The 288,358-nt window shown below is 40.4% G+C and overlaps 5 protein-coding genes and 1 long non-coding RNA gene across 28 annotated transcripts in view; 3 read left to right on the forward strand and 3 right to left on the reverse strand.

Moving 5' to 3' along the window:
- The first annotated feature begins 14,812 nt into the window (after positions 1–14,812).
- On the forward strand, positions 14,813–132,609 carry SSBP2 (single stranded DNA binding protein 2). Of its 10 annotated transcripts, none has more exons than XM_083465466.1 (18): positions 14,813–14,996; positions 50,530–50,602; positions 52,584–52,645; positions 54,001–54,085; positions 86,823–86,912; positions 95,962–96,045; positions 98,574–98,633; positions 100,097–100,163; positions 101,152–101,222; positions 103,662–103,753; positions 105,961–106,009; positions 106,879–106,914; positions 109,285–109,339; positions 110,207–110,277; positions 110,717–110,795; positions 112,662–112,690; positions 113,421–113,519; positions 118,880–132,609. In XM_083465466.1, the coding sequence occupies exons 1-18, from the start codon at positions 14,938–14,940 to the stop codon at positions 118,907–118,909; spliced, it is 1,191 nt and encodes a 396-aa protein (XP_083321592.1). In that variant the 5' UTR covers positions 14,813–14,937; the 3' UTR covers positions 118,910–132,609. The 10 variants fall into 10 exon arrangements, with proteins under 10 accessions (XP_083321592.1, XP_083321597.1, XP_083321594.1 ...); XM_083465468.1 differs by having other exon boundaries at positions 14,826–14,996; positions 103,686–103,753; XM_083465475.1 differs by lacking the exon at positions 14,813–14,996 and adding an exon at positions 15,461–15,546.
- A 6,731-nt stretch (positions 132,610–139,340) lies between these two features.
- Positions 139,341–167,990, forward strand: ACOT12 (acyl-CoA thioesterase 12). 4 transcript variants are annotated; one of them, XM_083465337.1, is made up of 16 exons: positions 139,341–140,089; positions 143,760–143,829; positions 148,874–148,934; positions 150,389–150,490; positions 151,400–151,535; positions 152,752–152,908; positions 155,191–155,310; positions 156,060–156,210; positions 156,706–156,761; positions 159,400–159,463; positions 160,159–160,245; positions 162,087–162,218; positions 163,248–163,381; positions 164,982–165,110; positions 165,737–165,860; positions 166,984–167,990. In XM_083465337.1, the coding sequence occupies exons 1-16, from the start codon at positions 139,972–139,974 to the stop codon at positions 167,125–167,127; spliced, it is 1,785 nt and encodes a 594-aa protein (XP_083321463.1). In that variant the 5' UTR covers positions 139,341–139,971; the 3' UTR covers positions 167,128–167,990. The 4 variants fall into 4 exon arrangements, with proteins under 4 accessions (XP_083321463.1, XP_083321464.1, XP_083321466.1 ...); XM_083465340.1 differs by having other exon boundaries at positions 139,342–139,687; XM_083465339.1 differs by lacking the exon at positions 139,341–140,089 and adding an exon at positions 140,159–140,419.
- Positions 167,991–168,564: 574 nt separating this feature from the next.
- On the reverse strand, positions 168,565–175,152 carry ZCCHC9 (zinc finger CCHC-type containing 9). Of its 6 annotated transcripts, none has more exons than XM_083465518.1 (6): positions 175,036–175,152; positions 173,395–173,760; positions 171,313–171,463; positions 171,027–171,119; positions 169,822–169,890; positions 168,565–169,316 (listed from the first exon to the last, which is right to left on the reverse strand). In XM_083465518.1, the coding sequence occupies exons 2-6, from the start codon at positions 173,752–173,754 to the stop codon at positions 169,198–169,200; spliced, it is 792 nt and encodes a 263-aa protein (XP_083321644.1). In that variant the 5' UTR covers positions 173,755–173,760; positions 175,036–175,152; the 3' UTR covers positions 168,565–169,197. The 6 variants fall into 6 exon arrangements, with proteins under 6 accessions (XP_083321644.1, XP_083321645.1, XP_083321647.1 ...); XM_083465519.1 differs by having other exon boundaries at positions 174,897–175,142; XM_083465521.1 differs by having other exon boundaries at positions 173,395–173,756; positions 175,036–175,129.
- A 7-nt stretch (positions 175,153–175,159) lies between these two features.
- On the forward strand, positions 175,160–241,700 carry LOC310688743. Its single transcript, XR_014517126.1, has 6 exons — positions 175,160–175,415; positions 176,988–177,014; positions 180,941–181,908; positions 221,804–221,904; positions 235,282–235,402; positions 241,201–241,700. It is a non-coding gene; the product is annotated as an uncharacterized lncRNA (long non-coding RNA).
- On the reverse strand, positions 186,520–211,733 carry CKMT2 (creatine kinase, mitochondrial 2). 2 transcript variants are annotated; one of them, XM_083465433.1, is made up of 10 exons: positions 211,596–211,733; positions 200,354–200,515; positions 198,722–198,920; positions 196,009–196,104; positions 195,363–195,584; positions 192,659–192,744; positions 190,202–190,325; positions 188,464–188,598; positions 188,145–188,270; positions 186,520–186,769 (listed from the first exon to the last, which is right to left on the reverse strand). In XM_083465433.1, the coding sequence occupies exons 2-10, from the start codon at positions 200,503–200,505 to the stop codon at positions 186,650–186,652; spliced, it is 1,260 nt and encodes a 419-aa protein (XP_083321559.1). In that variant the 5' UTR covers positions 200,506–200,515; positions 211,596–211,733; the 3' UTR covers positions 186,520–186,649. The 2 variants fall into 2 exon arrangements, with proteins under 2 accessions (XP_083321559.1, XP_083321558.1); XM_083465432.1 differs by having other exon boundaries at positions 200,354–200,555; positions 211,596–211,727.
- The window catches only part of RASGRF2 (Ras protein specific guanine nucleotide releasing factor 2), a 93,950-nt gene continuing 18,623 nt past the window's right edge, over positions 213,032–288,358 (reverse strand). For 3 of the 5 annotated variants that reach the window (XM_083465185.1, XM_083465182.1, XM_083465184.1), the window contains exons 2-27: positions 278,102–278,208; positions 274,799–274,946; positions 274,040–274,129; positions 272,762–273,015; positions 272,045–272,124; positions 271,482–271,675; positions 268,352–268,461; positions 267,136–267,254; positions 256,630–256,790; positions 255,683–255,749; positions 253,166–253,302; positions 251,508–251,590; positions 249,566–249,814; positions 248,369–248,757; positions 244,240–244,368; positions 242,711–242,800; positions 236,190–236,296; positions 226,325–226,437; positions 225,767–225,827; positions 224,191–224,294; positions 221,747–221,831; positions 221,087–221,284; positions 220,468–220,547; positions 218,349–218,466; positions 217,176–217,244; positions 213,032–216,014 (exon numbers count right to left, since the gene is read on the reverse strand). In XM_083465185.1, coding sequence (XP_083321311.1) covers positions 215,922–216,014; positions 217,176–217,244; positions 218,349–218,466; positions 220,468–220,547; positions 221,087–221,284; positions 221,747–221,831; positions 224,191–224,294; positions 225,767–225,827; positions 226,325–226,437; positions 236,190–236,296; positions 242,711–242,800; positions 244,240–244,368; positions 248,369–248,757; positions 249,566–249,814; positions 251,508–251,590; positions 253,166–253,302; positions 255,683–255,749; positions 256,630–256,790; positions 267,136–267,254; positions 268,352–268,461; positions 271,482–271,675; positions 272,045–272,124; positions 272,762–273,015; positions 274,040–274,129; positions 274,799–274,912 — 3,294 coding nt within the window. In that variant the 5' untranslated portion in view covers positions 274,913–274,946; positions 278,102–278,208 and the 3' untranslated portion in view covers positions 213,032–215,921. Of the gene's footprint in view, positions 216,138–216,791; positions 217,245–218,348; positions 218,467–220,467; positions 220,548–221,086; positions 221,285–221,746; positions 221,832–224,190; positions 224,295–225,766; positions 225,828–226,324; positions 226,438–236,189; positions 236,297–242,710; positions 242,801–244,239; positions 244,369–248,368; positions 248,758–249,565; positions 249,815–251,507; positions 251,591–253,165; positions 253,303–255,682; positions 255,750–256,629; positions 256,791–267,135; positions 267,255–268,351; positions 268,462–271,481; positions 271,676–272,044; positions 272,125–272,761; positions 273,016–274,039; positions 274,130–274,798; positions 274,947–278,101; positions 278,209–288,358 lie in introns of all 5 variants that reach the window. The other 2 variants (XR_014517056.1, XM_083465183.1) reach the window with 2 other exon arrangements.

Below are 288,358 nucleotides of genomic sequence, written 5' to 3' on the forward strand. Positions count from 1 at the left end.
AGAAAAATATACATTAATGTATCATTTGCTTATTAAAAGGTCCTTAGAAACATGTGTCAAGCAGTACAGACTTTCTGCAACATTTTGTTCAAATATTCTCACAGCAGGCAGCTTACTCAGTCTGAAAATTAATTTGAAGAAACATGACTGACCACTGAGTAATTTTAGCAATAGTTTTTGCTGAACCTTTTGTGGTAAACAATGTTGTTAGCTGAGCAGAAGAGTGACTAGACTTCAAAATGAATAGGCCTACAGGCAAGTACTGAAATACTTCATAGCCCAATAGTATGCTAGAGATTCTTTTATTATGAGTAAAGCACATTAAATTCCTAGGCAGTCACCACACTAAAACACACACACAAGCAGAGAATGAATCCACATTTAATTCTTTACTTCAGATCCTGGAAACTAGGAACATGCTTCTGAAATCTGCCCTACAAAATATTTTACAAATCAAAATGTGTTTTAATACAGTGAAAACCAAAGTATATTGTTATGGGTGGCATGTAACAATATTTCTAAATAAGAGAGTCTATGTTTGAAATGTGCACAGGGCTGTCTTTAGCAACAGTCACCCCCACCCCAAATACATGCACCCCACAACACTTTGCATAGTGTTTTTGCTGCAGCACCAAATTGAAAAGACTTCCCCTTTCCTAAAACCTTATTGGAGCACAGATGTTTCTACTATTCAGGAACTCTGGAATCCAGCAGATTACAAGGTTTCAGCCCTCTCCTCACAGTTTTCAGGGTCAGTTCCAGAGGGTGGCAGGACTGGACACTTCCCAGGGTCCCAAAACAAACAGAGAGAGGGCCCAGCAACCTAAATGTGATATCACTTCCACTTTTCACAAATAATCCAATGAGATCAGCTAAGGAAATTCTCAGCTTGCATGGCCCTCCTCTTCTAGGTTAGAGAGACTCACTAGAGGTTCCTCCTAAATCCTGAAACCAGAGTTGTCTGTATTCCTACAAGTTTGCCTGCTGGTCATCCCAGCTACAAATGGGTATATAGAAAACCAATCCAGCCCCACCCATTGTTCCACCCTTCTCAGTGTTCAGCTCTTCCTTTCTGTTTTACCCGCTATCAGCTTTTCTGGGAAAATACCAAGCTTCTACTCCCCCTCCTTTTCCTCTCCTACTTTGGGAAGACAGCCTGTCACACAAACTCCTGCCTTCCCCTCTCTTGTCTCTCCAACTGCTAGTGTGCAGCACAGTTTCCCCTTCCACCTCCTTATTGCACTTCCACTCCCAAGTTAGTTTAAACATTCTTTGTCCCTGAGTATTTAAGTTTTTGCTGTCCTAAAACCTCCCTGGCATGTCATGGCTAACAATTATTATCATGAGGGAGATATTTATCTAATGATTTTATTTTCTGGCTTTGGAATAATGGTCAAGTGTCGCTGTTAACACAACCTGTCCTGTTAAAATACAGTTGCTTGGGAACCTGCTCTGCACCCACATATTTGCTTCAGAGTCACCTCCCTGCTTTGAGATATTGTTAAAATGCTCCATTCTTGGAATATTGTGTACAGTTCTGGTCACCCCTGTCTCAGAAAGGATATTAAAGAGCTGGAAAAGGTAAAGAACGATTATTGAAGGACTGGAACAACATTATTGTGAGGACAACAACTTAACTTGGCTTTTTAGTTTAGGAAAAAAGGTAAAAGGTAAAAAGAAGAAGAAAAAAAGGTAACTAAGGGAGGAACATTCATAAAATTATGAATGACCTGGACAAAATGGATAGAGATCTTTTTAGAATTCGGGGTTTCAGGGACACCAAATGTAATAAATTGACAGTAGACTCAAGTCAGACAAAAGTACTTTCTCCACTGCTACATGACGTGGTAATAACCACTAGCTTAGAGGAGTTTTTAAAAAAGAAATGTAGAGAAAATTTAATGGCATGTAAGTCTGTTAAAGGTTCTTAGGCCTCTCTCACAATGAGTATTCACTGTGTATTCACTGCTTTCCCCATAGCCACAGCCTTGGATTCCAGGAGAAATCAAGCATGGCTCTTTCTCTCAGCTGCCTAGCCTGTAGCATGCTTCTAGCTTCTAGCTCAAACACACCACTCTGGCCTTGAGGGAGGGGCCCCACCCATTTGCTTTCTGGTACAGAGCCCATACATAACAAACCATACTTAGGGGGCCATTATGGCCTTTGCCTGGTTAATTCAGCAGTTGAATCCAGGAATTGGAAAAGACCCAGATATACAGCCTAACCTCCCCCACAATCTCACAATAATATTGTTTTCATGCCCTGTCCATGAACCTTTCATTTGCCCCAGTGGGAAGCAGGATGCTAGACTAGATGGACTTTTGGTCTGATCTTGCAGGCTCATAAGAAGCTCTGAAAAGAGTCTGTTGCCCTGGCACTGCAGATCTGAAAGGAAGAACCTACTCGCATCTGCCAGGACAGCTGGGGGTCTGCACAACCTGCTTTCCGAAAAGAACAGCCCTGTGCATCAGCCAGGGAATGTGCAGTTGTTCCAGCACTTGCTTTCCTCTTCCCTCATCATATCTTCTTCCTTTTGAATCTGTTTGATTGTGAACCTGCAGGCAGGGTTATTGTTTAGTATCTCTACAGTACTTAGAAAAATGACAGCTGCTAAGTGATGATAATGAAGGTACTGACTTGTCACAGAGCTGGAAAAAGTTCAGTAGCGCCAGGCTCTGACCAGATCATTTGGATTTTTAGGAAATCCAAATTCTCTGCATGGAGACTGCCCTTATGGCAACAGACTCCAGTATTACTTTGACAGTCTAAGGAAAGTGGTCAGAGGGTCAGACATTCCGTTAGGTTTGCTTCATGATACCCTCTCCTCTCTTCTGGCAAACAGCCTCTCTAACCTTCAGAAGGGCATATGTGCACAGAAGCATGCAACGCTATAATCCAGCACACGTTATATCTGCTTTCAAAAATCCAGAATTTCCCCTTGAGAGAGAAAAGTACAGGGAATGGGAAAATACATATGGTAGAAAATGTATCATCAAAATATGCCTGAAAGGGAGAAATGAGATAAACAGCTCTTTAAATCAATCAATTAAACAGTGAACATTTTTTCTTTGTTCATAACAGAGCTAACAGTGCCTTTCGTATTATTGTAATCTTTAATACGGACAATTTAAAAGGCCGTATTTGCATTGGAAGTGGTTAACCACAGTCATGCTGAATCAAACCGAGAGCTGTTTTAAAGGACATGCAGCTATCATGGGAAAAACTGTATGTGGATAACCACATTGAGCAGTTGGCATTGTTTCCAGTAACAACACCACAAAAACTCCTATGATGAATTTCTCCTTTTAAGCAGAGTTGGGGGAAATTCTGCATGGTGCAAATGCAGCAAACTTGCTAAAGGTAAGCTTGTCTAGGTCTGATCAGTGCTTGGACGAGAGACTGCCTGGTACCCCTCTCTCTACTGCTGCCAGGAGTATCATGAAACGAAATTGGAATATAGGGTGTAATATAGTAAGTTAATAAATATGCCATGCTCAGTGGAGATCCAGAAAGTTACAGCTTAGCTTCTTGACTGCATAATGTGTCATTTTTTCACCAAATGGGGAACATTCACAGTTAATAGTTCATCACAATTTATCTCAGCTCTAATTATTCCTCTCCACACACTTCCTTGCAAGTCAACAGCCATCATCTAGCACTTCACACACAAGAGGATAGACTGGTGGAGTGACTCAGCAAGGAAGACAAAAGCCACATTGGTGGTATTCCCTCCCAGCACTACAGCAAAGTGTCTTGATGACGTATTGCTGCTCCAAGGCAGTGGGCAGCTGCAACCGCAGAAGCACTGGTAGCCACAGCAGAGGTGTTATGGGTTAGATTTTAGCAGTGGCACAACACAGTTATATTGGCAGCGGGCCCCTGGTGCCTGGCCTTATGCTGTGCTGGCATCTGTGATCCTCGTGGGATGTCAGTATTACCTTCTGATCATGCCAGATGGCTGAATTGTACATGAAGGGCAGTTCAGTGATTCATCTCCTTAAAAAATAATAATGAAAAGATGCCATGAAGGGCTGAAATTTGGGGCAGTGGAGGAAATGGACTAGTAAATATCTTCCTGTTATTTGACTGCTCAAACTTGACCCCATTAGATGCTTCTGTCTTGCATGGCGGACAAGGCTATCAGTGGCTACAAGCCACGATGACGGTGTTGGAGGCAATATGCTTCTGAATGCTAGCTGCAAGGAATCAAAAGTGTGGAGAGTGCTGTTGAGAGTGCTACTCATGTCCTGCTTGTGGTCTTCCCATAGGCATCTGGTTTTCCACGGAGAGAAAAGGATACTGGAATAGATAGGCCCAGTCTGATCAACCAGGGCATTTCTTATAATGGAGAAGATATGAGTTCACATCTTTTTCTCCACAGATGGAAAAACCGTTGGGGCATGGAAGAGGCCAACTTTCAGAAGACAAACAGCCAGGAAACAGTTAAACAGCCTCATTCCCTATCAATCATCTCTGCTGTGTTTTCATTTAAAAAAAATTGGACGAAGAATTGCAGAACTTTCCTGCATGTGCAGATTGGCCCAAAGAATAGACACAAATATTAGCAGAAGTTGGGATCCAAAGGCAATGTGATATCTTCACCTACAAAACAAAGCTATGGTGTGAGAATTTGATTGCAGATTAATTTTTTGCTTGACTTGTTTGAAAGTGGAACCTGTTAGTATGAAAGGTGAATAGTAAATAGAAAGTATATTTTGGTACAATGTTTTCCTCATTTTCAATTGTATATATTAATTAAAATACTTTCTATACATCATGTAAAGGTACTATTTCAAGGTAACAGAGAAGATTGAACTGACTTGATTTTCTTTCCCAGCACCACATACTGTGATGAAGATGTAAAGGTAGTTTAAAGGCTAAATATAAAATTTAATATAAATAATTAAATGTAAGTGTTGCAAAATAGGTGAGGTTAAGTAACATAGTTTTATGCTAAAATAGATTGTCCATGAAAATTATTGGGTAAATACATTAGGTGTAGACGGGAAGTCATGTATAAAGATATGAAATGCAGAATAATAGAATGGAAGATGATTGATATTGTAGTTAACTGGAAAATTATTAGTGTTTTTTCCTTTGGTGGTCTTTATTGTTTCTATCAACTTGTAATGCAAATTCTACGTTATATTTCTTTTTGAATTTATCAAATAAAAGGGGGGGGGAGAAAGAAAAAGAAAATTATTTAAAAGTGTGTTTTGGGATCTCTAAATCCAGAAGATGCTAACGTTTTGAAGTCTGAAAAACTCTGTTCCTTGGAGAATTAACAATGCACTCCCACCCTGGAATCATGTTTGCTGGGCAGGAGATAAAATCACTGTTGAATTCCGTTACACTGGTGGAATGTCCAACAACACTGATACTGTCAAATTATGCATTGTGATTCTGTTATGTCAGTCATACATATCACTGGTTTAAGCCCCATGGTTGGTGATGGGTGGAGGAAGAGATGCTAGGAACGGGCAGAAGTGCCTGTTAGTATTGCTATGTTATCTCTTGTTTTTACTTGTATTGTTTTGCTTTCTGCTTTGCTGCTGGGAGTGCACGCGATTACAATTAAATTAGGCTGGCGTGTGACCCTGGCATAGCCCTGCGTAGCAACCACTGGCATAACAGAATCAGTCTGTGAATCTAAAACACAAGACTGAGATGATTTCAAATTTATTCTCACCACTTCTCACAGCTTCTTAAAAATTTTGTCACATCAAGCGGGACAAAAACGTCACATGAAGCTGCTGTATGTTTAAACGTGCTGGTTCAGCATGACTGAAATGGCATACCATTGGCATGGTATTTAATTCACAAATGTGAGCTAAATAAATAAGAGAATAACTAGAACCATTTTGCTCATCTCTAATATTTAGTATGGACATTTAATGGTAAAAGGCTCCCTGGGGAACAGAAAACTCACCCAACGTTTGTTTTAGAAAACTGAATAAAGGTTTTTCAAAGCTCTCACCGTATGGTTGCTTTGGCCATTTACTTTTTCCGCTTCAAATCCTACTGCTTGTTTCAGAATCTTTTATGCAAACACAGATTAATAGATTTTAAAAACTGCAGGCTCAGTGAAGAGATTAGTTATCCTAGTAATGATATATTACTGGGTACAGTCCAAATTCTACATTCTGATACACCTGGGCAACCCCAGTCTTGCATCCAATCATAAGCAGCTTCATTTGGAAATCCAGCCACGTTTGGAACTATCCCAAGCACAAAACTAACACAATACCTCACCTATTATATGAGTCAACTGAGGTTATCAGAGGTCATCCTGTATCGTACATCCATATTTGTTTCTGTAAGAGAGAAGGTCTCCCTCCCCCAATAATGCAGTAGAGCCTAGTACAGTGGTACCTCGGGTTACATACGCTTCAGGTTGCAGACTCCGCTAACCCAGAAATAGTGCTTCAGGTTAAGAACTTTGCTTCAGGATGAGAACAGAAATTGTGCTCCGGCGGCGCAGCAGCAGCAGGAGGCCCCATTAGCTAAAGTGGTGCTTCAGGTTAAGAACAGTTTCAGGTTAAGTACGGACCTCCAGAACGAATTAAGTACTTAACCCGAGGTACCACTGTATTCTATTGTGAACAGAAGATGATCAGCTAACTGTTATACTCTAATTAAAATAACTGTGTTGCTAAATGCTCCTGATCAATTGCCATAATTTCTTGGGTAAATCATAGAATTTTAGTGCTGGAAGGGACCCCAATCGTCATCTAGTCCAACCCCCTGCAAAACTGGAAAATTTAACCTTTATGTGAAATAGGCACATTTCTGCATCCACAGCCAAGGCCTATGTATGAAGAAAATTCATCCTGTTCCTCATTGCAGCATTGCAGGCTGAGAGAAGCACATTAGGTGTTCTCAAGGGCTTGTGGGTATTTGTTGTATTCTTATTATTTGAAGTGCTGGCCATCCTACAGCATCTCAGAAACAGCTTTTGATTTCCTCACCCTGATTTTAAAAAAATAAAAATGTTTTCACTGTGATAGGTGGGGCTATTATTGAAATGTAAATCCACAAGCTCTCCCAAGGGTGCTGAACTAGTCATACAATTCTTTTACTATTGGCCTATAAGTCTATACCAATATGATACAAATCCAAGGAATATAGATTCCTCTATGACTACCAGGCAGAAGTGATCAGGGAATGCCCTGTCGTGATTAGGGCATTCTTTGCTTTGTAGTGCCACAAGTTCAGAATGACATGCAACAGATCTGTTTGTTGCACATTCTTTTTGATGCAACCAGTAGATACAGAGTTATGTGGATTATTGGCCAAATCCAATGTAACATTACTTATTTCCTTGAGTAAGGTAAAAGGTAAAGAGACCCCTGACCATTAGGTCCAGTTGTGACCGACTCGGGGGTTGCAGCGCTCATCTCACTTTACTGGCCGAGGGAGCTGGCGTGCAGCTTCCGGGTTGTGTGGCCAGCATGTCTAAGCCTCTTCTGGCGAACAGATGAACGGAAACGCCGTTTACCTTCCCGCCTATTTATCTACTTGCACAGGCGTGCTTTCGAACTGCTAGGTTGGCAGGAGCAGGGACCAATGTAACATTACTTATTTCCTTGAGTAATTAGATGCTAATGTTCAGTGTCTTCTCATGAGAATAAAATGGTGGTTTTCCGCCCCCATTTTTATGCAGTCTAATCATAGTTAACCAAACCATTTCTTTGCCTATTTATCGGAATGGATTTTTGTCTTCCCAAACTTAAGTTTTAGATTTATGGTAATATGATGATTAATATGAATTTAGAATAATAGAATCATAGAACTGTAGAGTTGAAAGGGACTCCTAGGGTTATCTAGTACAAACCTCTGCAATGCAGGAATCTCAGCTAAAGCATCCATGACAGATGACCATCCAGCCTCTGTTAAAAAACCTCTAATGAAGGAAAGTCCACCATCTCCTGAGGGTGTCTGTTCCATTGTTAAACAGCTCTTACCTTGTGTGTATTTTCCCTTCAGGTTGGACCTGTCCCTTTCTATTCAGAATAAAATCCTCTGATCCATTCAGTTTAGCAGCTAACAAGAGGTAGCCATGTATAAGAAATTCTGCGGTTAGAAATATTCAGTGCATTACTATTACAGCATGTTTCTTCCTAACCCCCAGTAGGCAGTGGCTGTCTTAAGTCTTTACTAATAAATGTAAATCTGTTTCAAATGCTTGCTTTGTTTATTTATGTTTCTGAAGACTAAAAAATATCATACTTTCCATAAATGTGTCTAACATTCTAACCAGAAGTAAATCCCTCTATATTCAGCTGGGCTTACTTCCAAGTAAGTGTGCAAGGGATCGCAAAGCAGTTTACACACTTGCCTTAAAATTGTCCTGAATTCAGAATGACTTCCTTCCCAGATAAAATGCATTGATTGGGCTCAGTTACAAGCAAGGTAAGATCCATTGGATACAGCCGAGCTTATTTATTGTTAAACATGCTGCACACCTTCTGGGATCTTGCAATGTATTTTGTTTCAGATGTTACAAAACAATTTGCAAAGGAATTATACATTGTGGGGAAATGTTTTTCATGTTTTCAATGGTTTGTGTTTTGTATGCATTCTTCTTTAGCAAATAATGACAACCAGAATAAAAGATTATAATATCTTCCCAAAGCTTGTAGTAGTCTAAATTTGTTCATTCTTTATTTGATACATCACATACTGGTCTGGCTGATATTTCAAATTGAAGCAGGTTGAAACCCAGAAAGTTTAATTGCAGTTGTAGAACCATAAACTAGTTCAGGCTCACTGAAGTGGAATGGTATGTGAACCTTAGCAAGCCTTTTCTGAGTTTTCTTCTGAATCTTTTGTTCGTTTATCGCTTTGGTGGGAAAAATCACTGCTGGGGCCTCAGAATAGTTGAGGGAATAGCATCAGTAAGGGGCGTAATATTGAGATAGCAAATTGGAACGTGATAACTTGCAGAATTGCATCCATTTGGTAACAGTGATTTGCCTTTATTATAAAAAAGGACAACTGAGTTGTCACACAACTTGAAACTGAAGGGGAAAAGTTCACCTCCAGAGATACTGTTGAACAAAGAGCAGCAGCAGCTCTGTGGGTCAGCATGATATGTTTTATAATCATCCATATGGAGGTGTTACAAATGAAAAAAACCTCACAGACACAGATCCCATGTTGCTGAGCCTGCACCAGATCCATTCACCACTCTTTTCCACTCAATGTACCATTCATGCACCACACGCCACTTCAAAGAGGCACAGTGAAATCTGAGTAGCCACCCCTAAAACTAGCAGAATTCTTTTCGAACAAAGACTTGCCATAGAAGAAACCTGAGTACACTGCAGGAAATTGGTTTGGGGGCTGGTGTTAATGTCCTGGTTTAGATAGAAACAGGTTAGACCTAAGAAGAGCCCAGCTGGGTCAGCTAAAGGCCCAACTAGTCTAGTATTTTGTTCTCATGGTGGCCAACCATATACCTCTGGGAAGCCTGGAAGGAGGACCTGAATGCAGTGTCCTGTCTTGTGAATCCCCAGAACTGGTATTCCAGACATACTTGAGATAGTACATAGCCATCAGAGCCAGTAGGCACTGATAGACTTATCCTTCATAAAGCTAATTTTACTCATTGTTTATATCAGAGGTTTTCAACCTTTTTGAGTCCACAGCTCCCTTGGCCAGCTACATTCTTTCTGTGTGAGCTCAGGAGCCCAGTTATGTAATCCCTTGCTTGCAGAGCTGGGAGTCTCTCACCCCTTTTCAAACACCCTCTACTGTGGAGTGTTCTCTCAGCCGCCTCTCCTCTCTCTTCTCCTTCAGAGTCCTCTGAGCAGTTGCAGCTGCCCCCCCCCCCGGTCTCTGAGCTGCCCCCCTCTGCCCCAAAGAAAGGTGCCTCCTCACATTGCCCCACAGGGGCCTGGGAAGCACCCCTTGGCTAGTCCCAGAGGCAGCATTCACCTGGGGAGCTTGTAGCCAGGGTTGCTGCAACAGACAGCTGTGCAAGCCTTGGGGAGGCAGAGACACATGAGGGCATCAGAGGAGGGAGGGAGGAAAGAGGGACTGAGGCCAGTGTTGCCCATGGCACCCCTGACCAGCATTCAAGGCACTCCAGGGTGCCATGGCACACTGGTTGAAAACCATGGGTCTATATAATTTTAATAGGATATTTCTGTTTGATTGTGCTGCTTAACAACAACAACAACAACAACAAATAATTGCCTACCCCAAAGCACAGGGGTAGGTTGGGGGGGGGGAATTAGATAGATTCCAGTTCCATAAATTCCCTACTCCCCTCTTGGCTGCCATTAAGTGTCAATGATGGCTTCCATAAACCAGTCTTTGTAACCCTTGGCAAACTGGCAATCAAATAAATCTAGTACCATTGTTTCCCACTCTTTCCTATATCTTTCACTTAATGGGTGGTCACTGGTGGAGGAAGAGGAGTGCGGGGGGAGCGCACCGCCCCCAGCAGCGCAATCCCAGTGAGGTGCCATTGTGGCTGCTCCCCTCACCCGCGCTGGGCACCACGCCCCCACTGGCAGCGTGTCACACCCCCAGGACATGCACCATGCCCCCAGGAGGTGCATCACACCCCTTCGGGCGACACGCCATGCCCCCAGGAGGCACGCCAGCCCCGTCCCTGCCTGCTCTCTGCCCCCCAGTGCCGGAGCATGAAGCTCTGCCACTGTGGGTGGTATAGGTATTAAGTAATCCATTTGGCTTTATGATATGTTAGAAGCCCTATTTTCCCTTGCACCCCTTCCAAATCTAAAATGGATTTATTGATACATCATACTCTGTAGAATATAGGGGCAGTATGAGCCTCTTAGCTAAATTCAGTTAGGTATAACGTCCCATGGGGGACGCAGGTGGCTCTGTGATCTAGCGGCTTAGTCATCCTGGCCACATGACCCGGAAAAATTGTCTGCGCACAAATGCTGGCTCCCTCAGCCTGTAAAGCGAGATGAGCGCCACAACCCCAGAGTCATATGCGACTGGACTTAACTGTCAGGGGTCCTTTACATTTTTATAACGTCCCATGTAGTCATGGGTTAACTAGACAATCGTACACAAAAAGGGGACACTCATCATTCTGTTACAATATGAAACAAAATCATCTTATTGTGTTACTATGAGCCTGACAGGCATATACCTTTGACTGGCTTTGAAGGCCTCTCTCTTTTCATTGGCCTTTAGAGGACAATTTATATTGAGCTAATGTATACTTGCGTGTCATGACCCATGACCTGCAGACCTTGCAATGTGTGATGGAGGAACTGGATGAGGATCAGGCTACTTCCCTGGATAAGAACTACAAGTTCCTTCTTTGGGGCCCTTCCAGTTGGACGGTACCACGCTGCCACCATGGTGGAGCAGAACCATTGTGTCCCAGCCACACAACAGCCAAAGATGGCAAGATAAGGTGAGGGTAGCCAGAGCCTCCAGGTCTGATCAACATCTTTTGCCACTTCCTTAAGAGAATATTTAACCAGTTGCCACCCCCATTGCCCTGCCACCAGCAGTTTCAGGTCCTGTTCTTATCTGTTCTACCTGTTTGCCATCCACTTCCAAATTTCAGGAATCCAAACTACAGGCAGCTGGCTAGCTGGGGTAAATTATGATAGTGTAATTTACCTGTATTCCAAACTTAGTTCAGGTGCAGGTAAGGACTAACTCTGTGCAGCCCTAGCTGAGCCCTGGCTCAGTTTGGAGAGGCCAAGCTCTACCAAATCCAAACTCTGAGGTCCTGCTGGATCTTAGGTTTAGATTGTGCTGCATGCCAACTTTCCCCCCTCCCCAAATAAACAAAAGAAAATATTAACATCCCCAACCTCTATAATTCCATTGTAGGAAAAATACTGTAACCCACAGATCATTTCAGTTGCTCTCCTCTGTACCTTTCTGCAGCTCTGTGATATCCTTTCAGAGATTGGGTGACCTGAATTGTACACAGTTTTCTAATTGTGGCAGTACCAAACAGTTATCTAATGACACCCACATCTGCTATTCTGTTGCCTGTAAAACCCAAATTGAACAGATCCTTTGGAGCTCTTCATAGTCTGTTCAGGATTTAATCATCCTGAATAATTTGGTCTTGTCTGCAAACATATCTACTTCACTGTTCTACATCTACACCCCTGCCTTAAAATCATTTAGGAATGCAAAACAGCACCAGTCTCAACACATGACTTGAGGGATCCCACTGCTTACTTCCTTCCATTGTAAAAACTTCCCATTTGTTCCTTCCTCACATTACCTTGTTTTTAAAACCTGTTACATATCCGGCCATAAGAGGAACATTCTCTTACTTCATCACTGCTAAGTTTTCATAGAAGCCTTTTGTGAAGTACTTTGTCAAAACCTTTTGAAAATCCAAATATATTACAGTATGTCTGTCAGTTCATTTCTATCTAGTTGTCTATTGACACTCTCAAATAATTCTAAACGATTCAAAATTCAAAAGCCCCAGACCCCTTTGAAGGCATTCTATGGGTTCTAACTCAGAAAGGCAGCATCATGGTTGCTTGTTTGCTTTTAACAGTTCTAGCCTTTTCTCCTGTTTTATCTGAGGCAGAACTTAGGCTGACAGGACTACAATTTCCTGTCCTCTATTCTTCTTTATGTATAGACTCCTAATCCTAATTCCTTCTTTGTAATTTGTGAAAATTATGGTTCTGCTGACACACACACACACACACACACACACACCCTGCTAGTGAATTTTAATAACTTTTATATTTTTTTGACATTGTATCATCATCATTGACATCACTATATCCCCATATCACACATCCATACTGGCTATGTTGTAAAATATATCACAGTGATGAATAAACTCAGAAACATAGCACAGACTTCCCTATCCTTTTCCTAACTTGATTTCCTAACCCCACATAGGAGTGAGCTGATTTTAGTCTTGTGTGGCCTACTCTTTTTGATGGAATCCCTATAGCCCACTGCTGCATTTTAAATTTACAAAGCAAGAGTGCAAAGTCAGAATCTCTTAACAGTTAAAGCATAACTAATCTGTGGTATGCAATCCTTTTGTATGAACTCTTACCTAAGAACACAGGAGCCACCTTGTAGAATACGACCCAGATTCCTCTGTTCCAGCATACTTTGCCAGAATCTCAGCTACCAGGAATTTTTAGGAAGTCCATTAGAGAAACTGACCTGAAACTGGTTAGAGTGGTCTAACCTTCTTCCCACCATTGCTTAAAACACACATGAACCACTTTCTTTACATTGTAAAAGTTGTGATATGGATCCAGAAAATGCTGTGCCTTGAATGTTGGTTCTGTGATGACTTGGAAACACCCTTGATTTTTGCTGTTGGCAGCAGGGACAGTTATGAGGTGTGTTTGTATAATGAACTTCAAAAGTCTGCATGCAATTACTATTAGAATCTGTGTACTGGATTTGGGATTTTACAGCAACATGTCCCTAGGGAATGTTGTGGATCCTGGAGATGCACCCAGAAGTGACTATGGAATGCATGGAGGTCTCCTATTAACACAACATGGGTTTAGGAGGATCTGTAGCCCCATGCCAGAGCTCCCTTGGATCCATAATTTTTAGGATGCAATACTCCTCCTGAATGTATTAGATGAAGACTGGCTTTGTGTCATTTGATTATTATTATTTGTCAGTTCCAGGGGGGATGTAACACTTGGAATTATTGTGGTGGTAGTAGTCAAGGTCAGGGCATTTTCCTGCCTGAGGTGAGGTACAAGTAGTATGGGGAATTGCAGGCGGGTGGGTGCAAAAGCCAACTAGACCGCCAGTTGATTTTTCAACACTGGTGAATGCTTAGCACCTTCCAACACACCTGAGGCCAGCAGGCCAGCTAAGGGGGGTGACTTTGTGATACACGCATCTCTGACCTTCAATATTTCACTTCTGCTCCCCTCCCGATATATCTGCTGCCTGAGGTAGTCACCTCACTTTGCTTAAGCGCAGGGCCAACCCTGGATATTTGTGTTTGTTTGTGTGAGAGACAGACAGACACAGAGAAAGAAGCAGAGCACTCCAACCAACCATAAGAGTTTCTTTATTAACCGAAGGCCGTAACAATGAGAGACCATTCACCTATTGACTTGACTATTGTGGCAACATGATGATGTTTGCAAGCTGCTGGTTGTGTGTAAGTTGGTTTTGCAGGGACTCTCGTGACTGACTGGGGTGGGGGAAGCGGGCAACCTGAGGCAACCTCTGCTGCAAACAAGGGCTGGGTGTTTGTACTGCTGGGTTTGGCGGGCGGGGACCCGAGGGGCCCTGCGTGCCTCTGGCTGTGGGTGAGGAAGTGGTGGTGGCGGCGGCGGGTCCTCTTCTTTGCCACACGTGGGCTGTTGACATGAGGAGGTTGAGACTAGTGGAGCAGCTGCGAGAGGCGGGTAACGTTTCTGCTCTGAGCAAAACGGCGAGGGGGTGCAAGGGGGAAGGGGGTGCGATGCCGTCGAAGCGAATATCCCGCCAGTTCAGCGGGTTTCAGGACGGACGGCGAAGGGGGCAAAGCCGCCCGCGCGGCATGGGCTGAAGAAAGCCTGAGCCTCCCTCCTCTGCATTGTTGCCGGCTGCCGAATCCAGTCCGCAGTTTCCGTCTCTCCTCAGCAGTCTCCGTCTCTGGCAGCGGCGGAGGGCGGCTAGTCAAGCGCACGGAACAGCCAGTTGTTTAAAATCCTTCTAGAACCGTTTCTAATTCCCCCTTGCGCCGGGGAAGGGAGAGCGGGAGGGGGAGGAGGAGCCGGAGGCTGGTGGGGGGAGGGAGCCAGCGGAGAGGGAGGAGAGAGCAGCCTGTCCTGGTCTCCGCCTGTCAATCACGGCGCGGGAGGTGTGTCCGAGCTCGCGGCGGGCCAATGGCGTGTGTGTGTGGCGGCGTCTCCATGGTGACTGGGCTGTTCCTGGGGAGGCTGTGATGGGTTGACAGGTGCGTGACAGTCGGAGCTCTCTGCAGGCATGTACGGCAAAGGCAAGAGCAACAGCAGCGTCCCGTCCGACAGCCAGGCCAGGGAGAAGTGAGTACAGCCCGCCGGACCGCACAGCCCGACGGGGCGGGGGAGGTGGGCGCGCGGACGCCCCGCGCAAAGTAACTTTCCCGCTTGTGGCAGAGGGGGGCCCTCGCAGGAGCTCGCGGGGGAGCACAACCCCGGCGCGGGGAAAAAAAAACAGGAGGGCGGGGGGGGGGTGTGATGCCACAAGTAGGGGTGTAGGCAGGAGGGTGAGTGTGCGTTTGTGTGTGTGTGTGCGCGGCGGCTGCGCGCGCGCGCGGCCGCGTGTGTGGTAAAAAAGTGAAGTGCGCGAGACCCTCCCGGTTCAGGCAGCGGCAGGGGGTAGCGGAGCCTCTTGCGAGGGGGGTGGGGCCGGGGCGCGGGGCGCTTCCCCTCAGCTCGGGCCGCCGGGGAGCGGGCAGGACGAGGCGAGGCGGGACGTGCCCGAGCCCCTCGCCCGCCCCGGACGCGGGAGGACTGGCGGGCGGGCGGCGGAAGGTTGTAGTTCTCGGGCTGTGCGAGGGGAGAAAGTGGTTGAAGTCGGCGGTGTAGTGCCTCAAGCCTCGGGAGGCTTAGGGTAGGGATTAGTATTTGGGCTGGGGAGCGTTTCCCCGTGTTTGTGTTTTCCTTTCCCCTCGCTCTGCCCGGGTCGGGCTGTTGGGGGGGGGGGAGGATGGGGACGAAGATGGTGTTGGAGTAACTTTGGTAACAAAAGAGTCTGGGGTTGTGTGCTGGTGTAAAGCTTCCGCTGGGGAGGCAGAAACAGAAGCCTCGTTGCGTTGCCTGCTAACTCCACAACACTCAACGCTCTCCCCTCTCTTTATTATTATTATTATTATTTAAATCGAGACCTAGTATCTTTCTTCCCCCCCTCATTATTTCATACAGCCAGGAACTGTTTCAGCTGGTGCATTCTGGCCTAGGTTTGGCGGTAAAAGGGTACTATATGCTTTTAAATGAGAAAACGACTGCAATAGTTTGCAGGGTTTTTGTTTTCTAAAAAAGAAAAATGTGTGTATAAAGGGCTGGGGTAGGAAGTGTTCTGAGGCTGAAAGGTGAATTCGGGTTGTTTGTCAGTAAAACTGAACATTCTGTAATGAGGAGAGGAAAAACTTGGACCTGGGTTTCCAGAAGAATTGGGACGTAGTCCTTTTTGGGGAGTTGCTGAGGGCAAAAGTAAATGGGTGTTGCTGTGTTTTAAGTCTGTTACAGTGTTAATGAAGGGAAGACACCCCCCCACCCCACCCCACCCCCTTACAGGAGAGTTATTACTTCCATTGCAGTACCTTGAGTCACCTGCTATGAAGACACCAAAACTTAAAAAAGTACACAAAGTCTTGTTGTAAACAGTGTTCACCTGATCTGCAAAATTGTAAACAATGCTACACACATTTTTGTGTTCTCTTGTAGTAAGACATTTCATTCTCTTCATCTTGTTGTGTGATTATTTTTACCAAAGAATTGGTCAAAGAGAGTACATTGAAAAGTAGTCTTAACAAATTCAAAGTAAACCATAATTTATAGGGGTTTTTATGTGAGTTTCCTTGTGATTTAAAGTTTTCATTTTGCTCATTGGAAGTTAGTTATAATTACAGTTTTCATTTTCCTCATTGGAAGTAGTAGAACACAGAGGGGAGCTGGTCATGAAGCTCGGTCCTGTTGCAGATAGCAAAATATAGTACCTAATACGGCAAATAGTATCATTCTCAGGAGTACTCCTCCTGTACAGAGGCTTGGTCATTGCACTCGTCACCTTCACAGGCTTAGGGTGAGGTTTCTGAGATCAGGGACCCCCAGCCAGAAAAGGTTTTGGTATACATTGTCTTTAAAAAATGTTGACGTACATAACTTTGAAGCTTCACTCAGAATGAGAATGTGCTAAACATGACTGGGAAGTTTCCCTCAAGGCAGTTTGTGCTGAACCTTCACCTAGGTTTTCCTTGCTGCAACCTTTTGAAGAAGAGAGTTACTTCCTGATTCCAGAGACAAAGAAGCAGGCCACAGAGACTTAAATCATTTGTCAGATATTTGATTTTGGCATGTCTAAGTCTGTGTGGAGAAAGGGACACAAAAACTAATAGTGTGACTAAAATGTTAAACAAATGGATGAGTTACATAAACTTAAACCAGAGAACCAGTTAAAACAAAGCATTTAGAAACTCTCTCACCCGTTTATGTACATAATACAACAATACATTTCTTGGCCAAAGTTATGTACAGTAGCTGGATTTTTTAGTTGTGATTATTGTATTTCTTCAAGTTTGTAAACTATATTGCCGAGTAGGTTGTGTGGGAACAAATGTAAAAAAGGGCCCTGGTGTAGACCTCAGCTGTGTTGATGGTTCTTGGAAAGTTTGTATGCATCTGAGATGCTGTAATGTTTGATATTTTTTCTACTCTTAACAAAGGCATGCTCTAAGATAGGACACTACGTGAATAACTGTTTAGTTATAGAAGACAAACTAGCTACACTCAACTGTCACCAAGTAATAAGTACCCTTTGAAGTGAAGTTTAGGGAACTGCTAGATGGTGCTATTTGATCTAAATACATTTGTCGCTCCATTCATTACAGCTTGCAGCAAAGGATCTGTATTCCTCTTGTACAGTTTGCCTGGTCCTATGCAATATTTTAAACTAATAAATCTGAAAATACTTGAGTGTTATGTCCTCTTTGTTGGGTAAGGATCGTAGTCTAGAATTTGGCAGGGGGGATCGTTAGATGCTTGATTCTTTTGGATATTGCTGTATATGCAATTATATGTACTGTTTTTTTCTTTGATAAATCTATAAAGCAATGTTGCTTTTTATTATAGTATTTTTCCACCACTGTACAATTTTAACCCCAGTGATATGGTTCTATTGAGAGCAGTGATATCAAAATAGAGGTGGGAGGGAAGAGAGAAACATCTTTCTGAGCTTTTTATACACTAATGATGTTCTGAACCACAAGCATGATTGGAGGTTAAAAAATTGACCTGAAACATTTAGTTTAGAAACAATTTCTTTTAAATAGTTACTGTATATGTTTTGCTGGAAGAGTATGATGTGGCTATATACTTTGAATGCATTTATCTTTCTGTATGAGTATTTGTAGGCTGTATGTAAACATTACACATGGCTTCAATCCAGGTTCCAATTTTGCATTCTTAATGTCAGTTGACCTAAATGGAATATATATGCTTAAATGGATCCAGGATTACAGAAGGTGAAAGTCAAATTCTATTCATGTTGACTCTGAAATTTTGTTTAATGGGGCTTACACCCAAGAAGCTGTGTTTAGGTTTGTATGAAGATTTGGGTGCTGGGAATCATGTTTCAAGATACTTGTAAACTGCAATTTATTTGCTTCATCAGTTCAGGAAGAAAATTGATCAAAAACCTCTCTTAAATAGTATTCAGAGCATTTATATTACAGTGCTGTTAATATACAATGTAAATACACAAGCGAAGTTCTACAGCAGGAGAGGGCAGTCTGTGATCTTTCAGATGTTGCTGGACTACAGTTGCTGTCATCCCTCAGTTTCTGGGAGTTGGAGAGGGCCACACACAGGTTTCCCATGCCTGTTGTACAGTGTGAGCCTGTGGCACTATAAACCTGATGAAAGTGAAGGTTTATATGTCAGTCAACAAGACTGCGTATGTTTTGGTAGTCTTTAGATTGGAAACAATGGATTTGGCTTTCTGTCCAGTAATTCATTTTGGGAAATATTTGTTTTTCCTATGCTGACTTTGTTTTAGGAAGTAAGTGTATTGAAGACATCAGATGGTGAATTTCTATGTTGGAAAATACTATTTTTCAGCTTTTACAAGTTTTTTTCGTGGTAGATAACTTTTTATTCTTTCTGGCTCTAGATTGCAAGGGTGCCATATGAATGTTTTGATTTGTTTTAAAGAGTCACTTATGCATATAATTTCATATCCTGTATGTAGTTCTACTATGACTATATAAGGAACATTCATTTTGTGAAAAAGAAAATATATAGCTATGCTGAAGGAGAAAAGGTTCACTTTGATGACTAAAGCTACTATAGTAATAATGGCTGTGGACATTTTTCTAAATTCAGTATTTCTCTTTCAACTGCTTTGATAGTAATTTTTAACGGGTGTGTCCCAAAAGATGGGTTAATTTTAATGAGGTGGTAGAATCGACAAGACATTGCTGAAATAAAATAAAATAAAATAAAATCTTCCATTTCTTCTAAAGTAATTTCAGAGGAGTGTGTCAGCAATTGCAAGCTGCCAAATTTGGTCCAATGTAAGAGGCCTTTGGAATAGGTTATATGACTGCTAGTCAAATGAATACTAGTCTTGTCAAGAAGAACACAAAGGCCAGCTTTGTATGTATATATCTCGTCTTAATAATCTAAGATATGGGCAAGCCTTGTGCCTGCTGTCCCTTTTCTCCTTCCTTCTTGGTGTGCTGTGATTAGCCCAGGAAGTCTTAGTTAGCTATCATTTCCCATATGGATTCAATTGGGAATTATGGTTGCCAGGATTTGAATAAACCAGGATCATAAACTGTGGTTTGAATTTGATTTAAGATCTTGTCTTGTTTTGATCCTGGTAAATATAGTTTACATAGATGCTGTAGGAAACTATAGTTAATCATAGATACTTGAGTCAATGGCAGCATGCTCAAGAAGAGAAGGGGTCTTGTGAGGATGGGATGGTCAGACAGAAGGCTCATGCATATCAAGACTTAATTAGCTGAAATATGTGTGTTTGAACCAGGTTTAATCCTCTGAAAACTGAATTATCTAAAACTGTGATGTCCTGGCTTTGTTGTAATTTTGGTTTTAATGACATTTTTATTAATGTTTTTATGTAAACCATATTGAGCTTTGACAATGGCACTATAAAGCTGAAATAAAGAATAAATGGAGAGTCCGGCAACCTCTTCCCCCTGAACATCTATGTGACTTTGTCTTGTTTTGTGACAAAATGAAGTTGGATCATATAATGAGAGACCCAGTACTTGTTTTGATAAGAGGCCATCCTGGCATGCAAGTATGATGTCTGGAATTTGACCTGTTTTGGAGATGCCTGTTCTTCTGCTGTCTTGAAAGAAAATGCTTTTCTACTTCTTAAAATACAGCTTCTAGAAAAGGGTTGTCAGGAAAATGGGGGGGAGGGGGAATGACTTGAATATATTTCCTGCTTCTGTTGCTAAACAGTTAGAGGTATTTAGCTAGGGCACAGTACAGAACACATGATGTGGTCCCTGCCCAGAGAACTTAGAATTTGCACTGTTGCTGTGAGTTAGGGCTTATTATTTGCACGTAGTTTTGAGTTCCTGCTTCTTCTTTTAGAATGATTGTGGATTTAAAAAGATTGTGTGTAGTTTGGCTCTGAATGTTTTCCTCGGAGAATACAGTGAAGCTTAAAGTTTATGTGTGAGAGAATACCAGCAGCTAGTGGTTTCAGAACTCGTGTCATACAGTCTGTTTCTAGTTAGCAGCCTAAGAGGCTCTCTTCTGAATTGACTTAAGTTTTGGGAACTCATATATGTGTATAACATGGGTTGACTTCTATACCATCCATATGTGCTAGGTTCTAGTATATAGGTGTACTAGCTCTGACTATATTGTAGCAGACAGTTTCTCTTAGCCTTCTTATAGGTAAAGGTAAAGGGACCCCTGACCGTTAGGTCCAATCGTGGACGACTCTGGGGTTGCGGTCCTCATCTCACTCTATAGGTCGAGGGAGCCGGCGTTTGTCCGCAGACAGCTTCTGGGTCATGTGGCCAGCATGACTAAGCCGCTTCTGGCGAACCAGAGCAGTGCATGGAAACACTGTTCACCTTCCCGCCAGAGCGGTACCTATTTATCTACTTGCACTTTGACATGCTTTCGAACTGCTAGGTGGGCAGGAGCTGGGAGCGAGCAACAGGAGCTCACCCCATTGCAGGGATTCGAACCGCTGAGCTTCCGATCGGCAAGCCCTAGGCTCTGTAGTTTAGACCACAGCGCCACCCACGTCTTATAGCCTTCTTGTAGCCACTTGTAAATAGTGTTCAAAGTATGAAACATGCCTCTGAGCAGCCTTACAACATAGCTAGCAGAATGTGGAGTGTATTGCATTGGTTAGTTCATAGAGCACAACCCAAAGATGGAGGGCTTTTCTTGATTTCAGAAGCCAGACTACGGAGGTGTTTATATCTATGACCAGCACAACAGATGCCTTTTCAGTGTAGTTCAATTGCTGCTGTTTAATCATAAATAGTTACTACTCTTGTTATAACAATAGTACTGGCTACTTGAGGGTTTACATGACCAAACACTGGGGACAATCTGCTTCACTGTTGTTGATTTTTTTAATGACTGCAAGCCCTTTAACTTGTTATTAGCCTTCTTTGTAATCAAACCTATATTTTAGTGTATGGAGTCCCAAAGTGTCTTACAAAGCCAAAATTAAATAAATTTAAAATATGCAATATGCTATAACACTTTTGCCTATCTTCGCTTGATACTAGCCATGTAAGATAATAAAACAGTAGGTTAGAGCATTATTTATGAACATGAATAAGTTGCCAAATTACCTACACAGCCCTCTGTGTGCAGGCTCTTTTGAGTTGGTAAATGTTCTGATACAGAATCAATGACTCGTTAACAAGGCAACTTCATAAGCAGGGCTCTGTATATGGGGGACTCAATGGTGTGCACCAGGACTGCTGGCTTATAACTTTTAAACTATTTCTTGCCACTATACCTGAAGCTGGAAACTAAAAGCATGGTTTTGAATTGGAATATACTCAGTCAAGGTAGCCAAGATGAGGGATACCTTTCTTTGGAAATGACTGTGATGCTAATAATGAAACCGTTTGCTTAAATTTGATAATCTGTGCACAAGTTCCTGGAAATAATACGGCTGAAATCCTAAGTATGCATACTTCAAGGTAAGCCTTGTTGCAATACAAGTAAACAAGATTAGATTTTTGTTGTAAAAGTGCAGATAGAATGTATCGTATCCATGGTCATGTACCTCCATTGGGTCAGTGCATCTTTCTGTTTACTAGAAAGTGGTGGTTCAAGCCCACCCAGGGACCGTTGAGAGCAGGATTCCTGCATTGCTGGGGATTGGACTAGATGACCCTCGGAGTCCCCTCCAACTCTACAATTCTATGATTCTATGATTAAATAATAGAGATCAGTGAATGAAGAATGGAAGCAGCAAAGTACAGTGGTACTTCGGGTTACAGACGCTTCAGGTTACAGACGCTTCAGGTTACAGACTCCGCTAACCCAGAAATATTACCTTAGGTTAAGAACTTTGCTTCAGGATGAGAACAGAAATTGCGCAGCGGTGGTGCGACAGCTGCAGGAGGCCCCATTACCTAAAGTGGTGCTTCAGGTTAAGAGCAGTTTCAGGTTAAGAATGGACCTCCAGAACGAATTAAGTTCTTAACCCGAGATACCACTGTACTGGAAAAGTAAGCTTATGTAAAATTTAAAAGTACTTCAAAACAAGTAACGACATTAAAGTAACTTATACGACACGTTGTGAGTCTGTTTACAGTACTAAGGTTAATATGTCAAGCTTACCATTTTCCTATCTGCTAAAGTTCTGGGGAACATTTTAAGTGTATCTGCAACTCATGTCTAAATATGTGTTTCCATTTCCTATGTTGGTATTTCACCTGTAAAGCTGTGTTAGAAATTAGCCAGGCACCAGGCGCGACCACGTGGAGAGCTCTGGATGCCAGGTTGGCAACTGGGGAAAGCAAAATGTCACATAGAGAAAGATCTGAAATACTTTCACTGAAGCCTGGATTTGTTTTATTCTGACTGTTTTATTTGATGTTTTAATGTGTTGTATACTGCTTTGAGATTAGTTGTTTGCAATATAAAGCGGTATTGAAATAAATAAGAGCAGCAGCAGCGACACCATTGCAAAAAAAGTGGCACCTAGACATTCCATTGTGGTATCTGTAACCTAGGTTTAAGGTGCTATTTGGTGATTAAATTATATATCTGAGTTTCTAATACTGTTGTAAAGTCTACACTGGCTGGAATGTACATTCAATTTAAATTTTGCTGTACCTAAAGGCCCACATTTACAATGTGGGCATGAGCAGCTCGATGCTACTCTTCAGTATTGTGTGCAAATATTGTCTTGCTGACTGCACAAAGAAGCAGTTCTCCTATACTGTGATAACAGAATGAAAAGTTGAAATTTAAAATTACTTGTCTAAATTCCTCTGCTGCAAAAGATTCTGGTAACACACAGGAATTCCCGATTCTACTCTGTAAAAAAGCTAGAAATTCTACTAGCTGTTCCTGGGGTGGTTGATGGGGAAAATTTGGAAGTATTTTTGTTCTAAAATATCTCTTACTAGTCATGTCTTAATGCAAGCAGGTTTATTTGGCAACAATACCTCTCTTCTATGTAACTGTGAAAGAAAAACATTCTCCCCTATTTTGCAACGGCCCTTAGAAGCACCCCTCCCCATTTTCACAGCTGCTTTACCCATAAAACCAACTCTGCATAAAAAAACCCTTAAACGGTGAATTGGCTCACTATAATAAAATGAGCGTGTCTTGCAGCATGAACCACAGGTTGTAGATTTGTTCCTGCTAGCATGCTTGTTCCTCAGTTTTGAGCTGTGATCCATGAGTCAAAACAGTTTATGTGCAAACGCCTTAAGTTGTTTGCTTTTTTGTCTCCATTCTTCCCTTCATAACGTTTCTATTTTCCATGCTAGTGGGAAAGAGCATCCTTATGCTATTCAAACCTCACTACTTCAACATTGTTTTTTTCTGTATGTGCATATTTTATTATGACAACAGGGAGCAAACTGTTGGTGTTTTTGATTCTTTTCCAGTTTAGTTCTAACTGAAGTTGTTCCAGTTTTGGTTCAGGCCAATACAGTTTAGTTACAAGTTTGCTATATTTCAACCAGTTCAGTTTTTAGTTTCCATTGGGAAATGTGGACATTATTGACACTACACTGATTAAGGTCAGTTGATGTCATCATGCATAATGTTATTTAGTCTTGATACTCAGGGTTAAACATACTATACAGAGAAGCCTCAGTCAAGACAGAAAAAAATCCATTCTTACAGGATTTTGGAACTGGGGAAATGGAAATAGGAAAGGAACAATTTGAGATGATGGGAGAGTTGTTCCCCAGTTAAACTTCCATTATCATGCACCTACCCATCCACATGTTGTTACCCCTCCCCCCTCTTTTTCTATTCCTTATAGCTACCTGTCTCAGAGCATGAACAGAGCGATGCTGTCTGGGTTGTGTGAGACCCTCCAGGCTTAAAGAAGCAGCTTCTAAGGGATTTTGCTTCTTAATAAGCTTCTGTGTATAGTGATCCTTGGTTCAAAGGTTAGAAAGGAAGGCTTTAAGCAACCATCTGCAGAGACTGACCAAGTAGTGCCCCATGGGGAAGAAGCTCAGCGTTGTGACAAATGCGGAACACGTTCTCTTCTAGCCTGTTGAATTGACCTTCAATTTATTACAGTGGATTCATACTTAAAGCAGCATGCTGCTGTCCTGCATGCTGTTTCCCGAACATAAAGATCATCCTGTTGTATCAGTCTAAAGCTCTGCCTAGTCTACCCCCTTTCTTCACTCACTTGCCAACCAGAAGCTCAGGTGTGGAACATGAAAGCAGTAATCATCTGCTCTTCCCCCCAATGACTGGTATTCAGTGGCAAACTCCCTCTGAACCTGCAGAGTCCATATAGTCATAATTATTAACTCTTGATAGACCTATACTCCCTGAATTTAGCCATCTTTTTAAAGCCATCTAAGCCAGTGTCAATCCACACAATATGTGGCACTGGTTTCTTTAAATCACATGCTGTGTGAGGAAGTACTTCTGAATCTGCTGTCCATCTATCATTGGGCAGCCCTGAGTTCCAGTAGAATTACACCACACAACATTTTATAAATCTCTATCATTTTATAAACCTCCATCATATTCCATCCCTTATTTTTTTATATTATTTATACAACATATGATTTTGGCATCAGAGTGCTAGATAGGGGACGAAGGTGTGAGACTGTAAGACCAAAGAGGAGAAGATTGTAGTAGTATAGCTGAGTGGCAGCCAAGACACAAACCAGATATTTTGCTGAAGGGAGAGAGCAAGGGCTGTATTTTTGCAGTGCTGCAAATTCCAGACTGAATTTGGTGTACAGAAGAGATGGGGAACCTGTGGCCCTCCAGATGTTATTCAACTCCAGCTGCCATAAATGATTGATCATTGACCATGCTGTCTTGGCCTTGTGGGATTCAAATGACTAGAGGGCCACAGGTTCCCCTGCCCTGATGTTCAGTAAATGGAGAGTGTTTCTCCTTAATAAAAAGCCTTTGTTTAATAGCTTTGCTTCACAGGTAAGGTGCTCCATTCCCCTTTATACATCCTTTTTTGTTGAGCTCTGCAATATGTGTCTTGAAAGTAATTGACAAGAACTGTACGCAGGGTCCCAAACATGCCCAAAGCATCGGTTAATTCTTGAAAATAACAGCATGGAATTCTGGACAAGCTTAACTGTATAAAAATCTTCCCATAGATTTGTCATCTTTTTATAGTTATGTGTGCCAGTGAGAGTGCCTCTATACCATTTTTAAAGGCAAAAACTTAATTGTAAATAAGTTTACTTGAATGTTTGTTTGTTGTTGTTTTTTTGGTAAGCTCAGGTTTAGGACAACTGGATAGATTTGTAATTGTATGTGTTGGCTCTGTCCATGTTCCTCTTTGTGATTTTTTTATATGGAGAATTTATGTAATTTGATTTAGGAAACAGTGCATGCATCATTTGCTGTTGCTGCAGCATTCTTTTAGTTCACCATGAATTGTTTTTCCATTTAGATTGGACATGCTCATGAATGGTTCTGCGTGTTAACGCAGTGGGAAATTTGTACACACCACTTCATTCTGGGAAAAGTAATGCTAGTGTCCCTATTATTAAATGGGAATGTTATTGCTTGTTGTTGTGCATGCTGTGTAGATCCTAATGGTCATTGTAAGGATGGAGACCCTCACATTAGGAATGAGGCATGCTGGGAGGAGAGACTTATTCTTTCTCTCGCCAGCCAAGTTCCTGAAGAAAATTTCCCCCTGAGCTCCACAATTTGGAATAGGAAAAAGCTCCCTTTGGTGCCAATGGGAGCTTTGTTCCTATCCTTAATTCCAGTGTATGAGAGTTGCAAGGGTATTTATTGGGATCATGGGTGGGGAGAAAAAGGTTATACCTGTCCTCCCTATATGCCTCCTCAGAGCATCTCACTCTTGCTCTTAAAACAAAGCTGATGTGATTGCCAATGATGCATTTAGCATCATGTGTAGTTGGCCCTCATTTCCACATTGAAACAACAATGACAAAAAGAATTTGGGAAACATTTGTAATAAATTGGATATCCATTTTATAATTGTGTTAGCTTTTCCCCTCTTCTATCATTTCCTATATTTGTCTAATGCAAATATAGTAGTAATTCCTATGGTTAGTTTGTAGTAATTCCTATGGTTAGTTTCCCAAAAACTGCTTCAGAATTTTTAAAAAGAAACAGAATAATGGGATTATATTGCAATCATCTTGGAAGCAGTTCCCTTGGATTTCATATAATGGTCAGTGTGTAGGGAATCCCAAATTCACTCTTGAGGTTTATTGGCAGAATTAAAAAGGGATGGATGTTTGTAGCACCTCTTTGTTGGTTAGTCCCTGTTTGAATCTGCTATCTCACACAGTTAACTCTTGCCAAAGACTTGCTTTGGGAATTAGGAATGTATTCACTTCGCCACAGGCAACAGTAGAGTGCTGTCCAGTCTAATGGATTGAAGCAAGTGTGATCAGAATTGGGTTTTTTGGAGAACAGACAGTTTGAATTGTAATGTTAAGTGCACATCAAAGGAAAAACATGACTTTAGAGCACCTGTGGTGTGTTTTAATGGCAGGTGGAAGGGACAGGAGGACAATAAGAAATTCTTGTGGGAAACAGCATTGTATTGGTTTGCATGTAGATTGTGGGGAGCACATAGTCCTCTTGTATTACTCTAATTGGAGGAGCTACAATGGTATTTTGACCCAGTTAAGATGCAAGGAGGTAAGGGTCAAGAATGAACTTGTCTCCCCTTGCTAATTGTGTCTCAGTAGGGGATTTTGTCTCATGGTTGAGAACCATTGCTCTTGATATATCTAGTTTAAAGTATATTATACTAACTAGGTTTTCAGTGGCTTCAGAGTATTAAATATAAATGCACCTAATATGGAAGATTCAGAAGTCATGTCTTCAGTCACTTATCCAGGCAGAATGTGTTCAGAAACATTAGTTTAGGCCTTCTGATGGGATGTGCACTCTGTTAGGCACCCCCAGAGGATTGTGTGTTGAAGCTTGAGCTTCCAGTAAATGCTCCCCCTTGCCACTCTGACCCTGGCTCTTCCACAAAGCTTTTCCCCCATTTCCCAACCCTGAAGAACTGATTTAAATGAGGAATTAATTTCAGTGAAGTAGAATATATTAATTGGAATAGGAAAAGAGTTCTGACTATATAATACTCTAGGGTTTATATTCACTTTTAATGTGTTCACTATCCCTGTCCCTTTGGGGGAGAATCGCTGCCGCTTACTAAAGTCCCCATTAATTTTCTAGCAAGGAGTCAATGTTTTAAACCACAGTGTCTACCATATTACCAGGAACTTATATATAAATCCTGTGTTTGACCTTCTGAATTCCCATTTTTCATGTTGATAGCCGCAAGTACTTAAAAGTGGATGAAGAAGTTAAAAAGTGTAACATAGTTTTGGTAGAATAATGACTGGATAACAATTTGCACATACAGTTAACATGGCATCCTTTCCACCAAAAGCTCGTATCCTATTTCCATGAGTACCCAACCATTCTAATACAAAGAGAGCCATTACTGTGCATGGCATCTCTCAGAGCACAAGAGGACAGGTCCCTGCTCAGAGAGGTTAGAATCAGTGGGGAGACAGTCGAGGCTGGGAAGTAGAAGCAGGGTCAAGAGGGAAAGAATGGGTTTATTCAGCTGTACTTAGTCTTAGTTACAGTAGATAATAGACTCTTCTGTAATTTTAAATTCTGGTATATATGGAGTGATAAGAATACCATAACCCTGCTGGATCAGTTCAAAAAAAGGCCTATATGGTCCAGCATCCTGTTCTCAGGGTGGCCAACCAGATGCCTTTGGGAAGCCCAGAAGCAGGACATGGGCAGAATTGCACTATTCCCACATGTGGCTCTGGTATTCAGAGGAATATTGCCTCCAACATTGAGGTAGCATTTGGCTAAGATGACTTGTGACTGCTAGGTTTGCTGTATTTAAAAAAGTAAAAACCAGGACACTTTTTTAAGACACCAAAAAATTTTGATTTTTGGATTGACTTGCCTAAGATCCAGGACAAAGCACTGCCTTTCAGAAATTTCCCATGGAGGTCAATTCCACCTTTGAAACCTCGTTAATGTCTGGAAAAATCCAGACATATGACATCCCTACTGTTGATAGCGTAATCATCCAGGATAGTATTTGCATAATATTTCCATTTGATGCTTTTTTAATTTAAAGTTTGTGTCTGATGTTATTTCTCTGTATCAGAAACAAACAAGATCCTAACCCAACCATTTACGGTGCTTTAAAATTACCCATCCCACACCCTCAAAAACTAATCCTACCTGTTTATCGTTAATGGTGTCTGCAACATATCATTCAGTCACATATTACAGGCTCCCCACCCCCCACCCCAAAAGGTGAACAAATACAGGAGAGACAAAATACACGGAAAAAATCTGCATAGGCCCAATGAAAACATTTCATTGAGATTACCCAGGATTAATTTTATGTAGCCATGCAAGTCTTTGCAATATTGAAGTTCAGTTCTGTATAATATAGGTAGAAGAAATAAAAGCTTTGTATTACGTGATACTACAAGCGCAGTCTAAAGAATACGTAGGTAAGCCCTCCATTTTTCTGTTACTAGTTCTGTTTCCTCTGGAATTTCCTCATGCATTTAAAAGGCCATAGATTGTTGAACGGCTGAAGGCCCTGTGTTTTTGTGCTCAGGCTGACGGGGGGGGGGGAATGGTGGTGTTCCATAGATAACCACAATTAGTGTGGAAGGATAAGGGAATCTGCCTTTCAGAAGTGCACACTACTTAAGTATTTGGACAAAATTAACAATGCACTAATCTCAAACAAACTGCTCATCATGGACAGGATACAAAGAACTGTGACAATAAACCCAACGAACCAAAAGATGATATCTGAGTGGGGTCTCCCTAAATAACCCCCTCACATGTCACATGTTAAACTGCTTTTGGAACTGAGGGAAGAGTCCAAAGTAATGTGTAATATAATAGTGGGGAAAGGCCTATGAGCTTCGGGGGCACTTTGGATGCTGGTGAGACTAAACAGCTCCTTGGATCCTGGCCACTCTTTCCTTTCCAAGTCTACAAGGGGGAATAACAGTGAGCTAAGGGGTAACTACTTCTGCTCAAGTGTGAAGTGTACAGCTGGAAGAATGCATTCGGCAGTGAACCAGGGGTAAATTGCCTGTGCAAATTCGCCTTACCTAGGTATGAGAGACTCTGAATTTAATTATAGATATCCAGAAGAACCTAGTTTCAATTGTCTGCTTCTGTCATTGCTTATTTAAACAAACTGACATCTTGCATATTGTATATGCTTTGAAACAAAAAAAGTGTGAAATAAGGATTTTTTGAGTGTCTTAACTTTCCTGTATCTTCTATGAGTGCTCCAGATTTGCTGAATTGCTGCTCAGTGACATGTATTGATTTGATTCTCCAGTGACTTCCACCAGAAATAGCAGTGGCATGTTAGAAGAATTCTCATGCCTAAATATTGCTTCTCTTAATAATGATATTAATAAAACTATTAAGCAATATAAATGTGGCAGTTTGTAAACTGAATCTTAGATATTCTGTCTGGATTTTTAAAATAATCCAGTGGGATATGAAAAGAAACAAAGAATGGGACTTTCTGCACAATTGATCTGTCATCTCAAATCACATTTCAGAGTTTCAATGATAATCCTGCAAGTTACTGGTCAGTGTATTCCAGTTTGGGGCAGGTCTCCAAACAATAAAAAGAAACAGAGGAAAAAGCTACTACGAGATATAAAATTGCTGCTGGGGGTTAGTCCTACTGCTGGTTGATGTTAAATTTATGCAAACAGTCCTTAACCTAATTTACAGTTCTGCGGACAAACTGAAAGATAAACTCAACAAAATACAGAGATTTGGCAGTCACAACTAGGAAAAGTATTGCCTTTTTTATTCAGCATGAGATACAAAGGGGCCCTCATGTATACATGAGGTGGCTTCCACTCATTTGTTTGACCTTGTGCTATAGTTTTGTAGAAAACAATGAAACTAATCAAAAGATGTTTTCCTACCTGTGTGGAAACAGGGATAGAATCTGTATATTAAAAGGTGAAAGATCTATATAATCTGAAGGGAAACCATAGTATCTATATTTTGTGGCAATGAAGAAGCTCATCTGCTAGCACTCACATAAGCATTTGCGGAACAATGCTAGTGGCTATAATTCTCTGGCTCCAACCCATTGTGCTTTCTTATGCTGTCCCTGCAACAGAAATGCAAGCTTGAGGGGAAGATACATGCACACTGCACAAATGAAAAACAAATGCATTATACAGACATGCCATAGAAGTAACTTTAAAGAGCTAGAGTGCAATATCTGGAAGAGATGAAGTAACAGTAACAGCATAACGGAGATTAGAGAAGTAGGACAGCAGAAGCAGAATTGTGCTAGGAATGCAAAAGTGTTCCCAAAGTAATGTTACTTTTAAATTTGAAATAAAGTATGAAATACTTTCAGCATCACTCATAACCTTAAATGCATTTGTTAAGATTGTGTTTTTTAAAGGATGTTTTGATTTCAGTTTGATTTCAGTTTTAATTTTATACAGTTTTTGAAAGAAAGTGACAACACAGTAAAAATTGTAAGAGGCATGCAATTTTAGTAAGTTGGAAAATAATTGGGATGTGACATCTTAAAATGTGTTACTAAATTGATTAAAAGACAGAATAAAAGTCAGTGTGTATCTCCAGTCAGTTGTATTGGTTGTAATAATATATCCTATTTTTCAAGCCTTGCAAAATATCCCCCCTAAGAGGCTCATAATCTGCAACTGCTTGATTTAGTTGCAGAGATGTAAAGGTTCAGGGGAGGGAGTTTTTAAAAATTTGCTAAACTAGTTTTCTTTCCTGTTGATATCCCCCTTATTTTTTTCAGTGGATAGATTGGAAAGCTTCAAGGAAATCTCAATGTCCCAATTTTTTAGAGAGACTCTGGGAATTATGAAAGCCATTCTGGCTTCTGGTTTGATCCTGAAATGTCCCTATCCTCCCCCCCCCCCGCTGCCAGCACTGCCACCAAGCTTGGGGAGGAGAATGAGCTGGCGCTTGTCCCAAGCAATGACTATGGCAGCAGCTGTGGCTGCAAAGGAGCATCCCTGTTGCCTCTGCTGCCTCCTCCCTTGGGTAGCTTGTAGCAGCTTCCAAAGAGCGGAAGAGGAGAGGCTGTCGCTGCGAAGGCCCAGCCTCACGTGATGCGCTGGCTCCAAGGGGCAGGAAGAAAGCGGGAGCAGAGTGCGAGTCTTATTTTTTTATATTTTTAATGCTTTGTGTATCTGCTTCTAATTTTGCCCCTTTTAAAAATTTGTGTGTGTTTTTCTTTTTGTAAATCTACCAAAGAATAAAATAAAATAAAATTGGGATTAAGGGGTTTTCTCAGGATGGCGGAGGGTGTGTGTGCCCCATTGGTGTAGTGGTGGCGGCACTCGCCCTTCTGATAGGAAATGACCTGGGGGAGGCGCCAAAAATGGGAGGTCGAGGAGGGTTAGTTGGAGAGTGAGACATCATCTGAGGAATGTTGGAGAGTATGCAGATGTGTTTTCTCAGTTAACTTGTTTCTGATGCAACATGGTCAAATAATATTATTGCACAGCTAATTTGTGCTGCTGCAAATAACTTGTATCCAAGATATTAAATATTAAATCCATTGTTAGCCATACTCAAAGTATACTCATTGAAATCAGTAATACGCACAGGTCTGTTGCCTGCGCACTCCGCATGACTGCCATGAACTATGATTAAACCTAGAAGTCTCTAATTAACCATAGGTTGCTATTTCATCCAAATTGGTTAACTATGGTTACTAATTTTAGAACAAAACAAGATATTAAATTATAATTTGAAGTTGGTGTAACTTCCTTGTTTGCTCCAAAGCTGGTAAGCATGGTTTCCTAGTTCAGATGGAATGGGAAACTTGTTAGTGACATATTGCTCTAAATCACAGCTTGTTTGAATGGGCTTAGTAAGCAGAGATGATGGTCTTTACTGGTCCATGGATGGAAACTATGTTCAAATGTTACAGAAGATATTCAGGCATTTGGTGCAGGAGTTGAATCATGGAAAATAATCTGATGAATGGTTGGAAGTGCATATACAAAATCTTAAATTTTGTACATGTTGGTAGTAAGCAACTGAACAGAATATTCCACTGTATGGAAACCTTCAATTTAATGAAGTCCACAAAGCTCAAATGAATGAGCATCAGGCATTATGAATCTTTCAGACACTGATAAAGAGAAATCTGAGTTATGCTAGTATTTTTGAAAAAGTGTATACGGAGAAGGAGTATGATATAAATACAGTAAATATGGTTTTAGGATAACCAATTTTCACTACAGTTACTATGGATACTGGTTACTAAAAAGGTGCATAGGGCAGGCTTCAACTCCCGTGGAGTTCTTATGAAGCTTCCTTCCAAGTATACGTGCACAAAATTGTGCTGGTGGTATGTTGTTAAGAAGTTCAATGCTATGTTCATAAAGTGTAGCTTAATAAGCAAATAGATTCCAAATTGCTTGCAGCACCAGGTAAAAACTTACTTGTTCACCTGGTATTTGGAAGTATCTGTTTGTTCATGGTCTTTAGTGTAATTACTGACCGCTGCAAACTTGTATTATTATTTTTTATAAAAGCTTGACTTCTCTGGTAGTGGTCTTTATTTTTTAATTGTGTTTCTGTTCATTGGGGGCATCCATTGTTTTGTTTTTTAAATATCATTTGCATACCATCCTGGGATCTGAAATGCGTGAAGGATAGTCTAAAAGTTCAATAAATGAAAAACAAACTTATTTTTCTTTTATATTGTACTGATAACTGGCCTTTGCCATGCTTTGCATTCATTAAAGATCATTATTTTTCTCAAGTTCACAAGTCACATTTATGTCCGTTCATGACTTTAGTGGTTTTAAATCTCTTAAATGATCTTTTGAGATATTTGCAACATATGTACATTTTAGGTAAGAGTCTTAACATTTCGTTGGTTATGACAAAATGTGAGCATTAAGTAATTACAGTGGTACCTCAGGTTACATACGTTTCAGGTTACACACTCCGCTAACCCCAAAATAGTGCTTCAGGTTAAGAACTTTGCTTCAGGATAAGAACAGAAATCGGGCTCCGGCGGCGTGGCGGCAGCAGGAGGCCCCATTAGCTAAAGTGGTGCTTTAGGTTAAGAACAGTTTCAGGTTAAGTACGGTGCTCCGGAACGAATTAAGTACTTAACCCGAGGTACCACTGTACAGGCTTTCTAACCTGATTTGCTAAAACCTCAACTTTCCCAACTCTACTGATGAAATCTATTTGCAAGTGGCTGAAATGAATAGCAACTGCTTAAAATATCTCATTTAAGAGAGAGGTCATTTAGCATCACTATAAGCCTTGCATTGAGAGAGGTGCAAAGAGACTTCGATTGGTGTAATTCCCAAGTCTATGGGAACAAGATGAGCTTATGTTCTTGAACTTTCTAAGCAGCAGTAGATTTCTATCATATATGTATCCTGCCCTTCCTCTAATGAACTTAGAGCAGGGCTTTGGACACTCTCAGCAACCCTCTATGCCAGTTAGTCTGAGAGAAGCTGATATGTCCAAGGCCAACTTGCGAGCAGTGTAACTTGGAATAAATGTAAGTCTAGATTTGCTGCATCCAAATCTAATGTACCTCAACTGCACTACATACTCCCAGTGCTGCTAGTGAAAGAGAGCTAATAAACTGCCCACTGTTACTTCTGTTCTAGCATGTGAGCAAGAGCCAGTGAAGAAAATGTGTTCATATAGTTCACTTGTGTGCATTTTCTTACCATCTTAGATAGACCCATTGAAATTAATCTGGGAGTATGGCATCCAGTCTAATATACCATTTAATAGGATAGAAAGGGGAATACTTCCATGTACTGGTTTCTGGATTGTCTCATACTCTTTTCTGCTACCAGAAAGGGTAGTGTTAAGGAGAAATTATTGAATTACTGCAGTTCTTAACCTTTTATAAGGATATAAGGTTTTTGCTCAGATCTCTTGCATTATATTATGTACAGAAAATGGCTTGAGTGTCTGATGTGGTGCCAGTTCCAATTTTCCATTTCTGCTCCTTATCCTAGCTCCCAGAGCCAGCCTGTAGATCTGTGTTGATGCAGTGAATGAGAACTTTGTACGGTGGCAAATCCAAATTCATCTATTTGTATACATGATGGCTGACTATTGGGGGAGTATTGATTATGAGTAAGGGCCTTTCTGCACAATTATTTTTACACAATAAAAGTAATGTTGCCACTTTCTCCAAGAAAATGAAGCATCTTGCCCAGGAGGTCTGCCTTTTAGCAGGATATGTCATTTTTTCATTACTGAATGCCAATGTTTTCTTGTTGCTGTGGAAAATGATTGCTGAACCAATTGCTTTGAGGGATGTGGTAGAGCAAATGTCACCAAAGCCTATGGTTATATTGTAGTAAGTGAAAGATGTATGACCCCTTTCAGCCTCTAGGAAACATACTGTCCTGTTCACAACAGTTGTTGCAAACCATGTCCATGATATTCCATTATGCAAGTTGTCTTTGTTCATATGAGTGCATTCCTGAAAGAGGTAGGAACTGATGTGGTAGTATGGTGCAAATTCAGCTTGAGGTTTTGTCAGTTTCTGAGTTTCATGTAGACCCAAAGTAGAATAGATAATAATTATCTAGACTTCAATGACAGGCTTTATATATACTAGGGATGGGGAACTTACGGCTCTTCAGACAATGTTGGAATCTAGCTCCCATCTTGTTCTGCAAGCATTGGTCAGGAAAGATGGGAGTTCAGTTCAAAAAGGTATAGAGAACTGCACCAAGTAATTATCTTATAAGCTCATGAGAAATTGATTTTGAAAGGTATGTAACCAGGAAAAGCAGTTCAGTTTGGGGTGAATTATTTATTCATTATATATGTAGAGTGCCCACCCCAACAACTAAATCCAAAAGTTAGGTGGAAGGGAAGCCATTCTGCTGGATGTGAAATAATCCGGTCTGTGGACACTGAATAACCTCCATTGTTCTAAATAAAATTCAGAAGACTTCTACCCAGGTACTGACCAGTCCAACCTTTTTTTCGTTTTGCTTATGAGATCTGACAAGATCAGCCCTTGTGGTTTTATTTGTATTCTTGGAAGCCTTAGGGAGAGAAATAACTGGAGCAGCAATGAAATCTAACCTTGCTATATAACATAACCAAAGGCATATCAGTAGGCCACTGGAAAAACAGCCATGTATGACAGTGAATATCTAAAGGGTAAAGGGACCGCTGACCATTAGGACCAGTCGCGGACGACTCTGGGGTTGCGGCACTCATCTCGCTTTACTGGCCGAGGGAGCTGTCGTAAAGCTTCCAAGTCATGTGGCCAGCATGACTAAGCCGCTTCTGGCGAACCAGAGCAGCACACGGAAACGCTATTTACCTTCCCACCTATTTATCTACTTGCACTTTGATGTGCTTTTGAATTTCTAGTGAATATCTAGCTCAATGTAAATAAATTCTGGAAAATGTATTGTATCAAGAGGTAAAATTGTTATTAGCAAGTAGTTTTAAGTGTCTAGAAGTGTCTGTAATTGTTTGTTTTCAATAGTAATTTGGGAAACTTATGTACAGTGGTACCTCAGGTTAAGTACTTAATTTGTTCTGGAGGTCCGTACTTAACCTGAAACTGCTCTTAACCTGAAGCACCACTTTAGCTAATGGGGCCTCCTGCTGCTGCCGTGCTGCTGGAGCACAATTTCTGTTCTCATCCTGAAGCAAAGTTCTTAACCTGAAGCACTATTTCTGGGTTAGCGGAGTCTGTAACCTGAAGCGTATGTAACCTGAAGCGTATGTAACCCAAGGTACTACTGTGTATAACTCAGCCTTGTAAATGAGCCCACGAAAGTTACTGAAGATTTGTTTAGTAGCTTGTTGGCAAGCTAGTAAGAAAAACTTCCTTCTTTCAACACACTAGCCGGAAAAGAGGGATTCCTACATCACTATTTTACCAGCTCACCCACTCATATTCCTGGTTTCCTTTCCCCTCTCCAGAAGCTGCTATTTGCCTTGTGGTAGGACACATGGTGGTACTGCATGATCATTTAAATTAGGTTAATGGGCAGGACAATGAGTTGAAACTCCCATCTTCCCCGACTGCCATAGCCACCATCCATTCTAGGAGGTCCTCAGCTGCTTTATTATGTGTGCTTTTTTGCTGAGAGGGTTTCCCACCACACCATATATTTAAAGCAGCATCATACAGCATCACAAGAACTACAGTTCACAGAGTTCCTTGTGAAAAGGGATTGACTATTAAACCACTCTGGAAATTGTAGGTCTTTGTGGGGGAATGGGGGTCTCCCAATAACTTGCAATACTGTTGTTAGCAAGTTACAGTTCCCTGTATTCTTTGAGGGAAAACATGACTGTTTAAAGTAATATGATGGCTCAGATATATGAATGTGATCCTTGGTGTTCTACTTTAAAATTGCCTATATTTGAATTGCTACAAGCTTCTTTAAGCACATACAACTTTTGTTGTTAACCTTTCAGTTGGAGACTACACCAGACAGTTGTGGTGACTGATGGAATTGTTAGAAATATGTGTGTGTTTTTAATACCTGTTTTGGTTCTGGTGGCTTACTGTTACAGAACAAACAAACATTAAAATGCTATTTGTCTAATAGTTTTCTTTCTAATCGTAAGGAAACTGGAAACGAGAGAGATGCCCCAGGGCCATTGCAGTTTCCAAAATAATACCATAAAAACTAACCTAGTAGCAATTTTCTTTTTAATTGATTTACTTATCAATTATCTCCTTGATTTTCATTTTGAAAATACACATACTGTTACAAGCCAAAGGTTGCAGAACTCGTGACTATTTAATTGGGATATATGACATATATATCAGAAATATATAGAAGCATCTGTTGGAGTTAACTGCAAAAATGTGACAAAGATTTATGAACTGGAAAATAAACTTTGGACAAGCATAGAAGATGAAATATGGGCAAGTATACGGATTGTGTGGATTTAAAATAAATTAATATACTGATGGTATTTAATCCCATCAAAGATTGCTAAATAAGATCACAAACGTAAATTCATTACATTGTTGCCTAGGTTATTATCTTGTCTATTGATGAAGGGCTACCCATAGGACATAGTCATACAGGCTGTAATCCATGCAGATTTCAGACCCATGGTTTGAAGTTGAATTGTTTTGAACAAGCCATAGTTAAGATTAGCCACAGTTTGTAGGACTTGAATAACATGACAAGCTGTGGTTAATTTTAAAAAAAATATGGAAGTGAAAGCTTCACAACTCCTTATGATTGCATAAGAAAAAGGAACAAGGCGAGGGAGGGGGCATGCAAGCCCAGAGTTAGTTGCAAAGTCTGATTTCTGTGACCATAATATATTTTTCAATTTGACACCCAGACACAGCCATAATGGGGCATATTATTTTAAGTGCTTGAGCACATGACGACTGTGATGGTCATAGGGTATATACCCTGAATACAGAGAAGTAAGGGAAATAGTTGTTTACTATGTAAAGTCAAAAGACAAGAGGTAGATTTATGCCAAAATATATTGGACAGTCTTTCAGGTGCCACAAGACTTAATTGTTGGTGTTGCTTTGAAAAAACGAATGTATCTCGTTACCTTCTGGAATGTAACAACTAAATATTACATGCAGTGGAGTTTAAAGACATGGTCTGGTGATAAAGCAGCTGGCAAACTGAACATAAGAGCGGGTGGTTTGCATGCATTTTGAAGCATGCTTTCATAGGTTAAGATTTCATAGGTTAAGCATGCAATTTAAAAATTGAGAAGATTAATTTGTGAACCCGGTCACAGTGAGTCTGAGGTTGCTGGGGTGGGGGCACAGGAAGCAATAAGCGACGTGGCATTTTTGAGATTGGAGTGGCCACTGTTTTATTGAGTACAGATGTCAGTAGGCCTAGGGATTGGGTATGTATCCCAACCATCCCGATTGCTGGCTGATGACTTCATCAGGGTGAAACCTGGGTTAAGGATCAACATATGATGCACATCATATATGGGTGATTCCTCCAGGATGCCATTGGGGAGTTCTATGGCTCATTGTCTGCCCCCCATCTGGACATACAGACAGAATCCTTCCCCTTGGAGATGGGATTTAAATATGGGTTTCTGTGGTTCTGTTATAGCAACATTTAATTTCTAGAGTGCTGTGGCTTTCCTATTTTTGCTTCTAGAAGTCAAGTAATAGAAATTGAAGTGTTTTGAGCAGAAAACTTTTCAAAAGCTTTTTTAAAAAACAGTCTAGACTTGCATGGCCAGAGGTATTTGATATTGCCCGTATAAAATCATAGTAATACTCAGAGTGGACCCATTGAAAATCAGTCGCCTTAAGTAACTTAAATTCCTCCAATTTCTGACTTCAGAATCTCATAACTAAAACGTTCATGCTTTGGATTCTTACCACATTTATATGCACTTTGGTGCAGCATTTCCTTCTGCCAAAGAAACAAACAGGTATTGTTTTAGTTGCAGATAAACAACCGCAAAGTAGGTGTAATGGCATTCACTCATCCTTTCTCCCCCCCAACCCCCCCTCGCCTCAACTGTTGAAAGTGATTATAATCTCCTTGAGGGAGGGGACCTTTTTTCTATGTTATTGTGTGCCACTACCAATCAGTTTATATAATATAAAGTGTACAGTACCTTACTAATGTTATATAGGTGAGGAATAATAATACTAATCAGCTTGTCTGCTTGGCCAGCAAAGCTCTCTTGGGTATTTGTACTTCTACTGCATGTACATTAATAGATCTTTGTGTCCCCAGTATTGTAGAAAACAGGCTTCCTCAACCTCGGCCCTCCAGATGTTTTTGGCCTACAACTCCCATGATCCCTAGCTAGCAGGACCAGTGGTCAGGGATGCTGGGAATTGTAGTCTCAAAAACATCTGGAGGGCCGAGGTTGAGGAAGCCTGGTATAGAATGATACAGGCCTTGATGCAGTGGCTAATATTCAGTTATTCAGTTATTTGTTGCTGTTGAGTTCATTTTTCTGCTTAAAGTCCTTTACCTCATGCTCAATTATCAAATGATCGCTTAAAAAATAGCTTAAAGTGTTTGGTGCATATGGCATCATAATAAAAGGATATGGTTTTTAGAGAGCTAATCTTTAGCCAAGTAGGTGGTATGGTTAGAGCTGGGAGCATACCATCAGAACTTGTAAGGAGTGGTTGTATAGCTTCTTAGGCATGCTGACAGATAGTTGAAAAGTACCAAAACTGAAATTTCTCATTAAAAACTTCTGTTGAAATTTGAAGCCCAAATATTTTCTTGATACTGTATTCTCAAAATATATTTCTGTACGCATTAAATTGCCCAATTATTTTTGGTTTCTGAGAGCAGCAATATCTGATTGCCATGTCATAGTGCTTTGTAGCGTTTGTCAGTACAGTATTGGTAGCAGATACACAGTGGCAGTGTGTAATCATTGTGCTTGTCATTGCAAGAAAGGAGTCATACTCTGGCAGGCTGTGTGTGTGTGTGTGTGTGTGTGTGTGAGAGAGAGAGAGAGAGAGAGAGAGAGAGAGAGAGAGAGAAATGAATCCAGACCTGGAACTACAGGCAGAATCCAGACCTGGAACTACAGGCAGAGACAGGCTAATGCTCCTCCTTCAGAGGCATGTGGGCTTCACTCTGCAACCAGAAAGTGCACTGAGCTTCTGCGCCCTCCAGCTCTGAGTAAGGGCTTGTTTTCTGAACCTCCTCCCCAGCTCTAGGCTGGGAGCTGGAAATTAGAAAAGATTCCGTCTGACCCTCTGCATTTAAGTTTTAAGACAAAGTTAGGGACAACACCCTGGTCCCTTGGAAAAGGGATTTCACAACCAATTTCTAATTGAATTCTCATTCAAACTTTGGCAGATTTCTGAATATTAATAGAAGATACAAAATCAATTCCTTTAAACCTTTCCTTTTGATATATTGTGATTTCTAAGGTCGTTGTGTTAAGATTTCTCATCATGGAATGACTTTCATATCTGATAATGCTTATGGATCATGTCTAACTACCGTTGGACATTTACCAAATTAATGGGCTTTGTTTTATTTTGCTATTTTTATAATATCAGAACTAATAGATCATATCCTTGTTTTGCTTGTGTGGTTTTTTGTTTTGTTACCTGGACTTGTTTTCAGCTGTTTATCTGCATGCAAAGAACTTCCCCTGTATCCTTGATTCTTGGTTTGCTTTTATTTGGTTAATTCACTAGAACATCATGCTGTTCTGGTCACTAAAATACAGCAGTATTTTAGCCATCTTGTACTCCATGTTTCTAAATTTGTTTTTACTTTTCAAGCAAGCTTATTGGTGTGTGAAGTAGTTGCTGACTTTGGTGCATGCATTGTAAGTGTATTTTCTCCCTACTCCCCTACCCCAGCTATATGAGCTCTTACCTGGTATTGGAAGTAGATACAAATAGTTGAAATCACATCCAGATAAGACTGAGGCAATCATACCTGGCAAGCGTTGTGAATTAGAGGCTGATATCTACTGAACATTTCATCTAGCTTCCCAGATCTTACATTATTTGAGTGCTCCTGTATCTGTTACTACCATTGTACCTCTAAATCTAGGGCCAGGAATACTCCCATTCATTTTCAGCATGTGAGAAGGTTGCATTTTTTCTGACAGATGCATATCTAGTAGTGGTTTGCTTTTTGGCTTGAATCTAGACTACTGCATTTATGTAGTGTTCTTTACTTCTTTTCAAAAACTTTACTTAATGCAGAATGTGATGGAAGCACCTTCTGATAGCAGAGGGTTGTAGAGAACAAACCATGCTATTGCACAAAAGCCTTTTTCCAGGATCAATAGACTAGGAGTTGCTGCCTTCTTTCAATTTGATGTTCTCAGAACTGCACAAACCATTATTTGGACCCAAGTCCTAATCATAAGAACCCATATTGGTGGCTGTCCCACAACTGTGGAACTATTTTGCACCAAGACTCCTCAAGGTCAGACCCAGATCATTTCACTGAAAGTGCTGTGATCTGTTTTGTTTAGGCTATCCTAAATAGGCTTACCTAATATGTGGTGGTCACATAGTATTAGCATGAGTATGTTAGAAATAATAAATCAGTTTTGTATGAGTGTATTGTCTGCTTCATACTCTGTGCAGTGCATGATTTCTCCTACACAGGGATTAATCCCAGTGTAAAAAATTGTGCTGTCTTAAAATAGAAAGAGGAAGCTAAAACATTCCTCAAGCCTCTACCATCTCATAATGTGAATAGCTGTGGCTTTAGAGATCTGCCTTCAGAGGAGAAAATGTTTTGTGTTCCCTAATAATCAGTTTAGACAGTACAAGGACCAGACATCCATGTGAAGCTTACGACAATTCTCAGAACAATGGGTGACTTTCCTGATGACAACCCGGAGAGTTTTCTAGGAGTGGCCCCGGCACTCCTATTTTGTCCCCCATCCCACCTTAGTCTGCCATTTTTTTAGAGTACTGCAAAAAAGGTGGAATAAAAATTATAAGAAATTAAAAGTTATCATGTTTTTCCTGTATTCGGTTTGAATTTGAAACATCTTCAAGAAAAGAACTGACATTGTACTGACATCATAACGTATTTGTTCAGTTGGTTTCTGAGCCACTCAGCAATATCAACTTTGGCTCAAGTCAGTGTATGCATGACTACAGCATGACCACAAAGTGGGTTGAGCTGCTGGCAATGTCAGAGGCCAACAAGGAGGGGGAGAGAGGCTGGTGCGTGAGAGGGATGTGCAGGCAGGCAGCCCAGGCTTACTGTAGAGGCTTGATAAGGCCTCAGGGGAGAAGGAAGGAGTGGCTTTGGCGAGGAGGGGGTGGCCATGGGGAGTAAGGGGAGGGGTGGCTTAGGTGAACGGGGTTGTTGCCTAGGTGCACTTGGCAAGCGAAGCAAGCAGAGGCTCAGGCCCTAGTACAGTGTTTCTCAAACTTGGGTCTTCAGCTGTTTGTTGGACTACAACTCCCATCATCCCTGACCACTGGTTCCATTTCTCACTTGCACACCTGCAAAGCATGGAGGAGGGAATAGGCAACTAACATGCCTGATTTATCAGCCTGTTAATTGAGCAAGTTAAGAGTTGTAGTCCAACAACAGCTGGAGACCCAAGTTTGAGAAACACCACCCTAGTACAATAATAAAAACATAGTAAAATCTGGATAGGAAGCCTTTTTCTGTACAAGGAAGCCATCAATTCTTCCTTTCTTTACCATTCTTTACTAGAATGGAAATGTTCAAATAAGAGAACAAAGTCTCTGCTTTTCTCTAAACTATTCAGCTTTCTCCTCTTTCTGTTATGTGGGAACCTAAGGATTAGTTTGCTAAGCCAAAATTTCTCACCAGAAATTATGGAACTCCTCAAACCTGATTATGTCAACATTGCCACCTATGGCAAAGCGTGTGGCTAATTCTTTACTTTTATGTTTTCTTCCCTCCCCCATTGTTAGCGCATATTCTCTTGAGTCCTTGGATTTTATTTTTATTTCTAGGTGCTGGCATATCTCTAGCTGCCTAATTTATTGGTTTTTCCTGTGCCACTGTTTGTACATCAGTGCTTTCTCATGCGTTTCTGTAACTGAGCTCAGGTGTGAATTCAGTCAGCTATGTTCATGGTTGTGTAATGTTGATGTCTGTTTATGGAACAGGGAACGTAATGCTAGGTTCTAGAAGCTCAAACTGTGATGTTGCCAGAGACCAATTGCAGTTTAGTTTTTTCTCTTGACGATGCCTTCCTCTAAAGCCCAATGGACTTCTGAAGTGTCAAGGGCTACTTGCTATCATACTGGATAGGCCCTTCAATTTCTGACTGTTTTTGACTTCAGTGTCTCATAACTAAACGTTCACTCTTTGGATTCTTCCCACATTTATATGCACAGATCAAGGTTCAAATGGGACCCTGTTTTTGTTATTATGTGTGTTGATATGGTTGTTTGGTGCCAAATGACATTAGTTGTCCTTCCACGTTTTTCACTAGACATAGTTTGGAGAAGGCAGACTTCAGCCATATATGATAGTTCATATATCTGCCAGAATCGGTCATAAAACGGCAGGATGAGGTCAGGGGACGGAGCTTCACAGAATAGGGCATAATCTCTAGAAAACGCTTTTGAACTAGTGTACAGCTATTGCTTAAATGTGCCTTGCCATAGTCAACACATAATATATGACCAGTAGAGATCAATCTAACACAATCCCTCTACAACTGTGACACTAGAGTTAAGTAAAAATTAAAAGTGCATGCAGAGCAGATAAGAGGATAGCAATCTTTGGGTCATCGGGAGTGTTGGGGGGGCGTAGTTTAATCTTTCCCACCAATGCTTCCATTCCTGTAGACAGCAATCTTGGCTGCATGTGGGAGGAAATGTTAAAATGTGTAGTGAGATGGTGCAGAGATCATGTGTGCCTGACTGTAGCTATTGACCCACTGTCCACCACTGCCTGTGTCCCTCGGGGCCAAAAGGGTTCCCCATTCCTGCTTTAAACCATGATGGGATTGAGGAAGTTCAGGTTGGGGTTAGTAGAATATGTAAAGGAGATTGTGGATATTACTATCATTCCTTATTTCATTTTCTCTATTTTCAGGGGAGTAGTTGGGAGTTGGAAGACTGCCAGTTCCTGAACCCCTAGTGAACATATGTCACAGTTATTGAGACAGAAGTTTATTCCTTAATGAGAAAGACATGTTCGTTAAAAAGCAAAACGTGCCCCAAAGTGGGAAGCCGCTTTGTAGCAGTTGCCCAGAAAAGACTGTATACTCTGATGTTTTTAAGTAAATAGATATGCTGGGTGGTTTCAACTAACTTTCACTCAGAGTAAACCCACTGAAATTCATGGATCAAACCCATTTAGGAACTCCATTCACACCACCTTGGATATAAATGTACTAAACAAATGCCGTATTTAAAAACTTGATGGTGAAGGGTGTATGTTTGCAGGGAAGATAGTAAGAAAGGTCAAAATGATTGGTACAGCAAAAGAAATTAATCCAAGATGTAGCTGGTTTCACCCTGAAAATAATTCCTTCCTTCATAGTCAGTTTTAGACACATCCCACTTTAATAAAAACATAAATAAATATTAGAAAAATATTGTTTCCTCACTATTTCAGATGAGCAGCAAAACCAGGGCTCCCACAATAAGAATTTCAGCATGATTGATTATGCTCATTAATTTCAATGGGTCTACTCTGAGTGAAATTAGCTATATTCCACCCAATCTGCAGTCCCACTGACGTTGTTTGATCAAGCTGCACATTGTGTTTGCTTGATAACTCAGAAAAGGGGGGGAGCCTTTTGTGTTGTAGCCAGTGGTGATTGTTGGCTCTGGATAAATGTAGGTCATTCTCCTGCTCGCCTCTAGAGACCTGCCCAAGGAAGTAGTAGGCTCTTTATTCTTTTATGTTGTGTCTATTCTTGCTCACATGTAAGCATGCCAGACTATTATTTATTCTGTTCCCCCCCCCCCAATACAATTTATATACTGCTTGATTGTAAAGGGGGGGAAGCTCCAATACTACATTCCCCCAGTCTCAAATCCCCTGGCAGGGTGAGGGGAACGATAGAAGAAGGAGGAAGATGAAGTATATGAGCCAAAGGGGAATGGGTTACTCAGTTCTCACTTGCACACCTGCAAAGCATGGAGGAGGGAATAGGCAACTGACATGCCTGATTTATCAGCCTGTTAATTGGGCAAGTTAATAGTTAATAGTTGTGAAAGTGACTTTCTCTAAAGCACATACCAATATAGTTCAGTGGAATTGGTACTGAACCAAGAGATGTGGTATATCTATGTGTGTTATAAGCTCGGTGGTGATATCTAGTCAGAGGGGAAGGAGAAATAGGACAAGGGAGGAGAATTGGATCCTGGGGAGGAGCCCAGCAGTCTTGAAGCTGCTGATCTAGATGTGTCCTAATGCATTGTCCTGCCTTGGATGCCCCAACCACCATACAATATTAGAGCCCCCTGACTTGACAGTGGCACCAAATCCTGTCATTGAAGTGCTCCCTGCTCCTGGGAAGGCACCTAAGGCTAGATTGGAAAGTGAGCTGGCCAGGTCAACTCTGCCTCCATCATAAACAGTTTTCAGATCCTCTTGGATTCTTTTTTAGAAATACAGAGCATCCTCAGTATTTCTTATCCCCTTATTTGATGATGCGGTATCCTATTTAATTTTAATTTATGACACTATTAATTAAAGTGGTTTATTCTTTGTTAGTGTTTGAAGCTCTTTGGTGTCCTTCCCAGTGTTGGCTTGAGTGCACTAGCAATATCCTTTATCAGAGTCAGTTTTCAGGCTGGATTCATCAGCATCCCATGTCCTTATTTGTATTCACAGCCTTAGGTATGTATGTTGCTCTTCCTGGCTTTCAGTTAATGGCTCTTACTTAATGTTGCTGATGAGCATCTCTTATTCAGTAAATCAGTCCTTGAAAATATATTTGTATTGTAGTATTTTTAGGTATTGAATAATAGATAGACCTGAATCACCAAAGTTTTATCCCTCTTTAAAAACTGCATGAAACTGTGTCTTTGTTTTGTGGGAACAAAATTTAAAGCTGAAGGAGGCAAGAATAAATGCACAAACTTAGCAAGATTCTAGTAGCTGTATAGCTGGAAAAACTACTTTTTTTTGTTTGAATAATTGCATCAACCATCTGCTCTCATACTGCTAGGTAGTCTGTAGTTTCATAAATTGATTGGAAAGCAGGGGGCTCTTGCCCATTGGGATTGGTAAGCCACTATGGGCCACTGTTGTGATGAAATAAAGTATTAAATAATAGTATAGGTAGAGCCAGAGTCAATAACAGGTGAGGTCAGAGTCAGCTAATTTTAGTTTTGTCGGATCTACGCCTTGAATTAAGACAGGTTGTTGTTGTTGGTGGTGGGACAATTTGAGATCAGACTGAGGTTGAAGGGGCAGTGCCCCTTTTACCCAAATACACCCCCCACCCTCCACTACTGGAAATAATAAAAAGTAGATAGCTGAAAGACCATGTTTTTCACACTTGACTTAAGAAAATGAACTCCTGCAGCAAATGCTTAAAATGGAAATGCCTTGATAGCTGCCTTGAAATGCTTTGCTATCAGTTGGTGAACTTGTTAAAACATTTGCTAGCATAAGCGGATGTAATTAATTCATATTTGTTGGTCTGCAAGTCTATGTGTAGATCTGCATTTAAAAACAAACAAGAACCTATTTGTGGACACAGAGTTACTTTTGTATATATTCAATAACTTCATATACCAGTATTCAGCATTGTGCTATTACAAATTTTCTATCTGCGCAAGCCATCAGCTTGACAGGTGGACTGATCTCCCTCCTCTTTTGTGCTGTTCTGTGGGTTCTCCTGATACCCCCCCCCAGAACCAATTTTGGGGGCTTAGGAGGAGAAAAGGCCATTTTGCTCCTTGCAGAGGGCTTCCACTGATGGGGTTCATTAGGTTGAGCCTGCCCTTTAAAAATGGATAAAAGCAGAAGTTTAAAACATTTTGTAGCTTAACATTTTGGAACTTTTTGCCAGGGAAGGAGGCACCTTTTAACCTTTCCTTGCCCAGAAATCTCTCCCCTGTCCTGCAACACCTTTTTACCCTGGTTCTTCTGATTGCTGTAAAAATCAGCAGAAATACTTTTTACTTCTTTTTTTAATACTTTTTACTTTTAGTCTTTTTCCTCCCAGATCATTCTTAATAGGGTAACGATTGTGTGTGGTCTTTTAAATTCCATTTTAGCCCTATAATGTATGTTACCTGTCTGCAGTTTACCTTCTGACTACAATTCAGTTACTTCATTCTATGACAAGTTAAGACGTGCACCGCCATGTTAAAGGAAAAACAGATTCCTTGATATCTGCCAAGAAGTTGTGAATAGGGATAAATGACATTCTGCCAAGGAAAGATGTCAACTTTTTCATCAGACCTAATTTCCTTTTGTAGATTGTTCCTTACTCATTCAAAGTGGCTATGTAGAATGAAGTAAGCTAAGGTACATTAGGATCAGAAATCTTGTTTCATAGCAATTCCTCCCCCCCCCTCCCGCCGCCCCGATGGAAAAGAGTATGCAGCTTGTAATAATCTGGTCAACATACAGTTGACCCCCAACTTATGCACATTTAACTTGCACGATCTCAGCTTTACGTGCTTGGTGGCTAAAATTGCACAAATTAAGCGCTCACAAAGCGGAGAGCTTTAAAGCTCTTTCCATGTCAAGTTCTCCCAGTGCAGAAAGAGCTTTTAAGCTCTCCGCCTTGCTTTCTAGGCTCTGGTACACTCTCATGAGATCTTGAATGGCCCCGTGAGAACTTGCCTCCCAGAGCCCAGGAAGCAAGGCAGAAAGCTCGAAAACTATCTGATTTGCATGGGGGGCAAGGCTTGCTCAGTGAGCTTACTTAAGAACAGTAGGGATGCTCATGGGGTGGGGATGGTTCTGGGGTTGTTTTGACTATATGTGATTTAGGTTTTACGCGCAATCCCTGGAACACAGCCCACACACAAGTTGCAGGTTGACTGTATTATAACTTAAACTAGAAAACTGCATACTTAGTGCAAATACTTGGACATGCATTCTTCTGAAATCTCTACCAGATGATGTAGAGATGGTAAGTAACCCATATAGTTGTTAATTACAGATGGAAAAAGATTAATCCACCCTCTTATCAGTGAGTGGTGTATAAGAATATGGCTAATATGGGCAAACTCACAATTGTGATAAAAGCTAGAGAGGGAAAACAATAAAGTGATCAATTTATACAGAAATGGAGCATGTTCATTTCTTAATGGAATGCTAGGATACAGGATCAACAATATTCTTTATTGATTAGCCACTTTTTTATTTTTTTCTATTTTACATAACTCGGCTTACTGATACGAATGGCTATGGTTATGATTATTTATTCTGCTATCACATTATATACCTTACTTCATGCTATTTATTTTTCCTGTTTGTTGACTGCAAAATTGTAAAAATTATTATAGTGCACTGTGGGGTTGTAAGCTTTTATCACTTTTGGGAAAAACAAAAAACAAAATCAGTGGAGCCTACTTCAGAATGAACACGCTTAGGATTAATGAACAGCATACTAAATTGCCTTTATACCTGACAACCTGGTTCATATGTAATGATAGACCATGGTTTCTTATAACAAATAGGAGACTTGGACTCATGCATGAGGAAAGATTTAATTCTTGTTGGTTCTCAACTGCAGTTTTCTGTTTTGTCTGATTTTGGGAAACTGTGGCTTGAACATAGGGGCCGCTTATTTTTGGATCTAGATTCAGTTAGGTAGCCATATTTCTGACACAGTCGAAATATACCATATTTTTTGCTCTATAAGACTCACTTTTTCCCTCCTAAAAAATAAGGGGGAATGTGTGTGCGTCTTATGGAGCGAATGCAGGCTGTGCAGGTATTCCAGAAGCCAGAACAGCAAGAGGGATTGCTGCTTTCACTGCACAGCGATCCCTCTTGCTGTTCTGGCTTCTGAGATTCGGAATTTTTTTCCCTTGTTTTCCTCCTCCAAAAACTAGGTGCGTCTTGTGGTCTGGTGCATCTTATAGAGCGAAAAATACGGTATATATACATACATATACACACACACACACACACATATATATATATATATATATATATATTTGCTTTCGTAGATTTTCACGGGTACAGGAATGCAGGTTTTGGTGTCTTCGGGTGTCTTCCCGTGTAAGAGTTGGGGTGTCTAGGCTAGACACCCCAACTCTTACACGGGAAGACACCCGAAGACACCAAAACCTGCATATATATATATATATGCAGGTTTTGGTGTCTTCGGGTGTCTTCCCGTGTAAGAGTTGGGGTGTCTAGGCGACGTTTCGACGAGGTCTCACTCGTCATCTTCAGGCTGGTGCTTTCGGCTTCTTGTTACTGGAACAGAGCTGTCTCTGTTCCAGTAACAAGAAGCCGAAAGCACCAGCCTGAAGATGACGAGTGAGACCTCGTCGAAACGTCGCCTAGACACCCCAACTCTTACACGGGAAGACACCCGAAGACACCAAAACCTGCATTCCTGTACCCGTGAAAATCTACGAAAGCAAATATATATATATATATATATAATGTCCAGTAGCACCTTAGAGACCAACTAAGTTTCTTATTGGTATAAGCTTTCGTGTGCATGCACACTTCTTCAGGATGTATCTGAAGAAGTGTTATTGCACATGAAAGCTTATACCAAGAACAAACTTAGTTGGTCTTTAAGGAGCTACTGGACAATTTTTTAATTTCTGGATGATAGTGAGTGCCGATTGTCACCTGGCATGATTGCAGTCCGAGCCCAGGGCAAACTTCTGGTCCTGCACAATAGGTTGGGAGATGACATTCCATCCTCCTTTGGCCACGGCAGGTTGCTGGGAGGCTTGTAATCAAATGGACCTATCAGCTTAGAGCAAAAACCAGGAGTGAAACCTATTATTCTCGTGTTGCAAGTGAGTCTGAGGCTCATACCAGCTTGTATTTCTAACACTTTGTTTTATATGAACTCAGCCACTGAGCCAAATCAGCTGACCCACTACTGTGTACTTTGGTAAAGCATTTAAGTAGGAAACAAACCAAGGAGGTGCAAAATAGAGAGTTTTCTTTTTGAGGCTGATTATACTATGTGAGAGAACTCTGCTCACACTATATTTTGCCCCCCACCCCCATTTTTTCTGGTGCTTCATTGCTGAACAAGAGTGCAGGTTGGTTAGTTCTGAATAACTCTGGGTTGTTCATGTTGCAAGCTGAAACACGGAGTGAAAAGTGTTAAAAATTCAGAAGATTTAATGTTTAGGCATTTTGTTTAGCAATGTTCAGTACTGGTATAATTATAGATGCATTGTATTGTTTACTGTAAGCATAGCGTGTGTGGATAAATATAGATTAATAGTAGCTGAACTGTTATGAGCTGACTGGGCATATGTCCAAGATAATAAAATATTGACAGACTCAGTTTTTTGTATAGTAACATTTTTAACTTTGCTGTGATGGTGCTCACATATATAGTTGGGAAAAGTTGGAAATGTAGATTAAGCAAACTACTTTTTAGTTCATTTCTTTTTCTGATTTAATGCATCATTCAGTCTAGAAAGTTGTGCATGATCTTGCAGTTTAGAGTTTTGTTTCTATAGTGAATGTTGTTTTTTCCCTTTCAGGTTAGCACTGTATGTATATGAATATCTGCTCCATGTAGGAGCACAAAAATCAGCGCAGACGTTTTTATCAGAGGTATGTTTCCTATCATTTTTATGTCTTCCAGAATTCTAGATAGCCAGTTTCACTTGATGGATAGGATTTAGGCTAGTCTTGTGAATTCAGTGTACAATGAGCTGTTGTTTTGTCCACTTATATGAGTTCACTCCACTCTAACTGATGTCTGGTGTGTACTCCGTCACTCTTTAAGGACAACTACCATGAAGGTGAGGGTGAAAGAGTACATACATGCAGCAGCCACAGTCATTTTTCTTCACCTGGAAAAAAGCAGCTGTATGTGGTTGTTGCTTGCTTCTGTTCCCTCTTACTTGATACTAGGACCATTTCCTGGAGGCAAGCTTTACTTGCCACAGGTCATCGCTTATTTAAATGAGTTGGTTTGAAGCAAAAAAAATTTTTTTTTAAAGGATTCAAGTATTGTATAGCCACATTAACAACTAGATAAGATTTTCCTGTGCTTTTCTTGCTATGCCCTCAGTAGCATAAACTTCACAGTATTGTAAATTGCTTCAAGACTTTTTGAAGAGAGAAGCAATGTATACATTTATTAAAAATTCAGCCTTTGAAGGAAATGGCTATCTGCTTCTGTTCATAAAATTCATGAATAACACAAGTAACACAACAGAATAGCACAGGTTTTCAACATGAATATATGTGCATATCATTTAACTAATTATGCAGTTCTATATTGGAGTGGTCCATTTATTTCTATGAATATTTTCTGTTTCCTCTGGAGTCCCCTCTGGGGGTAAACAAATGTGTCTGTTTCAGTTTCTCACTTTTTCAGTTCAGTTTGTTCCATTTCAGTATCAGTTGGCAATTTTAAAAAAAATCCACATGAAAATGTTAAAACATTTTGTGTATGCTTCTCTTAATATACACATTTATGAATTTTCTCTAATATAGTGCATTTCCTTAGGTATATTATTGAAAATAATGTACAAGTCTTGGATTGGAAAGCTGCACCACAAAATTAAGAGAAGTGTAAATTTTGAAGGATAGCAGCACATTGGCTCATGTATTGGAGTGCAATTTTCCTTTACTTGATACTTGATATCATTGGCCATTGGGAACAATAGATCTTTTGCAGGTGTCTGTTTTGGCACCTTTCAGTAAACTTTTTGAAGAATCATCCATAGTACCTACGGCTGTCAGCTGATTCATTTTTATATCGATTAACTAAACTTGAATTTTATTAAAACACTGAATATAGATGTTCTTTTAAGGATAATGGAGAATGATTTTTTTTTGTAAGGTGCATATTTAGGCCACATTTCAATATTTTCTTTTCAATAATGTGGCTATCCAGCATAGCAGACAAAAAAATATATTACAGAGCGGCAATGGTTTCAATAAATTATCCCAAAACACCAGTACCATGAAAGGGACAAACTGGCATTGAGTTTATGCTAGGGACCGTGAACTTCAGCGGTCTTTTTGCTAGAAGAAAAATGTATCTGCTTCTAGTCAGAAGGGAAAGAGGCCTTTTTAACTAATATGTAAGAAGAAAGGTGGCTAATCTGTGTGATCAGCAGGATGTTGTTATTTCCAGCTTTGGCTTTCCTCATTCATTTCGTGGTTCGGGTGAGATTTGGTCTTTAATTCAAGCTTCAGGTGACTGATAATGACTAGCATGGAAAAGGTGGGTAGATAGGTTATTGAGAATCTCTTGTTCTTGTAATGTCATTGATTACTAGTAGGTACAAAACAAACAAAAGGAAACCATATTTTGTACAATGCATAATAGTGCCCTGTTCCAAAGAGCCTCTTTAGTAGAGGTGCAGTGGGCTTTCACAAAGAAGTGGTCCTTTTCTGCAGTGATGCCCTCCCAAAGGAGGCACAACTGGTGCCAACATTATAAGCTTTTTGGCACCGGGTGAAGACCAGCATATTAGTCTCGGAATTTTTGATTAATTGGGGGAATTTTGCTGTATTCTGTTGTTTATATTTTGTCTAGGTGAAAAAAAATTCTAATCACTATTTATGCTGGTTTTAGATAAGATGGGAAAAAAATATCACATTGGGCGAGCCCCCAGGATTCTTACACTCTTGGTGGTGGTAAGTATTTCAAGCTTTTAAAAAGACTACTTTGTTTGTTTTGTGTTTATTAAAGTGTTACTGTACAAAATCTTATTTTTATTAAAAAATAACTGGAATCTACTGTTAATTTCTTTTTCGGAAAGAGTAATGTTTTCCAATATGGTGTCTCTTTCTCTGGGTTTCCCCACCCGCACCCCCAAGATAGAAAAAAAACACACCTTTACTTGGTTGCTAGTTGTTTGTACACTTCTGAAGTCCAAGGGTAACTTGCAGAGAGTCTTTTTCTGACTGGGAGGTTGAGGAAGGCCCCTGCAGCTGCTAGTTCTCTGTCTGCTGGCTGGTCTCGGGTAGGTCTCTCCCTTGCCATGATGTTCTCCCTGGAAGGCAGGGGGAGCAACTTCCAAGACAGGTCCATGCAGAGGCCTAGGGTGGGGGGACAGGCAGCCGAATACACTTGCCCCAAGCTTTGGAGGGCTAGGCTGGCTCCGGGCCCCACCTGGGACCGGCTGCTTTTCTCTTTTAGTTTATAACTTTATTTTAGCAAGACTCCCGGCACAGGCCTGATGAGCCCTGCATGGACCTGCTCCCAGAGGCCCTGGTCCCGTTTCTGATGAAAGCGATCAGACTGCGTTTCCTTTAACTCTGCAGAATTTAAAATAATTGCATGCATTTGTATACTGTATGTTAGCTTGGTTTACGTAGTCCTCCTTTTGTTTTATTTTTTTAAATAAAAACATAATTTTAAATGTTTACAATCTGTAATATTTGCAATGTAAATAAACACTGGAGTAAAGTAATAGATTTTTATCTGTCCTGCTCTGCCAGCTCCCTTTCTGTCCCTTATATGAAAGTTTTGCAGGAGAATACATGCTGCACCCTGGAGGCTCAGGCTGGAAAATTGTTCATGAGCTTTTAAATGTATTTAAAGCTTTTTCTGATGTTGTTTTAAGCTCTGGATTGATTGTTTGCTTTTAGAATAGGTGCTCCTAAAAAAAGCAGCAAAAACAACTTCACTTGTTGTTAGATTTTCTTGTTATCCATGAGAGTTTTGAAATCTTTTCTTCATGCTTAAATCACAAAATATATAATTTGGATATTCTTCATACAGCACACCAAAATAATAAGTAAAATGTATAGATGTTGTTTAGTCTGTGTAATAGTCAGTTTAGTCTTTAGTGCTCTTAAGTTTGCAGAACTTCAGCAGTTTGTAATGCCAAAATGCTGATGCTGCACAAAACATAGTCGGAAAGCATGAAGAGAGATGGTAATCAGTACTGTTATTACCTTAATAATTTGTGCATATGTTTGGGATCATACACCTGAAATACATGTAAAGTGTTACAATGCTTTTTTGTCCCCCCTCCCATTTTTAGTGTGTTTTGGGATCTCTATTGCGCAGCTCCAGAAAGACGTGAAACATGTGAACACTCAAGTGAAGCTAAAGCCTTTCATGACTATGTAAGTTTTATGCTTATTGACTCTGTTTTGCCTGTTGGTTTGTTCACAGGTAGAATCTGCAATGTATGTGGCACTTTCCCAGCATTTAGGAGAGGTTTCTTTTGCCAAGTTCTTCAGTTCCTGTGATACACAGAGGAAGGGAAACTTACTGTTGCTGTGAAAGACTTTATTTTATGTAGGTTAGCAAGGGTTCATCCTTACAAAAACCTTCCAGATATCAGCCCTATGGTTAAAGTCAAAGTGGTCATACCTTCCTAAATTGAATATGTTTGGCATCGGTAGAGAAGAGTGGGAAGCATAAGCAAGAGCAGATCTAGAGGCAAGAGCGAAATTATCTAAGGCTATAATTATTAACCAACATCACTATTGTCTGAAGGTAACTAACGAGGAAAAAATAGTTCATGGGGAAAAGCCAAAATCAATAGATAGAAGCATATGCAAATCTGTTAGTGGTCTACTTATGCAAGCTTTAAGAAATGGTTTGGGTGCTACTAGCTAGCAACTTGAGCATAGTTTTTAAATGGATGTTTTTAAATGGATGGAAGCTAGGAACCAGGACTTCAGCACAAGACTTCCGCAAGATATTGCCCCCTAGCTTTAAGATGAGGCTGTTGGGTGATTGCTTTATCTTAGACTTGGTGGTAGTCTAGAATACATTATTAAAGAAAAATATCCTCATTTTGATAGGTGTGGTCATAAGCAAGTATGCTTAGGCTTTTATTTATCTCTGAAAATGTCACTATCATGTAAATTGGTTTCAGCTGTAATAATGCGTAGAAAATATAAATACTGATTTGATATAGTTTATATGTTCAAAGTTGGAGGATTTGCTCAGTAAAAGGATTAGTTAATTGTATAAACTAAATACTAATTCACAAAATGCCTTGTACTTTCTCTTCTCTTCTCTTCTCTTCTCTTCTCTTCTCTTCTCTTCTCTTCTCTTCTTCCTGTACTAGCCATGGTAATAGCCACTTTCAGATCTATAGTGCAGTGGCAGACTTTGGGCTTTCAAATTCAGCGGTGCCCCATATGACTCCAAAATTTGGTGCCCCCCCGCACTCCGTTCTAAGTCACTGTTGCGGTGCTGAACCATTCTTGGTTCGGCTCCCCGTGCAGATAAACGGCTCGCACTCCCCTAAATCCACCCCTGCCATAGCAACATGTCAGCCAGGCCATGAGTGGGTGAAGTCCAGCACATTCACTGCCACACCTGCAGAAGCAAGGGAGAAGTGGAGCTGTGTGTCATCCGCAGATTGCTGACAATATACTGTGAAACTCTGGATAACTGCTCTCAGCATATTCTTGCACTTAGTTCTCATCATGCTAAAATATAGTTTAGCAAAATGTCCAAGCTGGGCCATTATCTTCTGAAAGAGTCTACTGTGCTGTTGACTCAATGAAAAAAAAAGAGCTGTATCAATATGTGTTTACTGAAGAATATCTGCTTTATAGGACCAGGCTTTACCCACGAATGGCCTGGGTCACATGTCACATTAAACATATTTGAAAACAAACTATGGTTTCATGTGAATAAGCAGCATGATGGCACACACTTCTCAGCAGTTCCCACAGTGCATCTTCCCTGTTCCTGCTTCAATGGCACAGATGAAACAATCCAGAATCTTTCTTATCATTCTACTTGAGTTAGGGTTCATGGTTTACATCCCTCCAAACACACAACGAACAGTAACCAATATTTGTTCTTGGTTTGCTGCTTGTGGGCTGTTTTGGAGTGAAACAAGCCATGAGCCTGGGTTTGGCTGACACAAGCCACACTCTGACTTCACCTGTTCACTTTTTCATTTGTCAGCATTTTCCTAATTCTTGTAGGTTAGCAATAAATCAGAAATATAAAGGACGTGATCTAGCCGTGATCTAAGTCCTTTTGGATTTTTTTGTAAGCGAGCATATGCTCAGACATGAGATAATTTTACAGCGCTTAACTTTGGTTAGGTTGCTCTCCACATTTGCATACTCCTGGGTGGCTGCAAAGGAGTATCTCTGCTTTATTAACAGGTTGCATGTTTGGGTAAGTGGATGCTGACTTCAATACAAATTTTAAAAATGTGCTGGAAGTGGGTTATGTCTGAAAAGAAAATTGCCAAAGGGTAGTCTTGACAGCAGCATGAAATCACAGAGTCCCCTCCCCACAAATCTAAATATGCTGCCTATTTGTTTCTTAGATAATCAAGTGCCCTAATGTGTATTTAACCTGAACTGGTATGGGACAGATAATCTGTGGGGAAAGGTTTAAATTAATACTATAAAAATGTATGAGAAAAGCTTAGTGGTGTAGAACATCTGCTTTGCATACAGAATGTCCCTGCTTCAATTCCTGATATCTCCAGGTTGAGCTGGGACAGAACCCTACCTGAGACCCCAAATGTAGACAGTACTGAGCTAGATGAAGCAATGGCCTTGTTCACTATAAGACAGCTGCCTATGTTCCTAATTCACATATAAGATTCCTTATTCTAGTTACCTTATGTGTATTAATGAGAAATCTCCAACTTGTGTTCTGTGTTTTCCAGGCAGTGTAAAGCCACTGTAAAGAAAGCCTTTACAGAGAGAGTTTTGTTAGAAGACAGGATTGGAGACTTAGTGTTATAGTTTACAACTCTGGTTACAAAGACGAGACCTCCGGGTATAGGGTTGTATACAAATTCAATAAATAATAATAATAAGTACAAATAGTTTGGTGGCAGGTCGAAGCAAGCATACAGGCATTGTTAGCTCCACAGCAATATCAAATCAGTCTTATAAAATCCATCCAGCTAACCCCCACCCCAGCAAAATCTAGCATGTTTCGCTTAAAGCACTCAGCCCCCCCCCCCCAATTTCCAGACCAGGCCACCCATTTTTAATAAGAAATAGAGGGGCATGACTCCCTGGTATGTTCTGCAGTTTCTTAAAGCTCTCAATTACCTAGTACCCTACTCTCCATTGTCCTGGCTAACTGATTGTTTATACATCAGAAGCGGGGTCCATATATCCATCTTGTAATTCATTGGGTACATATTACTTTATACCTTGCATGTATTTGTCTGTGCACCTGGTGCTTCCTTGCATTTTTCCAGTTCATTTCCTTACATGATGTCAATGTCAATATCCCAATAATAGTGTTAATCATGAGAAATTAAAAATCTGCATCTACTCAAAAATTAACATAAATATATTATAGCAAATATAAGCATGTTAAGTAAAATTAAGCCAGTACTTTCTTGAAAATAAGATGCATGCTTCTGCAAGTTGTCAGATTTTTATAGTTTGAAATAAATCTGAAGCAATTCTGTGTGGTATACAATTTCTGTAGGGGGGCAGGTGTTCCATATAATCATTATTCACATACAGTGGTACCTTGGGTTAAGAACTTAATTTGTTCCGGAGGTCCATTCTTAACCTGAAACCGTTCGTAACCTGAGGCGTGCTTTTGCTAATGGGCCTCCTGCTGCCGCCATGCCGCTGGTGCATGATTTCCGTTCTTATCCTGGGTAAGGTAACCCGAAGCATCAGTAACCCATGGTACCACTGTACTTTAAAGTGTTAATATTAATGTGTTAAAATATTTTAAGGGGTGTAAACTCCATGAACTGATGTGCTGCAAAATGTGGTTTCTGCTGTTTGGAAGCAAAACATTTTCTGGCGGTGCGGCATGAAACCAATAGGAATTGCGTATTCATAGCTGTCTGACCCCGTAGGACAATCTTGTAATTTAATGTGAATTTAGATCCCACCCCCAGCCGCCGACCTCTGTTGGAGCAGAAATGTGCTTTTCACATTAGTATAAAATAAGACGTTTGCAGTTTATCAGTCAGACACCCATGTGGTATTTTGCCTTGATTTACTTGGATATTGAGCATGTAAACAAAACTGGATACTTTTTTTCTTTTTAAATGCCTAGTGTTTTGTTTTTAAATCCTTGTACACTACAGTGGGTGCTTCTTTGTCTTATAGTTTGTTTCCTTTGTGTGGTTTAGAATTGAGAGAAATGGCTACTTATTCCTTATATTTTATCTACCTGGGAAATTCTTTTGCTCCTAACCCTGTAACTTAAGGTGGCTGTTAGTCTTTGCTTGATAACTGCTGTCACTTGACAATGCTCTTGTGTTTCTCAACTAAATCCAGTGGTGTTGCTGGAGCAGTACGTCTCTGGCTTTTTGGATCAAATAACAGAAGCAAGTGAAAATTGCTTAGTTGTTCCCTGCAATCTCTCCTCCTTTGCTTTTCCTGGTGGGGGTGTTATCATGTTCTTCCCCATATTTAGTAGTCTTGAAGCATCTGGAAGAGACTAAAAGAGATCCCTAACATTCCTGCAGTAAGGCTGCAAACTGACATCCCCATCTGGGCTGGGACGGTGGTTGGGAGGGCTTGGATTGCACTGGAGGTAAAAGGGAGAGCCTGAGCTCATAGACAATCTGGACTCAAGCTCACACTGTGATGAGGGGCAGCCTAAGTTGGTGGAAGCATGCTGTAGTAGATTTAATCCTGTGCAGGGGCTTGTAGAAACAACAGCAACTTTTATTATATGGCCATAGGCCCATTAAATGCAGTAGCTAGTACATCCTCCTTTCTTTGACAAATGGGCACACAACTGGCAGTTGCACATATGCCACAAAAACAATTTCCTTACAATTTCAGAACTGTGAACAATTACAGAATGTGATTCATAAAATAATGGCTGTTGCAAATGGGCATATGCATTGCATCTTATTGGCTTTAAAACTCAATATCCATTGTCTGTTTTGAGTATTTTAAAATATTAAGGCCTCTTCTTAAAAAAGCACTTTCAAATAATGACTGTGTGTTGTGGTCTGTTCGTATCAGATCCTCAGATCTGTCTAGCATTAAGTAGAACAGAGAGGTAAAAAAATTAACAATTTGGATTCAAGTCTCAGAGACACCAGAACCTATATGATTGGGGGTGGAGGAAGAGGCAGAGATATGCAGCTCAATAGCTGATTGTTTGTGACTCTGAGCTACTGCAGAGTATTGGATATTGGTAACTAATTTTCAGTTGTCCAGAATGATCCTTTAAAAATCTAGATAGAAATATGAATAGATAAAAAATATTTCTTTCTAGTTGTCTCTGGATTTGGTAGCCATGAGGGAATTGTCTAAAATAATTAAATATGTAATGCATTCAAGTCACCTTAAGGAAAAATAGCCTTTAATTTTTGTTACTTGTAATTAAGCTATGGTACCATACGTAGGAGGGACATTGATGGCTGTTCCTGCTTCAGAGAACAGCTTCCATTTCTGACTCTGCAAGACCTCTGCTTTAATTTTTAATCCTGACTTGCCGGGCATTCAGATGCACTGCCTGTAACTATACTAGAATCAACATATTACTGCAAATGTTTGATGAACCATGGAATTAGTTCAGCATTCATTTCCAGTTACTTGGTTTCTAAATGTACTCTTTTGGGACCTAAACAGTGTTGTCAATATTATTTGTTGTAGTTGCTCAGCAGTTTTCTGTTTAATATTGTTCAGAGGTTTTTTGTTTGTTTTTAATTGCACCAACTGCCTTCCTGAAGGAACAGAATGAGTCCCATATTAGCACAAATGAAGAAATACATTTTCCCTTCATGTAGCCATTCATCAATATGATATTTGAGCTCAATAATTTAAAATGGTTATGGTTTTCCTACAAGTTTTGGCTCAGTACAATAACAGTAGTCAAAATAAGCCTACCTTCTGTGTCAGGGTGCCAACTTGCCCCCTGCAATGAGGGGGCCTGGCATCACGTGACCCGACCTGCCCTCATCCAGTGGGCCAGTGGTACCTGCAAAGCTCAGATTCCAGAAGCAATGGGAAAGCCAGCTGTGTCCTCTCATCTTCCTCTTCCTGGCCTAGGGAAAATGGAAGAGAGGGCGAGGATCCAGGAATTACCGTATTTTTTGCTCTATAAGACTCGCTTTTTCCCTCCTAAAAAGTAAGGGGAAATGTGTGTGCGTCTTATGGAGCGAATGCAGGCTGCACAGCTATCCCAGAAGCCAGAACAGGAAGAGGGATCGCTGCTTTCACTGCACAGCAATCCCTCTTGCTGTTCTGGCTTCTGAGATTCAGAATTTTTTTTTTCTTGTTTTCCTCCACCAAAAACTAGGTGCATCTTATGGTCTGGTGCGTCTTATGGAGCAAAAAATACGGTAGCCAACCTCCTGGTGAAGAGCCATGATACAGCAGCACTTGGGCAGTGACAGCTTCTTCACCCTTCTTCCCACCTGATGCAAAGCCCCAGAGCTCAGGACCAGCTCCCCACCAGATTTCTCCCTCCTCACACCGCCCCCAGCCTAGGCAAGAGCAGAGCAGCCCAAGCAAGGGCGATCACCTCCAGAAAGGTGATGAAGAAAGGCAGCTCTGCTGGGAGAACGAGGGATGGGGAATCTGCGCTGGACCCACATTGCCAAAAATAGGAGTCAACTCTTCAACCCCCACAATAAAATATTTTAGGAGGCCGCCCCCAAAGTTAATGGGCATTGGTATTCAAATGGTGTGTGTGCACTGTGTCATGTGATCGATTATGTGAGGTGGGGCTTACCTAGCCCCCCTCCCAATATTTTATTCTGGTGCCAAATGAGGACAAGTGGAAGAGCCCAACTTCAAGCTCCGAGCCACAAGTTGAGGCATCACTCCGCTTGGGGCAGCTCAGCCTAGCCCACCCTTCCCTGTCGCTCTCTGCAGCAAAAGCTGCCTGCTCCCTCTCAGCGGAACAGGTGCCATTTTCCAATTAGAAATTACAATGTGGTGTGAGGGCAGACGGTGGAGAGCTGCTCTGCTCAGAGTCCCAGAGAGTTCTTTTCCTTCCCTCCATATAACACACAAGTGCTTCTGAAGCCCTATTTGGAGTTTAAATTTGCAGATCAACCATTGCAAACACACACACACACACACACACACACACAACCAACATTCCAATGTAGAAGCGTCCCCGTCTGAATTGCAAAAATGCCTGTGCTTTCAGTTAATAAACACTCTCTCTCTCTCTCTCTCTCTCTCTCTCTCTCTCTCTCTCTCTCTCTCTCCATTGACTACTAGAGTTAGGATTGTGCCATGTTCCCTGCCTTTCCCAGGGAGACTGTAGGCAGCTTGGAAACAGGAAGTGGTTGGGGTGTTGTTGTTGTTTATAGTGGGATTGGTTTTAACTCAGAAGCACAACTTGGGCTGGAAAAGGCCGCATGTGCTGTAGGGAATGCGTCTGCACAATTGCTGGACATGGAACAGTCGAAACCGTGGTTGGCTATCCAAAGGAGAGCTTCAGTTTGGAGAAACGAGCCAAGAGAAATGCACGAAAAATAAAACCATCGCACATAGGGGCAACACAAAGTGTAGTAGTGATACATACCAAATTTATTGCAGTGCATTGCAACATGCATTTTTTTCTCAGTTGTAGCTACACTTTGGCTCTTTTAGGTCCTGTCCTAAATTTGTTCATTATGACTCATTATTTGAAACTGGGTAGACTGCCTTCTTTTTTATACTTAGGTTATGCATCTGTAGGTGCAATGCAGTTTCTGTTTGTCCAGTAACTTGAAAATAATTGTAATAAAAGTCTGGACTAAATGTTAATTACTTAAATATCTTACTATTAATGTGCTACAAACAGATTAATTAATTTTTGTATTTTAAAGTAACTTGGACTTCATCAAGTTCTGTTAGCCAGCAAACAAAGGAATGATTGAAAGATCCTAAGGATGGGAATTCTACATGCCTCTGGTCAATTGAGTTACACTTCCCACTCCCACCCTGTTGCCTCCTACTTTAATTATACCTAGTGATCTGTAGCACAATGTGTAAAGTATTTATGCCTACAGTTCTGAAACCTTCTTATGACAGAGCAAGAGCCTCCTCCAGACACGAAGTAGTAAATAATTTGAGCCCTCATAAGTATAATTAAAAACGAAGCAAACGTGTCTCTCATTCTAGGCACAGAGCCAGGTAGACAATGGAAAATAGGATGAGCATGTTGTAAGCACATTCTCTTATGAGAAGGATCCCAGGACAGCTAAAGTGTTCCTAAAAGAAAAATAGAACTGCTCCTAATAACTAATGAGGGCTCATGGATCCACTTGACAAGTGGATCGTGGGATCCACTTGGCAAGACCTAAGACCATTCTCTGCGAATTCTGTCCTCTTGCGATTTGACTTTGACATTTGTTTGATATTTTTCCAAGTTGAAGTGCTTCGAATTACACAGCTTGCTTCATCCAAATTCTTGATGATGTGGCACTTTTTTATTCTTTCTCATGAGTTCTTGCTATTAGCGCCACTGTTCTCTTCATTTGAAAAAGTAGCTACTTGCTCTGATCTCTAGTAGAGGCTTTATGTATGTTATCATAGGAAATATGGTAAAAAAATAATAGATTGAACATATAACACATAGCTTGAAGATAAACTTGTTTCCATGACGACGTTCTCTAAAATAGTTAAGTCTGGCAATAAGTAGAAATGGTGTTATGCAGTGATCATTAGGTCAGTCATCTGTTTATTGAATTAAAGATTATGGATTTACAAGATCTTCCTCCTTTTCTCTACATTGCTACGATCTAGCCATGTGATTACATGTTAAATTTGCATGTTACTGGATTGCGTTTGTAGACACAAGTGTGTAAAATGTAGCTAAGCATTTGTACAATCTAAAAGGATATTATGCTAATTTTATTTGGCAAAATGTATTTAAGCCTTTGAAATACTTGAATCTGTGCAATTCCAAACAGTACTTTTTAGAACGTAATACAGTGGTGATTAGATTCACCATAAATCACGTTTGAATGTCTTAAAATTTTATACTCAAAACCTGGTTTCAGTTACTTTGAATCCATTCAGAACCAATATCTAAGGACAATATTCTAGGTACCTACAGTGGGCCACTCTCATTTCTGTGAACTTAAGCTAATCTACTAAAGTTGGTATCGTTGGTAAAGAAAAGGATGGTAACTTCTTGGAAATACGGAAATAATCAAAACTTCCAAAGTTAGACCTGATTAGTATCCATGGCAGTGAGTTGAGTTACACCAGTCATTAAGCTGACAGCTATGATAGCATTTCCATCTGATTTTTTTTTTAATGAAAGCTTTGGACTTTGATGAGGTAGTATATCTTATATTTAGATTTTTATAATTTGTATATGTAAGTTTTGCTATATATGGTTGAAGGAAGCTCCCAACACTCTGTATTCGGTAGAAGGGAGAAGTTCTAAAGCTCAGCCACCAAGACTGGATTTAGGGAGCTCCCTGCCTCCATATTTAACAAAACGTACGTACCCAAAGTATTGAAGAGTAATCACTTTGCCAAGATTGCATAGCTTCTGCTCTCTAGGTGTTGGAAGGTTGGTTTACAGGGTTTCTTTTGGAGAACCACAGGCATCAGTGTGGTCAGCCAGTGGAACATTATAGAGTTGCAATGCAATCTATGTGGTTGCCCTAGACCAACGGTTCTTTGCCTTTTTTGGGTCACAGGCTCCAGAGAATCTGATGAAAGCTATTGACCTGCTCCCCAGAAAAATACATATAAACACAAGCACACAATTTATTGCATTGGAGAAGTCATTTTGTTTGTGTCCAGTTCATGGATCCCCCTGAAGCCAATCCATGAATCCCCTAGGGGTCCATAGGTTGCAGGTCAACAAACCTTGCACTAGACAGGAATGTATAGCAAAATGGTTATGGGGGGGGGGGATAAAGGGATTGGAGAGGAGAGGATGTGTTGGTCTTACTTCCCTGACAAAGACCCATAGGATCATATTTGATCTAGGTAGCTTTCTGCTTGTAGTTTTCTTTATTAAAAAGGAATGGACTGGATCCCATATGATTGACTGCCAGCACAATTTAGAACAATGAAGGTAGATGAAGAAGGTCAGATAGCAGGGGACTGTCAACTTTGAAACGTGTTGAGTTAAATTATAAATGAGTAGGATCTTGCATTTTTATTTTTGTAATGAACATTGCAGTTGGTTGTTGTTACAAAAGATATCGGAAGTTGCAGTGATGATGCTATTAATAATTTTAATCATTTTTAGTGGTGTGGCACTGTTGTTTGACTGGTGGTGGACTACAGTGGTACCTCGGGTTACATACGCTTCAGGTTACAGACGCTTCAGGTTACTGACGCTTCAGGTTACTGACGCTTCAGGTTACAGACTCTGCTAACCCAGAAATAGTACTTCGGGTTAAGAACTTTGCTTCAGGATGAGAACAGAAATCACGTAGCAGCGGGAGGCCCCATTAGCTAAAGTGGTGCTTCAGGATAAGAACAGTTTCAGGTTAAGAACGGACCTCCAGAACGAATTAAGTACGTAACCAGAGGTACCACTGTATAGCAAAGTAATAATGATTTGTCATTTGTATTCACATGGGCAAAGCCATGTTTTGTTAGAATTATAATTAGGGGAAAATGCACAACTTGAATTAGTAGTTGCATTTATAGTGTAATTGATAGCTGATGACTACTATTTTATGCCTTCATAAGCTGAATCAATAGAACAGTGTAATGCTCTCAGTCCTACAGTGCTGATGATAACTGTTAAGTGTTTTAAGACATAACACTTAATGATGCTGGCAGCACACCATCCTACAGTCTTCTGACCTTTTTAGAGCCAGTGTGGTGTAGTAGAATAGGGTATTGGTAGCCCAATTACAGTGAAGTTGCTGCTCAACCATACCTATCACTAGGTGGTTGGCTCAGGGATGTACTCTCTGTCTAATCTACCACTTTACAGGGTTTTATGAATATAATATATTGGGGGTCATGAATGTCGTTCTGACTGTCTTGGAGGAAACAATATTGCCAGTTTTTTGTGCATTTGTATAATCAGACGTTTTGTTCATTGTCCAAATAAATTAATACAGATTAAGCAGCACTTATTCATGGTACTGTTAATCCTTTTCATACTTTGCTAGCTGATGTTTGAGACAAGGCACTTGACTAGATAGACTAGGTCAGTTGCAGTCCTGGATATATAAATAATAATCCAACAAGGCAGTTCTTAGGTTCTTAAGTGTTTCTGAAATCGCTCTTCAATTATTGCCCCAATTTGGCCAGTGCATGCTCTCTAGCACTTGTGAAATAAATGCATTCTGAAATAACTTTTGAATTCAATTTTCAGTAAAGTTTATCTTAGGCCATGTCAGGCACAGACTAATATGCTTGAGACACATCACTGTAATTCATGATCAGGTGGCTCTTGATTCAGAGTAATAGAAAAATGAAAAGATCAATAATGTTAATAAGAAATTTTTGAACAAACTTATGGGAAAGAAAGATTTCCTGAGATCATGTGTAGAAATTACTTTGTTGCTCTTGTTTATTTGTTGTAGACACAGACTGTAGTTCATCGGAAAATTCCAGTGATTTACAATTAAAACAATGCAAAGAACTTCAAAATAATAAAATGGTAAAGTCAATATAGAAAATTGAAAAACCAGTAAAACAGGAGTCATATTATAAATAAGTATAATAGTGGGGGGGGGGGAGCAGTATGGTAAAGGATAGTAGTAAGCAAGTCAACAGAGCTTGTAAAAAAGAACAAAAGTTTTTTAAAAGCCCTTTTTTTTGCAGAAAGATAGAGAAGCGGTTGAATAACTGGAGAGTTTCAAATTGTTGGGGTGGCTATTGAAACCGAAACGTCAGTGCTCATAGTAGAAGCCAATTTCCCTACACCTAAGAGAGAACTCTGAGCAGGACCTTATCAGAAGATTCTAAGTGTCAGAGGAGATCATACAGGAGGAGATGTTCTCCAAGATACTCATAGGTAGTCTAAACCACTGAGCCTCTTGGGCTTGCCGATCGTAAGGTTGGCAGTTCAAAACCACATGATAGGGTGAGCTCCTGTTGCTTTGTCCCAACTCCTGCCAACCTAGCAGTTTGGAAGCATACCAGTGTGAGTAGATAAATAGGTACCGCTGCAGTGGGAAGATAAGTGGCATTTCCGTGTGCTCTGGTTTCCATCATGGTATTCCATGCACCAGAAACGGTTTAGTCATGCTGGCCATGTGACCCGGAAAAGTTGTCTGCAGAGAAACGCTGGCTCCCTTGGCCTGAAAGCGGAGATGAGTGCTGCCCTCCATAGTTGAATTCAACTGGACTTTATCATCCAGGGGTCCTTTACTTTTTACCTTTACTGCTAGTAAGCTGTTGTACTCACCACCCTTTATTTACTTTTTTCTGATGCTTCTTTTGTCCAAATGTTTAAAATTGGAATTGGAAGAAATCCATTGACCAATTAAAAATACATTGTTCTTTAAAGTATTTATTCCCTGGACAATTTCCTCATAATTATTTTTTGGTTTTCTAATTTTTGTGCCCTGGTTTACATGACATACAGTGGAACCTCTACTTAACGGACATAATCTGTTCTGAAGGTCCGTCCGCTGGTTGAAATGGGACATTAGAAGAGGTGTCTTGTGCGTATGCGCATTTGGCAGTAGCGCGCTTCTGCACATGTGCAGACAGCGGCAGCTGCTTCTGCACACGCGAAAATCGCAGCAAACCCGGTGTTTACTTCTGGGTTTGCCGCAGATGCAACTTGGAACATCTGTGAAACGAGGCGTATGTAAGTTGAGGTTCCACTGTACTAAGTTAAACTTTACTTGTTATTTGATAAAGCTTGAGGTTAGCAAGGAGAGAACTTAATCATGAGTCTTAATTTGGACAACATTCTAAGCCAAACCTTAACCTAGTGCATTGTAGCAGCAAAAACTACCAGAAAGGAGCAAAATAGCTATGAGCTATGTTCATGTGGTTTATCTAAGTGTGTTATGTGAACCAGTCCTTTGAGACCCTTCTGAATAATTTGGCCTGCCCCTCCTCTTCTTCTTCATCCATCTTCTTCTTCCTCTTCCTCTTCCTCTTCTTGCTATATATTTTTCACTTTGGAAGGAACTAGTATACCATTCCAGAAGTTTTAATATAATGTAGTAGGTGAATTGAGCTCTCATTATAAAAACTTACACTTCTGTAAAAAATGATGTTTCACAGTTGCAGCAATACTTGTGTGTGTCTAATAGGTTAGCAAGGCCACATATAGAGGGAATTTTATTAATTCTGGGCAGTTCCTATAACAGAAAAATCTAATCCTGATAGAAAATGCATTATGTAAAATTAATTTCTACATGGAACAAAATTCTGGAAATCATTACTCATACAGGTGTATATTCCTTTTTCCCAAATAAAAGTATGTTGTATCTGGAAATACATTATACCTCCTCAGCATTTATTTCTTTGCAGCAATAGCTTTTCATTCCATGCCGACAAAGTAACGTGCCACTGCTTGTTAAAGTTGAATATGAGCTCATCTTCACCGACTCTCCCTTTTGAAATTCTGCTCTTTTTTGTTTGACTAATATACGTGGCTCTTAAAATCATCATTTTATCTCCTAATTAGTATCAAGCTTCAGAGATGGAAGTAATTATGTCAATTTCTTGCCTGACATGAACATAAATATGCTGAGGCTGTATTTTTACCTCAGGTCAATTTACAACGCCATACAAAAGTCAGCTGCTTATTATTCTCTCTCTCTCTCTCTCTCTCTCTCTCTCTCTCTTTGCATCCCCAAAGCAACCAACAATTTTTAGGGATAGAAGAGTCCATAAGCATCAGACGTCTTGCCTTTTAATCCCTAAAAGCCCTTCTAACTATTTAAGATTTTAACACTTAAAAATATTTTCTGCCTGATCCTTTAGAGGTGCTGGCAGCTGAACCTCGAACCTTTTTACTTGCAAAGCATGAGCCCTGCCACAGAACAATGATGTGGTGTGTGTGTGTGTGTTTGTTTGTTTGTTTGTGCGTGCGTGTGTGTGTGTGTAACAAGATATACCAACAGATATAAAGCTACAGTGTAAAGCAAGATTTGTGTAGGCATAAATCCAACATTTTTGTTCATATATTTATAGAGGTGTTGAGTTTCTTAGCTACATGATAGTTTGCTGGTGTCTGTGGAATATGGTTACCAGTAGTTAGCTCCTGCACTGATAGGGTGCTGCCAATTGCCAAAGGGATATGTACTGTACACATTGCAGAGTGACTATATGTGTGATACAATTATCTCCCCCACCCTGTTTGCAAGCTATGATGAAATGGGCAACCTTTGAGTCCCTAGATATCTCTCATGTCTTGCAAGATCCTGAGGATATACAGTATGTTATTTGAGAATCAAAATAATACAGTGGAAAAATACTTCAAGAATCTTAAAGGAAACAAATAGGTTAGAACAGGGATCCACTAACTATTGGTTTTGAAGGAAACTATTGCTTTGTAATTGGAAAAGCTTTTCTGTGCACTTAATAGCAAGATTTGTTCTGTAAGATATTGTTGCACAAAACCTCTTAGCTGAAATGCTATAATGAATATACTATGTTTTAAAAAGCTTCTCACATGTTGTTTTTTATTAAGCTGGATTTTTTAGTTGATGTCATCAGTTTTATTTTTATTTATAAAATCTGTGGCTTTAACAATAAAGGAATCGCTTTAACCTTGCTTATATACATTCAGCTTTGAAATTTTGCAGAAATCCTTAGTGTCTTAGATGGGAAAGTACGGAATTGTAGGACTTTTTGTTGGTTGGTTGGTTTTTTGCTGATTCATTAGAACATGGAGCTGTGATTTAGTGCTGCATAAATATCCTGTTTATGCTTTATGAAGCAGTTGATACGCAGTAAAGGAAATGCCCTTCAAAAATGATAATCCTTCTCTTCTAAACCTGCACTGACTCTGAAAATCCGGTTTAAATTGTTGGGGTTTTTTATGTATTTGGAGCAAAGGAAATTAACCAAGTTACATTGAGGTGGCTTGAATCAGAGCAAAGGTAGATATGTTCATGGTTCAATCTATTTGTCTTCCTTGGATAGAAAGATTCCTTCTGGATGAAAAAGGCTTTTGATTCATTGGAGGGATCCTGCTGGCAAAGAGTGAATTTTGCCAATTCTTTCCCTTGCCATTTGGGGAACCCATTGAAATAATAAGTGAGGGGGCACTAGGGGGTGCAGGAGGGAGAAAATATTTAGCATTGGTGCCCCAGCCCACTGAAAGCAAAGTTTGGATCCAGCTCTATTTGAAGAAGTAACAGTTTTATGGAAGTTGAGTATGTGTCATGTTTTTCACTTGAAATGTTTACTTAATGTTAGCAATAATTAAGCTAATGAGTAAAATATTTCTAGTATTACATTTTAGACATTTCTATGACTTGTGCAAACAATTTCCCTATATCAGGAGTAAATTGTTAAATTATGTTTTCTGTTAATAAATGTTCTTGTGATCTTAATAAAAGTTATGACAAATTGCTATAAATATTTATAGGCTATGTGTCATTCATTACTACAACAATAGAAAGACAATGTATATGTTCTACATTGGGATCCACATAAATTTTACTGTGCTGATTTTAGTGTCATTTAAAGACTCCACTGTAGGAATAAGTAACTCTTCTGAAATGCCTGCCAGAAGCAGCAGACACACATTGCACTAAACCACATTTTAATATAGGGGTAACTAACCCTTCTTAGCCTGATGGCCACACTGACCCTTGGACACCCCTACAGGAGCCACATGCCAGTGGTGGGTTTGGTGATCTCCTCCCTGTCCCCCATCCATGAACACATGCACACTACAGCATCTCTTCCCAGCTAAACTTCTCTGTTCACATTAGCACTGTGTCTACATTTTATTTTCCTTCTGTTGTTGCCACAAAAGTTAGTGGGCTCACAGGGCATGGCATTTTGCTTGGAGGACTGGATGAGGTCTCTGGGCAGGGTGGTTGGCCACCCCTAGCTTAATGTGGTGTATACAAGTCACCCTTATTCTCAAGTTTGTACTGTCCTTCTTTTCCTGGCTGGCTTGAAGGAGGAGTTCAGAAGCAAGTGATTTCCTTTACTGTGGTTTCTGCAATTGAGTCTCTTTAGCATTAACTTAATTTCAAACAAACGAAGTTCAAACTATAGTTTCTGAAACTGTATTTTTTTAAAAAAATGAACTGTAGCTATTGTTAATCACAGTCTCAGGATGTTAGTGAAACCATGGTTAACTAAAATGGCAATTGTGAACAGAAGAGATTGGGCAGAAGGGAAATGTACATCCATTTGTAACATCTTTTTCAGCTATCTGCTTAAATAGGGTTGCTATATTTCAAAGAGTGAAAATCCAGACAGAAAATATTTATTTTAAATGCATCTCTTGCATAAATAATACCTATTTTTGTGTGCACTTTCTGCACACAAACTGCAACACAAAAAAGAGAGAAAAGTGTAATCTAACTGGGAGTTGCATTCCAATCTGCAAAGTTCAGGAGTGCCTGATGGTTCATTGAAAAAAGCAAACCAGATTAATTCTACCCCCATCTCTGCCTGGAATTGACAAGCTGAGGTCAGTCCCAAAGTGTTTTATATGAGCTTCCTTCTTTTAAGAGATCTCTGATGTAAAAACCTACTCAACTTTGATCATAGTATGATTCCAGCGTAGAAGCAATTAGATCTGAAAATCGTATGTGGTAAACAGATTGGGGCTAGGAGCAGAGATGCTGTGGGTACGTACAATGACAGGAAATAACTTGCTATATAGATTATGCAATTAGCTAATCAAGTTTTTATGTTTACAGTAGAAACTGTTAATGGCAATGCAAGGAAATGTTTCACTTCTACAATCTTTTAAAACCCAGATTCAATTAAGAAAATTGTGGTTCTTATAAATACTTTTAGTTTAAACTATATCACTATATACTTTTAGTTTAAACGATAGTAGTATAAAAATGCAGAAAATTAACAAGATACTGAGTTTTGCAATGCTGCCCCATAGGATATGTTACTTGAAACATAAAGCCTTAATAGCTGAAACGTCTGAGAGCGGTGTAACAAATCATTATATTATGGGTTAGCTGCCATTACTAACACTATTTTTCATAATTTTAATCTAACGGCAGCATCTTCTTCTGATTCTTATGTCCCACAGTCGTTACACTAATGTGCTTCCCCTTTATTTAGGAAGTGTCTAATGGTATTTGAGGGAGGGAAAACTCATTAGCTTCCTTCCTGGCTAATGTAATTTTTATTTCCTGTTGTAACTGTGGCCTCAGCCAAAATCAACAATGAGAACAGAAAGCACCAACGTGTACAAAACATTTGCTCATTTGATCAGAAATACATTATATAAAAACATTGTGGATAGTCATCTATTTTTTTAACCACATCTTTTAGTGGGGTTTTCTTTTCTTTTTTTGCTCATTTTTCTTGGGTATTTTTTTGTTTCAGCTTTGTCATGATATTAGATAATTCAATATTATGTGTTATTTTTATCACTCATTTCCATCAATAAGGAAGATACAAATTCAAGACGGGCATCTTACTCTTTCCTTGGCTGACCTCAGAACCTTTCTTGCTATGTTAGGCTGTCAGCCAAGATTAAAATAAAGGGTGGGGGAGGGAATTTTCCAGTGATCAGGCTTTAGGTTCCATGGCAGACAAAATAATGGTTTCACTCAATATCTCTGTGCTGTCAAAGATAACTGTGACAGGTAAGCAAAAACTAGAGCAAACTGGAAAAAAGAAAACAAAAAACAGCTACAGGCTTAGAGAATTGGTCCTCTATTTAGAATTTTTCGCAGATTGAATTCAGCGGTAACTTGACAGTATACTTTGCTAAAGTTGAGTTAATATCACAGAACAGAAAAAAAACATGAATTAAACCAATTACAGTGGTACCTCGGGTTAAGAACTTAATTCGGTCTGGAAGTCTGTTCTTAACCTGAAACTGTTCTTAACCTGAAGCACCACTTTAGCTAATGGGGCCTCCTGCTGCCGCTGTGCCGCCGCTGCACGATTTCTGTTCTCATCCTGAAGCAAAGTTCTTAACCTGAGGTAATATTTCTGGGTTAGCGGAGTCTGTAACCTGAAGCGTATGTAACCCGAGGTACCACTGTAAACGAGACCTGAATCTCATATCTTCTGTGCATATCATATGCAGAACAAGTCAAGAAAAGATAAAATATTTGGTATCCTTTTTTGTTGTGTGCTAACAATATTGCTTTAAAACTGACTGAAAATTCATGTCATTTGCTTAATTTTTAGTTTGGTCATGAAGTAAAGTATTAGATACAAATACTATGATTAGGCAAATCGTAAGCTCAAAGAGAAACTTCTGTTCTTAGCCTTCTCTTTTCAGACAATAATACCATTTGTTAAGTGCCTTCAATTCAAAATGCTGTATGGTAACATAAAACAGTAGTACTCATCTGAAATTGTGGGGTATATGTTTTTTATTTGATAGTGTTCAATGCAGAGAAAACAATGATTTGCACATACCTTGCAAAATCCCTTTATTATAACCTAAGGTAAGAATGGAGAACCTGTAGCTTTACCAGTGTGGTTGGACTTCAGCTCTCGTCAGCCCCAGACAACATGGGCAGTAGTCATGGATGGTGGGAGCGGAGCCCAGCAACAACTGGAGGGTCACTTGTTTCCTATCCCTGATCTGCCGTCTTGATTTAGGGATACATCAGTAGCCATCATATGGGTGGGGAAGGGTGGGGAGAAGGGGAGACCTAACTTAGTCATGCTTATTAATTTCAGTGCATCTACTCTGAGTAAAATGTAGCTAAATACCACCCAAAAAATCTAAAAATTGAAAATGCATCCACTACTCCAGTAGAATACATACATGGATCTTGATGGCCTGCTTACATGGATTGTATTCATGCTTCTTTAAAATCAGGTCCGTTGCTTCTTTTTAAAGGTCCTTTAATGGTGAACCATATAGGTCAGGAGCGTAAATAAATCCTTGCTGCTGCTAAGGTTCAGGGAGGTTACAAAAGTAAAGTAATTGGGTCATTTGTGCATCTTTAATTTGAATGCTGCATATCCAAAAAGTAACACTTAGAATTGTTCAAGCTTCCAGTTAATCCAAAAGTTATTGACGTCAAGTGTAACATTTCTTTCTTACATAACTTGTAATCAACAAATGTTACCTGATGCTCACTATGTTGCCATCTCCTTTCTGCTTCAAAACAGAATATTCCTCATCTGGGAATGTAGTGTTATCCCTTTGGTACCTTCTGAATTTTTTCAGAGAAAACAACTTGACTCCCTAATGACTAGAGATTCTAGACATTAGGTTGTATATTTAATAGCATGGAAACAAAAGGAAAGTAGTTGACTGACACGAAGCGTAATAGAATCATATCACTGTAAAGTTGGAAGGGACCGTGGGGGTCATTTAGTCCAACCCTCTGCAATGTAGGACTCTTCTGCCCAACGTAGGGCTCAAATCTGTGGCCCTGAGATTAAGAGTCTCATGTTGAATGCTGTCTGATAAAGTTGCTTCTGTCAATGGAGACTTAATTTATACTAGATATCCTGTATAGAAATATGTGGTGCAAATTAATGAAGAGCACAGTCCTAAACTTTTGTGCAGTGATAACTTTCTGGCAATGCCCATCACATGGGATGCAAGGCCTGCAGCAGCAGAACTGAGGCTTTATGTATGCGCCGTACTAGATCCTGGTTTCTGGGGAACTTGCATCTCTCCCATGGTTTTCTATTGCCACGTCACTTTCAATGTAATAGGAATTGTTTCTTCTGTAAGGACTCCATTCAGCACTTTGCATTTACAGTCTAACACACACAAACACAGAGACATGGGTGGCACTGTGGTCTAAACCACTGAGCATAGGGCTTGCTGATCAGAAGGTCGGCAGTTTGAATCCCCATGACGCAGTGAGCTCCCGTTGCTCAGTCCCAGCTCCTGCCAACCTAGCAGTTCGAAAGCACATCAAAGTGCAAGTTGATAAATACTTTACCTTCCTCTGGCGGGAAGGTAAATGGTGTTTCCATGCGCTGCTCTGGTTTCACCAGAAGCGGCTTAGTCATGACCTGGAAAAACTGTCTGTGGACAAACGTCGGCTCCCTCGGCCACTAAAGGGAGATGAGCACCACAGCCCCAGGGTCCTTTACCTTTACCTTTTTACACACACACACAAACACACACACAATTTCTACAATCATGTTTGGTTGGAGAGGCAGTGTAGGAAAGTCTCAGTATGTGGCAAAGCATTGTCATATGTATATTCATCACTGACTGCTCTTTGGGTTAGCAGCAGTCACATTATTGTAAAGGAATATCACTGGCCTTTAATATAGATGAAATAATGCTGTTTAGAGTTACCTCCTGTTTAGTTTGTTCCCACACTATTTAATTAATTAACAAGTTTTATATACTGCTTCATTTTAATAAAACCTCAAAGCAGTTTGCAAACAAACCTCACAGTATTATCAACAAAATAGATACTTAACAAAACATTCAGAATTCATTAAAATGAACAATAAGTTAAAAACAGATTAAAATACACGTCTTGATAAGGCTTGCCAAAACAAAAATCTTTTAGGCAGGTGCCAGACAGAGTACAGTGAAGGTGTCTGTCTGATGTGAAAAGGCAGGAAGTTCTAGTGTATAGGTGCTGCCACACTAAAAGATTGACTTCTTACAGCTGTGGAATGAGCATTATGTGGCACCTGTAGCAGCACCACTTCTGCAGTTTGAAGTGGTCAAGTGTGCATATATGGATTAAAGTGATCCCACAAGTAATCTCTCTGCCCATGTCTAACTTAAACAAAGCCTTGCATGGTTCAGCTATAGCAGCACAATTCTTGCATTAGTGTACTCATGCAGTCTTGATTCAGCACATTATGTTATTGCAACAGACCACTGTTAGATCCACTTTCAGCCTTGCAGAGTCGACCATATATGTTTGGCTAGCTGAGACAAGGCAGTTGTGGTAACTACAAACTATTTCTGTAGTATATAGCGTCAATCTGCCTCGTCTAATATGAGCATAATTCTTGGTGCTGACATCTGTCAGAGTTAACAAAGTAGAATGGTGACCTATATTTTGTGCTCACTTGTAGATGAACCAGCTCCCTTGTACTTGAATCCTACAGTTAAAATCATATATAAGAATATCTTATCCCTTATAAACCTAATTGATCACTGCTCTCTGTAGGTGAGGGCCTCCTGTAGACACCTTATCTGCAGGAGTTCCATTTTGCTCAATATACCTGTAGGACTAAGATCTTTAATGTTGTGGCAGCTCCCATTTGGAATTTCCTCCCCTTGAATATTAGGTAGGCACTGTTTCTGTTGTCTTTTCAGCCCTACTAAAGACTTCCTTCGTTCAGCAAGCCTTTTAAGACGAGAGCTTTCCCAATCTGCATCTATATTGGAATTGTTTTTAGGACAGGTATGTTTGTTTGTCACCTGTCTGCTGCCCTGGGCTACTTTGAGAAGAAGGGAGAGATATAAATTTAATTAATTAATTAATTAATTAATTAGAAATCCTATTGGTAGTTCACTTAATCTTCTTTTTGTCTTAATGGTGCATGCATATCAAGTATGCCATTGGCTTTAAAGCAAATGGAGCAATGATTTTTATCTGTAATTATTATTTTATGTTGATTCTGCCCTTATTCTAAGGAGTTCAGGATGACATAGAACCTGGTCTCCCCACATCCAAGTCATTTTTATTGTTGCAATAGCCTTGTGTGATAGATTAAACTGAGAGATAGTGACTGGCCCTAGATTACCCAGTGAGTTTCATGGCTATTAACTTCAGCCCAGGTCTCAACACACTGCAACACTCTGCCACATTGGGTCTTACTCTTTCTTTTCCCATATAAGATCTTAGTTATGCTGCTGTGCTTTTGGTCCTTAATATATGGTGATAAAAGTGTTTTTTTCATCTAATGAAACCTGGGAATCAATTAAACTTTAAATGACACAATACAATTCCAAAGCTAAATAGGTTCTTGAGCTCTTCATCTTCTCTTAAGAAATTGTTGCTTGAAATAAATAATGAAACTACCTCATAAGATGTAAGCAGTGAATATTCAAGTCTTCAGTGGCAGTTAAAAATGTAAAAATGTTGATGCATAAAATTTGGAAGTTCTAATTATAGCTGGAATGTGCTTAGTGTTACAAAACCTGTGATAATAATTAATTCTCTAAGGAAAATGAACCCCTACAGATAACCACTCTTGGGATATAGTATTAAGCGAATGACATGATTGTTTGGAAGTTAAATTGGTAAACTTCTCTAACAAACGTATATGAGTATGGAATTTTGAGTAATCTTTTTGGGCTACCAAGTTCCTTTCTCCTGGTCATCCTGAGTCTGACATGATGGGCAGTGAATTCCTAAACTATTGTTTTAAGTAAGAGTAATTAGTTATTCTCTTTCCGTAGAACAGCCTATTAGTATATTTCATAACTTGGAGAAGACTTCCTGGTGGCCCTCAATTTCCAGGGACTTAATATTCTATATTTGTTTTTAAAGATTTTTGAAAGTATCCCATTACAAGTGAACATGGGGAAAGTCTGTTTCTTCATCACCCACAGAATTATGACAAATGTCTATGAAGGGGTCAAATATGGGCATTTTGTTATATTGCTCTGTGGTATTTATTGGTGCACCCTGTTTTTATCATATACATGCCGCTACTGAATCAAGTTTTATGCTGTTAAATGTAGCTCTAGTAGTTGATGGGCAAAACCTATGTAGACATCCTCAGGTGATTAGAGTATAAGTAAAGAAAACCATTAGAGCATATTACTAAGAAATGTGTCGGTTAGGCTTGCCTTTCATAATGACAGCTTGGCTTGCTGCCCATGATGATGATGATGATGATGATAAACAATAACAACAACAATTTATTATTATACCCCACCCATCTGGCTGGGTTTCCTCAGCCACTCTGGATGACTCCCAACCGAATGTTAAAAACACAATATAGCATTAAACATTAAAAACTTCCCTAAATAGGGCTGCCTTCAGATGTCTTTTAAAAGTAAGATAGTTGCTTACAGTGGTACCTCGGGTTACAGACGCTTCAGGTTACAGACTCCGCTAACCAAGAAATAGTACCTTGGGTTAAGAACTTTGCTTCAGGATGACAACAGAAATCGCATGGCGGGGGCGCGGTGGCAGCGGGAGGCCCCATTAGCTAAAGTGGTGCTTCAGGTTAAGAACAGTTTCAGGTTAAGAAAGGACCTCCAGAATGAATTAAGTTCTTAACCTAAGGTACCACTGTATTTCCTTGACATCTGATGGGAGGGCGTTTCACAGGGCAGGCACCACTACCGAGAAGGCCCTCTGCCTGGTTCCCTGTAACTTCACAGACAAGCAGCTTTTCTGAAAACTAAAATGCAACTTTGGTGCTTAAATCTGGTATGTTCCTTGATGTTCATGGATATTGCTAAAGTTCCTGAATTTTATTTCATTAGGATTGTGAGTCTTTTTGTTTAACTTTCAGATGTAAAACTAGCCTATTATTTCTGATCATCTTACCTTTTGATCTTAAGAGCAAGGTGAATATAACATGGAGAAGCTTTTCCTTGATCTCATAATTTTATAATTTTAGAAGTTAGTATGATAGCTTCTATAACATAAAGATGAAATGCCACTAGAACATAAAAAGTCAAACATTTACATTTAACTCTGATAATTTAAAGAGATTTCATTGTAATCAGCATTTTATATCAATGCAGCTTAATAAAATAGGGCATGATCCAGTATCTTGCAGTCTGTCACTGCTCCATGTGGGTGACATTACATTTTGTGACCCCATATATTATTGCTGCTGGTTCCTGGTGCCTTGTGTGGTGGGGGTGTTCTTCTCTAAATCCCCATTATGTAAGGTAGCAGTGAAAGCCTTCCATGCCTTCTGAACCAGACAGTGCAATTCTGAGATCTAGGTTACTAGTATGTATGAACTCCCAATATGTCCTCTTACTTTCCCCCAAGTGTTTATTTCAAAATGTAACTGTAATAGGTATGAGTTACTCGTGCATAAGCTGGTGCCTTTCTCGGTTAATTTGCCTTGTTAAACCTTTCTGACTGCACAGCCCCTTCTCATCGTGGCTGCCTCAGTCACTGGCAGAATCCGTCAGTGGGCGTTTCTTGAACCTCTTTCAACATAAAAGTTGTTTGACACCCAGTCTCCTCCTTCTCTCACTGCGTGGGAGTCTTCTGCGCAGGGAAGGCGTGGGTAGCAGAGGACCTGGGCTCTCCTCACTGATGTCCAGTGAAGAGTCCTGGAGCCCTCTCTCCAATTCCCCCGTCTGCCCCCCTTTATCCCTGGTGTTGCGCTGATTGGCTTCCCCCTCTGCTGAGCTGTTTCTCCCCCTGCTGCTGGGTCCTTCGCCAGCATCATCTGGGAGCCTCCCCTTCGCCTCTCCCTCCAATGTCAGTTCCCTGACAGTAACCATAAATTCAATCTAATTTATGGACCCTAGCTTGCTGGGCTTAGCCTGGGAAGTAGGGTAGCCTCTTTTCAGAGCCTAGAAATCTGACTCTGTAGGTAGGAGCAGATACTACTCTGACATGATGACCGCCTCATCAGAAAATAGGAAATTACAGGTAAGCAAAAAATAACTAATTTTTTTACATGCAATTTATTCTCCCACCCCCATGTACATCAGTGTGCTCGTAATGATGACTTTAAAATAAATAAATGAAACTTCCACAAGCAAGAATGAGTTACTCCAACAAGCTTGGCTCCCTCTCCCTGCCAGAGGCTTCTATAACTCGTGTAAGCCTGATTACCCTCTCTTGCAGCAAAAGGAACTTAATTCTGTTTCCCCACCTGCTTTTTTTCTAGAATGTTACTAAATGTTAAATTCTTCCCACGAACAGTGCAAGGCTATGTATCTGAATGCATTTTTGTTTCTTAACAGGTAAGGTGTTTATGTTTAGCCACAAATATATATATATATTTAGCATTTTTCATAAAATATATCAAAAATAATATTATAATGTTCGAAATGAAAGCCATTCATTGCAATAAAACTCCATTAAAATATTGAGGGGAGTCCTTCCAGTGACTTCAATAGAAGGTCATTGTAAGTTAAATGGAAGCTATTCAGTAGTTATGTTGTAGAGGTTCAGCATGGAGGAAAATATTGCCGTGAGTATTGTAGTTTCCAGCAGATAGAAGCAATTTTGATCTCAAAAGAACTAGAGGGCAGGAAGTTAAGTGTTAATTCTGGGAAGGATGTATTTATTTGTAGTGTAACTGTACCTCATTTTTAAACTGTAGCACTAAAGGTCTTTAAATACTTTAACATATCAGTGCCATAAACTTGACAAGTGTAATACTCCCAGGCTGCAATCCTATGCTCACTTACTCCTGTTATACACAGTTTATAATAGCATGGTGAATTTAGCTGTGTGAATTGGACCTATGTGATATTTCAATGCAAATGAAATACTTTACCTCTGCTCACTACATTGCTCTAAGTAATGGCATCTTAATATTAAAGAGTATCACACTGATTCTGTAAATCTGCTGTAGCTGCCACAACAGAAACTGTAGCAGCACTGAAAAAGCTGAAGCCACATCTCGTACTGAGAAATGCAGGAAAGATGCTCTGGCCTGTTCCTAATTTTTTACATAAGAAATCCATTGCTAAGAGGGAGAGAAGGAGAGAGAGCGACCGGGGGGGGGGGGGACCACACAAATGCTGAGGAACCTCTACTCTCTTACAGTATTTGTTGGGGATATCCCTGATGGCCACTGATTTAAGTTCTTATGCCAATGTCTGAAGATAGGATGCATTAGCATAATATTCCAAGTTGTGCCAAAACATTTTATGCTACTTTAGACACTGCAGTCAATGGTTTGGATCCAGAGTTTACCACATCTAGTGAAGTTTGTGGAAGCCGAGCTACCTGCTCCCTCCTCGCTATGGCAGCCCCTCCCAACCCCCACAAGATACTATAGTAAACATTGGTATACCCTGCAGAATCTGGAGGAGTGTGGGAGAATGGAATATCTTAAAATTGGGTTGAGACAACGTCAGCAAACAGATCCAGATATATATGTGAACTTACTTTACTATGGTGAGATCTTCATTGTGAGGAGTACTCCATTCCTGTTGGACAATATAGTTGCCATATATATTAGTTACTGCTGATTGTTTCCACAGGGTTTTTTCTCTTCCCCAGTGATGCTTCATGTGTCGAGGTTAAGAAAAGGTATCTACATATATAATAGGGGAGTATTTTCCATAAGTCATTTCCAAATAAAATAATGACTATTCTACAATCTTCAATGCCAGTTCTTTTTATACTGCACTCCTGGAACTTGAGGAATGAATTATATTTCAGTCAGCTTACTATTTTGTATGGAATGGCAAGGTACACTACATTTAAATCCTGCAGTTTCTCATATTTACGATATTTTGTATTATGATGTTGTTAAGGCCATATATCAGGGTTTTTTCTACACAGTCTTGCATCTTTCACATTTGTCTACAAGTTCTAAAAGAACAAGTAACTGTCAGTTTAGGCATCATTAGTTATCTGTTGTTAACAGCTATTAGCAATTAAATGGGATCCTGTGGGGTACACAGGGTTCTGTCTTGTCCCCAGTGCTATTTAATATCTCTGTGAAGTAATTGGAAGCAATCATTAGGAGATAAGGGGTGAGGTATCCCTAGTACAGTGGTGCCCCGCAAGACGAAAAACTTGCTAGACGAAAGGGTTTTTCGGTTTTTGCGTTGCTTCGCTAGACGAATTTCCCTATGGGCTTGCTTCGCAAGACGAAAACGTCTTGCGAGTTTGTTCGCTTTTTTCTTAAAGCCGCTTGAAGAGGCGCAGTTGCGACGGACCGTGCTTCGCAAGACGAAAAACATCGCAAGACGAAAAGACTCGCGGAACGAATTAATTTCGTCTTGCGAGGCACCACTGTATGTTGATGGCACTTGGTTCTATTCCTCTGTAATATCTGAGTTAGGAGAGTCTACGCAGGTCCTAGAATAGTGCCAGGATGCTATGCTAGGCTGGATGAGGGTCAGTAAACCGAAATTGCAACCTGACAGGACAAAGCCACTATGGTTGGGCAGTTCCATTGTCTGGGAACTAGACAAGTTGCCTGTTTGTGGTATGGTTTCCCTCTTGATAAAGGGACAGGTAGTTTGGGAAGCTCTTAGATCCAGCATTGTTGAGGGAGGCAAAAGTGTCCTTCCTATCGAGCAGCACCTTTTACCAATTCTGGCAGGTATTCAACAGCCGTTCCTGGACAGGCATAGTCTGCCCACAATGATCCACACAATGGTAACCTCAGGGTTGGATTACTGCAATGCACCGTGTGGGCTAAAATTGGTATGGGAGCTGCAGCAGGTACAGAATGCTGTGGCTAAGATGTGATGTGGAACAGCCTGCTCAGAACACATTACACCAATATTGAAAGAACTGCACTGACTGCATGCATGTTACCAAGCCAGTTCAAGGAACTAGTAGTGTGGCTATTTTGTCCTCCCCCTTCTAGCCTCCAGCATCACCCACACGCTGATCTGCAGGGGCCTCCAGCTGATAAGAACAGTTTGTCAAAAGGCTGCAGGGGGAAGGAGATTTTTTATTTTTTTTTAGGGGGAAGGGTCCTCCCTCTAACTCCAGCACAGCTGAAACTCCCCTGAGTGTAAGTGTGGTTTCAACTATATATATTTGCGTATTTCACACTAATGTTGACTGGCTTAAAATATATAATATCTAAAGTCTATAAAAACTAACAATCAAGTTTCTTCACTTCTGCCACCACCTGTCTAGAGTTGTCTGGTCCAAAAATGCCAGAAACTTTCTCAGAAATGCAAAGAAACACTTAGGCGGACCTTAGCTATTCAAGCTCTTTCATCAACTGAATAATACATTGGCAAATGTCTCCCCAACTTAAACTGATGTGGTCACTGTGGCAGAAAACGGAATCCCTTTAAGATGCAAGGTTCCAAAGCTTTGTAGGGCTTCTAGATTAAAATCAACACTCTTCTTGGTCCATAATCAAATCATGGATTATAGCAACTTTAATACATTAATTAACTTAATTACATTTGTTAATTAAAGTAATTAAGCTTGCATTAAACAGCACAAAGCAAATAATTGATTCTCAGCTAGCCGATAGGCCGAGTTCCTAAAGCCACTAGATCTGATTCTGTATATGATAGGGCTCATTTTTGTTCCATGTTTCTGCATAGGTTTATACTTACTTAGTTATTTTCTTCATCTCTTATTTGGCTTTCTTTCCTGTTATAACGTACTGTATAAAGAAGGTGGTAGCTTATGACTTAGGAACGGAAAGCTATTTCACTCTGCTCTGTTGATAGCCTACTGTGGTGCTGCTGTTCTGTTTTGCTCACCTTAAGGAAGTAGCCAGGATAAAAGAAATGTGCTCCTCCCGTACAGGAACACATTCCAAAGGATTATACTTTTTCTACTTGTTTTTCATTGGCATGGATACCTGGGCCATACCTAGAATCTATTGCATACAAACAGCACAGCCATGCTTCCTCTCATGTAGGGTGACTTTGAGACTCTGTCCTGACATAGCGCATATGGAAGGCATTGAGGCATTGCTCCTGACAGCTGTGAGTTACCCATGACTCACTTCCATAAAGTCTGGAAGAACTTCACCTTGGTATTGGACATTGGATCATATTCTCCCATACTCTCTTGGAGAGGCGAGCCATTGCCATAGCTGCCTTGCCAATATGCTTGTCTAGCTCAGTGTCAATGGAGAGGTTGCTGGTTGTGGTGGAACCCAAGGAGACAAAATTGACTACCATCTCAAGCATGTGACTACCAACGCTGATGCATGGAGTGCTAGTGATGTACAGTGGTACCTCGGGTTAAGAACTTAATTTGTTCCAGAGGTCTGTTCTTAACCTGAAACTGTTCTTAACCTGAAGCACCACTTTAGCTAATGGGGCCTCCCGCTACCGCTGCGCCGCTGGAGCACAATTTCTATTCTCATCCTGAAGCAAAGTTCTTAACCCGAGGTACTATTTTTGGGTTAGCGGAGTCTGTAACCTGAAGCGTCTGTAACCTGAAGCTTATGTAACTCGAGGTACCACTGTACTGACCCAGGATGTTGGTCTTCGCCAGAGCTGCAGACACTGAGGAAGCTCTGCAGAAGCTCATGAACTGCTTTGCCCAAGCCTGCATGGAGTTTCGGCCTTAACACCAGCCTGACAAAGAAGGTAAAAAGGTAAAGGACTCCTGGATGGTTAAGTCCAGTCGAATTTGACTATGGGGTGCGGCACTCATCTCCGCTTTCAGGCCGAGGGAGCCGGCGTTTGTCCACAGACAGCTTTTCCGGGTCAGTTGGCCAGCGTGACTAAACTGCTTCTGGTGCAATGGAACACCGTGTCGGAAGCCAGAGCGCACAAAAATGCTGCTTACCTTTCCGTCGCAGCAGCATCAATTTATCTCCTCTCGCTGCTATGCTTTTGAACTGCTAGGTTGGCAGGAACTGGGACAAATCAACCGGAGCTCACCCCATTGTGCGGATTTGAGCAAAGAGTTAACATCCTGGGTCAGGACATCGCCAGCACTCCACTCATCAGTTTTCATATTCAATCAGCAATTTCACTTTAGGTTTCTTCATGTAGGCTAAGATACATTTACTATTCCTTCTCCTTGACTAGGACAAGCTTTAAACTCTCACCTGTGTAAGATACCTGCACCACTCCCAGTTTTTCTCTAACTAGAAATAATACCCACTTGTGAGGGTAGGTAAACACAGTTTTGCGGAGAAAGCAGGCACTGGAGTGCAGTGGCTGACTTTGGGCTCTCAAATTTCAGTGGCGCCCTGTGTAACACTAAAATTCAGTTCTTCCTTGCATCTTGCACTCCATTCTCCAGCACTTCTGTGGCACCCCCTGCAATGTGGTGCCCAGTGCGGCCATATGGGTCACACTACCCTAAAACCACCTCTGTAGAGTGGGAAGGGTTCAAGCTCCCGATATCCATTTTTCCTAAGCCCTAAATTATTATTTCCTCCTAAATTTTCTTGGATCTCAGCATTATCTGCTACTGAGAGCCATGTGATGGTACCTGTGTCAGGTTTATGTTGCCACTAAGAGTGTGGTAAGATTAAAGCAAAGCATGGTATTTATTGGTGTGAAAGGAGATATTAATCCCACCCCTCCAGCTGGGTCTGTTCTCTCTGAAAATGGGAATAAGGCAATCTTGCAATGCAGTCACAGCCAAGACCTCAGACGCAGACCTTTAAATATTTCTAGAACCAACAAGACCTAGCCCTCTCTTCCATAGTAAACCATTTGCTAATTGCCCCCTTAGTCATTTAAGTTTATTTTCATCCTGCAACCTATGGATTGCATTTGCTTTAATTCATGTTACCTTCTTCCATAATGCAGTTCAGGAAGCTTGTTCTCTAAGGACCTTTGTATTACAGCTGTGGCTTTCTTGGGAATCGTGATGAGCTCAGCAACGTCTGCCTTTAATGTTCAAAACAATCATTGAGCAATAAAAATTAGGGCTCTTTTTGCAATTATTGATTTTGTACTAAGATGACTATCTCCCCTTCCCCTGGAAACTCATAAAATTTCAAATAGAAGCTTAAGTTGTTTCGTACTGCTACTCGTGGTAGAAGGCTTTGAGGCGTATGATGTTTGTTTTGTATGTGTTTAGCACAAGAAGAACAGCATTGACCCGACAATCTTTCAATCTAAGATTATGATAGATTAAGAAATGTTGACACTTCCATTCAGATTTTCCTGTGTGAAATTTAAGAGCGTTTTAATGGCTTACTGATTACAAATTGGTGCTGCTGTATTAAGATTGATATGGAATGTTTCATTAACCATATATCAGAAGAGTCTCTTACTTTCAGTTTCTTGTAGGCTGGTTTAACTTCTTAAATTAGTCATGTAAACTGTCTGCCCATGGAAATCAGTATCACACAGATTTTCCAAAGCTGTAACCATAAACCGGACCTAACATATCTAAGCTCCGGGTTACAGAAAGAGTTGTACTTGCCACATAATGCATCTGCGTGGAGCTTCACCTCTGATCTTTCCATGAGCTCTGAACATGATACTTGAAATGGCCTAAAGAGGACCACTTTGGGGAGGTATTGTTGAGGCACGTTCAAAACAGTTTTTAGTTCATATTTCTTGATCTGGGTATGTATGATTGCATTGCAGCCTATTTTGCAAGCTTTGGTATCGAAATTTCTTTAAGGAACCCACTATAATACATTCAATGAGTATTTAAAATACGTTGTACACCAAAAGATAGCATTCAGTTTTGCCTGTGCTTTTTCTTGTCATACCACTTTAGTTGGCAAGAGTTGCAGAATTTAATGATTGAATTGCTAATTGGTAGACAAATTTTCAACTTGAAAAATAAACAAGCATTGTACAACCTGAGTTTATTGTCCTGCCCCGCCCCATTTTTGTTTAATCTGGGGGGGGGGGTGCTTTATGCCAGCCTAATCACATTTAGTTCCTTGTGTTCTTGGAATTTCACTGCACACTTTCTTAAGCTGGACATTATGTCAAAAACTTGGAAATGTAATTCGCAATGTTCTTCTATATACAGGGTGCAAAAGTGACATCCAGTGGCCAATTACATTAATTAGAATAAGTTGTATTCCATAGGGCAGATTTCAGCAATTCATTAATAAAATGAAAGTAAATCTCCTTAAGTTTTATGCTCATAGGATTGTGCTGTCAGATGTCTTTGCATTGCTTCAGTCTCACACAATTACAAAATGTTCTGTTCAGATGAAGACTTTAGAAATTAAATCTAACGGGAGGCATAATAATTTTTGTAGTGGATCCCTGCTTGTTCTTCATCAGGAGCTTTATTTCCTATTTGCTCAGTTTGAAGGATGTCTAAAGGTAGCTAATTTCACCCTCTGTTTCACTTAGGAAACCTAATTTCTTTTGTTTGTTTCAAAAATTAACATCTTTTTTCGCCAAGAAGCATGGGAAAAATATTGATCTGTTTGTAAGTTAATCTTATTTTAAAGCTTTTGGTAAACTTTCAACATCATAAGGTTATATTTACAACATTATTACCAATAGAACAGAATACCCCACAAATACAGCACTGAAGTGTAGAAATGTTCATTCTGACAGAATTTCAATTTTTACACATAGTGAAACTGCTTTCCAATGGCTGTGGAAGACAGTGGAGACAAAGGGAGGGTTCATTTTCTCCCTTCCACCTGCCTATCCATGCAGCGTGTTAATTTTCCCCATCCTAGTTCTTGCTTTACCAAAATTCAGCATGATCCAAGTTCAGTTGGGTCACTGGCTCTTTTAAATTAGCCTAAAAGTAGCCACAATAGCTTGTGAGGTAGACCAGGGCCATAATGCTTGGGGGACACAAAAGGCTACACCCCCCCAAAGCTATTTTATGCCACAGAAGGGAGCAGGGAAAAGACTGGTACCACATGGGTACCAAGCTCATATTGCAGCTGCTTTTAAGCAAAGAGCAGGATGTAAAGAGATTGTGTATGGTTCAGTCTGCAATGTTCTTAACTGTGTTTGGGTCTTGCCCATAATGCCATGCCCTGCTTTGAATATTGACTGCTTCGGCTGACCCATGCTTATTCCTTGTTTTGTACAGAAGCTTAATTTTGGACAGAGCTGTAGTAAAAGCATATACAAAGAGATGGTTGAACTGGGCTTCGGTTAAGCTAAATTAGTATTAAGATTTAAAAATCTGAAGCTTGTTCCATGTGCAAGTGTAAGGCAGCCATTTAGTCAAGGAATTTAAGTTTGAGCTTAACAGTTTCACTTGTGTATTTTGAAAATGAGGGCTAATGATTAAAAATGGAGGAAACTATGAAAATGTCATGCAGAGAATTCCTTTCTGCCTTGCCACACTGTGGTCAAAGTAGTATTTTGGTTTTATGCCTATTGTGCAATGACAAAGGTTTATTTTCCCTTTGTTCTTTTCAGAGCGCTGCAGCAGCTCCCAGTCCAGTGCTAGGAAACATTCCCCCAGGAGATGGCATGCCAGTAGGTCCTGTACCACCCGGTTTTTTTCAGGTATTCAGACAAATTATGAATTTTAGGACTTAGAAATGGGTTGGTAGCATTATTTGGCACTGCCAGAAAAGAGTATCACTTCAAATTCTGTATAAAATGCATAGTATTTAAGAACAATAGCGGGTGGGATGGGGAATTAGGACAGGTTCAGTGATGAATAAAAGGCAAGCTTTAAGCTGTTTTATGTCAGGAGTTGGAAATTGTGAAACAGTGCAGTAATATTCACTGTTATAGAATATTAGATGTGCAATAGTTCCTTAGTCTAATTATGTAATAGGGGAGGTATTTTCTACACTAACATAAGGAACTGGTTACTTAATATTGTCTTCTAATTAGAATCCATCTAACTGAAATAGCATTATTCTTATACATTGCAGGTTAGCAGTGTTTTGGAAGAACAGTAGAATAATGCAAATTCAAACTAGCAGTTTGAAGTTCAGAAACTCTAGGAAGCTGTTTTTACTCTTTAACAGGTAGCTATGTAAATCTGTGATAGGTGTGTTTTTGGTCTGCTCTCATATCAGCAGTCCTGCTACTAATTAGTTACATTAAGATAAGTGAGAAAAACATTAGGTTAGGAAGCAAGTTACAGAAAGCTTCTTCTCTGAAAGAGAGACTAGAAAACCAAGTTAATGGGAGTGTACTGCCTTCACTGACTATTTCTGACTTCAGGCATAGAGCACAATAATAATTCAGGGTACACCAAAATATATTGTATAAGTCGGAGAGAGGTGTTGGTTTACTTATTGTAACAGTCTGATGAGCACAGAGAGAAATTTTTAAAAAATTAAAAGTAGTATTTTCTATTAAAACATCAATTCTGGTAAATGCCATCTCTTTTCTAAAAGTGAAAACAACGCAAATGACACCACCGGAGTGGGCTGAATCTGTGTGCTTTATTAGATGTTTCAAGTGGACAGATTATAGGGGAACTATAAAAACTAGATCTTATATATCCATTTGAAAACCTTCAGTGAGAGACCATTTTTTAAATATCAAAAAATAATATAAATACAAGTTTGGACGACTATGCAGGTTTTCTAAAAATTGTCTAATTATCATAAGTAAAACTGCAGTACTCTGGAAAGAACTTGTGTTATTTGGACCCATGTCTTTTAAAGGTTTGTCCTCTGTTCTTTTTCCACCTGTGTCTACCCCTTGGGATTTCCTTTCTGTGTGATGCTTCAGATCCTTGATAATACCATCCAGTTCATTTAACCACAACCTATGACCCTTGAGGTTTTTTACTGAAGCAAAAGGATTAATTCCATCCTTGTATAAAAACTGTAGTGATTTGAGGATTATATTGTCCATTTGAGAGCAATTCTTTTGTCTCTCCACTTTTCCGCATTTGGTAACACAGCCCAGTGAAATTGTTGGTCACTTACCCAGGAGTAAAGAGACCTACTCTGGGCTTATTCTTGGGAATTACATTGCAACAAAGAACAAAACTAACATAGAAGGGAGCTTTTCTCTATTAGATACAGATTGTTGAAATTTAACACCAGGAGGTTATGTTTCTACCAGTGCAATTTATATGAGATAGATGGCAGGATTATAGTTTTGAGGTTTCAGCTGCCTTTTTGGTGACTTTTTCAGTGTCTCAGTGGTGTTGTTTGAAGTATGTTTATAAAATTGTGTTGTTGATTGTGGCTGGTGGCCTTTTTGGATAATAATCTTTATATAGGTTATGCTATTTTTACTTAATGTTGCACTGTTGGGTGGATTTTAGCATTGTTTAATTATATTTATATATTTTGATGATTTCAATTCTTTAAAAAGTGTTTTATGGGAGTTATTCAACTAGATATATAGCATTTTATTTTTTTAGTAATGCCCTTGCCACTCAAAATGCACGAGGCCTAATAAAACCACTTTTTTCAGTGCACCTTGTAGTCTTTGTTGCTTTGGTGTTAATACCTCCCTCCTCCTTTCCTTATTATTTTTAAATGATCTGATTTTAAAAGTGAATTGGAATTTAATTCAAACATATTGAAGACTACACTTAAATGCTTTTGAAATTCAATCATCACTACTTTTTTCCACTGAAAAAAGTATCTTACCTTAGGTAAAGCGTCATAACTAAATGCAATGCAGAACATGGGTCTGGTTCACACATCACACTCAACCATGATTTGGCATAATGTACAAGAGCAGGAATGACTGGTGGTGAGCCTTGGGTTCACCAGACCTCTCGTCTTCTCTTTCTCGTTTGTTTTAAACTTAACATAGTTAATAATAACCATAATTTATTGGTCCAGATGATATGACAAGCCACAGATGAGCAAAAACAGAGATTCCGAAATTCTTCTGACCATGTGGGTAGACAATGGGATGGAGACCATACAAACTGGATATTTGCTATTGCTTGTTCCTGCTTGTGTTGTGTCACATTAAAACATTCCGTGTGGTGTGAGTACATGAATGCAGCCATGGTAGTAGTACTAGACATGGCACAAGGGTTTCAGACAGGAGTCTTTCCTGGAAGATGCTGGGGACTGAAGCAATGACCTTCTGCATGCAAACCATTTGCTCTACCTCAGGCTGTGATATTTTGCTAGAACATTGTCACTCCCTAATGTAGTTTAACCCCTTTTCACTGAACACAGAATTGTTCTAGCGCTGCTCAGTCCTTAGCTGCAGTTAATGAGCTAGCATGACAGACACAACACTCTCTCTTTCCCACACATATAAAATAATGAGTGGCATAGGTCCTCTATGCAGACAATATACACAACAACAATAATAAAGCTGTAGTCACACTTAAAGGACTTAATGGAACTGTTCCAAATCGTCTTAGGGAAATCTTCTCTCCTGCCACCCAGAACAAAATTGGGACTATTTTCACATTAGGTTTGACTCACTGTCTAAACACAGTTCTACAAAGTTCTATCACTGCTAGTGGTGCAACAATAAAACGGCTAGCACACAAATCCAAATTGGGATTCCTGCATTTCAGGGGGTTGATGATCCTTGGGTTCCCTTCCAACTTTACGATTCTGTGATTTGATCTGCATATTTCAAGGCTTCCGGTTCCACTCTGCCTTAATGGCGGCAGACCCCACGACAGCGGGAGATCATTGGCGAAGAAAAAACAAGGATGATTGAGGGTAATTATCCTTGAAAATTTCCCCCAGGGACAGAGGAGAATGGGGTTCACTCGCAGTTCATCTCAGTACCTGGCTCTCAGTCTGTCATGAAATGCAGGGGGCAGAGAGTCGCTGTGTGCAGAAGTACTTTGCCTGCTGAAAACCCTCCAACACTGCCATTAAGAAGCAGAGGTTCTTCTGTCAATTAGAGCTTAATTGGACTAAAGTACATGTGTGTGCTAGAAGAGATGAGATCACAAACTACAGGACAAAACCAACTGCGAGGACTTTAAGTTCTGAACTTGATAAGACTTCATTCGTTGCAAAAGACATGGAGGGGGGAGCCTACAGTTTCTTTATTCAAAGTTTTTTTCTCTACATTTATGATTTGGCAACCCTTCTCTGAGTGTTAGTTCAAATTATATTTGTACACACGAGGATGGAAGAAATTGGATTATAGATATGGAATATAACATTAAACAGAACTGTGTGTGTAGGAAAAAGGGAGGGAAACACTATTTTGCAAAAGGTTTACAATGGAAACTTAGAGCTGACTCTTCCCCATCCTTTATTATTTATGGAGTGAACTGAATAACACTAAGAGGACTTGGAATTTAATTTAATTGGTAGTATAATTGCTTATATATCTTCAGTTGGAAGGAAAGATGAAAGGAGTCTGTGAACTTGTCAAGGAACTGATAAGGTTCATTACTGAGTGATCTGCAGTTTGACAGACCGCTCTTCTTCCCAGGCTGAGAGGGAAAATGGTAAAAACAGGTTATTTATTGGGACAGAGTGATTTTTGCAACTGTTGTTAAAGTTGCAAAACAACGAAGCATAGGATAGAGCAATGGATAAATTTCTGGAACAACAATGGGATATCAGCTCCGCCCAAGGCATGATGGATAACAGCAACAATTGGGGGAAAGAAAGACATAACATCTTACAAGGACTGGAAGAAACACCACGGGCAGAATAATTGCCACACACAGGAAGAACAAGGATTGAGTTTGAGTTCCTCACTTGTAGTTTTGTAAATCATTTAATATGTCAACATGAGTAGAAGTTATTAATATTGCAATTGTTGTATAAGGGATTATTATTCTGACTGGAATGTAATGGAAATTATTAAGATTTTGGAATGCAGAAATCAAGCAAATAATTAAGCCATCAGTTCTAGTATGAGGGGAGCCACTTTATCTAAATTATATAATTTGATATTTGAACGATTGGTATTAATAATTGTATTATAAATTGGTATTGTTATATTGAGACTATTATTGGATTGTAATTGAAAACTAATAAAAATTATTATTAAAAAATAATCTGCATGTTTCAGGACACTGATAATTTCTGAAAACAAATTAATCTAAAGGGGCATTGCCATATTACAGGGATCTATTGTCTAAATAAGTTTACCTTTTCTTTCCTTAATATATTGATCAATATAACAGTTAAGACCATAAAATTATGCACTCATTCTGCTTGGGGAAACTGTAATAGACAACAAAAGAAAAAAACGTTTTCACCAGAAAATACCAACTTTGAAGAAACTGGTAGATGCCAATGGCACTGAAAGGTACATAAAAGAACAGATGGGCTATATAAAGCTGAGTAAAGTATCGGTCATCAGGAAGGCACAATGGGTCTCTTATGATAGTCAATTTTAATAATAGGCTAGTTCAAAAACAATGTTTCCAGCATAGTTAAAGGGGAGATGTCACCATGTTTTTTATTTTAATGTATTTTTAATCTCCTGTTGGAAGCCTCCCAGAGTGGCCAGGGAAACCCAGCCAGATGGGCAGGGTATAAATAAATAATAATAATAATATTAAATGGAAATTATTGTGAGCTCCCTGACTGACAAAATAATAATAATTTATAATAATAATAATTTATTATTTATACCCCGCCCATCTGGCTGGGCCTCCCCAGCCACTCTGGGCGGCTTCCATAAAAACCAAAAATACAGTAAAATATCACACGTTAAAAACTTCCCTGAACAGGGCTGCCTTAAGATGTCTTCTGAATGTCAGGTAGTTGTTTATCGCTTTGACATCTGCTGGAAGGGCGTTCCACAGGGCGGGCGCCACTACCGAGAAGGCCCTCTGCCTGGTTCCCTGTAGCTTTGCTTCTCGCAATGAGGGAACCGCCAGAAGGCCCTCGGCGCTGGACCTCAGCGTCCGGGCAGAATGATGGGGGTGGAGACGCTCCTTCAGGTATACTGGACCGAGGCCATTTAGGGCTTCAAAGGTCAGCACCAACATTTTAAATTGTGCTCGGAAACGTACTGGGAGCCAATGTAGGTCTTTCAAGACTGGTGTTATATGGTCTCGGCGGCCGCCCCCAGTCACCAGTCTAGCTGCTGCATTCTGGATTAGTTGTAGTTTCCAAGTCACCTTCAAAGGTAGCCCCACGTAGAGTGCATTGCAGTTGTCCAAGCAGGAGATAACCAGAGCAGTCCGCAGGCAGATAGGGTCTCAGCCTACGTCCGCAGGCAGATAGGGTCTCAGCCTACGTACCAGATGGAGCTGGTAAACAGCTGCCCTGGACACAGATTTGACCTGTGCCTCCATGGACAGCTGTGAGTCCAAAATGACTCCCAGGCTGTGCTCCTGGTCCTTCAGGGGCACAGTTACCCCATTCAGTACCAGGGAATCCTCCACACCTGCCCGCCTCCTGTCCCCCAAAAACAGTACTTCTGTCTTGTCAGGATTCAACCTCAATCTGTTAGCCGCCATCCATCCTCCAACCGCCTCCAGACACTCACGCAGGACCTTCACCGCCTTCACTGGTTCTGATTTAAAAGAGAGGTAGGCAATACCTCATGATTTTTTTTGGAATAGAAAGTAGTTTTCAGAAATGTATTCCAGGGAACCCTAGGATTCCTTAGAAGTTCGATAAGAAGGTGGACAAACTTTTTGCAGTGGCAGCTAGCTCACAGTTATCAACCTTCCCTGGTGATGTGCTGCTGCAGAAGTATTGGATGTTCTTTAAACTTCCCTCTCAGTTTGCACAGGTCTCACCAGTGCTGTCTGTACTGTGCCCTAAATTGTAGGTGTGTAGCAGAAATCTTGGCAGCATCTTAGGTTTCTGTAGCACACATTCTCATCAGGTTTCTGCATACAGAGCTAATTTTGAGTGCAGTTTGAAATTTCCACAAAGATATGCAAAGAAAATAGCTATTCCGCATGTGGATTCCTATTTCACATAACTAGCTGTGCTCATTGCTTTGTGTATTGCTTGCATATTTGCATACAGAGCTGTACAAGTGACCTTTGAAACATGACACCCAACTGTTGGACAGAATTTTCCAAATACTTTTAGATTGCATATCCTTAATTGCTACTATTTTTTATTACTAACTTGAAGTATTAGGCACTTAACAGACTCTCCTAACCACTTACCGCAACTTCCATGTTCTTTACTTTCTTGAATAGTAAGACATACTAGGATTCTTTCTGAAGGAAGTTATTAAAGACTCACTGTGTGACTATAATGACAAATGTATAGGTAGCAAATAACAAGCAGCCACACACATAGTGCTGGCTTTAAAGTAGTGATAGCATTCATCTACCTTTTCCCTCCCACATAAAGATCACATAACCAAGAAGGTTGCTTCTTACCAACCAGTAGCAGAAGATTTTTTCCTGTCTGCAGGATCCCTGCCACCTTAATACACAAGAGCATAAACTCATGGAAAAAGGGAGTGAGACTGTTCCATTGAGATCCTTTGTGTTGAACTGCATTTATAAGAGAGGGGAAAGTAGAGGAAGAAATGAGCTGGAATGAGCCACAGGAGAAGCGAGACATCTGGGGCCATCATTTTTAGAGATGCTGAGCTTGCACAAGTAGTTCATAGTTCTGATGCTCAACACATGAGGGAAAAAGAATCATTGAAGGAAACATTTTCAGGCATTAGGGATTGCAGTCTCCTGCTATATGTGCTATTGGCTTTGAGTCTAGGACGTTGTGAACTAGTATGTGTGGGGAATTCATGCTGGGATGAAAATATTGAAACCGAGTTTCCATGTTTGTTTTCTGTGGCTGCTACAAAAAAGCCATTTCCTGTTCCTGTTTTTGCCATAAGGGTCAACCTGTGCCAATATGTGAATGCTACACTTTGGACCATAGGATGCAGTACAGAATCTAAATATCATTCTTCATCCTGTTCAATATTATTTTTGGAATCACGTTTTCACAATTTCTTGAACCATCATCAGTCAAAAAATTGAGAAGAGCATATTTTCCAAAAATCCACACCAAAGAAGACATTCTCCTCCCCTGTAGTAGTGTTCACAGAATTGTTAAAGCAAATTTGCATCCTATAATAAAATCTTGGAATTAATTTTTCGTGGCACCCTGCTGCAGCCATGTGTTTTGAAGAAGAGTGTCATAAGTAAAACTAATTTCTTATTGTTAATGAGTGCGCTAAAAGCCCATATATGTTATACTAGAAAACTTTCAATCCCTGCTGTAGAGTTAGTACTATCAGAGTAGTACAAGCCTTACAGATTGAGTTCTCACCCTGCTTTTTCTCACATCTGGCCAGCACTGATGAGATGTAGTCCTTATCCTTCTACTTCCTTTCCTTTACGCTATTCTATCATGGAAAATGCACAAGTATTCCCCCCACACAAATAGCTCAGTCAGTAGAGCATGAGACTGTTAATCCTAGGAGCATGGTTTGAGCCCCACATTAGGTTAAAGATTCCTGCATTGGAGGGGGTTGGACTAGATGACCCTGGTGGTCCCTTCCAACTCTACAATCCTAGGATTCATTTGTGTGGAGCTGTGTGTCTTGACTTCTGTCCTCCTCCTTTGCTCACAGTTTTCAGAGTCCTGTTGCAGGCAGCTTGATTGCTCTTGTGGCATTTGTAACTTCCTGCTGCCTGTTGTTTTATTAATCTTGGGTTTGTATGTCAGCCTCCCAAAGCTCTGTTGCTTCTGCCAAAACACTACCTGAAAGTCAGTTTTTAAATATAGGAAACTGTTTTCTGTTTTCTATAAGTTCTGGTCCTAAATGTTTTGTGGTGGTGGTGGTGGTGGTGGTGGTGGTGGTGTGTGTGTGTGTGTGCATGTGATAGAATACCATTGTGTTTTGCAACTAGACTTCATATAGATATTAGTTCATCCCATGGGATATTTGAGTAAAAAAATGAGGTTGGTACAGTTGCAGTTCTGTTTGTATTGCTTTTTTTGCAGGGGTAACAATTGAACTTCTAAATGAAGCTAATAGTTTTTATAAAACTTTTTTATTTATTATGCACAGTATGGCAAATTGGTTTAAATTCTTCGCTGTATTAATTTGGTTAAGGATAATTTACAGGTACCTAAATTAACAAAACAAGTGTTCAGATTAGAATAATAATAATCTTCCTCCCCATCCCACAGCTTAATAACATTTCACATGCTTGGATTAAACTTTTTTCTCTGTTATGAAGCACATACAGTAGATTTGATAAGTAAACAAAAGTTTTTGCCTTCAGCCAGCGAAATTCTATATTTTTGCATCTAGCATCACTGTTCAATTTCTACAGTGGAAGTATTCCAAATTGTTTTGCCTCTTGTAGTTTGTTCTAGCCCAAACACTGGTACAAGTCTTTCCTGGTGCAAGACTGCATGTGCAATTACACTATTAATGGGCGTCTGATATGCGTGGTCCTGCTAAATGGTTTTTAGTGGTCCTGCTAAATGGTTTTTAGTTTTAATATTTTTCATGACCATTTATAAAGTACTCAAAATGGTGCTTGTATGCTGCACTGGAGCAAGTAGCGTGTTGAGACCCTGGATGGAACTGCCACCCAGATTCAGGTCATGTTCCATCCTGGAAAGTGTTGGAAGTCTGGAATGAAATTGGGGGAAAATAAATAAAAAAATTTAAATAAGGAACAAAATGGGATAAATAGCCTAGGAAAATAATGTTTCTAATCTTTCCCCCCAATTTTATTAATCCATAGGGACCTGCAGGTTCACAGCCTTCACCCCATGCACAGCCCCCCACTCACAACCCCAGCAATCCCACGATGGGACCTCATGGTCAGGTAGGAGGGTATACAAAAGCACCCATATGAAACACTTTACTTGCAACTGCCATTACAACGATAGTTTGCTCATTTCAAATTTATCATTTAGCTTTTCTCTTGTCCACCTAAAGTGGTTCGTATTTTGAACCACACTTTTCCTACCCGCTGTCCCCTTTCCCCATAAATCTCACCATCTACTTAATAAATTGTGTGGTATTGTTCGTCTGTCTGTCTGCTTATTTTCCCAATACCCATGTACTTCGTAACAGCAGTTTTGGCATACAATGTGGGCCAGCAAATTTTCCGCAATAATATTCACACATGTGAATTCTTACTACTTATCTGGTTTTGTGCAATTCCTGAATGTAGCATTTTTCATATGTTTTGGACCAACAATTGACTATTGAAAACCATTATTTGATTGACACAAATGTAATAATAGTTTGGAAATTGATGGTTTCAACTATTGTTCGTTAAACTTGCCAAACCCTTTGATGCCAAAATGTTGGAAAATCATTTGGAATGTTTTCATATAGTAATTTATTCTTATGGCACCGTTTACTTTCTTTCAAATAGGCCTAGAACCTGGCTTTGTTTTTTCAGTTCTTGAGCACATACCAGTGATCTTTAGTTGTGGTTTCTTATTCTGAGGGGAAAGTGTAGGCTTCTTATGTGGGGCCATTGGGAACTGAGCAAATGAGTATTTCAAAATAGTGCCTACTTTGCGGTGTAGACATTTCCAAAATTTGGGGAGGGGGGATTTGGGAGCTATGAGATCTGTATCTATCATTTAATAGATCATGGCGTTTCACAAGCTACACAATTCAGAGTTCTGTGTTGTCTAACTACAACTTGACTTACAGGCATTGTGGTACACCAGTAATAATTTAAATCAAGTACAAATTAAGTTCAGCAATAAGGCTATTTTCCTTTTTCATTGGTATCTCTTAGTATTTTGATATCAGGTAGTATTTCTGCGTGTTGTGTGTAACGTTACATAATTTTGACCTATGTAATGTTCAGAAAACATTTTAGATTATATATCTTACTGTTTAATGTTCTTGCTTAGAGGTTGGCAGCTGTTTAGGATAACATCAGTCAACCAAGGGCATTCCATATAAATAGCATCTGTTCAAATGATATATGGGTTATTCTTGATCATTCCTTCAACTAAACACCTCTTCTTTATAATTATTTGGATCCAAAAGGCAGTATACTGGCCTAAAACTTCTATATCTAGCTCCCTACAAAATGAGATTCCATTGCAAGTTAGCAGAGAGGCTGTTTGGGTTTAGCATGCTGTTAATGAGCAGTTTAAATAATTGAATTTAGCACCGTAGTAACCTAGCAGCAAACATCTGCTGTATTAATGTAAGAGTTTGGAAATGAAGATCTATCTTGGTCTTGCATGCAGGTTGTATCAGTGACTCAGTTACAGAGCTCAATTTTTTATATTATATATATATTTACAGGTTTTTATTTGCATTGTCAATATATAGGGTTTGTAAACTTTGTCTAGTTGATAATCTTTATTTTAATTCTCTTCTCTATGTGTCATGTAATCAAAGTTCCAGAGAATAATGTTCTATGTCTAGTTACTATTATAATGTGAATCCCTGAAACTGGAACATTATCAAAGATGCAGATATAGGTACTAGACTCACAGTTTTTATAGACAAGACAAAAGTCAATAAATTGTTGTTTGCATTGCAAGTAGAGCTAAACCAAAATATTTTAAGTTTTTATGACAAAATATGGGTATTTGATAAGGGAGAACCTTTTGTTTAACAGTAAAGCAAGCTGCATGAAAATTCAAAGTCTTTTCCTGATTCTCATCCAAGTTCTTGACATTAATCATAACTCAAGTAGAACTGTACAGAATCACCCCAAGTTTGGTTTTTAAGGCCATGAGGAACAGTCTAAGCCTCTGAACAAGCTCAGGAAAGCTCCTGGCCTGACTTTGCTAAAGCTTAGACACAGTCCTTTTATATACAGATAGGTAGCCGTGTTGGTCTGCCATAGTCAAAATAAAAAAATTCCTTCCTGTAGCACCTTAAAGACCAACTAAGTTAGTTCTTGGTATAAGCTTTCGTGTGCATGCACACTTCTTCAGATACACTTCTTCAGATACACTTCTTCCTTTTATATGCTCTTGGTAAGCTCTGTCTTAACCTTATCCCCAGCCCTGCTTACAGTCATGTGGCCCAGAAAAGTGCTAACACAGTATATATAAAGGGACTGTTCCTACATTACTAACTTGTATTACAAGATTCCTATGAGTGTAGGCACTGTTTTCTTTCAGCTCTACAAGAACTGGGTTGTAGGTCTTGCTTTTCTGAGAACAGAAGTGGTGATGCTTAGTGGCCCCAGAATGTTGATAGTCACAGATTACAGGAATCAATAAATGTCAGTTAAGAAGTACAGTAACATCTGACACTGCTCAAATAATGTTCTTGTTAGTTGTGAGAATTAGTATCAAAGTTTTTCTGGGATTTAATTTAAAATGGCTGTATCTGTGTTCTTAATGTAGTTATTTTCTTTTGCAGCCTTTCATGTCCCCCCGATACCCAGGAGGCCCAAGGCCACCTTTAAGGATACCCAACCAGGTAACAGTCCTTTTATTAATGAAATGCAAGTGGCAAGAGAAAACTGAACCAGAAAAGTCAAAACTCTGCATACTTTCTTTATGAGAACAATAATTTCAACAAACGCCAAACATTATACAGCCATTTGACAATGCAAACCAAATTTTATTGGAAATGCACCATATCAGCCTCTTGATTCCCAGAAGTCTAGGTCAAGAGTCTGAGGGGTTTTGTCTCTTGTACTTTTATCAGTCTGTAGCAGCAAAACAAAACAAGAAAAGAAAGAATAACTGCAGAAGTGAAGAAACAGTGTTGTTTAATGTGGCACTAACTTTCTTCGGACACGGGTGGCGCTGTGGGTTAAACCACAGAGCCTAGGACTTGCCGATCAGAAGGTCGGCGGTTCAAATCCCCGCGACGGGTTGAGCTCCTGTTGTTCAGTCCCAGCTCCTGCCAACCTAGCAGTTCAAAAGCACGTCAAAGTGCAAGTAGATAAATAGGGAAGGTAAACGGCATTTCTGTGTGCTGCTCTTGTTGAGAAGCGGCTTAGTCATGCTGGCCACATGACCCGGAAGCTGTCTGCAGACAAATGCCGGCTCCCTCAGCCAATAAAGCGAGATGAGCGCCACAACCCCAGAGTCGGTCACGACTGGACCAAATAGTCAGGGGTCCCTTTACCCTTTACCTAACTTTCTTCATAGCCTTTGGCCATGGTGGGCAAATGAAGGCATCGCACTGTGCTTCACCGCTCCTCTTCCTGCCAATTTTTTTTTTGGGGGTTGCATTTTTTATTTGAGGCAAGACAAAGACAGCCTCCATTTAAAGAATGACAGCAGTTTACGAATTGGACCCTCTGCAAAATTCAGTTTATAGAGCGAGTGCACAGCAAAAAGCCTCATCTGGAAGAGTACTCAGAAGTCTGCTCAATCAAGACTTGCCCTGTCTGTGGGTGGATTTTCTCATTTTATATCAGGATTCTAAAAAGCACTGCTTAATATAAAGTTATAGCACTGATTGTGTTATTTCATGTTATAAAACTTGACCAAAATTAGCATGGTTAAATACATGCTTAATTTTCATGTAGTCGTTCAACAATATTCCATTGAAATCAATGGAATTGATGCAGTGTTCCTATTGAGGTTTCCAGCAATTTTTGGTTAACAAAAGGCATCTAATAACTGGGTGAACAAAGTAAATTACAATCAAAATGATAGACTTGTTTGGAACTGGAAATCATTGTAGTTTGTGAAAATGTAAGGAAAGTCAGGGGTAGCTTATCTTAAAAACCTAACTCAATAAAGTACTGTTTTAATATTTTAATAATAATAATATTAAATTAATAATATTAAATAATAATATTAAATATAACAATATATTTAATATTGCTTGGCATTGGAAACACATTGCATTTTATTTTTTAAAAAATAAGCCTCTCTCTGTTCATATATAATTGAACTTTTAAATTCAAATGTTTTTATTTATAGGCACTTGGAGGTGTCCCAGGAAGTCAGCCATTATTGCCTAGTGGAATGGATCCAACACGGCAACAAGGTAATCTGTATCATCAATAGATAACAGCATGTTGGTTCAGAAATCTTACTCTCACTTCTTAGAATGTTAAGCGATCGGAGTGACAGGCAAAAATGAACACAGTTGTGGCACTGCAGGTGGGATGGTTCTGTTGTTCTTCTCATGGATGTCCTGTGGCATAGGATACAAGGGAAAAACCTTTGTAGTTAATCATCTCTTCATGCAAAGGGAACAGCTTCTATGCCTAAATCTGGAGTTTAAATCATTTTACTTTTGCAGTATAAATTGAATAATGACATTCTTCATATTGAGGTCAGAATTGATGGGGATAAATAAGTATTTTTTACCTAAAGGTCTCTGATGATTCAAATATCTTACCCATCATAGCATTTCCTTTTCCTAAGTCACTGTTGCCTAGGGATTGCCCAAGAAGCTATTGCATTCTGCCCAGAATCTTGCGCTATATTCAGCAGCTACCCCGAGTTCCTAGCTGTTTTCCTTTTGAATAATTGAAATATGTAATGTAGTTATATATTATTTAGCACTGTCAGTTAAAGAATGCTTAGTAAATTGTATTAGTTGTTTTAAAATTATATAGTTCCATTATTACTTCCAGCCTCCTTTTTTGTCTAAACATAAAAGTGGAGGTTCATTCCATGACTTGTCTACAGTGAACTGGTTGTTGGGGCTGAATGCTTTATTAAGTCCGCATATGAGTTTAGCTAAAGTTCTGAAGAAAATGCTTTTTTATTTTTCGTTAATGCAACCACTGTTGTGGCAAGCACCATCTTAGAAGAGACTCTGCCTCTGTGTTAAAGAAAAAACAATAATCTATGATGGTGCCTGCCATATGAGTGTGTGTATGATAAATATTTGCATTAACCATGATTAACAATTTGTTGGTGGGGGGAAATCTGATTTAAGAATGTGCCTCTGAATATAAAGATATTTTAATCAGCTAGCCTGATTATTGAACTAAAGGTTGTACCCTAATACATGTCTTTTCCAGGACATCCAAATATGGGTGGGCCAATGCAGAGAATGACTCCTCCTAGAGGAATGGTTCCCTTAGGACCTCAGGTATATTGCTTGTGTTGCAGTTCACATGGCCATGTATATCAAAATGCCCCCTTTTCATGTGGAATTTATAATGCAACTATTTGTAGTTGCTATGTGTAAAGGCATGACTTCCCACAGAACGCCTATGCTACATCCCTGAAACCATTCCTTGCTTGGTTAGACCAAAATCCACCTAGCTCAGCTTTCTGCTTCCAACAGTGGCGTCTGGAAGCTTAAAAATAGATCATGAAGACGATCACATTTTCTGCTTGTTTGTTTGTTTGTTCTCACCATCCTGTACTTAGAAATTACTCTACACATGGATGATTCATTTACCTATTAATTCCATGAATCATCAGGTATAGAAGCAGCATATTTCTGAGTATTAAATGCCCGGGGGAAATAGTGGTGTAACCATAGTTTGTTTTGCCTATCTGTGTTCACTGACTGTAGTTTTAAAAATGTGCAATTTGTTGCAACATTCATTTTTCTTCCACTTAACTGAAATTGCATTCAGAATAAAACCTTTGGTATTTCTCATTTGTTTAATAGCTACATTAGCTATTTCTTGGAGAAATGCAAAATATCGTTTTTAAAAGACAGAAAACATGAAAGAAAGAAAAATTAATTAAACTTTCTAATTGATGGCCATTCACCGTCTTTTTGAACCTATCCATATACAGTGGTACCTTGGTTTTCGGACATCTCCATTGCCGAAAGCTTTGGCTTTTGAATGCCGAAATCTGGAAGTAAATGCTTCCGTTATCAAACATGCCTCAGAAGTCGAACAGTTTCTGCTGCATGTATCTGTTGTTTTTTACAATTTTCTCTATTGAATTGGTAGGCCACCTTTGCGCCTCAGTTTTCTAACGTTTCGGAAGTTGAACTGTCTTCCGGAGCAGATTACGTTCGAAAACCGAGGTTCCACTGTAAATCTCTTCATATGTCCCTAATAATACCAAATCATTCAAGCAAGACTTACTCAGATTTGCCTTTTAAAATATTTTCAAACCATTTGGCAAAATTGTATACTTTCACAGAAATTGTATACTTTCACAGAAACAATAATATCCAAATCCTTTCCTACAACAGTTTTAGCATAGAAACTGATTTAGTTATTTTAGCTTCAATATTCAATAAACATCTTAGTTTCACAAGGTGGAAACTAGTGTGAATCCTCAGATTCTTAATCAGAGAAAATTGAACTGAATAGCATGAAAATCAGTCAAGCTTTTGCTGAAAGTTTTAAAAAGAGACAGCTTTTATATGTCAGTATGTGTGCATTTATTTTGATGACCTTTATATCTGGAATACTTCAATAAAATATGACATAGCTCCAGAAGCATGTTGTTATACACCGGCATGTCTGGAGCACATGTCCTACAACATGGGTTTGTTGACTAGACTCATCTAGGGCTCTTTGTTTTAATTTTTGTTATAATTAGAAAGCGTTATATGAGTACACTTACAAAGTAAATAGCATTGGCCACTTTTAAGAACTCAAGCCTGACTTCCCTTCTCACAACAGATTGACATGCTTTCTCTTTGAATAGTACAATTCTTATAGCTGAGAATGCACACAGTCTAAGATGGTCATGTTACAGCTACGTACATTGGGTGATACCCAGTTATTCCTGTCCGCTAGTGACTTTTGCTTGTGCAACAGGACTTTCCTCTCCTTCTCCTCAGCCCACACACATCCCGGCACATCAGCTTCAAAGGGTTGAAGGATCTTACGAAACAAGCTTGGGGGAAGGTGCCCTGGGGTGAGGGAGACAAAGAGGAAATATTGGATATCACCCATGTGCTGTTTCATTCCCCACCCCCCAGGTAAATAGCGCAGTTTCCAGAATCGATTGCTATAAGTGACAGCCTAAGAGCTAGGTGGAGAGCACGTTTTCGTTTTGTCCTGAACACAGCAATGGGCTGTTCATAGGCATTTCAGTACATTTTTCGTGCCTTCTGAATAATTCCCCTGCTCTTTGCTGTAGATTGCTTATTAAGTAAACTTAGCAGTCATCTTATTCAGTATAAGTATATACTTCTAATGTTAAATACTAACACTAAATAGGCAGTTTACTTAAAAAAATAATCCATTTGAATCCCTCAAAATGTCTGTGGAATACAAAGTCAACTTTTGTGAAATGGATATTAAATCTGTCCCTCACAGACAATTGTGTTATCTACCATAAATGTTACAATCTCCATGAATCAATTAACATTTGTAAATGTGCCCCATATCCTCCCATTGTTAAGATAATAAGACTCTTAGGAAATGCTAAATAGTTTTATTAAAATTAGGGAGAGTGTAGAAACAATAATTGTTTTTAGTCAAGCAACTCAAATTCTGAAAATGAATGGCACTGGCCTATCCAATAATCAGATGTGTAGGGAAGTCATTAACCTGCTGTCCTTTCTTTCCCCCCTCCTCTTTGGTTTTGTTTTTTTGTTTTGTGGTAGTCTGACCCTTGGTTATCATTGCAGAACTATGGAGGTGCAATGAGACCCCCACTGAATGCTTTAGGTGGCCCCGGAATGCCTGGAATGAATATGTAAGTAAAAAGAAAAATGCCGCTAAAACATTTACAAAAAGAGACAATCTTGTTTTACATTAAACCTTATAACATGTAATTAAAAGATCAACCTTTAAAAAATAAACCAGAGTCAAATTGACATCCATCACAAGGCTTATCATGAATGTGTGCTGAACTTCTGGTGGCCCCTCTCACAGCAGATATGTCATCTACTCTACTATGGATAAAACATAGCAGGAGATCGTGACTATATTGAAAGTCAATTGCAGTTCTGCTTGTAGATTACAACAGAAGAACAATAACTGGGTTGCTCTGAAAGCAACCTGTATCTTCATTATGTTTGTGCCAATTGTACTACACCTTAGTATGGATAAAGAAAGGAAGGCATTGGATATGCAGAATGTTAGCAGTGTGGTAAAGATGGGGCAATTGGTGTCTGTCAGTATTACATGTTTCTGGAAGTAAGTGGAATTAAAGATGTAAATAGTTATGCATTTACTTTAGAAGTGTTTGTTATGTTAGTAAGTTAAATATGTCAAATAAAGGAAGCAAGACATTTAAGTAACATTGTAATAATATGCTACCTGTCAGACATATAGTTACTTGCTCTTTAGTTACCAGAAACAGCTTATTCTTCTTTGGTGTTTGCTTGTAGCTAAGTAAGATTGTTTTCCATGAATATGGTCTTAACAGCGTGTCTGTAGGTGACTGTGGAGGCCAATTCTGGATCCGCACATCCTCCGCACAGCGGAGACATAGGTTTCCAGGTGGGAGTTGATCACAGTGAGGATTTGCCAAAGGTGCCTTCCTCTTAGCTCGTTTCTCCCTTTTGTCCTGAGTTCGTGCTTCTTCAAAGTCCATTACACCTTGGGTAGAGGCTATTCTCCAATTGGAGCACTCGCAGGCCAGTGTTTCCCTGTTGTCAGTGTTTTTACTACATTTTTTTAAAGATTTGTCTTGAGAGTGTCTTTAACCTGTTTTGTTGTCCACTTTTGTTGTACGCTTTCCATTAAGTTGGCAATAGAGTAGTTGCTTTGGACGATAATCAGGCATCCAAACAACATGACCAGTCCAGTAAGTTGATGCTGAAGAATCGTTGCTTCGACACTGGTGATCTTTGCTTCTTCCAGTACACTGACATTAGTTTGCCTGTCTTCCCAAGTGATATATAATTTTTTTTGGAGACACCGTTGTTGGAATCTTTTGAGGAGTTGGAGATGGCATTTATGAGTGGTCCATGTTTCACAAACATAAAGTTAGTGTGTAGTACAATAGCTTTGTAAACAAGCATTTTGGTTTCCCTGTGAATGTCTCATTCCTCAAACACGCTACACTTCCATTGGGAGAAAGCTGAAGGACTTCCAACAACACAGGAGTGGCAAAGGATGCAAAAGCAAGTGGTGGATGGTATTAGATTAGGTGGTTTAAGAATCCTCTGTCCGGAAACCGTAGCTTTAAATTTCCCCCCACCCCCTTTCCCCCCTAAAATATTCTTTGTCTATCTTTCAATTAGATGGTGTAAGGTTGTGTCTATATTATATTTCTGGGGAAGTCTTTATTAGACTAGAGCAGTGTTTCCCAAACGTTTTTGGGCAACGGCACACCTGTTTACCAGGAAAAAATCTCGCGGCACACCACCATTAAAGCCCCGCCCCGTGACGTCAGCGCGCAGCGTCACGCCGGGAGGGACGCACAAAAGTGAAAGTTTTTTCCCTTCCCCTTGCCGGGGTGGGAGGAGGCAGCAGAGCGAGGGATTGAGGGACGACGGCAGCTGAGGCGGCGGCGGCTGTTGTGGTGGCGGCGATAGCGGGCGGAGGAGGAGCCGTCGCCGGGAGTTGCTGCTGCTGCTGTTGCTGCTGCTGCCCGGACATGCCGGCCTCCTCCTCCTCCGCTGTCTCGCGCTCCTCCCTTTTGCGCGCGCTGCCCCGCCGCTCGGCACCAGCACCGCGGAGCCGCCCCCGGCTCGACGCGGATCCTCGCCGCCGCCGCCTCTCGCCGCCCGACTCGCCCGCCTCCCTCCCACGGCACACCAGCCGGTGTCTCACGGCACACTAGTGTGCCGGGGAACACCGGTTGGGAAACACTGGACTAGAGGATGCTACTGGCCTCTATATTAAGAGCAGGATCCAACACTCCACAAAAAGACTTCCACTCTCAGAATTGTATTTTACCTTCCACTTACCTCTCCTGCAGCTCAAATTATATTGTGAACTTTTATATTTTAGGGGTCCGGGAGGTGGTAGACCTTGGCCAAACCCTACAAATGCCAATTCTGTAAGTATATATCAAGATGTACTGGAATTTGTAATCCTGTTTTATGCCTTTTGAAAAAAGCAAAAAGCAAAACTTACTGTTAAGTTGCTCATAACTTTATCAACATACCTTCTGACTCAGGAATACTATCTGTATCATTCTGCTCCCTGAAGATACACATCCGAGGGCCTTTTCATAAGCTGAATTCAGTACCTGTTGTAGGTCTATTTTCATCTTCCTTGCATTTAGCTTTTCTATTTCTGTTTCAGGTGGCTTTTGGTGACAAGGCAGTTGGGTTACCTGTTTACCCATTCCTTATAATCTTATAATTATCACTACTTTAAAAATAGCCTCTTATGCTGCTGTTCTAAGTTTATTATGTTTTGATACCTTAATTGTTTGGTGGTGTTTTTTTATTTTGTTAGCTTCCTTTGTTTTGTTTTTTTTATAGAAAGGTGATATAAAATAAGTTGCTACTCCTCATAGTATGAACTCAGCTGTTTTGTTTAACAAAGATTCTTCCATTCTTGATTCTGCTGATTTATACAGAACATTTAAAACCACAAAATGCTTTCTGACAACAATTGCTGCATGGAAAAACCATAATAAAATGTTCATATTCAGCTTTACTTAATACGATTTAAATAGTGGAAATGGCAGTAGTAAGATGGCATTTATTTATTTATTTATTTATTTATTTATTTATTTATTTATTTTTAGGGCACTTATATATAACTTGATCACTGGTATTTTTTAGCAGTGATTTGCTGACTTGTTCTTCTTTCTAGAAACTATTTTTTAATTTCAAAATGAAGCATTTTTAAAAATAAAAGAATTATATCTCAAAGGGAATAAAGCTCAGTTTTCTTTTCTTTTCTTTTCTTTTTCAGATACCATACTCTTCTGCGTCACCTGGGAATTATGTAGTGAGTATGCTTGTGTGTGTCCGCTTATATATGTGCAGTCATTAGCATAAATGCTACGTTTCATTTGGGTTAAGAAATGGTTGTCCAGATGTTGAGGAAAACCCATGTGTATTGGTTGAGAAGTGAACAGCTGATCTGTTTTGTATCATTGCGTCTGCTATATATTTGTAGTACATATGTTGATGTTCATTAGTAAAACAGTTAACAGTCTTGCCAAAATTGCCCTGAATGCTGGGTTTTACTTCAGCATATGTTCTCTAACTGGTACAATGCATAGTCTTCAATAATGAAAAAGTAAAAGCAGCTGTTTTGAGGAACACAATTATGAGCTTGAATTTAAGAAATTTCATTTGTATTGAAGGGTCTAAAATGTATCTAACAATATAGTCACAAATAAAATTTTGTGCAGTATGAGAACATGTTTCACACTTTTTCTGTTCTGACTTATTTTATTTTCTTCACTTAAACTGAGTGGGACTTGAAAACCTGATCTTAAGTGGCAGAATCACCATTGTAATCATCAGAATAATTGGTTTAGGGAATGTAGCTAGTTTTTTTATCTAAAACTTTTGTTATTAAATATTTACATCCAGTGATTTTAGAGGATTATTAGAACTATGTCATAACGATACACATAGCAGATAGCCATACTGGCACAGATTGAATAGCATGACTTGGTTATACATCTGACATCCACAATTGCCACCAGCCTCATCCTGCAAAGTAGAATCCAGTAGGGCAGAAAAGGGAGAGGCCTGGCGTGGCCAGAGAGTTAAAGCTCTGTACCCAGCCCAGTACCCTGCATATTTCCCCTTGCGTGGTCATCAAGTCAATCATTTGACCAGGAAGGGGGCCAGAGGAAGGTGTGTGGGTGTGTGAAAGAGAGGTGTGACCATGCCCACCACTGGGATCACCCTCCTCCCCCAGGATGAGGTATTTGCATTAAAAGAGGTTAGCCACCCCTGGTCTAGATAACTGGAGGTAGCAAAAGTGTCAAGATCACCACCTGCTGTGAAACCTTAATATGCTTGTGTGTAAAAAACATGGTTATCAAGCTTGCCAAATTTACTAGAATATTTAGGTGTGCTCTTTATAGAGGGATGCGGGTGGCACTGTGGGTTATACCACAGAGCCTAGGACTTGCCGATCAGAAGGTCGGTGGTTTGAATCCCTGCGACGAGGTGAGCTCCCGTTGCTCGGTCCCTGCTTCTGCCAACCTAGCAGTTCGAAAGCACGTCAAAGTGCAAGTAGATAAATAGGTACCACTCCAGCGGGAAGGTAAACAGCATTTCCGTGCGCTGCTCTGGTTTGCCAGAAGCGGCTTAGTCATGCTGGCCACATGACCCGGAAGCTGTACGCCAGCTCCCTTGGCTAATAAAGCGAGATGAGCGCCGCAACCCCAGAGTCGGCCACAACTGGACCTAATGGTCAGGGGTCCCTTTACCTTTACCTATATAGAGTGTACAAAGTTGAACCTGAATTCACAGTTAAAAGTGGTGGCAAATTTGACATGTGAGAGAAATTAGCAATTAAGATGTAAGTACAGTCATACCTCGGGTTACGGACACTTCAGCTTGCGCGTTTTCGGGTTGCACACCGCGCCGAACCCGGAAGTACTGGAACAGGTTACTTCCGGGTTTCAGCGCATGTGCAGAAACACTAAATTACGCTTTGTGCAGAAGCGCCGAATCGTGACACGCGCGTGCGCAGACGCAGCACTGCGAAGGCTGCGGGTTGCGACTGTACCTCTTGCACGGCTCACGTTCGCAACCCGAGCATCCACTGTAAGTCTGTCTTACTGTTTCCCTCCCCCCCCAGTTGTCAGTAGTGTAATTTGATCCCCAGATGGAATCTGATAAGGAAGGATACAAATTTCTTGGCTGACCTTGCTATCTAAGCCAAAACCAAATTTTATGTTTGTCTTCTTATCCCCTTTGCTTGCTATTTTAGCTGCCATGTGGCTAATGCACTTGGGATCCTTAACTGACTGGCGTAAGGAAGGCACAGAACTTACATGCCTGACACACACACCCTCCCCTCCCAACTTGGTTAAAGTGCCCTTGGTGCTTCTACCAGTCATGGTTCAAGTAAGCTCAGCTGCTACTTTAAAAACAATATAGACATATATTTGCACATAACTGGGGAGTTCCATGTGTATGTAGAAATTGCTCTCATATTTTTGGATAGCCTTGTTTCACTTCCAAATTGATAAGCACTCAACTATCTGAGTGAATGAATGATGAAATAAAATATGTTAATTCTGTCACGTGGGGAAACCCTTCAAAAGCATATTGTTTACTTCAGTCTCTTCACTGATCCTGACTGCTCTTTTGTGTGTTTATTAATTAAATGGTTTGGTTTGGTTTTTAGGGTCCACCAGGAGGCGGGGGGCCACCGGGAACACCCATCATGCCTAGTCCAGCAGGTATCCCAATTTTGACCAGAAAATGTCAAAGCAATGCAAAATATTTTTTTTTAAATGTACGTCATTTTTTTAAATTCTGGAAATGCATGATTTAGGCAACCAATAATTAAAATGCATACACAGGTAAGAGAAATTTATGTAATTTTGCTTAACATTTTAGCAATCACTTTAGGATTCTGAACCACTTCCATCTTCCTATACATGGATGCAGCTTATAATTTTATTAATTATGGAAGACTAACTCAGCTTTATGAATCATTCTTTCAAACCTGAATATGTTTGAAAGTAGAGCATCCACAACAGGCAGAAATTACCAAGAAGGCAGGAACTGTTTGACTTTGGCCCAGTGCCAAATTGTGTCTTGTTAAATCATAGCTGGTTCTCCTCTGTACCTCTTCAGTTCTTCCATTTTGAAAGGCCAGACTTCTCATTGTCATTGCTTCTTGCACAAACATTGGGAAAGTGCCTTCTCACAAACCATTAATGGAGCAAGTAAAGCAGATTGGATATTGGTGCCCTTCAGTTTGAATACTAATGGATTCTCATCTGGGTTCAGTTATTTTCCATGTTAAAGAAGGAAACTGCTGCTGGTCCATGCCTATGCAATATTTGCTCCTGTTTTCCTTTTAACATCTGCAACAAATCCCTTATCAAGCATTTGCTAACAGTCTAGCCAAATGCTGCTTATAAGCAAAATACATTACAGTTGGTGTTAACAATAATGTGTACTGTACGTCCAATTTGAGAGCAGTTCTGAAATGTGTTCTTCCGTGGCACTGTAAGCATGCCTTGAATTAATAGCTCATTGTGTTCATTGGCTGTTTTCCATTGAAGATGTGTGACCTCCTACGTATATTTTTGTTTCAGATTCAACCAACTCCGGAGACAATATGTACACTTTAATGAATGCAGTTCCTCCTGGACCCAACAGACCTAATGTAAATATCAGAAATGAAAACACATATTTAAATTGTGCAGCTTAAACACTAGTGTATGAAACATTATTCTTTTATGTCTTATCTCCCTTTATGTGAAAGAACATGACTTATATACATGCCAACATTGCTCCACTAAATTTTCATTAATATAGAAATGTTTGCAGTGGCTGCTCCAAGGCCATACTCTGATGTAATGATGTTAACATAAATATTGCTTATGTGAGTATCTCTCGTGGTTTAGGTAATTTCCTAGCTCTTTTTCTAGCTATTTCTGGAGATAATTATTTTTACTGTTTAAATACAGTATTGACAGAAATAGAAACAAGATTGTTATTCATATTCCAGTTTTTTACCATGCAGTTTATTCTTTACCATAGATTTATTAAGTGGTGAAAGTTACTTAATAGCATGTAGTATGATGTATTTTAACTTTCTGCAGTTTCCAATGGGACCAGGGTCTGACGGCCCTATGGGTGGATTGGGTGGCATGGATTCACATCATATGAATGGATCATTAGGTAAGAGTACTACACCTTGACTTCTTAACTCTGTGCTGCGTTCATTTCAGAATGTCTTGTTTTGAATTACTTCCATTGCGTTTTCAAAATTTCCTTTGCAGCCAGGGAAGTTGATTTCTAAATGGCAATTCTCAGGTTTCTAGCAAAAAAAACCCTGACATACAAAATATATACTTGGGATTCCTATCGTGCTTTATAAATTAAGTTGCATGTGTTTTAGAAGTTAAAATAAAACTGCACAGGTGGAAAGCCCCAACATGCTATGATTCTGGAGTAAGGTTTCATGATAACATGCCAGGAAATTTAAAAGTCCTGGAAGTTCTCTCCTTAAAGTTAAGGTGAAAATAAAATAAAATAAACAACTGAGGGTTGAGTTACAAAATCAAAATACTGAAAGCCAGGGCAGAGTGGGAAAGTCTGTTTATGCGGAGGGGGAGAGCTTTTGCTCATTTGGCAACTGGTGGGGTGTTTGACAGTACTGTTTTACTTGGGTTGACCACTTCTTTCTCATCCATGATAATGCAACCAGTTTCATACAGAGATGTTGCCACAATACAGCAGACAGACGGTAAACAACTGTGACTTTTGTTCATTTCCCATGAGCAAGGATGTCAAAACAACAACTCCTCTGCTGGTGGTGGCATGCTCTGGGTGTGAATTTACCAAAAAAAAAAAAAAGTCAAGCAGAATGCAGAAAAATGGCATACATCTTGTTTCAATTTACTCATCTTGGCTGTCCCAACTTGAGCTGTAGCAATAGGTTAAAAAAAGAAAAAGCATATATTCTTTTGCAGTATATCATAACCTAAAGGAAAAAAGTTAAATATTCAGTAGAAAAAAATGATTTTTAAAATGTAAAAACATTGGATGATATATTCAGCTAAGCTCTGAGTAGGCTGTATGATTTAGATGTTTGTGGAATTATTAACTGGGTACTGGGACTTGACCTGGAGGTATCCTACAACCTCCTTCCTGCCTTACCTTTCTCTGGTCCCTGGGAATCCACCCACCGAGCTCAAGTTGGTACAGCTCAAGCAGGTATGTTTAAAGTTCAACGGACTCTTTATTGAGAGCATGTACACTGTCTCACACAGACTTCACACAACTATATAAAGAAAAAACCAACAAAAGGTTTCTTATATATGCTTCTAATTACATAGTCTACTACTAGAAGTACAACTCAAGCAGGTATGTTTAAAGTTCAATGGACTCTTTATTGAGAGCACGTACACTGTCTCACACAGACTTCACACAACTATATAAAGAAAAAACCAACAAAAGGTTTCTTATATATGCTTCTAATTACATAGTCTACTACTAGAAGTGGTCTCCCAGGGGATAATCCAACACAGAAATAATCCAAAAAAGCAAAGCACCAAAATAATTCCAAAAAGTAGTCTACTGGTCAAGGTCAAAAGATTCACCTGCCCTTTATATGCAGTTGTTTGTACTCTAACACTGGACCTCTTGATAGAATGGTATCTGTAGGATTCCTTGATAGGCTCCCTAAGCTTCCCCTTTTGCTTTAACGATGACCTTAGCTGAAACTCCTGGTGTCTGGGTCTTGTACCACTTTTCCAATTCACGCTCTAGCCAACCTGAAATCTTCCCATATTTCCTGATATGATACATCTAGCTACTTACTATGAAATAGCAAATACCTACACCTCCCATTTCAACCTTTATGTGCCCAAGCCATCGCTGATAACTGATTTTATGCCTAAACTTGCAGCGTCATGCTATTGATAGTGATTTATTGGACCCATTGAAATTGAAAGGCTCATAATTGTGGCAATATTTAAGGTATTCACGTTTGGAAAAGACTCAGTGATGAAGTCCACAACTAAATCTTCATTTTAATTTTAGGCTCAGGAGACATGGACAGTATCTCCAAAGTAAGTATATATTTGATGTTTGGCACTGATTTTCTCTAAGCAGATTTATTACGGTGGTTAAACACTTAAAAACAAACGAACACCTTGTTTAAAATGAAGTAGTTGTTATTGGATTATCAACACTTTGAGGGCATTATGCAAACGAGATTATCATTTTATAGAAGGTTGAAACTAAATCTTGATACGTGTTCCATTAAATGGATTTAGCTTATTGATTTTCCTGAATATAAGGGATTATTTTCCTGATGATCTCTAATCACTTACCCTATTTGTGATCAATGTATTAAACTGCATGTATTCAGTATTGATGATGCAAATGCCATAATCCAGACAGCTGCATTAAGTATGTTCAACGCTTTTCGCCTTGCCATCCTGAAACTACCAAGTATAACCCCCATCAATATGCCACCTCACAAACCAGAAGTTAACACCTTTTGGAGGCACATTCTGATTTTTGGTTTGTAGCCAGAGGTGTCTTTAATAGGGGTTCTAAGAGAAACTAGCCATCTATTGGTGGTGCACTATGTGAGAGATCATAGAGGAAGAGGTCTGCTTTGGACCTCATATGGCAAATATAAAATATATGTCAATCACTCGTGAGAATGGAGGCAAGAATAGAATGTGGCAGTGCTATGGGTTTTATATTTTCGCCCTTGAATTCTTTCATCTACATAAAACAAGAATGAATTCACACATACAGCATTGCTCTCCTGTTGTGTTCTTCAAATAGAACTCTCCCAGTAATATGAGCATGAGCAATCAGCCCGGGACCCCTCGAGATGATGGTGAAATGGGTGGAAACTTTCTAAACCCTTTTCAGAGTGAGAGTGTAAGTATTATATTTTATTTTTTGGTTGCTACTGAATAACTTGCACATGTTTATATTACTTTCAGTCCTTTAGAAAGCTTACAATCATGGCAATCAAACAAATTTGAACATAGCACACATCAGATGTTTTTCAGAAGAGAATCCAGAGATTGGCTGTTAGGACCTTTTTCTTTTAAAAGCTTGCTATTTCCTGGAGACGTTTTAGGCCATTGTTGTTCCACCACCTACTTGAGCTAAATGTTGTTGTTTTTTGCAAATTTTCCTGCAGTTTATTTGATGCGTTTAAAGAAAAGGTTGAAAATGGATTTTTGCAACCCATCCATTTAGATGTTTGAGACGATAACTTTCACACAGTTGGCCTAGTTTATTTGGGATATGAAGGCCAAAGATGACTAGAAAAGATCCATAAAATACTGAAATAGTGAAAGCATCATGCAAATGGCATACACAGTAACATGAAAAATGTGTATAATGTGTGAAGATTGTAGTATAGATTCTGCTTATGGATAAAATGGTTTTATGAAGCTTAAAATATAGACCTATTTATTGTATATTATACACCCACACACCAATTATTAGCCTGTTATCAGTTATTGTGCTAGGATCACCGTGCTTTGTCAATTCTGACAAATTAGCTGTTTTTTTACTTCCTTCTTTCCACAAGTAAAGATTGTCTTGTTGATGATTTTGCAGAAAATAGTATAATGGTGGCATGGCTGTTCTCAGAAAGTTCCAATCTGTTTCTTCAACATTTTTCTGAACTTGTATACAGAATTTATTGAAGAGGGCTGAATTCGTAGTGAAGTATATATGGACCTGTCTGATACCCTGTTATCAGCAAAGGAATACAGACCAGTGTCACAAAGCAACAGATAATTTTCAAGCTCTTAAGTATTAATTTGAAAGGGAGAAAAAAAAAACACCAAAGTTTTGGTGCAAACAGATTCATTGTGATGGTGGTGACAAACAATTTTGAAAACTGCTTTACACTGCATTTGGAAGTATGAAGATTGGCTATATGAAGATTTGCAACCTATATAGGCAAGGATACCATTAAGTGAAAGTGTCCCTACCATACTGTGCCTTTGGGGTCAGTAACAGAATGAAGATGTGACCATGGTGAATGTGATATACATTTCCTCACATACAGTGTGTTGCCAAAGACTACCAGATATCTATATTGATAAACTGATGTCAGTTTTTCTGAGCAGACGATGCCAACCCATAATGCTCTATAGTCAGCATGGTGTCCCTTCTAGATGCCTGGCCACACTCCCATCAGTCCCAGCCATCATGGCCTCTGATCACAGATAATGGAAGTTGTAGCTCACCATGGATGTGGTCCTTGCTCTTCTACCCCACAAATTATTAGGCTGCTATGATGAAGCACACTTTGATGGGCAGGATTAGTGTTCTTTCCCATAGTGGGCATGCTGGATATGAAGAAAATAGACTGGCTACTGCTTGGATTAGTAGACTTTAGTACATGATAGGAACATGAAGGCAGTGCACTATAGCAGCGAGCAGATGAACTCTTAAACAGTGAGTTGTTCTTCCACTGTCATTCAGCTGTTTCCGCAGAGTCATGAAAATGTCGTTGACAGAGGTAGATAATCCTATAATTCAGAATGAAATATATTTGAAAGTTGGGTTAGGATGGTTTGAGTTTTAAATAGGTACACAGGTAAATGTGTTCCTGGGCATATTGTATTCCTGGGAGCACTTCATTCATGCTGGAAAATTGCTGCAGCTGATCAGCCCTTTGGATTGGAGAGCAGTGGAAGACACACTATGCAGCAAAGAAACAGGCACGGCCTTGGATAGGATACTGCCTGGCTGTTTTGAGTTGCAAGGGGAAAAGGTGGGATATAAATATATAACTATAATGTAAGAATGGAATTAACTGTAATAAACACTTTGTTCCATTTTTATCCCACTTTTCAGCAAACCTTTATCCCAAAGCAGTTTACAATAATAAAAAAATCTAATTAAAAACACAATAGGGTGTGGGGGAGTATGTCTTTTCCTTTAGACCTAATTATTAAACAGTTGTACACTGATAGGATGCCATAGTGATATCCTTGGATAATTAGCTGTTCATGTTTCTTCCTGTTCCTATTTTGTTGCAAATTAAAATAAACTTCCCTTGAGACACTAAAACATGAACTATAACCTTGTTGTGTGTGCTATTTTTGTACATGCTCTGAGTGTGCTGTTCCATTTTTTCTCTCTTAACATTACTGCATTGCCAAGTAATGCTCTTTTCCCATGAGAACATAGGCAGTTGTCACTTATTATAAACTATATTTTCAAATGTGCATTTGTTTACGTTCTACTATTAGTGGAGAAAAAAGTGGACTACATGTCTGCAAAGAACCACAAATACTTCTACATTATTACTGCTGGTTGCTGAATTGTTTTTAATTTTTTTGAATTTAATATTTGCTTATGTGATTTTATTGTTTAGATAAAATTATTTTTGAGTTAACATTATACAAATTAACCTAAATAAAGAATTAGATGCTACTACTGATAGGCAACAGTGATGCATAATGCTTTGCCAAATAAACATTAACTCCATGCAGATATGACTGATTAGCTAAATGGTGTATAATAAGGAGAATTGTAGATAAAATTCATAAATTATTTTATCCATAGGCTACACCTTTTTCACATGGCTATAAGTGGTTTTTCCTTTGGTTTTATTTTGTTTCTTGCATGATGCTTCCACTAGCTTTTCTATTTCATTGTGGATCTCTTCCAGTCATTTAAAACCTTCTTGGCCCCTAAATATGGCAAAAGTTATGAGTTATATTCCAAACTCTTCAAACGACATGATATAATTTTTTTGTTTAGGTCTGTTCTTTGAAATGCATCCCAACACTAGACTCTGACTTTTAGCCAATGGACATCAAGGCTATTGGCTACCTAAATCAACTGAAAAAAGTCATTCTGAAATGGCTGAATTAAAATACGTTCCTGAGCACATTTGTGTTAGTCTTTTTAAGATAATGATAAACAATAATGCCCTCTAGTGTTCATTCACAAATAATTTTACCTATTGCACTGAAGGTAGATATTTTCATGAGTCTTCAAAATATGCTCATACTCCATTCTTTAAGGTTAGATTTTGAACTCTTAATGAATCCTATATTTTTAAAAATCAGTTATGCTGATTTTCAAGCAAAGTTTCATATTTCCAGAACTATTGTATGCTTTTTCATTGAGTGTCTGTCACAAGTACGCCGTTGTATGAATTAGCAGTGAGAAAAAGATCACTACAATTATTATTTTTTACAAGGTGTAATTATTAAAAAATGAATTAAACCGGCTTAATGTAAAATCTGAGTTGTATCCAGCAGTGCCACTCAAGCTTATGGTAAAATTTCCATCAGCTGATGGGAAGGGGAACAGTTATTATTGTTATTGTTATTGATATTGATATCCCCAACTCTGCTCTAGAGGATTGCAAGTCCCTCAAGAGCAAGTTGGGTAGAGGGGGGGAGGGGTATAAGGGGGATTGCCAAAAGAGGCTTCCTTCTCCATTCCACGTACAGAAGACTTACTGTAAGCAGAGCAACACTAAGGGTGTTGCTAAAAGATATAGCTCTCTTAGATTTAATCCCATAATACTAAAATAAATGTAGTTGTCCTTACCTCACAATTCAGCATAATTCACTTAGAAATTGGATGGAACAAATCAGTTTTGGAAAATGGGGAAGGGAGCTAAATGAATTGGCATGTGAAGTCATTTTATTGAATATATTATTTTGCCCACTATTATAAGTTGCCCTAATACTGCTACCCACTGACTTTCTGCTTGGCTGATTTTAAGGATCTTAGTCCTGCTATACAGTAAATGAAGCTGAGGAAAACTTGGGAGCTTTTTTATGTGGATATTTAAAATCATTCTACAGTTTGACCTTACGTCTCACTGCAAATTTTACCAAGTCTTTGAGATGCAGCTGAATAGAAATCCAATTAAAAGGTTGTTTAAAAGACTTTCCCTGAATAGCTACCATATATTTGCTAACCTACTGATATCCCAGCACACTGATTTCTCTGTTGCTTTCAGTGTAGCCATTAAGTATCAAAATCAGCTTTGTTGAGTTGCAACATCTACAGGAGTTCTGCCTAAAACTAAATACTGTACTTGATGTGGCATTTCAATTCACTTGGCACTTAAAACATTTAACTCTTTAGCAGTGTGATTATGGGTGTCAGATTCAAGTGCTATGAATAAATACTGTGTTGCAAAGTGCGCTAGTCCAGGTTCTGTGATGAAGTATGTTCGTATTAAACAAAAGCCAAAGTATGTATCTGAAATAATGCCAAATGAATATGGTTAATTATCATCAACTGGTGCCCTATTGCTGTTAGGAGTATCCTACTCTCATGTAGGACCTTGGCAGAGACACATGCCCAACTGGCATGTTCTCTCCCTCCTGGTCAATCGTTCAGGAGCTTCAAAAGCTTTCTTCTGCCCAAACATCACAGTGACTAATGCCAAAAGGCATTAGTACACTCAGGGAACCGCAGAGTATTCACAGTTTGCATAACAGAACCAATAGCACAGCATATAATACACTCGGAGTATTCTGATTTAGCTTCTGCCTCTATCTCATCAGACAGCAAAGAGAGAAAACAAAGGGCAATAGTCCCACTTCACATAACACAGTAACATAAACATCCTGTCTCCGTCACTTCCCACACTGTGGAATGAAAACATACACCATCATGTGATAGACAACAATCTCATGACTGCAAACATGGGGAATGAATCTCCAACAAATACTTGGACAGCTGGTGTCCTCTCTATATGTTGTGGACTACAACTCTGATCAGCCCCAGCCAGCTTGGCTAATGGTCAGGGATTATGGAAGTTACAGTCCAAAACATCGGGGGGGGGCAGGTACCACATCAGCTCTTCTTGTCACAAAGAAAGAAAATAACGCTATGTGCCCAAAAGTGTTTTATGAAGTGCTGAACACAATTTTCCATAAAGTTTATAGAGATCAAAACTCTGATTCTTATCATCAGCCCTCATTCACGCAAATGCTATCTTGCTAGTCTGCAAGTTATTGTGGTTTTTTTTAAGGAATTCACCCAATTACAGATTTGTAACCTTGATAGTTGCTCTTATGGTAGCAGAGTGTTTTGTCTTACCAGAGACTACTTATATGGCTTCTGATACTATGGTAGGTAAGATATCTATATCTCTGTTAATTAGGAAGCTAGAAGTATGCACATGAGCACCGCGTGAAATCATGACTAAGGTCGTGAGAAACTTGCATTCAAGTCTCACTATTAGTGGATTGGTGAACTGAGTTGCTGCTAAAATGTGAATTCCTATTTTTCAGTATTCCCCCAGCATGACAATGAGTGTGTGATCCATTACCAAGTCTCTTCATGAAGGCTGCACTGAGTTGGCCCTCTCCAGAGAGCTACTAAAGAAGAAAAATTACTCATCCCTGTGTACAGTTTAACAGAAACAATCTCAGCCACAATTGGACCCACCATTCCCCCCACCCCAACCATCTTTCCAGTTTTGTGAAGAAAGTGGGTCCTGATCTGGTTTCAGCAACTGTGTGGCACATCAGAGCTGCCCAAGACTGAACTGAACTGCAAACAGTTATCTGTGTATGTATATGTAGGGATAGGTGTATTATGTATGTGTGTGTTGCAGAAACATAGATATGCGCACATACATATATAGACCTGCAGGACGTTGTAAAATATTATCACATGACATCTTAAGTAGAAATAAGAAATAGGGACTTTTATTCCATCTTTTTTCATGTTTACATTTTAACTATTAAAAGAACTGCTTCCCTCTCCCCATCTGAACTGTTCCGTGCTGTTTATATCACTGCTTTGTAAGTTATTTTTTAAAGAAGATCTCGGATAAGTTCTGTTTTTTGTCAATGTCTGCCATCATGGATAGGAATAAAACTGCTTTTAAGAGGGCTCTCTCTCATAAGGTTGTGTTTGATACCAATAACATGTGAATTGAAAACTACACTATCTCAAGAAACTGAAGAAACACATTAATCTTGCTTAACAAGTAAAACTTGTCCTTTGCCTAAAAAGTGAGAGAAAAGAAAATAGAAGGGGTTCTTTTCTTGTTTCTTCGTAGAAGCCTAATACTGCGATCCTAATCATATTTGCATGGTAATAAGCTCCACTGAGATAAGTCAGATTTACTTCTGGTAATGTTGAAGATCAGGGTGCAAATCATTCAATATTTGTTTTCAAGGGAAGTCTGAGTATATCTCAACTTCTTTATCTATGCAGAGAAATACAACATTACTGTGTTGGGCTCTGGTTTGATTGCTGTAGCATCCAGCAATAAAAGTGGCAGGTTTTGACTTTCTGCCTTTCGAAAAAATAAAATCTATTTAGTATGATCTTCCATAGATGTAGTAATAATTTTTTTTTTCAGTTATAGATTCTATTCTAAGGCATGCTTTTTCTAACAGTCCACAATTGTCTGCTGGGATGACTGACACCCTAACTCCCAATTACCTGTTAAAAGCTAAAGGCCTATTAACCTTGTGTTGGGAGGGGTGGAACGTTTCTTGCCCTTCTTCAATAGCCCTTCACTCTCTCTTCTTCCTTACCCACTATCTGCAATTTCCCGTTATCTATAATCTCATCAGACTTCTTCCAATGTTTCTGAGACCATACAAATATCCAGATTACTTCATTTAAATGTAGCATCTTAAAGAGTAGCATCCTAAATGTAGCATCCTAAATACTTATAAATTTATTATTAAATAAGCTTTTGTGGACTAGAAAAAGTTTATGCCATAATAAATTTGTTAAGTCTCTAGTGTTTTTCAGGACAAAAACAAACAACAAACTTGGTTACCCCTTTGGAATGCAAGTCAGATTCCTTCGACTATCATTAAGGCCCAAATGACAGAGGAATTGCAACATGCAACATATAGGAAGAGAGAGCAAAAGTAAAGGGAGGTTGTGAGAATTGTCTCCATCCACTTCTATCCTCTGGAAGCCTCCTTTGGATCAAATAACCTTCCATGAATGGAAGGATAACATAGATCCCAAGTACGTCATGTTTTCATCTACTCTGTGCCTAATTTTTCCACTTCTGTTTGCACACTTCCCCAGCAAACCACATAAATTAAGAGCTAATAATGTTGTATACAACATCTAAAGACACTGCTATCTATAAATTTGTGTTTTTGTCTGAATTGTTTTCTGCTCCCTATTAAGTCTTTATAGAGGCTGTTAATATAGAAAACAAAATTGAAATAGGAAATTGTTTTCCAAATATTGGTTTCTTTCTAACATGCTAAGCATCCAGTTATACTGTGTCTTATAGTCATATGCAAGCCTTAAAGCCAAGCCCCCACCCTGCCTTTGCCCCAGAGAAAGAAATGTAGGTTTAGGCTAATTAAGACACGAATACTTTCTTCTGTGGGAATGCCGATAGAATTGTTTTAGCACAGGTCTGCATATGGAAATTTTTCACACAGTAACTGATCAATCATATGGATTTTTTTTTAAAGAGGAAGGTGGGTAGTTAAAAGAGCACCTTCCTTTTTTTCATCCTGCTTATACTTGTAAATCGTTCCTGAATAAACTCATATGAATTCATGTCTGTGCCTCTCTAGGAATCCTTCAAAAAAAGCTGTAGAGTTCTAGCTACACTTGTAATCGAATATAGTCTACCTTTTGAAAATAGCGATAAATGTTTAAAACAGAGCTTTTTCTAATACAGATCTTAATTATTTGCAGGCTTTTAAAATGCCAGATGCAGACAGAGTTATCAGGTAATGGAGACAGAATAACAGAAGTAGACAAGTGAATCATTTTGGGTGGGCTCTGTGTATAAACTGTTGAAAATGAGTTTAAAATATTTTGTTTGTAATTGGCATGGGGATGGTCTGAAGGTGAACATTCTCTCTCCCCTTCCCCCCATCTCCCGCTGAACTATCTTTAATGTTCATAAAATGAGTTGTTTCTAATTTACAATGCTTCTTCTGCCAGCACTTGCCAAGTAATATGTCTCAGCCAAATCTGGATAAACAGTTGCATAAGAGTAAACCCCTAGCACAGTTCCTTCAAGCTTTTGTTTCTGTGTCACATTTGCCAAACTTATATCAGGAAGCCTATTCATTTTCATCTGTTTTTTGTTTTTGTTTTTTTCCCTTTTCATGGTTGTCAGCTGAACATTTTCTTGCTGCTTTCCTGGCTGATTTGATACATACCCCAAATTCCTTCTCATCTATACATTGGGTCCTAGTTGAAAGTATTGTTGCCAGCATAACTGGCATCTATAGGCACCTTATTTAGATGTCTTTTAACATCCCTAATGGACACAGCATTTGCCAATTGAATTTTTTTAAAAAAAGGAAAATAATTTAACACTAATTCAAACATATGGATCAAAATCCTCCTACAGTTGGTCATTAAGGACACCAAACATCAAATAATGGTTTGACACTTTGGGAATGAGCCTTATGCTCAGCACCCCCTTCAACCCTTCATGTACAATCCTGGTTGGCAAACCATAGTCTGCCAGTTTGAATGTAATGGCCAGCTATGGTTTCCTGCAAACCAGGAAATAACTCATCAAGCAGAACATGCAGAAGAAGGCAGAGATGGAGAAGTAAGCACAGAATGATCAAACCATGTTTGGTGTTGCGTGTGAAATGACCCCATTGAAAGCAACGGGGATTAAATTAGTTATTGACTATAGCAAGATTGAGGCTATTTGTAAGATCAAATTGGGTGTTTTGTATCCTTATGAATAACAACCTAGAATCTTTGCGTCAAAAAGAGAAGTTGGTTAAAAGTCTATCATCACTGTGATTATCTGCCAACACATTGGATGTAAGTGAGGCTATGGAGTTAGATGGATTTGATGAGCGAGTAGTTACTGTTAAGTTGTACCTTTCATTTGTGTCCTCACTTCGCCTTGGTATCACAAGTTTTAGCCAGTAACTATTGCACTGACTCTTCCTGAGTCCTTCAAATAATTCAAGTATTGTAAATTTATACCCTGACTGCTATTTTCAAGAAATACACAAATGTTTATGAGGGGATTTGGCATGCAATACCACCAAGCTCTTGCTTAATGCTTCAGAAAGCTATCTTGATTTAATTCATTGAAAGTCACAATACAATTTCAGCAGCAGCTTAAATATAGTCTGAATTGTTAAGGGTGACTTTGATAAATACTGGGTAAAAGGTAAAGGTCCAGTCAAAAGTGACTATGGGGTGTGGTGCTCATCTCGCTTTTCAGGCCGAGGGAGCCGGCGTTTGTCCACAGACAGCTTTCTGAATCATGTGGCCAGCATGACTAAACCGCTTCTGGCACAACAGAACACTGTGACAGAACCCAGAGTGCACGGAAACACTGTTTACCTTCCCGCCATAGCAGTATCTATTTATCTACTTGCACTGGTTTGCGTTCGAACTGCTATGTTCGCAGAAGCTGGAACAGAGCAACAGGAGCACACCCTGTCATGTGGATTTTTTGCCGACCTTCTGATTGGCAAGCCCAAGAGGATCAGTGGTTTAGACCACAGCGCCACCCACTCCCCTCAAATGCTAAGTATTATGCAGAGTCTTGTGGTATAATATATCACTTTCCTTTAAATAAGCTGAAATTCGGGCAAATATACACAGATCAAATTTTATAAAGTGTCTCAATTTGATTTCAAAGAGCTAGAGTTCTGAGCATAAATAAACTTGTTCAGTTCAGATGAACAACTTGAGTCAGTTGTTGAGGCACACAAATACTCTCAACATTGGTATTTTGAGCCTTTGCACAACAGTGACCCATGCTTTTTTAAAATAATAATAATACAGAAACCTATGTCTGTATAAACCTATGCCTATATATAAATAGTTTCTTGGAAAGAATTTGGTTCCCTCCCACCCCACTTTGAGTAGTCCTATCTGAAACATTTTTCTCTTACTTAGTGCTTAAGGTATGTATTCATATGAATACATAGTCATATTTTATCACCAAAATAATAACTTTTATCCAGATTTATTTTGTTATTTAAATGTAAGATATGCAAGGAAGCTTCTCATGCAATGAGACAATTTGCCATTGATGTTGTCAGATGTGTGTCCTCTTTTGTTATACTACTTTTGACCAACATGGAAGCTTTATTTATAACTTGATACCATCCATTTTCTAGACATATTTGTGGGGGTTTTTTGGTTTTTTTAAAAAAACCTTTTGAAATTCACAACAGTCAGATACTTTACAATGATTTGATGGTAGGAAGACATCCTCAGCCTGTTTGCTTTGCATTATTAAATTGGACTTTGCTATCTTACTTTCAAAAATTATTATGCCTAAAATCAAACATGTAAGCTGGTAGTCAGAAACAATGGAATTCATTGTCACATTTTTTTCTACTTTAGCATCATTATGTTTGGTCCTTAATCTAAAGGGTGGTCCTTAATCATCCAGGGTTGTGTGCCTGCACTAGGGCATTTCCAGTCTTCTCAGCTGCTGCTGCTGAGGTTCTGAAGACTCTTCAGAACGGTGTATTATATGGTGTGGGAATTGTAGTTATGGAGAAGAGTGCTTTCCTTATGCAACTGGGACTTCTGAAGTCCTTGCTTCGGCTTAGTATATTGAATTTTCAGTGAATAATCCTGTTCGTTCTAGATTATACCACAGACAATAATTAGAATGAGCATGATTCGGCCCACATTGCACACTTTTAAATACCGCAGCTTCCATGAGTTAATTGATCACATGTTTGAATTTCTCTCATTAAAATGAATGGGACATAGAAGTGCTTAACTTTGGACCTGAACCAGCGAATATGGACATGATATGCATGTAGTATTCTCCAAGTTGTAGATGTATATATCTAATGAATTATGAGATAGATGCTGCCTGCTGATCAGTTCCTCTACACATTTATATATATATATATAAAACACAAATTCCTTCTTGTTGTTTATAGATCAAAAAGTTAATAGAATTTCACTTTCCCCCTGGGGGGAGATTCTAACACCTATTCTATAGTCCAGCAGTTCCTCACATGAAATGCAGAAACTTTTATTAAAGGTTCTGTATTTTCACAGTCGTCGTATCATTTTGGCTTTTTTATTATTACTGAATAAGCAGTATCGAGACAACTGCAATAAAAATTATTTTTATAAGTAGTTTACACAAAAATCATTGGCAAAATCTTGCATGAAAGCCAATGCCTGCCCTGTTTACATGAGTAGTGTAACGGTTCTAATTACTTTTTATGGAGCAAACTACTATCAACAGAAATAATCCAGTTCATACAGTCGTCCACAAAAATGGCTTATTTTGAATTCTTGGGCTTGGCTTTCCTGTCCAAACAACACAAGAGTTATGCCAGTCACAGAAAGTGAAGAATTTCAAATTATGTTGGAAACCGCCACTCTCTTCATTTCTGCACTCATACTGCCCAGATAATATATGAGGGCTGTTCTTAGCAGTCTCCAAAGTTAAGAGCATCAGGACCCTTTTGGATAAGATCAAGATTCCACCCAGCCCATCATTCTTTTTCCAGTAGTGGCTGTCATGTGCTTCCGAAAAGTGCACAAGCATGAAGGCAACCTCTTTCCCCATGATGTTTTCCCAACATCTGGCATTCAGAGGTATGCTGCTTCAGTTAATGTCAATGTTCCATTAATTAATAATGGCTAATAAAAGTAAATGGATACCTTTTATGATGTCATATTTTCAACCATTTACACTAGGGGTTATTATAATCTTTTAAATGCATCCAGGTTAGTGGCCATCACCATTTCTTATGGCAGAAATTGCATACATAGAGTGAAAAAGTTATTTATAGCAAAAGCCTTTGCCTGTGATTGGAGTATCTCACAATAAAGCAGTTGTCCAACCATTTCCCCTCTCTTTACTTCTTCAGCTTCCTTTGCCCACCCCAAGTTCCAGTTGCCCTGAGCGCGAGTCATCTCAACTCCTCATTTTGTCACCCGCACCCAGCGTAATTCATCCATTTCATCCTAGGCAACTTTCCTCTCTTTTTCTGTTACTTCTTGCACCGTTCTCAAGCACTTCTATGCACTTATATAACCTTCACTCCTAGTTCCTTTCAACCCTTCCTTGCCAGATCCATCATCCTGCTCTGCAAATCCTTCTCCATTCCCTTTTGTTGTAATACTTACCAATGGCTTACCAAGGCTCAGAGATGGGCATAACAGCTACCTTGTCTTTCCACCCGTTTTTCCTTTAGCTAATCCTCCATCCTTCACAGAAAATCAAACTCCTAAACATTTTTCAGCAAATCTGAACTTCTTATATTTTGGTATCTTGTTAATGAGCTTAGTTTATTGTGCAGTTTATTTCTCGTTTGCAAGACATGCTCTATTCTACACGTCTTACCTCAGGATTGCAATTCCTAGCATTCAAAGCACAATATTTTGTCCTCAGAATATGCACTTCTTACCCTAGGTGGCGCATTCATTATTGTTGTGGAGGAATGTGGTGGTGTGAGTGCCAGATGGCTACTGAACAGCTTTGTGAGATAATTTAGTAATAAGCAACACAGTTCTGTTCTCACTCCCTAATGCAGGAATGGAGAACCTGTTTTTCTCCAGATGTTGTTGGACTGCAACAACTCTGATCTTCCCTGACTGTTGACCATGCTGGAGCTAATGAAAGGTAGAGTCCATCAACACCTGAAGGACAGAGGTTCCCCATCCCTGCCCAGCACAAGTTTGTGAGCTGCTGGTTTAGGGTTTTTGTGATGGTGGCTTTTTAAATTCTGTCCGTTTCCTTTTCTTCTCCACTGGAATGCACATCTAGCCAGACTTTTTTTTTTTTAATGGAGGTGGAATTGGTAAAATAGGTATCTCCACATCAAGCCTTTTTTCAGTCCATCACTCCTTAATGCATGGCAAATAGCACCATACATTACTGATGATACATACATACATGTGTGTGTATGTGCATCAAACAAAGGATAAAGTGCAGTGGGGTACGATACATTTGTGCGTTAAGCCCCATATTTCTTAGGCCGTAGTAAGCAAGACAAACGTGTTTGCTTTATGTACCTCAGTGTTTTGTGCAGCAAGCTTGTGAAGTGTGGACTTAAAGATACACTTTCAAATAGATCTTGTCATCCCACACTTCGTTTCATGCAAGAAACACAGGCGTGGAGCTTACCAAGGGTCTGTAATACAGAAATGCTAACTCATGTTGTAAATTATGCATATTAGTGCATAAACATATGATTTAGTAAGTAATGACCCCCTTTTCTGTTGCTGTATATGTTTTCCTAGTATCATAATTTACAAGAGAAGTTTGCCTCATGCTGTAGGCAGTTAAAATGTATTTTCAGCTGTAGCCATGAATTCATCATCCTATTGGGGTTTCATCTTGTACAGGGTGAAGTTTACAAGAGAGTTAGAGCATTTAACGATGTGCAAAACAGCATCCATTCAAGCAGGCAGCAGTCTGAATATTGCTGTTTGGCATAAAGAAAATTGCACATGTCCAAAAATTAAACTGTCCCTTGAATATACACAGAAAGTCAACATTGTCAATAGGAAAGCTGGTTCACACTGAAACAGACACCAACAAGCTAATAATCCAAGATGATGCCATTGATTTAGAAGTGCAGTTGTTGAGCTGATATGTGCTAGTAGAAGGATCTTTCTGTGGAAAATCCCTGCATTATAAGATTTGTAACCAATAAAGCTTCTGACTGCTCTTGACTTTAGACAGAACTCTGAATCTACAGGGGTGATCCACATACAGAAATGCAATTCCATGTATAAATAGTCCCTGTCATGGGTTCAATAGAGTGCTGCAAGAATACAAAATCCTTCCATCCAGAAGCTATTCAGAGGAACTGTAACCCAGAGATCTGCTTAATACTTGTGCATGCTAGTTTAAGAGGGGGGAAGTGGATCTACATATCTATGGATGGGATGGAAAGATTTAAAAATGCAATGCAGAAACCCATACATTACCATTGCTATCATTGTATTTTAAAATATTCAAAACAGATAATGGTCGCTCCCTCCTAACAAAAGATGTTCGTAAAAATATAATGACCCATTTTAAATTGTGTTTTAATTTATTTAGTAAAAGATTAGGAATCAAAACCAGAGAATTGGCTTTAAATAATGGTAAAACCCACAAGGAATAAAGTCTTCTCTGCAGACTATGATTCAGTAATATCTTTTATTTCAGAAAAGATGAGATCTTTACCAAAACAGATTTCTTAAAAGGGATAATTAGGTACATTTTAGTTAACTAACTTTTATTTCTTGTGATTATTCCCTTGAAAATAATTTATTGTGGCATCTGTTTTTTATAGTGCCTACTGTTAAAAGACAAAATCTTTGTTACACAGATTGTTGTTTTCTGCCTTGAAAGTGTTTCTTTTAAAGGAAAAGGGACATCTGGGGTTAGGTCTGTTTCAGTTGTCTAATGCATCAGTAAACTATTGTCAATTTGCTAACATTTGCACAAGTTATTCTATGTAGACAATTTACTTTTTGTTTAAGACTGGCATTATAAACATCCATAACTATGGATATGCTGTAAATTATTGTAGGTTTTGTGTAAGAAAACCTTTCACCACATTACTACTGTCGATTCTTGGTTTTTGATTGTATAGCCATATGTCTTATATACCTGTTCTGTCATCAAAACCTCCTTTTCCTATATTGTTAAACACTTATTAAGCATGCTTAGTAGTTTCTCATTTTATTTCATATAGCCCATGCAGCAATCACTGACAACATAAAATTATAATGTAATAGTCCAACCAGTCTACTTCATGTAAGTTATAGGAGTAGCTTGCAGACTCTAGTGCAATTCAACTGCATTGTAGCTTATTTCAGTGCAATCTCCTGCCTGATTACTCAGAAGTAAGTTTCACAGAGTTCAGTGAGACATACTGTACTCCCAAGTAAATGTGTACAGAATTGCAGCCTACAATATGTTTGTTTGGGGCATGTATGAATCTAGTGGAAAACTAGCTATTGAAATTAAGGTATAGAGACTGGTAGACCTAGACTTTAACAGTCAGGTGAAAAAATCCACACAAAAAGCTTTCAGGGAGACAATCCATTTAGAATTTTAATAGCAGTATCAAAAAAAGAAGTCCCATATTTTTCAAAGCCCCTTCCAGACCATCTAGAAAACCTAGCAAGTTTATTCTTGCGGCTTCTATGTAGCCCTGTATACAGGATCTAAATGTGCTTAAATAAAACATCAAAAAGCAATACTGAAATAGAATGCAATATAGCAAACCTTGTCAAAATGCTATAAAATGACAATTAAATTAAATTCAGGTAGGTAGCCGTGTTGGTCTGACGCAGTCGAAATATATAAAAAAATTGTCCAGTAGCACTTTAGAGACCAAGTTTGTTCTTGGCACATGAAAGCTTATACCGAGAACAAACTTAGTTGGTCTCTAAGGTGCTACTGGACAATTTTTATTATTTTTAAAATTAAATTAAAATGTAACATGCTTCAGGCATAATTGACCTAATCCAACAGTATTTAATCCTAAATACTGACACATAGTAAATTTGAGCGCTCTCTTCCACCTTAGTGTCTCTCATAATACAAAACCTCCCAAAATTAGTCTCCTGGATATCTGTGTTTGGAAGGCCGTTCTAAAATACAGGTTCAGCATCAACATCATACTTTCTCCCCAACCCAGCTTCTTAATGAGAGTATCTAAGAGTAACCTCTTAAGTAATTAAAGAAGCAGGGCAATCTGTTGTGATCAGAAATTCTGCAGCTATGTGTATGCCTACCAAGTTGCTGTTCTTTACTTGCTGTGCAAATCAGTTTTTAATTATCAAGTAATATTTCAAGGACTTAAAATAGTAGATACATTAGAAAGCACACACACTCAGCAGCAGCAGCATCCTTTGGTTTAAAACTGGATCACTGTTTGATAGACCTCTAGAATCAATGAGGGTCTAATTTTGTGCACCAGATAGCTAAGCACAAATGGATTCCACTGACTTGATAAATAATCAAAGTCAGCCAGAGTCCCTTTGTAGTAAGCTATCATGTATGTTGGTTGAGTGTTGTGTTTATACAGATACCAAAAAATAATTTTATCCAGATTATTTGACGATACACTCCTAAACCCATTTGTATACCAATGGGGTTTCATTAAATTGAGACTATCTTGGGTTGAAATTCTACTGTACTGTACATTTGAATAATTTATATAGTAAACATTCACTGCATTAACATAGCAAATATTATACTATTTACTAATCTTTGTGAATCTTAACTGCGTAAAAACATTTTAACAAAAAAGCTTAGACAATGCATTGCTTACAATACGTAGAATTTATATCCTGATTCTAAAGAACCTTTATTTAACCGTCTTACGACTTAAGTAGAATGTGCTTCCAAATACAGATGTTTTTGACAATGCTGACTCTTATATTAGTGCTTACTATGGTTTAGTAAATTGAAAATATTCTGTTTACATATTCATCTCCATTAAGCAATTTATGTCTGTCTGAGATTATTTCCCCCCTAGATATTTATGAGGCACAAATTTGAACACCCTAAAGCCGCTAAAGTGAGTTTGATGGATAGCCGTTCTAAAATACCATTGATACCCTCACTTCAGTTTAACCTCATGTTTCACATATAAAGTAGCTATAGGAAGATGATAGATGTGCACTGATCTTGCCACTTTCATTCTACCATTAGAACTGCACCACTGTTGACTATAATTCTTACTGTTAACCTACCTAGCGACTTACTTAGACACGGGGGCCTGATACTTAGGGATCACTGCTACTGCTTCACATATTCACATGTTAAAGTGAAAAACTTTGAACCATGGAGGAGGAGTTTCACTTACTCCAGGCCATCTGTTTCTCCACAGCATGGAAATCACCATGCCCGCTGCAAATGCTAGGCTGATAATGTCAGTTGGGTCCAAGGAGTAGCAAAGGTTGTAAACTTGCCCTATGTTTCTGATATATGCCTTGTACTTCGGCACCAGCTATTTCAAATCTTGAATTTCTTTTACTCATAGATAGTTCCTTTTTGGGAGAGTAGCAAGTTGCAATTTGGAGAATTTACCGTAATAATACCGGAATACATTTTAGCCACACCAAAGCCCTATAATGACCCTTTAACTCAAGAATAACAACTCTTTCAGAAAACACACACGAGATTTCATTAAGTGCTTTACTATCAAACGAGAGAGAGTAGTAATAGTTTGCTCAGCGGTGCAAATGTTGTGAATAAGTTATCTAGCATCTATTTGTTTTTATGATACTTCTCAGTGCACCTATACATTTTTTATAATTGGTTTAGGGGAGTTTGGGACAGCTAATGTAACTGTACCCAACATTATTTACAATTTACACTGTTTACCTTTCATTGTCTTCCCTTCTTGTGTCTCATAGTGTATGTTGATAACCAAAACAATGGATTTTTAGTAGTAGTTTCCTGCTTTCTTTTCTTCAAAATACTTTATTGACTATGGGTACAGCTGACATCTCATTCTATATCCCATCATGGGTAGCCGATTCCCTTTTTAAAGTGCCATAAGATTATAAAGTACACACACACACACACACACACACACACACACAAAACACAGTCCTAATTTTCCTAGTAATCTTTGTCCAAGTGACCTCATGTACAGAATAGGAAACATTATTCAGAATGCAATGTATTCATATACACATTCTGGTTCATGCATTAGTGTCAACTGTTAGAAAGCTTCCTTCCTTATCACGCTTTATCAGCACATTGTATGTATTTTCCACTATGAAAGACAGGTAGTGTTTCACTGACTCTAATTGAAAGCACTGCGTATGCTTGGCACTTCGACAGAATTCCAAGATGGAAATATCATACTGTGTAGATGCATCTTATCAAAGTTTCATCTGATATTTTATGAAACCGGAATCCCAGTGGAATCTACACACTTGGATTTTGGTAAACCAAACAGCAGCTAGCCTGAAAAGTAACAGGTGGAGAAAACTATAACAAATACTTTTTAAAATGAGATTGGTTGGGGTATTTCGGCCGTTTAACAATTTTAGCATATTCAATATTTTACTGCAGTTCCTTGAACGTGAACTTTCTACAAAGTGACCTGCACTTTGTGCAAAGCAACCAAACGAGTGAATAGCCTACTTTGCACCTGCCCACCTAATTGTCTGAAATGTCATTCAAGCCATAAATTCCTTTGAGATATTTTGTGTTTGTGCAATCAAGGCAGTTGGGTTTGACGCCTTAGGTGTAAAGATGGCTCTCCATATACAGTTTGTGTGTATGGGTGCTTGGGTGCACATATACACAGATAACAGTAAGTCTGGTGTCTTTTTTGAAGCGAGGTATCTCTTTGAATTCCACCTACTGTGCTCTAGAAACTAGACACTTTTTAAATAAAAAAAATACAAACATTTTCTTTGAAAATAAGTGATACAAATACCTTGCTTAGTAGATTTGATATCAAAACTGAAGACCAAGAACTGAACAGGCAGGAGTGTTTTGGCATCAAATCTTTTTAAACTGTTCAAAAATTTTATTTAGTGGAAGTATAATTTAGAATTAAGTGGAATGTCAGAACAAACTGGGGAGTTTTAGAAATAAATCACTCAGCAATCATTTTATAAAGTTTAACTTCTAAATGCACTATGATTTATTACAAAAATATATTTTCTTCTGCTTGCAGATATGGTTGTTCCATTTTGTGATAGTTTTAAACTAAAGCAGTTAATTTTGTTGCACTGTGTAACTGCATGAATTCATCAAGTGTACATATGTACCTGTGCAACATTTTTTGGGGTTTTGTATTTGAATTTCAGTATTGGTTATTTTTGTATTTTACTTTACCTGTATTGGAGTTGTAGTAGACATAATTTATACATATGATTTAAAAACTGTTTTGCAACTGAAAAGTCTTCTTTAAATTGTAAAATTTTGTTGATGGAAACTCATTAAAATGGTATAAAATTATATTAACAATTGTTTTGTGTTTTGATGCTCTCTGTACATAAATATGTATTTATCTGTTTTAATGGTGTTGTGTCTTGCAATTTTGGATACATTTTAGAATAAAGTTTCATTTTACAAAAATAAGTTGTACTTTAAAAGCTATGTCGTTATCATGATCCAGGAATTGTCCTTGATAACTCCACTTGTTATTCCTAGAACTATTCCAAGATGGATGAGTAATTTAAACATTCTGGCTGGAATCCATAGAAGTACTCTAGGTGCATCTAAGGCTTCTGACATGTTTAGTGAGTTATGTCTTTCTTTCCTTTCTTCTGAACCATTCCATACTGTATCCAACTGTTTTGGAATGTCCTCTCTGTTTTTAAATGAGTTTTGCCATGTGGCACAAGTACCTGTCTGAAAAACACAAGAAAGACTTTGTGTCATGCTGACCTCTGATTTCTGAAATGAGATCAGGAAGGGCCCCTATGGAGCTGCAAAAAGTCAGACGTTCAGCTGACCAGGATTTTGTTCATCCTTTTTAGTTAGCTGCCTGATATACCATGTGCTAGGTGTATGTGTACACCCAGAGAGAAGACAGTGTAGAATTAACTCCTTGTCAAGATTCGCTGTCTAGAGTTATTAACAACACGGAGCAAAACGACCTTCAGGAAAAGCCAATTCAGGTACAGTATGTGTGTGAATGCGCACATATATTATTACTTAAAACGACGACAGAGGATGCTTGTTATTAAACAAAACTATTCTAGAATGGATTTATATTGTGTGTGTGAACATCAAATTACTTGAAGATTTTGCTATCTGCTTTGCCTTTTGAGATTTTCTTAAGTTGCAACTGCATGTTATAAGACTTTATTTGCATTTATTTCAAACATCCTACATATTGTTAATTAGAAAAGCCCCAGAGTTCACCAGCTGAAGACTTGCCATGCATTAATCTTAGTCAAAGAATTTAACTAGCTACTGCCTGTTTATCATGGTTTCTCTTCCCTCCTTTCCATGGTCAAGCTGCTGCTGCTTTACAGAATATTCAAGAACTATGGGGAAAGGCTTAATACAAATGTTTGAAATTGGGGGATCTGCTACCTAGAAAGAGAGGGTGAGTGTAGTTCTCATGCAAGGCCTAGAAGCAAAAGAAAATGTGCTGCAGGAGGCCAGAGAAGTGGGCAGTGGAGTCACTGCCAGAGGCGTACCTAGGTTTCCACCCAAGGAGCTGTATTGGCATCCTCCCCATCCCTTGCACCTTTGGAGAGGCACACTTTTTCACCCCCTGGGCCTGTGTCCTTGGCGGGGGCCAACCTGACCAACTCCTAGGTACGCCCTTGGTCACTGCCCCACCAATAACAGTCTGCCTTCACCCAGCCACCACCTACCTGAGAGCCAGTGTGGTGTAGTGGTTAAGAGCGGTTAAGTGGTTAAGTCTCAATCTGGTGAACCAGGTTTGCGTCTCTGCTCCTCCACATGCAGCTGCAGGGTGACCTTGGGCTAGTCACACTTCTCTGAAGTCTCTCAGCCTCACTCACCCCACAGAGTGTTTGTTGTGGGGGAGGAAGGGAAAGGAGAATGTTAGCTGCTTTGAGACTCTTTCAGGTAGTGATAAAGCGGGATATCAATTCCAAACTCTTCTACCTGCTTCCATACATCCAGCCAGGGGGTGGCACTGTCTTGTCAGCCTCCTCCTCCTTAGTCTCAGTATTGTCCTTGAAGAACTCAGTGGTGGGGGTGGGAGAGGACAAAGCTAGAATGGTTTTCTTCGGTTGTGTATTCTGTAATTGTACAGAATGCTAGAATGCACAGTTTGCAAAGAAGAAACTTGCGCCTATAGTACATATTCACACATTACAGTGGTACCTCAGGTTACATATGCTTCAGGTTACATACGCTTCAGGTTACAGACTCCACTAACCCAGAAATAGTACCTCAGGTTAAGAACTTTGCTTCAGGATGAGAACAGAAATCGTGCTCCGGCGGCAGCAGGAGGCCCCATTAGCTAAAGTGGTGCTTCAAGTTAAGAACAGTTTCAGGTTAAGTACGGACCTCCGGAACGAATTAAGTACTTAACCTGAGGTACCACTGTAATGTATTCATTGGTATCCATGTTCAGAATGGCTCTTTATTGGTGAAAAAACTCATCCTTAGATGCTTTAACACATTAGCTTGGATTCTAGCAGTTCTTCCTTTCTGTCATCGTCTCCTTACATATCCCTTCAGATTATATATTTTTCCTTTGTATAAATATACGAAATATTTAGCAGCTAAGCATACATGCAGTACAGATCTTGAAGTTGGTCTGTATAACCTTGAAATGGACTCTTGATTTCCCCCCTCGCAATTTAACTGCACAATCTCCTCCTTAGAAACTAGTTATTGCAGAGAAGTTTAAAATAGCAGCCTTCCCTCTCTGCAGTAACTAGAAGGGCTGCTCCCCCTTCACCCGCTTTCTTTTTAATTCCAGAAGCCCTCTATGCTGCCTAAAAGAGATCTCATTATCCAGGCTGAGCACAGACAGCTCCAGGGAATTCAAGAAGGCTTATACGTGAGCAGATTTAGACTTTGCATTGCTCTGGGATGCCAACAGCTTTGCAGTTCCTAATCTTATAGCAAACAACAGATACACTATGGGCAGAAACTCTGGTCAGCTGGGTCAAACTCAGCTTAGATGAGTCTTGAACATAAGAGTTTATTTAAAAGAGCATTTTTTGTGAAAACCTAAGCAATTCAAATATGACACTGTACATTTGGACCCAAATTTAGTGACTGAAGCCAAATTTGAACATGTTTAGCTTTGAAAATATACCAGTGTTTTGTTGAGGTTAGAGCTGCTTTTTTGAGTGATGAACATTCATAGAGAAGAGAGTCTATAGACTATGGAAAAGGCAAGGAGGAGAAAATAATGGTCACTACGCTTAGTTTATACACACATTATTATACAGCAATTTCTAAAGCTGCTGGAGCCAGTTTTCCTGAGCAGAGATTTCAAGATTCCTCACTGATGAACACCTGCCAATGATAATTGAGTGTAAACTTCACTCTTAAAAACAACAGGCAATGGAAATAAACTCAGTGTTGGGTTCTGCCTAATGATATGTAAACACACCTATGCATCTGCAATGCTGGATTATATGAGAAATGATATTTTGTATCAGGTGTTCCAAAGGGGAAATTGATTGGCATTGTTACTTCACACTTTGCTTTCAAAACAATAGTTTTAAGTCCTGCCAAAATATAAATATCCTAATTTGGGGGAAAATTAAGCTGGAGATAATTAGGTCAGAAATGTATAGACCATAGTCCAACTACAAAACCACTCAAAACAGCTTTTAAATACGACTAAGACCAAATTTTGCATAGAAGACATACATTGTAACCCAAAAAACATTGATATTTTAAAATACCAAATCTTCTGGCAAGGCTTAGCAGAAGCTCCAATATAACAGTGTGCAAACATTCTTCTTGCTGTGGAGCTCAAACTGAACAACAGAATGTTTCATTACTGTCCAGCTTCTCTCCTGGAAGTAGAAGTAGAAGGTCAGGTTGACCAGAATTCAAAGCTCACAGGTGAGTAGAAAGACTGAGGACTAAAAATCCTTACTATAACTAGTCAGAAGTAAATCCTATTGACTTAAATAGGGCTTGCTCCCAGGTAAATGGGGTTAGGATTGCAACTGGGGTGTTGTTGGGAGGTTTGTTGCTGTTGGAATATTTTTTTTGCACATTTATATATTTTGTGATTGGTGTAGAAACTGTTCAGGTGGGTTGTGTATTTTTAAATGTTTTATTTATTGTTTATAACTACTTTTGTTATGTAGTTGCTTAGCTTTTCATGTTGTAAGCTACTTTGAGCGTGGTTTGAACTTTGGAAAAGCGGCATACAAATGAAATTATGTATGTAGGTACGTATTTATGTATGTATGTATGTATGTATGTATGTATGTGTGACATCTTAGTGTATTTTTGGTCTTTGTGGAAGCCACCCAGAGTGGCTGGGGAAACCCAGCCAGATGGGCGGGATACAAATAAATAATAAGAAGAAGAAGAAGAAGAAGAAGAAGAAGAAGAAGAAGAAGAAGAAGAAGAAGTAGAAGTAGTAGTAGTAGTAGTAGTAGTATGTATGTATGTATGTATGTATGTATACATGCCTCAAGAGGAAACAAGATGGCTGGGCAGAAGGCAAAGAAGTTGAAATCTCAGGGAAGAGAAGGTGGAGATAAGCCCCTTGAGAAAAAGGAGGCTGTGTAAGAAGCTTGCAGGAAGTGTGTTATGTGATCAGTTTTTGTGGGATGGAGTTGGCTGAATGTCTTACTTCTAATTCCTGGATCCAGCGTGGATTCAAGTGCTGGAATAGCCAGGCCAATGTGAGTAATGGGCCATTAAGGAAAACAAAGCAGTGGCTCTGTGCCAGAGGTTAAACAGGTGGGCCTCTGTTCCCCAACTCTGTTAAACCGAAAGACAAAAGGTCAGAGTTGAGAGTTATGTTGTGTGAGCTAGAAGCTGGATGCAAAAAGCAGAAAGGATGGAAAGGCAGAGAGAGAGCAAGCCAAGGCTGATTTCTGCTGGAATAACAAGGTTGTGTCTATGGGATGAACAATACCCTTTTGGGGTGTTAATTCTGAAAAACCCTCCACCGCAGGCTTGGGTTGTATATGTGTGTAAATAAACCATGTAACGTGTGGGACACCATTCTGCCTCACTCCCTGGAATCTTGCACCACTCTGAGATTGGGGTGGCGTGCAACAGTATGTTTCTGGCATGAAGGGAGTGAATGGAAAGGCAAAGATGATGGACAGTCAAGAAGGATGGCTGGGAACCAGAAAGGAGCAAGACAGGCAGCTAAGAAGCAGCTCCCTTGAGAAAATTATACGGGTGACTGAGTAACAGAGTAGAAAAAAGAAGTGAGTCTGAGAAAAATCCTAGGGACAATAAGGTGTTTATTCTGTTGAACAGGACACCGAGGGGGAGGGGAATTAGAATTTGTATGGCTGTAAACTATGGGGGGAAAGGGTTGTTAGGCCCCCCCAATAAATCCTACTTATTTTTATTTAACAAATAATTTGCCCTTCACCCAAAGGCCCCAGGACAAGAGAATACATACATATTAAAATATAGGAACACTCAAAAAAGAATGTTATGCTGACAGTATAAATAATTTATAATACCACAAAACATTAAAAGCATCAAGTAGTAACAGCAACAGACATGTGGTTAGCTTGGTCTTTGGAGAATGAGGTTTACCTTCCTTTTCCTGCTACTCTGGCTGGGATTATTTTTTTATCCCACCTACTCATATAATTTTAAAAGATACACCACCATATTCTTTTATAAGATGCAACCCTGTTGCCATGGCACCGCTTATTTCTCAGCCCCTACCTCACATTCTTCCTGTGCAGATGTTTACACCCTGCTTGTAAGACTGGTTCACACTGGATCGTAATGCAAGAATCACTTAGGCTCTGCAATTCCACTGTAAGCTTACATGCCATGATTTCCACTTGTAAGGTCAGCATAGCCATGTCATCCAGATTCAAACACTCTAGCTTCTTTCCCTATATCTTTTTGAGTCTGAATCCACTCCCTTCAGAAAAGTCTCCAATCTGACCAAGCCATAGCTAGGTGACCTTGCACCCCTGGCAGAACCATCCAGATTGCGCCCCCTAGCCACAGACAAATTAGCTCTTCTTTCTGTCTCTCCTCTGACTCCCCCCCCCCTTCAATTCAACCTCTATTTAAAACCATTTCTTCAGAGGCAATAATCAATATTTATATTTATGGACATATTTTTAGCCGATTTTGCACACACACCCCTCGCCTGCGCCCCTGATGGGGGCCCACCTCACCACGCCCTAGCTATGGCCCTGAATCTGACACCTCCTTTTTCCACCAGGTATAAAGCACAACTACTGAGCAATTCAATTTATTTACTTTCCTCATAGCTTTGACATTGCAGGTTCTTCCTATTAAATCCTCTACATGCTGTTGGAAGACCCAAGGACAAATGAGGCAGTAAATGCTATATAATACACAGCTACCTGTGGGAAAAATCCCAGAGAGGCTGAAATGTGAATTTGCTAGATCTCCATGAGAATTTTGTAACCCCTCACCCACCTGCCCCATCATCTTATTGCCTCCTCACAGTTGAGAAAGTTGTACTTCCCAGATACTACCACAAGATGTCATATGGGGAACCTCTAGGCAAGACACCTGTCAGCTTAACCGTCTTAACTTTTCCCAACTCTGCAGACCAGTGTTCCCTTAGTATAATCCTGTTCTTTTAATTTACTTTGCACAGAGATTTGGCAAATAAAACTTTTTTAAAAAAAATGATGCCAGTAAGCATCTTCAGTAAGCATGGATGCAGAGGCAATCCGTTTTACATCAGGAACAAGTGGGGTGGGGGTGGGGAGATCTACATTGTGATTTGCTGCCCCTGTAGATCCTGCCACCTGAAGCAGTTTCCTCACCTGGCCTCATGGGTGGGCTGGCCCTGCATGGATCCCCAGCAGGTATAGCATTAAATTTACAATTAGAAAAAATGGGAAGGCAACCAATTGCAGAAAAAAAGGGGGGTTGACTGGACAGAACGTGATTTCAGCAGAATTCTTATTTGAGGGTGGTGTTGGTGGGGTCAAGCCTGGGCTCCAATAAAAATGTGATGGGCTCAAATAATAATTTTAAAATTATTGTGCAATTGGAGGTTCACTTCCTTCATTCCTTTTGATACGTAGTTTTTGCAAAGGTAACAGATAAAAACAAAAAACGAAACCCCAGCACCTCAACTGTTGAGAACTTGTGAAATATGCAACCCCCTAATCAAAGCGTCATTTCGATTTCCCAGAGGCCTCCACTGCTGCCATTCTCCCTGACAGAGAAGTTTCAGCGTGAAACTGCTTAGCAAGACGACTGATTATATCCGTTTAAGTCTGAGGAAAGATAATGGTCGCTTGTGACAAAGGGCGACCCCTTAACCCTTTTATGGAGGTCAGCTCTCGCGCTGCGCAACGCCTGCTCAACATGCCCACTTTCTGGTCCGGCCCACTGCCTTAATCGGTGCCTCCCGCGAGCTGAGTTTTAATAATGCATGATATCTCAAACTGTGGCGCCTTTTGTTATTATCGCACGCGTTTTAAGTTTTATTTCCCGTAGCAGCTAGAAGAAGACAGAAAGGACGGGAAGCACGCAGCAACCCGGCGAGGGCGAGAAGGTGAGGTCCGCTCGTTCCTTATCTACTAAGCAACTTCGAGGAAGCTGCCCCGCGTGGGCCGAGGACGCGGCCGCCGAAGGAGGGAGCTGGTTCGCCGCCAAAATAAGGGCACCGCCAGTTTCCCTTCGACGCCCAGGAAAGCGAGCCTTGCGCCTAATTACACATTAGCCCGGCAGCGGGAAGCAGGGCGCGCGGGCGGGCATGCGAAAGTCCCAGCTGAATCTGCAGGCGCCGCCACAGACGCGAGCGAGCGAGGCGCAGGAGGCGGCAGCACCGCGGGCTTCATGGCGGCCGCGCAAGTGCACATGTGCCAGACCATCTTTCCCGCGCACACGAACTACCGCGGGGAGTTGGGCGCGGGGCAGCTGCTCAAATGGATCGACACCACGGCCTGCCTGGCGGGTAAGCGCGAGCGCCCCCTTCTCCCACCCACCAGGACGCGCACAGCGGGTACTTCTGGCCCCCTCGTCTCTGGCGAGATCCAAGATAGCGACGGTGCCTAGCTGTTCACCACCTCTTCTAGGCCTTCTAAGAGTTGCATGGCACAGGCAGAAAGTCTACTGGTGCAGCTCTTATCCACTTAACAGGTGAAGATAGGGCGCAAACGATGGATTTTTTTACTTGTCTCGCAAGTAATAAGAGACAGCAAGCCCAATCCTCATCTTCATGATGCTGTAACTACCTCCTTTGCACAGTATCCTCAGTTTGGGAAGAGAGGATTTGCCGTGTCAGGTAAGGCCAGGGAGGAAACCCTGTTGAACTCAATGGGACTTATTTCTGAGGAGACATGGGTAGAATGGTGCTAACAGCTCCTTACACTGCAATCCCAAGAATATCTACTCAGAGGTAAGTCCTGTTGAATTCAGGGAGGCTTACTTCCAGGTGGGTGGGTTTAGGATTGCATAGTGCCAGCATAAATCCTGTTGTGCTCATTAGCAGATACTAAGAAGCACAAAAATATTAGTAAAGTTTTATTTCTCTCTCAGTATGGTATCATTCTAGAATTATATGATTATTATGCTGGCACTAGCAACTTCCAGAGGTTTTTTCTTCCTTCAATAAGGCTGTGAGGTATACTGGAGCATTTGTAATACAAACTAGCTTAATTACAATACTCATTTTGTCGGTAAAGAATTTAGGGATTTCACAGCTTTAAAAATTAAAACAGGTCCATTAGTCTCTTTTATATAACCCCAGTTACTGAATGATTTTATCTTTTTTGTCACAACTCTCCTATGAGGTAGGAAAGAGTTATTAAGCTAGGAGGTCACCATGGACAAATTTGGAATTTTGTGAGAGTGCTACGTGCACCACCCTTCAAGTAGGTTTTCTGCCCTGGGCCATTCCCCACAAAAGACAAAAAAGAGAATCTGTGTGCGTGCGTGTGTGCGCACACCTTTATGGCCTCTGGCCAAAAGTTGGAAGCAGTAGAATTAAAATCCATTCTCTAGAACTTGTATGATTTTACAAAGACGCCCCCCCCCCCAACCTTACAGTGGTATATTTCACATCCAATAGCACAGATCCAGTGCTTGCCAACACACACACACACATACACGGCAGAGATCCTAAAGGATCTTCATAATTTTTATTAAAGATGGCAACAACCCACAGAACAAATCACAGAACACCCTCTATAGATAGAGAGGTGACTTTTGAATTGTTGGTTGTTTTGAGGGTATCTCTTGTAAAAATTATGAGGATCCAGAAAGAATACTCGGGGCTTCTTGGGCACCAGTAAAAGTCCTCAAGACTGCTATTGTGGCTATGGGCACCACAGTGAGCAGGCCATATTTTTCACACATTTGTATACAACGCCAGCAGTAGAATTAAACAGCATTTAACAGAAACCCATGTTCTGCATCCTGCATTTGCCTGTACTCTTTTCTCTGAACTTGCACAAGACAGCTACTGAACACATGCACTCAATCCACCAGGTCAGTTTCTCTCTCCATGAAGATTGGTATATGGTTACAGTTGTTGGATGACATTCCTTAGTTAAGCCAATTGCTTGCTAATAGTCAGGAATGATTGGTTGGTGTTCTCTCGGTGTAACATAGGACTGGAAATGTTTTCCTGAATGACCAGTTTGCCAGTGAGGTTTGATCTGATACCACTGTTGTGCCAGAGAGTGTGTGTAACAGAAAAGGCTATTTGAATCTGAGACACCCATGGGAGAAAGTGGGGAGTATTGAAAGTGAGCTGGCTAAAAACGAGAGATGGTGCAGGTGCTGTATATTGGGTAACCCAATGCAGGATTAGCATCTGTGCTGCCTGTTCCCCACAGAGAGTGCCACAGTTCGAATTAGCAAACTACAACTTCCAGAATTCTTGGGGGAAGAAGCCATGTGCTTAAAATGTATGGTGTGGATGTGACCTGAGTTCAGTTCCGATACTGAAAACAAATCCCTAGGCTCAGAGGCATCCTGCATGTCTTTTGCACCTGACTCTACCTGGTAGATCTTAGGGTTCAAATAATTAAAAAATGAACTTCTGAGAAATCTGAAGCCTGGCTACCCTGATGAACCTCACAGGGTTATTATGAGGATGAAATGGAGAAAATTCTATAAATATCCTAAACTCCTTGGAGGAGCAAATGTTAAAAGATAAATAGGGGGGGGGGGAGTTTGCCATCTTTTCCTTCGGAAGTTAAGCATTACTCAGGAGGCTGTAAATTATTTCAAGCACTATCTCACCAGTACCCTTATATCTAGTTCACAGATGGCCCAGTTTCGTGTTCTTATTGGCTTTAAAAGATGATTAGACAAATTCTGGCTCTCTGGCTATTAAAGATCATGATAGTGTTCTACTTCAGTTGTCGGAGGCATATGCTGCCTCTGAATATCATTTGCAAGGAATCACAAGTGGGGAGGGTGCTGTTGCATTCAGGAGCTGCTTGTGGGCTTCCCACAGGCCTCCAGTTGACTACAGTAATTGGGCTGCTGGACTAATATCCTTACGTATAATTTTTAAGAAAACAGTTTTGTGGATTTCAGTTGTGTTTTATTGATAATCTTGCTATGTAAGCCACTTAGAGAGTGTTGTCATGAAGCAATCTATAAATCTTAACAAATGAATAGAATTTATAGATTTGGGGGGGGGGGGAGAGAGAACATGTATGCTTGTTGGGAAGCTGCAGTTGTAACTGGTAAATGCGATAAAATAGATGCAGGATAACAAAACCGGATGGGGTAGCCAGTGCCACAGAAGACAAAATTGGAATTCAATATGACCTTAACTGGGCCCAACTAAGAAGATGAATTTCAATAGGGACAAATGTAAGGTTCTGCACTTAGGCAGGAAGAACCAGAAGCACAAATGTAAGATGGAGGACACTTGGATTGCCAGTAGTACATGTGAGAAGGATCTAGCGGACTTAATGGACCACAAGCATAATGTGAGTCACCAGTGTGATGCAGCAACAAAACAAAAAAAGCAAATGCTATTCTAGGCTGCATCAATAGAAGTATAGTGTCCCGATGAAGGGAAGTAATAGTACCGCTCTATTCTGTTTTGGTCAGACCACACCTGGAGCACTGTGTCCAGTTCTGGACACTACAATTTAAGAAGGATGTTGACAAGCTGGAATGTGTGCAGAGGAGGGCAACCAAGATGATCAAGGGTTCTGGAAACCAAGCCTTATAAGGAATGCTTGAGGGATATGGGTACATTTAGCCTGGTAAAGAGGAAGCTGAGAGGAGAAAGGATAGCCATCTTCAAATAGTTAAAGGACTGTGACATGGAGGATGGAACAAGCTTGGTTTCTCCTGCTCCGAAGGGTAGGAACTGAACCAATGGATTCAAGCTACAAGAAAGGAGATTGGAACAGACTCCTTAGGGAGGTGGTGGACTCTCGTTCCTTGGATGTTTTTAAGCAGAGGTTGAATGATCATCCGGGAGTCCCTTCCAGCTCTACAATTCTATGATTAACATTGTGCATCTTTGGAAGGAAAGTATCATATGTGTAAAGTGGCCCTTAGAAGACAACCAAATTAACCATGCTTAAGGGCAAAGGCATGTTGAGAGAAAACTTATAATTGCTTACATGTTTATATTTGCCTTTTCTTCCAAGCTGAGAAACACGCCGGCATGCCCTGTGTGACAGCATCGGTGGATGACATTCAGTTTGAAGAGACTGCCAGGTATACCTTCAAATAGTTATTATCAGCACTTTTCACAGCCTTCCTTTATTTTCTGTGTAACAGAGATTAACCAGAACATTAAAAATTGGTCCAGTGAACATAGGAGTTGATTCTCTTAAGGGTGAGCAGCATCTCTCAGCATGAGGACCATGTTCTGTCATGGGGCCTCATGACAATAGTGGACAAGGGCCAGATGCAGAAGCAAGTGGAGGAACGTATGAGGCTCTTACTTTTGTACAGTAGGTTACATTCCAGGCATGTTGAAATCCAGCACACACACACCCCCTCAGTTCTGCATTCAGCTAAGCAAGTATTATGATCATAGTTCAAATAAACATGGAGACAAAAACACTCAAGGAGGGCATGGGGGAGGGGCATAGCCCAAGAATAGGGGTTTGTGACTTGGGGGAGCGGGGAGTTCAGATAGGAGTGCCTGCTAGGGATACAAGTTTGTCTACAAATACAACCATTCACTGAGAAAGGAAACCACTTTAAAAAAAATCTTACAATGTTTTTCTTGATATGACAATGAGTGGCATTCATGCGTAAGAAGTAATAATTTGGCATACCCCCCATTTTCAAAGATTATGCATTTAATGGATTCATAAAAGTGCATGCAACTCAATAAATATATTTTGCTTTTAACTTCCAGAAATAAGGGGGAGGGTTTCCCCTCTGAAGCTAGTAGCGAGCAATTTTTGCCAGTCAACTGTTTGTCTCGATTGTTAATGTAGGAGAAGTCTGGCAGTTTTATGAAGTTAACCTTCCACCTGAGTGTTAATTAACTTTAAAAGCATTTATAATTAATGATAATGTTCATTAATTTTGAAAACTAAGATAACATTTCTTTCTGCTGTGTTGTAAAAGTACGGAATGATGGCAAATGCAATTATTAACTTCTGTGGGATTTTAGACTACAAGTCTGTGTTTTCCAGAGGAGCAAGGCCTGATGGGTTCATGCAGTATTTACTAAATGGCACAACTTTGTGAGCACAAATACATATGTAGGTGCCATATCCATGCACAGCAAGGTCATACTGCAGCAGTTACCTCTGGTATGAAGAAACAATAATATATCTACAGTGATGCTCCAGTTATAGTGTTGCGTGAATCACTTTTCACACGGATATTTAATATTATCCTGCCCCCCTATTGAGATTCGTGTGTATTCATTAGTGGCTTAAGATGCAGCTAGGTCATTCTTTTTCTCAATTCAAGCTGGTATTGGAAGCCTCAAAACACAGTATTTCAGAAGAAATGACAAGATAGAGGAGTGCACTGGATGCTGAATAAACAAGCATGCATGCAGCCCAAGTCCTGTGGAATGCAGTGGAGCTTATTTCTGGCATATGCTTGAACTGTATGTTGTTCCTAAGCTGAAAACAAGATGTCCCTAAGTCTTCTACATTCCCATTTCCCAAGAAATTAGCTGTGTTTCTTTAATCCACAAGGAATATAGAAGTGGTAGCCAACATGGTGTCTCTACGTGTTGTTGGATTCCAACTCCCATAATTCCTGATTAATTTCTGCTGGCTTTGAGTTGGACCCCAACAATATCCGGAGTGTGCCATGTTGGCTACTCCTGAAGTATAGGAGAAACTTACTTGTAACAATGTGTTTTTTGCACAACGAATTAAGAGCAATGCATCTTATTCCTTCAGCTCTTGCACTCCAAATCAGAATAGTAGTAGTAGTTGTTGTTGTTATAATAATTATTATTCCTACAACTATGTTTTGGCCTGTCAACTCCTAAAGCACCAAAAGACTAGAAATCCAAAGAGAAATAGGAGGTGCCCAACCCCATGTTTCTGTTGTAAGATGAATGTGATGGCAGAAAGGCAATCACTGGGGAGAATTTGGAAGCAAGGGAAACCTTAACTCTTCCCTCCCCGCCAATTCTCCCTGCAAATGCCCCCCAAGCTGGTTTAGGTATCTCTCCTCCCTGCATAGACAAACTGTAACTGTTCCAGGTTTTTATGCTCCTTGCTTTGTCTTTGAGATGGTTAGAATTTCTGAATATCCATCCTGTATGAGTAAAATCTGCTACTTATATATGGTCCCCCTCACCTAACCTGCCTACAGGGAAAACAGCTCCCTCCCATTAAAGAACAAACATTGTTGTTTGTGTTTGTATACCGTGTGAATTCATCAGCAGTGTCTATTTTACATAAGTTTGTAGTTTAGATTTCCTTCTCTTTTTGCATTTTCTTTGTGTACCCTTACTGAGAGCATTCAGCCTGCTACACTTCAAAAGGTCCCAATCAGTTACAAATGAGAATGCAATGGTCTGTGACACTGCAATGTTCCCTGAATTCCAATTCCCAGAGCCTCTGTTCAGAGCAAGTGGCTTTCGGGGTACTTTTCAACAGTGACAACAGAACTTTCTATATATATAAACAGAATTATTAACCATAGATGGGATGCCCCTGGCCTTACAATGACTTTTTAAAGAATGTTTAGATAGTGTTCACACGCCAGCCTTCAGGAGCTCTGGGTTCTGGAGAACGAGATTAGATTCTAAGCATTTCAGGGAGATACTCTGAAAATAAAGGGTTTCCCTGACATAAATATAATAGTAAGCCAGAACCACATAGTTGTACGAAAATCAAGGTGAGGTGATAGCATGTTTGGCCCCTGGCAAATTAAAAGAAATGGGTAGCAAGTGATATGAAAGACCTCTACCTGAAGCCCTATAGAACCACTGCTAGGTAAATTACCGTATTTTTCGTCCTATAAGGCGCACCGGCCCATAGGACGCACCTCATTTTTGGGGGGGGGAAATGAATTAAAAAAAATTATTTTTCCCCTCCAGCCCTGGCTGCCGCCCCAAGCCTTGCGCTCACCTGCCCGAAGCAGGGGGAGCCCTCCGGAGGGCTCCCCGTGCTTCGGGCGACAGGCTGCCGCCCCAAGCCTCGCGCACCTGGCGGGACCTCCTGCCGGGCGTGCGAGGCTTGCAGACACTCGCCCGAAGCAGGGGGAGCCCTCCGAAGGGCTCCCCGTGCTTCGGGCGACAGGCTGCCGCCCCAAGCCTCGCGCGCCCGGCGGGACCTCCTGCCGGGCGCGCGAGGCTTGCAGACACTCGCGGGGGCTGCAGGCTGCTGCCCGCAAGCCTTGTGAGCCCGCGGGTACTCCCACCGGGCTTGCAAGGCTTGCGGATAGCTTCCTGAAGCCTGGAGAGCGAGAGGGGTCAGTGCGCACCGACCCCTCTCGCTCTCCAGGCTTCAGCGAAAGCCTGCATTCGCCCCATAGGATGCACACACATTTCCACTTCATTTTTGGAGGGGAAAAAGTGCGTCCTATGGGGCGAAAAATACGGTAGACAATACTGGACAAAATAAATACTTTTACCTGGTCTAAGATAGCTTCTTATGCTCCTAAGGTACTAACAAAAAGAAAATCAACCGTGTGGTTTTGGCTCCAAGTAGCACCAGCAACATAATGTGTGGAAGTGGCCCCAGCCTTGCAAAATAAGATAAATGAAAGCACCTCTTTAGGCAGTGCATAGTTAAAACTGGCCACGGTGATGGCCGGCAACAGATAGCTTTAAAAGCGGATTAGGTAAACTAATGGAAGAGGAGGCTACTAACCATGACGGTTCTGCTCTCCCTGCAGAGTTGGAGGCAGTGATGCTTCTGAATGCTCTTTGTGGGAAACTGCAAGAGGGGAGGGCTCTCTTGTGTTTGTGTCCTGCTTGCTGGTTCCCCATATGCATCTTGTTGGCCACTGTCAGAATAGGATACTGGACTAGATGGGCCATGGACCTGACCCGGCAGGCTCTTCTTATGTTTTTATGTCCACAAAAGTTTCTAAGCTGCAAAAAAATTCTGCTAGCATGATGAAGTGCTGCTAGAGGAGGAACAGAGAGTCCTGCCCCTCCTACAGCAAACCAGAGCAGGACAGCTCACTTGGTTTCCATGCTAGGTGCAGAGGAAGGACAGAATGTTCAACCTCTCATTGGCCAGACCTCCCACATACCTAATGGAATTTCCTGTTACCATTTGCAGTCAGCGAGAGTGCCTGATCCAAGACTGAGATAGCCTTTCTTTGTCGGTACTTCACATGTGTGGATCCTGGCAATGAAAACCATATTCCAGGTCCAGGGTTATATACCATGCTGAAACTAGGCTCTAATTAAGACCTGCTACTCTTTCTGTCCTCGCTCCTTGGAAATAGCCGAACAGCCTCAGCCTGCATTGCAATCGCTTCTAGAGGAAGAACCCCTTCACAATTTGTAGCTCCGCTTTCACTTTAAAGTCCAAACCAGGTTATGCTCTCTCCTTCCTTGGGGGTTTTCTAAGCAGAGGCTAGGTGGCCATCTGTCATGGATGCTTTAGCTGAGATTCCCGCATTACAGGGGGGAGTTGGACTAGATGATTCTTGGGGACCCTTCCAATTCTACAATTCTATGGTTCTATGAAGGGGCACAGGTGGCGCTGTGGGTTAAACCACAGAGCCTAGGGCTTGCCGATCAGAAGGTCGGCAGTTCGAATCCCCACGACAGGGTGAGCTCCCGTTGCTCGGTCTCTGCTCCTGCCAACCTAGCAGTTCGAAAGCACCTCCAAGTGCAAGTAGATAAATAGGTACCGCTCCGGCGGGAAGGTAAACGGCGTTTCCGTGCGCTGCTCTGGTTCGCCAGAAGCGGCTTAGTCATGCTGGCCACATGACCCGGAATCTGTACGCCGGCTCCCTCGGCCAATAAAGCGAGATGAGCGCCGCAACCCCAGAGTCGGCCACGACTGGACCTAATGGTCAGGGGTCCCTTTACCTTTACCTTATGGTTCTATGATAAGTGTTCAGCAGCTTGCCTGTGGGCAGTGGGCAGAGGCTGATCAAGCAGCAAGTCACCTTCCTTGCCATTGCCCTGCAGAGCCAAAATGCTTTATTTCTGCCAATACCCCTCTCTCCCTCTGGTATTGATGGCTGGCCATGCAGTAGCCAGCAGTGTCGTGCTGCCATTGCTAGATCAGGGCCAGTAAAGGCCTGGAACAGCTTATAATATTCTGTTTTTATATAATGAGATTATGGTGCTTTTTTCTGTTAATAGAGTCGGACAGATTATCAGCATTAATGCTAAGGTGAACCGGGCATTCACTACGAGTATGGAGGTAAGAGACTGCATTTGTTTGTCTTGGTGTGTTTTTAAGATGAGATTATATATGGTGTTATATAGGCAGAATGAAACAAATGGAAGAATGAATTCATGTTAAGTAAATGGCTCAAATCTCTCTCACTAGTTTTTATCCCCTTCTCTACATTTCATAATCATTTATTGCCACAACATGGCTCTTGTCTTCTACCCCCGGGTTACAGGTCCAAAACATACCCCAGTGCCCCTTAGCTGCCCAGAGCTATTGACATTCTCAGAGGCTATGTCCAATGTGCTTCGATTTACCATGGTACTGTTTCAGTAGATCCACTCCCACAAAATAGGCTCTCTGACAACTTTTGTGGTCACCAAACACATGTACTCTTTATGCAGAACTACCTCTAGCTTCTCTTTCAAGTGAACAGGTATCTGCCACAGTACACCGCAAATTTTTAAATGTTTACATTCTTCTCACTCAAAACATTTTGTTCCAACGGTTTGTTAAAGAGTTGAGCACTGAAACTGAATGAAAAAGTTCATAAATACAGAACATCTGCAGGCTTATCAGTTCAAAATGTGCCCTCAAGTCTATATTAGTCTTTATGGGGTTTAGTCATGCACGGCAAAGACTATAAAAGCTATAAAGAGCGCCAGTGTGATGTAATGTTTAGAGGGTCGGACCAGGACTGAAGAGACCTTGATTCAAATTCTCAGTCAATTCAAAGCTTGCTGAAAGACCTTGCACCAGTCTCAGTCTAACCAACCTCACAGGATGCTGTGAGAACCTGGAGAAACATGTATTCTTCTTGAGCTCCTTGGAGGAAAGGCAGGACATACATTTAATAAATCAATAAATATTGGCTGAAAATGGCCCAATTGTTTCCTCCCTCCTTTCAGCACCCCCTCTCCTTTTTAAAATTAGCCACTGACCCCCATCATTCAGTCTGGACACTGAGGTCCAGCTCTGAGGGCCTTCTGGTTGTTCCCTCACCGCGAGAAGTGAGGTTATAGGGAACCAGGGAGAGGGCCTTCTCAGTAGTGGCACCTGCCCTGTGGAATGCCCTCCTGTCAGATGTCAAGGACGTAAACAACTATCTGACTTTTAGAAGACCTCTGAAGGCAGCCCTGTTTAGGGAAGTTTTTAATGTTTGATGTTTTATTGCGTTTTGAATATTCTGTTGGGAGCCAAGCCATCCAGAGTGGCTAGGGAAACCTAGCCAGATGGGTGGGGTATAAATAATAAATTTAGTAGTAGTAGTAGTAGTAGTAGTAGTAGTAGTAGTAGTAGATGTAACATAGGATTGTACTGTTAAGACACTTGGGAAGCAATGGAGATAACAACATAATTATGAAACCAGTTGGTGAGCTCAGCTCTTTTATTAAGATGAAGGGAGTGCTAGTATTATTACATAAACCAGTTCTAAATTATATAACTCCTAGTAATCTGGTGTCATTGTTTCCATTTGCATGTAGGTTGGTGTCAAAGTTACATTGCAAGATCCTCTTACCACCTTCCAAAAACTGATTTGTGTGGCTTTCTCTACATACGTGGCAAAACCAGTACATAATGGCAAGGTGATATATTCCGTTCAAAAAGGGTCCTTTGTTTACGTGGATTCCAGAATGGTCTGTAAAGCAAACTGTGGTGTTCATGGCAGCTTACCCTTACATAATTTGTACTAATATTGTTTGTCTGACAGCAGAGTAGTAGCGCTGCGGAAGAATTGTAGTGGGCAAACATGCATCAGAAACTTTTACTGCGGTAATTTGACAGTGGGCTAGCTAAGGGGAAGTGCCACAATTTCATTGTGTTCAGTGCCTGCTACGCATTGCATTTCTAGTTCTGTTTTCTGAGACAAATTTTAGCTTAGGTTGATTTTAAGATGTGTGTATCTGTGTGTGTAAATACTCCGGCACCGGGGGGGTGGAGAGCAGGTGGGGGCGGGGGTGGTGCACATCCTGGGGGCGTGGCACGCCACCTGCAGGGGCATGGTGCCCAGCACAGGCGGGGGACAGCCACGATGGCACCCCACTAGGATCGTGCTGCCGGGGCAGTGCACTCCCCACGCACTCCTCTTCCTCTGCCAGTGTGTAAATAAATAAGCAACATTTGGTAAATCCGGAATGTGAGCAAATGCATGTCAAGATACTGTTGGTATGTTATCTCTTCTTACCAATTATTAATGCAGCTTAATACAAAAGTGGCAGAATGAGGTGGAGACTTTGCTGTTGTTCAGATAATGAAGACGCACCTTTTTACCCAGGGCTTTGACACCTGAAATGTATACTGTATTTTCAGGACCCACACTGTTGTTTGTGGCTGCATTTTTATTGTAAGCTTAAAACTGCTTTTAATGCTGTATTTTCACTTGTAAATAACTCACCCTGAGAACTTAGGGTAAAGGGTAGGTAACAAAATAAAAAAATAAAATAAAAGTAGAATTTACTTTTACAATCCTTTTAAAAAAATCTTAATTTGTTCAGGTTGATTTAAAACCAGTGGAGTTCGTCACTGAACAGGATTTTCTTGAGCACACCCTGGCTGCTGAGAGAAGAAAAATCCGACTGGATCATGAACGCGTCTGTAAGAACCTGGTGGAAGAATGTGGCATGAATAGTGGTCAGTCATTATAACTTATTATTCTTGTATCCTACCCTTCCTCCCATAGGTATCCAGGGGGCCTTGCAATACCCATTAAAATAAGGTCAGCATAAAATATAATTGAAACCATATAATTCAAACCAATATCAGCAATGAAACACAGTGCAGCAGACTGCAACACTTGGACTATTGAACACCAGTCCAGCTATGTGCCAATGGAACAAACAAGTATGTCTTAAATTTGATCCTAGAAGATAATGACATGGGGGACAGCTAAAACAGACACATTGCTGTGTGCTTCCTATTTCCAAGTGGTGAGGAGTTTCATGGAAGCATTATGCAAATTGGGTTCCTATGGAGTTTCCTATCTTTGGAAACTTAAGGTATTTTATATTTGGTTTATTGACAAATAGAGCACAAAGTAGAGGCATACAGATCTCCTGTTCCACATTAGATCCCAATAAAAGTTAGCTACGCATACAAAGTGCCTTGAGCTCATCACTCATACGCACATTTTTGTTTGTGTGTATTCTCAGTCTGCTTCCGTTGTTCACACCCCTCCCCTACCATCTGCCCCCTTTACAAAAAGTAAAGTCTTAAATTATCTTGTGCTAAGATTGCTTTCCATGAAACATCTACAAAGTGCACGAAGCAAGGTGGAATTTGTCTTCTAAATACAAATTGTACAACTTGATAAGTAGGTCCAAAGTGCAAAGCGCTCAGATGAATCCAAGCTACAACACAAGGGTTATAAAACAGATGTAAGTGGGGCAGAAGGTCAAGTGGGATCATGTGACAGATTAGCATGATTGGCATTTTTTGAAATATAAAGATCCTGCTTTGCTAGAGATCTCTTCACCCTGGAAAACAGATCCTTCCTTCCCCTGTTGAATTATGGGTATTAAATAGATCTGTAGTCCAATTTCTGTCTTTAAAACATACATTTATATGACCCAAATTCTAATAAACTGACATAGTATGAATTTTAGTCTGACAGTATTAGAGAACAGGGTCAGCCAACTAGCCCTACATTACCTGTATTCTATGCTCTCATAACAGCCATAAACTCTTTTGGAATTGTCTCATGGGATACATACCTTACAAAGTGTAGTCACCCTGCTGATTTCAGTGAAGCTGCTTTATTTCTAAGACACAGGGCAGTGGCAGCCACAGTATAATTGGACTGGTCTGTAATTTCACTAACATCCTTGGCTATTCACTTCATACATTTCAGAACAAGTTTGTAATCAAGAAGAAGGTGCAATTTCCACAGATCTCACCCATGTGCAGAGCACTGAACTTGTCTTGCCTCCCCATGCCAATCATCAAGGAAATACATTTGGTGGCCAAATTATGGCTTGGATGGAGACAGTGGCCGTTATTTCAGCAAGGTACCATTTTTTTTATTCAGCATCCTTCCGTGTTACACGTTACTGGGCAGGCCTAGTGAGGAATGCAAGGTTTCTTTCTGCCTGTCTTTCTCTCTCTTTGTCTACTAGTTTAATGTTCATCTAATCACGCAGAGAATTCCATCATCCCCCTGTTGCTTGGTACATGTAGCTCTCTCTCTCTTTGTGTGTGTGAGACAAGAATTTCTATTAGAATTCCCTTCACACACCAGTGGGCCTGATTCATTGCCAGGGTGCTGGATGTGTCATTCCCATTCATTATTCATGTAGCTCTGATTTGTAACCTGAAGTTATACCAATAATAACTGGCTTTCCTTTGTTACTGGATAAACAGCTCATTTTATTAAAATTGCAAATCTGTCACAGGTTTTACACGGTCATAACACCAGTGGCCCAAGTGAGCGGCATTTATATGTAAGCACACAGCCTCATTTATATTTCTGTATCTATAAATGGTTCCCAAATAACTCTGCAATAAATCTGGTCCAGAAGAATGGAGATGGGGCTTAGCTGCAGCAAAATAACACATCAGATGCTGAAAATATTTCTTTTTTGTGCTTAAAAGTGATGAGCCAAAATGTAGGAGAAACAGTGCTAAACAGTGACAGAGAGCTGTCTATTTTGCTTGACAAATAGCTGACCTTGCTGCAAAGCTTTTGTAAAACAACTTACAATTAGATTTGACCTTTGAAGGTGCCAGTTAGAGTTGCTATGACCACAGGCTTACAAGGAATGAGAATGAGGTTTATAAAAGAAAGCAGTACTCAAAGAACAAACTGAATATATGCTCAGACAGGGTTTTTTTAAAAATATATATCCTCTTTTAAATACTGTGATACTAACCAAGCAGTGTCAATGCTGAACGCAACAGAAATCTGCTAGAATGAGATTTGGTCTTTCAGGTACACCATGTCTGTAAAAATATGGGTTTACCTTTCTAGCAAAATAATATCAGGATTTTAGACCTAACAGTGAAAAAAGATTGCAAACTTCATCTACACATTTACACCTCCATTCTTGACATTAATCTGCTTCTATCTTTATTGTTGTATTGCAAATGAGATATTTAGCAATTTAAATAGGAGGAGCAAATTATTCCTAATGAAAACCAAAGTAATTTGAATGCATTATAAAGATGCACAATTCAATTAATTAGAAACAGATAATTGTGCACGCTTAACAATTCTGGTACATCATAAAGGGTAATTGAGTTAAGGCTAAAGATAAATAATGGTGCAAAACAGTATTATCTCTAAGCTAAGCAAAGGTTAGGAAGAAATTTCAGCCCTACAACACCACCACAACAAAACAATACCTAATTCTCAGCAAATTCTTTTTAAAAGATTTATGCTGTTAAAATAAACTCACACAAGGACTTAATTTCCCCCCCTTTCATATATAGGGACTAGTGGGCCTAGCACTCCCTGGGATTGTTTTAGAAACTAAAAAAACCCTGTTTTTTGGGAGGAAAATGGAGTGTTTTTTGTGAGTTTGGACCCGTCACATCAAAAATCAAGTGAAGTCACTACAAAGTCATGTTTCATTTCACCATTTCGATTCAAAATTGCACTTAGTGTCCAAACTTCAATGAAGATACCAACCTCAAGAACCTTTGCGCAGAGTTCAGCAACAATACCTTGAGAGGTGGCCAGACCTATGCCCCCAAATGGGTGCAGTCACACCAAAGTCACATTTGGGTCTGCCTCCTTGATTCAAAATGGCACCTGGTACCCAAACATTGGCACAGACCCTCATCCCCCACCTGTGATGTGTTTGGCAGCGATATATTGAGAGGCTGCCAAAACAGGCAAAGAAATACCAGTGTTTATAATTTTTTTAAGAAATTGTTTCTGTACTCAATCGTTTTTAACTGTTTTTATATATGTAACTGTCTTATATACCTCATTATTCTGTAAATCGATTTGAGATGTTTCATGGGAAATGATTCATCAAATAAATGAACGAACAAATGAAGAAAAATAGCACTTAATGTATGGAAGAGCTAAGCCAAACAGTCCCCCCTCCCCCCTTTAAATAATAGATATAGATACCGGAAATCACAATTCTCAAATGCCTCAAGTTCCAACTGAAGAGAATGTTTCTACTCCCAAACCTTTATTAAAACCAGTATAAGCTGTAAACTTGGAATTCCCATTTTATAGACTTCGTTTGCTGCATAGAAATACTGAAATGTTGCATTGATATGAAAAGAAATAGCATGATAATATATGTATTTTAATTTGCTTTCCATTTTCCTCCTTCAGTCGCCTGTGTAGGCTGCATCCGACTTTGAAATCTGTAGATATGTTTAAATTCCGGGGACCTTCAACTGTTGGTGACCGCCTGGTTTTCAATGCTATAGTTAACAATACTTTTCAGAAAAGGTAATAAGCTTGTCTCTATCTTAATGCTATTGTGTGGTCTAAAATGCTTCAGTTTCAATTTGCATAAAGAATATAAAAATTAAAATGTAGTTTACAGTGCTATTTTTCTAGAAAAAATGGGTGCCAGAAGTCACCAGAAACTCCTCACTTGTTCTATTATAATGGCAATGGTACCCACCTGAGAGGTGCCAAGACTGAGTTCCAGCGAGTTCCAAGTGGGGGGGAAAAAGCCCTGGTAGTTTGAAATTATACCATTCTGTGTTATACTAGCATGAACATAAATATTAAAAATTCATATTCAGATATTTCCCCTCTGTTTATTGTACAACAACTGGAGATTGTAGTTTCTTGTATGTATGCTCCATTATTCATACACATTCCCCTTGACCAGTTATTATGTGTTATCCTAGCCCACTAGTAACAGACCCTAGCAAATCAGTAAATCTCATCACAGAATAGGAAGTTGTATGTCATGTCATAACATTTGGTGTGAGAGCCTAACTAACACCTGATGTGCTTTAGAGATCAAGAAATATAAAAGTATACATAGGGTTGGATCCAGTCCCATGCATGTCTGCACAGAAATGCCCTATTTAGATCAATAGAGCCTAGGCTCACCTGTATAAGATGGCAGGTATAATAATTTATTTCTTCCTTTTAAAAAAATAGCTTGTAGCTTCTCTGTATAATTTGGTGCGGCATCTGTCACACCCCAGCTGCTAAATTAACTGAAAGCTCTTCTTTTTCAGCATTGAAGTTGGAGTTCGTGTTGAGGCCTTCAATTGTGAGGAATGGGCCAAAGGCCAAGCTCGGCATATCAACAGTGCCTTTTTAATTTTTAATGCTGTAAATGAAGATGGAGAACTTATTACCTTCCCCAGAGTCAAATCTATTACAAAGGTGAACCTTTAAAAAAATAGGGAGAGAACAACTGTGTACATAAATAAGATAATCAGATTATTAATTTAGAAATTATGAAATGGATAGTATACCAGTAGGAGAAGTGAATATTTATTTGAATTTTGTAAGATGAAAAATATATAAATCATTTTTGTCCCATAAGGGGCACTAATTCTAAAGTGCTTTGGATTAATATTTCATCTAGAAGAGGATTATTGAACTCATAGCCAAGGACTGAAATACTCTGCCAGTCTCAGGTAAAAGGACTCGTGGTAGTTTTGTGAACCTAAGACAAACCAGAATTATACTTTTCAGACAGTATTGTAGTTACCTTACACATTTTATTTAGATGGTTGGCTTCACAGTAAAGTCTGTGTTATGCTCTTTAAAAAAAGCTTATTATATTCAATCTGTCCACTATTCTGAAAATTAGCAAAACTACAATGTAGAATTTATAACTAATTATTATTTTTTCTTGCTTTGTTCATTGCAAAGGATGGTTTAAGGCGATATCATGGAGCTATTGCACGGAAGAAAATTAGATTAGCCAGGTACAGTAAGTAAGCCCTAAAGACAGCATAAATGTTTAAAATGCCATTAACAGTACAGCTGATGTTATTTCTCAGCTGCTGTTGTAGAGCTGATCATGTTTGGTTTGTGAAACGTCAACAGAAAACATCAGTGCATGAGACGTTCCTCACAGATTGTACACAAAATCATTTTGGTGTACAGTAATGTGATATAAATCCAGCTTTGAAAACAACAGATTCTGGAATCTCTTCCTCCATATGGGATTGTTATGGGAATGAGGGTATAGTTAGGATTTTTCCTAACTTTTTCCAGACATGCATGTCCATAACATGTTGCTTTTAATAAGCTCTGGTAAAGAAGTCTGTTTTAATGAACAATTTGATGTTTGAGCAGGAGTGTTGCACCTTGTCTGGAGATGACAGCTTTAATGTTCCAAGGCAATAGAACAGAAAGTAGCAGGTGGACCTCTTGCCTCCTACCTTAAGTGTTATCCTGGATAATCTTTTTCCATGCTGGTGAAAGAAAAATTGGGAAGGAAAGTGCCTGTGTCCTATCTCAGTGCCTTAGAGCATTTAAGAATCTCTTGTAGATAACTAGGGTTGTAACCAGCATCAACCATACTCATGACCAATATAAGTCCATTAATTCCAGTGGGACTATTTGTTGATCACTTCCCCTACCTAGGCAGTTATCTTTCCACAAGAGACGACACTGATGCCAAAATCCAGCATTGCCTGAGCTCTGTAAGTGCAGCTTTCTCCTGACTGAAGTGCAGAGTGTTTGAGGGTCGGGACATTCGCAAGGAAACCAAAATGCATGTTTACAAAGCTATTGCGCTACCAACCTTACTGTATGCTTGTGAAACACGGACCACTTAAAATGCCTACTCCATCTCCTCAAAAGATTTCATCAATGGCATCTCTGAAAAAAAATTACCGTATTTTTTGCTCTATAAGGCTCTCTTTTTCCCTCCTAAAAAGTAAGGGGAAATGTGTATGCGTCTTATGGAGCGAATGCGGGCTGCGCAGCTATTCTAGAAGCCAGAACAGCAAGAGGGATCGCTATTTTCACTGTGCAGCGATCTCTCTTGCTGTTCTGGCTTCTGAGATTCAGAATATTTTTTTCTTGTTTTCCTCCTCCAAAAACTAGGTGCGTCTTGTGGTCTGGTGCGTCTTATAGAGCGAAAAATACGGTATATATCACTTGGGAAGACAGGTGAACTAATGTCAGTGTACTGGATGAAGCAAAGATCACCAGTGTCGAAGCAATGATTCTTCAACATCAACTTTGTTGGTCATGTTCAGATGCCTGATTATAGTCTTCCAAAGCAACTACTCTATTCTGAACTTAAAAATGGAAAGCGTAATGCTGGTGGTCAACAAAGCGGTTTAAAGACTCTCTCAAGGCAAATCTAAAAAAATGTAGTATAAACACCGACAATTGGGAAACATTGGTCTGCAGGCGTTCTAATTGGAGAACAGCCTTTACCAAAGGTGTCATGGTCTGGTGACTTCTGTTTCAGTGTATCTGAAGATGTGTGCATGCACACAAATGCACATACCAATAACAAACTTAGTTGGTCTCTAAGGTGCTACTGGAAGGAATTTTTTTATTTTGTTTCGACTACAGCAGACCAACACGGCTACCTACCTGTTACATGGACTTTGAAGATGCTTGAACTCAGGATGAAAGCGAAAAACGTGCTATGAGGATGGCACAGTTAGCAAATCCTCACCTTGATCAACTCTCACCTGGAAACCTATGCCCCCACTGTGGAAGGACATATGGATCCAGAATTGGACTCACAGTTAAGACCGTGTTCATGGAAGACAATCTTACTCAGCTACGAGTGATCGCCAAACAAGAAGAGTCCGAGTATAATTAAATTTGATACAACCCTAGTTTTCCAGGACGCAGATCGCATATGTGGAGTCTATGCATTTATAGCTTATATGTACAAAAGAGCCAACCATCACAAGGTCAAGGGGGGGCTAGTTTATGTGAACCTGTTCCCATCCCCTTTGTCATCCGCACAATGGTTATCCTTGAATTTTATTTAACTGCATCTGGCAAATCTCCAGACAAGGACCTGGCAACCCTAGTTCTGATTGTTGCAGATTATAAGAATTAAGCATTTGCTAGCTGCAGCATATTTGGAAGAGTGAATAATAATAATAATAATAATAATAATAATAATAATAATAATAATAATTTATTTATACCCCGCCCATCTGGCTGTTTCCCCAGCCACTCTGGGCAGCTCCCAATCAAGTGTTAAAAACAGTACAGTGTTACATATTAAAAACAGATTTCTTCTGAATGTCAGGTAATTGTTTATCTCTTTGAAATCTGATGTCAAATGTTATATTGATATGTCATTTTTATATAACTTGAGGAATTTTAAGAAGTTTTAAACAATTGCACTAGTAGGAGCCAGTGCAACGAATCCTGTTAGTGCAATGGGGTTTTCCTAATTGACTTGGGGTGCGGGTGTTTGGTTCGGGACAAACCCCAGAACAGCACATGGAGGAGGTGGTTCCATGTGGTAAGCAGAAATGCTTGCACTGACAGCAAAATCAAATCGCTCAGCAATGAATTCCCTCCTGAGGATTTCCTAAGCTTACTTTTGGCCTTCTTTCCGCATTGTATCAACTACAGGAAATACATTCTTTCGAAGCAGGAAAACAATTGCACACTTGATTTCTGGGACAGAGGCAATCAGGTAACATCAGTAACATTTGCATATATAATATACATTAAGAAATTAAGTGTATGGCCCTAAATGTCAAAAATTGGGTGTAAGATGATTGTATTTTTCTTTGTTTACTGTCGCCTGATATTTAATTATAATCAGAATTATAGGAGAATATCTGGGATATTTCCTATAACAAGTCACAGAAATTTGGCCATATATTGGCATTAAGTGGGACCGGACCACTCCTTTCCCCTCTTTTTTCCTGCCCCCACAACCCTTCCTCCTCATCTTTCCTTTCCTTGCCACACATGGGAATTAGGCCAAGGACCATAGGCTGTCTACTCCTGGTTTAATTGATCTGTGAAACATAGCTGTATACACACAATACATTTAAAGCACACACATACAATTCTGGGAACTGTAGTTTAGATCTCACAGAATTAACCAACTACAGTTCCCAGAATTCTTTGAGAAAAGGCATATGCTTTTTACATATGCCATGTGTGCACAGCCGCAAATTAGTCTCCTTTTAAACAGAATGACCTTGATCATCATGAGAGTTAGACTCCTGCTGTTGAAAAGGTTCAGTTCAGACACTGTCTTTTTCAAGAGGAGAGAGAGAGAACAAAATATTTGTTTTGCAACCAAATTCCAGAAATTATAGGAATTTCTGTGCCTTGTACATTTCCCCTCATTGGTTACTACTTTGCTTTGTGTTTTAGGCAGACAAAATCAAAAGCAATGTTACAGCATTGACTGTTCTGGCAGCAAAGCCTGGATGGGAAATGATTAGCACTAGCCTGGACTATGTAAGTACTCAATTGTGCAGGAGACACACACATTTCCCTACCAATTCAAAGAATTAATATGAATGGAAAGTCCCAATACAATGAGACCTTTTAGACTACAAAGTAATTATGTGTCATTAATTTTATCTCATACACTGTCCTCTACGCTTCTGCAATTTAAAAGCTGCAGCTGTTAAGGTATTTTCTAAAACTGTTAAAATTATTTGTCTGCTTCCTCTTTGAAATCAAAATGTACATTTTTAACTAACACCCTTCTCCCCCTTTCTATGACTGCTAATTAGTATGCTGCTAGAAGACATGCTTTGAATGTCAAATTGTTCACATGGATCATGTGAGTATTCATGTGACGCTGCTTTTTTTTCTGCTGAAGATTTTGAGTTCTATGTCTGGTCAGTTAAGAAAGAAACACATATTCTCAGTTGTGACAGTTTCCCAGTAAAACTAACCTGATATGATTTGTGCTTTTGGATAACTGATGTCTGACCTCTGCGTGGAGTAGATAAACATTATACAGTGGTGCCTCGCAAGACGAAATTAATTCGTTCCGCGAGTTTTTTCGTCTAGCGAATTTTTCGTCTCACGAAGCACGAAATCCCATAGGAATGCATTGAAATTCAATTAATGCGTTCCTATGGTCAAAAAAAGTCCAAACAAAGCCAAATTTGGTACAACAAGAGTTTATTAAGTGCTCTTTAAAGTCACACATACTGTAAAGAGCATTTCAAAAATTGAAGGAACAATAAATTAAGTTTCTAAACATGACAGAAAAACATTTAAAAATCAACATAGTGTACAGTACATTTTCTAAGATTCTGGGGGACAACTCGAAGAAGGTTCCTCTTCCACTCTTTTCTTCTTGCTGAAGAACCCCCTCCTCAACTGTTCCCCCTGCCACCCACCACACAGAAATTCAAATCCAGAATTTTTTTTAAAAAAACAGCAGAGTGGCCCAATGGTCACAGAAAATCATAAAAATGCAGAAAAAAACACACAAGCTTCCAGATTCTTGCAAACCCCTTCCCAACACCAAGTCCTTGAATTCCAAACACCCCAATCCAAAAACCCCCAAAAAAGTTTTAAAAGTTTAACTTACCAAATGGCTGCAAAAGAAGTTTCGGAAAACCTTCAAAAATCACCAAAGTCTTCCAAAACCCCGAAAAAGGCTACCACACCGCGTTCTATGAGTTGCTCCTCGAAGTCAAGTCGGAACTGTATTAACGGTGTTAAGAAAAAGGAAACAAACTTGCAAGACGTTTTCGTTTTTCGTCTTGCGAAGCAAGCCCATAGGGAAATTCGTCTTGCGAAGCAGCTCAAAAAACGCAAAACCCTTTCGTCTAGTGAGTTTTTTGTCTTGCGAGGCATTCGTCTTGCGGGGCACCACTGTATAGTATTTTTATGAATCAATTGGAAGTAACAGTATGCAGTATTGATATAAAACATGAGTCCCATTTTTTTCTTCTTCAAGTAGATGAATAATAACAATACTTTCAATATTTTCTTGCAACTACACAAAGAAAGCAAGGCAGCAAAAAAGCGATTAAAAAATATTTTTTTGAAAGGTCCTGTCTGTCATGCCCAATCTATATACTTCAGATGTCTGGGCAACACAGAACAGGCTTCTCAAGGATCAGACAGATTAATATGGGTCAAAGTATTTTTGAGATATTCCTTCAGATGATCATATCTAGAGCCACTTATATTAATAGCCCGGCCACTATTATGCTCCTTCTGCCTACGGCAAAACTGATGGATCAAATCTACTGTCACAGCTCCTAAGTCCAGTTTGTCTCTTTTCCTTGCATAATTTAGCTCCTATTTGCCTTTATTCTTTATATCTCTAGCTATATCCACTCTGTTCATCGCTGAAACTTAATGGGCATAGCAATCCTAACCCCAGCCCGCGAAAAGCAAAATGGATCGGAGTGGATCACCACATCCCAAACCCCGCCAGCTCACACTGGCCAGCGAAGAAGGTGGGGGGCCGTTTTTCCTTAAAAAATTGCTGCACCATCTCCAGCTGGGCCTCTTATGTGATCCAAGAGGATTTGGAGTTAACATATCTGATCAAAAATTGCTGACAACATGTGCTAAAACAGTCCATTTTGGGACGCGGGTGGCACTGTGGGTTAAACCACAGAGCCTGGGACTTGCCAATCGGAAGGTTGACGGTTCGAATCCCCGCGACGGGGTGAGCTCCCGTTGCTCGGTCCCTGCTCCTGCCAATCTAGCAGTTCCAAAGCACGTCAAAGGGCAAGTAGATAAATAGGTACCGCTCCGGCAGGAAGGTAAACGGCATTTCCGCGCGCTGCTCTGGTTCGTCAGATGCGGCTTAGTCATGCTGGCCACATGACCCGGAAGCTGTACGCCGGCTTCCTCAGCCAATAAAGCGAGATGAGCGCCGCAACCCCAGAGTCGGCCACGACTAGACCTAATGGTCAGGGGTCCCTTTACCTTTTTACTGGCAGCAGCTGGTTTCCTACCCTACAGGGTGCACTGGGGCTTCCATTATGAAGGAGCCCTTCCACCACCAGCAACATGCTTCTCCACCTATGGAGTATCCTGCTCCCATCCCCTCCAGCCATCAACATTGAGGGAGTAGGATTGCACTGTAAAATTATAGCAATATTCTCTTATAGTGTTCTCTTCCAGTGGTTCCCAATTGGTGGTCCGCATAACCCACCCAGGGGGTCTGTGGCACCATTCACATAACAAAAACTACCATAGAGATACCAATATTTTCTAAAGTAAGGGGTCCATGACAGGGATTTTGAAAAACGGGGGGTCTGCAGCACATAGCTAATTGGGAACCGCTGTTCTATTCCATTAAAGTAAGCAGGATTCTCCTAGAAACTTTTATAATGTTGTATGGCTGATACTGTTTAAAGTTATGACCCATACTTTCCTGCGTATTTTATTTTAAAAGCTAAAGGACCTACCAACGTTGTTAATCTTTATCCATAATTTTCTCTCTCTCCCCATGTAATAAAAAATATTTTTTTTAGATAAAAATGTTTACTCTTGAAGAGACAGATGCTTTGTCAGTCAAGGTTGAAATGCAAGTGCGGATATCTTCAGAACTAGCATTCTCCCTCTTATCTGACTTCAGACATCATGTGCACTGGGTTAAACACTATTCGTAAGCATATATGTATTTTCCTTTTAAAGTCCATATCTACTCACATGATCTGGTTGAAGTAGATTTTGCCTTCATAGACCAAAGCGATCTGTCAAAATGATTTCCGTAATATTCAGTAGGACAATGAAGAAGTTTCAAGTAAAATACACAAAGGCTTTTATAAGCTTTTGTAGCCAAGGTTTGTTACAACTCATAGATAGTCTGGAGAGAGCTAAAGCATGAGCCTGGATTCAGATGACATGCTAAGCCAGTGGTCCCCAACCTTTTTTTGGCCATGCCCCACCTGGGTATCTTTAAAATCCTGATCCCCCCCCATGACATATAATTCTTCTTATTCAAAAAGCAAACTCCTATTCACTTAGAGGAAGCCTAAAAGGCCATTAACTTTAATACAGTGGTACCTCGGGTTACATACCCTTCAGGTTACATACGCTTCAGGTTACAGACTTCGCTAACCCAGAAATAGTGCTTCAGGTTAAGAATCTTGCTTCAGGATAAGAACAGAAATCGTGCTCCGGCGGCGCGGTGGCAGCAGGAGGCCCCATTAGCTAATGTGGTGCTTCAGGTTAAGAACAGTTTCAGGTTAAGTACGGACCTCCGGAACGAATTAAGTACTTAACCCGAGGTACCAATGTAACGCATTCTCGAATTGCCCCCCCCCCAAAAAAATCAAATTGCCCCCCTGTGGGGTATGTGTCCTGCGTTGGAAACCATGGTGCTAAGCCAAGGCACGGTTTAGCTCAGCATGGCCAGTAGCAAAACAACTAGGGAGGAGTATGGCTTGACATTCTCAGAGTGGTTTAACACTCAGTCCCTCTTCCCAGAGAACTCTGGGTATTGTTGCTCTGTGATGGGAATAGGCATCTCCTAACAACTCTTTTGGAGAAGACATGACTATTAAACTGGTATCATAGATCTAAATGTATAGTATAGATGTGGCCATTGTCTTTAGAAAAAGGTACTTTAACCATGTTAGTTGGACAAGGAAATAGTTCTGTAAAGATATGCTTTTTAATAAAGATATGCCTTGTCAGCAGTGAAAGTGTTGAACTGGCCCAAATATATCCTACCTCTTAGATTTCAAAATGATTAAATGTGCTCCTATTTTGCATAGTGTTGTATGTTGAAAAGTAACAGGCTGCAGCCCTAAACAAGCTGCATTGGGAAACAGGTGAAGAATTATGTAATTAGTAAGGCAGAAATGGTAAACATTGACTTTTTCATTTTACTGCATTAATAAAGCATGTTATTTTTATCTTCGAAAGTTTTGTCAGCACGGCACTTGAAAGTGGAGCAAGGGAGGAAGAAGAGGCAGAGCTGGTTAGATATAGTTTAATAGATGCAGGTTTAAGCTGAACTTGAAGTGAGCAATAACTTTTCCCATGTTGCTTCTTTTTGCCATTCTGTTTGGTTTAAATTTTTACTGAAAAAAATGAAGTCATGTGTTATTTAATTATTTTTTAGTTAGTTATTTAATCTGAAACGAAAGCTGTACATTCCTAGTCACAATTTAGATTATAAAGAACATATCCTTTAATTCATGTTTTACATGATACCTCGGCTACTAAACTTCACTAATGTATGGATCATGTTCTTACAGAACGTGTAAGGTTATCCAGAATGTGACCGAAGAGGACAAAATATATCACATTACATCCATATCAATTAATGGAAATAAGCCAGATGATTTTTTAATTCTCGTGTCTCAAAGAAAGCCTTGCAAGACTGGGTAAGTAGTTGAAAGCATGCCCATTTAATGGCAGGTAAATTTCAAGCTTTCTACAATAAAGTAACAGGACCCACACACCCAAAAATAATTATATGCTGTGAGTTTGGCTGAAATAATTATTTCTTGCAAAATGTGGGGTGTCTTGATTACACAGAAACTTTGGAAATAGCAAAAACTGCTTTGTAAAGACTGAAGGCAAAGGTGCATGTGTGAAAGGCCATTTGTGCAACACCCCCTACACCGGGGGTGAAGAACTGGCCTCTCCATCTCTGGGTTAAGTGTTACAAGCTTGTCAGGTAGCCCACTTTTGCCTGCGTGGAGAATCAGCTGATCAGTGGGACTTGCTCCCCACTGGTTCTTGCTCCCCAGCCCCTCCCACTCACCATAAATTATTACATATCACTACTTCGTTACTATATTGTGCGTTACATAAACAAAGAAATGTAATAACCTCCCGTGCAGTGCAGGGTTAAGGCACGAGGTTTTAACAACCCTCCCCCTGCACATAAAAATACAAAACTGAGCAACTACTATCTTGTGACCAATACAGTAGCTGTACAAGGGCATTATAGACAGCTTAGATTTTTGTTGTGGCTTGTTGATAACACTACTCTTATTAAATTTAGAGACCCTTACATAATAGCTGTGAGGTCAGTTGCCTTGGCATCTGTTCCATCTTCTGAGAATTACTGCAGGCGTGAAATCCAGTGTGCGGGATTCCTGATCTACCCTGATGGAAACTCCTCTTTTGTAAGCAGCATTGTAATTAAATACAGTTATTTTATGTGCTTTACTCCCTTTACTCTGCCTTTCTCTGTGATATGTAGGGCTGCATGATAACTGGTTTTCAATATTGTGATATATCGCCACCTAAACATCGCAGTATGTTGATATACCATGGTATCTGAAAAAAGGAAGGAACGATGCAGAGGCGAACAGGACAATGTTCTGGCAACTGCTACTACTTAAGGGTTGGGCTTGGCTACCAAATGGTGGTACTCAGGACAATCCAAAGTATGGTGGTGAGTCATAGTGAATACAAATAATCTGGGACTGCCAGACTGCCAGCAGGCCCGCTAGGCGGCACTAGCAGGGTTCAGCAGGCTGCCACAGCTTCTACCACTGCCAGGACTTGCAGGCTGCGGCCACTTCTTCCCACCACAGCGAGGTCTCGCAAGCCCCACTGCTAGTGCCACCACAAGGCCTTGCAGGCTGCCACTACTATTGCTGCCACTTTCCGTTGCCGCCACAAGACCTTGCAGGATGCCACTACTGCCGTCACTTCCTGTCACTGCTGCGAGTCCCCACAGGCCTCTGCCAGGAGGACTCACAGGCCACCACTGCTTCTGCTGCCAAATCTTGTTACAGTAACACTGTTACTGCTGCCACCACTCCCTGTCACGGCCTTGCAGGCCGCTGCTGCTGTTGCTGCCACCAACTCCCATCACTGCTGTGAGTCCTTGCAAGCCGCTACTGCCACTGTCTCCCACCGCTGCCGTGCGTCACCCATCCAGGCACCGATGAGACCCAGACCTACTTAGCTTCCACAGGACTTCAGGGCTTACTTTTGGGTGCAAGGTCACTTCAATAATCTTTCCCTGTTAATCCAGATGACAAAGAGTCATGCCTGCCAGTGCTATCTGCACTTGTGTGGTGGCTTGAAGCACCAACATAGGTTTTTCCTATGCTATCTGGGAGGCCGACACAGAAAGCAATTGAAACGTTCTTGCATATTCATACTGCTCTTACCAGCAAGAAGTGATACACTGAAATAGTGTTAAGAATGAAGCCCAAGTTGTTGAGTATGAAGTAGAACAAGATGTTTTTCGTGCTTATTTCACATAACTCATGTTAACCTTCTATATGTTTAAAGGTTTCCTACTGCATCCAAGGAACACCTGGTGTTATGCCTTATGTTGCTGCAACTCTTGATGGCTCATCAAAATCAATTGAGGATACAGCTTCTGGGTGCATTCATTTCTTGGAGTTACAGAGCAGCACAATGGACTGCATTTAATTAAGCAATACTGTGTCAAGTACTTTACCATTCTTTATATCTTGTACACAAGCTGTCATTAACACCAATATTTATCAAGCTGGCAAGTCAGTTCCTACCTACTTTTATGTTCAGGACCTGTATACCTAAATCATCACAATGTTCTACATCATCATACGATGGAGCTATTTAATGATAAATTCAGTAACTAAGTTAAGTCATCTTTCACCAACATTTCATTGTTCTTTTGGAGTCCTCAGAAAACTTGTCAAAGCAATACGTATTACTGCACACAATTTAAAATACTGATTTTTTATTTAAAAAATCTCATTGTAAGTAAATTTAAATTTCTATTGTAAATAATTTTCCTAGGCTATTGCTAATCTCAACTAACAGCTGTATTTGTTATTCATGATTTTGCAGTTACATAATGCACATATGACACTCGGTAATAAGCACTGATTTCAGAATCCCGAGAATGTCAGGTTGTGTTTCCCGTTTCTTGTAGTTGCAAACACAGATACTGTGTGTAGGCCAAGGCTGTATTTGAGCTATTAAGTCCTGGCTTAGTAAGGGTATGCATGAGCTCCATGTGCATTCATGCATCTCCTTTGCTCTTCCCTCTGCACAAGAGTAGAATGCCATAGTTAAACTTGGCTTATTGATCCGGACTTGTTTGGAAGCCATTAACCATAATGATTTACTGCTGCTGCCTAGGTTGTTTTCCTGCTTGCACAATGGGGCAGCATGTGAATATATAGGTGTCCTATGCTATTTTAAACTACTTGATGCTGCTTTCAGAATGAGCCACTGTATACATTTTAGTCGTATCAACACACACCCTTGAATTAAATAATTAAAACTATGAGTGTTATGCTAATTTAGATTTATGGCTGTATAAGCATCTCGTTATTTATTATAACTAAAATCAACCCCTTTGGGGTTTTAAATAGTATTTTTGTTATTGAACTTCCCAGAAAAGCAATGAATAACTAAAACTGACAGGATTCCAGTAGATTTTAGCAGGAACTGAATTGGGGGCTCCGAAGACAACAACATATCAAGAAGTGCAGTCTTCCTTTGGTGCTGTTCTATCACTGAATCTTGCACGCAAATATGTGCTCTAACCTGAGCTACAGCTGTTTCTCAAAATGTGATGTACATCTTGCAAATGGCCACTCTCCACTCGCTAACCATTCCTGCTCCTCCAAAGTAAAAGAAAACTGATATTGCTGAGAAAAGTTCTTCCAGGAGCCACATGGGCAGTGCCATTAACAGATCATCCGGGAAATACACTTTGGAACTGTTGAAGTGTAAGTAATTTGTAAGGAGAGAATGGTAGTTAAAGACTAAATCTGTGATTATCCAGATGTCACAGCAGACAGCAAGTAGTCGACATAAATGAAATTGCAAACTATAACACTGCAAAGAATACAATTATTCAGAAAACACAAGAACTTGATACATGTGGTTTTATTACACTGGTTTATTTGTGGGGGAGGGAAATGGCTTCATCAAGTATTTAATTCAACTAAAAAAACACACAATCATTTCATTGTTGTTCATGCTGCAAAATCAACCCTGCTACCACCAATGTTTTAACTTTGCTTTTGGCTATTCATCTGTGGTCTCATTCTTGTGTTCATGGTGAGGTCAAGAACTTGAACACTAAGATAGGACTCAGTTTCATTTTGAGATACCTTCTGTCGTAGCACAAGTTTCATTTACGAAAAGCAGATTGACCTATTAGCTCTCCTTCCCATTTGTTTATTGGTATCACTACTCTCCACTGAGTAACATGTTATATTACCCAGTGACACGCTGATTGGAAAACCAGCAATTGCATAGATTAACTTTCTGTTCAGAGATATACTGTTATGCAGTCGCTTGCTGCAATTTATCTTCTGGCAAGGCATTCCCTCTCCTCTCTAGGAAGCTTCCATTTAAGTTAGGGTTTTATTAAGTGATCATCACTTAGGATAGTGCAGTTATGGCTTATTCTGGAACTACAGTTCACAGTCCATTTTTAGTACTATAACTTTAAGCCAAACACTGACAATTGTTGTAAAGAATGATGCCAGACAGCAGTTGTCAGAAGTTAACAACTTTAGCTATTTTTGGTTTTGGTTTTTGTGGTTTAGGGCTGTCTAAAACTTCTTGGTAATCTGCACTCATTCCTTTGAGCCATCGACCAACAGTTGCCACTCGATCTAGGAAAGGAAAAATAAATGAATACGTAAGAAATCAGCTTTCTGATCCAAATGCTGAGGAAGACTTATATGTAATTCAGCATTGCAGTTTTACATCCCAATTTATGCTCTTTACTCCAAAATAAGTCTCAGTGAAACCAATGGAGGTTACTCCAAAGTCTTGTACATTTTTGTACAAGACTTTCTGACAGCAACAAGTGGCAAATTCCAGTGCAGTATAACACTGAAACTGATTATTCAATTCTGTATGTCACTTGCTTCGTATCAGCCACACAGAAATTAAGCGTATCAAAATGAATGCAATCTCTACCTGCAACAGTCGATGCACTATGTAGAGTTGGCATCACACCCCCAGTTAATGGCCTGTTTAAAGATGTGGTCAATAAGGTGAAATTGAGGGTTGTACCACTCGTTTTATAACTCAGTAGTCAGAGTTCACTATTTATATAGAATGGTTCACAGGTATATACGCTTTAGGATAAACAGAAATTATTTGATCCCTCACCTGCATTTTGATTCTCTGGACAATCTTTTTTAAAGTGCTCAACAGATCCACAGATCCTGCAAGCACCTCCTGCAGAAGATAAAACACAGCCACAAAAAAAGATTTAACCGCAATATATGGATTATATTAACAAATGCCAGATGTCAAGGGTACAGAGCAAGTTTACAATTCATAAACACAAGGAAGCAAAACTCACTGTTCGTATTTTTGAGGTCCATCACATCAGAACTACAAGGCTGATTCAGATGGGCAGCTGTGTTAGTTTTAAGGGACCACAAGGTTCTTCACTGTTTTTGCTACAACAGGCTAACAAGATTTGTTGTAGTATACACTTTTATGCACAAATGTTATTTCAGTTGGCAGTTATATATACAATATACATAGAGAGTCCAAATGGCAAGCCAACAGAAAAAGTACAGTCTGTGGCAGGAGTCCATTGTTTCAATTTAAGCTAAAACAAACGAAATCAAATTTCTTGATTAGCAATGAAATGAGATCCTATCAAGAAGTTTGATTCTATTGAGACAATGAGTTCCTATTGTTCTACAAATCACGACCCAATGATTCCTTATTTTGATATTTCCGGTTACTGCTCTTGCAAATGGTAACTTTGGTTATCTTAAGCTTTCCAGATATATTGATATTTTATACTTTGTTGATTGATCAACTATCATAAACACTTGAACCGACATTCAAGAACTTAGGAAGTTATTTTTTAATGCATTTCATGATGTAGCGTGTGATACTGCAGTTGCTATGATTTGTGTGCATGTGGTGGGGAATTGATAACAATCTATGCTATATGAACATGCACAGATAGGTGTGTTACGGGTTTTCTGATCAGGATCAATATGGCCGACATTTAAAGAGAATAATGGAATACTACTCTGCTGTATCTCTAAAATTAAGTGGGGTTTCCCCCCCCCCTATCAAATGTAAATACTTTGAAAAACCTATATGGGAATCCATTTAGAATTTTAGAACTGCTTCTCAAGTAACCAGTCAAAAATACTCGTGATAAGGGGCAAACAATGTCTTTGACAATGAGCCAAAATTCCCCAACAGTGGTGAGAAGCATACAAGGTCACCAGTGACAAAGCTCTCTCTGTTAACTTCTAGAACTAAGAAAGGGGGAGTACTCTCATGTCCATCAACTTAGTTACCTTTTTGGTAGGGGAGGGGGGGTTTGCAACAGTTGCACTCACCTTCAGCATAGAGGCCTTTAGGATTATCGGGACATGACCTTGAGAGATGTCCCATCTCACCACAAATGAAGCATTTTGCATATGGAAATTCCCCTGTAAGAATTCAATGATGTTACAATCGAAATATCCACACTAAGATTATATAAGACACTGCGGTGAGCCAGCATTACTGTAATCTAGAATGGTTAAAATCACTAATACTATGTGAATTGTTGAAAAATATTAAGACAGGCATGTAACTTTTACCATGCCCAACATTCAATCGGGTTGTAGATACTACACATACCAAGAGCGGGATCTATTTTTGCTCTGCATTTGTTGATTTCATGCTCTGTAGATCCACAGCGGTAACAAATTCCAGTTCCCATATCTTGGCTTTCGAGTACAGCTGGGCAATCTGCCACACCGTGTCCTGGCTTTCTGCAGTGGAAGCACACCTTTGGCGATACAAGGTGAATTACTAAGTGAGCAGAAAGAGATATGAACTGAAAGCAATATCTTTTTCTGCTAGCCACATTTCAAATGACTCTTACCCCCCCCAACCAATGAGACCTGATGAAGTAGCAGCCAGTGATGCATAGTTTAGAGTAACACAGCCCCAGTGTTTTAGGGTTAATCTTTGCATTTAACATGCAGGTTAATGGCACCACCCAAACTGATGGAATTTGGATTTTTAAAGAACTGCACTATATCTTTAACACCATGTCTAATTTGGCCATTAATCTCAAGTTAAGATTCCTGAAGAGCAAAACCATTCTTCTCACCAAGCCTCTCATTAACAATGGTATTTGAGTAACCTATCCAGAAAAAAGCCAAAGGCACACACCTTCTTGCTGAGGATCCTAAACATTCAATGACATCACCCTTTTTTTGGCACTAAGTATAACCTGAGACACCCATGGAACCCCATTGAAAGCAGTTCCACAAACCATACTTAAGCACAACAAATTACACACATTTATCTATTTCACCTTGAGTAGGAGATAGCTTATGGATGCATCGCTCCAGAAAATTGCACTGAAATGGGTAGCCAGAGTATACGTGCCCATTAAATGACTCTATAAACTGATGCCAAGAGTACCAAATTCTACATCATAATCATCCCCTAAATGCTTTGTGAATTCTGGAAAGGTGATATTGCTCCAGAATATAACCATGCCCAGTGAAGTAACAACTAAACTATTGGATTATGAGTGCCATCACTCTTTGTAAACCTAACCTAACATACAGGGGCTGTAAAGAGACATAAAATAAAGATTTTATTTCCCCCTGCTGTGCATGACTTCTGAAAGTCTTCATGAGTGATTTTCTCTATAGACAGCTGCTTTTACAGCTCTCTTACTGTGATCTGAACTGCATAAATTGATTCTGCATTTGTATCAGTTGTCATGCAATCTGCAAATGAAAACTGCCATAGAAAACATTACTATTGTGCATAAAACTCATAACTTTCATTTATCAGTATTTTATTTCCCATCCCTACAATCTGTAGGATGACTTAATTATCACCCTGCTATAAAAGAGAGAATAAAGACACAACAAAAATTGAGAGTGCTGGCTACAGTAATAGAAATACAAACTTCCTCAGCTCATGAACATTTAAGTATAACAAAACATTTAATTATAGCAGAACAAACATAAATTTCTAGTTCAGCTTTAATAACTTTGAATATTCAAAGCAAAACAAAGTCTGCTAAAACATTAAAGAATATCTGAGCACTAAACATACATGCAGATCCAGAAACTGTCAATCTAATTCAGAAACAAGCTTTTTACAAGTAGATAAAGTTGTGCTGTGTACACAAAAGACTGCAACATGAGGAGAAAACCTATTTTCACGCTAAAGTGGGGAACCTGTGGCCCTTCAGATGATGGGCTGAGGCTGATGGGAGTTTGAGTCCAACTACCGTATTTTTCGCTCCATAAGACGCACCAGACCATAAGACGCACCTAGTTTTTGGAGGAGGAAAACAAGGAAAAAAATATTCTGAATCCCAGAAGCCAGAACAGCAAGAGGGATAGCTGCACAGCAATCTGTCTCGCTATTCTGGCTTCTGGGATAGCTGCACAGCCTGCATTCGCTCCATAAGACGTACACACATTTCCCCTTACTTTTTAGGAGGGAAAAAGTGTGTCTTATAGAGCAAAAAATACGGTATATCTGTAGGGCCATAAGTTCCCCATCCCTGTGCTAAAGCATGCTCAATAATAGACGGAAGCCAAGAAACATACGTGTTCACTAATGGTTATCTGGACAGAGACAAATTATTGTGATCTCACTTATGTGACTGAGTAGTGTCATTTGCACTATGAAAAGAAAAAGTAACGGGCACCAAAAGAAAGAAATAACAATGGAACATCACCTTACCATTGTGTTCTTTTTCATTTCCTGCCTTTTCACTCTTCTCCCTTCTCGCCTCCGGTCCTTTTTCAAAGCTGTTGCTATTTCATCCTTTGCTTCACGGCTGTTGATCACCTCTCCTTTATGCAATGTCTGAGAGTTCTGTTTTAAATATTCCATAAAACCGTTGACATCTTCATTCGTATAGTCTTTTTTCTTCTTATTTTTCTTCTTCCCTTGAGTACTTCTCAAGGAAAAGTTGTTTGAAGAGCTTTGCTTTCTATCTGCTGTTGTGCTTCCGGCGGCATCATTTTTCATATGTTCCCATGGCGTTGCATCCAGAGCCTTCTTGTTGTGGGTGACATTTGCTCGTGCCCACCTGGTCATGACTTCCTATGAGATTTAAAAGATGTTAGGTTCACATGACTGGATTACTGCTATTTATAGGTTCAGCCTTGATTAATGAGGTGGAACCAGAACTGAATAAGCATTTCTATTTGTTTAGACCAGCACAACTGTGCTAGCTGGGCTGATAGGAGTTGTAGTCCACAACATTGGGGGGGGGGGATAAGCAGAGAACAGAATCAGGCCTCCTTTTATTCCCCTCTGGGCAGTGCCTCAGATCCAATCTTTACACTTTCAGTTCCCAGTCTGAGGGGAACTGGAGACCAACTGGAGACAAAGTGATAGGCAGAAATGAAGAGTGGGATCTACTGGCAAGTAGATCTGGATGACTTGAAACAGACGGTCAAGGGTTGCTGGTGCCCACCCATAAGCTAGAAAATCCTAACCCACAGATCCCTAAATTGTTGCCATCCGTCTGTCCAGAGACAGTGGAGTGGACTTCCAAGGCTTAAGTTAAACAGCTGGAGAATCACAGTGCCTACTGTGGCTGTGGAGACAGTTAACTTGTTATGGCTGCCTCCCACATTGTTTTTGCTGCATTAGCGGCACCGAACTGACCTCTCCGAACTGGGCGCAAGCTTGGGCAATGTGTATGGAGGTCCTTGGCTGCATAGACAACAAATCCCCCTCTTGGCCTCACTGATGTGGTCCAAAGGGAGCAATACATTTGGCACCAGCTTGGCTGCAGGAGTTGCCGTAAGGAGGCGTACAAAGCGCCATCCAACTGTTTTAGGGACACCATTTGGGTATTTGTGTAGCCTTAGCCTTCTCTTCTCCCAAAGATGTCCTGCAAGACAGCGGGTACAGATTTATCCTCGGGGTTTTCTCGAGGAACGAATTATAGCTGCAAGGCAGCAGAGGCTTAGCATCCTTCTCCCTACCCTAAATAACTGCTTTAAAGCGACAGGGTGGGAAACGACCATCATGATTTATGACTTGCGAACCTGGTTCTGGCATTGACCAAAAATTCCGGGGACTCAGCAAAGGCTCGGAAACACCCCAGGGTAATAATAATAATAAACCCGAAATAGATCCGACAACAAGCCTGAAGTCTGCAGGGTCTCCGCCCGGGATCTCACCCAACCCCCGATGTTCACTTCCGCGGACACGTGCGGAGCAGCTACCGAGGGAACGGAGGAGCCCCCGGCACTCAGGCCTTCCGGGACAGCAGCCGAGCTCCGGGTGTCTCCTGAAGCAAGTGTCCAGCGGCTCCAGGCGCCGCTTCGCCTTCCCCGCCTCCCGAGCAAGAGGTCCCTCACTCACCGGGGTCAGGAGGCGAGAAGCGCCACGGAAAGCCTCCGGCGCAGACGAAACGCACAGCCTGGGAGGGAGAGAGCGGCACCGGAAACGTCCGGAGCCCGAACTGCTGCACTTCCTGTAGGTAGGTAGGTGGGTGGGTGGAGGCGGAGCGGTTGCCATGGGACCAGGCGCGGGCGGAAGCTGAAGCAACAGGCGGGAAGCGCGAGGTTATGTGCTGGCTCAGCCTGGCGCTGTGCAGGGTTAGGCGCGCGTAACACACTGAGCCTCAGTGGGCTGAAAAGAGCCGGGCTCTGTATAGGATTGCAGGTTTAGGCGTAGTGGGCGGCGGCAAAAGAAAGCCACTATGCGTTTCCCTCATTTCTTGGTTTCCTATTAATGTAGCTGTAAGTAAGCGCATACAGTCATGGGAAAAAGAATTTGAATTCTGTGGTGTTGCATGTGAAGTCATAATAACGAACTCATCTGTTTCTTGGCAGGTCTTAGAGTTAGCTAAATACAACCTCAGATGAAGGGCAACACACGATGTATTACACCGTCTCATTGATGTATTTAACAGAAATAAAGCCAAAATGGAAAAGCTGTGTGTGAAAAAGCATTTGTACATCTTGTGATTCAATAGCTTGTAGAACCACCTTGCGCAGCAATAACATGAAGTAATTGTTTTCTGCAGGACTTTATTAGTCTCTCGCATCATTGTGGAGGGATTTTGGCGCGTCCTTCACAGTGTTGCTTCCGTTCATTGAGGTTTGCTGGCATTTCTTTATGCACAGCTCTCTGAAGGTCCCACGCAGTATTTCAATTGGATTGACGTCTGGGTTTTGACTGGGCCATTGCAACACCTTGGTTCTGTTCTTTTTCAGCAATTCTGTTGTACATTTGCTGGTGTACTTGGGATCCTTGTCCGGTTGCATGACCCAATTTCAGCCAAGTTTCAGCTGTTGGGCAGATGGCCTCTCATTTTACTCTAGAATACTGTGGTATACAGAGGAGTTCATGGTCAGCTCAATGACTGCAGGGTCCCCAGGACCCATGGCTGCAAAACAAACCCAAATCACCACCCCTCCACCACAGTGCTAGACAGTTGGTATGAGATGCTTGTGCTGATATGCTGTGTTTGAGTTTTGCTAAACATGGTGCTGTGCATTATGCCCAAACATCTCCACTTGGGTCTTGTCTGTCCAAAGGACATTGTTCAGAAGTCTTGTGGTTTGTTCAGCTGCAACTTTGCAAACCAAAGCCGAGCTGCCATGTTCTTTTTAGAGAGACGAGGCTTGTTCCTGGAAACCCTTCCAAACAAACCTTTTCAGTCTTTTTCTAATTGTACAGTTATGAACTTTAACAATTAACATGCTAACTGAGGCCTGTAGAGCCTGAGATGTAACTCTTGCATTTTTTGCAATTTCTCTGAGCATTGCATGTTCTGACCTTGGGGTGAATTTGCTGGGGCGTCCACTCCTGAGAAGTCTGACAACTGTTTTTAATGTTTTTCACTTTTGCATAATCTCACTGTAGAATGATGGACTTGAATTTATTTGGAAATGGCCTTAGAACCCTTCCCAGTTTCATGGGTGACACCACTTGCTACTCTAAGAGCATTGTGTCATCTTTCCTCCTTGGCATTGTGTTAAAACACCTTAATGCTCCAAACCAGCAAACTGCTAAAACTTTGGCTTTTATAGAGGTGGGCACACTTGCAAGGGCATCTGATTAGCAGCTCCTATCTGCTGCTTAGCCACTAATTCCTATGGAACACGTTGGCGACTAATATACACACAATAATTACCAAAATAATTATACATTCTTTATCAATCTTCTGAGAAAAATACAAAACCTTGTGCAAAGCCACAGAAACTTGAAACTTGCGAACTACCCAGTCTAAGATGAACTTATAATGTCTGATTTCAATAGATTTTTCAAATGCTTAACTCAGTCTTTTGTTTTCTTTATCTTTTTAGGTAAGTTCATGAAGATACCAACAAAAGGTAAGTTCGGTGTTGTTCACAATACCGAGAGATGCTAGTGAAGTTGTAAATGGATGTTAATGAAGTTGTAGACAGGGTGCCGGCGTTTTGCACCTGTTTTGCCCTGGCAGTCCAAGTAATCAAGAGGCCGCTGTTCGCCCCCCCGATGGGGCCCTTTTACTGGGGCTTGCAGGTAGCACACTCCCAATGTAGTTTTCCGGGCTTCTTCAGTGGTCTAATCTCAAAGCCTTGATACGTATATTGATAATCAATTTCATAGAGAATACTATTTCTTGGCTTAAGCTTAAGAGACTGATTTGCTTAAGTCAAGTGTTGTTGTTCATCTGAGGTTGTATTTACCTAATTTTAAGGCCTGCTAAGGAACAGATGATGGCTATTATGCCCTGATATGTAAAACCACAGAATTCAAAGAGGGTGCACTTTCTGTTTCCCATGACTGTAGATGCTAGAAGTTCACACACGAAATAGGAGCACTTTTGCAATTACGGGAACATCCTTGTTCTCATCAAGAGTCAATGCCAGGATGTCTGTCACTCTCTCCCCACCCTCCTGCCCTGGTTTGGCTTCTTAAATGGACTCGTTGGGAGGCAGACTGTAAACAGCCTTGTTTTTATTTTGACATTGACACCTCACTTTCCGGCCATCTAGGTTTTAAGGCTGCTGAAACCCAAGATTGTTGAATAGCAGGTTTAATCTCACTGTGAGTTGAGTTGTACGTACTTAGGACAACTGCAACTCAAAAACAGTCAGTGGCATTTACCAGGTGGGTAGACGGTTATTGTTGGGGGAAATAGGGAAGTTCCTGAGCATGTATGCCCTAAAAAACAGACAAACCCCACAGCCTCAAAAACTCCGCCAAGGTAAAATATTTGTTTTTATTTTCTTATGTTTATGATTGGTTAATATATGATAGCAGTCCATATTGCACAAAAAGTAAATAACTTGTGCTTTCTAAATAGCACCTGACTCTTATATTTATTCTCTGGCTCAGTGGCCACATTTAGATGTTGCGATAAACCATTATTTGCTCTGATGAAATGGCGCCACACCTTTTTTCTTTCTCTTGTCTCCTCCCTTACACAGGATGGAGTGACAATTAAAAGTCCCAGTTGCAGGCTTTCATCTGAGTGTAGAAAACTGCACTTTGTGCAAATTACTGTATAATTCAAGCAGGATCAAACCATGGTTTGATATCCTGATTTGTTAACTAAATTTAATTGGTAAAAACCACAAGTTCTTGTATTTAGATAGGAAAGGGGGTTTGTTCCAAATAAAATTGGAAACTTTTAACTCTCCTCACATTTGGAGGAAGTGGGACAAGGAAGCGGGAGCACACAAGCCCAAGACTTGACATGGCCAAAATAGTTGCTTACAATAGGATACACAGCTGTGTTCTAACATGACCACATCACAAAAATTCCCATAAGTTAGGGGTGTAGAATATGATGCCCCAGGAATCTCCTAGGCCCTGGTTCAGATGTTTAGGACAGATGGCCAGCTGATGAATTATTTGAAGCTATTACTAAATTTTCCACTAGAGGGAGCATGCTCCTACAGTTGACAGTTATTTACAAATACAGTACAGTAATGTGAATGTTTGGGAATTTCTAACTTCAAAAGTTAAGCTTTATAGTCTGCTTCTATGAATAGGGTTAGGTGTGCCATTGATTTTCAGTGGATTAAGATTTCTCTTACTCTGTAAAGGACCAGGCTGCTCATACTTCTATATACGTATCTTATAGAGCTGCCATTGGAAATGCAGGAAAGTTACTAGGCGACACTGAGACAGTGTTTGGTGCCTAATTTTCAGCTCCATCAAAACTGGTCGAGAGGCAGGTATTATTGATAGAACTGTTACCAGTGGAAAGAGTGCATCTGTTGTTGTTGTTTAGTCGTTTAGTCGTGTCCGACTCTTCATGACCCCATGGACCAGAGCACGCCAGGCACTTCTGTCTTCCACTGCCTCCCGCAGTTTGGTCAAACTCATGCTGGTAGCTTCGAGAACACTATCCAACCATCTCGTCCTCTGTCGTCCCCTTCTCCTTGTGCCCTCCATCTTTCCCAACATTAGGGTCTTTTCCAGGGAGTCTTCTCTTCTCATGAGGTGGCCAAAGTATTGGAGCCTCAGCTTCAGGATCTGTCCTTCCAGTGAGCACTCAGGGCTGATTTCCTTAAGAATGGATAGGTTTGTTCTTCTTGCAGTCCATGGGACTCTCAAGAGTCTCCTCCAGCACCATAATTCAAAAGCATCAATTCTTCGGTGATCAGCCTTCTTTATGGTCCAGCTCTCACTTCCATACATCACTATTGGGAAAACCATAATTTTTACTATACGGACCTTTGTTGGCAAGGCGATGTCTCTACTTTTTAAGGTGCTGTCTAGGTTTATCATTGCTTTTCTCCCAAGAAGCAGGCGTCTTTTAATTTCGTGGCTGCTGTCACCATCTGCAATGATCATGGAGCCCAAGAAAGTAAAATCTCTCACTGCCTCCATTTCTTCCCCTTCTATTTGCCAGGAGGTGATGGGACCAGTGGCCGTGATCTTCGCTTTTTTGATGTTGAGCTTCAGACCATATTTTGCGCTCTCCTCTTTCACCCTCAATAAAAGGTTCTTTAATTCCTCCTCACTTTCCGCCATCAAGGTTGTGTCAAGTGCATCTGTAGAAACACTAAAATAATTTCATAAAAAAAGCTATTCATGAACATTCCTGCCTACTTATTCACACACACACATGGAATGTGGAAGTTCCATTCCCTGAGATGGGAGGGGAGGGAAGGGGACAAGGAATCTGTAGCCCTCCAGGTGTTGTCAGTTCCACCTTCCTTCAGCCCAAGTGCTCCAGGATGCTGGTGCTCCAGGATGATGGGAGTTGTCATCCAGTAACACCTGGAGGGTCACAGGTTCCCTGCTACCCCTGGTTAAGTGGCACATATCTGTTGTAGAAATAAAAACTCTTAAATACTTATGAAAAGCAAATATTCATTTCCTGGAGTTTACTGAGGTATGATCACAGGCCCATTAAATAGTCCATCTTATATTTATTGAGAACTTATTATCACTCCTGATCTATTTCCTTCCCACTTTTTTGAAAGTAGGGGAAGACTTCTGTTTTGATATTTTCATTTCTCTTCCTGAAGAAATCCTACTTTATTTACATATTTTACTTGCTTTGCGTTCTGCTTTGTTTTATTATTTCCAACATGAAATGTTAAAACAAAATCTTTAAAATACAGTAGTACCTCGTGTTACATACGCTTCAGGTTACACACGCTTCAGGTTACAGACTCCGCTAACCCAGAAATAGTACCTTGGGTTAAGAACTTTGCTTCAGGATGAGAACAGAAATCATACAGCGGCGGCGCGGCGGCAGAAGGAGGCCCCATTAGCTAAAGTGGTGCTTCAGGTTAAGAACAGTTTCAGGTTAAGAACAGACCTCCAGAACGAATTAAGTTCTTAACCCGAGGTACCACTGTAAAAATTGATGTTTATTAACATGAAGTTATTTCCCCCTTAAATTTTGTATAATAAAGATTTCAATAAAATGGTATATATTTATAAGATTCATTGTACCACTTCAAAATAACCCTGGCAGAGCACATGTCCAACCTGCAGTTTCCATCCTCATAAATCGAAGTTTAGCTATTGCTTCTCTTTTTCGGAAGTTGGTATCATTTAATTTGGCCTTAAGGCAAAAGTTAATATAATGGAACCACCTATGGAGTAATATACCCTCGTTCAATTTGCTGTGCATACTAATAACCCGCTTTTCTTAGTTATACACCTGTGCAAAAGATATACTCTGTCCTTGTTATTGAGTCAAATACTGTACTTCCTGTTAAAAATTCCTGATAAAATATTATTAACTTATCAAGCTTATCAATAATATTTCCATCTCTTTGCTGAAATGTTCCTTTCTGCTTTACAGAGTTTTACCAGTAGATGGAGATATGTACAAAGAAACAGTTTGTTTTATTATTAAATGCTTCCTTCCCTGCAGAAAGAACTGGCCTTGGTTTAAAAATCATTAGAGTGCATTTAAGAGAGAAAAGAATAATCAATGAATGGCGTTTTGAAATGGATTTTAATAAACTACAAAATAAATACTGACTTCTTGCCACAGTACTTGAGAGTTTAGTGAAATAATTGGTTTCCACAGCAGCTTATCTGTGGCATGATTCATGTGTGGGTACAATACAGATATTTTTCCTCCAAGCCCCACTGAAATAACTGTAAAGTATATAAAATGTATATTTGACTGCAACAACAGTATTTCCTACAGATGTAAGTCCAACATTAACTGCATTGATAAAATCTAACCATTTGACTATGGTTATCACTGATTCATTAGAGCTATTTTTCCTTTTTAATAACACTTTGAATTTCTAATGCTTTTCAGATCAACCTACAGACTAAGCAAGAGATACATACATAATTTTATTTGTATGCTGCCTTTCCATCATTTAAACCATGCTCAAGGTGGCTTGTAGCATAAAAACACATTTTGTTACAAGCATAACACAAACAGCCATAAACAATTAGTAAAACATCAAAAAGTACAAAACCAAATTAAACTGTTTCCACATACATTAAATAATAATAAGATCTAAAATAAAGATACAAAAAATTAATATCAAAAACAGCAACAACCCCACCCCCAACAACAACAACAAAAAAACCCTGAACAAAACCCCCAGCTCAATAGACTTTCATCAGTTTCAGCTTCTGCAGCTGGAGCCAGTCAGGGCCCCACCCTCCCAGGCCAGGTGGGGAAAGGCCTGCAAGGCAGGGAGCAAGTCTTCCAGAACTCACAGCCAAGATGACAAAGGGCCAAAACTGAGCAGCAGGACATCTGTTCTTCTGGAAGGTCCTAGGTTCAATTTTCAACATCTCCAGGTAGGACTGGGAATATCCCTTTCTGAAAGATTAGTCAGACTATGTATGTATTACCAGCTGAAACATAGCAAGGTAATTATTATTCTCTTCAAACTGAAACTGTTGGGGTTTTTTTTGCAGGGGACAATGCATCAATATGCAATATGCCATAAGAAAAGACAAGATAAATACACTATAGTGGCAAACTGTGTGTACACAGCACCCAAACCAGCAATAGGAGCAGACTGGATACTTTGTGAATGGGAGTGGGAGTGAGTAGATAATTCTGAGCTAGATTGCTCAATGGTCTGATTCAGTATAAGGCAGTTTCCCATATTTCCTTATCAGTGTGGTATGTTTAAAAAAGTCATGAAAATTCAGCAGCATTTTAGTGAGATTCCCCCCCCCCCAACATACACATCTTTATAAGTAATTTTGTCTAAGATACACATTTTTGCAAAGCAATTTTCCTTTATATAATGAATTTCTGTATGCTATTTTCATGAGTGTATGTGTTTTTTATGAACACTTTTGCTTTAATATATGCATTTTTGTACACATAGCTGAGCTGAAGGACTGTATTGCAAAAGTGCAAATTTTGAAGGATGACTGTATTTTTGTTTGTGCTTTGTTTGTTTTGTTTCTGAAAGCATGGATTGGGTAGGATCACCTATAAATGCAGTCAAGTTCAGAAGCCAATGGTGGCCTTGTGCTCTTGGAAAGGCTTCTGGTCCAGTGGAGGCATCCACTAATGGATACCCACTCCATTCTGTTCCCATCTGAAAATCGGCTCCAGAGAGTTATAGGATCCTCCAGAACAAGGTAGAAAGTGGTATGGAGGGAAAGGGGAATGGGCAAAAAATCGTCTTTCCGTCTTTTCCATTAGGGAGTGACTTCACTGGATCTAAAAGCCCTTCTAGAGCATGACAGCATTGTACCCAAAGGGTCTAACTTTCAATTAAACATGCTTAGAATTGGTATAAACTATGGAGTGAAGCATCTAAATGAGAATTTGTATGGACTGGCATGAATCTCTGCTCCCTTCCCAAATACCTGAGTTGCTATACTAGGAAAGCTGCTATTCTGCTGCTTCCATTCACATCACTAGACAGAGCTTGGCAGAAAATATCTTAGGTATGAGTTTTTGTCTCATCACTTCTCAGTTAGTTTACAGGATTAAACTCGCATTTCCTCGGTGTTTGGTTTTTGTTTGAAACTTATTTACTTGTGTGCAATTCTGATTTAATGGGGAGGGGAATCAGTCGGTACCTGGTCTCTTCTTGCTGTGTTTTTTTTAACCTCTCTAGCATTGGAGAAGTTTTTTTTTTGGGGGGGGTGCAAATTAGCAAGGGGGTTTCCTACTGCTGGGAGACTCTTGGGAAAGTTTGAAAAAACACAAGTAGTTCCCCAGTTGCAAATTAAATGAGAGGTTTCAAGAGTTACCAATTCCTTGCATTACCAAGGTGACCTTTCAGAGGACGACGACCAAGATGATCAATAATAGAATGTGATTCTATGGCAGAGGGAAATGAATTGAATCATTTATTTCAAGATTTTTTTTTAATGGTACTGTGCGTTTTTTATTATCTTCTTCCACACATTTGTGAGGGTAGAATGCATATATATTCCTTTTGTTCATCAGTCTAGCACCACAGCTTTTGATAACCTTTTATCTGCACTAGTTTTATCTGAATGAAAGGTCAATAGCGCGCGCTCTCTCTTTCTCTCTCTATATAAAATGTGATTATAATATGTTGCTAGACAATGGTGTTTGCATGTATTAATTCAGCAATCTGATTGTGTCTCTAGCTGAGCATCCTAATCACATTTCAGTTTTCTCACCATGTGGATGGAGTTTTATCCATCTTTCTTCCTTACATTTGCTACATTTACATGTAATCTTTCTGAAAATGCACGGCCTCGTTCTCCTTTATCCCAAAGAGGCTGTAGGATAACTTTGGTCATATCCATACCCTACATTTAGAGCATTCGTATATCACTTTAACAGTCATGGCTTCCCCCAAAGGATACTTGAAACTATCGTTTAAGGGTGCTGGGAACTGTAGCTCTCTTAGAGTGTCCCTTATCAACTCTCAGCACCTGTAACAAACTACAGTTCCCAGTATTCTTTTGGGGAAGCCATGATGGTTAGAGTGCTATAAGAGGGCTTTAAGCAAGTCTTTCACAACCTATGGTCAGGGATGATGAAAAATGTAGTCCAACAACATCTGGAGACCCAAGATTGGGAAACGCTTCTTTAAATGTGGATATAACTGGGTGTGAAATGCATTGTGCATAAGATTCAATCCAGGAGACTCTTTTCTCTGCCTAGACGCCTATTTCCCCCTCTTCTCTGGGGCTTGTACAGGAGCAGCAATGGATTAACTGCAGACAGCATCTGTGTCATTTGCCCTTCTGCTCTTGCCTCTCTGCTCTCTCTACTCTCCTAACCTTTATTCTGCACCAACAGCTTTTCTATTATATTGATTTCCCTTAGTGGACTCGATAAGTCATGGAAGGCTTCCACAAACATTCACGTCTGCCAGTTTGTCTCTGATGCATCCTCTCTGTTGTGATTTACTGTTGAAATCACACCTGTTATCGCAGATATATCTTTTAATCCAACCCCTCACAATCTGAGATGAACCCATTATTGATGTGTAGGATGTCCTTGGTGTGTAGGACATTTGAAACTGGAATAAACGAAAGAGGCAAATTATACAAAATTGGCATACACTTTAGAGGATTTAAAAATGCTTAAAATCTCACCCCCACCCTCTCGAGTGGGGATGAAATCATAATCAACACACTCCTTTTATCTCTAGCAAGCTCTCTGTGCTGTTTGTCTCCTGCTGCACATTTTCACCAGATTCTTTTCTCTGCAAAACACTTGAGCTGTCACCCTTGTGGCACTCCAAGTAATGATTTACAGCAGGAGCCAAAAACAGGATGTACTTGGCTGGGGTAGAAACACGGCCAGCTTCATTGAAAACTAGCCGAAGGGACTGTGGCACCAATGGCTGATACAAACAACAAAGCATAGCGTTGCTGGGATATGCCAAGTGAAGAGCTACAGGGATTTGAGTTCTCTCATTTCTATCCGATTTGCTTATTATAATGCCTGGAAAGGCCGTGTTTGCATGCCATGGAAAGCAGAGTAAACTTGGAAAAGGGTACGGGCAAGAAATAAAATGTAAAAGACATCTGAAGGTGATATTATTATGTCTGCATAAATAGTTGGTGGCTTGTTGTGTGCAGATGTGCGTAATGCAGCACCTCCGGTTACACTTACGTAACTAGTTAGTCACTGAATGTAACTTCAGGACTGCATCACTCAAAAACAACAGCATTACTAAGACTAGGAGCTCAGCCTTAGGCAAATTCATGGAGGATAAAGTTACCAATTGCTACTAAGTCATCAAGTCTGTATTACCTCCCAGTATCAGAGACAGTATACCTCAGAAGACAGATGGCTGGGGATCATGCTCACATCTTGCTTGCGAGCATCCAACTGGGTGACACCTGTTGGCCACTGGAGAACAGAGTGCCAGACTAGAGAAACTTTTGTTCTGATCCTACAGAACTCTTATGTTCCTAAGTGTACTTGGAAATTAATCCCACTGAAATCAGTAGCTATCACATCCAAGTAAACATATGGCTGAGCTGCTCGTCTAAGATTTTATATTATGCTGCTCCTTCCCACTGCACTGCAGAGCAACAGGTGGCATCTGGTTTTCAACATCGTGTTATCTCAGCAGCTAAACTCTCTGATATGCCGATATATCATGATGTCTGAAATTGCACAGCCCTACCCCATACTGCTCCTGCTTGCATAAACCAGTGTGGTATGGGGGCTCACTGAGCTGAGCAAGCCCTCCAATCTGGCTCCCACAAGCAGGAGCAGTATAGGGTAGGGCTGGGCAATCAGCTGAAGGCCCAGCAGCCTCCCACCCACCTCTTAGCAGATCAAGGCCCCACAGGGGGCTTCATTAAACCGTTCCACTGAGGTGTGGGCAGCTGTGCACCCACCCGCCCCTCAGCAGAGCAGTTTAAAGAAGCCACCACCACCTTCAGCCCCCACCTACCCACCTCTCTCTTTCTAGTAGAAGTTGCTAGGACATTACCCCATTTGCCTCTACATAGTTCCATCCTTATTCCAGACATCAGGATATATCAGTACATCGGGATGTTTAGCTGATGATATATGACGATGTTGAAAACCGGATACTGCCCAGCCATACTGCTCACAGACCAAACGTTTAATTATCTGTTCTAGAAAATTTCCTGGTATCAGCATGAAGCTTGACTGGTTCATAGCCAAGGAGAGCTCCTCACATCATTCCAGCTGCTGCTGCAGATTGGTTGCTGCCGGCCTGCATGGGCATTGTGGGAGTGTCAGGGACATGCAATGTGAACAGTTGGAGGTGGCAAGAGTTCTCAGGGATACAGTATGGAGGCACTGATACCTTGGCTTTCATTTCTGCTTATACTGTTTTGCTTTTGCTGGCATCACAGATGCGTTATGCTGGCCTTACATTCCCATAGCAGGACCACAGGATTGGTCACATGGTTTCAAAGAGCAGTCGAATAGAGGTGCAGTATCTGGGGCACCAGGTAGCATTTTACCGAACATGTTGACAGCGTCTTATTTTTATTATTTTCCATTTGACAAGTTGCAGTATTTAAGGAACTGAATATACAGAATTAAAGGTCTGTCACAACAGACTCATGGCAGGTCAGTTGATACTCATTGGAAGCAGCTTCACTTCTTTCCAAACTGTGGCAGGGGAGGTGGTATCTTGATGTCTTGACCTCTCTCCAGCTTCTTCTCACAGTCAACCATGTAATTGACGCCATCAATGACTAACTGAACAAGTTCCACCTTAAATAACAAGAAGAAAAGCTTGCTGAGGTTATGTTTTAAAAACCTTGGTTTTTCTGTGGATAATTATTTACCACAGAACATATGCGCATGTTCAGTAAAACTAGGTAGAAGAATCCTCCCTGAACAATATCATTTTGTTATATACTGTAAGATACATGTCTAATAATGAAACTTTGCAGTCCTTTTGGGCGACTGTGTCTCGAAGTTACTTGGTTTGAAAGTACTTTGGGGATAATGAATGTATCGACTTAATTGGTTTCCCCCTCTTCAGGTAACTGATCCTTTGTCATCTAAGTACTGAAATGAGAATATAAAGGTGGCATAGGCCCAATAAGTCATGCTTTAATATAAGGGGATTGATCAGATACCAGTTTAGGATCTATTCCAGTCTGGCATGATTTTTGCAGGTCTCAAGGAAGTCATTGAAAATATACACATAGGCATAGGCTTATACAATTAGGTCATTGTCCTGATTCATATCACCATATCTTGTTGTCTGTTGTGTTCATTTCAATTTGGGAGAGGAGTTGTTGTTGGCATCCGTCAGTCTCGAGAGACAATGTATTGTGCCTCCAAGGGTGAAGTCAAACTACTGTGGCTGCAGATACCTGTAACTCTTAACTGTTGCCTCCTGTATTGTTTTTGCTGTGTTAGCATCTCTGGGGTGCGTTAGCAGCATCAAAGTGACCTCTCCAGGGTCCAAGCCTGGGCAGAGTGTAGGGAGGTCCTGGGCTGCCCAGATGAGAAGACACACACACCCCTTAGCCTCACTAAAGCAGAGCAATACGTTTGGTACCAGCTTGGCTGCAGGAGTTTCCAGAAGGAGGGCGTACAAGACGCCAGCCAACCGTCTTAATGCATTCATTGAAAACAAATGAGAATGGCCTTCTGTGTCCTTAGACAGCATGCACTGAAGGGGCATACCTTGGTGGTAGAACACTTGCTTTGCATGCAGATAGTCCTAGGCTTTATCCTTGGCATCTCCAGGTAGGGCTGGAAATGTCCCCTACCTGAAACTCTGGGGAGCAGCTGCCAGTCAGTGTGGACAATGCTGAGTTAGATGGACCAATGGTCTGGCTCAGCATAAAACAGTTTCTCTTTACCTTTGCTCATAAGGGATCACTGGGCTGAAATACATGAGTCTAAATAATCTAATTTTTACAAATGTTTTTGGCATATCAGGTGCATTCCATGCTCTTGTCTTGCTTGTCAAGTAAATGCAAGTTCGTGCCACGGAGTTTCCTGTTTACAATACTTGTGTGTATGTGAAGACATTAAATGTTCAGCTTGACAATATTCCGTAGTATCTATAGCTTACATAAATAAGCTGTCCCCAAGTTTTGCTCCAATTTAAAAGGGGGGGGGATCTTACCTCTGATCGACCCATGCGGTCTAGATTGGAGATATCGTATATATCTGCTACAGCAGCTGTGTCTACTCCACCGGTGCCACGCTTTTGAAGCCTCAAGTTTTCCAGGATCTTTGCAAATCTAGGATCCTGCCATAAAAGGAAATATATTATTTCTAAATTAGTGATTGCTCCTCAAGATGTATATGTTTGCAAACGCAGGGTTGCCTAATTTTCACATTACATTTCTAGGTGTAAAGGTGTCTAAGCAGGCACTACAAATTTGTATGGATTGTTCTTACCGACATTCGTGATTAAAAGCCATTTGAGTTGGTTTACGCACCTTGCTGAGCTTTGTGAGCTTAACGTGGACTCCTGCACGCAATCCTGTTCCCAGATTGGAAGGACAGGTCAATACATATCCTAAGCGTTCGTTCCACATAAACTCCCACCCTCGTTCTTTAATTAACCTTTCAACCTACAAAGGAAATAAAAGGCAATGAACTGCTGGGTACAGATAGTGCCATCTGTTAACAGTGCTGGCTTTCTGTTAAAATACAGCTCCTAGCAGCTTGTATAATAATTGCACGAGATCCATCTTTGGCATCAGAGACTTGTAGTAAAGATTGCCGACATCAATAGTGTTCCACAAGTGAAAGCAAGAACAGAATATTATCTCTAAATTGAAGCTTCAACTTGGGAGGGTTAGCTTGATCACTGTATTAGTTCTCCATACAAAGTATTTGTATTAAAGAAAACACAGTCCTGTTCACTTTCATTGGGACTTCCTCCTGGGCAACTGTAGTGAAAATTGCAACTTTGCATTTTGGAATTGAAGTGCCCCTCAGAATTTATTGAGGAAGTGGAATATTTATATTTGCGCAGGTTTGTAATTTGATCTCCACCCTCACCCCCGGACATGAGAGAAAGCCTTTTCTATAATGGTGCCTCTATTATGGAACTCAAACCCAAGAGAAATGCTGTTCAATACTTCTCTTTTACTATTTGGGTTTGCTAGGGAAATTTTTATATCATACTAATCTTTTAGTATTTTTGTTTTCATGTGTTTTAGTAACTTTGTGAGCTGCTTTGTATTCGTTTATATAGAAAAGCAACATACAAATTTCTAAATGAATTAAAACTGTTTTTTTTAAAAAAAAATACAACTTTGCTAGCAAATGAAACTCTGTGAAGTTAGCACCCTTAACTAATTACCATTTTTAGGATTCTCCATGATTGCTAAAGTGGTATAAAAGTGCTTTAGACATAGGTGTGGATGTGATTTCCCCCACCATGCATATCCTGCATATGCAAGCTAGTTCTGTAACCCAGTTAATGAAATTTTACTTGATTAATTGACTAAAATGCAGCCAATCAATTAAAACAGGATAAATTTGCTTATGAGGGAAACATTTGCCAGGAGATTTGGCTGGCCATTCTTGAGAGGGAAGGCTTTGTGTATCAGCACCTGAAGATTATCCATCCTAGGTTTGCGCTGTACTGACCAGGCTGATGCAGGTAGCAACATTTTTCTCTTTGAGCTGCAGATGTGCCTGCAAGATACTGTTCTAGGCCAGGCATAGGCAAACTCAGCCCTCCAGATGTTTTGGGTCTACAACTCCCATCATCCCTAGCTAACAGGACTAGTGGTCAGGGATGATGGGAGTTGTAGTCCCAAAACATCTGGAGGGCTGAGTTTGCCTATGCCTGTTCTAGGCAGTGAGGGAAAGAGGGACTCTTCCTTTGGGGGTAGATAGGTTTAGGAAGGGAAACAGGTAACATCAGCTATGTGGACCCCTTAGGCACCTTTGAGGGTGATGGGCAGTTCCTGAGGCTGCAGATCAATGAACAGAGCCAAAAATTGCAACAATTAGCATGTGAGGGGTTATAATAAAAACTGACCACAATGAATGTATTACGACTTTCATTGCAGCTTTGTGTACAGAGTTAAGTAAACGTTTATGCCTGACTTGCTCTCATAACATTAAGGAGCCCCAAATGACTGTCATGCCCAGGGCCCCCCAACCCCAGAGCTACCACTGCTTAAACCTCAGAAACATTTTTTTCTGTAAAATGCCCACCTCTAGTAATCCACGGCAAAACCTTTCAAAGACCCGTTTCATGTTGCCTCCCTTTTCCATGGAGATCACCCTGGTGTGATCCTCCTCGTTGATCCAGACGAGAAATGTTTTGTCATTGTTGTGCCTGGTTGGAAGCGAGCAAGGCATTGGTATTACTGTCACACAAGCCTTCAACAACCATTCTCACAGGCGCCTGATTGTTTCGTTTCACCTCTCCCCTTTCTTATCTGTCTCTGTTGTGGGCAGAATTGAGCGTTGTGCGGTGCTATTACTGTGGCAAGGTTAAGGATAAGGGTTAGTGAAGATTTCCGCCATTTCATTCCACTGAACAAGTACCAATGATAAAATCATTCCCATTTCTAGGGTTATATAAAGAGCACTGCTCAGTCCTGATCCCACTGGTACTCAACTGCTGCTACGCTAGAGAGTACGTTTTGTTCTCTGAAATGAACGCAGCGTGCGGCATGTGCTGCTATGGGAACTGAGAAAGGGAAAGCGTGCTCATCCTTTTTAATTGGGAAAGAGGGAATCTGCCTCTCTAGTTTATAGTAGCTTGAGACTAGAACATTTGAAGGTGTGTCCTGTCTAAAGCCTAAACTGTATTCAGCTTTGCTTTAAATTAGTTAATTTTTTCAAGTGTTTCACAACAGAACAGGCATGCAAAATGCATTATATGCTCAGTGAAATACTCTCCCAGCACATAAATGCAGAACTGCAAATGGTACCTCAGTGTAGCTACAGCAGCATGCTTTCGAGCCAAGTGTGTTCTGTGTTACCTACTTTCATTTAAGCTTCTTGGTTACTAGAAAGCATTTAGGACAGTGTGTGGGCATGCTGCATACATGATGCTCCCTGACCAGTTTCTGCATTGCGTCGAACACCTTTGTATGCTACTGCAAGTCTTGCTTAATAAAGTAGCACAACACTTGACATTTCAGGATGTTAGGAGTTGCTTTATGGGGAATTTACTCTGACAGTTGTAGCTGTCCTAATACCTGATATCCTTTAACTGAAGATGCAGAGTGTGAAACCTGGGTCTTGCAAGAAATGGATATTTTGCTATTTTATCGCTCATTTGCACTCAGATTATTTTTGTTCACCAAAGTATCCAGGCTAAGATTCCCATGCAACTTTTTATTGCAGATATTTAAATACCAACACACAGGCAAGTTCCAGTTCTGTTTATATACTTTGGCCCACACTGACACATTATAACAGCTGACACATTCAAAGATAAAACAATAAACTCCTTTGGAAAAAAGTAACAAAGTGAATTAAACTAATACACTGTCACGTTTGAACGTTCATGTAAAGTACCTAGCACATTTCAGTCCTGAAGCATTCATTCATTATCAAAGTAGCAAGACATCACTGATTAGAAATTCCTTCAGAGCATCATACATCTTCACAAATGATTAGCCTTTATTCAGGATATCAGGGAGACAGAACTAATATTTCCTTCAAATCATTTAGATCTCTCTCTCGTTCTCTTCCTTTTCATCCCATTATTTACTGATAAATCACATTGGTTTTATTATACTGAATTTCCATAATACTACCAATCCAAAACTGCTTTTAGTATAAATAAGAAGCTCATCCTTATATACAGTGGTACTTTGGTTCTCAAACACCTTGGTATTCAAACAACTTGGAACCCAAACACTGCAAACCCAGAAGTAACTTTTGCTAAACGTGCTCCGTTTTAAGTGTTACGCTGAGGTCTGTCTGTTTTTGCTATTTATTTTGCTTTTTTGTTTTTGCGCTCTTTTTTGTTTTGTTTTTGTGACTGCGTGGAACCCAATTCAGCTTCTGATTGATTGATTGTGTTACTGCAGTACATTGTTTATTGCTTTCATTTTATGGATCAGTGGTCTCATTAAATAGTAAAATTCATGTTAAATTGCTGTTTTAGGGTTGTTTTTAAAAGTCTGGAACGGATTAATCCATTTTGCATTACTTTCTATGGAAAAGCAAGCTGTGGTTTTGGAACAGGCTTCCGGAATGGATTAAGTTTGGGAACCAAGGTACCACTGTACTATAATTATAGTTAATGCCTCTGTTATTTATTATGACTAATGCCTTCCCCCCTCAAGCGCACCCCTTTCTGCAGGGTCTCCTTGAGCCTTTTTAGAGAGCTGCTGAGGGAGAAGAACCCTGTCCTCAGACTTTTCTATGAATCAAACTCCTTATGAACTGAAGAAAGAAATCCAGTCACTAGGGCTATATGCTACCTTTTTTGTCACTGGTGATATAGAATAATAGACTCAAGCACCTGTCTTTCTTTTTTATGTATGCCACTGCACTTCTCCTAAAAATTAATTAATGGAAGAAGATGAGAGTGTGCGTGTGTGCAAAAGCATGCATTTGGTTTTAGGAATAGCAGCTGTTGTTGTGTTAGGAAGGAATTAATAAAGCCATTTGTTCATAGCTTAAGCGTGCACAATTCATATTCCATACCAGATTCCTCTGGCATCTGGCCAGTCACGGGCCATCCCGGCACATGTTAGCAAAGGGGACACTGGTTTATCAAATAGGAAATGGTCCTGCAGACCAGCATATGCAAGGCAGAGGGAAAGAAAGAAAGAAGTGAATTTTAGGTCTCATAATCATCATTGCCAGGAAGAACATGCGATCCACAACCATTGAGCGAATAAAGATTCACACTGGATTCTTCTTCACTGCAAATGACAATATTCTTTCCCTAGATAACTTGGTAGGTTTTTATTTTGTTGCAAGCGCAATGATTCCAGAGAGTTGTAACCACACTGAGAAAAAAGAAATAAAGGAGAAACAATGTACAGAACAATGTACAGTACGTATAAGGATTAAAGTGAATTTTTATACCAATTATCCAACTTGTATGCCAAAAGCTTTTAGGCAGTGTCTAATTTTTAATAAAATCTTAAAGATAAGGTTTTTCAGACATGAGACCTAATCAAAATCCATGATAGCAGTCTAAAGGTCAGGTTGATCTGACCTTTTCGTATTAGTGATTAATTATGTTCCTCTTTCCCATTTGTTTTTACTCATAAATAAAGCCTCAGATAGAACTTCATTTCTTAACGGAATAATTCCCACCCCCCATCTTTATTCCCCCAACAAATTTTCATTTACAGTGGTGCCTCGCAAGACGAAAAGAATCCGTTCTGTGATTGTTTTCGTCTAGCGGTTTTTTCGTCTTGTGAAGCAAGCCCATTGACGGATTAGCAGATTAGCGCTATTAGCGCTATTATCGGCTTATCGGATCAGCTGATAAGCGGCTTAGCGGCTTAGAAAAAGGGGGGGGAAGGGGAAAAAACCCGCAGGAACTCGCAAGACATTTTCGTCTTGCGAAGCAAGCCCATAGGAGATTCGTTTTGCGAAGCACCTCCAAAACGGAAAACTCTTTCGTCTAGCGAGTTTTCCGTCTTGCGAGGCATTCGTCTTGCGGGGCACCACTGTACAGGTGCATAAATCCCAGCTCAATTGTGCAGTGTTCTTTATTTATAGCCTTAATTTCTTTATTGATTGTGGGGGGTGAGCTAATGGATCTTGTTTGCAGCAAGTTAAATATCTGTAATATTTTTGTTTTGTGTGTCTAGAGTTTATTAGGACATTCATGTATACACCCTTTAATGCAGTTTTAGGTGTACATATTTTTTCACTGCACAGGTTACCAAGGTACATGAGAACACAATAGGTATAAATTAAATCCAGTGCTGCTTTTTTACAGTATTCCCTGATTTACAGTACCATCACCTTTAAAATAAAAATACCACAGTTAGAGGCATGTGGACAGCTAAATGAAAATGTGATGGTTTGCACAAACACAAGTTTCTACTTCTATACAGATTACTCAGAATCAAGGTAAAGGTGTCCAATGCAACACCAATTCACTTGTTGCTCCCTGAACTATGGACATAATGGGTGAGATCCAATGTCACTCCAAGTAGTGCAAGTCCGTTATTTTTAATGGGTATGACTTCATTGAATATCACCCAGAACGATAATAGTACTAAGGATGTGATTTTTAATGTTGCTTTACACATCACCATATTGTAAGCATTCCTATTACTTACAAATATGGGTGAAAATAATCATCACCATCTAATAGGGTTGTCATACGCCTGGAGTTTCCGTTGTAATCAGCGCCCGGGCAAAAATCGCTGAAATGTCCAGGGAAGTCTGGATGTATGGCGGCCCATGTTGTAGATTTTGGCGAATTTTCTTTTTTAAAAAACTCAAAAACTATTTTTTGCAAAATCTACATTTTTACTTTCTGGAAGGGAAATCATTCATTGGGCTAGGGAGATACTAGATGCAACACAGCTCCAGGGTTTCACTCCCATAAACACATGGTGGCTGGTGCCCATTGGGACTGGTGGGGCAGAAAGCAGAGAGGGCAACAGTAGGTGGAGCCAGAGCCAGTGACAGGAAGAGCCAACTATTTGTTTTGTCCCCATCCTCTTCCCTGCTGTGTTCTACAAGGGCAAAATGAAGACTAAGGGGGAGGGGGCTGGTGGCCAGGGCATTCCTGAACTGCTTGTAAGAGGTAAGGCAGGCAAGTGGGGGCAAACTGCGGTTGGTGAGGCACTGCCCCATTTGCCCCAAAGGACCACCCCCACCCCCAATTTGGGGTTTTGACTGAAAGGCAACCTCAAAAGTGAGTGGAAGATTGAGGGTGGTGCTTAACCCTTTCATTTCCTACCATTTGTCTGCCCAAGCTTCTTTTTGACCTACAGGGAGAAAAGTTATATGCTGGGGGGGGGGGGGAGAGCAAGAGAATGTTTTTTGAATTGAGAAAAGGGCTAAACTATTTTCCCACCTCACTATTCCACTGCACACCAGGCTTTTTATTTTAAAAATGAAGGAAAGCAATTCACATTTACATATCTAGACACACTAAATAAATAAAAAATGCAGACTGTCACTATATTTATATTTAAATATCTTAATTGGTCTTAAATATAATTGTTCAAACAAAGCAGAGCCCTTTCATTTGGTATACCTAAGCCTTTTGCAATATTTCAGGCCCTCTCGGACTTTTTCCAGCCTATTTTTAGGTGTTTAGGATTCAAATGCAACATTAACAATGGGCTTACTATCTGTGCATAAAACATCTGTATGCAAAAGTAAGCGGCGTAAGATCCCTTTACACCTCCAGGCTGGGCATTGTACTTACATCGATAAGTTGCTGCTGTTCTTTCTCAGACATTGTGGTCAGGCTATAATACTTCCCAGAGAGTTCTCCTTTCAGCCCAGCCAAAGCAGTGACTACAACGTTCTCTACTTCTCTCCTCTCTGCCCGGGAGCAGGCAGGCGGTAGGCTCAGGCCCCGAATACTGCGGCCAGTGCGTACACGGGATGATAAGACGTAGCGTTCATCAAATTGCCCATGGGTGATCTGATCCACACACAAAAAGGGAGTTCATGTCACAGAAAGGGATGTCTAAGACTGGCCAAAATACATTGTTCTGCCTGAGAACAGCAAATGGTGCTCCCCATCCCCAAGTCAAGTACCCAAGACTGACCATTTTTGATACCCGAGGCAGAAAAATACCACAAGCACCTCTCCCTGGGAGTAAAAATTCAACATTAATACATGAAGTAAATCATTTTCTGTTCTTTGGCATTAACTCAAAATCAGTTATTTGAGGCGGACACCTGATAATGTTAATCTAGCACTGTCCTATGTGTTGTAAGAAATATTACTTGGAAAACAAGTACACAGATGCTAATTCTATCCATGGCAATATACTCTTATAGTTATTCTCAGCCCCTTTTCTCTGCAGATAAGATTTCTTACATTGGTCCTAAATTGTACCTACCTTGGAAGAGTCCAGGTCAGTGTGATGCTTCATTACTTTTGGATCATATCCATTGTGTCTTAATTTGATAACTGGGTCAAAAATTTCAGCAAATACCTGTAGAGTCAATGGCATATATTCATTATTATTATTTTCCAGTCACTTTGGTGGTTACATCTCGTTTGTGTATTTGCAATTGATATGTTTTAATTCTCCTCACTTTTCTGAACATTCCACACACCAGACCTCCTATCTAAGGGGAAGGAGCTACACAGAGACGAAGAAATAAAGGAAGTGATGGGAAAGGAATATTGGGGAGAAAGGCAGAACTTTGATAAGTTATGTGTCAAGCGCACGGAAAGGAAAACTGTGACAAGTAAATCGGGTGCCAACATTGTCCAGTAAAAAGTATGCCTGGCACAAGGAGCATGACATTCTTAGTGGTGGTAGCATCCTTTTTATGAAACACCCAAAATAGGGACATTCAGGAGATTCACTTATTTGGGGTTTATAGTTATGGCAGGCATTGGGGAGATGTGAACCTTATCCCAGACTAAATTTATTGTTTTAGTAGAGGTTGCTGTTCTGTAATTGATTTTTGTGCTTTTTCTTTTTAATGCTACTGCATTGGGAGGATTTTATTTTAATTGTTAGACATCTTTTAAAAAGGCAGGATACATACTTAACATACAATGTGACACAATTTAGAGGCATTCATACCCCTCTTTCCTCTGTTATTGAATGAGTTGGCTAACCACATCACTTACATGCATGCACTTTAAATTCCACCCCCCTTAGACAGTAGCTTAGCCTTCTTCCCAGTACCATTGCTCTTGAAGTGTGATCCATTTTCTATCTATCTATCTATCTATCTATCTATCTATCTATCTATCTATCTATCTATCCCCAATTGGCTTCTGGGCTTGTTAGCCTGATGATTTGCTCTTCAAATCTGGGAAGAATGGAACTAGTGTAGCTTGTTTGTGTGAGAAGTAGGGTGGGTGAATGTGTGAGAGAGAAAAAGACCCTGAATTTCCTTTAATATATATAGTACTAATGCTGAGATCAAAAGTAAAGAGAGAAAGAAATTAATAAATAGTTTCTAGAGACTGTTATCACTATAGTGGGGCAAATTTTTTCCAGCCTTGTACAAAATTATAGTTCCTATCACTAACTTCTGCTTCTGATTATACTAATTAGCCAGTATGTCTGGCAGTGGCAGTTTAAATATTAGGTAACACCTGACACAGCCTCCATCTCCTGTTTTCTCCAGAACCTTTATTGTTTCCTCTTCTGGGTTTAAAATCTGCTCTGACTGTTCGGTCACAGTCTGGAGAAGAGCTGTATTGTGCCCCAGAATTATGCCTAGGTTTTCCCCCATATACCACAAAACTTCCCACCTAATAACAATATTCAACTTATTCTGTTATCAGCATGCTATATTTTGACGCAAGAAATTAGGTCATTTCAGATCAATACTCTTAAGATTTTGAAGATTTTTGTTAAGTGACAGGATATTTGGATGCTTTGTGCCTCAGTTCACATATATTTAAAGCTCTATTTTGCCACTTCCTCCAAAGAATCTTGGGAACCGTCATTCGTTAAGGGTGCTGACAATTGTTAAGAGACAGTTTTCAAGTGTGACATATCCTAAACAACTGTTGTGAACTTCATGGATGCCCTTCTAAAATAGTTTTTAAAGCCCCTTAGAAACTAGCCTAAAATAGAAAGGGGAAAATAAGAAATGTAGGGATAAAATCCTGCCTGTGTTTTGTTCATTTGGCTTATTTTTTTGGGGGGGGAGGTACGCTGTATGCCTGAGACCCTTCTAGTTCCTGGATTCAATTCCTAAAATAGCCAGGCTAGCTTCCTGATGAGGTCAATTTTGTTGTTGTTGATAGCTGTGGGCATACCCAGGATTTTTGTTGGGGGGGGTAGTTAGTTAGTTGATTGGTCAGTTAGTTAAGTACAGTCATACCTCTTGTTATGTCCTCTTCATGTTACGTTCTTTCAGGATACCCGGAAGTACCGGAAAGGGTTACTTCCGGGCTTTGTCGCTCGCACATGCGCAGATGCGCAAAATGATGTCATGCGCAGAAGCGGTGAGTCGCAACCCGCGCAGACGCCAATTGCGTTCTGCTCATGCTGAGAATGGGGCTCCAGAACGGATCCCGTTCGCAACCAGAGGTACCACTGTATTTCTGTTGTTTTACTTGATCTGGGGAGGGCAGCTGTCCTACCTCGCCTCCTTGGTTACGCCCATGTTGATAGCTGTCTATGTATAGGAATGTGTGTGTGTGTGTGCGCGTGTGTGCGCGCGCGCACACACACACATTTTTACAGCAGAATTTCTGCTTCATTCAATTTAGTGAATAACAGTTCCACTTTTTTACCTCAAGCTGAATTTACCAGCAAGAGACAAGGCAGCTACAGGAGGCAAATAAAATATTGTCTTCTGTGCCTGCATTTATTATCCTGGATATTATTATACAGAGGGTGCCTTTAATGGTGTTTTCTATTCACTGAACTTCCCGCTTAGGGGGGAAACAATCCCACAAGGAAGAGAAACAACTACCATCATTATCCATATGCCTTGTGTTTTGTGTACACTCTAGTGTCCTATTTTCCTTTAAAACTACACCCTGCTTGAAGAATCTGTGGTTATCTAACTGTTTCATCTAGTAAAAGTACAAACTAAACAAGTGGATGGCAGCATATAATAGAAAATCTTCACCTCATAAGATTCTTCATCTCCCGCAACCATGCCGACCGTTTTGATGAAAGGGTGGCCAGGATTGTCAACACCAGTTTGGATGCATTGATCCAGCGTGTAGCCATTGGGAGTCATCTTGTCCCTCAGTTTGGCATAGATTGCTGGAGTGAGGCATTCAGCCATGCAGTTGTTGTGCTTACGAAGATCAGGGAAGTCTGCGCTGGTAAAAGAATAAAAAAAGAAAAGGAATGTAAAGCATTCATATTGATCTGCAATCTTTGGTTACATTTTCAAGTTCATATCAGGGAAGGTGGGCAGAATCGGCATCCTACTTGCCTATCTGCTTTTATGCCTCTAGCAAAAGAAAAAGAAAAAAGAAAGCACACTGTGAATATGTTATGGTTTGAAGAAAATCGCAGGGAACTGGGAAGTGTGGCTGCATGTTGGCTTATACAATCTGTAGGGGAAGCAAACATACTGTGCTTCCCAGGGGAATGCTGGCTTCCAGCTGAAACCACAGAGACAGTTTCAGTAGTGGACGGAAGCACTTTGGCAAATGGAAAGGAAACAAATGACCTTCAGAATTTATATCTTTTGTGTTAATCTGCAAAATTAAAGTGCAAGTAAATTTAATGAGATGAATCTGCAGCTGGTATTAATCAATGTAGCTCAACTAGGATTCCTAGAAATGTATCTGCTCACAACATTTACATAACTTTTTCATTACTGTTTTGATACTTGTTAGAGATATTACGGAAGTGAACCAGCTTGCTGTAATGTTTAGAGCAGCTTGGTCAATTTATTGCCATCCAGATGGTTTGGACTACAACTCCCATCATCCCCAACCATTGCTAGTTGAGGCCCATGGGAGTTGTAGTTCAAACAGTCAGGATTTGCTGTTGCGGCAAATCCTGCCCATTGTAGTTCAGGCTTGACAATCAGGGTCTGCACTAAGACACAGCCAAGATGGTCTCTGGCCACTTCAGCAAACTCAGCTTTTGTAGCTGGAGTCAGTCAGGGCCCCGTGCTCCCTGGGCAACTGGGAAAATGCCAGACGGCAGGGAGCAGGTCTTCTAGAACTCAGAGCCATACATTCAAAGCACATGGCTTCCCCCAAGGAATCTTGGGAAATGAAGTTTCTTAAGGATGCTGGGAACTGTAGCTCTGTGAGCAGTAAACTGCAGCCTTCAGGATTCTTGGGGGAGGGGAAAGAGCCATGCCTGTTAAGGTGGTATACCTGTGTGTCTTAAATGCAGTGCTTTTTTCTGGGGGTACGCAGGCGTATGCATACCCCTAAACATTTTGTGAATCTTTATACTTTTGTCCATTTACTGTATTTATTTTTCCTGATTTGAACTATAACATGGTGATTTTCTTGAGTCAGAATGAGAGTAGCCCTAAACATTTTTAAAGGGAAAAAAGCAGTGCTTAAATGTATGGTGCAGCTGTGACTTAAATCCATTGCCAGTTCTGTCCTGCTTCTTCAACCTTCTCACCTGCTGTTCTTCAACACCTTTGCTTCTTGGGCTCTCTTCCCACTCAACAGCCTTGTTTTTCTCTTTACTGCCAAATAGTATTCAGTGGAGACACTTAGGCCCTTCAAACAACAGGCCCCAACACTTGTTCATCAATGATTTGAATCAAAGTATTTACCTTGGAGGAAATAGTCTTTGTTGGTGAAAGGATCCAGCTTTCACATTTTGCTTATTCAGCAGGTATCCGGTGGTCAACGCCCCGGTACTAACTGTTGCAAAGAGAACTGCAGTTCTTCGACCAGCCAGGAGACGTGAGAAGGTACTGGCCATCTTTCGTCACCTATTAGTTTTGGAAGACGCACACAAATCTGCAATGAAAGCTGAAATAGGTACATAAGTAATACTATGAGAATGGTGACAATGGGGCCAACTGGTTGATTGTTTTATGGAGGCAGGGAGATATTTAGCAGAAGTCTCAGATGTTTCAAACCTAGTCTTGTCTTCTACAAGCCCAACTCAAGTTGTTAGTTTTGAACTTAAATATTGGAATGGTGGGGATCATAAAGAAGAAAGTGTCAAGCTAGCCAGGACCCAGTCCATTAAAGGTTTTTCTCCTTTATGATTCCCCTCACTGTTAGGTTTTTTTAATTTACCAATTTGTTGAAATACGTTTCAGTATCAGTGGTTTTCTTTTGTTGTATAGGTCTGTGCAGTGGCAAATGCCAGTTTCCATTATTCCTCAGTGCAAATATCATTTGAAAACTTGTCTCTGCATTCCAGACATGCACATTCACATATCAGGGTTTAATCACTAAGAAGAAGCATTGACCTATTGAACAAAGGAAAGGAAGCACGTCAATAATTCCTGTAGTTCAGTAGAAATGTTTGGCTCAAAACACAGGCAGCAGGAGCAAACCTAATGCTTCATTTTTTTCTTACATGACTTTGACCTACTGTGGTTTTTTTTCTCATCTACAATTATCTCCGAAGCAACTACTAAATAAGTGGCTATGGTCCCTAAACCATAAAAGTATACAGAGAGAGAGAGAAGCAAAAAGTAACTGTCCTCTTATAGCCAAGTTTTATAGTGCTTCGAGGGAGAGGTATAAAATGTTTCATACCTGGAGTAATTAATTCCTGAAATTCAGACTGGCCTCCATTTTAGAAACCCAGTTGTCAAGATGGATTAAGAATATCATCCTACTTTGCCCACCTATTGTTCCTTTGCTGTAATCACAGAGTAGCTGCCTTGTATTTTGTAAGAAACCCATGTATAGTGGTACCTCGGGTTACATACACTTCAGGTTACAGACGCTTCAGGTTACAGACTCCACTAACCCAGAAAGAGTACCTTGGGTTAAGAACTTTGCTTCAGGATGAGAACAGAAATTGTGCACCGGCGGCACGGTGGCAGCCGGAGGCCCCATAAGCTAAAGTGGTGCTTCAGGTTAAGAACAGTTTCAGGTTAAGTACGGACCTCCAGAACGAATTAAGTTCTTAACTCGAGGTACCACTGTATTCTGGGTACATTATAGCCCATTTCAAGGTGACAGAAGTGGTAATGCATGCATGCACTGTGCTGTGAACCTCATCATTTAGCAGCAGTTACTATAGCCAGTGGTTCCTAAACTTCAGGAGTACGACAAGCCCCTTTTAACCTCGAAATAATTCATGGACACACACCCCTCACTAATTGTTGTAATTTTAGGCTCCATTCATTAAGACAATAAATAATGAGGGGGGAAACTACTCTGAACTTCAGTGACACTTTTAAATGAATTCACTTTTTATTCATTGCAACAACAAACACCAGTTAGTCATTTCTCGCTAGGTTCATGTCCCTTCAACTTCAAACCTATTGGAGTAAACAAAAGGATAAAAATACAGGAAATAAGTAATTGTTCAAAGGAATAAGGGTATGTCAGAGCTGCCCGAGGTCCCAGCTCACAAAGGACCAACGCCAGTTCGTTGTTATATACAAAAGTCTTTATTGAAGTTCAGTTTCGCTTTCACAGCCGCAGCGTGCAGCTCTACGTCTGAAACTCTAGACCGCTGAAGCTCCGTCTGAATCTCCTCCCCCCAGACACCAGTTTAAGACTCTAGCCTTGCTCCACCTCTTCCTTTGCTCTTTCCTCCTCTGGCTCCGCCTGTCAGCTGGGGTCTCGCCCTTCCTAGACTCTTCTGACGCTGAGTCCCCTGAGTCTTCCCCCTGCCTCCGGCGGGCTTTAGGACCCGGTTCCCAGTCCGGGTTTTCTGCTGTCTCACGCGCCTGTACATTCGAACTTGGCGCGCGTGCCCAGCCGGCAACCTTCCTCCTGACCGTTACACTGCTCCTGTCACTGCTTCCCCCTTCCGGGAGGCTAGCTGGACCTGACCTCCCCTCCGTTCCCCCACTCTCCGATAGAGGCGTGGTCAGCCCTGACTCATCTTCTCTCCCTGCTGGAGGAGACCCTGGCCCTGACTACGCTATGGTGGGGAAGCTGGTCCTGATCTCCCGCTGCTGCCCTGGGAGTCCCCGCTGGCCCCCTGTTTCTGGTGTGTCCCCCCTGGGACCCCCCTTGCCCTGACCATCGGTGCCTCCTTCTGGGAATCTTCTGATTCGCTGGAGAAGCTCATGGAATCTCTCGGGTCACTGTCATACTCCCCTACGCTGCCCTCAGATTCTTCCCCTTCGCTCTCCATTTCCTCTCTCCCCTGTGCCTCTGTTCCTGAGCCCCTGACAGGGTATTACAGTATTCACTCAACCAATATCCCCCCTCCGCTCTCAGTAGAGAATAGTTGGCTGCGAACTGTTCTTAAACCCCAGATTTTCAATAGTTGGATATTCCACAAGCTCCAGTGGGACACCTCTTTGCTCCTCAATGTTCTCAAAGGTCAGACCTATGCTTTGCTGGCCCATGGGCTAAGGAATGGGAAAGACTAAGAGATGGTTGCTTGGCTGGTGTAAGATTTTAAGAGAAACACTTAGCTCTTGCAGAAGGCAGAGATCTCTGATCCTTGTCTTTGTGTTACGCTTTTTGGTCAGATATGCCTCCTCTTTCTTTTCTTTTGCTCTCTTATTTGCTTGGTCTGTGGCACATTGCTTTTGGGTAGTTAGGGACTCTTTTACACTTTAGATCTAAGGTATGTGCAGGCTTAGTGAGTGTATCGCTCTTGCATATTTGTGACCTTGCAGTCTGAAACAGCATCCGAATATATACAAGTGTTGAATGTGCATGTGGGTTCAGTTGTACGCTGCATAATACTGCATTGCCTGGCTTGTGTTTATCTTTCAGTAGGCTAAGAATGTCTGTATTGAGGTGGGTGGCTATAAGCTCAGCTAGCAATGAAGGAAGGAGCCCATCCTTCACTTTTAGTTCAACTGATCCTTTTCTCTGTGTGTACATTTGTGGGTGGCAGCTGAGTCCGTGGTGGCAGACTACTTTAGAGCAAGCAGAAACCCTCTTCCCACCATTGAACACATGCATCTTTATAAAGTTCAAAGGGCTTATGCTAGAGGGTGATAGGACTCCAGTGTCTAGTTTCACATTCAAAATTAAATGAGTTAATTGAACACAGCCTTTAAGGTCCACTTTTCCATAGCAAGAGGTTCACTGAAATCTCAGGCCATTTTGAGCTTGGGGGAGCCCATCTCTAAATGCTTACTGCAGTTAATAGAAGTAATTCTTGTGACTTCAAAATAGCCATGAGGGTCAAGAAATACTGTCATACCAAGGGGTATGAAATTGCTGGAATTGCTTCTGTTCTGAATGATATATATTGCATTTTTATTCTGTCAAGGGATTGTGCCTTCTAGTGTATTTTCTTAGACTGGTAATCTGTCAAAATTAAGAAAATAGAACAAGACAATGATCTTCATAAAAATAACCCGTGCATTGCCCCTGTTGAATGTAGGATATTCCATCAAGTCACAGGTAACATTAATGGCATCAGACGGTCTGTCATGTTTAGCTAGCTCATGCCATTTCTGTTGGCAAGGAGGCACTGCATGAAAAGTTGTTTTCATATCCCACCCATTCCTTAAAGTAATGGAATGTGACACAGTCATCATGTACATTGTACTAGCAGTGATTGATTGACTGGCTGACTTATTATTTTTACACCTTGAAGCCCTTTCATACAATGAGCTGGATAGATCAGAAAATTGCAATGTGGAAAGGCAAAAGCCTAAATGATATCAACAAGATGTTTGCTTTAAAAGTCTGAACGTTAGGGTAGAGGATCACATTATTTGTAAAAAGCCTTACTGGGTGTCATTGCTCTACCCCTCACCCCGTGTCCAAATGTGGTTTACATGGAAAAGACTCTAGTTCACAGAAACCATTTCACACCAACACTCCACCAGGTAACTTGAAGATATGGTTAAATTCAACAGAGGGGGATTTTTCTGTGTTAGAAAACAATGTGTGATTCATTCCCTTATTCAGGTTATTTGGTGTTACAATGACCTGGTTTTGAAATTCACTTGTGGATGTGGTCTTATTTAAGACATTTATCTGCTGTGCGTAAATCTAATTCACACGCCTTGGATTTTCAAACATTGCTACTAGCTGGTAGCCCTTTCAGTCCTGCTTTTCCCAGTGGCTTATTCCATGTGCCCTTAACCTCCAGTGACATTAACTGATAGAACACCTGATCCTGGAGCAAGCTGAGCTGCCTTTGCTCTCACCCCTATGCTACTTTCATCAACCTTGGCTCTTAACTAGCATCTAAAATTAGTACATGCTCCCATATGTGAGGCATGCATAACAGAAGGCACAGAACAACAGGAGTGGGTGGAGAACACAAAGGAGGATGAGAGTAGGCAAGCTTGTGGGGAATGAGGGGCGGGGGAATGAAGGGGTGTAAGTGGGGGGAACAAAACATACAGGGTTGATTCTAAAGTTCCTTTCAGATGTGGTAATTTCAATACTTTTGCATGATGACTATTTCATCAGAATGCACACAGCCATAAATCTGTTGCAGATGTTGTCTATGTGTGTGTCTAGAATGAATGCATATTGGGAGGGCAGCAGCATGATTGAGGGTCCACTTTGCAACCTACACTCATTCATTAGAACGCCATTCAATGAGGGTTCTGTTTAGGGGTTGTAATGAGCATGCATTCCTCAGTTCTGCAATAGCTCAGTTGGTAGAGCATAAGACTCTTAATCTCAGGGTCGTGGGTTTGAGCCCCACATTAGGCAAAATATTCCTACTGGTCCCTTCCAATTCTACAGTTGATTCGAAGTATGGAGCCACAATAATACTCTGGCCCCATCGGCAATGCACATTTGAAGCAGTATAGTGCCACTTCAAAGAGTCATGGCGTCCCCCAAAGAATCCTGGGAACTGTATTTAGTTAAGGGTGCTGCAGGTGTCAGCCACAACTCTTTGGCTAGTGCCGTTCTGTTTTACTTCTGAGAATCTGCGCTGCCTATACTTTTCCCAGGAATTATTTCCTGGTAGTCAGAGTTGGGTTTCAGAAAAGTTGTGGGTCTGTGTGTTCTGTATTTCCCCCCGCCGCTGAGTGCAGTGTGGATCTGCAGTATAATTCCTCACATTGCTGGTGCCTTTATTACTTCCCTGCTTTATTTTACTGCAAGTGGAAGTTATTAAATTAAATCCCATTACTCTTGGAGAGCAGCCTAGACAATACTGCTGAACTGAATGTGTTTTGTTTGCTTTTACTGTGACATATCCTGATGCCCTACAGCAGAGGCCAATGATGTGTCATCCTAGCACTAATGCCTCAAATACATAACAAAACGATGTCCAATGTCTCAATGGCATATTTTTTTTCAGACAGACCACTTGGTCTTTATCCATACTCCTAGCATCTGGAAGGGGAAATTGGGAAGGAAATATTGCCCTTGATTTTCCACCAAGCTGATAGCCTTATATTAAGACCTACTGTATGAAAATGTCTCATGCCGCTTTTCACTTAGTCTAAGAACTTGTACACTGAACACATGGAGAGACCCTTAATGTGTATAACCTGCACGTTCCATGCAGTCTTTTCCCACAGAGGAACACTGAATGCAAGGAATTTGAGCAAGAGCACAGTGAGCGTGATGCTGAGGACAAGGCAATTCTGTACATTATTCCATGCAATAATAGCTTTCTTCCTCCTTTCCATATTCCAAGTCTGAATCCAAGCAGAGAGAGCAGAACCCTGGTTGAAATCATGTTATTGTCCCTAACCTGGAACCTGGCAATCCTATTTAGACTTCTCACCCAGTTGTGGGATGTATGGATAACTTAGCACATCTATCAAAGTTATGGCTCTACCAAACAAGGTAATACCAGATGCTCCAGTCAGGTTAGAGGAGCAAAGGTGATCTCTTACAGGAAAACATAGCAGCCTTGTTGGTTATTGCTCTGACCAGAACAAGCCTGACTTGGAAATTCTTATAGGAGTCAGCCGGTATGACATGATCCACTGTGCATTACTGCCATTAAGAGGCACATTTGCTGGTCTGGCTGGTTTCCCTATAAGAAACTTTCTTTGGCTGGAGCTTGGCAGTAACAGTAATGAAATCCTGTCTGGTGTCATGCTGTGGGGTTGAGTCCAGCCAGACCCAGAGGGTGCTGTCCTGTACCTGGGAATGCAGCCCATTGCAACAGAACTTACTTCTGCAGAGAGAATGAGAAGAGTTGCACCATAAAGCTGCCTATTTTAGAAGATGGTTCAATCCTACTCTGGCTAGAGGACTATTTCTTAGACCTCTTTGATCACGGACAGTTTTATCTGGGTGAGTCCTCCCAGCATATGAACCCCTCCTGCCTTTTCAACTAATTCACAGGGACCCACAGTGCTATTTTTCTAGAAAAAGAGGTACTGGAACTCACCATGAATGCCTCCCTCTTTCTCTTAGAATGCCAATGGTGCCCACCTGAGAGGTGTTGGATCTGAGTTCTGGTGAGTTCCCCCTGAAAGAAAACCCTGAGGACCCATATTAATATGGTTCATCTGGGGTTTTTTACTTGTGTTATAAGCTGCCCTGAGGCTTCCCTAAAATATAATGTGGCTGTTGGGGCGGACACATTCATAAATAAATTCAGTACACAACATGCATCCAAGAGTCTCCAGCTTTCCCAAAGAGTCTCTGAATGGGCCATAGTTAAAGGTCGTGAGAGTTCCATTTGCAACCAGGATGAAGCAAGTTGTGGCTAGGAAGATGGAAAGCTGCTTTATTGCATTGCCGTTGGTCTACCAAGCTGAGGGCTGCCTACCACTCTGACTGGGTTTTCTCCTGGGTTTCAGAAAGTAGTGCTTTACAGACTTGCCCACCTGGAAATACCAGGGATTGATCTCAGGGTTTTGTGCATGCATGCGCTTTACCAGGGAGTTACTGTCCTGCCCCAATAATATAGTAGTCAAGGTGACTTGGTCTTTTAGCAATAAAATGCCAAAAGGTGTCTGACTACAGCAATGGAGAAACTCACATCAGCTAGGACAGAGACAGCTGCTAAGTGCATTTATGGCACCCCGATTCCATTTTATAAGAGAATTAAAAGAGGGATCAATGCATGACATATTCGAAAGATGAGGCAGCTGATTTTGTGTGGGAGTAATTAACAGAGAACACTGGTGACTAAACAAAGCACACCATTTTAATTTTGTGCACAGATTTCAAAAGCGGCCCTTGCTCTAATTTGTTATCACTGACCTTTCAAGCTAATGCTGACTGCCACAAACATGGAGCAAATTTAATTGCTTTTTCTAGAGCAACATTTCTTAACCTGAGCCTGATATGTGAACTTCAAGGAATGGAGGGCAGTCAATGTAGAAGGTCAAACACTTGAAAGCTTTCACCTTTCTCCAGAATTTCTTCAAGCAGATTTGTGCTGTGATCCAAGCTTTCAAAGCAGACGGTACTTGTTCGTTCAATAAAAGAAAATCAAATACTCAGAAGACTAGTTGCTGACAATAGAATTCAATCAATAGTTTGGCAATTAGCCACTAAAACTTGCACGAGTCACCTTGCAACCTGTTTTCGTCAATGTCCAGTCCTAAAACATATCTGGAACATTCATAATGTGCTCTGGGATCTCTTGCTAAAGAATGGCAAGCTACCTTTAGGTAGATATTATACAATGATGACTTTAGCTTTTCTCTGATAAACACCACTGAAGTTTTTGCCTGGCAAACCAGATGAGTGATCCAATGAAGAGGGCTAAATGCTCTAGTCTTTGGAACAATGTCCATGATAATTTGTGTGAGGAGCAGGAGGAGTGTGCAGATACCCCCGTCCCAAATGCATACACTGAACACATGGAGAGGAAGGCAGGACTGCCCCTGCTAGCTATGCCTCCTGATGCAACACATCTGTAGCCAATCATAAATGTTGAAAGTGCAGCCACTGAGGTCATGCTAGCAGACATGACCTTGTTGCAGCCAAGCATCTGCAGTGAGCTAGAGAAGCAGAGGGAAGAGATTTTTTTTGCTGGTTGAATTTGGGCAGAGACATGGGGGGAAAGCAGTTGTCTTTGTGGAATTTGATGCAGGATTAGCAGTTGTGCTGCCTGCTTTTTGAGTCTGCTTACATCCAATTGGTTCGATTCTATATGTGTTAATATGTAGATATCACGAAAGACATATTATGAGTCTCCAGTGTGCTTGCTGTCTCTCCCCCACCACCTTCCTCAAAGGACCCTAAACACTGGAGCGCTGCTCATGGGCTTCTTACTGCTGGGGGAAGTGGGGAGCACAAAATAAGACAGAAATATACTCCAGCGAAGGGCAGGTTAAACGAACCCCTTTCCAGCCCTGGTAGCATTTGCGTGATACACCTACACACTGCAGCTGACACACTAACGTGTCGCAAAATACAGTTTGGAAAACTCTGTCCTATAGGTTTATCTGCATAAAGAAGAACATGACATCCTCTAGCAGAGTCAGTGTGGCAGGCCCACTGCAACTAGGACAATAAGAAATCCAGTTTCAGCACTATATTTCGGTCGAGGAAGTACCAGAGTCAGGCCCCAGGCTCCTTTTAAGTGCAGGTGCCAAGGCTTGTAATCCGAGCCCCGTGTATCATGTTAGTTGGGACTGCAACATTTTGCTGTGTGCAAAAGGAATTTTCCTCATCACTAACTAAGCACAATTAACTCTCCTCCCCTCCCCCCCATATGAAATTAGGGAAAGGTCTTCCAGGTCAGAGGATATGTCTTTTACTACACTGAGCTCCAGCACTTCCTATTTGTTTCAGTTTAAGAACAGCAAAGACCCCTCGTGTTACTTTTGGCAGGAGCTTCAGAGCTGACCTAAAGTTAGCACCTCCCATATCGGCAACATTTTCCAGGACAGTTGTCCCCTTGGCTTGCATGTTCAAACGGTGTCAGATTAAGCACAGCGAATTTATAAACTGCATGTTAAAGCACTGAAGCTAGAGCTGCGCAAGGAGAAATGGCTGTGGCAGGAGCACTCTTTGCTCATTTCTTTTCCTCTTTCATTAATATTAGGAAGTTTTGCTTTTTAGGCAAAAATTCTACTGGCAGGAAACTCAGCCGTTTAGAAATAGAGGTAGATAAAATACTGCCCTAGTAGAATAGAAATGCGCCATGTGTGTCATGTGACTCTTGACTTTTTCAAGACACCTTAAGCTGCTGCTTAAGCTAAATGTTATGCATCCACTGAGATGCAGCACAGATGTAAACAGCAAAGAAACAACAAGATAAACAGAGTAGAAAGCTGATAAAGGAACAAATTTGCATCTTGCACTGGCTTAAACAAAACAAAACCCAAATATCATTTTTTTTAAATCAAAGAGTGTTTTGGTAGATACATTGGTGCATCTGTATTTGAGAACTATCTCCGTTATCAAATAACAATAATGGCTGCTCTGTTTCTAAAGTATAAAAATGTATTTCAAGGTTTTGCTAATCAGTTCCTGATCCAGCGCCTTGGGAATCAGTACTGAAGAATGAGTTCATAAATTCAGAAAGTAAGCAGATGAACAAACCAATACATACATAAAATTAATTAAATCTTAATTTTAATCGTAATACTTGTGTACATTCAGTACCGCTCAATCATGTAAGCAAATGAAACAATGCACTTCCTGTGTCAGGCTAGGATATTGTATCACTGTGGATTATCGTAAGGTACTAGTAGTTTTATATCATACAGAGTTTGATTATGAACACCAGCATGGTAAAGAATAGTTCAAAATACTCTATAGTTAGTCCACAAACTTTTAAACTACACTACCTGATGAACCATTTATGCCATATTATCGCAATCTAAGCTGGTCTGGCGTGTGATCCTAAGCACTTGGATAGAAGCTGCATTCAAATAAAATATGTGTTCTGTGGCTGATATCCAACTAAATCATATGCAGAACTGACCTACAGAATCTATGGACATGGTTACTTAAATTCCTATATACAGTGGTTGTACTCTATGCAGCATAGGGGTAACAGTCTATGGCTCTGGTTATATTATGTAACTACTCTAATATAGCTAGTTTGCCGATTAGACTAAAACAGACAGGGAAGGTTATAATCAACGATAATTAATCTCTCGAGTTCCTCTGCTGGCAGATGAGATCTGTTTACAGGCTTGCCAGATCTAAAATTTAAAAGCAAGGAACACTCTAGCAGAGCATTCATATGCATATTTAGTTAGAAAGAGGTCTCACTGTGTTCAGCAGAGCTCACTTCCAAGTAAGTGTGTTTAGAATTGTTACTGTAAGGTTCTACGGAATTCTGTAGTGCAATTTTATGAAATATGGAGCAATGAAAAAGGACTATTTGCTTTCATAAAGAAGAGAATAGACCTGGAAGTGGGTTTATTTTAACTTGTTCAAAACCCCAGCATCTGATGTTTGCTTATTACACAAAAATAAGACAGTACTTGTTAATCTGGGCTGTTATTCTGTAATCCCTTTGGAGTAAACCTCGTTGAACTCAATGGGGCTTACTTCTGAGTAGATGTGAAACCAAACAAGGCATGTAAATGAAGCAAAATTCTTTACTGAGATCAGTTGGCCAACTTGGAGAGATGCTGGCAATTCAGACAGAGATAAATCTTGATACTGATCAAATCTTAGGATACAGAGTTCGGTTACACCAATTAAAAACGCCCATCTACAATACCATTTCAGCCTCTCTAGTTAATGGAACACATTTATGGACAGTGCTGACATTTTTTCAGTTGTCTGCTCAGCAGGCTGCCTGCAGAAACATTACCATTTGCATAAAATAAAGCTTTATTTTCATGTATTTAACATGTTTGTTTTGGTATCGCTATCTGGGTCAGAAGCACAGTAGCCTGACAAATCCCACAGTCGCCGTTTTCTGAGTACTTATGCAAATGAGCAAACTGCATCTCCCAAAAGGCTACAATCTATGGCACTTTCAAAACATTTTTAATAACCCTCCCATTTGAAATGTCACTGCCATTGGTGAATAAACAGAGGCAAAGTCCAACTGACCTTGAAGCTGAAGCCAGACACGTCCTGCAACGAGCCTGGGAGCAAAGAAGTGTGAAGCAGACAAGTAGTGCTGTGACAAAATTACAGGTCATATGAGGAGCAAAATGAGATGCTGGCAGGGGAGGGAAGAAAGGGAGAAGTATTTATTGCACTGGCCAACCCCATTCCTTTCAGGTCTATTCAAAATATTTGGCTACACAGCCATGTCCTTGAGGGAGCAAGAGGGTGACCTGATTGGCCCCATCTTCCACACAGTGCACAAACTACTGAGAAATATTTTTCAATCTTGGCATTTTTGTTCACTTCTCTATGGAAAAAAAATATTTGTTTCTGTTGGCGGTGGCAGGGCATGGTTGGTTGCCTATAGTTGACTGCAGTGAGTTTTGTTTGTGTGTGTGAGTGGGAGGGGGATGTTGGGTCAGCTTAGCCATCTCAATTCATGTGGTCAGTGGGTTCCTGTTGTTGTCTTGTTGGTCTGTGTATATAATAAAGGAGAGCCACACCAGGGTGAAGGCATCCTCTTTTGTTTGTTCCCGTGCTAGTTTCAGTTTGTTGATGAGCTTTTCTAGTAGGGCTGTTTCCCATATGGTTTGGTACCAGTGGCCCATGTTTACTCCTGGCAGGTCCCTCCAGTGTCTAGTTATGATGCTCCTGGTTGCTGAGAGTAGATGATATGAGTTCTTTGCAGTGTGAATGTGCATTACTGTCTTGGAAGATATTCAGTAAGGCCAGTTCTGGAGTGGCTTCTAGTTTCCGTTTAGTCCTACAAGAAATATGCAAAATAACTAATGTCCAAAAGGATTGAATTTGGGGGCAATCCCACCACACGAGGAGGTATGTGTCTGTAGAGTGGCAACCTCTCCAGCATTTTGGTGAGATTCCTGGGTGTATCAGCACCAGCTTTCATGGTACCATCTACCGATTAACTTCAAAGTGAGTTCCCTTCTTTTGGCTGAGATGGATTTAAAGGGTGGTTTAGACCACAGTTTGGTCCATTCGGTAGGGTTTATTTTGTAACCTATATCATTCTCCCATTGGTTTTTTTATTGAGATGAGTGGGTTTGTAGGAGCAGTATTTTGTATATTGTGGATACCATCCCCATACCATGACCCATAGAAATTATAGGCCGGTTTGGATAGCCAAAGGAGTGCTGAAATTCAGTCTAATTGCCTCCTTCACTACTTCAGAACACTTGTAATGAAAGTGTACTCTTCTACGAGATGGTGCAAGAGAGTGGTGCATGCTAGTAGGTCAAGTCAAGATTCCTAAACTTTGCAGCTAACTTGCATCTGTGTCACAGCAGAAATGTGCATAGAAGCCCATTTTCACACATTAATTTCCTTCATCTGATTGGGGCGACAGTGATCAATTCAGCTTTGCTTTAAACTGTGAAACTATAAGAGGTTAAACATAGACAACAAGGACCCCACAGCAACAGGGTTAACTTATATTTTAATAACAGGAGTAAAATAAATAGGATAAAGACACAGAAATGCACCTTCTGCTGCACTTATACACCAGGATATGCAAAGGCTCCTCCCCAAGTACAAAGCTGATATTGCAAAATGAAATACAAGAAAATGAAGTTATAAATGATCAACCCCTGTACATCACAGATAATGCCCATAAAGAACTATAGGTATTACATTGTATAGGTTTTGTGGTGGGTAGGTGAGTGGAACAAAAAGAATAGAAAGGGGAGAACCCAGAGACAAGTAAAAAGGTACCTCCTTTTGAGATGTGAGCACCTTTCTTAAATAACTGCCATATGGATTAAATTTTTTAAAAAAAAAAAAAATGCAGTAAAATAAGTGTTTTGTCCAAATAACCCATGCTTCTGTTTATCATGCATCAAGATGCAGTCTGCTTTTCCTGTTGGACACTAATGAAAGGACAAGCAATAAATATACATCTATAAATAGCATTCCCCAAGTTAAAGTTTACCACATTCATTAACCAGAAGTACTTAAAACATGCCTTAGGAATTTTACTTATTTTTTGTTTGTTTAAAAAAAAACTTACTGAGAATTTCCCAAGACTTCTTTGACATCCAGTCGTGCGTTTATTAATAATAGTAAAACCCAGGCCTCTAGCAGGTAGAAACAATAAAACTTATTACTGCACAGATACTTAATACATGCTAGTAGTATTTGCAGTTAGACATAAGCGGAATTTATTGTTCAGCTCTTCTCTGGGCCGACAATATATATTAAAGTGCAAATAAAGATGAAAAAATGCGCAAACAAAACAGAAGCTAGGCAGATCCATTTTCTATGGTTAGGATTTAGCAGCTTAGTCTGGTAAAGATCAGTTCAAATATGCCTTAGAGATGGCAATCTTTTTTTAAAACACTTATCTCCCTGAGAGGGTTTAAGGGAGGTAAATAATGATATTTAGCCCTATTTTGTCAACTGGCTGATAAGTCATTGGAAAAGTAAGGGCACTTTTCCAGCCTAGTTATTCAACAGTGCTAGTATCTGCATTCTGTTTTTAGTGATGTGTTTGTGTTCACTTTCCATGCAACTACAAAAAGGAGGCTACATGTTATCAAAGAACCATGGGAAGTACCACAAGCATTTTAAATAAAAGGACTTAATCAGGGAGCACATGGGGGGGGGGGAAGGCTAGTACTAAGGGGCACAAGTCAGAAACCACACTGATTTGATAAATATTAAAAGTACATTCTTCCTGTTGAATTCAATATGACCTAAAGTTGCTTGATTTTCCCTGGATTGTGTCCCATAAGTTTTGGTTCTTAAGGATGGCATATGGGAAGGGGGTTAGTGGAGGTGGAATCCTTTGCAGTATTTTAAAAGGGAACAAAGTATGTTTTCATTTATCCAATGAGTGGACGAATTACTGCTTTTTAAAAAATTAATAAATGTTTCTACTCTTCCTGTCCCCCAGAAATACTGGTGCCAGAGTGTAATTTATATAGATCAACCTTTCTTAGCAATGTTGTTACGTGCAAAATAATCAGTAATTCCTATATGGTTCAAGGCTGCAAAGACTCCACTGAGTTCTAGTGTGTGCAAGGAGCTCCCTGCAACCATTATGTGAGGCTCAGCAGTGTTTAAATGCACGTCACAGTGCAATGGCATGTAGCAGCAATGCATGGGTGTGATTCTGTCTGACACTGCCAACATCTAAACCTTTAGAACCGGTTCTAAAGTACATGAGACTAACAGGAGTTCCAAGTCATACGATGGCAGTCGTAAGATTACTTTGGTTGACCTATTCCTGATGGGAGATAGGGCTTTGGTACTAATGCAAGGAGGGAGAAAAGCTTAGTGCTAGCAGTGGGTTAGTTGCTTGCAACTGCTCTCCAAAGTTGGTGGAGGAAGCCCACACATGGTATGCTCAGTATGGGGAAACATATTTTTAAACAAAAGTTATAGAAATAGCTCTGCCAAAACCAAGAGCAAAGCAATTAATCTACTATAGTAGGGGGTGGGGGGGTTGGTGGCCCTATGGATGCCGCTAGCCTGCAATTCCTATCAATCTCAGCCAGCGTGACAATTGGTCAGTTCCCCATTCCTGTTCTATAAGGCCAGGAACTCAAATATCAGAGTCCCACCCAAGTGTGCATGTCTGACAACATTGTAAGGTAGTGTATCCATTTGTACCCTAGATTAACTAATCATACTTCTAGAGAAAGAAAAATGTATGTACAATATTAAGGTAGCTTTTAATATGCTGCATCTCTGCTCCCCAGCCTTTTGGGGAAAGGAGATACCAGGATTTATTGACAAATAAGATACTTTGAATTAATGGTTTAAGTAACAAATGCAGTTGATGATGCTCTTAGATATTATCATCTACGGATTAAAATATTACTTTACAATGGACACGATGAATTGCAAACTGGATCAAAATATGTAGTTCCTTGCATGCTCTTTGTGGATCCTGCATTGTATCCAAATAAGGGTAGGCAAAGCCTCTTGCTTACACTTGTATTTCCTCATTCATTGAAGTCTAATGGAATGTGTTATCCATACTTAACTTTGCCCCATTATTGCCTCATTCAGTGTGGTTATTACAGCCATTTCCTTTCTTCTTCATTAGGTCTCTGTTTCACTAAACTGTCACGTTTGCAAAACAACAGCTGTTTAATCAACATCTCTGGCGTTTGGTCTTTTACTTCCAGCAACTGCTTCTCTGTGCCCAAAAAGGAATCTATGTGAGGCTCCGAGTCCCTTAATCGAAAAGGGAATTTGAATTTCTTCCAGCTTTCCCCCTTGCATTCTGTAGGGGGGCACATCATGCATAATTTCCCCATTACTCTAAAGTTCTCTGTAGGCTGAAGGACAGCACTGATATTTTTTTCAGGCAGGCAGCCTAGGTTCAATTTTTAGGGATAGTTCATACAAAGTATCTTCATCTATGATGAGACTCTTGTCAAGTAAGTACTGAGTGACCTAGAAGAAAGGAAAAGGAACCCCCGTGCAAAACGAGGATTGCCTGTATTATTATTAAATTCATTTCTATACTTCTTTATATTTTAAATAACCAAATCTCAAAGCGGTTTACAACACAAATTACTGTATTTTTCGCTCTATAGGACGCACTTTTTCCCCTCCAAAAATGAAGGGGAAATCTGGGTGCATCCTATCGGGCGAATGCAGGCTTTCGCTGAAGCTTGGAGAGCGAGAGGGGTCGGTGCGCACCGACCCCTCTCGCTCTCCAGGCTTCAGGAAAACATCCGCAGCCTAGGCAGCCTTGTGGGAGTTCCCACAGGGCTGTCTAGGCTGCGGTTAGCAGCCTGGTTCCCGGAGCGCCGGGCGCGCTGAAAGCACAGCGCCTGGCGCTTTGGGAACACATCTGCGCTCCCTACGCTGCAGATAGCAGCCTGCCGCCCGGCGCGAGAGGCACCCTGAAGCAGAGCGCCCCGCCCGCCGGCCGGACAGACATCCGCAGCGTTTTGGAGCCCTGTGGGAGTTCCCCGCAGGGCTCCCCACGCTGCGGATAGCAGCTTGCTGCCCAGCACAAGGGGCGCCCCGCCCGCCGGACAGACACTGGCCAGCCCCACAAGCTCGGGGGACAGCAAGGAGGCGCAGCGGCGCCATCCCGCTGTTCCTCGACCTGGTTCGGTTTCCCCGACCTGGTTTGGGGGGGGGGGAATAAAGGGAATTTTTTTCCCCTTTATTTCCTCCCCAAAAAACTAGGTGCGTCCTATGGGACAAAAAATACGGTACTGTACTGCAAATACCCAAGTAGATCTCAAACAATCGTCCAGCCTCCCATCCCTAATCCACATTATTTCACAAATGTAAGTCTTTAGCAAAAGTAATAAATGTGGAATTCTACAGATAATGCAATTTATTGGAGACTCTGCAATTATAAACTTAGAGCTAGCTTGCTGTCCTTGTAAATAGGACATATCAGATCACTTCCCATTGCACCCTTCCTGAACAGAACTTATTGTGCTATTCAAGGAAAACAAATGATCTAGCCAGTATTTTAGATTTAACGATGAGTCATAAACATCTCCTTTTCCACTAAATGAAAAATGTGGTTGTACACCTTGAGCACCACAGAAACTTTATATTGGTGCAAGAGGACAGATGAAAGCACAATACCTTTTGTTGGTATTCTATGCGATAGGAAGTCTGTTGGAACTGTCGTATCTCCCTGATAATATGTGATATCTGTTAAAGAAACAAATATAAAAAAAGAGTCTCTTGTTTAATTTCATACATACTAGCTTGGATCCTAACTTTCCTTTCATGAATGAACAGAGTTTATTACCATGTACAGTGGTACCTTGGGTTACAGACTCCGCTAGCCCAGAAGTAGTACCTTGGGTTAAGAACTTTACCTCAGGATGAGAACAGAAATCGCGTGGCGGCAGCGGGAGGGCCCATTAGCTAAAGTGGTACCTCAGGTTAAGAACGGATCTCTGGAACAAATTAAGTTCGTAACGAGAGGTACCACTGTCATGGTTTTTTTCTTGCCTCCTTTCTTCCTCTGCAGCACCCTGCATGCTATTAAAAAACCCCTGCTCCCAGTGCTTGAGAGAATCTTCGGAATGGGGTGTGGGGGTGCGTGTGTTATGTTTAGGGGAAGTTGTGAATGGAGGAGCAACTTTGGATCCAAGCCACTGACTTCACTAGAATTTAAAATATTCTATCCTGCAACAAATGGCATTTCAGGAGACTTTTACATGTATCTTCTTCTGAATTACAATTTCAACCTCACTTGGGCCATATTGACCTTTCCCTCATTTACACAAATCCACCTAATATTTCATTTATGAATCAACTGTAAATGCATCTATTGCAGTTTAATTATCTCCTGAAAACTGCCCTCTTCTCAAAGCATGCTGTTTGTGCATGACAAAGAAATATAATATATGCATTTTATGAACTAAATAAATAACTTGATTATGTGCCCTTCTGTGCATTTCTGATTGCTGGAAAACACATACATGCTCCTCATAGGCAAGTAATGCTGGTTAAGGAGTTCTAGGTTCTGTACATCATCTATATATTTCACTGAATGCAAAACAGCTGACTCAGCTGATCATCTTCTACTTACTCTTGTACAAACAGGAAAATGTGTGTACATACATATAAACTGGATTATGGATGCTCCAAAATTCACCAGCAGGTGGTGATAGAACATTGACCCTGCATACAATAATAAACAATTTCGTTCTCATTTCTACCTATAATACACCTTGAAATGCAGTCAATATATGGTCAATAGTAAGTCCTTATAAACTGAAACCAAAATGTAGAGAGAAGTATTACCATTCGCATTTTGGAAAAATTGACAAGGCCTTCTTCAGTAAAGTTGGGTGTTCCTTCTTCAATAAATGCCAGGTCTGTCAAGTACATCCCGAGATATGGCACTGAAGGCGGATTACAACTGCACGATAAGAAATTTTAGGTTTTACTCTTATGTCTTGTACATGGGTCATTCTAACCTTTTCACTATAAACTCCTGAGTTTTTTGAATGACATACAGCCCAATCTGGAATCACAGTCTATTGTACCTACTGGCGTTTCACCTCCCTGATATGTATGCATGGGACTATAGTCTTAAGATGAATTTGAGCTGATTGAGCCTGAATTCATGTAAGCAATTATAACTGAGCTATAATTACTCTCATACATTCCGTATCTGACATATTTTCTTAAATAGCTAAACCTTACATAAATTGCAAAGAAGCAGTAAGTGAATGCCTGAATGTGTAGAAGAAAAGTGCAACTGCTATCTATGTCTTCAAAACCTGAAAAGAAAGTGTTTCTGGATCTTGAGATATGCACAGGTCATACTCCTTGGGGATAGTGTGCATCACTCAGGAAAATAATAAAACTGAACATGCCTACCTGCAGTAGTGAAATGAGACTGTAAAGTACCGTATTTTTCACTTTATAGGACGCACCGGACCATAGGAGGGGGAGAACGGGGGGGGGATTCTCCCCCTCTCTGCTCAGCGCCCCTTCAGCGAAGCAGCAGGAGAAACGGAGCCCCTTCCATTTCTCCTCCTGCTTCGCTGAAGGGGTGCTGCGCAGAGAGGGAAAACTATGCAGCCTCTCCAGCGAAGCGAAGCCTGGAGAGCAAGAGGGATCGGTGTGCACCGACCGCTCCCACTCTCCAGGCTTCAGGCGGCTATCCGCAAGCCTTCTGAGTGCAGCGAGAACTCCCGCTGCGCTCCGAAGGCATGCGGATAGCTGCCTGAAGCCCCCTGAGCGCAGTGTGAACTGCCGCTGCGCTCAGGGGGCTTCAGGTAGCCTTGCCTCCGCTCCCAGAGCCTGCGGGGCTGGGGGCGGGGGAAGCCCCAGCTTCCCCCGACTCCAGCCTCCAGAACAGGTCAGGGAGCGGCGGTCCCTTCTCCCTCCTGGGGAAAAGCCCGCAAGACACGTGCGAAGCTTGTGTGCGGCTCTTGGGGGCTTTTCCTGCCTGCCTCCCCCCTGCATTCGCTCCATAGGACGCACAGACTTTCCCCCTTAGTTTTTAAGAGGGGGAAAAGTGTGTCCTATGGAGCGAAAAATATGGTATACATACATACTTCTACCTTGGAGTAAGCCCCATTCAACACTGTGGGACTTACCTCTGAATCGAAATGTTATAGGACTGTGCTGTAAGTCTGTTGTGAACTCTGCTGATTATTGCTAGTCTTGCTCAGAATAGACCCATTGAAATTAATGAATATAAGTAATTTAGGTCTATTTATTTCAATGGGTCAACTCTCAGTTCAGCTTACTCAGAATCAACTCTATGTATTCAGCAAGCATGTTAGCACTTGCATAAATTGTCAAGTATTGCTCAGTCCAACATCCACTCACTTTATAGTGGGGCTGCAAGGGAAACTCCATCAAACTGAATGGAGATATAATTGCACAGAAGCTACCCTTCTTTGAACTCTTCATATGAATCTCAGAGCTATGGAGATATTATATAGGTCAGGGACAGCCCACACGACCCCTCAGATATTGTTGGACTGAAACTCCCATCAACTCTAGCCAGCACGACCAATGGTCAGGGAGGATGAGACTTGTGGTCCAACAACATATGGAGGGCACCAGGTTGGCTATCCAGGTTGTTGGATATTCCCAGCAGTTTTTTAAAATTAATGTGGCCATACATTTATTGGAAAAGTTTCTACAATTCTATTAGGACACATTATATACAGAATAATAGGTTTATATGCTCTGGCACTACCCAGAGATACTATAAAAATCTATACATGATAATGACTTTGGAGTATGTTCAACAAAACATTGGAATTGAATTCCATGAAGCCTGTATTAAAAAGATGATTTCTTAATTGTTCAGTTTTACTCCCATAGAAGATAGCTAGCTGAAGTATTATCTTAATAACTATCCACTATTCACAGCAAAATGTAATAATTTGAAACATACTTCTTGAGTGTTTCTCTGAGATTCTTAAATCTTCCCTCAGATGATACAGTCTTCTGAAGTTTATCCATAAGGGCTTTAGCCTACAAAGAAAACGAATTAGAAGATTCACTCCTTATAGCAAAATGGAATATGATACTACTCAGGTTAAGAAAATTCTGCTGAAACGCGTTCAAATGCAAGACAAACATTTGTGGGGTTCTAGTGCTGGATAATGAGAATGTAATGCTCCCTGTGGCCCCATGATAAGGTCAGTCCTGTTCTTGATGGTTAAAGTACTGATTTTCTAGTGATGTGGTTACATCATTCTGAACCACTGCAAACCATTTACAGTGGTGCCCCGCAAGACGAAATTAATTCGTTCCACAATTTTTGCCGTCTAGCGAATTTTTCTTCTTGCGAAGCACGGTTTAAACGGTTTAACAAAGTCGCAAGACGTTTTCGTCTTGCGAAGCAAGCTCATAGGGGAATTCGTCTTGCAAGGCAAATCGCATATGAAAAAACCTTTCGTCTAGCGAGTTTTTTGTATTGCGAGGCATTCGTCTTGTGGGGCACCACTGTACTTATAATATTTCTAGTGACAATACCCATTACACAGATAACACATTTTGTGATTACTCGCCTGTTTAGAAACCTTAGCCCAGGTTTTCTTCAGTCTGTAGATTGCACTTCTGTTCAAGGCTGATGTGATTTCAAGCACACCATTATAGTTGTGCAAACATCGGCAGATGTCTGCCACTGCTACCCATTTCTCAATTGCATTAGCACGTGAACCAACGTCAGCATAATTCATAATTTGGGAAGCCACAAGGTTGCTCATCTAGGTCAAAGAAGCAGTTCTTAGAATATTTCTATTTACAGCATGCTATTAACAGTATAAATGGAATTACAATGATGGAGTTTTTTTTAGCATTTAACACTAAGAAAGCATATATTGCATAAATGGCAATGGCACAAGAAAAAGTGAATTAAGGAAGATGGCAAAGGCAGAACAATCTTCACCTTACAGCAAGTGGCCCTTGGCAGTGGGCTCTCAGTTGTGAACCAAGGGATGTAATCTAAGCAGAAATCAATAAACTAAGGAATGTGAAACAAGATTGGTATTATTTTGTTTTTATTAAACAAGGGTATAGTTTAATTTCTTCTGCTAGTGTTTGAAGATTTCAGTCAACTGCAACTATGCAATTGCTGGATAGCAGGTTAGGAAAATGGAATGCTCTGGTGGTTTTTTCTATAGTTAGTCATGAAGAGTCTGGAAGGTAAAGCATTTACATCAACTTACATCATTAAAGTGTTGACTGGTTTTCATTATATACGGTGTTCTTTCATTTTTATCCAGTTTCATCCAACCCTGTCCAAGGAACTCTCTGGAAAAATCAGAAAGAAGAAAACAAAAGAAGAAACTGTCATCAGAAATGGCAGACCAGAATATTGTTAATTGTATTTATTTATATTATTAACTTATAAACCCTTTAAAAAATAATAATTTTATCTTACGCTTCCTCCAAGGACCTCAGTGTGTTGTACTTGGTTTTATTGTGTTTAATGCAGATGGAACCCACTGGAGTGTGTTACCATACCTGAAAGACCTGCTCCCTCCCCCGCCCCCTCTGACCCTCTCAAGTGCTAACATCAGCACAGGGGGCTTTCTTGGTAGTTCCAGTCCCTCAGAAGTTCTTTTTTTTGGGGGGTGACCAAGAGGAGGCATTCTCTATGGCAGTGTTTCCCAACCTTTTTTGGGCAAAGGCACACTTGTTTCATGAAAAAAATCTCAAGGCACACCACCATTAGAAAATGTTTAAAAAATTAACTCTGTGCCTATATTGACTACCCTATTTTTCGCCCTATAGGACGCACCGGCCCATAGGACGTACCTAGATTTGGGGGGGAAATAAAGGGAAAAAAATTATTCCCCCCCCAGACGCGGGGCTGGGGCGGGAGAAGCCCGAGCTTCCCCCAACCCCAGCCCCCAGAATGGGAGCCAGAGTGGCTCCCGGAGCTTGCGGGGCTGGGGGTGGGGGAAGCCCGAGCTTCCCCCGCCCCCAGAAAGGGTCCGAGAGCGATGGCAAAGGTGAGCGCACCTTCGCCATCACTCCCAGAGCTTGCGGGGCTGGAGGTGGGGGAAGCCAGAGCTTCCCCCACCCCCAGCCCCCAGAAAGGGTCCGAGAGCGATGGCAAAGGTGAGCGCACCTTCGCCATCACTCCCAGAGCTTGCGGGGCTGGAGGTGGGGGAAGCCAGAGCTTCCCCCACCCCCAGCCCCCAGAAAGGGTCCGAGAGCGATGGCGAAGGTGAGCGCACCTTTGCCATTGCTCCCGGAGCTTGCAGGAGCTGGGGGTGGTGGAAGCCCGAGCTTCCCCCGCCCCCAGCCGCCAGAGCAGGTCAGAGAGCGATGGCGAAGGTGTGCGCACCTTCGGCATCGCTCTGGGACCTTGCGCGGGCTGGGGGCGGGGGAAGCCGGAGCTTCTCCCGTCCCCAGCCCGCAGAGCAGGTCGGAGAGCGATGGCGAAGGTGTGCGCACCTTCGGCATCGCTCTGGGACCTTGCGCGGGCTGGGGGCGGGGGAAGCCGGAGCTTCCCCCCTCCCCAGCCCCCCGAACAGGTCAGAGAGCGATGGCGATGGTGTGCGCACGTTCGCCATCGCTCTCGGGGCTTGGGAGGCTGCGGGCGGGGGAAGCTGGAGCTTCCCCCGACCCCAGCCCCCCGAACGGGTTGGAGAGCGATGGCAAAGGTGCGCGCAGCTTTGGCATCGCTCTGGGAGCTTGCGCGGAGCTTGCGCGGCTGGGGGGATAGCTTCCTTAAGCCTGGGGAGCCTCCCTCCCACGGCACACTAGGCAACGTCTCACGGCACACTAGTGTGCCGCGGAACACCAGTTGGGAAACACTGCTCTATGGCATCCCCAAAGTTGTTGCTTTTGGCCGTGGCGTTGTTTTAATTTATTACCCTTCACTCAAGGTCCCAGAGCGAGTTACAACATTCAATAAATGTACAAATGTACACATGGAAAAAGGTGTGAGTCATATTGTTTGTCATATACAGTGGTACCTTAGGTTACATACGCTTCAGGTTACAGACTCCGCTAACCCAGAAATAGTGCTTCAGGTTAAGAACTTTGCTTCAGGATGAGAACAGAAATCGTGCTCTGGTGGTGCGGCTGCAGCGGGAGGCCCCATTAGCTAAAGTGGTGCTTCAGGTTAAGAACAGTTTCAGGTTAAGAACAGACCTCCGGAACAAATTAAGTACTTAACCCGAGGTACCACTGTATACAATTTTTATCCCACACTGCTAAATAACCAGAGATGTATAGGATTTTTAAAAGCCCCTTTTCATTTTAAAGCACCATCCCTTGGGTTAAAAGGAGATGGCTAATTTAGGAAGCTGAAAGGGTATGTATTTGATAAGCTCAATATTCACTGCTCTTGTTCTCAAGCCTAAAGTGTGTGTGTGAGTGTGTGTGTGTGTGTGTGTGTGTGTGTAAGTCTATTCAGGAAGTGAACTGCATTCTGCTCACAAAGAAGTGCAATAGACATGTGCTGCTAATGAACACTTTGATTAAAGTCTTTCATAGTCCATTTATTATGCTATGATAGTTTTTAAGCAGCACTAAACACAGCTCTATCTGTTATGCATTCAAATTCTTTTTATAGGCCTGTCACTAATGTGAATCAGTTTGTAACTTCACTTACAAAATATTTTCACTTGATAATAACGATCAGAAAGCCACTTACTCATAGGGTATGCTCCTGAAAACAATGTGATCTAAGAGAGTGATTTGTTCAGCGAGTTCCATAGCCGATAAAGTTTCAAAGCACTCTGGTTTTGGACACTCTAACTGTAAACAAGGAAGCAAACAAAAACAGCCATTTCAATCCTTCTAGTTTGTTTCATGTCCTATTAGGTAACTGATGGCAGTGTCAATTTCACTGCCCAGTTCTTCATTTATGGAAACAACCTAAGAGGAAAGGTACTAACAGAACAGACGTCTCTACTATGGAAGAGGAATAGAAACTTCAGGTGCAATTCAGCAAAAATTAAAAACTCCCACACTTCAAGAACATTTGGAATTTACCCTTACCAATCTTCCTGCAAGGCGGGAGACCTTGATGCCAATGCCTGAGCCAATACCGTTCACATTCTGTAACCAATAAAGTTGTGGCCTAAATTTTGCCCGTTAACATGAACCTAGAATTCTGTGTCCTTGTGTTTTTATTCTCTTTGGGGTGGCTTGGGGGCCTTGACATGCAATGTAACTACAGAAAAATGCTGCCCCAATACCCATGCCCACAGAGTTGGGCCAGGAGAATACTACTGCTGATGATATCAAAAGAGGTATATTGATTGAGGATGAGAAGCAAGGTCCCTCTCTATGTCATCCATCTGGGCAAAGAGGGCCCATGGTTCTTGTAAACTCTTCTTGGAGAACCCTTAACATTTCTCTTTCTCTTTCCCTACATTGGTTATCCATTAATATGTTTTCTTCTTCAAAATGTAAACCATATGAACAAGCCATTTGTGATGGGGCTGTGTCATTTGGATTCTTTATTGTGCCTTCATAGCATTGGTGAATTAACAAAGACTAAAATATTCAGATGCAAAGAGTAAGGTATAAGGGACTTATAATTGTACAGGGCTTGCAAAATAACGAGTAGAGCAAAGCCCACTTAAAAGCATGGGTGCATAATGTGGGTCGATAAATTTAGTGTCCACACACCTAGGGCAAAACCAGTAAGCTTTGAACACTGAATTAAGTTTGCTGTCACTGTTGCAACACACAATTTGCACCTTGATTAGCAAGTACTATAACTGCAAAGCTATCTGTTTTCCCAAGCTATTCTGTGGTTCAAATTCAAATTCATTTCATGCTTCCCTCATGTAAATAATCTTTCTGTGGTTTGTGGCAGCACATAGTCTTTTTTTCCCCTAATACACTCTTGTTTGTGCTTTAACTTGCAAATAGACACTGCAATTTCCAATAATTTGCATAATGAGCTAAGAGGCCCATTCACAGATGTGTCCCATTCTAAAAGACCTCCACTGTATATATTCAAATGGAAGGCCTGTGTTTTGCATAACTTCCAACTAAGCCCGTGAACAGCTAACAGCTATACTTTCACCTGTTTCAAACAAATGTGGTTGAACGATTAGAACAGGGAGTGGTCAAGGGCAAATACAAAAGGGACGGTAATTAATTTGCTATGAAAGCTGCAACAAGCAAGCAGCCAAACACCATTTCTAGTGATTTCATTTACCCCAATTTACATAAATATGAATAAATCTGACATAAGCTTATGTAGATTAACTCACCATCTGCATTATATCCTCAATTTTTAAATGGGTGTCATCTTGATCCTCCTGAGAGAGTGCTCTAAAATAGGTGGCAGAATATTTCATATAAAAATGTGTATCTCTGTGGCTAGTGACATTTCAGTAACAAGGATATTTTGTACTTTTGAAACAAACTCTGGAAAAGTTATCACAGAGAATCAGTGGATATAAGCCTGTATTTTGGCAAAATCTCCTAGCCTTAGGAGAAAAACAGATTTAATTTTTAACTCTTGAATGAAATGAGCACATTTTTATTGCAAAGGTGACTGCATTGTGATTCTTTTTGTGATTCCTTGAAAATAAGCGCTGTGTGGATAAATGTAGAATACAATTTCTTCATTTCTTACAATATTGTTGAATGCCACCCCAGTCTCCTGAACACAGGAAATTGGGTCCAGTGATTAGAACTCTGGCGTCCAGTTTAACCCCCAAGCCTTGATTAAACTCTAACATCTACTAGACCCAGGAATTTAGAGCAGTCTGGCACCCACACATGCCTAACAATACTTCATGATTAAACTAATTCAACTGCTTTACCTCAAGATGTTTGCTGTAGCTTTTCTTTCTTGTGGCAAAAGGTCAGGATCTCTCAAAACTTCTTCTAGCAGATTTAGAACATTCATCTTCAGTTCATTGTTTAGCTCAAAATCCTGCAAAAGAATTTTTTTCTGAATGAAGTAATCATACTACATATGGGTTTTTGTTCAGCATTTGTTTTTCACAATTCTGTTATTTTGAATAAGCATTTGAACCTTGTACCAAAGGTTCTTAAACGAACAAAACCAAGAAGTTATTAAAATGTATCTGTTTCAAGAGTTTTGAATTACAAGACAGCAATACCTAAACCAACATTACTTTGACCTACCTATTCTTATCCAAGATCAAGTTCATTTAAGGTAACATATGCAATATATCTAGAAGCTGATGGTTTAAGCCATTTTTATGAAGTTAATGATGTAACATTAAACAAACATTAAAACATACCCCGTATTATGTTTCTATAGTACTTTGTTTTTGTAAACTGACTATACTTAATATTTTTCATGAAGGGTGGTACACAAATCTCAACAGAAAAATAATTAATTTTAAGACTTCCAAGGTAAAAATCAGCACTTTTCTCAGCTCAGAAATTAAATTTTAGTTAGTGAAGATTTTCAAAATAGGTGATATTTGGCTGGGCTGCAGTATTTTGTACTGTACAGTATTTGTACAGTATTTTGTACTATGGATTCCCCTAGCAATGTCTTATGCTTAAAAGCAACATATAGTATCTCCTCCTCAAACCTAGACGGATAACATACATCAGTTCTGAGAATAAATCTGACTTTTTCTCTTAGTTAATACTTGTGCATCCCTCTCCAGAACAATGAGGAATATTTCCAAGGATTAGACACTGGGAGGGTGGGGGATGGATTCAAGAAAATGCATGTACTGAAATATCTTCATGTTTGGAGTCATTGAGAAACACTAACTCCACTCATTTGCATTTCAGCTTAGTGCAGATGTTTGGATAAAGGATTTAAACTAAAAGCTTCATCAATCCAGTATATTTGTAACAGTTCCTTTTATAGTGATTGTTTGCTACCATGTGGGTAGCAATTCAGCATCTGTTTCCATAGAAACCCAAACAATAGTCACTAGCAAAGTTCTTGAAATTCTTGTACATTTTATTTTGAATGCGTGATTAGGAAAGATGTATGCTATTGCCCTATACATATTTCTAAATATTTTAGCTTCGGTGTCTAGTGACTTCTGCAAGGACTTACCAAACAAATGTTTGATTTGGTTATCCTATGAGCAAAGCCTGTTGGTAAAAGTCTTGCTGTATAGAAATTAGCTGAAACTTTGTCTGTCTACGGCCACTGCTTTTCCATTACTGAGAGAATGATGAGAAGTATTCCAACACTCCTTCTTCTCCTTCATCATCACCATCACTGAAACTACTCTAGAACACTCAAGAAATATGTGAAGTTCACTCATCTATTTGTATTTTCAGATACATTGCTCATGGTTAAATCATAAATAAATAATATATTTGCCCGGTGATGCTTTGTCAAACATTATGTTCCTCACATAGCAACACAGGTGTTTTATTTCCAGGCAGAATCTGCTTAATCTGTAACCAAACCAGAGAAATATCCAGCATGCGGAGTGAATGTTAAGTTGTTGCTATGCAGCTAAAAAGCTTTTCACTTCCTTTGCAGCAGGTTATTGTTTGTGTGCAGTTTCTCTATAGCAGCCTTCTTCTGCACATTTATTGACAATAATTTCTTTTCATTTCTCTTTTCAAGTCTCTGACCCCCTTTTATAACGCATACAATCTTTTAAGTTGTTTTTTTAAAAAAAAAACAAAAACACAACTAACGTTTGAAACCAAAGGAATACTCCTTACTCGTTTTCCAGTATTAACGGTAAAACAGCCATGAGAGATAAATGCATATTTGAATAGATGAATTATAAAACAGCATAGGAAAAGTATGTAATACTTAATGTTTGTATAGTGTTTCATGGGCATTATCCATTCCTTTCAACAATCTTGGTATGCTAAGACCGTTGCATTATCCCCTATTTTTCAGACAGAAAAATTGTGGCTTGCCTAGGCAAGTTTCAAACCATGAACTTTTCATTAGTAGCTTAGTATGAAATTCTATGCTTACCTGGGAGTAAGTCTCATTAAATTCAATGGTGTTTACTTCTGAGTGACCACGTTTAAGTCTGCACTATACTAGATCATTTTTAGATACAAAGATACATCAGTTACTATTATTTTAATAAACAACATCAACATCCTGATGCAGCAGCTCTTGCATGAATGCTGGATGCAGTCCCTTCTGAATCTCCTCACTCCTGAAGCCTGCTTGCAGCAGGACACCTGCTCACAAAGCCATATTCTGCAGAATCAAATATTCTCCCCCTAGCCCAAACTACGCCTTGCCTAATTCCTCCTTATGTTTTGTAGTTTTCACTGGGACAGCCAGTGGAGTGGAGTGGATTGCTGGACTAGCCCCAAGACCATCAAGATTCACATCTCCACTCACCTCACAAAGCCACTGGCAACTTTTGGGCCTGTTAACATCTCTTAGCTTAATCTACCTCACTGGGTTGTTGCGAATAATAATAATAATTTATTATTTATACCCCGCCAATCTGGCTGGGTTTCCCCAGCCACTCTGGGCAGCTCCCAATTGAATATTAAAAACACAATACAGCATTAAACATTAAAAACTTCCCTAAACAGGGCTGCCTTCAGATGTCTTTTAAAAATAGGATAGTTGCTTATTTCCTTGACATCTGATGGGAGGGCATTCCACAGGGTGGGTGCCACAACCGAGAAGGCCCTCTGCCTGGTTCCCTGTAACCTCACTTCTCGCAGGGAGGGAACCGCCAGAAGGCCCTTGGCGCTGGACCTCAGTGTCCTGGCTGAACGATGGGGGTGGAGACGCTTCTTCAGGTATACAGGACTGAGGCCTTTTAGGGCTCAATGATAAAGGGGGGGGGGAAGAATAATACATGTTCTATATATATAAATAAATAAATAAAACAAGCAAAGAATAAAGGAAAAGCCAGGGAGCTTGAGACCAGCCTTCTCCGATACATGTATCATTTTACTTGTCAGGTAAAAAGAAAAAAAGCAGTGGCATGAGATTTTAAGAGTAAAGCAGCATGATGGGGAAGGGTTAAGAAACTCCCATCCTTGCCCTCTGGGTTAGCCTTCTGCTTTACTTGGCAACCTTTGTAGTGACTTTGGGGGGTGGGGGGTGGAAGGGAGGACCAGGACAAACTCCACATGACTGAGCATCATTTGTACTTTGGCCATGAGTAAAATCCAATTTACCTAGGAAACAAGAATGAGGACTATAAAAAAGGTTTAGAACAGTCTGCATTCCGACATGCAAGGGTTTACTGCATTATGTTTTCCTGAATATAATGCTAGCAGTTCTGTCCTGATTTTGCACAGTCCTTTTATACCGCAGTACCTGTTACATTATGGAATTGTGGCTTTTTGAGCCACCTACTGCCATATCATGCTAACTTTTAAAATGGCGGGAAAGAACTGTATGCTGGGAGGCTAACTCAAATTTCATCATGTAGAGTGGAATTGGCACGATTATGAAAATGGCAGGAAAATTACAATGCAAAACCCCATGATTTTCCATGTTGCAAGCGGATTCTTTTCCTGGACACAACTAACATGGAAATTAGCACTAAACTTCCACTAGATTTCTAGAAGTGGCTTTTATGTGTGTGAAAGGTCACATAAAATGCAAACATTCACAGGTAAGAAAAGGTCTGGAAAACAGAATAATGCAGCCATGAACTCACGCAGCAAGCCTGTAACAATATGCATACGTATATGATGTAAAAAGGTAAAGGGACCCCTGGCCATTAGGTCCAGTCGTGGCCGACTCTGGGATTGTGGTGCTCATCTCGCTTTATTGGCCGAGGGAGCCAGTGTACAGCTTCTGGGTCATGTGGCCAGCATGACTAAGCCGCTTCTGGCGAACCAGAGCAACGCATGGAAATGCCATTTACCTTCCCGCCGGAGCGGTACCTATTTATCTACTTGCACTTTGACGTGCTTTTGAATTGCTAGGTTGGCAGGAGCAGGGACCGAGCAATGAGAGCTCAACCCGTCGCGGGGATTCGAACCGCCGACCTTCTGATCGGCAAGTCCTAGGCTCTGTGGTTTAACCCCAGTGCCACCCGCGTCCCCGTATATGATGTACATAGGGCCAATTAACACTCCATATTGCTTTAGACCTCTTAAGCATTTCATTTGCCACATAACTGTTTTCAGGCTGGCTTGTGATAGGGTCCTTTAACTTTAATGTGAAAGAGAGGAGGATAAGAAGAAATACTGCTTTAAGGCATAACTAACAACTCTGCCTCGTACATATAGAAAAAGTATGTACATTACAGCTTGTTATATAATACTGTGCCTTGAAGAGGCGAGAAATGCAAAACACCTTTGAGAAGCTCTGCCAGGAGAATTGTAGGAGCACTGTGCTCTCTGGGTGCTAAACACCCATATTTATTAGCCCACACCAGGGCCCACTTTGAACAGTATGAGACAACCAATGTATCACCATGGAAACCTACTGTATGTTGAGATAACTGTAACACACATACACACATGCTCCAGCTTTTTAGAGAATGGAAGGAAAAATCTATGAAGAATTAAACATTCGAAATAACAACAGTTATATAAACTTATTGACAATATATACCTGGTGATTATAACACATAAGAAAAGTCACTTGGACATCATCCATGGGTAAGTTTCATGTCTTTCCAAAACCAGAGGAATTGCATGCCCAGGCACATGATGCCTGCAGCGCAGAAAGGCCAACCATAGAACTAAAACATAGGACATTTCTATTGGGTTGAAATCAGCCACAACTTTATTAATTACAGATGTAAGGAGGTTTTGGCCAAGGCTTTGGGCATCAAGCAGGGTCGCCCCTGACATGCACCAGGTGATATGATCCCAGCTGTGCCATCATTGGAAGGGTGCTGTAGCTCATCAGCCCCTGTGTGGACAGAGGCATCCCTCCTGGATCCCATTAATGGGATACTCGATCAGCTAAGGATCCAACCCAATGCCTTACCCACCAAAAGTTGTGACTTCTGATAAGAGGTAGGCAAAAACCTGCAGACCGGCCAATTTGTCTGCAGGAAAAAATCCTCCCTGGCCCCAAATACAGTGACCGGCTATACTATAACAAGGTCCCCACACTGACTTGCCCACTCACCTTTGGACAAGACACAAACAGACTGGCTGGGTGGTGAATCCCACAATAATCTCCAAAGAGTGAAGGCCCAGGTGCGGCCCTCCTTTTATATGAGGGGGGCAGACCAAGTTGAAGCCAGGTCACCACCTACCCTGCCCTGCTGGCACCCTCATTGCTTGTTCAAGCAGGCCAAGGCCAAATCAGCAGGGGAGACACCCCAATAGCTGTGCGGGCAAGAAAAAATGGCCCCCGCTATCAGGCCATGGCTGCGCCAAGACAGCAAATATGATGTAAAATGGAAAGCCAAAGGCTTATACAGATTGGTTAGTCTCTATGAAAACGATAACTCTCACAGCAGAGCAAATCATGGAAAACATGGAGGTTGCAATGTGAATTGACTACTTATACATTAAATTATACTTTTTTTTCAAACCCAGCAGTTAAATTCAAAGCATTCAAGTCACTGACTCCTTTTGAAAAATTAATTCTAAATACGACTGAACATTCTATATAATTCTGTCAATATTGTATAAAATATCCCATGATATTGCCATTGGGGCAACGTTCTGCTACTTTGGAAAACAGACAAAAATTCCTTTAAAATCAGTATCAACCTGCATAACAGAAAACTAATTTAAGCTAATTTATAGATGGCATCTAACGCCCTTAAGACAGACTTACGTTTGCATAACATCTTCACTAGCATGCTGGAGAGGATACAGGGCAATGGCACAATAATCTGTATGTGGTGGACATGTGAACCAGTACAACTATTCTGGGAACTATTCAGTAAAACTATTCGCTGAAGTAATATTACAAAACAGAATGTATAGTGTAATCCAAGTCTGGGTTTAGTAACAATTTTTAAGAAAGACCAACTTACTTTAATATACTTATTATTTCCCCCCCGATAGCAACACAACTACTTATAGCACAGAACTGGAAAGGACTTGAACATCTACACATTGCGCAATGGAGACAAAACATATGGACAATTGCCTTATCTGAGAAACTAACAAAAACTAACATGCCTTGAACAATATATCTGAGGTGGATGGTTTTATTGAAGTTTGGTACCCCTTATAAAATATTCAAGTGAACACCCTGATGACCGGCCTCCACCGACTTCACCCATGGGCTTATGGAAAAATCTTATACATTAATCTTCTGTTATGGCAGATGGAAGGCGGGATTGGGGAAAACTTTTTGTTTTGTTTATATATTGTTGAAAACTATTTTTTTTTAAATCACACACACACACACACACACACACACACGGAGGGTGGGGGCATTCTAGTAGAGATACGTTTTCTAATTTAAGGTACCTTTCAGGTTCTTTTATCACATGATTCTAAAAGTACAATTGACAAATCTATTATTCTGCCTTAGAAATAAATTCTAAGTGAATCCTAATCAACTTGTATCAATTAATTCCGTTCAGTGTGGCCTGAACTGAAATACATGGGAATAGAGCTGTCCTTGGCTGGCGCTGCAAAAGTCTCCTCTCCACTCCACTTATTTCTGAGCAAAAAGCAGGTATCAGCATTTCTGGAGCCTGCCAGTTTTGTTCCTGTAACAGCAGTTTTTGTCTGTCAAACCCGATTGGATATAATTAGTTTAAATGTACAACTTGTACTAGTGAAATGACTTCATAATTCTCAAAGAGCTTTTACTGTTTGTGCATTTCATAAACTGGTAACGTGTACAGTAACTCTGAACGAGCAATCTATTCAACTGGGATTCTCAGCTAACTGTTTTTGCTATTGCTTACCAAAAAAAGAGACACTAATTCCAGCATGTTAGAATGTTTACCGTCATCACCAAAAAAAACCCCAGTTGCTTAATGAAGAATCCGTCATACTGAAGCAGAGGCAACCGCAGTGCACTTCTAATTAGTTTGACTGATTGTATGCTTAGTACAGTGAGGGCGACTCATGTTCCCTGAAGTGTTGCAGAAGATCAAAGCTTTAAACTTCTGCAACTTTTTTTGCTGGAACAATGCAAAAAGCAGACGTATCAGTTTTGCTTTGTCTTGTACATGACCATTTAGGTGCCAAATTCATCATTTAATTGTACCAAGACCAACCAATTAGAAAGTTTTTTGGCGATTGCTATAATTGGAACTAAAAGCATGGAGATCATATGTGGCCCAAAAACTCCTTATAACTGTCTAATTCATACTGTGTGGGTGTCATGTTCGCAGGCCACAGCGCAGCAAGTCAGTGGTTACCGAGGGAGGGGATTAACAGTACGTATGCAGTAAGAAAAACATGACACCAGCTTGGGATCAAAATGGCCACAATTTCATCGATTATAGACAATTCTAAGGATAGTTCAGTTGGTTAAAGTGTGGTACTAATAATGCCAAAGTTGCAGATTCTATCCCTGTATGGGACAGCTGCATATTCAGGTTGGACAAGATGATCCACAGGGTTCCTTCCAACTCTATGATTCTATCAAAGTCAGAATTTGGCATACGCATTGGGTATGTACCCTGAACCAGTCAACCTGACTGGTGGCTGTTATCTCCATTAGGGTTGATCCTGGTGAATGGGTACCACCCAGTGATGCAAATCTAATGAGGAAATCCCACCAGGATGCCATTCAGGGATGTTCTATGGTCTGTCAACCCCTGTCTGGGCTTTCAGACAGAACCCTACACCCTAGGATCTCTTTACCATAGTACTCTGAGTTTTATCTCACTTTTGGGGGTGGCACACCCACCCACCCCCAGCCTTAGACGAAGGATCCAACCCAAGACCATATAAACCTATATATAGCTTGGAGAAAAATGAGGCTAATGTGAAAGTCAATAAATAACCATGCTGTAATTCTCTAATACATCTGGTCCACTTTGGGTCTCTTGCTCATGCCAATGTTGATGTGGCTAGATCCTGCAAGTTGCAATATTTTGTACACTTGCTTGGAAATGTTTTGCATTTTTAACAACCTCACTTTTTCTGACATGATCCATAACATACTCAGCATACAGAGAAGGTATGAACAGAATACATTATTAAAAAACCAGCAACATATTTTATGAAGGTAACACAGTTGCTTCATTTGTAGATGTGATGGCATTGGGTTCATTATGCTGTATTTATTTTATTTGCTCATACACAGCTTCAGATTAGGTGGTGCTAAACAGATCCTGAACAGCTTCCCATATAATGAAACTCTGCCACAAGTATGCCTCCACAAATTTCTTCTATGAATTAAATGGTATCGTGGAAAGTTCCCGATCCCTGAGCCATGGGAACTTAGCTTATAGGACTTAGCTTATACTGTAGAGTCAAGATTCCTCTAGAGCCTAGCACTGGAGACTTAATTTGAAGTAATGTATTTAGCGTACTTTTCCGTGTATAAAACTAGGTTTTAAAATTATGTTCAAAATTGTGAGTCATCTTATACACAGATACAATCTCCCCCCCCCCCATTTTCTCAATTTGGAGTCCCCCAAAATAGGGGGCATCTTATACATGGGGGGGGTGTTATACAGAGGAAAATACATATTTACAGTGATAAGCTTGATGCACAGAAGGTCCTGGTGTTAAATCAAATGTTATGCATCCAACATGGAGAATAAGACTATCAGTCATGATGGCTATATACTACCTCCAGGTTCAGAGGTAGAATGCATCTGAATACCAGCTGCTGGGGAACAACAGCAGGAGTGAACTCATATCCTGCTTGTGAGCTTCCCATAGGCATTTGTTTAGCCATTGTATGTTGTACTAAACAGGATGCTTTGGTTTCATCCAGCAGGACTCTTCTTTAGTTAGCACAGAAGCCACCAACCAACCAACCAACCAACCAACCAACCTTCAATGTGACATTTTACAGAGCATGATTAGTTTGCATGGGATCCACTGCACCTAATGAGGTAGAGCAATTTTATACCTGTTCCGGCCACAGCCAGAAAGAGGCACTTATATGGAGGTGTTCCATGATTTCTACAGTTAGCCTAATTGAAATGTTACTCCCTGTTATGTAATGCTTTCCACATGCAGTAAAGAAATGCTTAAATCACCCATGAGTAACTATGCTGTTCTTTGAACGAGGGCAAGCCCAAGTAATAGGAGAACAACATAGAGCCATGACTCATGATTATATTTCAATAGCTAATCATAGTGGAGACATATTTTGCTGATCCAGGCTGCATCTAAACACCTATTTTTTAAAAAGAAACACTCTGAAAATGATCTGGAAAAAACCGCTGTAAAGCTCACAATGGAAAATTTCATTCAGTTCCAATTTCAGCTCTACAGCACCATCTGGTGTCACAGTGTTATAACGCATTTATAACTTAAACAAACAAACCTAATGTAGCTGAGTCCCCAGCGCTAGATTTTTGGCAACTCTGTGCCTATCTCAGAACGGATCAACAAACCAACCTTTATTAGCTTATTCCCAACAATGCATTCGTTTGAGTAAAACACGACTGTAATGAGAAAAGCAAACCTTGTCCCCTTGTAATTACACCACAGCAATATACAGAAGAACTATTCTAATGAGGCTGCACTGCAAACCTAAATTTTTAATATGACAATTGTGATGCTTAACACAGAGCCCAAATTGGTAATTCCAAACTAATTATGTGTTTTTGTGTGTGCGCGCACAAACTCTTTAATACAATGGAGATTTTGCTGGAAAAATGTAACAAAAAGTACCTGAGAATGCTTTGAGACCCAGTGGCGAAGGACATTCAGGACACGATTTGTGGCTGCTCGACGTATTATGAACTCCTTATCGCATGTTCGTTCAGAGTTATTAAACCCTACACAATTTAAAAGGAAAGTTCAAGATGAAATAAATGCTGCTAGATGAAAAGGAAAATCTACGGGAGTAATTCCCCCCCCTCCAACACATAGCCCATTGGCTCAGAGCATAACTTTTGAAAATAACACATTTAAAGGATTTTGAAGATTTTGCTTACATATTTATATTATATGAGATGTGTATCTATGTGTGTACATATATATATATATATCTCAAAAAGTCCTAATAGGGAGAAGATTCATACATTTATAAATACATAAAATGAATGGCTGAACCTGTTCTGTCCTTTCTTATGTAGTCCTGAGTATCATAGACACTTCTTCAAATCTAAAATATAAATTTCAGGGGGGGGGGACGACTGCAAATGGAAGGTACTGTTTTTCGCTGAGTTGAGTACCACAAGGTAATGGGTAAAGGTACCCCTGACCATTAGGTCCAGTCGCGGACAACTTTGGGGTTGCAGCGCTCATCTCGCTTTACTGGCCGAGAAGCCGGTGTTTGTCCACAGACAGCTTCTGGGTCATGTGGCCAGCATGACTAAGCTGCTTCTGGCAAAACCATAGCAGCACACGGAAACGCCATTTACCTTCCCACCGGAGCAGTACCTATTTATCTACTTGCACTTTGATGTGCTTTCAGACTGCCAAGTTGACAGGAGCAGGGACCAAGCAACGGGAGCTCACCCTGTTGCGGGCATCTTAGATGGCTTTAAAACAGGATTAGACAATTGCACAAAGAATCAGTGTGTATCCAGATATTAACCATGATAGCTAAACAAAACAAATCAGAGGTGATTTGCCACTAAATACCGTATTTTTCGTCCCATAGGACGCACCTAGTTTTTTGGGGGGGGAAATAAAGGGAATTCCCCCCCCCTTTATTTCCCCCCAAAAGCAGGTCGGGGAAACCAAACCAGGTCGAGGAACAGCGGGATGGCGGCGCTGCGCCTCCCTGCTGTCCCCCGAGCTTGTGGGGCTGGCCGATGTCTGCCCGGCGCGAGGGGCGCTCTGCTTCAGGGTGCCCCGCCCACTGGGCGGCAGGCTGCTATCCACAGCGTGGGGAGCCCTGCGGGGAACTCCTGCAGGGCTCCCCACTCTGCGGATGTCTGTCCGGCGCGTGGGGCGCTCTGCTTCAGGGTGCCTGACGCTCTGGGAAGCAGGCTGCTATCTGCAGCCTAGACATCCCTGCGGGACCTCCCGCAGGGCTGCCTAAGGCTGCGGATGTGTTCCCGAAGCGCCGGGCGCTCTGCTTTCAGGGCGCCCGGCGCTCCGGGAAGCAGGCTGCTATCCGCAGCCTAGACATCCCTGCGGGACCTCCCGCAGGGCTGCTTAGGCTGCGGATGTGTTCCCGAAGCACCGGGAGCTCTACTTTCAGCACGCCCGGCGCTCCGGGAAACAGGCTGCGGATGTCTTCCGGAAGCCTGGAGAGCGAGTGGGGTCGGTGCGCACCAACCCCTGTCGCTCTCCAAGCTTCAGCGAAAGCCTGCATTCGCCCCATAGGACGCACCCAGATTTCCCCTTCATTTTTGGAGGGGGAAAAGTGCGTCCTATAGGGCGAAAAAATACGGTACTTGGGAGGTGCAACTGCAGTGAAGGGCTATTGCCTTCAAACCCAAGTGAAGATCTCCTAGAGATATCTGATTGGTTGCTGCGGGAAACAGGATGATGGTGGACCTTTGGTATGATTCTGTATTCTACTGTGACTTAACCCTTAAAATAAATGTGTAATATCAGCACTTACTGGCCTATTAGGGAGAGGATTATGCACTGCAGTTTGTTGTGGAACCTATCCGATTGTTTTAATTTTTTTTTGCTGAAATCGAACAATTCCAATAATACATAAGGTATGTCCAAAAATAAGCTGACCATCTCATAACTGTTTGATGACAAATTCCTATACCAGAGATATTTGTCTTTGGCAGACCTTCTCTAACTGCCTTTGTTGGCTAACCTAATATACGGTAACTTGAGTCAAGTCTTTATTGCATCAGCATTTATGTTTTCCTAGCACATGCACTTTATTAGATGCACAAATTTGAACAAATATTGGCTCCTCTACATGACACGCAGCGTCATTTGACTGACCATGAATAGCTCCCTGTTTGTCGCCTTCCCTTTTCTTTCTATGCAGTGTTTGACTGCACGCAACAAATGGTCTTGGAAGCTTCTGCATATTTATCTACCTCTTTGAAGTATGAGGCTGCCTCTCACTAATTAATTCAATATATTTGTTAATTGTCCTTAGCTAAACATTGTCAGCCCCACTTATACTTCGTTACCCTCATTATTCGGCAGTAAGGTTTATCATACTTAATAGCCCCATTGTTTTTGCATTTATCATTGTCTGTTCTGCAGATTCAGTTATCTTTTTCCTTGCTCATTTTTGTGTCATTTGCAATTATTATTTATTTTTATTTGGAACTTTTACTAAATGCATTTTCTGCTTGTTCGTGGTCTGACTAATTATTTAGGATTGGAAAATAATGATTCTGCAAAACAGACTAAATGCTGTGCATAATTTTTGGTTTCCTTTGCAGCACAGTTTGACTTGCTGTGGTTAGTCACCTGCAGCTATCTGTTTTTTAGAAATCTTTTTACTAGTTAGCCACCTGTTCTGCTTGTTATATATCATATTACATAATGCACAGGTTGGGGTTTCCCAAGTGGACTCTCCCGACATTTAGGCAGCGGAGATTTTGCAATCCTATGCTTAACAGCCATCTAAAGAACCATTTCACAGTGAAGACAGAATGATGTTATTGTGCTTTTTGCAAAAAAAAGGAGCATGAAAATGTTATAAATACAGAGAGTAGCAAGTATTAAATGTGATAATATCAGGGCTATGCTAATTAGCAACAGCAATCTCAATTAAGTGCAAAAGGATGCATTTTATGAAAACAGTTTAACGATACATTGGCATTGATGGTGTCTATATTCATAGTGACTATCATAGGAAACAGATCTTGGAATCGTAGTGGAAAGAACACTGAAAACATCAATTTAGTGTACCCAAGCTTTAGGCAGATTCAGAAAGTAAAGAAACGGAGGAAAAAGCCCCAGCAAATAGAAATCTGTGTAATGTGTGAACACCATTGCATAGGAGTAAAGACAGAAAAAAATCTGACACTGATGACCCCATACTGATGAGAACAGCTAAGGTGTAGAGAGCTCTAGAATGTACCTTAAAAAACCAACTTCATTGTGCTCTAAGGCAGCAATGTGGAAACAACCCCCCCAAATGCAAAGCTCCTGAAAGTCAAAGGAAATATGAACTGTGCTTTCAGTAAAACAAAAAATCAGGCCAAGGATGTCAGCAGAAAAGACTATCAGCAAGTTTCAAAATGCAATATATATGATGAATTAATTGCCAACAATATATAAATACCAGTGGGTCATTTATATCTTCACAGATAGTTCCCTTATAAATATATATCAGTGCACTAGATTTTAGCCTAGTAATTTTGGCTGCTCAATATACAGTGAATATACTAACATGCAAAGTTTTCAGGATCCTCACCAGTGACTTTGGGCTTATCCACACTTCCTCTTGTTGCACTACTTTCTCCCAGGGAAAACTGCTCTTTAGCACTTAATTGGAGCAAACGGCAATTAAGTTTTCTGTGGATTGCTGTTTGTTCCAATTTACAGCTCAAGACTAGGTGTTTCTTGCAGCTTTCTACCACATGCCGAAAGCATCACTGCCCATGCACTGTCTTCTCCTCTCTTTTGCTCTATTCTCTGACTACAGGCTGCACTAATTAAATCTCAGGATGCAGCTTAATTCAGGAAGGACCCCATGACCTGCCATAGAGGGGCCAGTGGCCTTGGTCCTCCCCTTACAGTTGAAGATGTATTTATTAACAGGGCGCAGTCTTCTTTCTCTTCCTCCAATAATTACGATTTTAATAGAAGCTTGCTGATTAATAAAAGCTGCATGGTGCAGTTCCCCTCAGTTTGAAGGATAGCATTTGCCTAACCAGTTGATAAAATTGCTAAGCAACAGTTCTCTAGATTCAAAACAGCTCTTGGTTCTGGAACAAAAATAGAAGTCTATTCAAATTGATCACAGAATTCGTGCATATTGAAAAGAAAGAAAAAAAGAAATAATGTTCCCGAGTATAAAATTCAAGGACAGGTTGAAGCACGTGAATTCTCTGCCTATTATTGACACCCCAAACAGTCTAAAGACAAACTTTAGGAAATATGATAAATATGTAAATTTCAGGTAGAAATACACTAGGGAGGAAATGCCAAGGCCATTATTTTAATCAATGGGGAATACAGTGGAAAAACACTGCCATGCTTCATTCTAGCAAAAACAGCACCTATTGTGCACCAATAAGGTGTGCTAGATGGCAAACATGAGAGGATGCTTTCACCTTTCAAAACTACAGATTGAAGCGTTTCATCCTTCTCCCAGTGTTGTAGCAGTAGAACATTTTTTTAGCAGTGTGCAACAACACAAAACAAAACAAATTAAAAACAACAGTAAAAATGTAAACACTACAAGTGCAAAAGAAATACACAATCAACCACGTACCAGCAATCTGCTGGAGCAAATCATTCAGTTACTTGGTTGAAGGCAGATGACTGAAACCCACCTGCACTGTGCTGAGCTCCTCATTCCTCATCCCTGCCCCTCTCAATAACTGGCAAAGATACTCAGTGCTGGAAAGTGAGGTGAGCCTCACTGCCCTGCCCATACCACCCTGCCAGCTGAACCTGCCAGTGATATTCTAAGGAACCCTTTCTAAGCCTTCAGCTTTCATTTGTAAAAGCAAGTCTCTAGTCCTTTCAATGTGGCGTACAAGGAAAAGCATGCAGACTGAATTGGTCTCTACTGAATTGCTATCTAAGAAATAATTTAACTGATGTAAGTGTATTGAATGACCTGCCTTTACAGACTGGCAATTCTACATCTTATTCCTGGCCTGCTTACCACATAATTTCTGGCTACAGGACTGGCACCCATGTACACCATGAGAACAGTCATGGTTTTCTCAAGAAACTATAGGGCCCATAGATGACGCATGGACAACCAGCGAATTGAACAGGTCAAAGTTTTCAGATATCTTGGCCTTATATTCCAGTCTACAGGATCATGGGGAGCACGCCAGAAATGTGCAAAGAAAAAGCGTCCCAAATCGCCAAAATTCTGGCACACTTTTTCTACACAAAAGGTGGTAAACATATACCATCAGTCCTGGAAGTGTTCCAAGCTAAACCCCTAGCACAGTTATTGTATGGTGCTCAGATTTGGACAGGCACTCACCTTGGATCTACGGAAGCTGTCCAATCAAAGTTCTTAAGGCAAATTTTCTCTGTACCACCCTGTGTCCCAAACGCATCATTGCGCCTAGAGGCTAATCTTCCCTTGATGGAATTGCGGATTTTGCATAGGACACTTAACGATTGGCTTCGCCTAAACTTAAATTCCCCCCGGTCTAATATCCCTAGTGCTGCGCCTGGATAGACAATCAAAAACTTCACTCCTGTGGTTTATCACAACAGCTACTCACTTTGGGTTTCAGTAAAACAGTCTAATTTGTCAGCGCCTAAATGATATTGAGCGTCAGAACAACTTGGCCACAATAAGGAAATTTTGCCCATGGTATGACAATTTTCCACCTACCCTTTTTGACTCTCTGGCACCCTATCTGCATAACCTAGCAATTCTAAAATACAGGTGCACTTTTACTTTCACAAGATTGAATGTATTGCCCTTGGCTGTACTTGAGAGATGATTCCAACAGATTCCACACAAAAAACGCTTATGTCCCTGTGGAGATGGCCATAACAAATTGATGGTGCATGCCCTTCTGGCTTGCACTCTTTATAAAGACTTGAGGAATGAGGTTATCACCCCTCTTTTATTGTCCACTCTGGGTTGCCCAGTCACTGCCACAGTGTCCTTTCTCTTGGCAGATCAAGATGAGCAGGTGACAGCAAAGGCTGCAAGGTTTTTAGCTGGGGCAATTAGAATAAGACCCACTATTTGACTACTGATTCAAAACCCTAAAATGTTATTTTATATAATTGACTTTTTATTTCTATTCTTTATATATCATACTGTTGTTTTATTGCTATGGCCGATGTCTGATGCAAATAAAGATTCATTCATTCATTCACCATGAGCACAGTGATGAATATTTCAAAGAAGTATTTGTCAATCATTTAGCCTGAAATCCTGTATCTTGTTATGTGGCAGCAAGCCCCATTGAATTCAATGGGATTTACTTTTGAATTGGTATAGTATTTCTCAGTTAGTTAAGCTTAGTTTTATGCTGCCTTTTGGACCAAAGCCCCCCAGAGCAGCCTGCAAATATTCGATTGCAAATATTGACTGCATTCACTTACTAGTGCTCAGTAATTCAACCCCACCCCCAAAAAAATTTTGGTACCAGAAGGCTCACCTGGTGGGCTCCCATGCCCAGCTGCAGCTGTAGCAATAGCAAAAGCAGAAGCAGGGGAAACGGAACAATGACTGTTGTCAGTCGCCTGTACTGCAAAGTAAATAACAAAAAATAAAACAACATCAACAGCGAGCATTGTTTTGTAAATGAAAACCACAAGCTTGGATATCTATCTCCATGTATGCTTTTATGGTAGAGGAAAAAACATTGTTTAAGCATGCATATATACAAGCAAACCTTCCTGCTGGAAAAAACAAACAGAACATTTTGTGATTTTGTTTTTGATTCAGCAAAGGCCTCTGCTAATAGAAGGAATATATATTTTGGTCAACTCCCACCTCCTCCTGCAGACTCCCATGCTGTTCCAGAAGGGCAGCCAACCCTCCAGAAGACATTTTTAGGGGGCAGCATTTGGGAAAGGGGGCTGGTAAAAATCCCCTCTCCCCACCTGTTGGCAGAGGCACCAGCTGGATCAAAAACATTTCCATGAGAGGAATTTAACTAACAGAATAGAGAATAGGAAGATGGAATATTTAAGGAGGAGTGGGAAATGTTTGCAGAATATCTGAAGAATCATGTTACTCAGGCTGAAATGTCAGCAGGGTTAATGTAAATTCAGCAGTCTAAAGCATTAAATATATAGGGGGAGAGAGAAATATGAACATAAGGGGAAATTAGAATATGAAGTATTCATTGATAAATAATTAGAACCATGGAAGGGAGGGAAGGGAAGTCAGTGATTGAATGTATGGTTATAATCAATGAAATGTGAGACACGGTAATGAAAAATGATTTAAAAAATATATGTGAAAAAGCATTTCCATGAGGGGAAGGCGCAATCAGATTCCACGCTCAATTTCTAATCATACTGAACTTCCGCATGGCCTGATTCCCAAGAGAGATGTAAAAATTCTACTATGGATTTGATTAAAAGAGTCATGGAGAAAGAAGTTACTTCCGGCTCATGCAATGGAAGCGTTGGGTTCAGGACCAAGTTGTCAGTATGTTGCATCCTTTAAGCATCTGTTAGTGGGACACACGATTTACTGGAGTTCTACCAAAAGAATTTCACTCCTGGTTAAGCAATTTATTCACATCCTGTAATGAGTAATTAGAATACCATCTGTACATTTTCAGTGCCACACAAATAGACTTATTTCCCACTAACAGTGATCGGTATCATACATCTCATCACCATACACAGTGCACAATATGTCCCCTCAGTTTGGTTCATGAGAATCTGTCAGTTATAAGACTCAAGTCAATATTTTTCTCGAACAAATGTACATCTAGTTCAAAATATTGCAGAACATTTCATTGCATCCGAACGCAAATATGCTTTTCGTTCTCTTGCTGCTCAAATGCTAATCATTTGGAATGGTGTTATTCACATCTTCTTGTTTTCTTACATTTTGCAGAAAGAGAACAGAAATAGATAGTAAACAAATTGTTTCGGAATTTATTATCACTACAAGGTCCTTTTGATATAACCATGCAATGTATTAAAGTTTTGCTTTTTTTAACCTTACCCCCGGGCTGTCGATAACGTAGATGTCGTGGAGTCGAAGGAGATCTACACGGGGACAGCTCAGGAGTATCCACAGTTGAGGCACTTTCTGGGATAGTGCGATCCACTGATACAGATTCCAGAACCGCTGCTTTAAGAAGTATGCACTTTAATATAGAGACAGCGAGTGGTCTTTATAATTCAATCATAAAACATTTCACATATCAGGTATGAAATTATGCTACACCTTCTTAAACTCTAAAAACCAAAAGGTTGTTTTTTCAGTGTGCAGATTCTGAACAAAACAGATGCATTTTAAATGTTTTTTTGAAAAAAAATGATTGAAACATTTGGTTTGAAAACAACAAAAACCCACTAATGTATTTAAATTAATGAGACCCCGTATAATGGTCAACTATAAAACCACCTTTAATATAAATATATGGGGAACAAAGTAATATTGTTCTTAAGACGTGGATCATAGGACATTGATCAGTGGGGTCTTCCTTGTTCTGTTCAATGTTGATGAAAGCTCTGCACATGAAAAAAAGATGGCTTTACATGCACATTTTTCATCACTGAAAATGATAAGCAATATATGTTCATGTGAAGTTCTATGTGCACATTGGGAGCTCCTGGTGTTTGGGATACTAGCACTTACTTCTACCAGCCAACATCATTTTATAGTTCTGTCAGTGAACTTTAGTTTACGCTGCTCATGTAACATATTCTGAGACAACCCTTTAGGAAATTCGGGAAATAAGTTTATGCAAGTGCAACACCTGCTCACATAAATTTAATAATATTGATAAAATATCAGGGTACTTTACACTGACAGAAACCAATGACACAAGTAACTATAAAGCTTATAAATAAGGGAATAAAGGACACCAATTTAAAACAAAATAGGCTGTACTATCAATAATGAAGATAGCTGTTTCATGATTTTGCATCTACTCAGACCAATGTCTAGTGGTTAAAGACAGGAAACAAACAATTCAACTATAAGATTCACCAGAATCTAAAACAAACAGCACTGCAGAGTTTATGGATTCAAAAAGAACTGAGATGAAAGAGAGTGAATGACCACTCTCTGTGTTGTGGTAAGAATTCCATACAGTTCTAGCAGTGGTGACAAATTTATTTCATCTATTAGGTACCACATGCCATTATTTAAAATAAAATTGTCAACATCATTTCGGGTTGTTCTTATCTGCAAGACTGCCCTCAGTTCAATGTTGTCCTCACAGGTATTTGCTGTATCAGACCTGTTCAAATGCTGGACTGAAAAGTATTCTCAACTGTTATGTTTTCCTGTTGCCTTTGCTCCCTTTGTTGGTAAACAGAGAGTTTAAATCTGAAGCATAATTTGTCAAACTACATGCAAAACATAATCTCCCAGTGTATTACCCTAATGCTACTACTGAGTTTTCTCACTTTTGTTACCAAAATCCTCATAGGATTTGATACCTCTGCTTCAAAGGTCTTTTCTTACTCAAGGCTTCATTTTTTTCATACAAAAATCAAAGTTATTCACCTAAAAACTAGGCAGATTATATTTAATTATTTTTACATGTATTCACTTTCCTAGTTTCCTTTGTTGGTGAGGGTTGAATTTAATTATGAAGGATAGAGTTATCCAATGTACTTCTCTACTGTATCAAACTCTTAATTCCACCTGAGAGCTTCTCTCACTTGTGTTATCAAAATCCTCACTGTATCTGATGCTTCTGCCTCAGGGGACACACCTTAACAAAGATTAAGGCTGCACATATTCTGCCTGTCAACCAAGAAAATAAAAATCAGCAGAATAAATCATGGAAATTCATTGTACTTGCACGTCTCTGTTTTGCATAATTCTGTTTGATTTTGGTGCTTTTCATTTACACAGTTAACTTTCCATGTGCCTTATTCTTGATACATATTCAGGCAAAAAGTCACTAGCCTAGGCATCAGGAATAACTTACGTCATTTTAATTATTATTATTATTATTAAGTATTATTTTGCTTTTCCATTCTGCATAATGCTCATTGACACTGCTGAGATTATATAACTGGGATTCTGCTGTAGAACTAAATAATTATGTCAACAGAGAACTGAACTACGGTTTTATCTCAGGCTATACATAGTTATTAGCTAACACAGTAGAATTTATTACATAGGGTACAGTCTGCATTTCAATAAAGTGGTACCTCGGGTTAAAAACTTAATTCGTTCTGGAGGTCCGTTCTTAACCTGAAACTGTTCTTAACCTGAGGTACCACTTTAGCTAATGGGCCCTCCCGCTGCCGCCGCGCCACAATTTCTGTTCTCATCCTGAAGCAAAGTTCTTAACCCGAGGTACTATTTCTGGGTTAGCGGAGTCTGTAACCTGAAGCGTCTGTAACCTGAAGCGTCTGTAACCCGAGGTACCACTGTACCTAACAAATGAACAGAGACTAGTAGAAAAAGCCAGCTGTAACTGTTATGCATAATAACAGATACTAACTTTTGCTGAAAATCTCCTAGGCATTTTTTATCTGCAAATGAGATCTAAACTTGCTTAACTTCTTATTTGCTAGAAGTATTATTTCTGACACCATTCCTTAAGCTTATTTAATTAATGATCGGCTAATTACCACTGACATTATAACTAATGTCAATCTAAAAGATCTCTTGTTAAACAATATATTACTTTCTATAGTGACAAATCCTTTGATGAAGTCTGTATTAAGTGTCTCACCAAGGAGCTTTTTTTTTTTAAAAAAAAAATATCCTTTTCAAGGGAATTATGCTTTCTTCAGTTTTACAGTAATTCTTGTCAGGTTTCTCCAAAGAAATAAAAAGGGGCTATGCTTGGGGGGGGGGGGGAGAGAAGAATACAACTCATGTAAGTAAAAAACGAAAATAAAACTGAGGCTGAGAGAAATTTTCATGAGACCAGTTTCCAGGATAGAATTTGCATGTTTAACCAGGAGAAGCTTTCGTAGAACAGATAAACAAATTACATAAAAGCATCAATATGTTTCTCTGCTCTTTGTCCAATTCCAGGACATTTATCACAGCTCACAGAGATGTGCGAAGGTCCCCAAGGCCCATCAATTCAGCACCTTGTTCCCCAAATGCCTCTGGGAAACAGGTTGCAAGTGGGATGTGAGGCCAATAGCCCTTTCCTACTGTTCTTTCCCAGCAACTGGTATCCTGGAGACAGCCACCACGACTCATAGACATGGGTAAGTCTGAAGCTCCATGTATTTGCCAAATCCCTTTTTAAAGTCATCCAAGGTTGCATTCATGTGGCGTTTTATTCCGTCTTCCCAACTTTTCCCAAACTGTTGATTTCCGCATTATATCTGTGTTTTCACACAATATAAAAATGACTTCCAGAAATAAAGCAGAATATTGCACAAGTTTAGTGCTAATTTTCATTTTATTTGTGAATAGATTTTTTTCTGAAAGTTGCACCGAAGAGGGAATTGCAGGTGCAGCTTGTCATGTAAGCTACACCTCCTGGAATTCTTTCTTCTATGCAGATATGAAAGGTGAAGGAGCCCTATAGCTACCCTAGAACAGGACCAGAAATTCCAGCCATGATTTGTTGAAATAATTGCTCAAGGGATCTACACAAATTGGGGGGGGGGGTTGCATCTTACAGCTCTAGAAAATCCTCTTTCTACATTTCTTGCATTGGTCTTTTAAAGGAGAAGGAGAAGAAGAAGAAGAGTTTGGATTTGATATCCCGCTTTATCACTACCCAAAGAAGTGTCACAAAGTGACTAACATTCTCCTTTCCCTTCCTCCTCCACAACACAACACTCTGTGAGGTGAGTGAGGCTGAGAGACTTCAAAGAAGTGTGACTAGCCCAAGGTCACCCAGCAGCTGCATGTGGAGGAGCGGAGACACGAACCTGGTTCACCAGATTACAAGACTACTGCTCTTAACTACTACACCACACTGGCTCCCAGTAAAGAAGCAGCAGCATTTGCCAATTTATTCCTCCACTGCTCCTTTCCCATTTGTGCACATAAAGGTAAGAGGATTTCAAGTTGTGCACTTGAGCAGTGGGTGATGCTCAAAACATAAGCATGCCCACCTCCCTTGTACCAGCACACCCACATTTCTTTGCAAAATAGCAACCTTTAATTACACAATATATTGTATGTATAATACCTCTTCGGATGCTTCTCCTTAGTTTGTTGCAAAGCTCAATACGTGGATTCTCTGAGTTTTCATCTGCAAATCCAGGACTTTGTTCTGGAGATGAAGGGCCTTTGCTAAGGTCCAATGGTACTTTAGATAGCGTGGGTGGTGGTGAAGTGGCAGGGCTGTATGTTGAGGTAGGACTACTGGCAAGAGAGGTCGTAGACAGATCTAAAGCCCCTATCCTAGAATTTAGTGGAGAACTTAGTGACAATTTTCTGGTTCTGACAGGCGAGGAAGTCCTAGAGAGTGATAGAGGTGGAGGGGAAGAGAATTTGCGGCAAAGGTGTGGTGATTTTGCATCAGCCAGGTGTTCTCCTCTGTTGTTTTGGTTAGTAGCAAAAAACAATTCCAAAGATCTAGGAGAGAAAGGAAAGGCCAGAACGGATTTTGAACAGTGCATGCTAAAAGCTACTCATAAAGGAACACAGGTCATTTGTATTTTGGCATGTACAGGCAACTCCCCATTTACGCATATTTAGAGCACGTGCACATCGCCACAAACCTGGAAATGGCACAAAAAGGGCAGAAATGGCCCTAAAAGAGCAAGAGAACAGCAAAAATGGCACGAAAACAATGTCTAGCAATCCCATGAGCCTTTGCAAGTGGAAACCCAGGAGCCCTTGCATCAAACTTTGTGGAGAGTTGGAATTTGAGCAAGGAGATTTGGAGGGAGCATTTAATTAGTGTGATTTCAACTGGCTGGAGTTCGACCGCGTAAAGCTGAAATGGCTCGTGTGAATTGTTGGGAGAGTGGGTTATGGGTTTGTTTTGTTCTTGTTTCTATTATGTATTCTGTGCTTTTATTTTTATGCTGTGAACTGCCCTGAGATCTTTAGATGAAAAGCAATATACAAATTAAGTAAATAAATGTGTGTAAGCTGCAAGCATAATATTGAAATATGGTTATGCGCATATTGGAAAATAAAAGAGACAAATTCCAAAACAGAACATCTACCATACCAGTAGGTATGACATGACTGGCATTACAAAGTCCAGGATGGATGTTTGAGCCCAGCTGGATTTTATTCCTTCTCCCATGGCCGAAAGAGTAAGCAGTATGTAAGCGTAAAAACAAACATATGTAAAATTGTTATCCAATGCATTTTGCAGGGTTTATTATGACGGGAGATCTCACGAGAACATAATGAGTAGAAAGGAACTCACCTAACAGGGATTGAGGTGAAAGGCCTTTTGTAAATATCCGACAGTTTCTCCAAGACAACTGCTGCAGTAGTAAATATGCGATAAGTATGTAGGAAAGTATTAAGGAAATCAATACTGAGAAATCGCAAGTCTGTTAATCTCTCCAAAAGGCGTTCAACGCTTGCATAACGAATCTGGGGCACTTTGCAGGAGTTTAGTGTTTTGCTGAAGCAGATGTCAATGTCATCTTTGTGAAGACGTGCATCAGATCTACATAATATAATTATTTAAAGACTATTATTAAACATCATTTTGTAAGTCGTACTCAGGGTTTTTTGTTTTAAAGATGCTGTCATTTTTTAAAATATAAAAGACAGTCTTTTCTATACCCTTATGCAACTCATACCTATGCAACCAAAAGTTAAATGTGGGGTGTGTGGGAAAGCCCCAATGATTATTCTAGCAGAATGCAGTAGGATGTATCCCAAAATCCTTGGGGCTTTTGTATTTCATTTTTAATTTGTATTACTGTACTCAAAGTGGGTTTTATAATCAGGATTAAATGTGCTTGTCACTTCCCAGCCTCCACTACACCATACATGGCCTTTCAGCAGCATTGCAGCTCTACATGGGGCAGTGGAGAGGCTTGCAGTGAAAGGGATCTTGCTGCATAGGGGAGCACAGTGGTACCTTGGTTCTCAAACGCCTTGGTACTCAAACAACTTGGAACCCAAACATTGCAAACCCAGAAGTAAGTGTTCCGGTTTGCGAACTTTTTTTGGAAGCCGAACGTGCTCCATTTTGAGTGTTATGCTTCCAATTTGAGTGCCACACTTCCGTTTTGAATGCTACGCTGAGATCTGCCTGTTTCTATTTATTTTGCTTTTTTGTTTCTGCGGCTCTTTTTGTTTTGTTTTTGTGACTGTGTGGAACTCAGCTCAGCTACTGATTGATTGATTGATTGATTGATTGATTGTGTGACTGCAGTTTATTGCTTTCATTTTATGGATCAATGGTCTCGTTAGATAGTAAAACTCATGTTAAATTGCTGTTTTAGGGATTGTTTTTAAAAGTCTGGAACGGCTTAATCCATTTTGCATTACAGTGGCACCTTGGTTTATGAACTAAATCCATTCCGGAAGGCCATTCTTAAACCAAAGCGTTCTTAAACCAAGGCATGCTTTCACATAGCAGCGAGGGACTTAATTTACAAATGGAACACACTCAACAGGAAGTGAAACATGTTCTTATTCCAGGGCAAAGTTCACAAACCAAAACACCTACTTCCAGGTTTGCAGCATTCTTAATCCAAGTTGTTCATAAACTAAGCTGTTCTTAAACCAAGGTACCACTGTACTTTCTATGGGAAAGTGTGCATTGGTTTTGGAATGCTTTGGTTTTGGAACAGACTTCCGGAGCGGATTAAGTTTGAGAACCAAACTGTATCACCCTAGTGCAAGGACTTTTAGTTATGCAACAGAAGTTTCCCTTTTCCTCCTCTCCATAAGTGTCCCCCTAAATCTGTTCTAGGGTTCCCCTCAACCCTCTGGAGGGCACAGGGGGAATGCAAGGAGAGGGGAGGGAGGGGAAGTTCCACTGTGCAAGCAGCTAATGGATCTACTTCACTGGATACTGCCCACAGTCTAAGGTTGGTTATGTCTGCTAGGGTAACACCAGAGTCTAAAGAAAATCTTAAAACAAACACATATAAAGTAGCACACCCATTAAATGTAAAATTATAACAATGATTTCAAGAACAAAAACTAGTATATTACTATTCAGACTAATAGTTTTCTAAATCTTAAAAAGCAAACGAAGTAGGCTCACAAATAATGCAGCATTTCCCTGTGAAGCATGGGGTTAATAGTGCAGTGAAGCAAAACAGCAAGGTTTCAATTTTGCATTTGAGGGATAATGCAACAAGTCCCACAGTATGGCTGCATGTCGAAATCAGCAAACTTACTTGATCATATGTGGCACAGTGACTTTGGAGTTTTCTTCAAATACTATGGTCATTAAACCGTTGCACCGTATGTTGTCAACACACTGCATAAGATAATGACAAAGGGGAGTGGAAATATATGGTGGTGATTTTTTTAAAAAAAATTCTTGTAAATCTCAACTGTTATAGTCACAGTAAATGAAAAGCTCTATCTGTTGAGCCAGAAGGAACAGAAAACTAGACTTCCCAGAGTACCTGGCAATGGATGTCTTTTGAATAAACACTTTAACAACCTCCATAATGCTATTCCCTCCCTGTCACGATCTTAATGTTAAGGGGTACTCTGGTGTTGGAGACTCTCCAAGAAGGTCTGGTGCTGAGTAAAGCTTATTATGAGCCAGGCATGAAGACTGAGCAGACTGATTGCGCTGGGTCAGGTTTATAGTGGGCATAACAGTGAACTCCATTTACCATTCTAAATCCCGTAATTACAACTGTGTGCCTTTACTAGTTCCTTTTCCTTGCACTTTAGAGATGCCATGATCATTGGTTATTCTCCTGCTATTTGCTGAGTTCAGCAAGGTAAATAATTCTACTGCTGCTTTGTTAATACCTACATTCTGTTACAGATGCCATACTCTTCAACATATTCTGTATTTCCAAATATCTGTAATGTGATGGCAACCAGCAATGATTTTTTTATTCTTTAGTAATAGAAAGGTGAAGTATTTGCTCCAGGACATTGCTTCAGGTGGGGGGATTTATACGTTTTCTGCTCTTTTATGAATATTGAGCTTTTAAAAAATTATTTCAAGGGCAAATTCATGACTCAAATCCAATCCAAATATTTGTTAATATGATAAACATGGAGGTGGGAGAAAGCCATCAGTAAGTTTAATTCTCATCAATTTCGGTACAAAGAGGAGGAGGAGGAGGAGGAGGAGAAAACCAGTATATCTGGATATCCTGAAGGAACTTTGCTTTTTAGTTTCAGTCCCACCAATTAATCAGAGGCAAGTTCTAATCTGTGATTAAAGCTTTAGTTGATTAATGTACCAGTTAAATAGATTAAAGGTTGCAGCACCAATCATATTACCAAAGCAGAGGGGAAATGAATGTCCCTTTGTTTGCTTTTGGCTTGCTTCACAAGCAGCTTACAGATCACAACTGAACTGTTCTCAAGTAACTAGTATGAGGCTTGCAACCTTACAGGAGTTACTTTAAATGTAATTGATTGTGTTTGCAATTAGCATTTTTTCATGAAGTCGGATGCTGGTATTCATGTGAGAAGGGGGCATGGTCTGCCCCTCATTTGAAAAAGGGTTCGTACTCCACTTCATGGCATTCCTAACCCAAAATCATCCACCCCTTTGAAGAGGCACACATATTTTGTGCAGTTGGTGTAGCCTAATCTTGCATTCTCTCTCTTCTTAACTGTTTCTTCCTCCTTCACTATCAAAGTCTGTCTGTCTGTCTGTCTGTCTATCTATCTATCTATCTATCTATCTATCTATCTATCTGTTGAACTAGCACCAGTTCAACATGGGCAAGTTACCATTTTGTTACTGATCGCACTATTTTGTTACTGATACCAAAATATTATATTTCCTGCATATCAAGCCATGAAATTATTATTGCATGCTGAGTAAAACATGTAATCCCCAAGAAAGTGAAATTACCTGACTAATGTCACTTGTCCAGGCTGCTTTTTCCTGCCGTGAAGGGGCTAACAGGACAATGGTAAAAGGAGGTGCATCTGCTGGTTCAACCACAATCTTGAAGTCAAGATGTCCAAATACTTGCCCAGAACCTTTCGCTTCACAAAGGGAGCAAAGAACAAAGCAATTACAGATGGAAATCTGAGGTGCATAAAAACCTCAAGGCACAACGCAGATCAATTTTGTTCTGCAAGCAGCATCTGTTTATGTACAGTGTGGCAAGACTCCAAAGAGTGATTTAGGCCCCTGCCAGGGCTATTCATTAGCACAGTTACTTTTTCTACTTTGAACACTGGATTCCCAGGGAATACCACAAACTGTTTATGATGTTTATGATTTCAGAAAGGGCTTGCCATGTAGCATGGGAAGCTGCTGATTGAGAAAAATAAGTTTAAAATGTTCTTCAGCTTATGAAACTAGAGCTTCGAATTCTGGTCCACATGTCCCTCAATATGAAGTTCTATAGGGATCTAACACGGGCACAGAACTCCATGCAAATATACCCCAATTTTGTTTAACAAAGTTTCATGGATGCATCCCCACTACACATAGAGAATTCTACCTTCCACTCAAATGACTGGGAAAACCTACAGCAATGGAAAGCTTAGAGCCCCAGTTTGTGCCCCAGGGACCAAGCAGTTTGCTCTCGATTCAAGAAGCCACCAAAACCTCATATGGTTTCTTGTTTTGTAACTGAGAGCACAATTCCTTTATAACTTTTACATTATACATGCCTACTTAGAGTTTAAATCCCACTGAGTTCAATGGGGCCAACTTCTGGGCCAGAGATTTGGGTCATAATATACAGTTCAATGATTGGATAAAATTGTGGAATGAAAATATAAAATTTACGGCATGCACTGTGTTAAAGGAAAATGTTATGAAAATGGTTTATAGATGGTATATTACACCCGTAAAATTGGCAAAAATGTATAAAACATGTAATAAGTGTTGGAAATGTAAAGAAAAAGAGGGAACATTTTACCATATGTGGTGGGATTGCAAGAAGGTGAAGGGTTTCTGGGAATTGATATATAACGAATTGAAAAAGATGTTGAAATATACATTTGTTAAGAAACCAGAGGCTTTTCTTTTAGGAATAGTAGGAAATGAGATAAATAGAAAGGACGGTAAACTTTTCCAATACGCAGTAACTGCAGCGAGAATATTACTGGCCCAAAAATGGAAACAGGAACAACTACCGACGTTAGAAGAATGGAGAATGAAACTGATGGACTATGCAGAACTAGATAAACTAACGGGGAAGATCAGATATCTACGAGACCAAAAGTTCATCAAAGATTGGGGAAAATTTTCAGATTATTTGAAATGTATATGTGATGAGCAAATAACGCTAGTGGGATTTCAAGAAGCTCTGTAAATGATTGAGGAATATTGTGTTGAAGAAAATAAGAGGGTGAAGGTATGTAAATTGCAATATAAAAATTAGGAAATGTGTAACTGAAGAATTGAATAATGGATGATTGTTAGAGAGGCTGAAGGAAGTTCAAAAGAGAAAATATGTGATAAATTTAGATTGGATATCATAAATGTATGTTGGAAAATTAATAAAAATTATTTATTTTAAAAAAAGAGTTAAATGGGGCCAACTTGAAGGTGTTGAGACTGCAGTCTTAGTTCCTGTTGATCGCTGGATTGTGGTCCAAATCAGATATGATGCAATGACCCCCCATCCCCGGTCTGCCCAACTTTCCACTGATCCAACTTCCCAGCTAAAAATCATCTATTCATATGAAACAACTAGGCACACTCCCGTTCCTTTTATTGCAGGGCTGGACAACCTTTTTTAGCCCCAAGGGCAGCATTTAGTGGTAAGTACTGGGTCCCACTCAGACATACACATCTCTCTCTTTCTCTCTCTCTCTCTCTCTCTCTCTGAACACACACCACAGTGAACCCACATACATGCAGAGAGATGTGCAATACAATCTCAGTGATCCCTTGTGTGCTCCCCCCCCTTCATTCTTTAGGTGATTGGCACTGGGTAGCAGTCCTCCCTTCTTCCCTGCACCAAGCAGCTGGAGAGAGGAGATACTATTGCTGTGGAAACACAGCCAGATGGGCAGGGAATAATAATAATAATAATAATAATAATAATAATAATAATAATAATAATAATAATACTGCTGCACACCTTCCTATTCTCCAGTGTCAATTGGCACTGGCAACCCCTCTCAGCTTGCCAAACAGCTGCTGAGTATAGCACAGTTATGATCATCCCAGTCTGCCTTCCTCTGGTGGACTGAGGGAAGTGGTTTTGGTGGAAGCAGCAGTAGAGGTTGACCAATTTATGGGAGGCAGGAAAGGCTTGTGGTATGTAGATTTCAATCCTGTGTTTTCTTGGGAGCTGCGACAGACACATTATCTGGGGACTGTATTCATTATATATTGTACAGAAAAATACACTAATGTTTGTGTAAACATTATAATTATATTAAACAGTTTGATATAACTTACAGTCATCATCATTCGTATCAGCCTCCTCAATTAGTGTGCATTCTATTAACGAGAGAACACCTCCTGCCTAGGGATATAAATAATACCTTTTTCAGGAATCTATTTTATCCTCTCTCCCCCACTTAAAATTATGCAAAATTATGCAATTTAATGTTACACAGTATCCAAGAAAGGATTGTTCCAATAGCTGAACACACTTGCAAAAATCAAGAACATTATTAATTCCAAAAAAAACGAAGATAAATTTAAGCTGCATGTGTTCCTTTTTCCAATTAAAATAATTCTGCAGTGTATTAACCAACAGCAAATAAAATCAATTTTACTGATAGGATTAATGGCATGGCACACTCATTCATACCAGCCTAGCAACTCCATGGGAGAAATATGTGAATATAATAAATAAGGTATCCGAATCCCAAACAGAAAAACAGATTAATGCAGACCTATTTTTTTCAGATTTGAATACATTACAGTTTCAATGCATGTAGGGGAATAATTCAAGAAAATATTTCACTGTAAAGTTATACTGGAAGGCTATATCATTGGAAACGGCATTATATATATAGAGGGCCAGTCCAACCTTGAGCCACGTTAAGCCATGCAACCAGCTGGCTGATGAAGGCGTGCAATGGATGGTGTGTCCCTTGCAATAAAATCCTGTAACATTTCCGTGACCAGATTTCAATTTCAAGTACAATTAGTTTAGAAAAGCTAACACTCTGTTCAAATTATAAGTTTTCCCATACTGAGATACCGTTTCCAGGCAATTCTTGTGCATTGCCTCAGTGGCTCAATTTACTGAAATACATAAAATCCTTCATGTCCTAAATTAAACTACCATGCAGTAATGAAATGTAACATGTAGTGAGAAACACCAGAATTAGGAACTTTATGCTCTACATTCCACCATGCTAAATGTAAATGACGTAGCTATGAAAACACTGTACCTTAAGTAGATGCAGCTTTCCTCCAGAGCTCCTTGTACAAATTAAAAAGTGTTTTGTAAATAAAAAACATTGTCTTTCTCCTTCTTTTTTCAAAGACAATGATCCCAGGCGAACTTTACTAAGTTTCCCCCTCTCAACGGAAGGTACTTGAATAAGAGTACCTAGTGATTACAAAAGCAAATGGTACATTGTAAATATAAGATTAATAAGTGGAATCCTTCATATTCTATACCTCATTGTCTATTTGATATTATGTATATCTCTCTTAGCACACCATGTGGGGCAAGTAGAGATGACCATCCTAATTACACTGGTTTCACTAAAGTAGGAGTAGCCAGTGTGGTGTTTTCTAGATGTTGTGGCCAGCTCCCATCTTTGTCCAGGCAGCATGGCCAGGAGTGAGGCATGATAGGACTTGTAGTGCAACAAACACTATAATGGGTTACCCTGCAGGAAAATGTTTGACTGTAATCCTGTGCATAGGCTGTTTAAGGCCAATGCACAGGACTGAAGTCAACGGAAGTTAAGCAACCTAACTGTAGAGGGCTACAGCATTTCAATTACACAAAAAGAATATCAACTGTAAGACACAATTCAGCAAACAATTTAAAAAAATTACTTCATTCATATTTCTTAATCACCCAATAACTAGACTCTCTGGGCAATAGCAAAACTCAATTTGCCTTTGCTATTCAAAATTACTTATTTTCTCTCAGGATAACAAAGTAACGTAATTCCAACCACTGATCTTAAAGCAACCACCGGTGGGACTGATTACTAAAAGTTTGTTTTATACATCTCTAAAACTTTTCCAGAAGAACAGAAACATTAAAATAATAATAAAATAATAAGATAAAATAATGACAAAACATTGATAATGGAAGTTCCTCCCATTACATGTCAGACAGATGCCGTCTCTACTGTTTGTTTTTTGTTTTTGATGCCTACTGAAGTCTGTTTTTCAACAAGTCTTGTAAATGGATTTATTTTTTTTATCTCATTCTGTGGACTTGTCCTCATCAGAGGTTACTGTGTGTTTGCTGCTGTTAACCTTCTCCTTTTTATTTGTGTAGTCCATATGACATTACCCTCAGACAACACCAGTCTTTATGCTTTTCCCCTGTAGATTTGGATTTACCCAATAACAGGGATCATCTGATAAATTGGGGAAAATTGCAGTCCAAACTGCTCCACTGATGGTTGCAGACTATTTGCTGCTCTCCTTTCTGTGTTCACTACTTCCTCAATGCTTTAATGCTGTGATCTTAACTATTTCTGGTGCACTCCTGAACAAATGATTTTTTCCTTTATTTTGATCCCTCAGATTTGCACAGAACCGGAAAACAATACAAGCAAACCACATTAAACAGAAATCTGAAAAGTGTGTGCTGAGAATTTACAATTGCTTTCCCTTCCTTTCCAGCCTGCAAGCAAAGGTGCATCAGGAGCTTGGCAATGTTTGGCACAGTAGCATCAACAAATTTGCTGGCAGATACATAAAAGGTAAAGGGACCCCCTGACCATTAGGTCCAGATGTGACCGACTCTGGGGTTACAGCACTCATCTCGCTTTATTGGCCAAAGGAGCCGGCGTACAGCTTCCCAGTCATGTGGCCAGCATGACTAAGCCGCTTCTGGTGAACCAGAGCAGTGCACGGAAATGCCGTTTACCTTCCCGCCGGAGCGGTACCTATTTATCTACTTGCACTTTGACGTGCTTTCGAACTGCTAGGTTGGCAGGAGCAGGGACCGAGCAACGGGAGCTCACCCCGTCGCAGGGATTCGAACTGCCGACCTTCTGATCGGCAAGTCCTAGGCTCTGTGGTTTAACCCACAGCGCCACCCGCGTTCCTATGGCAGATACGGGTACATAGTAATGTTTAATTGTTTTAAATCATTGCTTTTTTAAATATAAGTTTTCAGTTGTTTAGCTGAAAGCCACCTTGAGTCAGAGAAAAGGTAGGATATACCATAATACCATATACCATATACCAAAGAAAAGGTAGGATATACCATAATATTAATAATATTTGCATGTATCAGAACTTTTCCCACTTTACATCTTGCACCTCCTAAAAAGCTGCTCCTGAAGGGCATGAGAGCCTCTGGCAAGAAAAGCTGAAGCAGGAAACCAAAGGGAAAATCCATTCACTTTAAGTGGAATCATTTTCAGCTCTCACACAGGGCAGTCTGGATTATATTATATATATTTTTAATTCTGCTTTCATAATGCAATGAAATTTTTTAAAAACAATCAAGCAGGATGGAGTGTGGTATAGTTCCTAGTAAATATGCAACACAGATCTTTTGGCATCCAAGTTATTCTCCCCATTTTTATGCAAAGAAGTGGCATTTAAATCTTACTTCAATACTGGTGACGGAGCAGCTTTCTATGCCACACCTGAGGCCAGCAAGCTAGTTTTAGGGGGTGCAGGAGACACAGATGAGTTTTAGGGGGTGCAGGAGACACAGATGCTGCTCCCTGCATTCCCACATTTGCTTAATGGTAGGACTGGGGCCTGAACAGATTCTTTTTTGCTATAGCTATTGGAATAAAAATAATTTAACCATAATGTCTTCAAGTAGAGGGATAAAATACAAAGAAGAGTGACAGTTTGATTATATAATGGGATAAGTAGGTTTGTCATGGAGGCAGCCATTCTGTCAAAACAGGTACATTCTGAAAAGCTGAAAAGGCTTGTGGTGGGGTAGGACCACTGCAGCATCATTCTGTTGAGAACCGCTGATCGAGGACTGCTGCTTTTCAGGTTGGGTCTTAAAAGGTTTTCCATTTTAAAGGAGCCATTTGATGAAACATCAGCCACTGTAATAGCTGAAAGGCAGCTTAGCCTGCATGACAGCAGCAATTATATTGCAATATTGAGACACAGGGAAAAAAACAACAACAGTGGGATGAGAAACCTTACTTCCATTGTCCAGAACCCTGAAAATATGTGCCCAAGATGTGTTATTTTAGTTCAAATGGACAATAACAGCCACCAAACAGTCTCCACATTGTACCAGAACAATTTTTTACTTATTTACGGCACTGATATATAGGTACAGTGGTACCTCGGGTTACATATGCTTCAGGTTACAGACGCTTCAGGTTACAGACTCCGCTAACCCATAAATAGTACCTCGGGTTAAGAAATTTGCTTCAGGATGAGAACAGAAATTGCGCAGTGGCGAAGCGGCAGCAGTGGGAGGCTTCATTAGCTAAAGAATTAAGTATGTAACCAGAGGTACCACTGTATAGGCCTAGCAGATTGCTGTTGCTAATACAACCATCAGATTGCCACTTGGGGCCCAGATTTCTCCTGGGTCACTCCTACCAGTCAAGGGGGGGGTGACTTTCTGATCCCATCCTTTCTCTTACAGTGCTTGTGCCTTATGCAACGCTTCTCCATAATATTGGGAGTCTCTCTAAAACATGGTGGGAGGAAGTGGTGCCCAACTGGAAAAGGTTGCTTCCCCTCCGAATAATTTTATTCATGATGTGTAATTTGCATTACTGTTTTTAATTTACAAGCCAACTGGAAGTGTATGTGTGTGTATGTGTGTATGTGTGTGTGTATATATATATATATATATATATATATATATATATATATATATATGCAGGTTTTGGTGTCTTCGGGTGTCTTCCCGTGTAAGAGTTGGGGTGTCTAGGCGACGTTTCGACGAGGTCTCACTCGTCATCTTCAGGCTGGTGCTTTCGGCTTCTTGTTACTGGAACAGAGCAGGATCTCAGTGTTTGAGTTCCTATAAATACTGTTGAGGGGTGTGGTGTATAGCCTCCAACGTTCTGGGCAGAGAGGAAGTTCCCAGGTTAGTGTGCCTTTTCTTCTTTTGTTCATTAATTACTTGAGGGATATCTTGAGTGATTTCTTGAGTGATATTCTGAGTACCACTTAGGAGGGTCATTAGGTGTGGATTAGTTGCTAAAGCTTTCGTGTCTTGACCTCTTGAGCTTGTGAAGAGTTTTTCTGAGAAGATGGCTGTACTGCACTTAGTTGTGCTCTGGCTTGGCTTCGTGTATAGGGGCGAGCTGTGGTTTTGTGCCCTGTGCCAGCCAGATCTGTGTAGGGATTGCAGGGGGGTGCCGCATCCGGAGGTGCCACTATGGTTTGGCTACTGGATGGTGTCTGTAATTTATCTGTGGAGAGGGTCTGGGTTTGGGTCTGGTGTGGTTGATTGGAGATGGCGTTCTGTGTGCCTCTGGTTCTGGTGTCGGTTTTTGTGGGGAGGGCTAATTTCCAGATGTCTGGCAGGCGGGACGTGTCGTCACGCTTGTTCATGTTGTGAGGGTGTTTCTCTATCTCGATGGCTTCCATGATTATTCTCTTGTGGTGATGTTCCATGTTAAAGAGCAATTTGGAATCTGCAAAATTAATTTCGTGTCCTGTTTCTTTCATGTGTTGGAAAAGAGAGGAAGTTTTTTCTTCTTTTTTGACGGCATTCTTGTGTTCTGCGATACGTGCATTTATTCGTCTGTTTGTTTGTCCAATGTACGTGGCTGGGCAGACTTTGCAGGGTATTTCATAGACCCCTTGGTTTTCTAACTGGATTTTATCTTTGGGGTTTCTGAGGATATTGGCTATTTTTTGGTTGGTGCAAAAGGCTGTTTTGATATTGTGTTTATGGAGGATTTTGCTAATTTTATCTGTAGTGCCCTTGATATAAGGAAGGAGGGCCATGCCATTGTTTTCTTCTGTGTCTTGGTTTTTTGGGGGTGTTTCTTTTTGGATTAGCTTCGTAACCCTGTTTTGCTGGTATCCGTTGGCGATTAACACATTTGAGAGATTCTGTAACTCAGTTGTCAAGTGGTCTTTGTCAGCCAGGCGTTTGGTTCTGGAGATGAGAGTCTTGGCTACCAAACGCCTGGCTGACAAAGACCACTTGACAACTGAGTTACAGAATCTCTCAAATGTGTTAATCGCCAACGGATACCAGCAAAACAGGGTTACGAAGCTAATCCAAAAAGAAACACCCCCCAAAAACCAAGACACAGAAGAAAACAATGGCATGGCCCTCCTTCCTTATATCAAGGGCACTACAGATAAAATTAGCAAAATCCTCCATAAACACAATATCAAAACAGCCTTTTGCACCAACCAAAAAATAGCCAATATCCTCAGAAACCCCAAAGATAAAATCCAGTTAGAAAACCAAGGGGTCTATGAAATACCCTGCAAAGTCTGCCCAGCCACGTACATTGGACAAACAAACAGACGAATAAATGCACGTATCGCAGAACACAAGAATGCCGTCAAAAAAAGAAGAAAAAACTTCCTCTCTTTTCCAACACATGAAAGAAACAGGACACGAAATTAATTTTGCAGATTCCAAATTGCTCTTTAACATGGAACATCACCACAAGAGAATAATCATGGAAGCCATCGAGATAGAGAAACACCCTCACAACATGAACAAGCGTGACGACACGTCCCGCCTGCCAGACATCTGGAAATTAGCCCTCCCCACAAAAACCGACACCAGAACCAGAGGCACACAGAACGCCATCTCCAATCAACCACACCAGACCCAAACCCAGACCCTCTCCACAGATAAATTACAGACACCATCCAGTAGCCAAACCATAGTGGCACCTCCGGATGCGGCACCCCCCTGCAATCCCTACACAGATCTGGCTGGCACAGGGCACAAAACCACAGCTCGCCCCTATACACGAAGCCAAGCCAGAGCACAACTAAGTGCAGTACAGCCATCTTCTCAGAAAAACTCTTCACAAGCTCAAGAGGTCAAGACACGAAAGCTTTAGCAACTAATCCACACCTAATGACCCTCCTAAGTGGTACTCAGAATATCACTCAAGAAATCACTCAAGATATCCCTCAAGTAATTAATGAACAAAAGAAGAAAAGGCACACTAACCTGGGAACTTCCTCTCTGCCCAGAACGTTGGAGGCTATACACCACACCCCTCAACAGTATTTATAGGAACTCAAACACTGAGATCCTGCTCTGTTCCAGTAACAAGAAGCCGAAAGCACCAGCCTGAAGATGACGAGTGAGACCTCGTCGAAACGTCGCCTAGACACCCCAACTCTTACACGGGAAGACACCCGAAGACACCAAAACCTGCATTCCTGTACCCGTGAAAATCTACGAAAGCATATATATATATATATATATATATATATATATATATATATATATATATATTGCAAAGGTACAATAACGATCTTCCAAACAAATAATTAAAACCCCCCACAAAGGACTTAAAAATGTGAAGAGACCTTAAATTCCCATAGCAGAAGTTTAAACCGAGGTCCATCTAATCTTAGGCCCAAAACTATATAAAGGTAAAGGACCCGTGGACGGTTAAGTCCCGTCAAAGGCGACTATGGGGTTGAGGCACTCATCTCGCTTTCAGGCCAAGGGAGCCGGGGTTTGTCCACAGACAGCTTTCTGGGTCATGTGGCCAGCATGACTAAAGCGCTTCCGGCGCAACGGAACACAGTGACAGAAACCAGAGTGCACGGAAACACAATTTACCTTTCCGCCACAGTGGTACCTATTTATCTACTTGCACTGGCGTGCTTTCAAACAGCTAGATAGGCAGGAGCTGGGACAGAGCAATGGGAGTGCACTTCGTCGTGGGGATTCGAACTGCTGACCTTCCAATCGGCAAGCCCAAGAGGCTCAGTGGTTTAGACCAAAGCGCCACCCGTGACCCTAAACTATATCCATTAACTCAGATGAACCTGCAGAAGCATGTTTTTAAACGTATTTACTGGAAAGTTCATTCATACCCCTTGCATCCAAATTGTCTTAACTCAGGAGGGAAAACAGCTTTCTCTAGTATTGGGACTGAGAGCTTGAAAGAAATCAAAACAAGTTTTGAACAAAGAGTACTGTAACAGGTGATTTTTCTAAAGTAGCTGTTAAGTGATTTTTTCCACATTTTTTTAATAACATTGTCCAGAGCCCTGAAAATATGTGCCTTTGAGAATGCAATATTTCATTTTATAATAATAAAAAGGTACTATTAAAAATGTTGTTATACTATAGTTTATTAATTCACAGATTTTTAGGTAGACACACAATGCAGAATCAGATATTACTGAGGCATTAAGGCTCAATTCCTTTACATACATATGAGGAAGTAAGTGCCTAAAGATGATGGATATTGCAAAAAGCACTTACCAATGCAGGGCTCCAAGTGACCCACAACCAATGGATTCATCATATGTGCATCAGCCCCTATGCATGCAAAATTTACATGCCAATGTTGTTTCTTTCTAAGCCAAGGGTCACTGGCTCACAAAGGCTAAACACTCAGGCTAACTCAATCAAATAAGAACGCTTTAAGCATGATATCAGGTCACATGAGACTCTGTAAAGGTGAATGTGTTGTTTTTTAACGTGCCTAGAAGTTATTTTAAATCAAAATGTAAACCAAATGAATGCAGTGAAACTTGCTTCCAACTAAATATGCTTAACTACTTTACACACACACACACACACACACACGAGCAGAAAGGACTTCTAATTCCATCTTCCACGCCTCCTCTTAGCAGCATTCCATACACCCTCAAGATCTGTTTCAGGGGTTGCAGGAAGGTTGAGGAGGGGATGTCCCAGTGCATTAGCAGAAGTTCACTCATGCAATGTTGGATTCTGCACAATTTTGGCACAGATATGAACAGTTACTCAGTGATAATATTTTAATACACAGAAGTATAGGCGAATGGTATACTACATAGAGAATTTACAGCATAGAGAATTTACACACAACATAATAATTCCATTAGAATGGAGGTTGCTTTTTGTTTTGTTTTTACACTCTACTTACAACATGGAGTTAGTCATACAAGGAAATTCACACAAGGAAAGTAAAACTTTCTGGTCTTAGACATTTCAAGTATAATTTTACCAATACATTCAAAAATGGTGTGTTGCCATGAAAGTGAGAAGTTATAAGACCAGCAATGCAATGTCTAACAAGAAATATTTAAATTTATATAGTTGTACATTTTGCAGAACAAGAAATTTCTCAGACTGACCATACAAACCTATACTTATCTATTCTTTCTGTAAATTGCTTTGAGGTTTTATGACAATCAAGCAGTAATAAATCTTGTGAAATAAGTAAGATAAATACAGTGGTACCTCAGTTTAAGAACAGCCCTGTTTACGAACTATTTGGTTTACAAACTCCACAAAACCAGAAGTAGTGTCCCAGTTTGCAAACTCTGTCTAAGAACAGAAGCTGAATGGCGGAAGGGCACTGGCAGCGGGAGGCTTCATTAGGGAAAGCGCACCTCAGTTTAAGAACGGACTTCCGGAATGGATTAAGTTTGTAAACCGAGGTACCACTGTACGCTGAAGAAAGTCCCATTGATTTTAAGGAGGCTTTCTCCCTGGTACCTGTGTGTAGAATTGCAGCATAAGTGATCCAAAGGACCATCAAAAAGGGGTTGAGTTAGTGCCAGGTACACTGACTGTTAGTGCCAGTGCCAAGTCTTACACCTGTCACTTCCACAGCCATTTTAAATCCAGATCATTGGCAGATAAAGGTTTTCCTCTGATCAGTAGGGCATTAACAGCTGAGAGAACACTTTAAATTCCTAGGAAACCAGATGAGGTCTCTGTTGTTTGTTTTTGTATCATCTGTTCAGAGAGCTAAAAAGAGCACTTAAAATGCATAAGCATCAACTTCTGGATGTGTGCAATTCTTCCAGCCATCAATAATATTTATAACAAGATCAAGGATTTGCCATTTCTTTGTCATGTGTTGCTTTTTCAATATGACTTCCACAAGATGAGGATTTCAATCTGTGGCACTTTCAAAACTTCTGAAGCAGAGAATTGTTTTCAATCAGAACAGTGTGAAATTTTAAGATAAACACTGCCTGCTCTCTTTTTGAAAACAAGACCAAAAAAATGCAAGCTTCATTGAGTATATGACGCTTGCTCAGTGTGGTCGCTGGAAAACAGAGCTGAGCAAGTGGCTACAGACTTTCCTAATGGTGTTTTTCTACTGGTGTCAGTAGCTTCATTTCTCATTTTCTTCTTGGAAACTTTCATGGATCATAAACTGGGCCTGCAACAAAACACTGCAGGGCAAAATGCTGCTGCTGTCCAGGATTCCAGCCAACCAGCTTTCTAATATACTTTGTTCCATCCCCCATCCAACAGTCACTCAGCGTTTAATCCCTACTCATCATGTTCAGCTTCACTGGGCTGTCTTGAGGTTCCCCTTCCATCAAGTTGTTCGGGAAGGATTTGGCTTGTACTTCTGAAAACCTCTGGGTTCCCCCAGAACCTGCTGTTGAAATTTTGGCTACAGAAGAAGTGGTACTTGGGCAACTGAGGTTGATAAAAGTGTGTATTAGAGGTAAGGAAACTATGTCCCTCCAAGGTGAAATTAGATTCAGTTCACATGAATTCTCATGAGAATTTTTTAATCCATAAATGTGGAGAGCTGAATTTTAGACTGGTGAAAATGAGAAACTAAGAGAACCTAAATGGAATCCTTCCATCCCTATAACTGATACTGGGCCATGCTGGCTGCAGCTGATGGAACTGGAATCCAATAACATCTGGAAGGTGCCTGGTGTACATTGTATTGTATTCTGCTGTTTACACAGAGACTCACTACAAACTGAGTGGATGGGAGAACGGACTTTATTCTGCACAGAGTAACAAGCTTCTCCAGCCAGGCCCCACCTCTGAGTTAACTCTCCAGGAGCTGGCCTCCTGGGTCATAGGCACTTCTCTTAAAGGGAGCTTGTGCCAGATATTTAGTTGATAATGGATACCCTACATGTATGACTATGTTAACCTGCACTGCACATAGTTGTGTACCATAAATTCTGAGCTTCCACAAAAAGCCACAGCAGAGGTCTTCCAGAAGACACGCATGTCCCTGGGCATTTCAAGTATACCAGATCATGTAATACTCTCATAACTTTTCTCCTACTCTGGCTCTGGCACTGAAAAGACAATCTGAAGGGAAAATTTTTTATCAGACTGTATCATTTGGAGCTGTTCCTGAAGCACAGATGAAAAACGGAAACAAAAGACAGCTGTTTTCATTCCTCACAATCTCTCCACCATTTGACAAAGCTTCAAGTACTCCAAGTTTCTCTTGTGCTTTTGCCCGAATGTTGGCATCATCTGGGACTGCAACATCTATTGGCCAGGCAGACCTATTTTCCATGTTGCTGTAGATAATTTCTGGTCCACTGAAGACGATAGTCCGGTTATTGTGTATGTTACTTTCCCACGGGTGCTTTACTATTATTGTGCTGCTGTTTTTCATGACCCCTGGAAAAAAAACAGCATAGAGGTGGGGCTCAGCAGCAGCCCAAAACTGTGGGGTTAATATTCATGAATTGTATCTGGACAATCGCACACTTATGGTGCCAGCTATATATTGCACCCGTATTTTTCCCAATGATGCCAACATTAACTCTGGTTTTCAGCTATGCTCTCTTAATACTGTAGAAATGCATGCTAAAGAAAATGGTCTTACCTTGTCGTATAAAAGTCTGGCTGGTGTCCAATAATATATCACAACCCTCTACTATCATTCTTTCTATTGCCAGATTTTTCCGTATGTTTTCTGTGTCACTTACTTCATCATGCATCACTCTGTTGCAAAGAGAAAAGGGAATGTTCAGCTTCAAGAAATGAAGTGCATGCATAAAGCACATATAGCTTTCCCATACCTTATTACCTTCATCATGAGCAACTCTCTGCCAGGTCCCACCACCATGTGAGGCTAGCTAGGTGATGGCTAGAAAGTCTTTTTAGCACTGGAACCTGCATGTGAAATACTTTCTCCAAAGAAGCTTGCCTAGCGTCCTTTTAGGTAAAGGTAAAGGGAACCCTGACCATTAGGTCCAGTCGTGGCTGACTCTGGGGTTGCGGTGCTCATCTCGCTTTATTAGCCGAGGGAGCCGGCGTACAGCTTCTGGGTCATGTGGCCAGCATGACTCAGCTGCTTCTGGAGAACCAGAGCTGCGCACGGAAACGCCATTTACCTTCTCGCCAGAGTGGTACCTGTTTATCTAACTTGCACTTTGACGTGCTTTCGAACTGCTAGGTTGGCAGGAGCAGGGACCGAGCAATGGGAGCTCACCCCGTCCTGGGGATTCGAACCGTGGCCTTCTGATCGGCAAGCCCTAGGCTCTGTGGTTTAACCCACAGTGTGACCTGCGTCCTAGTGTCCTTTTAGCGCCACTCAAAGGTTTTTAAAATATAAATTTCCTTTGTACTGCAGCATGCTGTACACCTAGTTTGTTTTTCCAGGTTGGCATGTTTGGTTATGTTCCTGTGTTTTAGGTGGATTTATTCTTGAATTACTTATTATTATAGCATTATTCTCATAGGCAATGCTCTATTTCCACCATTGGAGGTAATATGCTTCTGAATGTCAGTTGCTGGGAATCACAAGTGGGGAGACTCAGACTATTTAAATTCGGCTCAAGACTAAAATAAAATAAAATAAAATAAAATAAAATAAAATAAACCCCTATCAATAATTTAGGTGCAACTATGCTTACACAATGCAATGCTGGCCTCTGAGTGGTCTCTTAAAAGTTAAATTCAGCTCTCTGGAGACACTGCATGTTTATTTTTGCTGTGCCCAAAGATACCATAATTCAATCTTTTGAAAATAACGCATTGATTTTGTAATCCACAGTTTCCGTTTTAGCCTCATATTTGTAGAACAAAAGGAGTCTCACCTTGAAAGCTCTTCTAGCTTAGATTTAGCAAATTCAAGGCTTTTTCTTTCTACGTGCTCATGCGGTGTGTGAGCCAGAAGTTCATGGAGGGTTATTATGTATCTAGGAATCTAAAGATGGGTGAAAGGGATTATCAGCAAGTTTATATTTAAAAGCACACTTGGTCTTGAAATAATAAAAAAAATGAACATTTAAAAAGAAATTGTTTTTTTAATTCTTTGCATTTATTTTCTTCTATCAGCATAAACTCACTCAACTAAAATATTTTCTACATTAAGAAGAAATCTTCAGGATAAATAAGTAACTTGAAAAACTAACAGTAGCCCCAATTCAGTGGCAGAGATTCTGTCTTCCAGATGTGCAGTGAATGGAGATGCACCCCATACTGTTCATCTAGGCCTCTTTAACTGCCAGGAAGTGAATGTGGATGCGTAGTCCCATCTATATCCATTCGTTTTTACACAGAATTAGTTGCCTGGATGTCAAACCGAATAGAGGCCTTCCTCTCCAGTTGTTCAACTAGTCCTAAATGTGTTTAACATGCAAAACAGATATGTCTATCATGAAGCCCATCAATCTCAGGCTACCAGAAAACTTTATCCCATGATAAAATGAAAATCCTAGTGTGGGTTTGTATAAGGCTGGCAAATAATGGCTGCATTTGGATCTAATGCTGAAAATTAAATCATGAAAACAAACCTCCGTGCACCTTGGGCTTGTACACTCTTTCCCTGCCCTCCTCGTGAGGAGGAGACTGGAAGCTTTCCTTTTAATTTCAGACTAACTGAAGTGCATCATATTTTCTGGACCTTAATCTGTGGTTAATCTGAACTATAATTTATGGAAACATGCCAGCTCCATAAGGTATTGCCTGAAGTTGCCTTGTTTCAGCAAAGTATAGTTAAGATTGACCACAGTTTGTCTGGATTTCAATGACACAACAAACCGCAGTTAATTTGAAATAGAAAAAAAAAAGCTTCCATCTCTTCCTTGGGGGCAAACTAGAGGAAGGGGAGGGGCAATAGATAAGACTAAAGCTTAGTGGAGTTCATTATTATACAGTGGAACCTCATTTGTCAAACATAATCTGTTCCGGAAGACCGTTTGACTTCCAAAATGTTCGACAACCGAGGCGAAATAGGCAGTCAGCAATTTCAGTGGAGAAAACTGAGACTCACCTGAGAAGCCGTTCAACTTCCGAGGTGTGTTTGAAAATGGAAGCTATTACTTGCAGGTTTTCAGCATTCGAAAACCGAAACATTTGGCATCCAAGATGCTCGAAAACTTCCGGCCAGTCAGATCACTGCTGCGTTTCCATGTGTGTGTGCAGCTACAAGATCAAGGTGCAAATGCAGTAGCAGAGCTGGTCCAGTGTGCCCACTGGTCCATTGGTTCTGTGCCAACCTTGCCGCCGCCTCATTTCTCTCTATCTTGGTATGCCACTGACCGGAGGTCAGGTGAGCCCCACAGCTCTGCCCCAACATCTGCTACTGCTTAAAGCTGACTAGGTAGCAAAGAAACCTAGATTCCTCCAAACTTAAAAGAAACACTTTAGTTCCCTGATTCTACACTTATTTCTGCAGGAAACCCAGCAGGCTCCTTCTCCCAGGCTAATTCCCTGTTCCTCCAAGAAGAGCCTGTCTTTGCACTTTATTTTTCTTTAGGTTTACAACAGTGACTGAAGACTTGTGTTTGCTGCTGCTCTCTGCTGCCAGGGTTTATTGGCAGAATGAGACAGTGAGCATGTCTAGTGCCTAGTTTCTAGGTGGATTCAGAGGTCTTGATGGGAGTTTTACACAAGCGTTGCATGTTTCAAAAAACCACCATGACTTGAATTTGCAGGAACCCCTTTTCTTCATTGTCAGAGTTCAGACTGCATGTGCTATAATTAAGAGAATTGAATTTATCTTGATAGCAGAAAATTTCATTTATCATACAACCACTGGGTATAGGAACAAATAATTAAAAAAACAAAAACAAAATGTCTTCAAAAGTATTACAAGCTCTTTTGAATTGTGACTGTAATATAAAAGGTTGTTATGCTCAAGACCCTTCCACCAGACAAACTATACAGTTATAGAGATGTTGTTTGTAGATGACACAGCCTTGACAGCCCACTCCAAGGAAGCTCTATGGAGACTCATCAACCATTTTGCCCAAGCCTGCATGGAGTTCAGCCTCACCATCAGCCTGACAAAGACCAACACTCTGGGTCAGGATGTTGTCAGCACTCCACAGACTTGAAGTAGTAGATGATTTTGTCTATCTGAGTTCCACCACAACAAGCAACCATTCCATCAAATCTGAGCTAGACAAGTGAACTGGCAAGGCAGGCATACCCCAAAGGTAAGGGAAAATGTGATGCTAACGACCAATACCAAGATGAAGGTCTATCAAGTGTGTGTTGAGTACTCTGCTTTATGGAAGTGAGTTGTAGGCAACTTACAACCACCAGGAGTGATGCCTCAATGCCTTTCCACATGTGCTGTGCCAGGACGATTTTGTGCATCACATGGAAGTACAGAGTCTCAAATAAAGATGTGCTTTCCCAAGTCCACATTCCCATCTTGCTCATAGTCCTGACTCAGCGACATCTACACTGGCTTTGTCACATACACAGAATGGAAGATGGCAAGTTTGCCAAAAGCTTCAGGTACCAGGCCTGCTGGCACACCAACTCTTGTGTTACAAAAATGTCTGCAAATGTGACATAAAGGCTGGTAACCTTAACCCCGCCATGTGGTTATAAGCCTTGCAGACGATCACAGTACCTGGAGACAAGACAGTCAGGTTGTCCACAGCAGTAACCATAGGAGGAATGACTGCTGGGAGAAGAAAAGAAACGCCATGGTGCACCTGTAGCAGCAAAACAGGACACCTTCTGTATTGGCCCAACTTGCAACAAAACACGTCTCTTCTGTATCAGCTTCTACAGCCACGGCAGGTGCTGTAACTCTCCAATGGTTTTACTTTACACACGAAGGCGCACTCTTCCTTTGCCTCTCAAGACAGATGGAGGCCAACAACAACCAACAACCAATCTGCTAGAGCAACAGCCATTAGTATTACTAACCAAGTGATATAAGTAGTGTTTATAACATGCCCAAAACCACTGTAACAACAAAAATACCTGAAACATGGGGTAAGTAAGGAATGTCTCGAGCATCCTGCCCTCGCAGGCAGGGTTGGCTTCATACTGCTTCAAAAGTTTGTCAAAATCTCTGTTCTGCTTGCAGTTTGCAAGGACCTGTAGACTATATTGATGATTCCGAACAAATTCTTGATAAATATTCAGCATTGGGAGCAGGATATCAAATAAATCAGCTATACAGAACAAAGAGAAAAGTAAATTGTTGCTGCCATCCACTTTTTTTCATAGGTCATATTTAGAAATAAAACAGAACATTAAGTGCAAATTATCTACATCCAGAACTGCAAAATCTGAAGTCCTAACAAGGAATAGTGTTACCACCTTTCCTCTCTTGACAGAAGTTGTATACTTTGAACAGTGGAACTGATATGCAGAGGCAATTTTTCAGCCGCTCTGCATATTGAAACATACTACACCTTCCTAAAATGGTTATATCTTCTGAAAAACACACTTGACATCTGCAAAAAAAGAGGATGCAATTGTTCCTAATATCCCCATATGGCCAAGCAAAAATAATTATGGCCCTAGTGAAGAGCACTTACCTAAAATTAAAGTAGGCCAGTTTGCTATTCTTGCTTTTAATCCTTGATGAAATATTTCATGAAGAAACATTATAGTCTCACTGCAAAGAAATAAAAGTTGAAACAATAAACAAAAGTTGGACTCTGTCATTATAAGATATTCTTTGAACATTACTGAATAAATAGCTATAGTTCAAAACATCTGGAAGAAGTGGGTTATAATTTTTTATCAAATAAACAAAAGTATGTTACTGGCTAACTTTTGGACCTCATCTATGTAGCATGATTTATTATTATTTTATTTTCGAGGGCGGGGAAATATTTTTTGCCTTCAAGAAGGCAAAAGATCTACACTTCTACCTGAATATTTTTTAAAAGAAAAAAAGAAAAAAAGCTGTGACTGAAATACTCTGAAGAAGAAAGTTGGGAAATTGCCAAAGCTGGATTTACTTCATTCCATCATAATGGAACAAGATTTACAAAATACATCAAATACTTGTTTTATCCAAGCCATGCTTATCTGCGAGTAAATCTCATTGAACTCAATTCTAAAGATGTACCTGATTGCACTGTGATTACATTCTACAGTACTGCTGCTTTATCTTTAATTTTATTGTATTTGTTTTATTTCTCTTTACCCGTTTTTTAAACTGCCCTTTGTATACATTCATATTTGAAGATGAAAGAGGTCTGGACATATTTTAAATAAACAAACAAACAAACAAACAAATGGGGTACCTGTTGAGGAATACACTACTGACGTCATCATGGCTAATTGGTGGTTTCTTTGAACTTGCAGCCATTCTTAACGGCCTTAGAAAACAATTCACAAGGATGTAAAGCTGATGTACGTATTCAGATTCAGCCTCAACCATGTTGAAAACGATCTGATTTCTCTTTCGCATACTTTCTGCATGTGGAGAACAAATGTAATCCTGGACAATTGTCTTCCATTTTCTTCTACACAACCAACCTCGCATAAAACTCTGAACCTGGTAATTCAACAAAAGAAGAACACACTCTTAATGACCTTTGAAATGTTTGTGTGTGTGTGTGTGTGTAACTTATTCTTGCACCTCTGCAATCTTCAGACATTGCTGTGAGCAGGGGAGTAAACTTTGTACACCTTTGTATGCTTATATGTAGATGGGTAGAACTCTCCTTCAATGTAATTGTAGGCAGGTGGGTAAAGCAGCACCATTAGAGCCGTGAAAAGGCCATGCAGAAGGAGAAGCCTAGCAGCAATGCTCATCAGCTGCACATCCACAAATTCCTTGGTGCTGATGGGTTAATTATGCTATTCCCACCCCAATGTACATCCGTTGGGAGGTGGGATCAGCCATTAATTATCATGCAGAGCTTAGGCTCCAATGAATACCGCCATCATTATCATGGGTGGGCAAGTGACCAGCCTGAGTACTAGCAGCAGTAGGCACAGAAGCAGTGCTGTGAGAGTTTCCATATGCCCCAGTTTGCTGTATGCTGGTGCCAGGCATGGTTGCCTTACACCAAGTCAAACCAATAGTCCTTTTAGTTCAGTACTGCCTATGATAACTCATTCCAGCAGCCCAGACAGCAGTACTTTCCAGCCCTACTTGGACTGAACCTGGGAATTTTTTGCATATGCAAAGCATTTACTTTTCCACTGAACTACAGTGTCAAATATAGAGCAATGCACACAAATCTGTGGACTGGGCTGGATGAAGTAAAATCATAAGGAAAAGAAATCTTAATTAAAGTGGCTTGAAAACACAATGGTCAGTAAACCTTTTTCAAGCAGTTTATACTGGGTAATGTGATATGCACTGTACATACACCTACCCCAATTCACCATTATCTGCCTGCTCAACTAAATAGTATACTTCAGATATTAGGTGATCTTGCTGCAGTTTTAAAATTCAACACATACTGAGCTGAATGGTAGAGTTTTACACTTAATAAATTATTTCTTCTAATTCAAAGAAGGGTGTGGACAAATTATTTTATAAACTCTTTTCCATTTAAACAGAAATTTACCTTTTTGATTTTCTTAATATCAGGATCTTCTTCTTCTTGGTTGCCTTGATAAGGTCGCATTCGTTCTTTTGTTTTGTTAAGAGCTACAATCTGTCAAAAGCAATAAAATAGGAAAAGGGTTTTCTACTCAGAATTCTCAGTTCCGGAATCTAACTTGAGACTTCAATACCCTTAATTTCCAGATCTTTGAGGCTTCTTAGACTTGCGTTACATAATCACCTACCTACTCTAGGGTAGGTTTGCACAACCTGTGATCTATGAAGCCCCACATACCGTAGCAGTCACCAGGACGTCTGTGGTCTCTGATTGCCTGAGAGTGTAAAAACAGGACTTAGCACTTAGCAGGCCACAACAGGTGGCTAGTAGGATGCATTTTAGCTTGGTGGATAAGAACATGTAAATTCCTGCTTTAGGGAAATGAAATATAATGCCATGCTATGCAAATTTAAAAAAAATAAATGGCAAAGACTAAAATAAAATTGCATTATTTTGTTGCAGTTTTAAAAGTCTGCATCATTAATGAAGATTACGGATGAAGTCAGGAAAATTATCAGGCAAGGAAATCTAAGTCTACATACTCAGTGGTGATTATTTCACAATTAACCTAAGGTTCAATTCATTCACATAATTTAAGGGTTGTTGTTTTTTTTTGGGGGGGGGGACATTGACTCAAAAGGGAAGTAGACTGCATTCCTAATATATAAACTGGCTCATAAAGATAGTGATAAAATGTAACCTGCACATCATATCGGAACATACCTCTGATTTAAGCCTTTCAATTTCTGTGTCTTGATCTTCAAGCTGATGTCGTAACTGATTGGCTGAAATCTTTTCTGTCTCTACAATCTGAACTAGATGAATATATTTTTGCATTAAAACTTCCCGCTCAATCAGGATATCTGAATAGCTGCAAAGAGGGAAAAAGGGGAGGGTTGATGTTTCATTTAGCAGAATGCCCGCCACAATCTGTGTTAATTATGGTAGGTAGCAAATTTAAGTTGAAGAAGAAAACAGTACTTCTGAAAATATTACATTAAACTGAGAGGAAAACAGACGACATCTCTCCTACTCTAACAAAGTGTCAAGATATATGCTTGGAGGAAATTGATTATCTGTATCAGGCTCCCATCCCTAAACAAAATGACAGCAACTCGTGCTTAAAAGTAAGGGAAATATCTTTATTCAAGCTAGTAACAGACTCAGGAGCAAGGCCCAGAAGTCAAGAGTCCTAGGCAAGAGGTTTATAACCAAATAGCAGCTACAGTGATGTCCCAACAGTTGACACCCCTCCTGCCAAGATTTTAAAAATGAGTTGGGGCAAGTTCACTCATGGGAATCTTTCATTCTAAGAGTTATGTATGTGTTGTCTGGGTGGGTGCAGTTGATCCCACCTATTAATTTAAATTAATAATAGATTGGTAACCTCTCTTTCCCTCCAAAACCCCTAATTAAAAGACTGGCACAATATCAGTACATTCAATAATGAATGCCTGTGAAAGTGTGAGGTGGCTCCCCCTTGCAGAAAATAATGGGGAGGCCTTTAGCATGTGGGGCTCTAAAACACAACCAAGTTGTTAAGAACTGATGCAAGACATTGCTCTCGAGGTCTCTGGCTTTCTGGCAGAGACATTGCCCTTAAGGCACGTGAGTAAGTCAGTAGAATCAGTGCTGAAATCCTTTGCCTGGCTGTTGGACAAGGTGCACACAGAACACTGTAGGATGGAGCAGTATCACCTTCTGCACAGAAACATTCTATTTCTGCATGGGTTATTTTCCAATCAACAGATTATTTCACTTCCTCACACTTTTGCCTGCTTGAGAGGAACAGCTCTGCTCCAGAAAAAGCAATATAAAGCAATGAATTAACAGCACAATCTTATACATGTCTACTCAGAAGTATGTCCCAAGGTCTGCTCAGGACTAGCCTAAACTGAGTATTCTAATTTTTTGTCCCTTTTCTTGCTTTGCAATAATCATTTTTAAAACACTTTATAATATAGCTTTGAGATCTTTAAAAGGTCGACTCATTCCTATCCATATAATTCTGAAACTATGAATAAGCTATTTATTATGATCTAACAGTATTCTATCTACTCCAAGGCAGAAACTGGGAACAGCTATTAAATTTGGTTGCTGGCTTGGAAAAGAAACTCAGATTAAACCTAAATTATAAGAGATCATTGTGAGCTGTTTGAAGACAACAGAGGATGGCTTGAGATTTCTTACCATGATCATCACCCACAATTTATAAACTACACTATCTATGTTTCCATGCTCATGAAAACAGTTGGCTACTCATCATCTCCTGATTTTACCCAGAGCTTACATCCTTTCCCCTCAGTGAAGACAGCTTTTATTTTACATCCCAGAGAAGAGAGGCATTGACATGACACATAACCATGTTGTCTGTAACTCTCACATGATCTTATTGTTGTAATGTTACCAGAACAGTATAGGAACAGGAAGATAGGAGAAATCAGTAACATGTTTCTCTTACTGTAAAAGACAGACCTAAACAGTGAACCACAGTATGGCCAGGTATCAGTGAGGTGTAAGGAGATTCAAAGAAATGCTGGCCATCAAAAGAGCAGTGCTATCAAGCAAGACCTAATAGTGGCTGATTGCCTACAAAGGAAGAAGTGGCTACAGTTCATGCTTTCATGGACATTTCTCATGTCCTGACTGAAAGGAGTGCAAGAGACTCTCTTCCCTCGCAATTTGATTGGCTGGAAGTATCATGTTGACCAAAGCAATGCATTCCAACTCCAGCCATTTTAATCGTGTTGCCAGTGAAGTATGTTCTAAAATAATTATCCCACACTTGTTTAATAAAGAATGCTTCTCCAAATCACTGTATAGGCATTAGAAGTTCCCTCTACTACCGGCAAGACCTCGTCTTCTGAAATAGTCCATTCTCCTTTGGCCTGCCATCTTACTTGCATCATGTGCTCTTAATATAGCATTTCACATCATTACTGCCACAGCTGAAGCCAAAAGTTGTTAGCCACCATGCCAGGCAGAGCAAGGAATCATACTGGGGCAATAAAAGAAAAATTACTACTGTATTGAAGTAAGTGTCTACAGACTTATATGTAGGGTATAGTGACTTGCTGTATAGAAGTATCAGAGGTATTTTAATCGTGTTGCCAGTGAAGTATGTTCTAAAATAATTATCCCACACTTGTTTAATAAAGAATGCTTCTCCAAATCACTGTATAGGCATTAGAAGTTCCCTCTACTACCGGCAAGACCTCGTCTTCTGAAATAGTCCATTCTCCTTTGGCCTGCCATCTTACTTGCATCATGTGCTCTTAATATAGCATTTCACATCATTACTGCCACAGCTGAAGCCAAAAGTTGTTAGCCACCATGCCAGGCAGAGCAAGGAATCATACTGGGGCAATAAAAGAAAAATTACTACTGTATTGAAGTAAGTGTCTACAGACTTATATGTAGGGTATAGTGACTTGCTGTATAGAAGTATCAGAGGGGTGAGAATTTTGCATACTTCCTGATCAGTGATGGTGGAAAAAAACTGTCTCCAGAGGATCAAACTGCATGTTGTTTGCTACATAGCTGTGCCTTTAAGGGCAAAGGTTTCCAGAGTGGAAGCCTGATCCAGATTGGGGCCCTGCCATGTGGGTTGAGAGCATTAGCCCATTGCTCCCACCATGCACCTGTAATTTGCATTGTGGGAAAAATTCATCTGCTTTAATGGGATCTTATTTCTGAAAGAGATTGCAAGGCCAGGACTAGGGCTATGGGGGGCAGTCCCCCAACCCACCATGCTACAGTCCCTATCTGGAACAGTCTTCCTGCATGTGGTAAAAAAACAACAAAACTCTGCCCTTCAAGGCATAGGCTGTACTGTGTAGTTTGACCCTCTGAACAACTCCAGACTTTTTGTATCAGGAGAAGAAGGAAGAAGATCAGTGGCAGGTAATGGTATTGTTGTGTGATCTGCTGAGTCCAGAATAGTACGAGAGAGAAGGAAGTAGATTTCTCCTCAGTAAACAAAAGGAGTGCTTGACTAGGCAGAGACTGTCAGTGGAGGTTTCATACCTGGCTTGGTGAATAGCCTCTACCCATTCTTCCCCATCTGCTTCCTCTTCGCAACGGAGCTCAAGTGGCTTCTGTCCTTCATGACCAAAGAGGACGGTAAAATAGTACTGTGAATCATAAAAGAAAGTCTTTTAATGTAATAAATACATACAACAGTGCTTGAGCTATAAACATTTAGTTATATTGTTAAATAAATAACTCGGAAAACCTAACCAACACAAACAACTGAACACTGGTTCAGGATTAAAACATTATAAATTTAGATAATAGGAAGAGGCCTATTGGATCAGATGAAAGGCCTACCTAGTTGAGCCTTCTGTCTCTTACAATGTCCAGTCAGATGCCTTTGGGCAGCCCCCAAGCAGGGCATGGGGGGAAGAGTCCTCTCTTCTGTTGTTTCTCAGCAGCTGGTATTCAAAGGCATAGTGCCTCTGATCATTGGGAGGTAGCTATCAAGATGAGTAGTCAGTGATCTGACTTGTCCTCCGTGAATTTGCCTAATCATATTTTTAAAGCTACAGAAGTTGGTGGCCATCATCACATCTTGTGGTGACTAATTCCAGAAGCCGTGTGAGTTAGTACTTCTTTTTGTCTGCCCTGAAATCTTCTACCACTCACCTTCATGGCATCCTAATATTATGAGAAATGGTAACAACTTCTCTATCCAGTTTCTTATAGCACATATAATTTTATAAGCCACTATCGTGTGCCCACTCCTTCCTTGCCTTTCTCCACCCCCCAAACTGTGGTGGCTCCCAGATTGTCAAATTCCTTCTCCACAGAAGTACATTTGTCCTTGGTGCTATAAATATTTAAGTGAATTTTTAAAAACCCATTTATTCTGGTCCACCTTCTCTTAAATAAGGCATTTAAAATTTTCTTTTAACTTTTAGAGAACTCTCTTAGATTGTATAGCTCTTTTTCTGCTAAGAGTTATGTTGCCTTACATGCTTTAACTGGCCATTGTTTTAAAGTTATAGATACTGCCTCTGTAATTTGAAAACTCTGTTTTATGATGTGTAAGTTGCCTTCCCAAAAAGGCAACCTATATACATTACTAAACAAATAAAACAAACAAACTTCACCAGCATCTCTCATTGCTATTAATCACATCAAGCATAAAGGCAGGAAGATTATTTTCGAACGGCGACTGTCCTTCTTGTTGCATCATGGTTTCCCAGAAAAATCTAAAAACTACTAAACTAAAAAAAATTGTTTTGTAACAGGCTGTCAGCTTTGAGGTTACATGCAAGCTGGTGTGGGTAAAAGTGGAACATAAGCACCAGCAGGTTTATGCTTAGAATAGATATGCTCTTCATATGCAACTGTCTTGGTGTTACTGCCTTTATATTATTACATTTTAATGAACATCAGAGACACTATGTACCAATTAGACACTGTGAATGAACTGTATTAAAATGAAGCGATTCATGTGTATCTGAAATTATGATAAAAGGGTGCTTAACTAGCATATCTCAAAGCGAATAAAAAAAGGCATATATTGTCATTATAATGCTAAAAGGTGAACCCCAAATGAATCGTGCATGCCAACCTTGACAACAAAATTCACCCCACTATGAAACCATCTTTCATTAACCTAATTGCTTTCTGACAGTCACGGATGATAAGCTGATGTTCCTTCTATGGGAACTAATACAAATACAAGATGGGTGACACCTGGCTTGAGAGCAGTACATGTGAAAAGGATCTAGGAGTCTTGGTTGACCACAAACTTGACATGAGCCAACAGTGTGACGCGGCAGCTAAAAAAGCCAATGCAATTCTGGGCTGCATCAATAGGAGTATAGCATCTAGATCAAGGGAAGTAATAGTGCCACTGTATTCTGCTCTGGTCAGACCTCACCTGGAGTACTGTGTCCAGTTCTGGGCACCACAATTCAAGAAGGACACTGACAAACTGGAACGTGTCCAGAGGAGGGCAACCAAAATGGTCAAAGGCCTGGAAACGATGCCTTATGAGGAACGGCTAAGGGAGCTGGGCATGTTTAGCCTGGAGAAGAGGAGGTTAAGGGGTGATATGATAGCCATGTTCAAATATATAAAAGGATGTCACACAGAGGAGGGAGAAAGGTTGTTTTCTGCTGCTCCAGAGAAGCGGACACGGAGCAATGGATCCAAACTACAAGAAAGAAGATTCCACCTAAACATTAGGAAGAACTTCCTGACAGTAAGAGCTGTTCGACAGTGGAATTTGCTGCCAAGGAGTGTGGTGGAGTCTCCTTCTTTGGAGGTCTTTAAGCAGAGGCTTGACAACCATATGTCAGGAGTGCTCTGATTGTGTTTCTTGCTTGGCAGGGGGTTGGACTCGATGGCCCTTGTGGTCTCTTCCAACTCTATGATTCTATGATTCTATAATGACCAAAACGCTGTTTCTCTCCTGCCTTTGAAACATAACAAGCTATGGCTAGTGAGAAATGCAGAGATATGGTGTTATGGCAGTGAACAGCTGTTTTTCGGATAGAGTGGCAAACAGATCTGAAAGTTAACTAAAGGTGAAACACTTTGAGACACACTTGTTTCCTTTAGAAAGCATGATGCAGTCTTAGTAGTTGTGTACATAAAACAAATATTACAATGATACCATCTTAAGTCTCCAATGATCTCTTATGCAATCCAAACTAAACCTGAAATCATCAGCACTCAAGAAAGTGTGGGGAAGGGAGCAGGGGAAGAAAGAATTAAAATATTATAAAAGCTCCACTTAAAAAAATATTCATTACTCAAAGGGTTGTATCACAAAATATCAAAGAAAGCACGTATAACAGTGAAGAAAAACCATTAAAAACCTCAACACAGAAACAGAATGGCCTGGTTTGCATTGAATGCTAAACCATTGTTTAGTGCTACAAGGACAAGCCTGAAGTGTAGGTGGGTTCCCACAAGGCAAAACACAGTGATAACATAGGGTTACCAGACATCCCCGGTTCCCAGGGACAGTCCCCAGATTTGCAAATCTGTCCCCGGGAAACATGGCAGTGGCAGCCTCAGCAGCCTGGAGCCAGCCTGGTAGCGCAGTTGGCTCTGGCTGGCTTCAGGAGCTGCTCGCTGCCGTGGCGCCTGACATTTTTCCTCTCTGGAAGTCCCCATATGATGTGTGTCCCAGTTTTTTAAAAACTGCACATTTATGTTTCACAGGGTGCGAAAGAAGGGCTTTGCACCTATGTGCCTGGGCCCAGGGTCTTTTGCCTCACCATCCCCACTATTGACTCCCTGTTGCTACTCAGCTTCCAGAAAAAAAAAGTGTCCCCGGATTCATTGAAAAAATTCTGGTAACCATAGAAAACAGCAATAACATTTATTGAACCAACAGAACTGAACAACAGGGGCAAAGCAACCGCTTATATACATTCCTGAAGGCCTGGGCCACTCCCACTCCCGACATGATTGGCTATCTAAACTTCCAAGCTGCAAATCATGACTCAGAGTTTAAGGGCCAATGGCAGAGGCTCAAATCCTGAAATGTTCTGTGATTGGATATCATGTATCGAATCAGAACACAGGAGCTCTGAATCCTTAGTGCAGACTCAAGCTCAGGCAAACACAGACCACTGAATACGTACATAACAAAGTCTCCATAAGGCCAAGCAAAAAATGAGGCTCACACAACTCTCACTCCTTTCCGTTCCTCCCATAAGACTAGTGGGATAATTTCTGCCAAATTTAGCTTTGCTTTCAAATAAATATGTACAAACTAGATATCCTAGTTTAAAACAAACACTTAAAGTTTAAGAAGTCAGCTTCATAACTCATGGTTTGAAGTTGGCTTGTCTAAAAGAATTGGACTGTTTAGAAAGAAACAATGATCTTGTATAAAGTTTGGTTTGTGAATTACATGGTTAACTTGCTTCCTAGAGTCAACCTTGGCTGGCAGATAACCACTTCAGCATGTGGTCTGCAAAAGGGATTAAGGGAAGAGTGTACTTTTTAATGTTGGCTGGTTTGTGGTTTGATTTATACAAGAAGAAGAAGAAGAAGAAGAAGAAGAAGAAGAAGAAGAAGAAGAAGAAGGAGGAGGAGGAGGAGGAGGAGGAGAAGAAGAAGAGGAGGAGGAGGAGGAGAAGGAGATAGCTCAAGGTCACAGTTAAAGAGGTACTTGCAAAGGCAAAGTCTTGGAGGTTCTCAGGAGAAAGTGAAGATCAGATCTGAGGTGGTACATTGAAAACCAGAAAGAGCTGCTAACCAACATAAGGTTCTAAGGATTCTGACATTTGCTTAACAGAATTTTAGCTCATAGGAACCGTTTTGGATAGGATCAGCTAGATGCATATTCTTATTTATTTTCATATTTTTTTTAATGTATGCATGTAACTATTCAGATGTAGAAACCTTTTTCCTAAGAATAATCCTCCCCACTTTAGTTTTATGAACCAAGTTTAAAAGATTACTAATCACAAGGTGTAACCAAAAACAAACTCAGGAAACCCTAAAAGTGACGCTCCAGGTTCCACAAAAATGTGGCTTAATCATGAATTGCCATTATGCTTGGCCACTGTGAGAACAAGATGCTGGAGCAGATGGGCCACTGGCCTGATCCAGCAGGCTATATGCATGTATATAAAATACTGTCAAGTCTAACTGTATTTCTTTAAGAAAAGCATTGCCTACTGTCTCACTACTGCTATATTCTACTATATGTTGAATCTTTATCTGATTTTAGTACTTATCTACCATTGCAGCTGTTAAATTATCAAAAAACCTGTTACCCAAAAAACTCTCATGCACTGATGTAAAATAAATACACCTAATTTGCTTTTGGAGTTGAAAGTTATGTGCTTAAATCAATCAGGAATGATTAAAAGAAAGATTTAAAATGAACACAGCATTCTCACTATGATTACTGAAAGGTAGAAATCAATTACAAAAAAAATTGTACTAATAAAACCTTTCATAACCACAAGATCAGCTTAAGTCAGTAATTTCCAAAGATATTATTACTACTAAGGGGATCCACCAACTTATGAAATTCATCAGTCTACTACTGACTGAGAAGTGAAACTCTCTTAGCATTTTCTTGTGCAGCAAACTGTCAATATGTGTTATTTTTTACTCGCACAGAAAGCCTCTTGGTTTCACCATTTGAGAATTAATAAAATTCCCACAACACTGAGTTAGACTGCCATAAAAATGATTTAGTATGTAGTACAAAATATTTACAGCACTAAGGACAGATTCACATCTTCAGCTACTGATTTTCACTCACAAAACATGCCTCTAATTACAAGATAGGTACAAACAATATAGGAGTGTGTGTTCTACTTATAGTATAAGAGCCCATAACATGTTTGCTGCCCTGCAAGTGATGTCATGTCTAAACACTGCAACAGATGAGCTTTTTGCATACACATTCTATAAATGAGTCTTCCAGGTAAGGAATCTGGGTGGCTACTGTTGGAGATAGAGAGATGGTTTGGAAGTAGAAGTTAACCCTGACAAGTATTGTATTGAATATGCTTGCTCTCCCCTCCCCCTTCCTCCTGTAGTACAGTATGGACTTGAGGAGATCAAGAACCTAGTCCAACCCCCTGCAATGCTGGAATCTCAAAATTGGTTCCCCATCCAATTTGAAACCATATTGGACCCTGCTTAGCTTTGCAAATGTGCTATCAGCTTTGTTGCTGCACTAGAAGGGAACAGACATAACTCTGTAGAACTGTGTCTAGAGAGTGAGTCAGATCTAAAGTAAAAACAGTTCCAATTTTGTTGTGGGTGGCAGGAGAGAAGATTTCCCTAAGATAATTTGGAACAAGTAACACTGAAACCACTCACATTCCCGCCCCGAGGTATGTAGCTAGTTCCAAAAAATCCTTCAAAAGTGTAATTACAGCTTTATTATTACTGTTATTAATTCAATTTATACCCCATCCTTCATGCTGCCCAGTGTGGCAGATACAGCAATGATAAGACATTAAAAGCAGCAACCAAAAACATACTTAAAGAAGAAGTTAAAAACATTATACCAGTGTCTTTCAGTCATCAAATGTCTGGGGAATGTTTTTCCTGGTAAAGAATAAGGGAGACAGATGCACTTCACTAGGCAGGGGAGTCTACAAACAGAAAAGGCCCTATCATGGCTCCATACCAAGCAGGCAGGGCTCAGTGGAGACAACACCAACAAGGCCTCACCTGCCGAGTGATGTTGAGCACGGCACTCTTTTAGGAACTGGGGTCCCAAGCCATTTAGGGTTTTACATGCTAGTACTAATACATTGAATTTGGCCCAGTAGCTCAATGGCCGCAAGTGCAGTCCTTTCAGGACTGCTGACACAGGGTCCCATCAGGCTGCCCTTCTTACCAGCCTAGAAGTCACATTCTAGCTTCGAGGGCAGCCCCACATGAAACACATTACAGTAGTCCAGGCAGGAAGCTACTAGAGCACAGGCAACTGTTTTTGGAGAAACAACTGAAGCTGGGAATAAGCACTCCTAGCCACTTGAAACCACAGTCACAAACTGGAATCCATAAATACTTCCAGACAACAAACCTGTTGCTTCAACAGGAGTGTGAACCTTCCCAGACCAGGTTGTGCACCCAATTCCCAAACAGAGGGGCCACCCACCCACAGCACTTCTACCTTTTAAGGATTCAGCCTTAGTTTATTAGCCCATTAGGTAAAGGTAAAGGTATCCCTGCCCGTACGGGCCAGTCGTGTCCGACTCTAGGGGTGCGTGCTCATCTCGCTCTATAGGCCGTGAGCCGGTGCCGCCCGAAGACACTTCCGGGTCACGTGACCAGCGTGACGAAGCTGTAGCTGGCGAGCCAGAACCAGTGCAGCACACGGAAACGCCGTTTACCTTCCCGCTATAAAGCGGTCCCTATTTATCTACTTGCACTTAAGAGAGCCCATTAGGGTAGCTCTATTATCAAGAAATTGGCCTCACTGTTACTGGTAAGAATGCATAGGATAACAACCTTACAATAGGAAGAATGGCGGAATTATGTTTAAGATGATGATCTAAGAAAGGAAAAACCTAATTAACTGTATTTTCAAAACAATATAAAGCAATAACTGATATCTAGTATGAACAGTAAAAAACAAATATATGGATGAACTTACAATTGCACTAATATTGTCTTATCTAAAAATCGCCATGGGAATAGTTGTCACTTGTTTGACAAATTATTCAAGTACTCTCCTAATGGAGACACATTTTGAAAAGGTACATGAGAGCTAGAAAATGCTAGGGAGGTATTCTGAGAGGTGTTTTGTTTCTATTAGTCCTCAGGGTCCCCCCACCCATTTGATGGACGCATAGCCATAAATATAAGTTTAAGACAGATGATTCATATTTTTCAAGATTTTTACACAATCAATGCTGTACTTTTTCTACTAGCTGCTTCATGCAGTGCCAAAAAGGTGGGTAAAATGAGCAATTTCATGCCTCTACACAATTACTGGGAGTTAGGAGAAGGAAGTCAGAAAAACAGTTTGTGTAAGAGGCAGCCTCCACTCCACACCAGGGTCAGCCCAAGGGCAAAGAGCAAGATGGCATCACTTCCATCACCACCACCAGTTTGTACTACACAGTAAGCCAAGCCATGGTTTACTGGGACTGCGCAAATGTGTGGGCTCACAGTAAGCCATAGTTTGGCTTACCATGTCATGTAAACCAGGCCATTGTCAGGATGTTATTCCCAATTGTAATTTGAACATGTTTGTATCGGTCCCACTCTGGACCAAAATAAATTAAATTTGTCCAGTCATCTATGTGACATACCTGTTCTTTGAAATTAGTCATGTCCTTATGAAATTAAAAATGAATATATCCAGATTATGTTTTATTGCACTGACCTAAAATAAACTGAGCATATGATTACTCACATTCTAAATACAAATTCTGCATTTTGCAAACGAGTAGAAAAAACCTTATGCAAAGGCCATGAAGAAAAGGTTGAGCATATTAATTTAGAATTTCCCATTGATTTTTTTTGTACAGAAAACTTCAGGCAAAACAACAAATAAAAGAATCAACACTATTCACTTCGACGTATTCTTACTGTGTGTCTAACTGGATCTTTAGCAGCTATTCACAAGAGAAAAGGCATACACGTTGAAGTTTGGTCATAAAATGTATTTAAATATGGGCTTGCCTTCCAGTTGGGCAGCGTGTTGACCTCATATGGCTACAGAGTAATACTTTCAACCTTTAATTTCTGCAATTTTATTTATGATCTTTAAATGATCAAACATCGTGTACAGCAGCATTCTACCCTGGGAAAACCTTGCGGCACTTTTCAAAATCTTAGCGTGAAAATAGTTTGGGGGGAAATATAAAAAAAGAAGCAGCCTGGGACATGAAATCAACTTTTCTTCCATCTAACTAGTGAATTGGTTTCCTGATGATATTAGTAGTTGTATACAGAAATGCATCCTCCAGTATTACATAATAATCATGTGCTTCCAAATACCAGCTGCCTAGGGAGCTCTGCATGATCCAGCACCCTGCTGCCATTCCTTAGCTTCTCCTGCTCCATGCAAGCTGTGCTGGAGGGGAAGGTTTGCTTGTTTAAGCCATAAAACTGGTTTATGCATCAGGATGTGTACACAAAAATTCTGTGGTTCTTTAACATCTGTTAAAATCCTATCCTTTTATTTGACACTGGTAATATCAACCATACTCTTATGTTATTGTCATCTGTTTCAAAACTGAAAAAGCCAGCTTGTATTTCTTTGTCTTACCTTTTTATATTTCAGCCTATGATCTGCTTCATAATACTGTAATCTTAAGTCAATAAACCATGATTTATTGACTGAAGAAGAAGCTGTGTGGCTACATATACTCTCCTCACTTCTAGCTTCAGTGCTAGACGTTTCCTATGACGTCTGAAACAGGAATCACTGGTTTAATAGCTGCTTACAAACTGGGAGATTATCAGTTATAAAGCAGTGATGAAGTCAGTTTAGCAGTTTGGATGTCACAGGAAACTATGGTTTAATAAGGATTGAAGGGTGCAAGCAAGTGCATGTGTAAGAGAGGGACATGGAAGGAGCTTGCACTTGTGCCAATCAACCATGAGAACAAAATTGTCCTTGTGGGTGCAACATGAATGATACAAATTTATATTCCGAATTGATTACCTACAATCTATAATATATCTGAATCATTATGGATCCTATCAAAAGAATGTGAAATTTTAGCGTTGTTTTCCCTTTCTAACAATGGTCCTTGCAAATGTCAAATTAATTATTTGTACAAACATGTCATGAATCCAATTACTTTCTCAATATACAATCACTCAAAGTAACATCGTCTTAATTAACTTCAGTTTGCCAATTAAATGTGAGAAGGGGAATTTCATCATAATTGGCAAAAGACCATATGGAACCCGAGTGTCCAGCTCCTATGGGGAAGGGGAAGAGACACAACAAAGGTTTGATTAAATCTACACAGAGCATGCCACACTTGGCAACAGAGGGATCATCACAGAACCCACATTGAGGTCTTTCCCCTTCTTCCAGCCCCTCAGTGCATGCAGCTGGGCAATGCATGCAGCCAACTAGCTATTAACATGAATGCTCACTTCCTTGGCCAAGTGGAGGGGCCAAGCTAGTTAGGAATATGGCTTGCATTAATAGGCTGGTCATTCCCAATAACACTAGGATGCAGTGCCTGTCCATATAGCTATCTGCACACATTGTGGGTGAGGGATGGGAGGAGGGTCCCATTATGCCATATGTCGGGGTGATGAACCTGTAGCCCTCCAGTTGTTGGAGGACTACAACTCCCATCAAAAGCATTGACCATGCTGGCTAGGGCAGATGGGATATGGGATTCCAACAAGATCTTGGGGGGGGGGGGGAGCACAGGTTCTCCACCCTTGTCCTGTGATGGCCCATCACGGCATGGCTGCTACACTTGCTGTGGACTGAACTAAAGCCTTTAATCTTTATGGATGAAAGAGTGTTTCTCACTATAACATCCTCAAATCTGCCCCAATTGGTTTAATAATTCTGTCAAGTTTAAAAACTCTTAACATAAACGATTCTATTATGTTATAATGAAATAAAGCAAATATTTTACTATATGCTAAATGTTAACCAGCAGCATAACTGCACCTGCACAGAGTGCACTGATACATCTGGTAAGAATTTATAGCATTTTCATTATATTACCATTTCGGAAGTAATTTTCTAAATGTACAATAACAGTAAATAAATGCACTCAAACGGGAATCTCACACTGGGAAATATGCCACAGCCATAACATTTTACATCAGGAACAAGAACTGAAAGTCAAG

Source organism: Podarcis liolepis (genome assembly GCF_965112155.1).
Source record: "Podarcis liolepis genome assembly, chromosome: 11".
In the NCBI taxonomy this organism is placed as follows: Eukaryota; Metazoa; Chordata; class Lepidosauria; order Squamata; family Lacertidae; genus Podarcis; species Podarcis liolepis.

What these genes read in the sequence shown, in the direction of transcription:
- SSBP2 (XM_083465466.1), top strand. Translation starts at nt 14,938, where the DNA reads ATGTACGGCAAAGGCAAGAGCAACAGCAGCGTCCCGTCCGACAGCCAG. An exon ending in CTAAAGCCTTTCATGACTAT is followed by an intron (nt 54,086 to 86,822) that starts GTAAGTTTTATG and finishes TGTTCTTTTCAG; the next exon opens with AGCGCTGCAGCAGCTCCCAG. An exon ending in CGATGGGACCTCATGGTCAG is followed by an intron (nt 96,046 to 98,573) that starts GTAGGAGGGTAT and finishes TTTCTTTTGCAG; the next exon opens with CCTTTCATGTCCCCCCGATA.
- ACOT12 (XM_083465337.1), top strand. Translation starts at nt 139,972, where the DNA reads ATGGCGGCCGCGCAAGTGCACATGTGCCAGACCATCTTTCCCGCGCAC. An exon ending in TCTGGGACAGAGGCAATCAG is followed by an intron (nt 159,464 to 160,158) that starts GTAACATCAGTA and finishes TTTGTGTTTTAG; the next exon opens with GCAGACAAAATCAAAAGCAA. An exon ending in AGAAAGCCTTGCAAGACTGG is followed by an intron (nt 165,111 to 165,736) that starts GTAAGTAGTTGA and finishes TATTAAATTTAG; the next exon opens with AGACCCTTACATAATAGCTG.
- ZCCHC9 (XM_083465517.1), bottom strand. Translation starts at nt 174,514, where the DNA reads ATGGTGTCCCTAAAACAGTTGGATGGCGCTTTGTACGCCTCCTTACGG. An exon ending in AAAAATAGATCCCGCTCTTG is followed by an intron (nt 171,120 to 171,312) that starts GTATGTGTAGTA and finishes GAATTCTTACAG; the next exon opens with GGGAATTTCCATATGCAAAA. An exon ending in TCCAGAGAATCAAAATGCAG is followed by an intron (nt 169,317 to 169,821) that starts GTGAGGGATCAA and finishes TTCCTTTCCTAG; the next exon opens with ATCGAGTGGCAACTGTTGGT.
- CKMT2 (XM_083465433.1), bottom strand. Translation starts at nt 200,505, where the DNA reads ATGGCCAGTACCTTCTCACGTCTCCTGGCTGGTCGAAGAACTGCAGTT. An exon ending in GAGATGAAGAATCTTATGAG is followed by an intron (nt 196,105 to 198,721) that starts GTGAAGATTTTC and finishes TTGACTCTACAG; the next exon opens with GTATTTGCTGAAATTTTTGA. An exon ending in CTGACCTGGACTCTTCCAAG is followed by an intron (nt 195,585 to 196,008) that starts GTAGGTACAATT and finishes TGTGTGGATCAG; the next exon opens with ATCACCCATGGGCAATTTGA.